The sequence below is a fragment of the Mytilus galloprovincialis genome, chromosome 7 (assembly GCF_965363235.1).
Source record: "Mytilus galloprovincialis chromosome 7, xbMytGall1.hap1.1, whole genome shotgun sequence".
NCBI lineage: Eukaryota > Metazoa > Mollusca > Bivalvia > Mytilida > Mytilidae > Mytilus > Mytilus galloprovincialis.
The window spans coordinates 83,318,493-83,589,689 of record NC_134844.1 but is presented as its reverse complement, the minus strand read 5'-3'; the positions used below and the strand labels follow the sequence as shown (position 1 = coordinate 83,589,689).

Below are 271,197 nucleotides of genomic sequence, written 5' to 3'. Positions count from 1 at the left end.
GTCACGTCAGCGGCGAGATTTGGTCGCCATCTTGGATTCTGTTTACAGATGTAAACAAACACAAGAGCAGTTTGCTTTTATAGTGTTCCGTGTATATTTATTTTTGACTTGAGTTTTTATTGAATAAAAAATTATTGTTGATCCGTGTATATATATAATTTTGTGAATTATATTGAATAAAGTCAAATAAATTTTTATAACTTTGTAAAGTACAAAGTCACTATGCAGGGGTACATGATCAATATTAACACCTGTCCTAAGGTAATACTTACCTGCATACCTGGCATAGGGGAGGCCATAGCAGGAAGGATCATGGATATTAGGGCAAAAGGTATCCACATTGATAGAGATGTTTTATTCCAAATTCCACACTTGAGAGTGACAGAAGGTATTCTGGGTATAATTGATTTTTCACGAAGACCAAGAGCTGAGCTCAGGGAAGCTGTCCATGACGGAGCCTGTTCTGTGAGTATGTTGCCTCCAAAGCCTGATCATGTGATTGTTGATATGGAGCCAGAGGAGTATCCTTTTTCAAGTTTTAAGGATACAGGTACTCAAGATGAGGTAGAATCATCTTGCTCAGAGGATAGAGCCTGCTCCAGTCTTGAATGGGACAAACATCGCCTGGAACAAATACAAAGTCATTCTGAACATTTAACTATGTTAGAGCAGTTACATTGTGAACCATCACAGGAGAGTCTTTCTTCAGAGAGTTTGAACTCAGACCTGAGTGTTTGTAGCAATGAGTATCATACTCAACCACCAAGGATCAACATGGTTGTACACCCTCAACCAGACAGTCAACAGGACGGTAATGTCCCATATGACAGAATGTTCATACCGCTTAGCCAGAACTGGCATATTCAAAACCCTATAGTAGATCAACAGGAAGATTGCAACCATCAACAAGAGGTGCAACAGACTCCGCCAAGATATAAAAGCCCTGATTATGACCAACAACCAAGGTTCTTACATACACCTACATCTGACCATGTTCACTTTTCACCAAGTGTACAACATGAGCACCACTATGTCGACCAATATCAACATGGCTTTAATAGTCTTCACCGACTGGAAGTCAACAAGAGTCAACAAAGAGTGCAAATGCAACAGAAAGTACAATGCCTACAACAACGGCTAGACCAGCTTCAACAAGGGGTCATTAACTATGCACAGCCTGTGCAACAACAACATTTAGCTGCAGCGCCGGCTTCTACACCTCTACAGCAGCTACAACAACAGGTTAGTGAAGTTGTTCATCAACAACAAAATTATCCAGAACCAAGGTTTCAACCACCAAGTTCTGTAACTAGAATTCAACAACATAAGATGATTGGTCACCCAACTTCTATGTTTCAACCTCCTAGAGGTGGACCGCCCCCACAGGCACCATCAAATTTTACGCCTTACAACCAACAATTCATACCTGGTGTTACCTATTCTGGTTTAGGTCAGTCTAACCCTACAGGCTTTCAGCGACAACCATTACAGGCACCTTACCAACAATTACCTATTCCTGGCGTTCAACAACAGCCTCTACGATCAGGAGAGCCTCAGCCATATTACAACCAACCTTCGGCGAGACCTAAGGAGTATAACAGCGATTACTATGGGAGACCACGAAGAAGTGATCCTAGACATAAATATATAGGTGATTCTGACATGTCAAATGTTTCAGCATACCGCCAGTCCAGAACAAAGCGAAGGTCAGAACCTGAGTACAACAGACCTCATAAGAATCAACTGCGTGATTTCTCACCTTTAAGAAGTGTAAGGAGTTTTCCATTACACCGTAGTCGTTCAAGTCCTAGAAGGTCTAGAATGTCTAGTGACTCCCGATCAGAATCTGACACAGATGGTCAAAGTTCTGAAAGCAGTCAGGAAAGTAGACAAAAGGAGAAAATAGAGAAAAGACAATTTCTGTCCTCGATCCCGAAAACGCTCCGCTATAATGGGAAGGGCAACTGGAAAGCCTTTTATACCAAGTTTTCTAGTTATGCTAAAATGGCAGAGTGGACAGATAAACAAAAAAGGGAACAGCTCTGCTGGTGCCTAGATGATGCAGCCAGTGAGTATTACACCTTAATCCTAGAAAATAACAAAACAGCAAGTTTTTCTGATATTGTATCCAATATGAATAAGAGATTTGGTCATCAAGAATTGCCAGAAACCTCACAGGTTCAGTTCCAGACAAGTGCCCAAGGAGAAAAGGAGACCTTGGAGGAGTGGTCAGAAAGAGTGTTGACTCTCGCCACTAGAGCCTATAGCAGGTACAGTGAACAACTAATGACTGAACAGGCAATCATGAGGTTTTGTCAGGGTTGTAATGATACAGTTGCTGGAACAGAAGCTTGTATCTCTAAACCAAAGTCCATGGATGCAGCCTTGGATATGATTAGATGGTGTCAGCACACTAGGAAGGCTGTCAGTGCCATTCAGAAAACTAGCAAGGAGGAGTCTCTTTCAGAGAAGTCAGTTAACTCACCAGTAGTTCTTGGTGTAGGTAGCACCAAGTCTAGTATGGATAATCGTCTCTCTCGCATAGAAGAACATATAAAGAAAATGATGTCAACAGTAACCAGTTTGGTTCAGGAACAATCAGCCAAACATGGAACCAGTCCTAGTTCTAGGTCACCTAATCAAGACAACATGTATTCTGATTATTCGCCTACTCGTAATTATGGTCGAGGGCGAGGGAATAACTCTGGCGACAGGAGATATACCAGACAGGGTTATTATAATAATGAATGCTTTAATTGTCACCAGCAAGGTCATTATATCAAAGACTGTCCAGAACTTTATGTACAAGAAACAGAAAGACAGACAGTACAGAAAGAGCCAACATCTCAACAAGTATCTTTTGATGAGAATAACAAAGACAATTCTCATGAATCTGAAGGAGTAGTATCTGGAATCAGTACAGTTAGATCACTAGGATCAGCCAAACTCTTTAGAGTTGAAGTATATATTGCGGGAAAGAAAGTACTCGCTCTAGTTGATTCAGGTTCTGAAGTAAGTATTCTTAAGGACACAATTTTTGACACTTTGGAGCCTAAGCCCTATGTTATCAGGGAGACTACCATGCATGGTGCTGGTACCAACATGACAATGCCATGCAGGCTTTCTAGTCCTATAAAGTTTAAGATTGGAGGTATACAGTTCAATCAACAACTGTATGTAGCTCCAGTTTCATGTGATATGATACTGGGATGTGACTTTATCATGCATAATAGAGTTGTCATAAATATAAGAGAACTAAAATTAACTGTACAAAATAGGAACATGCCACTAATACTAGGAGATGAAAATATAACTCATGAACCTAATGTCAACATTGTTCATGGAAAGAACACTTCAGATTCATCGTCAGATGAGAAACCCAGAACAGAAGGGTCAACACAAAGGTTCCCAGCCAGCAATGCTGAATTTCATCTTGAAACAGTCGTTCCTCAAGTAGCCATGAGGGCCTCAACATCTACACAGGGATCTGAGCCTGATCAATGTAGAGACAGTAGGGTTGACAAGGTAGAATCAAGAGAGAGCCTTGAGTTTTATACTTGTCCCAAAAGTGGAAAAAGGGAGAGGACTTGTGTTCAAAGTCGAACAGACCGTAAATGTCCTGTAAAGAACTGCCCAGTAGTGGTAGATAGAAGAGACGTAAAACGTCATTGTTTTGAAGAACATCTTTCTGAAATCTTTCAGACCTATCATTCCAAAAGACTAATGGGAGATAGACGATTTCACCAACATAGAGCTTATGTGGTTATGCTCCTAGCAAAATGGTTAACCAGGCAGGAAACAGTGACTGCCAAAGACTTGGTGAATTTCCTCAATGAGAAGTCTTTTGTGCCCCGTTCTACACATGTTACAGGGATACAAATGCAAGTCCATCGTACAGTTTGTAAAGAGATGGGATGGACAGACTATTTCAGATATAGCTTGCGACCGATAAACAGCCCTGCCTGTTTACTCAACTGGAGAGTCCTTACTTCAGTTCTAAACTTTTTAAGCCCTGAACAACAAGATATGGTAGCCGAAGGATTTAGCTACAATCCTAGAAATCCTCCTGAACCTGAGGAACTTGCTGAGATGAATGCCAGTTTCTGGCCAGTGTTTGTTAACAAAGCTCAAGATGAGTCAGCAATCCCTCAAAAAGAAGGGGAGGAAGACAATGTTCAGTCTGAACAAGAAGGACGTACCATAGTAATGGACGAAATAGAAGAAATTCACTATGAGAGTGAAAGTTTGAACACTGAAACATCTAGCAAAAAGAGAAAATTGCAGTCCAATATTGCTGACAATGAAACAAATGCACACCATACTCCAAAGAATGAAACCGCACTTCTCCTAGGACGCCAAGTTTCACAACTAGCTGAATCCCAGGTAGAGCATTCTTCTTCACATCCCAAGTTGAGTCAGAGCCCTCAAGTTCCAACACTTGTGGTTATACAGTATGAAGGTTTGCAGTGTATGGCAAGAGTAAGTTCTATGACGGAACTGTACAATGTAGTAACAGAACGTTTCCCTGAAAGTGGGAATGTTTCACTGATCTGTGAAGGATCAGTCTTACATGACAGTGTATGCTTTGACCTGTTAGGTCACCGTCCTCACATTGAGGTGAGGCGCCTTCAGTAGTTAAATTGTCAAAACAGAACAGTTTTCCCAGTTTGGGATTTAGCGCCTTTGAAATTATGTTGAGTGTGAACCAGTTTTGTATTTTCTGTGATTTTTATTAGTTTTTTTTTTTTTGGCTTCACACTCTCACATGTAAAGTGTACAAATATGTTGAATAGTTGAAACAGATATATAAGAGTGGTGTCATGACCCTGTTATTATGTAAATTTTGGTGATACTAACTATTAAAGTAGTAAAATAGTTAAATGCATCCTTATATAGAGGCACTATATATGTGTTTTCTTTTTGACAAGAGTCAAATTATTTATGATCATGTACATCCTTCCCAGTTTTGGGATTATAGACCTATAGTATTTAGTCGGTTGTAAATTATGTATAAAGATATACATGTACATGTTAGTTAGTTTCATTTGGAAATTCAGGGTGGTATTAATGAACTTGTTATTTTGACATTGAGATAGTTTTATATTTTGAAGTATGATTTTTGTCAGTTAAGGTCTGAACAGTTGATACATGTATATGTATGTGAACATTACACAGAGTCAGGGTTTTTAGACGTGTTGAGCACGCAGTTTATTGTCTTGTAATGAGACCCGTGTCCAGGACTGTATAAGTTGGAATAGCATATGGCTATGGTCGACCTGGAGTTCGGCTGTTATTTGTCGTGAAGAACCTGTTGAGGTTGGCACCCTGTGGCAACTCTGGTGTGTAAATTGTTGGGAGTTTGCTACTCCATAGATAAGATAGCTGTTCAGAGCTCGATTTTCATATGTTTATTTTTACATGGGTAATTAAATTATTTTTTTTCCTTGGGAAATATTAAGTTTTGTCAATTTTCCCCTTATCCAGGATTAAGGGGGGTGGATACTTAGGATACCCTGTGTCATGGTTTAATTAGTAAAAGACGTTGCCAGTCTTCCCCTTGGGAGTTTTAGTAAGATATACAGTCGTTTTTGTCGGAACTGTAGTTCCTCCTTTTTAAGATGGAGGGGGGTGTAGTGTAATTGCCCCGTATTCAAGGGGGTTTCCCCAACCTGTCACAAGGGTACTGGTACATCACCGAGGGATCCGAAGGGACACATGACATGACGTAACAGTTGGGTACTTCCAGCCTCTTCCTCGATGACATCGCTCTCTGACCACGGAACGAGCAAGGCAATGCGCCTGATATCTGGGGCTAGACGAGGTTAGCTGGGACTGACACCTTGTAGGAAGGTAAGGGCACTCTTACACTAAGCATAGCTTGTATCAACCCCTCGGGTAACCATAGAGCTCAGCGAGACAGGCCAAATAACACTTTACTCATATGATTTGAAAAACACAAACTGGGGCAGCATGTGCATACATATTTTTGCCGGCCAAAGTGGATTTAGGACTGATAATCATTCTGGGAAGGGTAGACTGTTTTTGACCTTAATAAAATGGCAGAAATTGCATTATCTTTACTAATTCAAGCAATAATAACATTTCTGGACAGAGTTTGAGGCATCTATGTTGTAGTCATATGACCTTCACCATCATGTTATGAATAGTAATTATCGATGACGTCACATCTTTTGTTTAGAAATATAAAACCCAAAACTAAATTGGTGCGTCATTTCTGGTCCGCGTCAAAACAGGTACCAAGATATCATTTGAGAGCAAATTATTGACTAATACACAAAATGGGACGGAAGGCAAGTGATTGATTTCCGTGTTGAAATTGAAGATTTTTACTCCATTCTTTTTCCATTGATTTCTTAAGGTTTTTTTCATATTTTGGTTCCGAAATTTTTATCACTTATTAGTTTTATTAAATGCTATATGCTTAAAATATTATGGGATAATTTTTATTACTACTATGAAGAAGAAACTAAAGTTTGAGTCTGAATTTGCAATTAAAATTACCTCAATTTTAAATAGTCTAAACTTCACAAATTTTATAGATTAGATGAAAATAAAATACTGAATAGCATATTTTGACATGTAAAAATAGCTTCAGGAAAATCTATTTCAATTAAATGTAAGCAAACATACCCATTTTTTTCATTTTGAAAAAGGGGGGTTGAAACTCTCCAATATACTACCAGTCATTAAAACGACATTTTAGAAAAAAAGTGACCGTACGAAATTCTGACGACAGGGCAAAAACTAAAGAAGACATATTTGTCTTTAAGTTAAGACCATTTTTAGCCGTGTGTTATTTGGGGAGATTAAACTCGCGATCTAGACGACTTTTTACACTTCTGTCACCGCACTATATGGACCTCATCATGCGTAGATACCCTAGGCACTAAGGATAACACATTATAGACCCCCCATTATATCCTCATTGTTTTGATTATATGCTTGCTTTGAATTTAACTAAATGTGTTGTATAGCCAATGAAAGGGGACGAAGTCATCACACCTTTTAATAGAATACTTTGCAATGGGTACATGTCAACTCATGGCTTTGACAACTCATACCCTGTGTTTACCTAATCGTCCCCATAACTTATTTAATTTTAATTGTTATTTTTCTTTGATATATCATTTTATAAAGTAACATTTTAATAACAACAAAAAAACAGTTCCCAATTTCATCAACAACTAACAATATGGAAATTAACTTAAGACCGCAATGGAGATTATGGAACTTTCCTAGTCAAAGACCAGTTTGTGGAGAATTGCATAGCAACATTTGTTATGCAATTTCAAAAATTGTTTCAAATGTTAAAAAAAAGGGTCATTATGCTACAACTTGTTTTGCTCCAGTAAAAACGAACAACAAACAACTATAAGGAATAAAAAAGGGAAAAGTTAGAGAAGATCCTGATTTATTCAACATATGGAAAGAAACAACCAATGTTTGAATTACAATTTTCAAACATCAGGAATACAGCCTTCATAAATGTTTTAGAAACAAATAATTCAGCAAAAGTGGAGTTAAAAAAAGAAATAATGAAAAATTTAAGGAGAATAATATTGACAGTGAAAATTTGAGACATCAGAACGGTCAAAATGATGAAGGAAATCAGCAACCTAAAAGAACAACGATATATAGAATGTGAGAAAGAGCACAAAACAAAATAAGGAGATTTGCCAAGAATTGGAAAAGTTAAGATCAAAACATGTAAAACTTAACATTAACAATTTATATTGGCAAAATGAATTATTAGGGATCGAAAATTTAAAGATAATAACTGTTAATAATTATTTAATGAAACATCAACATTTACAGAAAAGTAAAAGAGGGGCGAAAGATACCAATGATTATGGGACAGTCAAACTCATAAATCAAGAATAGGTGGAAAAGAAGGAATAAAAAATATGAATTAAAGATTGTACAGCTTGGGATGCAGATACGATATTACCAGCAACAACTACAACAGCTACAACGAATGAAAAGATCAAGTTTAGAAATTTAATTAAATAATACAACTTGAATGTGTTGTATCTTCGTGAACTGTAACAACTAGTTCCTGATATGGGTGATTTTATAGTTTAATTGTTTTGATAATGATTTTACAAATAAAATCATGACTCCGTAACATTTAGAGTGCCAGGATGCGCCCCAGTTCACTGGTATTAAAGAGATAATAGTAACTGCAATTACGATTATCCCAATATGGCGACGGTAGATATAGGTAAAATCTTTACACTCGTTTTTAGCTCACCTGGCCCGAAGGGCCAAGTGAGCTTTTCTCATCACTTGGCGTCCGGCGTCCGTCGTCGTCGTCCGTCGTCCGTCGTCGTCCGTCGTCGTTAACTTTTACAAAAATCTTCTCCTCTGAAACTACTGGGCCAAATCAAACCAAACTTGGCCACAATCATCATTGGGGTATCTAGTTTAAAAAATGTGTGGCGTGACCCGGTCAACCGACCAAGATGGCCGCCACGGCTAAAAATAGAACATAGGGGTAAAATGCAGTTTTTGGCTTATAACTCAAAAACCAAAGCATTTAGAGCAAATCTGACATGGGGTAAAAATGTTTATCAGGTCAAGATCTATCTCCCCTGAAATTTTCAGATGAATCGGTCAATCGGTTGTTGGGTTGCTGCCCCTGAATTGGTAATTTTGAGGAAATTTTGCTGTTTTTGGTTATTATCTTGAATATTATTATAGATAGAGATAAACTGTAAACAGCAATAATGTTCAGCAAAGTAAGATCTACAAATAAGTCAACATGACCAAAATGGTCAGTTGACCCGTTTAGGAGTTATTGCCCTTTATAGTCAATTTTTAACCATTTTTCGTTAATTAAAGTAATCTTTTACAAAAATCTTCTCCTCTGAAACTACTGGGCCAAATTAATCCAAACTTGGCCACAATCATCTTTGGGGTATCTAGTTTAAAAAATGTGTGGCGTGACCTGGCCAACCAACCAAGATGGCCGCCACGGCTAAAAATAGAACAAAGGGGTAAAATGCAGTTTTTGGCTTATAACTCAAAAACCAAAGCATTTTGAGGAAATCTGACATGGGGTAAAAATGTTTATCAGGTCAAGATCTATCTCCCCTGAAATTTTCAGATGAATCGGTCAATCGGTTGTTGGGTTGCTGCCCCTGAATTGGTAATTTTGAGGAAATTTTGCTGTTTTTGGTTATTATCTTGAATATTATTATAGATAGAGATAAACTGTAAACAGCAATAATGTTCAGCAAAGTAAGATCTACAAATAAGTCAACATGACCAAAATGGTCAGTTGACCCGTTTAGGAGTTATTGCCCTTTATAGTCAATTTTTAACCATTTTTCGTAAATTAAAGTAATCTTTACCAAAAATCTTCTCCTCTGAAACTACTGAGCCAAATTAATCCAAACTTGGCCACAATCATCTTTGGGGTATCTAGTTTAAAAAATGTGTGGCGTGACCTGGTCAACCAACCAAGATGGCCGCCACCGCTAAAAATAGAACATAGGGGTAAAATGCAGTTTTTGGCTTATAACTCAAAAATTAAAGCATTTTGAGGAAATCTGACATGGGATAAAAATGTTTATCAGGTCAAGATCTATCTGCCCTGAAATTTTCAGATGAATCGGTCAATCGGTTGGGTTGCTGCCCCTGAATTGGTAATTTTGAGGAAATTTTGCTGTTTTTGGTTATTATCTTGAATATTATTATAGATAGAGTAGAATTGTAAACAGCAATAATGTTCAGCAAAGGAAGATCTACAAATAAGTCAACATGACCAAAATGGTCAGTTGACCCCTTTAGGAGTTATTGCCCTTTATAGTCAATCTTTAACCATTTTTCATAAATCTAAGTAATCTTTTACAAAATCTCCACTGAAACTACTAGGCCACAATCATCTTTGGGGTATCTAGTTTGAAAAATGTGTCCGATGACCTGGCCATTCAACCAAGATGGCCGCCACGGCTAAAAATAGAACATAGGGGTAAAATGCAGTTTTTGGCTTATAACTATGAAACCAAAGCATCTAGAGCAAATCTGACAAGAAGTTTAATTGTTAATCAAGTCAATATCTATCTGCCCTGAATTTTTCTGATGAATTGGACAACTGGTTGTTGGGTTGCTGCCCTCCAATTGGTAAGTTTTAAAGAAATTTTGCCGTTTTTGGTTATCTTGAATACTATTATAGATAGCGATAAACTGTAAACAGCAATAATGTTCAGCAAAGTAAGATCTACAAATAAGTCAACATGACCTAAATGGTCAATTGACCCCTTAAGGAGTTATTGCCCTTTATAGTCAATTTTTAACAATTTTCATTAATTTGGTAAATTTATGTAAATTTTTACCAAATATAGTTCTCTGTTACTAATGGGCAAAGTTCATTATAGATATAATTGTAAGAAGCAAAATCGTTCAGTAAAGTAAGAACTTCAAACACATCACCATCACCAAAATACAATTTTGTCATGAATCCATTTGTGTCCTTTGTTTAATATGCACATAGACCAAGGTGAGCGACACAGGCTCTTTAGAGCCTCTAGTTCTTAAATGTAGCATGTTTTTGTCAATAGTTACTCAGCTGCAAGGTTTATCTATACCATTACATCATATTTGAATCGTAACGGTGCACTGGAATTGTCTAAGAGCTGTGAAAATAGCCGTTGAAAAATTCGGGATGATAATCGTAACTCTATGGTATTTTTCTTCTTTGATAATCGTAATTTTCTTTATATGATAATAGTAACTGAAACATAATAAATGTGTCTTTCAGCATTTCAATGGTATTTTGTGTGTTAAAAATGTAAATGCCCAGTTAAACGATGACATTAACGCATATAAAAATAAATGAAGAAACTTACAGGTTAATATCTAGGATAAATTTACCTATATATCTCTAATTGATGAGAAAAAGGATGGATTAGCTATATCCCATATTCCAAAAGTGCAATCCTTTCAATTCATTGCTCAAAATGAAAGTCACGTATACCACATTTTCATATGTCAAAAAAGATATATGCCTGTTTCATTGATTTCAGGAAGGCACTTGATACTATTAATAGAGATGCCCTCTTTTACAAATTGTCTTATTACAAAATAGATGGTCCCTTTTTTTAGTATAATGAAAGATATGTATAAAGAGGTTTTGTACTTGGTAAAGATCTCGGAAGGTATCACTGATTTTTTTAATTCCTCAGTTGGGGTAAAACAAGGGTGTATTTTAAGCCCTACATTATTTTCTTTATATATTAATGATTTACCATCTATTTTTGACTCAACATGTGAACCACCAAAGTTAAATGATAATGATATATCATATCTGTTATACGCTGATGATTTAGTTCTTATCAATAAATTCAGCCGTCCATATTTTTCCTTTGGATTCACTTTTTTTATATTTTATACTGATATATGATTTTAACTAGAGGCTCTAAAGAGCCTGTGTCGCTCACCTTGGTCTATGTGCATATTAAACAAAGGACACAGATGGATTCATGACAAAATTGTGTTTTGCTGATAGCGATGTGTTTGTAGATCTTACTTTACTGAACATTCTTGGTACTTAGAATTTTCTCTATCTATAATAAACTTGGACCTTTAGATACAGTGAAAAATATTTTGTAAAAATTTACAAAAATTTACCAAATTAGTGAAAATTGTTAAAAATTGAATAAAATGGGCAACAACTCCTTAAGGGGTCAACTGACGATTTTGGTCATGTTGACTTATTTCTAGATCTTACTTAGCTGAACATTATTGCTGTTTACAAGTTATCTCTATCTATAACAATATTCAAGATAATAACCAAAAACAGCAAAATTTCCTTAAAATTACTAATTCAGGGGCAGCAACCCAACAACAGGTTATCCGATTTATCTGAAAATTTCAGGGCAGATAGATCTTGACCTGTTACACAATTTAACCCCTTGTCAGATTTGTTCTAAATGCTTTGGTTTTTGAGTTATAAGCCCAAAACTGCATTTTACCCCTATGTTCTATTTTTAGCCATGGCGGCCATCTTGGATGGTTGGCCGGGTCACCGGACACATTTTTTAAACAAGATACCCCAATGATGATTTTGGCCAAGTTTGGTGTAATTTGGCCAAGTAGTTTCAGAGGAGAAGATGTAAAAGATTACTAAGATTTACGAAAAATGGTTAAAAATTGACTATTAAGGGCAATAACTCCTAAAGGGGTCAACTGACCATTTCGGTCATGTTGACTTATTTGTAAATCTTTTTTTGCTGAACATTATTGCTGTTTACAGTTTATCTCTATCTATAATAATATTCAAGATAATAACCAAAAACAGCAAAATTTCATTAAAATTACTTATTCTGGGGCAGCAACCCAAAACCGGGTTGTCCAATTCATCTGAAAATTTCAGGGCAGGTAGATCTTGACCTGATAAACAAATTTATCTCATGTCAGATTTACTTTAAATGCTTTGGTTTTTGAGTTATAAGCCAAAAACTGCATTTTACCCAAGGTTCTATTTTTAGCCATGGCGGCCATCTTGATTGGATGGCTGGGTCACTGGACACATTTTTCAAACTACATACCCCAAAGATGGCTGTGGCCAAGTTTGGATTGATTTGGTCAAGTAGTTTCAGAGGAGAAGATTTTTGTAAAAGATTACTAAGATTTACGAAAAATGGTTAAAAATTGACTATAAAGGGCAATAACTCCTAAAGGGGTCAACTGACCATTTCGGTCATGTTAACTTATTTGTAAATATTACTTTGCTGAACATAATTGCTGTTTACAGTTTATCTCTATCTATAATAATATTCAAGATAATAACCAAAAACAGCAAAATTTCCTTAAAATTACTAATTCAGGGGCAGCAACCCAACAACAGGTTATCCGATTTATCTGAAAATTTCAGGGCAGATAGATCTAGACTTGTTCCACAAGTTTACCCCATGTCAGATTTGCTCTAAATGCTTTGGTTTTTGAGTTATAAGCCAAAAACTGCATTTTACCCCTATGTTCTATTTTTAGCCATGGCGGCCATCTTGGATGGTTGGCCGGGTCACCGGACACATTTTTTAAACTAGATACCCCAATGATGATTTTGGCCAAGTTTGGTGTAATTTGGCCCAGTAGTTTCAGAGGAGAAGATTTTTGTAAAAGTTAACGACGCCAGACGACGACGGACGACGGACGACGGACGCCAAGTGATGGGAAAAGCTCACTTGGCCCTTTGGGCCAGGTGAGCTAAAAATTAAATTCAAATGTTTTGATCAAATTCCCATGTATTTTAGGACGTTTCTTTAAACAGTGTGGATGGTAAAGGATCTAGAATAGTTACCAGTTTATTGTTACTATTGTTTATTGTCACTTTTGTTTTTTGTTACTTTTGTTTATTGTTACTTTTGTTTATTGTTACTTTTGTTTATTGTTACTTTTATTTATTGTTACTTTTATTTTTTGTTTTATTAGCCTTACCTATAGTCTTACGAAGCATTTGACAGACGAAAAAAAACACAAATATGTATATTGATAAATTACATCAAAGGGCCAAACATGTAGATTATCACAGTCGGAACTGGTTTAATTACAAAGATTTTTATAGATTTTAAAACAAATATTTTGTGCTTCAGAAAAATGCATGAAAATAAGGAAAGGCTAATTTATGTTTTCATTTAATAGAAAAGTACTTATTATATGGCAAGTATGCAAATACAAAAATGTTCCTTGTTTAGTACCTTCAATATTTTGTGGCATACCTAGTTTAATAAATTTCTGTATATTAACAAAGTTCGTGTTTTCCCATTTCCAAATTTCTTGAAGCTTGTTCACCCTCGAGTGTTCACCCTTCCAATTTTATAATATACTAGTATGTAGCTGTTTTCATAAGAACAATTAATTATATATGCATAAAAAGAAATGTCATAAGATGTTGGGACGTTTCGTAAATAATTCATCGCCATAATTTCATAATATGCTATCAGATATACGTTTTTAGTGTCAATATCAATAAAACAGTTTCCAGTTACGATTATCTTTTTTATTTTTAAATACCATAATTACGATTATCTTTTTTCCGAGTTACGATTATCATCCCGAATTTTTCAACGGCTATTTTCAAAGCGCTTAGACAATTCCAGTGCACCGTTACGATTCAAATATGATGAAATGGTATAGATAAACCTTGCAGCTGAGTAACTATTGACAAAAACATGCTACAATTAAGAAAAATGAGTGTAAAGATTTTACCTATATCTACCGTCGCCATATTGGGATAATCGTAATTGCAGTTACGATTATCTCTTTAATACCAGTGCAGTTGTTACATATTAATAAGCTTTCGAGTAGTCAGCACTTCGGTGTTGACATGGATATCAATTAAATGGTATTTTTCAGTGCATTGTTATTTAATTGCATTAAAGTCTTACTGATAAATGTTTATTTTGTATCAACAGTGTAAACCATGCCAACCTTATCTGAAGAAGAAGACAATTTTGTGCGACTAAATATGTTGCTGACAGGTCTATCTACAAAGGCTGCTTGTGTACTGTTTGACAAAGAATTTGCACCGAGCTGTTTATGTGCTTCATTTAAAAAAGAGTTTAATAAATTATTGAAACTAAAGAAAAAGCAAGTCATAACACAGGCACAGTGGAACATTATAGATCCCTATGAAGGTGATTGTTATACATTTCAGTTATAGTAGAGTGTTTATTGGACAACATGCATCAATAATTCTATTGCAATTATTTTATATCAATGGTTCTGTTAGGCTGACAATTAGCGTACACTTCTCTTTCTATCTGTCTTTAACTAAGGGAAGTAGACAATTTGAAAACGAAATGTATTGATACATTATTTCTCAAATAACAACCAAATACCCACAATTTGCACATAGAAATCTTTTTTTTACATTCTGATGCTGAAAAGAAGGAAGAGAAACATGTTGTTTACATTTTCACCGGACATGCCGGAAGCATGACTATAACGTCACATAGTTTCGGTGCCAATAAAACTCATCATAGATACCAGGACTAAACTTAGTATATACGCCAGACGCGCGTTTCGTCTACAAAAGACTCATCAGTGACGCTCGAATTCAAAATGTTAAAAAGGCCAAATAAAGTACGAAGTTGAAGAGCATTGCGGACCAAAATTCATAAAAGTTTTGCCAAATACAGGTAAGGTAATCTAAGCCTGAGGTAGAAAAGCCTTAGTATTTCAACAAATTCAAAAATTTGTAAACGGTAAATTTATAAATACAACCATATCAATGACAATTCATGTCAGCACAAAAAGTGCTGACTACTGGGCTTGTGATAAGCAGAGAACATCATTTTGCTAAATTTTCTTTTATTAAAAAGTTTACTCCTACATAATGACTGAAGTTGATTGATTGGTTTATTTTGCATATAATAGATAGAGATAACTTTATTTTTTCTGTCTCAAATATTTTGTTAACGCTTTGTATCTCCAGGTAAACTCCATTTACAACAGTTAAACTACTGATGAGCATTCCGAAAGGTTCAAATACAAAACAGTTATCTCTTCAATCCCAATAGTCAGAATGTTGTTCATAACTTAATCTGAAATTATCCCTATGTGTTGATATTTAAATCAAAGATCAGTCTATTTATTTAGATTATAATATATGCTTAAGCTGCATGTATAATTAGAAAGGAAGAAAAAGTTTTCTGATATATTTCTATGTCTGCCTGCTTGTTAGCTGTTTGTAATTCCATCTGTCCGTCATGTATCAGGTTTAAGTTTTGGTGTAAGATTGTACTTTAAATACCTAATGATTAAAAGAATATCAATAGCATTGAACAACCACACAATAACACGAATTAGGTGTGGGAGAACATGTTTTGGGCATACAAAAAGTGATCTATGAAGGTTATTTGTTATTCAACATAATTTATGCTTGGAGTTTGTTCAAAAAGACACATAAAATTGACGGAAACAATGAATAATAGTTATTGCAATAAAATAAATGTAATACAATAATTGAATCAGTATTTTTGAAACTTCATTTTCATGCTATGGCCTTAATTTGCACATTAAAGAAAAGCTAGACTAAGTGAAGTTACCAAGTTTGATAGTTCAATATATTTTAAAAGGAAATAAAACAACATGCTGTTTAAGTTCAATACTTTTTATTTGTTGAGATGAATAATGTATAGAACACACAATGTATTAGCCGTATTTGGCACAACTGTTTGGTATTTTGGGTCCTTAATGCTCTTCCACTTTGTACTTGTTTGGCTTTAAAACTATTTTGACCTGAGCGTCACTGATGAGTCATATGAAGACGAAACCGCGTCTTGCGAATTAAATTATAATCCTGTTACCTATGATAACTAATTATATCCTTCCTATTTTCAGGTTCGCCATCATCACAAAATTTTGATGTCACTCTAATAATATGTTTGCTGAGACACTTGACTCCTATGTGTGCCCCATCAGCAGGATTTGATAATCTTCCTCAGCCATGGGAAGTAACTCATGGAGCTGATCTGGCAAGGATGAAATACTACAGAAACTATCTTGCACATTTGAAAGAAGCTAAGATAGAGCATGGATATTTTACTCAAGCTTGGAATGAAATTACAGATGTAAGTTTTTAAGGCAAAAAGTAGAATTATCTATTTGACATTAAAATTAAATTCATCTTGAATTTTTACACTTAAAAAAAATGCTATTTAATTTTTTGTTCTATAAAAAATATTGCAGGGCTAAAATCATGACTCATAGATGCCATGATGTAGGATTTTCTTCAACTAATGCTTTTTTATTATCCCTAGATGATATAATCTGGCTTTTTATATGCGAACAGTATTACATACAAAATTATCCAAATAATTTTTATCCAAATAGGTAAAGAGTTAAATACTCAAAAATATTTACACGTGGAGTGTATTTGTCAACTCTCTAGCAAAAACTTTATTTGGATGACACTTGTCTTTATAAGTTTCGTAAATTATTTCAGTATCAAAATTTAGAAGAACTGTTTATGTTCACTGATCTAGAACTTAGTTTGTCAGGATGGAGCAATTGACCGAACATCTTTTGTATTGTTTTTTTTTATGCTCTTTGAAGAATATTGATGCCCAATAGTTCATCAACACTGCATACAAAAGTTAAAATTTGTTTTATTTATATACAGTTTCGGGATTAGAAGGAGAAACCTTCCTTTCTAATTTGTATGCCCCTGCAGTAGGAAAGGGGCATTTTGTTTACCCCTGTTCGTCTGTACGTCCATCCGTACGTGCAAAAGTTAATTCTCTAGCTTTAGTTAGCTTCAACTGAATGGTATGATACTTCTGCACAATGCTTATTACCACAAAACAAAGATCAAGATTAAATTTTTGTAGCGTCACTTTAACTTTTCTCGTGTGATGTCCTTTCACAAATGGAAAAAATATTGAATTTTTAGTTTCCGTTCTCCAACTTAAGTTTGCCCCAACCAAATGTTATGAAACTTATTCACAATGTTTATTACCACAAAACTCTAATAAAGTACGCATTTTGGTACCGTCACTTCTATGGGTCTTGAGATGGGTATGATGTTTTTGACCCGTCCATCTGTCATTCCTTCAGTCCTGTTCTTGTCAATGTAACTTCTCTGACATCACACGACCGAAATTCATGAAATTTGTAGATGATTAGGCCATACTATGTGATGAACATATCGTCAAAAAATGATGATTACATTTTTTCTAGGATTTTTGCACTTATTTACCTCAATAAACTACTGCAACAATTTGCCAATGTCATCTCAACTCCTCTTAAACTACACAATAGAATTTCATGAAACTTTGTCAATAATAAAGAAATTCTCTGTAGTGCATATCCACTAGAAAAAATAAATGTTGACTTTTGTAGAAGTAATGAGTCTTTAAACTTAGGAATCTAATGCGATTCTGTTTCTCCACTGACAATGTGGAGGCCTTGTGTGTTTGTGCGTGCCAACAAAAGTTCTTTAATTAGATATAAGAAGATGTGGTAGTTTTGCCAATGAGACAGCTCTTTATCAAAGTGACAATTTGAAAAAGTTAACCATTAACCTTCAACACAGCCGACCTTTGACCTATTATGCTGCTTTATAACTGTATATGCAAGCGGGTGCATCTGTGTCCCATTGCCATATTCCCCATTTATTTATTTTTAGCTCTGTCGTTCCAGCGTAAAGGTACTGAAGGACTAACATTTAGCTAGTCTTATTGCAAATTAATCTCATATTGATACTTACTGAAATATTCTTGAGTGATTTCCTCAAAATTGATAAAAGGACGCTTCCGTTCAATTTTTAAAAAAATTATACTGTTTGTCTTTTCAAAGTAATCGTACTTTAATTGTCATATTTAAGATGATTTTAGATAATATACCATTTTGCTTGAATTGATTTACTAGAAGGTTTACCTAATTGTTGTAATTAGTTAACATACTGACAAAATGTTCCATTTAATAAAAGATTCTAATATTCTATAATATTCCATAGTTATTGGACTTTGAAGGTTAGATGGCATAATTTGAATATCATGCACAAGCTCTGGTATGCTTGGATAAAATAACTTGACATAATATTTGTACACCTACTGGTATTCTCATGCATTTTTTGCTATTAAAGAGACAATGTATTTGCTTCTGTTTCAATGTCTTATTGTATTATTATTATCACATTTCATTATAACAACTATTTCAATATGCACAATAAAGCATATCAGGCCCTCATTTGTGGTACACATTTAAAATGAGATTTAGTATGACTGCCATGAGATAACTTTCCACCAGAGTTCAAAAGATGTTGATTTTGTTCATTCTGTCATAACAATTTTCCTTGTTCATATTAGTAAATTTGTTTTATTTATTTATTCAGGCCATAGGTAGATTAGGTGGGACATTTTTCTTACAAGAATGTGCAGAGTTAAGGACCAAAGTTTTGGATGCACATAGAGACACAATTCCTTTTGCTAAAAGAGGTATGATTTGAAATGAAATATTTTCAGTAGAGTAATTTAAAAACATTTCTTTGCATAATCAATCTAATTTTGATTGGTCATACTACCACTTTTCTTATCCACTGTTAAAGTACTTTTATTCGTGGGTACCAATTTTCGTGGGTTTTTTTTCCTTTGAGAGATGAGTTTGAAGCCATCTTAAATGAAAATAATCAGATGTTTCTATTGAAGGAAATTCGAAGTAAACATGTTATTGCTTCAAATAGATAATCAGAAGTGATGACACTGATGAACCCGAGATTGAATGATCAACAGATTGATGATCATCGAAGGTGTGAACTGCATGGGCCATAAACATGTCACTTTTGGAAAACGGTTACATAACAAATACCAAAAATAAACTTTGAATTGTACAATATTTAAATAAATTTCTTATACAGTAATAAAAGCAAGCTCAATAAGTTTTTGTTTTTCGTATGAGAATAATGCTTTGAAATGACCTCTTCATACTCGTATATCAATTAAGGGTAGTCTGACTTTCTTGAAACACAACTAGTTTTCCACAAGAATTAGAAATGTTAATAGTGGAACAGTTTATGGGTTTTTTATACGACCGCAAAAATTTTAATTTTTTGGTCGTATATTGCTATCACGTTGGCGTCGTCGTCTGCGTCGTCGTCGTCGTCCCAATACTTTTAGTTTTCGCACTCTAACTTTAGTAAAAGAGAATAGAAATAAATGAAATTTTAACACAAGGTTTATGACCACAAAAGGAAGGTTGGGATTGATTTTGGGAGTTTTGGTCCCAACATTTTAGGAATTAGGGGCCAAAAAGGGCCCAAATAAGCATTTTCTTGGTTTTCGCACTATAACTTTAGTTTAAGTGAATAGAAATCTATGAAATTTTGACACAAGGTTTATGACCACAAAAGGAAGGTTGGGATTGATTTTTGGAGTTGAGGTCACAACAGTTTACGAATTAGGGACCAAAAAGGGGCCCAAATAAGCATTATTTTTGGTTTTTGACCATAACTTTAGTATAAGTAAATAGAAATCTATGAAATTTAAACACAAGGTTTATGACCATAAAAGGAAGGTTGGGTTTGATTTTGGGAGTTTTGGTCCTAACAGTTTAGGAATAAGGGGCCCAAAGGGTCCAAAATTGAACTTTGTGTGATTTCATCAAAAATTGAATATTTGGGGTTCTTTGATATGACGAATCTAACTATGTATGTAGATTCTTAATTTTTGGTCCCGTTTTCAAATTGGTCTACATTAAAGTCCAAAGGGTCCAAAATTAAACTTAGTTTGATTTTAACAAAAATTGAATCCTTGGGGTTCTTTGATATGCTGAATTTAAAAATGTACTTAGATTTTTAATTATTGGCCTAGTTTTCAAGTTGGTCCAAATGGGGGTCCAAAATTAAACTTTGTTTGATTTCATCAAAAATTGAATAAATGGATTCTTTGATATGCCAAATCTAACTGTGTATGTAGATTCTTAATTTTTGGTCCAGTTTTCAAATTGGTCTACATTAAGGTCCAAAGGGTCCAAAATTAAACTAAGTTTGATTTTAACAAAAATTAAATTCTTGGGCTTATTTGATATGCTTTATCTAAATATGTACTTTGATTTTTAATTATGGGCCCAGTTTTCAAGTTGGTCCAAATCAGGATTCCATATCAAGTATTGTGCAATAGCAAGAAATTTTCAATTGCACAATATTGTGCAATAGCAATTAATTTTCAATTGGAGTTATCTTTCTTTGTATAGAATAGAAGTTGATAATATATGTTGGAATTTTGCCAGACATGACTATGATGTCATTTTTCTATATCTACTTTATGTAAATAACTTCATTGGAAATTTGCCAATATAAAATGTTGCTGATGAAGCTTTTTTTCCTTATCTTATCTAAAATGTTTTTAGATAATGTATGTTGGACATTTGCCAGACATGACTATGATGTCATTTTCTATTTTTATTTGCCAATAACTTTATGTAAATAACTTCATTGGAAATTTGCCAATATAAAATGTTGCTGATGAAGTTTTTTTATTGTTTTATACAATAAACAATGTATATTCACTTTTACTACCAACCAATCTTTACCATTCAGTGATAACAAGCACTTTATTTTACATTTTAATATTTTATGATGTATTTAAAAGAGTAGTTATTGTTGCAAACTCCATTAGAAATTTGAATTGATATCAGTTTTGGAAAAACGGAAACGGAGATGTGAAAAAAAGGGGGGGGGGTTAAATTTTTCTCATTTCAGATTTCATAAATAAAAAGAAAATTTCTTCAAATATTTTTTTGAGAGGATTAATATTCAACAGCATAGTGAATTGCTCAAAGGCAAAAAAACACTTTTAAGTTCATTAGACCACATTCATTCCGTGTCAGAAACCTATGCTGTGTCAACTATTTAGTTTTAGATTTAAAAAGTTTGAAGAAAAAATCTTTAATTGATTTGTAAAATCTTGACATTTGTTTTGTGTGAAAAAAACCCATGTAATGTCAAAAATTTGATCACAATCCAAATTCAGAGCTGTATCACGCTTGAATGTTTTGTCCATACTTGCCCCAACTGTTCAGGGTTTGACCTCTGCGGTCGTATAAAGCTGCGCCCTGCGGAGCACCTGGTTTTTATGAATAAATGGGCTATATCTTATCTGAAGTTATATATGTATACATGTTTTTATAGTGTGTTTGCTTATAGTCGATGTATTCTCTAGATTATTTGGCGTATCCATGTTATCAAACCTACGTGTCATGATTTGGACAACAGTTGGTTTATTTTGCTGTACACTTAAATTTGTGGATAAGGCAATCCACGAAAACTACGAAAATTGGTTACCAACGAATAAAAGTATTTTTGCAGTATATATTATCACGCATTGCCTTTACTTAATTATCTTTCCATGTTCATTTTGGTTTCAATTTACTGTTTGATTGCTGTCTCATTGTTATCAGTATTTATATTTTTGTATTATTATATCTTACATGTTGCATTTGGCATCATGATTTCATTTTGAGATCTTGTAATTAATTGAGAAACAGCTTTACCCAAAAATATATTTTGCTAGAAATTGCATTTTACAACAGAATTACTTTATGTAAAATATCTCTTTGGCTTAGTATGTTAGGTAATGGAAGTATTTTCAGCAGCAAGTTCTATCAAACTGTAAACCAACGGGGAAATAATACTAAACCAATCCAATTGATGTATTATAAGTGCTGATTATGTTATTTTACAGAGGCAATAAATGAGAAGATAGAAAAATGGAGAGATTCTGACAAGATGTTTATTGTAACACGTTCATCTAAATACGTATTAGATTATGTGAGGAATAATAGTATTGTCACCATAACTGGTAGTTTTGGAGTTGGAAAATCAGCCACGTTGCACCATGTGGCCCTACAAATGGAAGAATTTGGTTATGAAGTCTTACCAGTTGATAATGCTATGGACATTGTAAAGTGTTGTGATTCATATAAAAAAATGATATTTGTCATTGATGACTTTTGTGGAAAAACAGCTTTGGTAAACAAATACTTTGAATATTGGAAAATTCATGTAGACGATATACAAAGGCTGATTAAGGATCAATTTACAAAAATTATAGTCACGTGTCGATCACAGGTATACAATGATTTTAACTTTAAAACATTAGGATTGTTTCAGACATGCACATGTGACTTGTCATCTGAAGAAATTTGTTTGACACGGACTGACAAACAGTCAATTGTAGAATTTTATCTGAAAACCAATGCTGATGACATACCACAGTATACATACAACTGGCACCAGTTTCCTCTTATGTGCAAAATATGCCATGAAAATTCTGATCTTATCATTTCACATTTTTTTCACAATCCCTACTCACTATATGAAAATGAAATCGAAATGATATTTAAAGAGGAAAAGTTCTGCAGATACAGTGTACTAGCACTTTGTGTGATATTTAATAATCAAGTGGAAGATAGGCTTTTTACAGAAGACGTAAGCAAGAAGGAGAGAAAAATGATTAAAAACACATATATTGCATGTAATCAAGATAGCGGTACATCTAGACTATTTTTAAAGGATGAAGTTGATTCATTAATTGATACATTTTTCCAGAAAGAAAATAATGTTTATTGTACAATTAATGATGATGTTTTTAATTTTCTACTGAAGTATTTTAATGAAAAAATACCTCTTTGCTTAATTCAAAATGCTAAAAGTAGTTTAATAAAAGAAAGATTCCAGTTCTTAAATAATGATGATGACAATCATTTTGTGGTTTGTGTTCAAGAACATAATCAGAATTCTTATTTGCAGCGGATGATTGATGATTGGTCAAGCGGTAGTGTTGAGAATGTTTTTTCAAACATCAATATGATGCATACAAAATTCAGAGACATTTTCCTATCGTTTCTGGGTGAACAGATTAAATCTTATCAAATCAAACTTGCCAGTACAAGGGATTTAAGCACAGGAGCCACTCCTTTAATTTGCTGTTGTTCCATAGGAAGTCTGGATATGGTTAAATGGTGCATACAGACGGAAGTTGACATAAACCAGTGCAACAATATTGGTCAGTCTCCTCTGTTTGTTTCAAGTCAAAAGGACTATATGGATATAGTGAAGATCTTACTAGACAATGGTGCTGACATAAACAGGTACACTGACACTGGAGAAACCCTTTTATATCTGAGACAACTATGACACATATGTAGTATACTAAGTAGTGGTTTGTCGTTGGTTCGTGTTTGTTATATGTGTTTTTCAAAAAATGTTTTGTTATTATTGTCTTAATTGAATTGTTTTTTTCAGGTCTGGGTTTTTCATAGCCGACAATACCTTATGGGATTCTCATTGTTGAAGGCTGTATGGTTGCCTATAATTGCTTGCATCCACTTCATTTGAACTTTGGTGGATATAAAATTAAAATTGAGAAAGAAAATGGGGAATGTGTCAAAGAGGCAACAACCCGACCAAAGAGCTGAACACAGCCAAAAGCCACCAATTTGTCTTCAATAGAGCAAGGAATTCCCGCACACAAAGGCGTGTATCAGCTGGTCCCTAAACAATAATGTTTACTAGGTCAGTGATAATAGAATGGTTTTACACTAGTAATTTTAGGGCCCTTTATAGCTTTTTGTTCGGTGTGAGCAAAGGCTCCGTGTTGAAGGCCGTACATTGACCTTTAATGGTTTACTTTTATAAATTGTTATTTGGATGGAGAGTTGTCTCATTGGCACTCACACCACATCTTCCTATATCTATTAAATCCGAAATATAGTAAAGAAACTTAAATAAAAATCATACAAGACTAGCAAAGGCCAGAGACTCCTGACTTGGGGCAGGCCCAAAAATGCGGTTGGGTTAAACATGCTTTTTGAAATAACAACCCTTCCCCTATACATAAAGCCAGTGTGACAAAATGACAATGATACATAGATTTACAAATTATACTAGCAGTTACTGTGATGCCAGCTATAAACCTCCATAAAACTGATTGAAAGATTATGTCTTCATCATATGAATATCGAGCACAATCCCTCTCGTAAGGGGTTTAGTATCATATCATCGTGAAATATGTCAGAAGAACATAACCATTATCATACAACTGTTTTTAGAATAAATGTGTTAGTTGTCTCATTGGTTATAATACCACATCTCCTTATTTTCATATCAGTTGCTTACATGTCTACAAATGCATTAATATATAGAAACAAAGCTTCTGTTTGATAATGCTGACAAAATCAAAAGACTATGGTTCATCTCTATTATATGTATATATACACTATTGATTCAGTTGAGGGTGAAGGTTGGTACCTATAAAACGTTTAAACCTGCTGCATTTGTTTACACCTGTCCCAAGTCAGGAACTTGATGTTTAGGGGTTGTCGTTTGTTGATGTGGTTCATAAGTATTTCTCGCGAGCTTATGTCATCACTAGGCGTCTGTCGTCGTATATGGTAAACTGGTTCAAAAAAAGTCTTCTCCTCTGAAACTACTCGGCCAAATACCTAAAAACTTTAACTAAATGGTCTTAAGGGGATCTAGTTTATAAATTGAATCCGAAGTTTCGATCCATCGACAAACATGGCCGCCATGGCTAAAATTAGAACATAGGGGTTAAATGCAGTTTTCTCAAAAACTAAAGCTAAACTAAACTAAATTGTTAAATTGATCGAGATACATAGAGAATAATACATGGCAAAATCCGTATCATATGCCGTATCATCCCGAGATACCAATATCAGCCAGAGGGCCTTTAGTCCCGAGGGATGAAATTGGTCGAGGGTGATACTGCGTGTGATACGGATTTTGCCATGTATTACTAGTATTATGTTCTTGTTCGTCAACTCAAACGAACATCAAATATTTATAAATAAAAACCAAACACTATTTGGGATATCAGCTCGCCTGGACAGTACAGTTAAGCATGTTTATTAATTTTATTTACAATATATGAATATTTGTCTGCACGCCCGTAGCCGCTGCTTCAACATATCATTTTCCAATTATACACAATCTACAAAAGAAACATCTTTGTTAACAATCTTTTTAAGCATGTATAATCTTAAAAAAAACATCCACATCAATCATAAGCATGAATACATCAATTTACAATATTGACAAAATAAAAGTGGGTGGTTGGGTGGGGTCAAATGACCAGACTGAACTGTCCGAAAAGCAAGCGTCGAATGACACATAATTACACACAGATTTACCGTTACAATTCTTCCCGCTTACTTAGTATATTAGCTCGTGAAATACTCATCACTCTAGAGTATACATTAAACCGGTATATCTAGTCATGTGACAAATGTCACAACAAATACACGTGTTCTTTAAAACATTGATAAATACATGTATGTTCTTGTTCGTCAACTCAAACGAACATAAAATATTTATAAATAAAAAACCAAACACTATTTGGGATATCAGCTCGCCTGGACAGTACAGTTAAGCATCGAATGAAAACAAAGAAAGGGAACAGATACTAGTTATATTACAGCAATAATTATATCTATAATATAGTCTTATATACCCAATTTTTTAGATACTGACAATCTATTATCTATACTTTCTTTTATATAACCATCTTTAGCATTTTCGCTTTTCCATCGCCCATGCTTTTTAAATAGACGATCTTCAACTCCTGCTGCAGCTGCAGCGGTTGCTCCACCTGAACGTAAACTGTGAAGACCAAACTGTTTTTTATCTAAACCGATGGTTTCTAATGCATTCAACAATACTTCTCTAGCTCTAGTGTATGAAATTGGTACATTTTTCCTTAACTTATAAGTATCACTTTTACTACAATAACTTAAAGACCTGAATATAAATTCGTCAGAATTTTCTGAAATTTTAGCTAACTTCATATAATGTTCTAACATAGCCACTGGACAAGTATTATTTCCAGTTTTAGAAATAACTACATCACGACCTTCCCTGTAAACATCAGCTTTGCTCTGTTCTAAAAATAGCTTAACATGAGTAGGAAAAAAGGTTACATTAGATCTTTTCAAATTAGCTAATTCAGAGAATCGTAAAAATCCTGCATAACTTAATAAGCACATGCATGCAATGCGTACATCTTTAAGATTGTTACAATTTTGACCATATAAATGAACAATTTTTGATAAAATGTTAGCTGTAATAGGTTCCTTTTTGTTAATTTTGTGTCCAATTTTTCTGTATGACCCTTCACGAACAGAAGTAACCAAGTCGGAATTGCAAGGGTTCGGAAAACCGGCTAGCGTGTGTGCCCAAGAAATCGCATATACAGCCTCATCTATTTTACTTGTAGAGTTGAATGTTTCTGATATATGAACTAAGTATAATGCAATATGTACAGTAGAAGCTGGTAATGAAGAAATGCAATGTAATTTTGACCACTTACACCATGAGTTGAATCCATATGTGTACTTCTTTCTAGTGATGTCCGCCCTCGACGATAGAACATAATCTGGAAGCTTCTGTACAGGCATACTAGGATGAATATCGCTGGACAATGATTGCCATATCCCAACGTTGAAAATGTTTGTAAAATGTGTTAATGTTATAAAAATTAATAAGCTCAAAACATAATATATATTTTTAAATTAGCATGACCATACTTCACATTAAACCAGAAGTGTTGTCACATACATTTGACCTTGTCAACTATATTTTTTCTATACTTGACCTTGTCACCACCAATATATTATTAGTAAAATCATTAATACACGTGACCATGTCAACTATTTTCTATATGACCGTGTCACCGCTACCCAGTAGCATCTAACATAACCGCCAAAACTGGTGTTATGAATTGTTCTTGAGCAAATATAGAACTTGGGTTCGACCCTCTTACAAAGATACCTTCTGTATCTATAAATTCAATTACATCTGTAACATGTACCTGGTATTCTAAGTTTTTATCAAAAATCTTAGTCCAATAGGCTGTCAATTTCCATTTAGGAACAATCAAGGTTCCTTTAGCCTTACAGTAAATCAAGTGTTTGATACACCGAATAACCGAATAAACAGGTGGTACCAACCAATTATTCTCATTTGACCAATCTTGTGTAAAAGCATCTACAGCTATTGCACACGGGTTCCAAAACAGAGAATTGTATCTACACACTTTTGTATTCTGAGAATTAGCAAACCTGTCTATTGTGTAAGGACCCCATAAATCATTCATAAATTGAAAAAAACTCATTTGATACTCCCCAGTCCTCGTAATCAACCATTCTACTGATATAACCAGCTTGAGAGTTTTGCGATCTAGGAATCCATTGAATGTCAATGGAAATACATTTTTGAATACAGACCGAAAATATCGACAAAGCTAAAATTTGTAGTTTCTCATTCATACTACCAGCTTTTACAATTTTAACACAGTTCTGATTATCTGTGTACCATTTAAGCGTTTTGCCTTCAAAAACATTTTTGAAAGATATCAAGGCTAGCTCTATAGCCTTCAACTCCCTCCATGTCGAACTTTCTTGAGCTTCAGAAAAATCCCACGTTTCATGAAAAATTTTCTTGTCAAGTTCTACTGAATATGCACCTGCCCCTGTACCACTGGCTTCAGAGTAAATTACAACCTGTGACATTGAGTAATGACCCAACAACTTAATGTTTAAACTATTTATGTTTTTAAACCAAAAATGCAGTTCTGATAAGACTTTGTACGGACATGGAAATAACAGCCATTTGTCCCATTCTGTTCTACACTCTATTGCCATATAACAAAATTTTGTCATAATTCTAGCTACATTGCCAATGACTGGAGCCATGGAAATAATTTTACCTACAACCTGAGCTAATGTCCTAGCAGTTATATTAGGAAATCTTCGCAAATCATTTACACGTCTGTTTGGGATAACGAGACTAAATTCGCTAGCATTCCAAACAATACCAAGCCATTCTAATGACTGTACAGGGGAAAAATTGACTTTCCTTCATTTATAAGATAACCGGCGTCTTCTAAAGATTTCTTAACAAAATTTGTATCTTCTATACACTTAGATTTATCTGTACACATACCAAAACCATCATCAAGGTACAATACAACATCTATACCGTTTTCACGCCAATATTTTACCATAGGTCTCAGACATTTTGTAAATATATATGGGCCCGTACATATACCAAATACTAAAACTGTAAAACAATAAAATCTATTGTTCCATCTGAAACCTAAAAAGGTTTGTTGCTGCGGACAAATGTCCAAATGAAAATATCCAGAACTTAAATCAAATTTATACATGTACGAATCTCTCTGAAAATACTGAACTGCTTTCTTCCAATCTTCCAATTTTATTTTGTCTTTTTTGATTGATTTATTTAAAACAGATAAGTCAAGAATAAGCCGTTTTTGCCAGATTTTTGAATCGCTACGCTTAAGGGATTGACAACATGAGGTTGAAATGGTACTTCAACAACACAACCTGTAGAAACTAACTCAGAAACAGTCTGATTGACAAATGATTCGTTCATCACTGCCGATTTGTTATTCTTAAGAAACATTTTTACCGGCGGGTCAATAAATGGAATGACATAACCGTTACTTATTGTGTCAATAACAAAGGAATTTGCTCCAATACTTTCCCAAAATTTTACATGCTTGGCTAACCTTCCTTTAACACCTGTAAATGACATGAAATTATGACTAATTTCTTCAAAATAATGAATTTGAGTTAAGAAATTATCTAATTCATACTGTGACTCATATTCACATTCAAAACAATCTATATCAGTACAATTATACTTATCATTTACATTTCTGGGTGCATCTGCAGATTTACTTGTGATTGGCAACTCCAGACGATCCGGCACCAACGGATCCAGATTTGAGGGGGCAATTTTTTCTCCAATGTCCGAACTGCTTACAAAAGAAGCACATGTCCCACTGGCACGGCTCACGCCGTGCGACGCTGTTACGAAAGGGCTGCCTCTGAAACTGTTGATTGTAGGTAGGATTAGCATAGGTTTCTGCTGGTGGCAATTTGGGTTTGTTGGAATACGGAGCGGGACGCCCTTTTGTCTTGTCTTTTATGGTGCGAACAGCTCGACTCTCCGCCTGGCGAATTTTCTTCTCACCTTCACTGTCAGAAGCAATATCATTGGACTCATACTCACGGACGGTTGACCATCCTGCCGGTGAAGAATCAGCAATCCATATAAGCTTATTACGGCCTTTAACTTTATCCAGCAAATCTAGAACAACACGAATACTCTGTGCCTCTGTTGACGGTATTGACTTATAGAGCTTATTGAGATCATTCACAATTTTTTCGTTAAACTTAAATTGAATTCGGTTTCCTTCGTGCTTGAACTTGATTGAGACTTCCTCTTTTATCTTCTTAGACATCGCGTCTTGTTCACGTACCAACTTGGATTCAAGGCTATCCATTTTCCCGTCCATGTACAACTTGAATAGAGAGAACGTGTCATGTAAGTCCCTATCAGAAGATGATCTGTTTGCACCATCACTGCTTTTATCAGGTAACGAGTCGTCTTGTAGAAGTAAACTTTCTTCTGTATGTTCGGCCATATTGAAGAAAATGATCAGACTGAACTGTCCGAAATGCAAGCGTCGAATGACACATAATTACACACAGATTTACCGTTACAATTCTTCCCGCTTATATTAACTCGTGAAATACTCATCACTCTAGAGTATACATTAAACCGGTATATCTAGTCATGTGACAAATATCACAACAAATACACGTGTTCTTTATAACATTGATAAATACATTTCTGTTTATCATATATTTTTTAAAACCAAATTAAAATTGTAAAAAAATCCATTTGTGCAGAAACAAACTTCACATAAATTATGACCAAATAAACAATAAAACTTCAGATATTTCTACATTTTATTGTACTATTTTATATAAAAATCGCTCGTCAAGTTACTGGATAATAATTATTTGGAAAAAAATCAATTTTAGTTGAAATGATGGGACGTTGGTTTTTTTTTAATAGAAATCATTTTCTTTCCCCTAAGCCTGAAAATGCAGCAACTGGACGTCGAAGGTCAAACGTTGACGTCATTCTAATTATGACGTCTCGCCAGGTATGCGATACGGATTTTGCTATGCGATACGGGGTATGCAATACGGGTTTAGCTATGCGATACAGGGTAGGTGATACAGACTGGAAAAAAGAACCTTTATGAGATATACAAAATTGCTGTATTTTGTACTAAATATATGATAAAAATGCATATCAGCCCTGAAATTTTCAAGCGAATCGAATAACCCATTGTTGGGTTGCTGCCACTAAATTGGTAGATTTAAGGAAATTTTGCAGTTTTTTGTTATCTTGAATATTAAAATGTTCAGCAAAGTAAGATCTACAAATTTTTTTTTATTATGACAAACATTGTCAAATGACCCCTTCAGGAGTTATTGCCCTTTAAGTACAGAAGTTGTTTATGTTTTTTATCTTCTCAAATAAATCTAATATAAATTTTGTATTTTATTTCCTTGTACGTCAAGAAACATAAACACTATGGCTTGAACGGAACATATGGGTAAAATGCTTTTATTTGTCTTTGTAAAAAATATGACGGATACAATGAACTTGTAAATGACATTTTTACGCCACTCATTAATATATATTGAAATATGTATTGAAAAGCAAAAAAAACAAAACATTGATAAACGATTTTAGCAAAAAAATAACAGATGAGCGATTCAGGCTCTTGAGAGCCTCTTGTCTTTTTCAAGGATTTGTATAGTATACAAATCCTTGTTTTTTTTATATAGACTAGACTGTTGATTTTTCTGTTTGAATGGTTTTACACTAGTAATTTTTGAGACCCTTTATAGATTGCTTTTCGGTGTGATCCAAGGCTCCGTGTCATTTGGATATCTTTAATATGCTATTTACTAGAGATAAAAGGTAAAAAAAAAAGATGACTATAATTCAGAAATAAACTATAATTGTTAAAACAATTCACCGTACATATGCATGTAATTAAAAGTGGGCAAACCAAGATGACACTCAAAACTAAGGCGAATGGGAACTTATGTCACGACGGATGAGTTTGTTGACATCTGGGACATTTTTGTATTGAGTCTGAAGACCATATTCTTGTGTCTTCCTACACATGGCTTTTGCGTAGTGGAATAAACAACCTTTGCGTTTGGAAAGACATGAGCAACTGCATTTCCGGATGCACATTCATAGTCAAAGCTAACTGTGTATGGCTGGAGATTCAGGTGTGTTGTTTGTCGATGTTTTTCAGGAGATCGAAAACCTTAAATAAATGTCAACACTTCGCTGTGGTAAAAGATTATACACCAATGGAAACATGGCTGCACCAACAAATGCATGGAGGTTGAATATGCTGTCAAACATTGATGGTTAAAGTTCTTTTAATAACTTTATCAAGCGTTCATGGAATTTTATGAAAATGGGACAGAATCTGGTTTTTTTTTTTTAACAAAATACTGTATTCAGAGCTAAATTTTGAAAATATTTGTGTTTATACATCTTTGTATAACAAATTTATTTGGATCAAATGGTATTGCGAATATTTTAACCTTACACAAATGTATAAAATCAGCCAATCCGGCAATAAGAATCTCAATCATAAAACATCATGCTATAGTTTTTGAGATGTCAATACATCATGGTTAAAACGAACAGAAGACGTTAACAGAATGTAGTTTATTTTAATTTTCATATTCAAGATTGTATATATACAGTTTTATATATTTTACTTGTTTTTGGCCTTTGTGGCCTTAATCATGTCGGAAATTGAAGTAAATTGTGTAGTTTCGTGCTTTAGATGCTCATAAAAAAACCCAACGCAAAACATGTTTAAACCATCAACAGTTGTTTATGTGCTTGTCCCAATTTAGGATCCTGTAAATCAGTGGTTGTCGTTTGTTGCTGTATAAGATAGGATAAGATAAGACAACCTGTATTTCAGACTCAAAAGGTCTATCAATATTTACATGAACAAAGTATTAACTTTAAATAAAAATTTAGACAGAACTCATTGTACCATACTCCCAACAAAGTCGAAGAATCCAATAAATCGCTTCAAATACTGAATTGTATAACCACCTGATTTTCAGTTAATTTCAATCGATTTAACAAACTAGACATTGACTTCTGCATAACAATCGTGAAAAACATAACTTCATTTACGACAAACATAGTGCTTGCACTACATCTATATATTGATTACCTTAGCCGTATTTGGCACAACTTTTTTGAATTTTGGATCCTCAATGCTCTTCAACTTCGTACTTGTTTGGCTTTATAAATATTTTGATATGAGCGTGACTGATGAGTCTTATGTAGACGAAACGCGCGTCTGGCGTACTAAATTATAATCCTGGTATCTTTGATAACTATTGGTATCCTATTTTTATTCTGATGGCATAACTATACATTACACGCATTTTATTTAAAGAGACACAATAAATATTCATACAATAAGACTAAAAAAGCTTTAATGTCCACACCCGTAGAACTTTTTTTTTATTCAGCCATGCTGCATCAATGCCGATCACTTTGGTTTTGGAAAACGTACAGAATCTAAGTTGAAGACATATCAAGAAACTAATCATGTGTTTTTATGACTTGCAGAAACTTTCTACACCATTTTAATCATCAACTGCCAACTTTTGACATGGAACTTGCCCTTAAATAAAGAAAAGGTTATTCGAACAACCCTTTTATTTTAGAAATACAATTGCATATAATTCCTTTGTAAATCAAAGTCCATAATGTTTTAATATTTATGAATTACATTAATTTGAAAAAAGTATTTGTGCATCAATTTAATCAGTTGATAATAATTTTAAAGGTATTACATTATCTTTATCTTTATGCTTGTGTTAGTTTTTGTTCAATGAACTTTGAGTCAACATGTGTATTAAGATATCTTAGTTGACTCCCCAACATTTTTTGAAATGGTATTACTCAAATTCCTTCCATAGGTAAGTAAGGGTCAGTATGATTATCAACTGTCATGATTTTTAAATAATTACAATCAAAGAAGATGTAAGTATTAATTGGAAACAACCCCAGTCTTATTCGCCACAGTTAATATCTCATGACCTGTTACATAATTAAAAAGACACAATGTATTACACTCCTTACTGAATACAAACATTATGGGTCTTAGTAGTAAACCTACAAAATGTATTATTTATTTTGATCTACACAACATCAACTATTCTGTTTATTTTGCTAGCTAGCCCAATGACCAATAAGGTCCGAGTACACAGTACACATATAGTCCTATTGTGAACAGTGTGTTATTTACCATTTTTTTTTATACCCCTTTCAAATTTATTTTTAATGTTTTATTCCTCAAATAGCAAGTACGGGGATGAACTTACACTGTTAAAAAAATTGGGTCATGAATTTGAAAGTCAAGTAGTGATTTGGTCCAGCTAAAGAAGGTGAAAAAGTAGCATTTCGAAAGCTGGCAAAAGATTTCAAGACCCCTTAACATAAAATTGTCCATATTTTGAGTTAGAGCCGATGAAGTTTTCTATAAATTTGATATAATTTGTCGCAAAAGTAGTGCAACACACTGTAAAATATTACTGAGAAAGCGCCGGTGGGATTTTTTTTAATTTATTTTCATTTATTGTCTAAAAGAAATGCACTACATAATAACTGTGGTCTCGGAAGAAAGAAAACCAAAAAATTGAAAAAAATACGTATAGAAAATATGAAGATACAAGCAAATGTTATTTCACTTGTAAAATCAGTGTCATTATCATCTGACATTTAAGTCAATGATCAAGTTCCAACCAGTTAGTTACAATTATCAGAAATTTAGTCGAAACAATAAACAAAATTACATAAGTTTTATCTGATCATTTTCTGCAATAAATCCCATTATATTGCTATTTAACAGTAATTGGATATATCTTAGTATTAGGTATTTGTACATTTAAAGGAGTAGGCCCAGTAAGACCCCTTTTTTGCCCCAAAATATAGCAGTTTTACAAAATTGTTAAAATGTAAACTTTTAGCTATTTATTGGAAAGTAGAATACTTCTTCTTCATAAATATAGGCTGATTTTGACAATACCATGCGCATATATCGGATACTAGCATCATTAATTCATGTTAAATTACTGAAATCTTTACAATTTAAGCATTTGAGTTATATTTTAAACGGTTTCCTTCTTATATAGAAGTGGCCGTATTTGTGTTCTTTTAATATTTAAATGTAAGTTGTATTTGATGATAATACATATAAGAGGGACGGAAAATACCAAAGGGACAGGCAAACTCATAATTCGAAAATAAACTGAAAACGCCATGGCTAAAATTGAAAAAGACAAACAGGCAAACAATAGTACACATAGCACAACATATAAAACTAAAAAAATAAGCAACACGAACCCCTGATCTCAGGTAGTCCGGAAGGGTAAGCAGATCTTGCTCCACGTGTGGCACCCGTCGTGTTGCTCATGTTGTATTTATGAGTTTGACTGTCCCTCTTTTATAACAAAACCGTTAAATAGTCTTATTAGGTAGGTCACATTCATGAAAGGGAAGGGGATTGTAGTTACGACGTGAGGAACATATCTGATATCATCTGTGAAACGGTTATTCCATAACGGTTAAACAACTCGTGATGGCGTTCGTAAAATTTACGAAATGATGATTTCAACTTTGCCATTATGAACTCTTGCTTTAATAGCTTCCTTGTGAACAGAATAACATATATAAAGGTTGAGAGTGAAAACGGATGCGGCCACTTTCATTTGAAAAGTGACATATTATGGCATATCTGATAGATTTTTCATATTTAGGCTTGAATTTGATCATCTGAATTGAATAAATCAGATCAAATCTTTCACATAAATTAATTGAATCGACTGAAGTAGAAACTTGGGTGTTTAAAAAGTGTTCATAATCTTGTATCAGATCAACCTGATATTTAAGTCCAAAATTGGCCTAATTTAGATAAAACAATATTTATTTATATGGTGTTGTTGTTGAGAAAGTGCATTTCCAATGCCACTTTCTGGAAATTATTCAGCAAGTTATCATTAATGGCATATAAAATAATATATTACTTGTTTGACGATTTCCCTTTCGATTTTTCAAAAATTCTGACAGAGTCTAAAATTGAAATATTACTATATATGATTGTTTTGTTTTGTACATTACCCAGGCCGTTATTTTTTGTTTGTTTTCTACATTTTTCATTTCGAAGACTTTCATACATGTACCTCCTAAGCCGTATAGGTTTTATTCATTGTTGAAGGCCGTACGGGGACTTAAAGGTATACACATCTACTTCATATGGTGTCTGTTGAGAGTTGTCTTAATGACAATCACATCACAGCCACTTATTATTTTCCTATAGTAACCAATAATTGTCTAACCATATGTAAGCAATGTAAAGTATGTGAAACAATGATTGCTATATTTAGACTATTATTGAAAAAAATGCCACATATATCATTTTCTATGCAATCAGTTTTAAAAATAAAATTATCATTATTTTTTTTTGTAAATTCTATAATTTTTCATAAATGAGAAAATGTTATAGACACGAATTGAAAAAGACTTCAAGATACTATGCATACATATATATATATATATATGAATTTCATGAGGAAAATGAGGATAGGAATTATGAAGCATGGTTATATTGTAATACATATGCCCTAAAAATCTATATTTTGATAAATCATAACAAAACATACATTTTTACAGTAAAATCAAAGTTCATTTCTTAACATTTAAAATTACTTCTTCACCTGTACCAAAATTTTGTCTTTGCCGGTCTGTCAATTTTTATTCTTATTAACCTAAGCATTAAGGAATTAGATATCTTTATTTATTTCAATATATATGTTGTGTACAAGTTATCATTTTGTACAAATTATAATGTGTACAAAAAGATTGCGCTGATACACACCACCATAGAAAAGCTTTTAAATGACCATACAGTACATCTTATGTACAAAATACAAAAGTTAGTTCTTTATCATTTGTTTCAGCAGGTGATTGAATTATGGCATGGAGATTTTGGGTAACATATATTGGAAAAGCTAAATGTTTTTAACAGGTTATTCATGACTTAAAGTAAAATTTAAGCTCTAAAAGACACATGTTTATTTACAGCAACGATTCTTGAGCTTAAATAGAATAATTTGTACAATTGTTTTGTACAAATTATAATTTGTACAAAATGATACCGTGTACACAACATATACATACACAGGCAAAATTCGCTAACATGAATTTCACATGAATCTCACATGAAATACACGTGAAAAATTTTCGACGATGTGAATTGGTTTATCGATTAAAAGGCCTATTATATACTATGACATTAAGTACTGGAGGCACAGTCTCAGGCATAACATTTCATATTAAACCCCTTTCAATTAACTAACTTTTATTTTGTTTTACGTGGCCATAAACTTCATTGTTAAATTTATTTATCCTAGCTATATATCCAGTAAGGAATAAGTGTTAATGTTTAATCTATTGTGATGTCTCTGAAATCAATGCACAACTTGAACTTCTTCGCTGGACGCTGTAGAGTTTGATAAACAAATTGTTAACCTTTAGACCTTTTTGTTGTTTTATTTTGTGCTTTTGTATCCGTGATTTAATGACATTCCATGCTACCAAACTTAAACGCGTCTAACCAGGAAAGGTGACACAAATGTATAACACAACAGATTCACAGAGATACATCTAAGAATTGTTAAGGTTGCCTCTGATAAATAGGTTTGCGACATTCAGTTTTGAGTATTTCTACTATGTCATTGTGACCGTTAGTGGCTGCAATATCTAAAGGAGATACTTTATTATGGTCACATTGTCTATAATCAGCACCTGTTGTTAATAATAACTTTACTATTTCTGTATGTCCTAATTCACACGACACGAAGAAAGGGGTTTCCCCTTTGTCAGAGCATTTGTTGATTTCAGCTTTGCTTTCCAGCAGTTTGTAAGCAACGTTTATGTGACCGCCTTGACATGCAATATATAAAGGTGATTCACCGCTGTTACAGCATCTATTGACATCTGTCATTTTGGTAAGAAGCTTAATGACAGTATCACAATATCCTTTACTACAGGCAATGTAAAGCGGAGACATGCCATCATTGTTACATTTATTCACACTTAATCCCTCGTCTAAAAGAACGGAGACAACTTTCAAATGATTTCGACTGCATGCCATAAATAGAGGAGATGAACCGTCTGCCATGCACAGATTGACATCAGCTTTGAATTTCAATAGAGTGTGAACAACATCTGCATGGCCGATGTAGGAAGCTAATGCCAAGCACGTTATGCCATTACTCATAATCTTGTTCACCGCAGCATTATTTTCTAATAATTTAGAAACAATTTCTCGGTTACCTATTTGGCAAGATACAGAAAGAGGTGAAGTATTATCCGTTCGACTTTGATTTATATTGGGATGTGTCTGAAGTAATCTACTGACTATATTTTCGTAACCGCCTTGACAAGCTGAATAAAGAGGCGATGTTCCGTCCTTTAGACATTTATTAACATTTGCCTTACAATGGAGCAACTTTATCACAATATCTAAATAGCCTTTCTGACAAGCTACAAAGAGAGGCGATGCCCCATTGGTCATGCACATATTTATATCAGCGTCATTATCTATCAATATACAAGCGACATCTGTATGTCCTTCCTGACATGCGATAAATAAAGGTGTCGATCCGTCTTTGAAACACGAATTTAAATGCGCTTTCTCTTTTATTAGTTTTTCTAATATTTGTGTATAACCATTCTGACTAGCTATATAAACAGGTGATTCTCCTGTAATTCTACACAAGTTAGTGTCTGCCTTATGTCTGAGCAATAAAGTTACAATTTCTACGTTATTACAAGCACATGCAACACACAAAGCTGTTGTACCATCTACCGCACAGCTGTTTACCTCTGCCTTATTTTCTAATAGCACACTTACGATTTCTTCATGACCTTGATGACAAGCAATACACAAAGGAGACGAACCGTTATTTAAACACTTGTTGACGTTTGCACCGTGGGATAAAAGTTGGATGAGTATGTCCTTATTACCGATTTGACAAGTTGTGTATAACACTGACGCTCCTTCATTCGTACATTTATTTACGTCTGCATTATTTATTAAAAGCTCACAAACTATTCTGGCAAAACCCTTTATGCAAGCCATATGAAGTGGAGATATTCCCAATATGGTGCATTTATTCACATCAGCTTTATATTTTATCAAGCTCTCTACTATTTGCACATGACCATATTGACATGATACAAAAAGAGATGATGTACCATCTCTTTTGCAATTATTAACGTCCGCCTTGTTTATGAGTAATGTATTAACAATGTCTGACGATCCTTTAAAACATGCTTTCAAAAGAGGAGATTCACCATTTTGACATAAATTTATATCTGCATTGAACTCTATTAATTGATTCACTATTTCGGTGTGACCCAGTTCACAAGCTGCCAATAAAGGTGTCACACCATTTCTTGCACTCTTATTAATATCTGTTTTGTTCTGAAGTAATTCTTTAACTATATCTTTAAAACCATTGCAACAGGCTACTATAAGCGGTGACATACCGTTCATCATAAATCTGTTGACATCAACATTTTTCGCAATAAGTTGGGAAACAATGTTTGTATGGCCTTTTTGACAAGCTGCTAGTAAAGGAGTTAAGCCGCGGTCATCACATACATTAACATCTGCATTTTTCTGTAGCAGTTTAGAAACAATAGTTGTGTGGCCTTCGCTACAAGCTATTATCAAAGGAGACATTCCATTATTTCTACTTTTATTAACATGTGCCCCTTTTGATACAAGTGTATCTACGATATCTCCATGGCCCTGTTGACAAGCTACAACTAAAGGAGATTTTCCATCTTTCGTACATTTATCAATTTCTGCATTTTTATCTAATAATTTCTTAACTGTTCGTAGGTGCCCACGATAACAGGCTGCAAATAATGGGAACATATCATCATTATTGAACTGATTTACATCTGCTCCATTATCCAATAATAGACTGACTATTTCTGTATGGCCAAGTGAGCAAGCAATAAAAAATGAGGACATTCCATTAGTTTCAGATTTATTTATGTCCACATTATGCGTTAGAAGGATTTTTACCACTTCCAGGTGACCTGCTTGACATGCGATAAAGAACGGTGTCAATCCATTTTCGGAATAAATATTAACATTTGCATTGTGTTTCAAAAGATCTTTTACCATTTCTGCATTGCCTTTTTGGCAAGCCTGGTGTAAAGGTAGAGCTCCATTGGTAAGAGACATATTGCAGTTTGCTTTATACTCTAAAAGCTTATTTACCACATTTGTATTATTTTGTTGACATGCAATATACAAAGGTGATACACCATCATTCCTACATTTGTTGATATCTGCATTTCCCATTAATAGTCGGCTTACTATATCTATATGCCCGTGATACGAAGCTACATATAAAGGAGTATAACCATTGTTTGCAATTTTATTTACACTTGAATTTTTGCTAAGTAGTTTGTCAACAATTTTTGTATACCCCTGTTGACTAGCGATCAACAAAGGCCAAGACCCGTCATCACCACTTTTATCAACGTCTGCTTTATTTTCAATTAACAATTCAACCACATTAACATGTCCATTCTGGCAAGCCATATAAAGTGGAGTTCGACCGATTTTGTTAGTATTGTTTATACATGCTTTTTTAGCAATAAGTTTAGATGCAATTTCTGAAAACCCATTTTGGCAAGCAATCAAAAGTGGCGTAGCACCATCCACTCTACTTATATTAATATCTGCGTTGTGGTCTAAGAGCTTGTCCACTATTTCAGAAAAACCCTGATGACATGCCATAAGGAGAGGGGACGATTCATCCACATAACACTTATTTACATTTACATCATGTTCAAGAAGTTTGATAACTATATCTAAATGGCCTTTTTGACAAGCTACATATAATGGAAATCCCCCTGTACTCATTGAACCATCAGCATCTGCTTTACATTCAAGTAGTTTGTTTACAACGTGTATATGATTTTCTTGACACGCAACACACAAAGCCCCATTGTCCTTTACTCGAGCGTCTGTATTATATTCGAGCAACATATTTACCATGTTGATATTGCCTAAAACACTAGCAACATGCAATGGGGTTTGTCCGTTTTCTGTACATTTGTTTATGTCAGCACCTCTGATCAATAGCATTTTCACAATATCTAAATGACTCTCTGTGCAGGCTGCATAAAGAGGGGTCGCACCGATATTTGTGCAATCATTAATTCTTGCTTTATTTAACAGCAGCTTTGAAACTATTTCAGTATGACCCCACGCGCAGGCAATATGTAAAGGGGAACGTCCGGTGTCTGTTCTCTTGTTAATGTCTGCATTTTTATTTATAAGCTCTTCAACAATGCTTATGTGACCTTGTTCGCAAGCGATATAAAGAGGGGTACCTCCATTTGTCATAAAATCATTTATGTTGATTTGGTAATACAAACACCACTGAACCCATTCAAAGTCCCCATAAAAACAGCTCCCCATCAACACATTCATATTGTCGACGTTGTTGTGTTTGCCTTTTCTTTTAGCCAATTGTGTTTGGTATGACGTATCACTTTGCTTCGTGTGAGATAAGAAAAGATATCTGAAGTTTTTGTTTTTCATATTGATGTTAAAGAACACGTTGCTTACTTCTCCTTTTGACCAATCATCAGTCATTCTCTGCAAATACATTAGTTGGTACTGTAGTGGTACCTCAATGATGAATTTATCGTACACCTTGTTTGCCTCAAATAAAAAACGTTCTCTTATAAAGTCACTGGTAGCATTTCTTATTAAACAAGGTAGCATTTTTTTCCCAAAATACCTTGTCATGCAATCAAATACAAGGTCGTGTTCAGCACGAAACACTTCTCCGTCCTTTTTAAAAAACCAATGAATAAGGCATTCAAATTCATTCTTTAACATTGATCTGGAGGTTCCGCGTGATAATTTGCAGGCTTCATATATGTTTTTTAATGTTTTGTTTACATCTTTCGGTATATCTCCTGTGAGCATGTCCTCTTCTATGTGGTTATTAAACATTACACACATAACTAAGGCACAGTACTTCTTGTGTTCTCCCTCTAAGTATAAATTTTCTATTTCTTTTTCATATACCAAAAACGGATTATTGAAAAAATTTGTAAGGTCCAAGTCTGGATTGGTTTTATAGAGCTGACATAAAAGAGGGAAGTATTCCTTTTCATAAGAATGTTCGGAAATTTTTGAAGCATCTTTACCTAAATATATTTGTGCAATTAATTGTTTTTCTGACTGTAATAGACACATATTCTCAGAGGAGAGATTACAGTCAAATGATTTAAACAGCTTATAATCTTGAAATGCTGCATCTCTATAAATCTGAAGACGACAAGAGAATATTATTTTGATCTGTGAAATTTCTAACAAATTATTGATTTCTTCTTTCATATTTTTCCAGTCATCAAAATAATTCTGAACCAGATTGTACCGTCCACAAAAATCATCTATCACAAATAAGATTTTCTTATTTGCATTACTGAGTGTTAAGATATCACGCGGAAGATTAACAGGCAACACATCAAACCCTTCTTGTTTTAATTGTAGAGCAACGTGGCGAATAGTGGCTGTTTTTCCAACCCCTGGGGTTCCAGTCACAATTGTGTACATATTAGTCCTCACAATCTGAAGAATATACTTTGAGCTTCGAGTTTCAATAAACATATTATCATTCTCCTTCCATGATTCTAACTTCTGATTCATTTTTTCTGAAACAATGTAATACAAAGGTTCTTTAATTTTAAGTTACCCCTAAGTTCACATATTAGTTCTGATATGATAAAGTACAGTAATTAATTTTTTATCAATGCTGAGTATTTTTTAAATGAGTAAAAAGTACCTCAATGATATACATGTGTTTACATTTATGATTATGACCTATATTTCTTTAACCAAAAACTAGTGAATGCGCCATCTTAAATTAATTGTCAACTTTCATGATACATAATAGAAAAGGATAAATAGAGAGTATCAAGCTATTGTTCTTTTTTCAGTATGGTAGTAATATATAAATTGAAAAAAATTGTGTACTTACCCCTAATGTTCCATGGAACTTTTCTGGAGTCAAGAACTTTGTCCTTTAATTCAATGCATTCTTGTGAAAGTGTTTGGTTTCCTAATCTTTTTATTGCCTGAAGTCAAAATGAAAATCACCAATAAACATTCAAACAAATTTCCCAAGAAAATGCTTCACCTCGGAAATAGATATCCAAATCTAAGATTAGAATAACAAGAAATTGTATTGGCAAATGCAAAGATGCTTGTTTTGTTTCTAGAATATTATATTTAGTTGACAATTTGTTATTAGCAGTTATTTTATAAAAAATGTACTTAAGATCAAAGTCCAAATCAAATAGTTACATAATTACGTCATTGTGTTATGTACTGTTTATTCTATCGTTTGAACATAATCATCATCAATAAAGCTTACATCTGAAATGTCATTCCATCTAGCCAAAAAAGTTTGGTTTTCGAGCCTTGCGACTGTGACATGTGCTAGATAGTTTCTGTAGTATTTGACTCTAGAAAGGTCTGCCGCTGGAGTTATGTCTTCTGATTCTGGTAACAGGCTTGTATTTGTATCCTTTCCTATTTGTTTAAGGTTCTTAAGGAGACAAATCATCAATGAAACATCAAATGTATCCGATCTCGGATCGCCTAAAATATACCAGTGATATAATTATAATGTTAGATAAAGTTTAACAGTGACTTTTCGGTAGAAATAGACTTTTAAGTAAAAAAAGATATCAATAAATCAAAACCAAATTATATTTCAGGGTGTGACAAACTTCTTTGATAAAATTGGGAAGATTTTAAGATTAACGAAAAAAATACGAAAGCGTAAACAAAACACTCACCGTTCAAAGGAAACAACAGAGACCATTGGTTCTGACTTATTGTTCTGTTCTGCTTTAAACCCTGCAAAGTTATTTGCCCTTTTTGAAGTGTTGACGCCAAACAAACAGGTTCAAATTCCTCATCAAAGAAAATTCGTACAGCTCGAGGTGATAATCCGAATAACAACAGGGACAATCTTGTGAAATTTTCTTCTTCTTGCGTTAAAGCTGACATTTTGTGAAGAAGTTTCTATTTTATCTTCACGTTGAACTCACTTCCGAATAACGTTTGTATGTTTCTGATATCTATTTTCTAACCGCGTAAGTTTTTTCAATATAGGTTAAGATTTGTCACATGCTGAAATTGTTCTTCAATATTAAATAATATAATAATATCTCTTGTCAGAGTATCATCCTCAACATTTTGAATATCTACACAAATAAACTACCGCATCGGTGATTCAGACACTAAAATCCTGGATTTTATCTGTTCAATAGAAATAAAGCAATATTACAGTTAATGAAAAAATGCAAATAAACACATCTTTTATACCTTACTTAAATAATAAAATATCGGGAAATGCTTAAGCTATTACTACTACATTACTTCGAAATGTGGGGTTGCTAGTTGATTAAAATGATTGTTGTACAAAGTTTAGAAATCTTAGCTTTATGTGTTGATTGAAGGGGGCGATTACTTGTCGAAAACCCCGTTCTCGTAGCGTTCAGAATTCGTCTAATTCCTACATGGTTTAATGTTGCTGGGTTTTTTTCTTTCTTGATTTCTGAATATTCCAGATAAATTTACGATCGAATTTTTAAAACATTTTATTTTCATTTGAACATTGATATCTCCAGCTGCCTCGGGCTTTAAATAGTAAAATTTAACTGTCTCGAGTGGAGAAATATCGTAATACACTTGTTGCAGTTGTGGAATCCATATATCTATGATAAAAGTGATGCCCGAGGCCGAAATATTTGAAAATCCTTAATAAAATAAAATCATTGAAGACGATTTTCAAACCAAAACTGTTCTTAAATATATTCAAAACCAAATATAGAAATCAGTAAATGACTGATTTAAATATAATTATTTAAGACATACATGCATCAAGACGAGCAATTATTTGACACCCTTAAACACGAGGCAACTTCAACTGATGATTTATGCTTTAACTCATGAAATTCTAAGTGAAAAAGTACTCCACCTATTGTTAGAAAAAAAGCATCTATCATCTGAATGTTGGGCAGGGAACTGAAAAACAAAGAAAGAGTACTGGTCTTCAACTAGCTATATACATAGAAACGAACTATTTGATAACAACTGCCATTTGCATGCCTTTGTACAAGACATTTTCAGAAAACATAGTTGGATTAACCTGGTTTTATGGCTAGCTAAACCTCCCGCTTATATGACAATGATAAAAAAAAATACAGCTAAAATGACAACAATACGTGCCAGAAATACAGCACAAACACATACAAGAATACTCATCACAGAGAAATGCAGAGACGAATAATATAATAGTCGACACTACAAGAAAACCACAGAACAACAACAAACATCTTCCATTAACGACAGACATCACAGGACATCACAAACAGTGACGCACTTTAGGAACGAACATACAATCTTTCACTTTATACAATTATTTTTACGATACCAGTCCTAACAATTTCCATGACAATGATGGTATTGAAAGGCTATATTTTACTTATTTGGATAACAAACGATAAGACAACACATTATCCAACCAAAACCATAACAGAAACATAAAAAAAAATGTCGGATATACAAAATACCAAGACACGTCGTGTAGCAATGCAAATTCACATTCGGTATAACAATCATATTCGGGAATAGGTCACATTCGGTACTTATCATGCAGACGTAGATGTAAAATACTGTTGCATATCAGTCTTTGTTATAAGAGTGTGTTTTGTCAATTTCTGGCGTCCACTGTTCAGGGTGTATAATTAAAAACTGTTTATATTCTCCTTCAATGATTTAATTGGAGATAGTACTTGATAGATACACCAGATGCCTGTTCTTGAAAATGACCATTATGTGGGACAATAAATGAAAATAATAAAAAAAAAATTCAACCAAGTGGTGCAATAAATGAAGAATCATTTTGTATTTCACAAAAAGAAACACCTCAATACAGCTGAAGAAAATGATAATGAACTATATAAAAAAAAGCGGTGGATAAGATAGAGGTTGGAAATTTAATTAATCGCTTAATAATAAGAAATCAGGAATAATGTTAAGATAATGTAGACCCTTTGCTTCCCTGCAGACATGAAATGTAAAATGGTACATTATAAAGCTGTAACAAATAAATACAGGTAATAAAATAGAAGTACAGTTTATCAAGTAATCAGAACTTATTAGCCCGAAAAAAGCATCTCTTTCGAATTGTTTGAGCTATTGATTTTGCCAATTGGTAAGAGACTTTCCAAATTGATCATCTTTGGACATGGTTTTTTTTGTTATTTTACTTTTTGGCCAAACACAACACAGTATTACTAAATACTGTAGATCCTGCCATACATGTCAAATGACAGGAAAATATACCAAAATATTCTTATAGCACATCTATACATTCAATTTATATTTATAAATCTATAAGGTCTATAATGTTCACTATGATCTGACAAATTATTTATCAAATTTACAACTGAACTTTGTTTACTCGTTTGGATTATAGTAATTATATATATTGTTTTTAATTATCATAAGTAGCAGGGAATTGAAAATACTTGTCCAAACACCTCCGATAATTTACTTTTTCTGTTTAAAGCTTGCAGAGGGACAGAGCAAAGCGCATAAACGTTCTATTACTTTACAATCGACGGGTGCTTCATGTGAAGTAGGATCTGCATACCTTTTTTTTCTTTTTTATTTTGCCATGGCTTTGTTAGTCTATTTTCGACTTAGTTTGAATAATATTGAAAACAACACGTTTAATAATTTTTTGAAGGTGCCTTAAGTTTGTTATCTATAACACACATTTATGAAACTAAAATAAACTAGTGCTAAAAACAAAATAAAACTATTCATATATCAAATATTTCATTTTGTAACACAAGACTTAAACCAGTCACGGGTGGAAAAAAAGCACGTTAAAGTAAATTTAAATTTTCAATTCAATGCATAACGTTTGTTGTCATGTGTTAAATAAATCTTTTTGAAATGGATACCTAACTAGTGAGGTATTATCGGTCTGGTTATTTTAGATTATATTCTTAACATATTTTGTACTGTCCTTTTCCTTTTGTCTTGTATACTTATTCAGTGGTTGTTTGTTTATGTGTTACATATTTGTTTTTCGTTCATTTTTTGTACATAAATATGCCGTTAGTTTTCTCGTTTTGCATTGTTATTTCGGGACCTTTTATAGCTGACTATGCGGTATGGGCTTTGCTCATTGTTCACGGCCGTACGGTGACCTATAGTTGGTAATTTCTGTGTCATTTTGGTCTCTTGTGGAGAGTTGTCATCTTCTTTTTTATATCTATTGTACACATTTTGTTTTTATCTCTGATATAGTCACCTTAAAAGGGTTCCTTGATAGAATTTTAATTGTCAAAATGACTTGTTTTGTGCTTATTTTCATTTCAAATACCATAGATGAATATAATAGGACAGACAAGGAACAACCAATGAAATGCATATGCAATGTATTTAATAAATTTGGCCAAGCAATTCTACAGGAAAGCTCCAAGAGATTGTACAGGAAGGCTCCGGGCGATTGTACAGTAAACTTGCAAGCGATTGTATATGAGCGTCACTGATGAGTCTTATGTAGACGAAACGCGCGTCTGGCGTACTAAATTATAATCCTGGTACCTTTGATAACTATGTACAGTCAATAAAAATATCCGACATGGAGAAAATGAATATATTTGAATTTCTACTGGGACAATGGCTTTGAAACTATCAGACAGGTAAGACTATATATCAGTAAATGTACATGTGAAAATTCAGGTAGCAAACATTGATTTTTCGATGTTTATTTGGCATTTTTGATCGCTGTTGTGTGACAATTTTGATCGTTATACGCGGAGCTCCACCAATCTAAGGAAAACGTTTGGATGCATTTATCTTTCTTATTATTTTATTGGTTCATATTTACATAAAGAATGTTTTAGATACCAAAACTTGAGGTAGAAACGTTATATAGTAACATAAGAGTTCATCAAAGTTTCCATCAAGCAACTTGTTATTTTGCAAATGTCGGAGCCCCGCTTGACAGTCCCCCGAATGGCCAAATTATAAGAAAACCGCACAGTTCCGTTCCCACACTGTGACATTGAAATAATTAAAGAGTTTATATAACAAACAAAAATCACTTGATTAGACTTGACAAATATTTCTCTAAAATGAGGGACTAATTAAGTTATCGGGTTACAGAAAAAATAGCACATAGATAATAATCAACAATAGAACTATAGAATTATCTATCGATTAAACATACACACATGATAGATAAATTGAAGTAAAATGTCGCTAATTGAAAAAAAATTTGAAACATGAAATTAGATAAGGTTAATCTTCTAAACTTGACATAAAACCTTTCATAATAAAACAATAACAAAATATGTACGTGAAATATTGCAAATATAAGAAACAACGATTTTACAAAATTATGTTATAGATGTCCAAAAAGTCTCAAAATCAATTTTGTCTATTTTTCCACTGTGACATAGGGAACATTAAAAATAGCTGGTCTGTTGTTTCCAAAAACTATCCTTTACTTTAAAGTCTTTAAACAGCATTAAGAAGACAAATCAAGGTAAAACAAGAATGTGTCCAATGTACACGGATGCCCCACTCGCACTATCATTTTCCATGTTCAATGAAATTGGGTAAATAATATAATTTGGCATTAACATTTGAAAGATCATGTCATAAGCAACATGTGTACTAAGTTTCAAGTTGATTGGACTTCAGCTTCATCAAAAACTACCTTGACCAAAAACTTGAACCTGAAACTTGCACTTTCATTTTCTATGTTCAGTGGACCTTAAAATTGGGGTCAAAAGTCTAATTTGGTCTTAAAATTAAAAAGATCATGTCATAAGCAATAAGTGTACTAAGTTTCAATCAGCTTCATCAAAAACTACATGGACCAAAAACTTTAACCTGAAGCGGGACAGACGGACGAACGAACGAACGATGGAACGGACGGACGGTACGACAGACGAACGGACGCAGAGACCAGAAAACTATCGTAGGTGGGGCATAAACAAAACCTGAAAGAATCGAGTTATCTTCACAAGGGACGGGACCAGATGAGTTGACAGAGTAAGCGTCGTCTCCTGTATTGCATGCAACACTCTCCTATACGAATCCTCTTCTCTTCGACTGGTTCCTTATTTTATGGGACAAACTTTGTCTAAGGTTTTCTCAAAGATAATGATACTTTTTTTCACTTTAACAATTTTATCCACTCAATTCATACAAACTTTCGTGATTATGTTAAAAGTATCTCTAATAATCAACTTGAAATTAAAGGATACCACTGATACAGTTCAATCTATGTCACTTTATACTTACAACTAGACATTGACACTTGTGTTGGCAACTGAACTATTTATATATGTAACAACCGTAAAGTATTCCTAATCCAATAAATTCATCATAGAAAAATTTAACAAAAAAAAATGTATTAAATGAATTTTAAACTTTCTTTCATACAGTATTTTGAAGTTGAATGTGTTATGCATGTGTTATGTGTGGAATATGTTTGTGAATTTCTTTATAACAAGAGTATCCTCGTTGTTGGGATGCTCTTTAGCCTAGCAAGAATTATAAATAGGCAGACATGTCCAATTGAATTGTCTTTACAACTGAGGTAGTATTTGGAGAATGTCAAATTTCCAGTTTTCTAGAACGTCCATTTATAGATCACTCTAGACCTAATCATTATAACCACTCCCTTCTTAATGTGATATAAATACTAAATTCGTGGGAGATCCTGTTAATTGATTGATTATTTTAAATTGCTTAACTTCTAGTGGCAAATATTACGAGCATATTTGGGACGAGAGCAAATTGATAATAAATACAATTGTTAGGTCCTGTAGTAGATGGTAGGGACCGTTCGGAATGAAAGTTTGGAAATTTGGACTGCCACTGAAAATGGTGATATATGTTAGATTAGGAAAACCTTTTTACGTGGCAATGTGTCACCTATGAACCCCTCACAGAGAGGGTTCCTAAATGTGCAGAGAGTATGGCACTTTCTTTACACGAGGCGTCTTATTTAATTTCCTTATTCTCACCAGACGTGACTGCATATTTAAAATCTATGGCCAGCCAAATGGACACCCTACTTTGCAATGGTTATATTGCCTGTCGGAATACTAATTGTAACTATATTTCCTTCCCCATCCATCCTAATTAGCGCTTGTAAACTGCAATCCTGCTTACATATTTTTAGGTGGTTTTTGTCTCGCCTTGATGAGGTCGAAAAAGTGCGGCTTTGCGTGCTGCAATATAATAGTTTGTAATTATGTCAGTATATAGGGAACCGCTAGTGGTATAGGTCAATGACACTTGGTGTGCAGTTATGTTATTATTGGGAAGTCACATTTTCATTGATATAAATTGGCCCGCTCCCTTATTCGTCGTTTTTTTACTTTGAAACTTTTGCTTAGTCAACATGTATTAGTCTGCGATAAGATAATGAAATGAAAGAGTGCCACTAATGATAAATCGACGGTATTTGATATGCAGTTTTATAAGCATTGGAATTTCTAATTTTCATGGAGGTTATTATCCCTGCAATTTCATGATTTTTTTACTTTGAATGCTCTGCATAGTTATTTTCATTTTAAGTTGCATTGTATTATCAAAATAATATTGTAGTAACGTAAAGGTGAGACATATCTCTGTGTCAAAAGTTATCTTTATATTGTTGTAATCGATATAGTCATTCATTAATGAATAAATGACATTAATGGTCAATTGGATTATAAGTTTTAAATTCTTTTAACATACTACTTAATTGCATGTAACAGTTTTAATGAAAGTCAAATATTTTGTTTCAAAACATTTTGTCAAGTACGTGTGCAAAAACGATATTTTCATTTACAATTGTTAACGAGGTTTTCTTTACTAGCATTTCCTTGAAAAAGTTTCATTTGTTAGATATTTCAAATTCAATTAAAATTTAACTTCACAAATGTAAATTTAGTGCACATATAGTCCTGTATTCAGCATATGAATATAGAATGAAGGATGTTACCAAACATGAGGATTTTACTATTGGTGGTCAAAACTTACCGTGCATACAAATCACACATAGACGGTACAGATGGTTGAACTTTGGATGAACATGCAACTTGACAAAGATTCTAATAAACGTCTATATATATATATATATATATATATATATATATATATATATATATAAATTAGTGATAAACTGACTGCTATTATCCTTAAATTGTTGTGTAATGTTCCATGCGTCCATTAAATATTTCGATTTGTTCTACACAACAAAAAAACAGTGAATACACCTTTCGTATAAATTGTTTGAATGGATTTGAAAAGATTTTACTTTATGTGCAATACTTTTGTCATAGTTATATAAATCATATTTTAAAATCGATATAGATATGGCAGTATTGTCAATTCAATGGGAAGTATTGTCAATTCAACGGTTTCATATATACAAAAGTTTTTGAATAAAACATATTAATTGAATGAAACTATTTCGAACTTGAGTATTTGGTTACAAAGTTTAAATGGATGTTTTCTCATTGATCATCCATTTTATTCTTGCTTGGTCTAGATAGGTTTACAAAACAGTCATTACTAATTTGATGAGGGTCTTTATTCCTGGTCATATATTTGAAATAAACTATTACTTTTTGCATGTTGATAAACATATGTTTTTGTGGTGACCAGTTTCAAAACACTTTTTATTGAAAACAACCTCAGTCCTTTAATCGTCATCAATCGATTCAGTAGACAAATCAAAGTAACAAATAAAAACTTGAGGAATTTCTCTTTTACTTGTTCCTCATTTAATGAGGAAATTTTTTTTAAAGATATTTTCAAAGAGAAAAGAAAAAAAACTAGCAGTCTAGTTTTGCTACTTTTCCTTTCATAATTGCGACGTTTAACTCAATTTTAATGCTATTTTTTTACATCGTTCAAATACTATCAAAACAGTTAAATCAAATTAAAGATACTAGGGTTATTTTTGCACGCAAGGAGCGAGTTAATGCTACATTAAACTTATCGGTGGCGCTCAAGATCAAGGCAATTGGAAGACAAAATCAATTACTTAATCAAAAAATAAAGAGCATTGAAAACCAAAAAATCCGAAAAGTTGTATCAATTACAACGAAGGCAATCTATACAAAGACGTTATAAATGGAGATTACTGTCATTTTGATACACATTTCTTTATACAGTTATTACTGTGACGAATTTACATTAATAAAGAGTTTCATAATACCCAAATGGCGTGTGTTTAGACAGTTCTGTTATAAATATTATTATTTATTAATTTGATTTAGCTGTTTTCATAGTATTTGAACGATGTAAAAAAAATAGCATTGGTAAACGAATCATTTATTCAATGGTTTCATTTCATAAGCAATTGCTCTTAAACCAGTCAACCGATTTTTCGCCATTGTTCAGGGTATATCCTTCTTGTTGTACTGATTCTTTTTGTACTTTTTACCTAGCTCGTAATGTTTTCGCAATGGCAGCCTATCACTGTGAACGATTGGGGTCAATGTTTTAGGGGAAATAACTACAAAACAGATGGACATAATTTTTCATAGTAGATGGAGCTTGATGCGACCACAGAAGTTGAACACTGACCAGTTGGGGGCAAGAATTGACACTAGTGACTACATTCAAGCTTGATACAGCTCTGAATTTGGGTTGTGATTCAATATTTGACCAGCATAGGTTTGCAACACATAATAAATGAGTTTTAAAAAATTATAAAGTTGAAATCGGACAATCATTCCTTTTGAGGTATGGAACCTTGTGGTACAACTTCATACAGATCCATAGACAAGTTATTGGCCTGGAAAAAAAAATGTTGTTGGCCCTTTATTCCTTAACAGTTAGGACAATAACCCCCAAAATCAATCCCAACCTTCTTTTTGTGGAGATCCATACATTTCTACACAATTTATTGTCCAGTTACCAAATGTCTTAAGACGAATAAATATGACAATGATATATAGAAGGTGCCCAATCAACCAATTTTATCGATTTGCCTTAACGGAATAACATACGGCTATATTTTATATCGATGGAATGGGGAGAAAAAGCCTCATCGAAATAGCGTTGTCGTCGTTGTCTGCCGTGGTCACGTTTTTTTTTAAATCAGGGTCAAATGTCAAAGCAAAAAATCAAGAAAAATGCACAGTAACATTTAAATAGCTTGTTTCTCCTACATATATTCGTTTTGAGCAAAATAAAAACAACCAATTTATAGAAAAATATCTTCTGTATCTACATTTAGAACTTATTTTATATTTTTATCGCCAAAAATGACTTCAGATTGACTTTTTTGCATATAGGGTGCAAATTTTAAATTTTCAAACAGCTGTTAAATAACAGTGACCTTGACCTATTTCAAATTCTAAAATGATGCGAGTATCTACTTCATCGGGCGTACAAAATAATTCTTAAAACCTATTAAAATACTCTTTCTGAGCTGATTTAGGGTCCTTGGAAGTGATAGCTAGAATATGACTTCCTCGTGTATCATGGTAACTGTTGATCTACCCTGATGCTGAACAATCGATTCCCCAAGAAATCTGATTAAGGCCTGCTTGTTTTCACTGACTCAAAGAAACTTTTTCCAGTCAGGAATTAGACGACCTTCGATATATGACCTGAAACACTTTAACAGACGAACAAGAACTTGATTCAGCTTTAAAAAAGACTTCAGTTATGTCTGCTAGTGTAAGATTTGTAGCCAGAATGATGCTACAACATTTTGTAATCATCAGTACGAAGATGGTCTAAGTCTGAAGCATCATGCAATAAACTCAAAACTTTCCGTGCTCCCATAGCCTCGATAAAGCTTTTGTTTGTGCTTATTCCTCGCTTATTAATAAGCAATTCCGTAGAAGAACCCTGACATATAACACACTTATCCCATTGTATCTCATGCCTACTTCGTTTCGGGCTTGATGGGCATAGTTTAACAGGACTGTAAATGTGTGCCATATTCCGGGTCTGAAACGTGACCGTAGGATTTGATTTGTATATTACAATTATAACAAAACTATCAATTAAAAAAACCAATTAAAGTTATAAAAACCAACAAAAAATATGTCCAATTACAAAACAACGATCTTCAAACTAACTGGACTATTCCAAATATACAATTTGACCATACAACAAGCAAAAAAAGAAATGAAGTTTGTGACAATTGTCCTAGTTAATGACCTGGTAGTGTAAGCTACAAAATGAATAACCGCACGAGAAAAGGCGTGTTTGAAACAAGGCAAAATTATCTCTAAATTTGTGTTTTAAATTGCTATTTTCTTCTCACCGATTAACATTACACGAAAGATATTTGGCACACATATGAACCATGTGTTATTGATGTAATCAGAGTAAAAATCCCATGAAAGTAACGCACAATACATTTTCTTTCGTTCAAAATAAAGTAAATTTCAGCTAAAAAAATAGTCTAACTAAAATCATGAAATACTTATACTTAAATTATATAAATCTTTTCAGCTTTCGTTATATGATAAATTTAATTTTTAAGCTAACTGATAAGTATCATTTGAACAAATAACACGGAAAGCAATAATTTTATTTTTCGTGATGAAGATGGTCTGTATGATGAGGTATCTGTGGGTACCCTAAGAAACCACAAAATTTTGAAAAACGTGACCACTGGAGCCTACGACGTCATTCATGATTAAAAAATATAATTATTTTCCAATCGTTTGCATATAAATATAGCCGGGTGTTATCCGTTAACTTAAACTCGTTAACTAGACGTCTTTTTCGATACTGGGCACCCTACTAATAATAGTAGATGAGCACAAATGTTTGTGTTGTATAATATCTGAGAAATTTCACAAAATTTATTTTTTAATGGGCAATAACTCAAAAATGATTGTCTGATTTGTAACTTGTTAAATCTTTAACCTGCCAGATTTGCTCTAACTGCTTTAGATTTTAAGAAATAACCCTTAGTTTTTGGTTTAGCAATGTCAGCCATGTTTTTGACTGACTGGAATATAATACATAAACTTAATAACCTGAGTATGATAATGATAAGGATCCTTCAACACAAGTTTTGGTGAAATTGGTTCAATACTTTCTGAGAAGATCTTTGATAAGTTTACAATGACAGCAATTGCCTAGGTGAGCTAAAAGGCCAGTTATATACTAGTAACAACAACAAACAAATACTTCTATTTTAAATTTTTCATTTGACCACCCTTATATGCAGGATATATGGATCTGTAAGTTGATAAGATAATCTTAGACTTTCATTTCTTATCAGGATTCCCATTACATAGGTTTGCTGCTGACAAGGATCCTATTGAAACAAGCTTGTTAATGGTAAAGTTGACATGTACTTTGAAAGTTTTAAAAAAAATGGATGTCTTGACCTTATGGGGGTATCTGTCAGAGATCACCAGGGTTATATAACTTATTTTCCACTTGTGATTGCATGCATTTATTATTGTGATTTTTAAAGAGTTGACAAAAAAAAAGCAAAATTAATTATTGCGATTTCAGGATAATCTGTATACACATATATGTATCAGATATCAGAATGGAAATTCTTACTATTGTGATAATCACCAAGTTGCATTATTTGCATTTATAAAAACCTCTCAATAATTTCTGAATTTACAGTATACTTTCCTCAATTAAACATGTTATAGTTATACTGTAATTAAATAAAATTCTACATAGTTTTATATATATATAATTAGAAAATTCACATCATAATAATTATGTTTTTTTACTTTTAAATTGATACAGTTACAACTTCATTGTAAACTACCTTGACCAAAAACTTTCACCTGGCTAAGGAACAGACACAATAATGGAATGATGCATAGACCAGAAAACTTAATGCTTCGAACTATATTAGCAGGGGATAAAACTGAAAGCTGTGAACATCCAAATGTACTTTATTGCACTATTCATTATCATATAAGGTAAACAAACACAGTTAATAACAAATTAACAAATTCATACAAAGATGTACAAGTTGTCATTGGAGTCAAACAATTTGTAAAATCAATGATTTAGTTTGAGTCCTTATTTGCTAGAGTGTGACCACTTTTTATTCAATGCCAGCATCAATCTTTTGAAGAAGAAGTTTGGTGTAAAGAGAATTTCTTTCTTTGCACATCACTCTGATATACAGGATTATTGTCACAGTTTAAGGAATTCTATGAAAGTCGCTTAAAACTGTTGCATTAAAAATCTTTTTCAGAAGTCTATTTTACTGCCAGTGGGACCACATCCTGCTGGAGATTTTTTGTACACTGGATCTTCTTGAGGTCTACTGGCTGTTTCTGATAGCTCTGGAGGGAGGTGAAGTTTCTTTAAAAGAAAATAATATAATATAATAAACAAATTCATCAATTATAATCTCATAATCTCAACAAAATAAATCTATACACCCCCCAACAAAAATTTTCTACAATTATACCATTTTTTTAAACTGATATTCTACATGTTTTATCCAAACAATATTTCATTTTATTATACTTTATGTTAAAATGCCATATTTTGATTGGTTAATATAAAGAGGGTGATAATTTATCAAATGGCTGAGCGGGTGATAATTTTTTTGATAACTTTCCAGACCAATAAAAAATTGACAATTCAAAGGACAATGAATTGAATTTACATCAAGTAATTAAAGACAATGCTTTTAAAAGTTCTATGTTTTGACTAAGATTTTTTTATTTGACTGTCAAAATAAGAAAATAAAACATTTTGATTTGCTTCTGTTAATTTTTCTAATACCATTAACGTTGTTATGTACATGAAAATACTTTAAAATACAATTCATTTGTAACAAAAATGATTGGACATTCAGTATAATAAATTAAATAACACATACCTGAATGGATGATAGAGCAGACTGGTACCCCACGATTGACAATATTTTCTTGGGGTAACAATCTGCTCTAGCACGCTCTCAGCTATATGTGTTATTTATATAATGTTTAGAAAATATAATGACTGCAATGATAAAGAGTGAAGCAGGTTTTCGGCTGGCAGTCTCCATTTTGGCAACAAAAAAACTTGTGGAGATTAAAATTTGTTATTGGCAAATGGCAAAAGAATTTGGTGAAAGAAATATATATAACGCTCTGATTTCCTCAATCTTGTTTATTTTTTTTTTGGAGTGGAAGGGGGGGGGGGCAACACTGCCAAAGCATATTTAATGTCTTGACTTTCTCATTTTACGATGGTCCAGAAAGCAAAACTTGTTATGAAGAAATATATTCAAAAGTAAGAAAAATCTCTGGCTTTAGTCATTATCCTTCAACTAGAAGGAAAATATATATCCGATAAACTTATTGAATCTCATGTTCCCAGAAGTCAAAATGATGATATCTATATCATGTATATGCAATCCATTACAGTATCTTATCAAAGTAAATGTTTAGTATTTATTCATTACAATGCACACTAAATACTTTTTTAAACTTGGAAATTTACCTCAATAGTGAACTTTTTTCGTCTTAGCTTAAAGCCTAAATCTAATGTGTCTGGCATATGACATAATAAAGAGTTCAGTCGAGGTAGCTGGTGAATTTTCAACAATCCTGTAACAAAAAATAGTCTGTAATTAAAGATCCATACATGTCAGAAGTGAGTTAAGAGATAATAGTAAAATGGCCTTATGCAAACCAAAAAATGACAAAATTAGTAATGTTCAGTCTCGAAAATGCTTTGAACCTTTAACAGAGTGAAACAATTTTTTAAGGAAAACTATTCAAAGTATGAACAATTTAAACACAAAAGCTGTGGAAACAAAACCTAGGAATTTTTCTTATGTTTATTGTATTCCAGTATTTAACCCCTTTACCCCCCATCCCGCCTGTAGGGGTGATAGATAAAACAAATTTTTGATGGATCGTATGACCCTCCATACTTTTTTTGAACTTTAAATAGTGTCCCAGCTGAACTAAAAAATATGGCAACTTTAAGTCTGTTTAAGAGTTTAAAATTGGAAAAACGTGAAAAGTAGCCAAAATCACCTTTTGATGACCACAACGTAACTGGTAGTGGCTGTAGGTATAAACTATTATCATAAATGCATGCATAGGTGGTATAGGAACCCAAAGAGGTATAATGTGGCCAATAGGAATCTGGTCTGTAAAATCTAGATCTCAGTTTGTCAGAAATCCTTAAAAACAGACATTTAGGCAGACCTGACTTGACATTAATAATTCCGCAGCAAGACACTTAAGTCCCATTTACCTCCAGCTAGTATGAATGGACTGATGTGATCAGAGGGTAATACTTAAAGAAACACAGTCTGGTCAATGTTCACCTCTCAAGCTTGTTTTAAAATCGGAAAATAGACTGAAATGACCATTTTTCAATAGGGGGGGGTTCAAACCCACCAGAAAATAATGTTGTGGGTGTGTTCTAGTTTAGTTTAAATTAAAACTCAAAAACTTAACTTTGACCACTGAACCATGAAAATGAGGACGAGGTCAGATGACATCTGCCCGCTAGACATGTACACCTTACAATCATTCCATACACCAAATATACTAGCCCTATTGCTGATAGTATCTGAGATATGGACTTGACCACCAAAACTTAACCTTGATCACTGATCCATGAAATGAGGTGCAGGTCAAGTGAAAACTGTCTGACGGGCATAAGGACCTTGCAAGGTACACACATACCAAATATAGTTATCCTATTACTTATAATAAGAGAGAATTCAACATTACAAAAAATCTGAACTTTTTTTCAAGTGGTCACTGAACCATGAAAATGAGGTCAAGGACATTAGACATGTGCCACCGCCACCGGATCACTATCCCTATGTCAATCTTTCTGCAACAAAAGTTGCAGGCTCGACAAAAACCAAGGGTTCAAGATTTCTAAATACTAGCAATCTTTTTAGTATTCATTCCAAAAACAACACACAAATGGGAGTTAAAAAAATAACTGAAAGACAAATAATTACCAGAGCTCCAGATAAGAATTCACAAATTGGGTTTTTTACCCACCATTTTCTTATACAATTGGGTGATAAAGTTTTTTAATTGCATTATCAATTCCAATTCACCCCTCATGTTAATATTAAATTGGGTTTTTCACCACCAAGCTCCTTAATGTATTGGGTTTTTCATCAACACAATATTGAATATTTAGGCAATATCAACCCCAGATTTTTTCCATCTTATGGTGACTTGAGAAACACCAATACCACTCAGATTACAATTCTACCATGACAGGTAAGTTTGTATCTAGCCTATAAAATACTTATTTAGCCTTGAGAATTGAAAGGTCAGTTTATCCCATGCATACAAAAGAAGTTTACCTATGAGGGTCAGAATGGGGTTTACAGAATAGAGAATACATGTAATAGCAACAAAAAATAATAGAGAATAGAGAAAATGAACATCAAAATAAAGAATAGAGAATAATTTACTGCAGTGCAAAAGTATAAGGAATAACTGTGCATAATAAAAAGGTAACTTAGGTAACTGTAAGGCATACTGATAATATAATCATGATCAATGAACATAATTGATAAATAATCTTGTAACAGAAAGACTAAATAGTAAAATCATTTTCATAAGAATTTTACAGAATGAGAGTTATTTCAAGGCTATTAAAAGAAAATGCCCTGAAACTTTAAAGAATACAGATATTAACAAACCCATCCAGGTCCTCATGTTATTTACCTTGTCAAAATATAGGCCACACCATTATAATCTACACATCTAGTCAAACTGGTTTTAAACTAGAGATCTAGTCAAACTGGTTTGGTATAACTGACAGTTTGCTCCTGCCCTAGATGTCTATTTCACACTGACCTTATGTGTTTGTGCTTAGAGTACATTGTACTGTCATATTTATTGGTTTTCTGTTGGGGCATGATCTAAACCTGCAAAACAGTGGCTTGAGATTTCAATTTAAAAGGAATCAATAAAATCTTAAAAGTTTATTCTATATGAACTGATTTTAGTATAATAAATTAATATTTGGAATTTCATATCCTGCTTGATGATTTTTTTTGGGACCAAGATGTTTTCTTCATTCTAATTCACATTATAATTATTTAACCTTCAATTCACATTAAAAGATAATAAAAAAATCAGCTCTCGTTTAGAATATTTTGCAACTAAATTATAATCCTTTAGAATTTGGTGTAAACAAAAAACAAGAGAACCTGCAAGCAGAGTCTATTTCTATAAAGCCGATAGTTTTTTTATATCTGAAAAGAAAACTAACACGTAAAAAAAAGGCCGAAAGTAACCCCTAAATTTCAACATTAACATATTTTGAACAATTGAATCAAGATGCACAAAGTTTAAGCATTGGTCAGAATATAGGGTTCTTTTGTACTAACAATATCACAATAACAATAAAGTGACCTTAATTTTGGACAAGGTAAATGGCATGAAGCCAATTTTACCAACTTCTTTTGTATGAATGGGATAAACTGACCTTTCAATTCTCAAGGCTAAATAAGTATTTTATAGGCTAGATACAAACTTACCTGTCAAGGTAGAATTGTAATCTGAGTGATATCGGTGTTTCTCAAGTCACCATAAATATGTTTCTTTCTTTGTTTAGCTGTTTTATTTGGTTAGGGTTAGGGTTATTTGCTAGCTGTTTTATTTGGTTTATTCACTGAGGAGCAATTGTAGGTTTAATTTGTGTTCTGTTTCAAACCGTCTGCAAGTTTTATATTTTCTCATATAAACTGTAAAAAACGGATATATGTATTCACAGGCACTCGTCTTATACCTTTACAATGCTTTATATAATAAATTCTGAGACCATGCAGTGCCTGCGTGTGTATTCATTAATTAACCGTAAAATGAAAAAAATAGTATATAAACTCTAATTATACTTGAATGTTTTTGTTTTATTCCAATTTTCATAAATCTGGGTTTAGTTGTCTACATGTTGTATTATTAGAACTTTTGGTTTCTGATGCTTTTTCATGTCATAATTGATTTGGCCTTTCACTTTTCAACTGATTTCATTTTTGAATAATTACATAAGATGTATGTTTCATTATAATACTTTATTCTGATTGGCTAACTGCACATCATGTGTTATTCCGTAAGCAGTTGCATTGCTCAATACAACTTTTCATTCGTGATAACACATGGTCCAACAATAAAGTGCACAGGTGAATTAAATTAAAAAATATATAAAATTCGTGTTTTCATGATCATAGCTAAAAAATGTAATTATAAGTATTGAATGCTTCTTTTTGTAACTTTATAGGGTTGTAAAAGCGTTACCCGAGCGCACATTTTTAGAATGAAGCGCTTCCGCGCTTCATACAAAATGTACTTCGGTCAACGCTTTTACACCCCAATAAATTTAAAAAAAGAAGCATTCAATTCTTAAGGAAACCCTGTTTTTATAAGCAATGTTCTCGTTAAGGTACGCACACACGCCCGTGTGTTCGATGGACGCTTCCTAAAGACACTGGCTGAGTCTTGTTATAATCATCATAACTTTCCGTCAGCTTTTCTAAAGAAGCAGAAAACATGCTTCTATTCAATATTTTACCGGACATTCACTTTCGTTTTAATTCAATGTATGTTTTGATAAATCCTGAGCAATGCGAAAAAAATATGACTTCATGACACACGCTAATTGGATAAACGCTGAGAAGATTGAAATGTTTTCAAAAACATGTGTACCTATTGAGCAACGGAAAACTCTAACAGGGACCCATTTAAGCTACACGATGCAAGGATCTATTTTTAGAACGAAAGAAATTTCCAATTATAAATATTATAAAAATAATTTACGCGATGACTGTAAACAGATAAGGGTAAATAACGCAAATTGTAGCCAATAAAAGGGTTGAGAACTCATGGTTTTGGAATATAATTGGGTGTTCCTTTGAATTAATTGGGTTATTGAACCCCGCAATGGGCAATTGCATTGGGTTTTTTATTATTTGTATTGCGTGATCACGCAAATACGCAGCTTATCTGGAGCTCTGAATTACTGTTCATATTTTCCATTACTTTTACAAATAACTTTGAGAATGCTACATTTTGTATTACTATTTTCAAGTCATCTCTCTTTCTCACAAATTCTATGTCTGGCGTAAATATAACTAGAGGCTCTCCAGAGCCTGTGTCGCTCACCTGGTACTGTATTTACTGATGTCGGCAAGCTTGGTTGGTAGGGTCATTAGACCCTTTTTTTAAATAGATACCCTAGTAATGATTGTGGCCAAGTTTGGTTAAATTTGGCCCAAAGTTTTAGAAAAGAAGATTTTTGTACAAGTTACAAAAATGACAAAAAGTTGTTCAATATTGACTATGAAGGGCATTAACTCCTTAAAGGGTCCTATGACAATTTGGTCATGGTGACTTATTTATAGATCTTACTTTGCTGAACATTATCGCTGTTTACAGTTTATCTCTATCTATAATGGTATTTACGATAATAACCAAAAACTGCAAAATTTCCTTAAAATTACCAATTTTAGGGCAGCAAGCCAACAATGGGTTGTCCGATTCACATACCTGTCAACTGACCCGTATTCTGCGGGTGTGACCCGAGATTTTCACAATTTTGAGGGATCACCCGGAACACCCGCCGGGTCATTGAAATCACCCGGAAATTCCGAAAATGACCCGATTTCACCCATATTTCTTAGCCTTGAGATTGATTTCATAAGTAATATTCCTTTGAAATACCGGCAAATTCGTAATTCTTCCATGAACAGGAAGTTCATCTAGCTATGTAAACTGTCAAATTAAGTGACCCATTAAGTGCATGGCTTCACTTGACAGCTTTGGTGTCAAACACACTGTTAATTAACACCAATTACCTTAGCTTTAGGTCGTAAATAAATTGCACCATAATTTGATTTACAAACTGAACTAGAGTTACTTCCCCTTATTTGTCACCATTCAAAATTATTCCTTATATTTACATTTAATGGGTGAAAAAGATTAAATCATAAAAATATAAAATTCAAATACATATTGAAAAATAACTTTTCATTATTTTTTTATACCTTTATACAATTTTTTAAAAAAAAGTTGAAAATTATTTTTTTACATTTATACTTCCTTTAACTGTATTACTATATTTTATCATAGTCTAATTTCCTTGTCAAATGAAAAATATTGTGGTCAAAGGCTACATAGTCAAAAGTCTCAAACATTTAAGAATTACATTAAATTCTAGTGTTTGATGATTGTAGTATTGTTTCTCAAAAAGGAAAGCACATAAGACTGAGTTACACAATTTATAAAAATTTTTAAAAGTTAAATGAAATAATATTTTATTAGATTTAAAATGACTTAACAAAGTGAACATGCATTGATGTTTTGGTATCTTTGATATACATTATAAGAAAATGTACCATAAATACTGAAATTCAGCTCGAAAAAGTTCGTACGCGTTATGACCTGAGATTTGATTCTTCAATGCAGGTCATGACCTGCAATTTCATCGTCACAGGTTGACAGGTATGGATTCATCTGAAAATTTGTGAGGGGATAGATCTTATTCCGATGGACATTTAAAACTTCAAAGATTTGCCCTAAATGTCTTAGTTAATGTCTTAGTTTTAAAGATATAAAGCAAAAAACTGCATTTTACCACTTTGTTCTAATTTTAGCCATGTCGGCCATTTTGTTTGGTTGGCAGGTTCATCTGACACATTTTCAAAACTATATACCACAATGATGGTTGTGATCAAGTTTAGTTAAATCTGGCTCAGTAGTTTCAGAGAAGAAGATTTTTGTACAAGTTACAAAAAATGACGAAAAGTTGTTAAAAATTGACTATAAAGGGCAATAACTCCTTAAGGGGTTGACTGACAATTTGGGTCATGTTGACTTATTTGTAGGTCTTACTTTTCTGAACATTATTGCTGTTACCGTTTATCTCTATCTATAATAGTATTCAAGATAATAACCAAAAGCTGCAAAATTTACTTAAAATTACCAATTCAGGGGCAGCAACCCAACAACAGGTTGTCCGATTTGTCTGAAAATTTCAGGGCAGATAGATCTTGACCTGATCAACAATTTTACCCCCATATCAGATTTGCTCTGAATGCTTTGGTTTCAAAGATATAAGCCAAAATATACATTTTACCCCTGTGTTCTATTTTTAGCCATGGTGGCCATCTTGGTTGGATGGCCAGGTCATCGGACATATTTTTTAACCTAGATACCCCAAGGATGATTATGGCCAAGTTTGGTTAAATTTGGCCCAGTAGTTTCAGAGGAGAAGATTTTTGTAAAAGCTATGGACGCCGGACGCCAAGTGATGAGAAAAGCTCACTTGACCTTTCAGGTCAGATGAGCTAAAAATATAATCCTGGTATCTATGATGAGATTATTCTCACAAATTCTACATAGTTTTATTCACAACAAATGCTTATTTTAAGACAGTTTATTTCATTTTTCACTTTACAACATTAAACCTTGGAGAAACTTACCATGATATTCTTTACAAGCAGGATTTTTTTCTGAACCAGCAAAACTTTCCAGTTGTATTACTGTATCACATAATTTTCTTAGTCTACCAACATATGCAGGCTGTAAAAACACAAAATGTTTATTTATTTACTATCAATATGTTTTAAAATGAGGAAATAAAAAAGATGCTATAATCTAATACAACCTAGACTAGCAAATGCTACATTTTAAAGATAAATGTTTGAAATAACAAATACTGGCAGTAAAACCCTTGCCAAAGTGTGGTGTCTGTTAGGTTGTACTGGATGTATAAATTTGCAGCCATGAATTTCCAGAATGGGGACATTAAATCTGATGCCTGGTGTACAGAGAATGCCAAGCTCTTAAGGGGCCCCATACCTATGTTATTTGGTTTGTTAAAAAAAGATATACATATGATAGGTGACCTGTAGCAAGGCTAAATTTCTGTCCTTATTCAATATTCCCTTATTTCCTGTAATAGTCTAAATTTCTCTGACCTTAATCTTGGACACCAATATTACAGAACCTACCTATTGTATGTATTGTAAATTTTTCCTGAATATGCATGCAATATTTGCCACTTGACATTAGGCAACCAACAATCAATCAATCAATTGAATAATTCATACCTGCCAACTGTCACTATTTGCAAGGGATTTCCCCCATGGAGGCTCCCAAAATGAAATTTTGAAAGAGCAATTTTGTCCACAATTTAAACAAAACAATTAATTTTACAATGACTTTAGGCCTATAAAAGTATACAAGAGCCAAAAAACAACATTAAAATGTATTTACAGACCCCCATTATGAAAAGTTGGCAGGTATGATAATTGTAAATTCAATTCAACAAAAATATAAATAGTCTAATTATATAATACATACTCATCAACTTAGAAATAGATTTACAAGAAGACAACCATAAATGGAAATGTTTGTATAAAGGACTGATAATCCTTCTTCAGGAAAATTTCATACCTACATAGATATAGGAAGATGTGGTGTGAGTGCCAATGAGACAACTCTCCATCCAAATAACAATTTAAAAAAAGTAAACCATTATAGGTCAATGCACAGCCTTCAACACGGAAAAACAAACTATAAAGGGCCCCAAAATTACTAGTGTAAAACCATTCAAATGGGATCGACATACATACATTGACAATTTGACATACAAGTAACTAACAATATTTTTAGTTTAGTGCAAATGCAATCTGCAAATACAATGTATGTAAGAACAACTGGAAATCATGCAAGGAGTTATTGTTACAATACTAAAATAAATGGTCAGCCACATTCCTCCTGTAAAAATTGTCACATCAAAATTGACAATAAGGCAAGGTCAATACAATATGATGACAAATATTCCTACCAAGTGTACAAGATTTGAGTCTAATGTGCTATCAAAACCCTGCATCTTTCTTGTACAAAAATCTCATACTAAGCTTACATGAAATAAATGTGACGGAACTGTTATCATCATCACAGCAAAGGCAGATCTTAGTAAAGCTCGACATCCATAAAAAAATCTGGGAAGTGAGGAGTCAAAGTTTTCACCCTTCATTCCTCCATTCTCTCCCCACTGTGGTGAACCAAGGGAATGAATACCTTGAACAGAATAATCATCAATTTAGCAATCGACTGACCAGACGCATCACTATGTACTGGTATAAAAAAAATAACTGATAAAAATAGGGATTGACCTAAAGACACACTGTAAAATTTTCTATAATAAACATTGTCTCTTTGACATATTCCCCATTTCCATTCTCAATTTTATACAAAAACATTTAAAGCAGGAGGGATTATAATTCATCCCTGATCTCCTTAGTGTAGTGAACCAAGAGAATGGATAATATAGCACCTGGCTACACTTCCTTATTCAACTATATGTAGTGTTTAGTGTTTGGTGTTTTAAAAAGGTGTGAGTCTTTCAAGGAACACACGTGTAATCTGCCATCTCCAACTAGTACGAGCAGAAAGACAGAATTCTATGTTTAGGTATCAGACAATCCCAAAGTCAGTCCAATTAGTATGGAATTAAAATAGATGGTGCATATTTTCATGATCAGAATCTATATTCATAGATTTCTGTTCAGACTTTTTTAAGGAGTTGATCCGTTTCAGCAAGTGTTGTTGTTATACAGGTTACAATACACCATTAGATTTTATGGGCGCAGCCATTTTATGAGCATAACATGGTATTCAGAATTAAGAGTATGGCTAATCCTGATTGGTCGATATGTGCGCCCGTTATTTTTTATTATTAGAGACTTCGTGCACTCTGCTTTATGCAAAAGGCAAAATAAAAATTATTCCGTAGCCCTAAAGGCACTGAGATGACTTTTCAACGCTTGGACAAGACACGTATTTTTAAGGGCAAAATTGATAGGCATGGGAGATAAGTACAAAATACGCTAAGAAAAGCAACGCGAACCTATATTTTTTGGACCAAAAAATACTGTCCTAATAACTTTTCTTTGATTCTAGCAAGGTTTCGTTAAGAAATTCAACTTTCTAAAGTCTGTATCTCGAAAAAGGCTACCATTGTCGCCTATGGGGAAATTAATTGTTTATTTCAATCTATACAGCATCGACATTTCTTTATCATAGTGGTCAAAAAGTGTCAAAAACAGCCATTTTACTTGACATTTGATGTGAAACCGTATTTTTTGGTGACAAATGAAATATTGATTATCTAGTTTTTATGCTATAGTCTGTTTCATATTTGTATTGCGTTTTACCTTAGAAACAAGGGTGGGCTCGACTTTTGACTTAATGTGGAGCGAATGTGTCATTTTCTGAAGTTCTGTTGATTTGTTCGAAAAGAGCAAGTACACATCTAGAGTTTGTGAATATCAATCGATTTTTAAACATAACAATCTCGACCGAAATGCTGTTATCGAAATTACCAAATTCAGTGAAAATGTACGGAAATGATCCCCTTCGAACATTGAAATGTTCACACGAATAACAAATAAAAGAATAAGAATAGGCATGCCATTTTGTAGTTAACAAACAGTTATCGATGTTAAAACACAAATTTTTACACATATTCCATATTTTGAAATGCTATAGTCTGTTTCAAAAATGTACTTTTTTACGAAAATGGTTTCATTTAAAACTGTTGTTCGAAATTCACCGTAGTAGTTACATATTGGATTGGTTTTCGTATCAATATAATCAGTACTTGACGATATATAAAGAATCATTGGAGAAAGTGGGCATTATCTTCAGGCCCTTTTTAGCAGTACCGCATTTACTCAAAAAAACAGATTTTTTTTTCTTCACATTTTTCGACTGGGGTCACCTCCAATAAAAAATTGTGAAAATTCAGAGAGGATTGCCAGAACGTTTTAAAGATGATTTATTTGTGGCATATATATTTGTGCATCTAACGCACTATAAATTGCACGATACAAGAAAGTATTAAATACCGTATAGGTTACAATACACCATTAGATTTTATGGGCGCAGCCATTTTATGAGCATAACATGGTATTCAGAATTAAGAGTATGGCTAATCCTGATTGGTCGATATGTGCGCCCGTTATTTTTTATTATTAGAGACTTCGTGCACTCTGCTTTATGCAAAAGGCAAAATAAAAATTATTCCGTAGCCCTAAAGGCACTGAGATGACTTTTCAACGCTTGGACAAGACACGTATTTTTAAGGGCAAAATTGATAGGCATGGGAGATAAGTACAAAATACGCTAAGAAAAGCAACGCGAACCTATATTTTTTGGACCAAAAAATACTGTCCTAATAACTTTTCTTTGATTCTAGCAAGGTTTCGTTAAGAAATTCAACTTTCTAAAGTCTGTATCTCGAAAAAGGCTACCATTGTCGCCTATGGGGAAATTAATTGTTTATTTCAATCTACAGTAACTTGATCATGTTGATAATAAAAAAATGTAAACTGAATGCTTCAAATTTACCAATTCTAAGAATATTTCTTTTATCATGTTGTGCATGTTGTGTAGTTGTGGAAAATTTGCCATCATCTATCTTTTGTTTTATTTTTTCCAGCAGCAGGGCATACTTTTCATTCATAGATATTGATGATGAAGAACTGAAATAAAACATCTTTCTAATAAAAAGTCAATTGATAATTCACGGTTAAGAAATTAATAACAGTATGGAATAGGAATAACGCACTTAAAAAAAGTTATTGGAATTACTGTATAGCAGGTTATTTTCGCGGGTGTAAAATTTTGCGATTTAAAATGAATAAGGTATACCAAATATTTTGGAGAAAAATTTACACCCCTCGAAAATAACATGCTATACATACAGTACTTGTTTAAACAAGGAATTACTTGAAACTAAAATCATTTAAAAGCTTCGATATTTGTAGAGTATCTATGGTTTAAAAAACCAAAAGGGACTGCTTTTGCTGTTATCTCACCCAAAGGCAACACCATTTGATGAGATCAAACCAAGGAATTTCCCTAAGTTTATAATTGTCCTGACTAGTGAATCAAGTGTATGTAATGAATACAATACCAGCCACATTGAGTTAGAAAATGTTTCGATATCAGTGACTTCCTACAGACCTTTCGGACTAGCATCTTTAAATCTGGCTCAGTGTGTGGGATTAATACAAAGTAGGATAACATTCATTTACTGGGGATTCTTTAAGATTTATGGGATACCAATTTTCCTGGATTTGGTTTGTTCAAGTGAACCACAAAATTTAATTTAAATGTTCAACCAAATACACATTTGCATCTATCAATAAAAGAGGGACGAAAGATACCAAAGGGACAGTCAATAATAGAAAAAAAATCCTGAATCGTCCAAATTTGGTACCCATGAAATAATTTAATGATTTTTTATTTCATTTGTCACTTCATGTCACACTACAATTAAACAACCACAGTGTAGACCTTTAGGACAGCAGTTTTTTGTGGTTTTTTTGTATGTTTGATGGTTATTTTTTTATGTATGTTTTTTTTCTGTATGATGTTGGTGGGTTTTTTTTCTGTATGATTTTTTTTTTCTTTTTTTCTGTATGATGAAAATTATGGACGATGTTTTTTGTCATACCATGTACATAAATCTGCTTCAGATATTGTAGAATGATCTATGCTGTTAGTCAACTCAGGGTCCATGGTCTTTGTTAAATCATAATAATGTCCAAACTTTATAGATGTTGGGTTTGACTAAAATAAACAAAAGTAGTGTGGCATCTATGTTAATTTGATATGATATGGATATTGAGTTAATTTTGAAATAAGTTCTTGTTGAAACTTGTTTTAAATTAGGATTTTCATTATGGGCACATCTTAATTTTGATTCTGAGCTTCTGGTTTAAAAATAAAGGAAGAATGTATCCAAGGGACACAGATAACCCAGCTTATAAATATATGGAAAATTCAGAAATTTGACAATTTAAAAGGGACATAACTTGAGGTCTGACAGTGAAATTGACATAAAAAACAAAACACTACAAATATTGTTATTTTATATAATTAATAAGAATTTGAATTCAAAAGCCCAAGGTTTGCTGCCTTTTAATTTACCTGATATTTTGGAAGATGTTGATATCTCCATGCTATTTTCATATGTTCATCTGATTGGTTGGTGGCATCCTCTGGTGGTGGTCCTGGATCATCAATGATAGGAGCAGGTAACTCCTTAAAAAATATCATCAATAAAGTTTATTAGTGGACTTTTGGGTCTAGTCTCAAATACTAAATACCAAGAGAAGAAAATTTTCCTATTAAACCCAAAACTCTGTAAAACAACATTTAACCATATTGGATGCACGAATTCTTTATAGTTTACTATGTGGTATGTGTTTTACTCATTGTTGAAGGCCCAATGGTGATCTATAGTTGTTAATTTCTGTGTCATTTGGTCTCTTGTGAAGAGTTGTCTCATTGGCAATCATACCAAATTTACTTGTTTTACTATTTACAGGCTATTTCAAAATGTAACCAAATCCTTGTAAAATATGTTGAATATGGACAAGCATGAATTTCAAACCTGTGTTATCCTAAAAAATTAGCATTACAAAAACAATCAAAATTACCATGTTTTTTACATCTTTTCAAAATTATATAATAATAAAATTGAGAAAGGAAATGGTGAATATGTCAAAGCGACAACCACCCGACCATAGAGCAAACAACAGCCAAAGGCAACCAATGGGTCTTCAATGTAGCGAGAATTCCCGCACCCGTAGGTGTCCTTCAGCTGGCCCCTAAAATATGCATAATAGTACAGTGATAATGGACGTCATACTAAACTCCGAATTATACACAAGAAACTAAAATTTAAAATCATACAAGACTAACAAAGGCCAGAGGCTCCTGACTTGGGACAGGCGCAAAATTGCGGCGGGGTTAAACATGTTTATGAGATCTCAACCCTCCCCCTATACCTCTAGCCAATGTAGAAAAGTAAAAGAATAACAATACGCACATTAAAATTCAGTTCAAGAGAAGTCCGAGTCTGATGTCAAAAGATGTAACAAAAGAAAATAAATAAAATGACAATAATACATAAATAACAACAGACTACTAGCAGTTAACTGACATGCCAGCTCCAGACCTCAATTAAACTGATTGAAAGATTATGTCTTCATCATATGAATATCAGGTACAATCCCTCCCGTTAGGGGTTTAGTATTATACTATCATAAAATATATGAGAAGAACATAACCCGTGTCATGCCAACAACTGTTTTTTTAGAAATAAATGTGTTTAGTTCCGATGCAAAGACCCTATCAGTGAATCAATGTTAAAGCCAAAATATGCAATCTTTAATGACCTGACAACAGTATCGTAACTATATCCCCTTTTAATAAGTCTATTTAAAGGTTTTGTTAGTTTCTGAGGAGAATACTGACATTTTTGAGCTTTATAAAGAATATTTCCATAAAATTTTGGATGTGAAATACCTGAACGTATAAGATGTCTGCATGTTGAGTTATATTTACGAATTATTTCCTTATAAATTCGCAATAGCTTTTCCCAAATCATATTGCATCATGATTTTTTTATGAAGATATAGTTGCATATGTGTCTGGAATAACATTCATCAGGGACACCTTAGACCAAAAGTTTAGGAAAGATCTGAAGTATTTATGAGCATGATTCCATAGTTTTTGTTCTTATAATTTATAGCCAACTTAGGCCTTAAGTGGTCTATGCTTGCATATATATTCACTTCTTTGGAATCTGGTGGATAGTTTCCACATTGGCAATCATACCACCTTATCTCCTTATTATTTTTATAAAACAGAGCAGTCAAATGCAAATACAGGTAATCTTGGTTTTAGAAAAATCACATAATAAAAATCAAAATATATGGTACATGTAATCTGTATATATACGTACCTTAAGAATTTGCTGAGGGTCTCTATCTGCACTTGTTAAATGCAAACTATGCCCTGTCATCACAGCTTCAGAACAGAAATACTTTAACATTAACCTGCCATAGTTACCATACGCATCTTCCTCTGGTAATAGAACATTTATTGTGTAAAATGATACTTGAATATTTCAGATGATGGTAGAGCATATATCTAAAGTCAAGACAAAGTACAGTAGCTAATGTAAACAATGTGTTCAACTTTTTTTTTTATAGCAAACTGACAGAACAGAAAAGAGTATGTGCCTGTCACAAGTCAGGAGCCTGTAATTCAGTGGTTGTTATTTGCTGCTGTATATCATATCTGTTTTTCATTCATTGATTTGTACGTCAAGGCAGTCAGTTTTCTCCTTTGAATCATTTATCATTTTTCATTTAGGGGCTTTCTATAGCTTACTGTAAGGTATAAGTTTTGCTCATTGTTGAAAGATGATAGTGACCTATAAGTGCTAACTTCCACATGATAGGCACATCATTCGGTCTCTTGTGGAGAGTTGTATTGTTTGTATTCATACATACCATTATTTTCTATAGAGATGCATTAATGTCAGATGGGTTCATTCCATACTCCTGATTGTAGATTTTTATCAGAAAATCTTAGTTTGGATGTAACAATTTAGATTAATCTGACTTCTAAATACTCATTAAATTAAACGGATAAATACTATTTAAAATACTTATATGCTGTGCTCTACAGTACATGTACAGTTTATAAGAAACTGTACATAAATGGATTTTCTAGTACTGGTACCTATCCCATTCCTAACAACTTTTTTGTAGGAGAGCTATGTGAAATCAATGAATGATGCTTTAATTGAAAAAAATACTGTACCAAGTAAAAAGACTGTTCCTACTGCAACTCCTCCACCTGAAAACAAAAATAAATTCCATATTTAATTATAAACATTTATACATTTATTTAATTTCAAGTCATTCTTATTCAAACTATAATCAGACAAACCACCATTTCAATTCATAATTAGGATTTACTATCTAATCAATTATGAATCCCTTCAAGTTCGATATTAAATAAAATAAAGAATGGAAACTTTGAATTTGTCAAAGAGACAACAAACCAACCAAAGAGCATACATGTATAAAATTCATCCGACATGAAATTTGGACAATTTATAATTTCTTCTTTACATACAAAAAAACATCAACTGGTTTATGCTTACTTTTTAAGAGGAAGTCAGCGTGCCTGGTGAGAACTACTAGCCTTCCTTATGAAAAATAACAATACTTAAACATCTTAGATTGGAGTTAAACGCACCTGTCATATGCAGGAATGTGACATCCATGGGATGTTTAAGCCATACCCTGAAAAGATGTATTTGCCATGGAACAACATTGTCCATTCTATGTGAAGACATGTAGTCCATGGCATTTTTTTTGGAATAAATTTTCTTTATTTAGTATTGTGATATATATGTCATTGTATGTATATGGTTATTTTAACCTGAAAATGTAATATGCTGTACATGTATATGTATTTATGTATGACAGGCCTATGAAATTTTGAATACAGGTAGTGGGCTAATTGTGATAATACATGTAAGAGAGTAAGAAGTTCTGGTTGTATCTAAAGTCGTGCATATTTTAATTATGTGCTTCTCTTTTGTAAATTGTATGTTATTTGAATGAACTGATGCCATTGTGGTGAAAACTATTGAGGACATTTTTCTTGTGCTTTATTTGTTTAATAAATTTGATGGTCACTGCATCTGACAGTCTCTTTAAACAATGTTAAATGGTGTTTGTCTTTATAAAAGCAGAAATAATTTCATTGCAAATATTTGTGGTTGGTATTAGGCTGTCATTAGACAGCAAGAAGCCAAGAGTACATAAATGATTTATTTTCCGTTTGAATAAAGTGAATTGAGAAAATAATTAATTATTTGTTTTTATACATTATATATGTCATTATGTAATTAACCTGGAAAACACATTAAACCTAACAAAACAGTATGTCTTCATGTCAAAGTCACATTATCTCTTAATGGTCTCAATGCCAGGACCTCTGTGGCATGGAGCACCTTAGATCAGTTGGTATGGGAGCTACCTTGTGAAATAGGGGTCCTGGGTTTCGAATATAGACTAATGATCTCCATTTACACATAAAATATGGACAATACATTTTTTTCAGGGTATGGACAATATGGCGGAATGGGCGATGCATACTTTGGAGTTGAAGTGTGGCTGTCGCATCTTGAATGCACAGAGAGGCCACTTGCATCATTGCATGCACATGTGACGGGATTGTTTCCCTTAGAAAAACTTAGTAGATACTTAGTCAGCTGTAAGCGGTTGAGCTAAGGAAGTACTTCTTTAGCTCAGTCGGTTAACGCGCTGCCTTGTAACACAGAGGTCCTGGGTTCCAGTCCCGGTGGAGACAAGCAATTTTGTAATGAAATTCGTGCTCTCCGATTACATTGGTGCCCAACAATAATAACCCACGGTTAGAAGAATTACCTAGCCAGGTTGAAATATAAATATAAAAAAGATGAAGATATCATCATTATAGAGTATAATGACTCTAGAGGTGGGGGAAGTGTGACGGGATTGCTTCCCTCAGAAAAACTTAGAAGATACTTAGTCAGCCGTAAGCGTTGAGCTTAGGAAGTACTTTTTTAGCTCAGTCGGTTAACGCGCTGCCTTGTAACACAGAGGTCCCGGGTTCGACTCCCAGTGGAGACAAGCAATTTTGTAATGAAATTCGTGCTCTCCGGTTACACACAAATGGTATATTCAGACACTGACAGACATAATCATGATAATATCTCCATAATTTTTCGATCTTAATATATTATCTCATTACATTTTATTAACTATCTAACCTATAATGCTATCTAAAGAAGGAATGCCTGTTGAAATTAGCAACTGGTTGTTGTACAAAGATGGTTTAGCTCCAGGAATTTGAAGTATTTTTGCTTTAGATTTCTTTTGAAAACTTGTTGATGTCATGATTTTGACAGAAACATATGGAAAACCAAAAAATATTTTATGTCATAGACTGCTTTTTAATTTTTCCCTTTTTTTATAAAAGTTATCTTCAACTGTAAACCATGTGTCAATTTTTATGAAATCATCCAATTCAAATTATGTCCCCTTGATTGCTTCTCGGGAGTTTTCGGTCAAAATAAAGAAAACACTCGAGGACGAAATTGGAACTCTTTATTGGAGAGGTAGAAATATTCATTTGTCAACAAGGTGCCCGTTTTCAAAGTTTCTTTTAGTCTTTTAAAATGCTTTCGAAATTAATTTGTATAAATTATTGAAATGTCTTCATTCTTTATCCTTTCTTTGTTAACAGAATTTTGAAGAAAAGCGCACTGACATATCACTCTTGAGGACTTTGAAAAGAGAATGATCAGAGGCAAAGCAGACGATTGCGCGCGACTGTCACCAGACGACACTTTTGGAAAACTCAACAATGAATTTGGATTCCATCAGAAGTAAGACGTGTAAGACTGTTGACAGCATTTTTCTTGTTATTTCTTTACTTTATTCATTTATTTATTGCTGGTTGATTCATTGATATTGTTTGCCTTAAATTAGTGGAGAATAAAGGCTTTTCCCCCTGGAGAAGAATCCCGATTTCCAAAAAATGCCTAAAAAATTATTCCCAAAAGACGACTTTTTTCCCAAACAGTGCAGTCTCATTAGTAATTGTGCATGAATTCAAACTAAAAAAACTCATTTAAACAATTTTCTTGCCTAAAATGACTATATGTGCACATTTGAGAGTCTATTTATGTATCATCCACAGGGGCTTGTTTTACTGTGTATCATCACTGACAAAATGGGGTCTTATTTTTAAATAAAGCAGGGTTTGACTCTTGAAAATGGGTCTGTAAATTGAAGTTTCAGTCAAATTCTTGGTTGATTTTAAATTTCCCAATTTGATGAAAATGACGCATATTTTCCCAATAAAAAAGGGTAGAGGTAGTTTGGAAAAAAGCCAACAATATCACTGCTGATTACTGTAGAACTTTATGTCAAATGTATGTCATCAATACTATTTATTGATAGTTGCCCATTGGGGAAAACATTTTGTGTAGTTTTTGCCTACAGCAAAAATTAAACAACTTTCTACATTCAGTGGCGGATCCAGCCATTTTAAAAAGGGGGGGGGGGGTCCCAACCCAGAGTAAAGTGGGGTTCCAACTATATGCTCCCATTCAAATGCATTGATCGGCCAAAAAAAAGGGGGGTTCCATCTCCCGGAACCAACCACCCCCCCTCCTAGGCACAGTGATAATTTCCGTGGAAACAGGGAAAACTGGCATTTTCATGAATATTTGATTTCTAGGTTTTTCAAAAGTCTGCAGACAAGCTTTGTAATTTGTTGAAAATTTGAATTCATGTTTTAACAAAATCTGTATATAAATAATGGAGTCCCTGCAGCCAGTGATACAGCACATTAGCTGGTTTTGTCATATCAACACAGTTCAGTTGAGTTACACAAATGAAATTGTTCTTATTATTGTTTTAGCATTCCGAAGGGATAAAAAAGAATAAAATTGATAAGATCAACAGTTAAATAATAATTGCAATCCCATGATTTACAATATTTGGACAATTTTCATAAAAAAAATTACATTATCAGATTAATTTTGTTATTTAAGTCAAATTTATATCAGATTGAAATAATTTTTGCGCTGCATCCTAGGCATTGTGCTTGGTTCAATTTCAGCTATATTTCGTAGCAGAAAATCTTGCCTTTATTCAAAATAAGCTATTTTTGGAAGGCATGCACGAAATAACCGGACATTGGAGGAACTCTCAGGACAGGGATTTTGGACATTACACAAAATCTTGAGGGTGAAACCATACAAACAGATAATATTATGAAATAAAAGTATGTTGTGAATGTGTTCACACAATATAATCCAATTATTCAAATGGTTTTATCAGTTGAATGAAGTGAAGTCATAAGTCTTAGGTGAGCGGATACACCGGACTGCACCTTACTCCACTAATAAAAGCTAATCCACAGTATTCAAATTTGTACTAAGTCTAAAACCAAGCTTAGCATTTACATGGAATTAACTTCATATATACATGTTACAGTGATGTTAGTACAGTGGCACATGAATGCATAGGTCTGCATCCATATTGAAATTCTCAGAAACCTTTTTAATACTACTGGTATTTATAGGTCTTCAGTAATTTGTTACAACGGCTTTTGTTCAATTTTTTTAAAACTTTAAAGGCACAGTAGAATTATCGCTTTAATTAGTTTTTATGCCCCACCTATGATTGTAGAGGGGCATTATGTTTTCTGGTTTGTACATACGTTCGTCTGTCTTTTCGTACGTCCGTTCTTCCCAATTCAGGTTAAAGTTTTTGGTCAAGGTAGCTAGGTTTTGATGAAGTTGAAGTCCAATCAACTTGAAACTTAGTACACATGTTCCTTATGATATGATCTTTCTAATTTTTATGCCAAATAAGAGTTATGAGCCCAATTTCACGGTCCACTGAACAAAGAAAATGATAGTGCAAGTGGGGCATCCGTGTACTGGGGACACATTCTTGTTTTTTTTAATTGTTGGTTATGGATCGTAAATGAAATTATTTTTTAAGCAGTAACAACAAATTATTCAATTAAAGTGATGCTTTTTATGTCCCCCTCCAAAGCGGGAGTAAATTTAAATTTTACGTGAGGACTTGTTGAAACCTCTATGGAGTCAGTAAAATTTTATATGGATAGTTCATTTAGCTCGAATACTTCAACTCCTCATTTATTATTGAAGCTTGATTTGGGTTTTTTGAAGAAATTTTAGCTCGATCACTGTAGATGTCACATTTTATAATAGATCTTTCTCAAGACTTTGATCCTATTTTTTATAAAGCTTATTTTCAAAAAAAAATAACTAGACTTTTAATTCCCTCTCATCCAAACAAATACATTAACCCTAAAATATAAATAAGAATGTCTCCATAGTAACTTTTCCTGAAATTAAATTCATTTTTAGCATGTAACAGAAATGATTCTAAAAGAATAAAAATCTAAAATTAATGTTGTGTTTAACTTTATGGTAAAGAAAACTGACCTTGAAATGCCAAATGGTGTTTAATACACTTATATTTTGCTGAACAAAACTTTTTATAAGTCCCATAACCAGGGCTTTCCATTGAAATTGAAGTAGAAGGCTCAATTAAAATTATAGGCGGCTAAAACATGCGTTCGGCGAAGCCGGACGCCCACCAAGCTGTAAGCTTGGTGTCTTACAGCAGTGGGTCTGGGGGCCGCTCAAGGCCCCCAGAAGCTCTGCCATAAATAGAGCAAAATCCTGCATTCTCGCAATCTCCTGACACCTAATTTAATCTTTCAAATGACCATTTTTTATGCATGAAATTAAAGAAAGAAAAAAAAAAACTCAAAAGAAATTTCATTTTTTTTTTATGTTGGCTTTTTATTTTCATTACCTTATGCTTAAAATTCATTTACTTTTAAAGGAGTTTTATTTAAATAATCATCCGGTTTGTTAGAAATCTTGATCGATTTATTTTGCATAACTACGTGCATTTGTAAAGAAATGACCCCCTTTTCTCTCTAAAGACTGTTACACATTTTTAAATCATACAATTATTTCTCAAGCATTGACAGAAAATTGATATATCCTCTGATTATCTTTTTTTTTTGTGTAAACTGTTCAATAAGTCGGATACATAAATCATTTGGAAATGTTATTTAATTGAGATCGAGTCGACAATATTCTACTTTCGTTTTTGATCTTGATTCTCTGAACACCACGTGCGCGTTGAAAAATGAACTTCAAAAGAAACTGTTTTCCAGATTCTGAACAATATGATCTACTACACTATCTTTAATTTGACTAATATTATTCCATAACATAAGATTGTCATCCTATCTGATTGTCTTCACGGTTTAAAAGCCAAAAAAAGCCAACGAGTTAATGACCATCGGAACGTCTCTATTGTTATCGTTCAATGACCACCGGAACGTCTCTCTTGTTATCTTTGAAAAGAAACGATGCATTCTGACTTTAAATAGACAACCAATCAGTGACCTGAATTCATGTGAACTATATTTAGCCCAAGGTAAACACCGACTTTTCATCCTTGTTTATCGTGACCGCGACTTTGCGACAATTTACGTCTCTCGGCTGCCTGTAAACATTTGAAAAAGATATTTTTTTCTTTTTGAATTTATATTTTTATCAGTGAAGTAGCCGGCACTTGAAGCCACCGTAAGCGGCAGATTTCCGCCGGCTACCGGCTTCAATGGAAAGCCCTGCATAACGATAAAGTTTGTTGTCTCTTTTTAAAATAGTTTTGTTACTTATTCATAGATGAGATGGAGCCAATTAAATGAACAAAATCTCAAGTTAAAGGTATAAAAGGAAAAACAGATATATTCACAAACAATTTGAAATTTTATTGTTTCACTGGTTGAAATGTTTTTGCCCATTTGGATACAATTAGCAGGGCACAGGATGAAACCAAATTATAACTTGTTTTTTTTTGGTGCTATATATGCAACATTGTTTGCAATTTTTTTTATGCACCTTTTTTGAGCATTATACTTTTTGGACTGTGGGTCCATTCGTCAGTTAAAATTGTTCTTTCGTCTGTCTTTCCTGCTTCAGGTTAAAAGTTTTTGGTCAAGGTAGTTTTTTTATGAAGTAAATCTAATTAATTTGAAACTTACTACACATGTTCCCTATGATATTATTTTTCTAATTTTAATGCCAAATTAAAGTGTTTTAAATAACCCAATTTCGTGGTCCACTGAACATAGAAAATGATACTAGTGTGAGTGGCCTGCATCCATGTACATAAAGGACACTTTCTTGTTTCATGTTTTTGTGCTACAGCTTGATGCTCATTAACCACTATCAGTGGCGTAGCCAGGCCATTTTAACGTGTACGCCCTTACCTTAGTGAAGGGTCTTAGGACCCCAAGTGGGTCCAGGTCAAAGCAACGGCTGGTAGTGGGTTTGAGGTGGCGAATCCCAAAAACTAATGAGTTATCAGAAGGAGATACCATTCCGGTCATTAAAAAACTCATCAATAGTAACGAACATACTTTAGAATGCTCAACCTATGTTTTTTTTCGGTCTGTGCGTCCGTTCGTCTATCCCTCCGTCTGTCGCACTCCAGGTTAAAGTTTTTGGTCAAGGTAGTTATTGTTAGATTTAAAGTCCAAACAACTTGAAACTTAGTTCATATGTTTCCTATGATATGATCTTTCTAATTTTAATGCCAAATTAGAGTTTTAACCCCAATTAAACGGTTCAGACCACTGAACATAGATTATGATAGTGCAAGTGGGACATCTGTATACTATGGACACATTCTTGTTTATAAATGTTAAATTTATTCCTTTTGTTAATTTTGAATCTAATGGTCATTTTGGTTATAGAAAAAGTCCAAGCCAGTAACTTTAAAATATGTTTAAAGATGCTGTGGGGTAAAGGAACCACTCGTTAAAAACACCATTTTATGTGCAAATTTCGTTAATAAATATAAAATAATTATTTTTTAGAGATGTTCAGGTGCAATATTAAAATTCGTAGAGGGTTCTGTGGAACCCCTTGTTCTCGCCTTGGATTTCTTCCCTTAAAACGTGAATCCTTTTATCAGTCCATTATGTATAGGATTTAGACAAAAATCAACATTTTCTTTATATTTGTTCTTGATCTGCAATTTTAATTTCTGTCCAAATTGTATGACAATCTATCATTTGTCTATGAAGGTTTATAAATTTATCATTTTAAAAAAAAATCCCAGACTAGTCTGTTAATTGCGTAAAGATAATTCCGTTTGTCAGTATGATACTGAAAAATAAACGAAAACAATTTACTTTCAAAATTTTGCTTCAGACTTAAAATTAATAAAAGGCTTCTGCTAAAATTTCATAAAATTCAATGAAGATTTGATAAAGTAACTGACAAGTAACAAACAAATTAACCCCAGTCTGAAACTATTTGTTTAAACTGCAAAAAGAAATTCTTTTATTCGTAAAATATAGGAAATTAAACATTTATTCTGTTTTATGTAATAATACTGTATTTTCACTGGATGAGAGAAATGGTATTTTTGACAAATTTTCTATATATTGAGATTTTCTTTTCTCTGCCGGTGTATTTGTCAATTAGGGAATTCCATTTGTGACTAATCTACTCTATTTGCAAGCAAATCTCACGGCAGATGGGAAAACCGAAAGAGCATTCGATGGAATTGAAATAAATATATCATGCTTACAATGGTTATTTGCCTAAAAATACTGGTTGAAATTTTTAAAAATCCCCTCGCTTAATAATGGATCTGGAAATTTGTTTACCTCTGAATCGGTATGTTTGGCAAAAACCACTTGTAAGCATGATATATTTGTATAAATTCCATCAATATGCTTTTGATACTCTTTTGATCATAAACAGTTTCTGTTACACTTCCGTAAAATTTCACGAAAACTTGTCCATTCGTTTGATGTGTTTTATCATTGGATTTTGTCATTTGATTAGGGACTTTCCGGTTTGAATTTTCATCAGAGTTCAGTATATTTGTGATATTACTTTTCACATACTGAACTAAATATTAACGCTGTCACCGAAATTTAGGATTGTTATGTCACAGTCTCGACAAAAATGCAAACCATATATTAAATCCCAACAGGTAATGAATTGCTTTAAACATAAAGAAAGATATAAAAAAGTAAAAGTAAGTTAAAAAGTAAATTTCGTCACTTTTTTTTCGCAACTACAAGCCATTGAAGAAAGAACTACAAGGCCAATGTTATTTTAAACAGTTATTTTTATTTTCTTAAGATTAAAATATATTTTTTTTATCAAAATTCAAGTGTACGCCCGGACGTTTTGACGTAAACGCAGCTACGCGCCTGACTATACTATTAAGTTTCCTGAAAAAAAACCAAAGGATGATTGAATTAGCAAATATATTTTAAGGTATAACCATGATAACAGACCACTCAAAATGAGTTATGTTATGCCAGACACTACTAGTCAGTTTTCTGCCAAATGTATTCTATAGAAAAGGATATTTTAAACTTTTTTTTTTTTCAGACATGGATATAAAAAAGTTCTTACCCTGTAAAAAACTAAGAAGATCAAACAGACTTGAAGGAAAAGATAAAATGTCACCAGAAATTAAAAAAGACACCCTGTTATCTTCACCAGATGTTAAAGTTTGTATGAAGTCTGCAGCACTTGGATACTTTGATTTGCTTCCTTTGGAACTTAAATTTTATATATTGAGATATATGACAGGTATTTATAAATGAATTATTATATGAATATTATGAAATGTATGTTTTTACTCTTTCTTTTTATCATTCAGAAAATGGGAAAATAAAAAAAAACTTAGAAAAGAAAATGTACACATCATATGACATGTACATGTACTAGCAAAACCAAGAAAGTAAATGTAGCCTCCTAAGGCGTTACAGCCCTTTAAAGACAATTTTTCTGAATTTGTTCATCTAGTATTAAAACTGCTGAATCAATTTCAGCAAAACATAGACTGAATGAGATTCAGAATATGTAGTATAAATTTTGTATTTTATTTCCTTGTGCATTGCTTTTGAAGAAAATGTGACAGATATAAAGGACATTTGAATAGAATTTTTTAGACACTCATTAATATATATTGAAAAGCAAAATTATCATTGTGGAAAGATTTTAAGCAAAAAATAACAGGTAAGCTATTCAGGCTCTTGAGAGACTCTTGTTTTCAAAAGTGTATAGAATATTTTTATCAACAGGAACAGATATTATGCTTCAAACAAAGTTTCCAGAGTTACTAGAAATCAGAATATGTGGTATGAGTGCCAATGAGACAACTCTCTATCTATAAAAAATTGTAGGTCAAAGTAATAATGGCCTTAAAGCCTTGGCTTAGTATAAAACAAATCAAACAGGAAAACCAAGGTCTAATCAATTTAAAAAATGAGAACCACATTAACAAATGACAACCACTGAAAAAAAAACTTTTAGAAGGAACAAATATATTATGTTGACATGACAACACAATAATAGAAAATCCAGAACTCCAAAAATTCATCAAAATTGATATGTTTCAGCATAACATGATTCTTTATTTATATTTGTTACAAAACTTTATAGCTTTATATTGAGAGCAATATGAACATTTATCTCCAATTTATTTATAATTGTTTGTTATTGCAGTTGAGGATATAAGCCTCCTAGCTTTAGGCTCAAAAGCCATGAGGAATTTGGTAGAAGGTTTCAGAGTTTTGTCCCCAAGTTTGACCAACAAAGTAATTCAACAGCTACATGCATCAATTCATCCACTGCCAACAGAAAAACTAGGGGATTTTCTGAGGACGTTTAACAGACAGGGTAATTATTAGATTTACAAGTAGCATTATCTGTTTTCTTAATTTCTGATCTTAGTACAAATCATTGATAAGACAGAATGAGAGCATTCTGATGTGAATTAGTTAATAAACAGAAAATACAAGACTTCAAGTCTGGTAAAGTGACTAGGGATTGAACTCTTAAACTTCCACACTGGAGAAGAGTACTTTGAACCATGACCACTGGGACAGTTATTTAAAATTTATAGAGACCATGGGTGCGCTCGGTTGGTGTGTTCTGAATAGGTCCCCTCTCTTCTGAATCCAGATGTCAATCAAACGAATTGGAACCAGATGTATCCCATTGCTAGTAAACTCGGCCTATTGAAAACTCCGACCATAACAAACTCTGCCAGCTAGTATTTATATAAAAAAAAAATGAATTGAACACATCAGCATTGTAGATTGTGTTTCTTGTTGTTTTTGTTTAATCTTTTATTTTATTTTACTGAATTTATTGCAATATATACGAATTTATGAAATGATAGCAAATAATTTGAATTTTGAGTGGCAAGACATAATTGAAAACTGGGTTCACTTTTCCGTATGCTGGATCTTTTGGCCTTTCCGAACAAAACATGACATTTTTAGTGTCCAAATAAAAAATACTGACTTCAAAAGATTATCGATCATTACACGAAAAAGACATCAGACGGCCACTATAAAGTGTTATTCTTACAGAAAAAGAGTGTTTTATTGCATATTTCCCTGAAAATATTGCTTATATGATCAAGTACCTTGATATAGATTTAACCAATGATTTATATAGTCATACTATGCAAATCCTTGATTGAACAGATTATCAATTTGCATATTTCAAGTTTTTATTTCACTGAAAGCTAAAGATTATTGTATCTTTATCTTTTAGTTCCCTTCTCTGCCATTTTGAATTCTGTCTGCACTTAATAATAAATATTTTTTCGGCACACTCAGTACATGTTCAGAACATAGTTCTGTATTGTTTTATTGAACTTTCGGTTGATTCCATGCATTCTGATCGTCTGGAATTCACCAACCAAGCGCACCCCATAAATAATTAAACTACTTGGAGCATAATCTGTGATTTTACAATATATTGTAGGACTTCTGGTCAAAAGAACTACTTGTTTATATGCCACAAGAGAGAGACTGAAAATAGTCAATGAATATTTAACAAGGGTAAGAAAAATACAGAGTTATCTCCCATATACTTGTTATTCTTTAAACAGGTTGAGAAATTTAGATTTCCTGACGTCAGAATATATTTGCATACTTATTTCCCAAATAGATCGTAAACATAACCTTGAAAAACTGACCAATCGACTCAATGAACTACAATGCATTGTGGGCTACTTCGAGTTTGCTATCACTCAAAAACACGGGAAATAGATGGGAAAACTGTCAATTTATATAGTGCCTTGGACTCTCAAAATACATATTTTTGTTCTGCGAATATGTTTAATGTAAAATATATTTGCATGCTCAGATTAAAAAAATATTGTTTTTTGACTTCATGATTCAACTTTCTTTTTTTGCCTTGAAAAATGTAGTTGAACAGGTTATGGCATTGTTATGCATTGTACCTATGCATTAATTGCAGTGAAATTTCAAATGGAGTGACTACTGTCCAGTATAAAAATCAGAGTGAATGTTATGTTAACTTGCAGAAAATTAACATAGTCAATTTATAAGTAAAATACAGACAAACAGGATTTTTTTAACAAATTTATATCTGGATTTTATCTTATGATCATAAACAAACTTCTGTCCAAGTTTGGTAGAAATCAAGGACAGTTTAAGAAATTAATCAAAATTTCAAAAACTTGAACCACAAAAAGAATATTTTTGGACGACGCCTACAACGAAATGTAGGATCGTGCTATGTCTCACTTTTTCGACAAAAACTTCAGGGAGGGTTAAATCTATTATGTTTACTTTTTGTTCATCGATGAAATCTGCTTGTTGCAAATTTTATCCCCCAAAATACCCGATAGGTATTTCTATTGTTTGGTTGCTGTCCTTCTGACTTGTGTGCAATATCTTTTGAATTCTCCGGATCATAGTTGGTGCCGTTTTGCCTATTTAGACTGTCTAAACATGCTTATTTATACAAAAATCATTTTACAATAAATAAATATGAAACATAGATTACAAGCCATAATTCATTCAACTTAATATTGTTGCATGAAACTTTTTTTCTAAATGGGTTTCTTTGACCACTAGTTTACATATTTATATGTATTCCCCTGCTTACATGGTAAAGTAGAACTTCATAGTGATTGCCCTTCCCTCCAACTATCAGTCTGTGACTCTGGCTGTCCCTCCGTCCATATGTCAGTCCGACTGTCCTATTTATTGTCCTGTATGGTTTCAATTTTGTATCTTCAACTCTGACCCATAACCACTTATCATAATAAAATGAAACTATATTATATTCCTTACAATATAAATACCAAACAAATGCCAATTATGCACTTTATACTTTTTTTTAATCAACATTTTCTAGAGATGCATGTGCTTTGGTATTGCTTTATACAGGTGTATTCATATTGTATCCGTAACTCCTCCTAAACCATTTATGATGATTTAATGATTTTTTTTTCTTATATATTTTTTATCATATAAAGCAATTGTACAACTCCTATTTGGTTTAGGGTCAAAATATTTTTAACCGGATTTTTGTGACAAAAATGTCGGTTATTGATTTGGGGATGTATGGCGGGCGGGCGGCAATCAAATGTTGTCCGTGCATTAACTCATGAACCATTCAACCAAAGCTTTTAAAATTTTAATATGTTGTTACTGACAACTAAATGAAGGTCAAGTTCAATAATGGCGATTTTGACTTTTACCGTTCAGGGGTTATGGTTCTTGAAAGATTGAAAAATGGAGTTTCCAGTCGTGTCCGTGCTTTTACGCATGAACTGTTCTACCTAAGCTTCCCAAATTTTAATATGTTGTTACTGATGACAAAATGGAGGTCAAGTTCAATAATGACGATTTTGACTTTTACCGTTCAGGGGTTATGGTTCTTGAAAGATTGAAAAATGGTGTTTCCAGTCGTGTCTGTGCATTTACGCATGAACCGTTTTACCAAAGCTTCCCAAATTTTAATATGTTGTTACTGATGACAAATTAGAGGTCAAGTTCAATAATGACGCTTTTGACTTTTATCGTTCAGGAGTTATGGTTCTTGAAAGATTGAAAATGGTGTTTCCAGTCGTGTCTGTGCATTTTCTCATGAACTATTCAACCAAAGCTTTTGAAATTTTTATATGTTGTTACTGATGGCAAATTAGAGGTCAAGTTCAATAATGAAGATTTTGACTTTTACCGTTCAGGAGTTATGGTTCTTGAAAGATTGTGAAATGGTGTTTCCATTCACGTTGTTGCATTTACTCATGAACCATTCAATCTAAGCTTTTCAAATTTTAAGATGTTGATACTGATGACAAATGGAGGTCAAATTTGATATTGACGATTTTCACTTTCACCATTCATCAGTAATGGTTCTTGTGATATTGCCAGGACACAAATAAATATTAATAAATCCGGTTTGCTGTCGTTGTGACAGCCTCTTGTTGTGTTTATTTTCTAAATTCACAGACTTAGTCTTTTCGTTTAATTCGAAGTGCACATTCTGTATCCACAACTCTTGACTTCCTAGATTAATTTAATGAAATTTCCATTAATACATAATGCATAACTTACATGTATGATGAAAATAGAACTGGCATCAGCTCAAACACTAATATCAGACTAATGCGTTGCAATATTCTCAAGTTGATTTTCATATCATAATTATCCTACCAACATAAATGTTATATAATATTTGTCGCTAAACGCACAACCAATTTATGTCAATGTCGCGGCTTTTCCTTACACAATGTTACTCATACATTTATGTCAATGTGGGTGTAAGCCGTAATATATGCAACCCAAAGACATTCAAGAATGAGAAAAACCCATACCGTATAGTTAGTCTTAAATAGGCCGATTGATGATTACTGTGTTTAGTTATTTAAAGACAAATGAATAAATACATACTCGACCCCAATTCGAAAAATGCACAGCATCAATTTTGTTTAAAGTTTAGAAATTTTAGTTTAATAGATAATAGACACACTCTAAGTTTTCCTCTTTTTTACGAACCCACAAAATGCATTGATCTTTTATTTTTTTTTAACTGTCACTGAAAGTTTATCTTATGGATAATTGTGTTTTTTCACAGTTGTTCCGTTGCTGACTTGTGGACGAATATCTGAAATGTTTGTGTAATCATCAATCATATTAAGTCTAAATTCTGACTAAATTCAAACACTTGTTTCTTCACAAAGAAACAACTCTTCATTAATCTGAGCATGGAACAAATACTTTATATCACAAACTATAAATATGGATGCACAAAATGAAAATCTTAGCGAAATTGTGAATCCCACAATTCAAGAAAAAAGTTATTCCAGTAAATAACACGTGTTCTCAGCTAATTGTAAACAGGTAGTACTCCATCATTGTTACTCATTTAGTTGATTGGTCAAAAACCCAGGTAAAACATATTTGCGTCTAGCGTAAATAAACAATTACATGTGCGAGTACATAAGTATGCTAATTTATGCATATCCAAATAAGGTAGTGTTCCCGACCTGTTAAAGTATATACAAGGTAAATTGAATTAAGAATCTTGTACACCAACTTGATTCACAAATAATTATATAGTATAGCATATAAAAATAAGGAGATGTGGTATGATGGCCAATGGCAATGAGACAACTATCCACCAAAGTTCAAATGAAGTAAGCGTAAAATAGAAAAAAACGAAATAACAAAAACTATCAGTCTCTCACAAGCAAAGTACCCTAAAATGTAGATTTTAAAGGCATATGATACACTACAAGCACAGGGACTCATTCTACTGATTCCACACAGCAAAAACCCAGAGACCAATATAAAAATATGGAGATTTGGTATGATTGCCAGTAAGAAAACTATCCACCAAAAATGCAAAATTTATATATTTACTTGAGTGACATTATAACGTATAAGGATCAGTCTTAGAAAAGAGGAATATGAAACCTGTGCAGAGTATTTCCTTGCTATATGCAACTTCTTATATTGTTATAATGTCAAGTTGGTATACCAATGTTATCTTTTTACTGCAGTCTGAAATATTTGAATTTTTATTTTTTTTAATTATTTTTAAAATTATTTTTCATGGTTTATAATATTGGTATGTTTCAAAATGTGATTGTTGTAATTGATTTTGATCAAGAGGCTTATAATGGAGAGAAAAATATCAACAATAAACAAACAACAATATTTTTTGTTATTTTATCAACATATAAGCACAAGATTAAAAAATAATATGTTTGTAATATGTTTGTTATATTTTTGTAATACATGTGTACAATTCTAGCCAGAAAACTTATATCATAGAATTTTAACAACAATGTTTTTAGACCAGTTCAATAATATGTGCCAATCAATTATTTAAAAAAAAAGTAATGCCCCTTAAAATGTTAATTATATTGAAATTTGCATTGTAAGCACTCTCATATATGTACAATTTTTGCCAGGTTTTTTTTTATTATCAAAGTTAACATCAGTATTATATAAATGTCACAGACAGTTTCATAATAATTGATGATTAAATATTTTTTATGAGTTATACCCCTTAGAAGTATTCAATATATCTGAAAAATGCTCTCAAGTCTTCCATTTTCTAAGATATTTTTTTTATAGATTGAAGATAAATATTTTTTTTATACTTTGACCTTGGTCAGATCAAATTTGGCAACATGGGGGACATTATAACTCTATTCATTTATTTAAATGTATGTTTGGTGAAAATGAATTCACACATAAAATAGTACAAATACAGAGCTTGATATTTTCTTTTTCTAATATGTTTAAGTATTTATTTTTCTTCTTCTTCAGATGATGTGTGGAAATGCTTGTAAATGTGAAAAGATGTCCCGCTGTATATCATTGACATGTTTTGGTAAATTCCTACACACTGTAATAGCTGGATGGGACGATTCAGAATGTGTTAGAACATTTGACATCCTTAACAGTCATACTGCTGTCAATAAAAATGTTAAAATGATTGTCAACTCAAAACCAGGTACTTTGAAATAATTTGTATCTTTTTTTCATAAGTTGAAATCTCATGGTAAGGGCTGTTCCATAAAAACATACATCAGACCCTGGGAAGGCATATTTAATTTGTCTCTATGGGTGGGGTACGAAAGACTATATTCTTGGTCATATAAGTTTAAAATGTTAATCTCCAAAATTGCTTCTATGGGGAGTTTACTCTTTTTATAAAGTTCCTTACTTGGGTTATAGTTTTAAATGGAAAAATCTGAAAGAGGGACCGTCTCTTTTATTTGAAACATCTTTCTTAAGTTTTACGCTATACCACAAAAGGGCAGCAATATATAGTTTTTTATCTACCCTTCAGTCATTTTGGCTAACAATTTCTGCAGTTCCCTGATTGTTGTTGTCTGTATCTATTTAACCTGGACTTGTGCATAGCACTCTTATTATAATAAAAAAAACACACAACAATATTAATAAATTAATATTCTTAGCAATACTGTTGATATCAATATCCAGTATCAGAATGATTATTCCCAGCCTCAACAACTAAAGATAAATTTTGAATTTCATTAGATTATTTTTTTAAAGTTTTAACCAAAAAATAAAGCCACTTGATGCACATCACGAAGGTGATTTTATATGTAGATTGAATTAAAATGTGTGTGTTTCTTTTCAGGTTTACATAGCAGATGTGAGTATGAAATCAGATGTTACTTCAGGAGAATATTTTTAGACCACTGTCAGTCTATAAATGAAAGAGCTTTCTGGTTGACAAGAATCTTGAAGCCCTGGCCAATGGTTCACCAGTCTAGATTATTGTATATCCTGTATGGCCCAACATTAGAAGGTTAGTCAAATTTTATATGGCATTACTCTGCATTGACTAAAAATTGTGTTTTGACTCCTAATGGGACTTTATACAAAACCAATTGGAAAGTATTTTGAACATAAATATTTTATAAATATTCTTCAAAACTGAGCCTGGTATAAAGAATAGAAATCTGAAAGCAAGACCTCTTTTCATAAAAATTCATTTCTAATAACAGAATTTCAAATTGAAGTTTGTTTCCTCCTTTTGGGGATGGATGGTTATAAAGACTTGAGGAATATCAGTTAGCGATTCTGTTAAACTTCTTGTTTAATTCATATACGCCATAATAGGCTCTATTGTCCGGAACTGTTAACTATGTTTTAGCTCGCTCTCTCTCTTCGCTCTCCATTGTAAACCAAACATCATTGTATACATGTGTTAATCTAAAGCTGTATTAAACAAGTAACATTCAATTGCAGTTAAGTAATGACTTAATGCCCTGGTGTAGTTTCATCTTAACTGGCGATAAATATTCTTCATCTGTAAGTGTTCTATATCAAAGTTGATTTCATAGGTGGAAATGTTCGCTAATTAAAGTAACAAAAAGTTGATTTATGAAGTTAAATGATAAAAATTATCTGTTGTTAAAGAAAACATACTACAATGCAGTTAAAGCTTGTTAATATAAGACAAAATAAAAAATAAAATAAAAGCATGCATCTGTAGTCCTTAAATGAATTTTAATTGATGCTATATTTTTACTTTCAGAGGAAATATTATGGTATGAGTTGTGTGAGAATACACCTATTGATTCTGAACAGTCAGCCAAACATTTTGGAGAGCTAGCTAATGCCTTACAGATCTTACATTGTTACCCTAAAGAATGGTCAGAAGACAATATAATCAGTGTTCTTGATGAACTCACAAGTGAGTCTAAGTGTTAAGGTAGTTTCAAAGTTGTCTTAATCTTCAATGATAGATTTTTCTAACTTCTGGGTCAATTTTGTTTCAAATTTCAATATTAAAATTGGGGTTCAAAGGCCTTTTTTATTTAAAATACTCTGAAATTAGTTGTTTACAGGAAACTTACTTTCTCCAAATTGAGGATACTTTAAACAATATAATTGGATACATTCAATGAAATTATTGTTTTTCTATAATACATCCTAAATATCAAGTGAAAAAGGGGGTCACAGGCAAAAAAATCAAGAAAACACAAATTGTCTTATCAATTCAGTATAATTATCTGCCCTTGATTTTATATTAAATCATATTTGTCTTATTAGATTTTTTTCTGCGAAAACATTAAATACACCTTAAATAATAAGACTATTTTTTTCAAGTTCTAGATGTTTTGTTGTACTATATTGAATAATACTTGATAAAATATATTTAAACCAAAAACAATTTTATAGCAACATGCTCAGAAAAGACACATGTTCTTATAAAGTGTAAAAATTGAAAATACCTCATTCAAATTGCATATCTAATTAAAAAAAAAGAACAAATAATCTTTCCAACCATTTATAAATATTACAAATTATTCTGTCATGATATTGTAAAATGAATTATAAAAATATGACAAAGGGAGATAATTTATTACTTTGTAATACATTTCATTGTAATTGTAGTAATATTCATTGATTGCAATACTTCATTAATAATGGGGTAGTTTTTCCAACACTTTGACTAAAATATATTCGGCTCATTTAATTGTAATAAAGTTTTGAAAAAATATTTTATTTTATTTTATTTTGAAATAAAAATTGTGAGAAATTTGAACCATACAATTTATAGGAATTTCTTTCTCAGGTTCACCAGATGAGTGGCTTGCAGAGAATGTTGCACACTTGCTGATATTGTGTGGGGATGTCATAACGTCAAAAATGTTGATTAGCAAAGCAATTAATGGTAGAATTATGGAACTGTCCAGCATAACAACATCTTTCTGTGTGGTAGGTACCTTCTGACATTGATGTATATTTTGTATACAAAGAAGGGGACATAACAGTGTATTACTGTCCATCTCTCTCTGCCCATAACGCTTTTCTGTTGCAATTTTTTCAACGATTTCCAAGCCAAATCATTTTCTATCAAGTTTCATCTGGTTATGCATTTCTTGGTGACAAGTTTTCAGTTCAGAATGCATATTTGTCAAAAAATGACATACTGGTATGGAAGGAAGGCTTTGAATTATTAGTAAAGTTCTCATTTAATAAAATTCTAATGTCATTAAAAGTTAAAATAAATAAAAAGATGTTACATACCATACGAAATTATAGCTAAAAATTAGGGATGGCAACGAGTACTCAAGTATAGTTTTAGTACTCAGATACACGTTTGGCTGTCATATTTCTTGAGATATTTCTCTTCACATTTTCACTCTTTTTAGTTCCGTTGAAATGTTCCCTTTGTAATACTAAATTAAATCCATTTATAATATGAATATGTTTATGTGAGGCTACTATTTGGTATAGTAGTACCAGCAAGTCCCTTCCTTCCAAGGGAATGTTTTCACGTGCACAACTAGTAACAAAAAATAATAAAGAAGTCAAACAGTCATTTGTCTGAAATTGTTGGCCAGATCATATTTCTAAACAAGAACAAAATCAAAGTGACCTGCGCTAAACCCTACGCAACTGATTAGAGACATTTTTAACGGTGTTTGTACACAGATCAACACTTTCATGGATTAACAATCAATGCATCACAAGCCGTAAAAAATACCTCTGTTTGTTAACCCTTAGACTGCTGCATTCATTTCTATTGTACTTTTGTGTATTGCTGAATAAAATTTTAATCACTGATGAAATAAACATGTTCACTTACAATTGCTGTATCTTTGTAAATATTGAATATTCATCAATAAAAGTTATATAAAAAAGTATTGTTAGATTCTGTATTTTTTATTTATTTTATTTTTGTGTGAGTCTCTGGTCATTTTTTACCTGTACAGGTGCAAATAGAGGTAAACAAAGGTAAACTTATTTTTTTCATGTTTTATTAACGAATCCATCAATGTTAAAGTATCCATGACTTCAGAATTGAACCAATATATAAAAATCTCTTTTAAGAACTAGTTCCATTGTGATTATCAAAAAAAAAAGTTCCTTCTAGAACCAACAGCCTTTTTGATGCAAATATTTTCCGGTATTTTCCTCCGACTTTCACTGCGCCGACTTTTACTTCCATGTACAAATATATTTATACGACAAGTTCATTGTTATAGCTTTCATCAATAAATAATCTTGACAAACTTAAAGTTCGGATCTATCGATGTCAGTCAATATTGATTCACATTTGAAAGGCGAAATGATAAACATCGAAAATCATGTTTCATGTCATCCATTTTGGACAAGGTCTGGGAATCCCGGTGGTTCTCGCTTTAAAAGTCTTCTGTTCGCAGTTTTGATAGAATATTTCTATTTCCATCTATTATATCTTCTGTTCTCGTCCAAATCCTTTTTATCGACCGCCGCTGTTAAATTGTTTTCATTGAAATACTTCTGAACGTGTTGGCCATTTTGTCACTTTTTTCATCAAAAATTTTCACTTTCGGTTTTATCGCTTATACCTGATTTAAAGTCAAGAGACACTCGAAAGAACGCAGATTTTTAACCAATCAGAATCCATACAAGTCGAAACTGCCGCAATCTCATGAATATTGACTCCGCCCATTCCATGGTAACTGTGTAAACAAACGAGTTCTGGAAAACGACTATAGTCGCGCGTAGCAGTAGCGGACTGCTTTATCGGAACGACAATAGTCGCGCGTAGCAGTCTAAGGATTAATCAAGACTTCTATGTAAATGTGATTGGTATGAGATGTACAATTAAATTAATTTAATTACTCTGTATTGGAAACTATAATTGTATAATTTACAATTTAAAGATAGGCGATAGTACGAGAGCGAGCGCCGACATTCAAACCTGAAAATCTAAAATAAACTGACAAAGTCATTGCTAAATAAAAAAGAAAGTCCGACAATGATAGTGCAAAAACACAACACAGGAAAGTAAGACTGAGCAACATGAAAATGCACAAGTAATTTGAAGTTCAATATTGTTGTTGACAAATTAATGAACAAGTCCTATTATAAAAAATACCAACTCCTCAGAAACAGATGGTATATTGTCTACTCTGTTTGACTTTATTGCAATTTCGTTCAAGAACACGAACACAAACAATAATTGCTATTATAATTATTATTTATAGGTTATTTGGAGAAACGGCAGTCCATAATTCCTTGTTTAATTGACACAAAATAAAATGAGGACCAAGCTATGTTTGTTGTTCGTTTGTCTTTCGTTTATATGTTTTTGCAAGGTAATAACAAAACCACTGCATCCGACTTAAAATCTAAACTTTTCAATAATCATTTAAGATTCATCCGAGTACTTGTGAGTACCCGAGTATTAGATTTCAAATCTTTTCACATCCCTACTAAAAATATATTTATATGAAAATGATATATTTTTGAGTCATAGATCTATGTTTCTGCTTTTTATTTCACAAGTATGTTGATGCAGACACTACCACAAAACAAAATCAGAAGCCTTATAAGAATACCAAGTTTTTATTTGATGAATTTTGTTAATCTTGTATGTTTGCAATCTTTTCCAGGTATGTGTGAAGAACAGTTTTAGTCTTTCATATGTTATGACAATGATTCAGAATATCTTGGATGCAATGGACAATGGCAAGAAGAGGCTTCAGTTCTTCAACAGTGTCATGGATATGTTTAGGGAACTAATTTTAGACATGCATGAATTTTCTGATCCAGGTATGAAATTCTAAAAAGAATAATTGTGAATTTACTGCAAGTGTTGCTCTGCAGCTAAATTTTGTGCAGTTCATTTAAAATTCTGACCAAATTGCAATTCTTTTGACAAACCAAACTGTTCAACTGATTAAAAACTTTTATCAAAACCACAGTCAAGTCATTCAACCCTTTTGCTGATGAATCTTGGTTTAATTTGGATTTAAGCCTTAGACAGCTGGAGTCCTTGTTTACATTTTGTATCTTTCCTGCTGTTTAACATTGCGAACAAAAGTTATTGTCCTCCGCTCATGCTTTTGCTGGGCATAGAAATACCGAAGGGCCAAGTGAGCTTTTCTCATCACTTTGCGTCCGTCGTCGTCGTCGTCTTCATCGTCCGGCGGCGTCTGTTAACTTTTCAAAAATCTTCTCCTCTGAAACTGCTAAGCCAAATTAAATCACACTTGGCCACAATCATTTTTGGGGTATCTAGTTTAAAAAATGTGTCCTATGACCTGGCCAACCAACGAAGATGGTCGCCATGGCTAAAAATAGAACATAGGGGTAAAATGCAGTTTTTGGCTTATAACTCAAAAACCAAAGCATTTATAGCAGATCTGACATGGGATTGTTAACCAGGTCAAGATCTATCTGCCCTGAAATTTTCAGATAAATCGGACAACCCGTTGTTGTGTTGCTGCCCCTTAAATGGTAATTTTAAGGAAATTTTGCTGTTTTTGGTTATTATCTTGAATATTATTATAGATAGAGATAAACTGTAAGCGGCAATAATGTTCAGCAAAGTAAGATTTACAAATAAGTCAACATGACCGAAATGGTGAGTTGACCCCTTTAGGAGTTATTGCCTTTTATTTATAGTCAATTTTTAACCATTTTTTCGTAAATCTTAGTTATCTTTTACAAAAATCTTCTGCTCTGAAACTACTGGGTCAAATTAATGCAAACTTGGCCACAATCATCTTTGGGGTATCTAGTTTAAAAAAATGTATTTGGTGAACCGGCCATTCCACCAAGATGGCTGCCATGGCTAAAAATAGAACATAGGGGTAAAATGCAGTTTTTGGCTTATAACTCAAAAACCAAAGCACTTAGAGCATATCTGACAGGGTTAAATTGTTTATCAGGTCAAGACAACCGGTTGTTGGGTTGCTGCCCCTGAATTGGTAATTTTAAGAAAATTTTGCTGTTTTTATGCCCCACCTACGATAGTAGAGGGGCATTATGTTTTCTGGTCTGTGCCTCCGTTCGTCCGTCTGTCCATCATGCGTCTGTGTCTCCGTTCGTCCGTCCAGTTAAAGTTTTTGGTTGAAGTAGTTTTTGATGAAGCTGAAGTCCAATCAACTTGAAACTTAATACACATGTTTCCCATGATATGATCTTTCTAATTATAATGCCAAATTATAGTTTTGACCCCAATTTCATGGTCCACTGAACATAGAAAATGATAGTGCAAAGTTCAGGTTAAAGTTTTTGGTCAAGGTAGTTTTTGATGAAGTTAAAGTTACATCAACTTGAAACTTAGTACACATGTTCCCTATGATATGATCTTTCTAATTTTAATTCCAAATTAAAGTTTTGACCCCAAATTCACGGTCCACTGAACATAGAAAATGATAGTGGGAGTGGGGCATCCGTGTACTATGGACACATTCTTGTTTGTTATTATCTTAAGACCTAAAATTAAGTCAACTGACCAAAATGGTCAATTGACCCCCTAAGGAGTTATTGTCCTTTATAGTCAATTTTTAACAATTTTCATAAAATTTGTAAATTTTTACTATCATTTTCCACTGAAACTACTGGACCAAGTTCATTATAGATAGAGATAATTGTAAGAATGTTCAGTAAAGTAAGATGTAAAAACACATCACCATAACCAAATCACAATTTTGTCATGAATCCACCTGCTTCCTTTGTTAATTTTCACATCGACCAAGGTGAGCAACACAGGCTCTTTAGAGCCTCTAGTTTTCATTCATTTTAGCTCACCTGGCCCGAAGGGCCAAGTGAGCTTTTCCCATCACTTTGCGTCCGGCGTCGTTGTTAACTTTTACAACAATCTTCTCCTCTGAAACTACTGGGCCAAATTTAACCAAACTTGGCCACAATCATCATTGGGGTATCTAGTTTAAAAAATGTGTCCGGTGACCCGGCCAACCAACCAAGATGGCCACCATGGCTTAAAAAATAGAACATAGGGGTAAAATGCAGTTTTTGGCTTATAACTCAAAACCCAAAGCATTTAGAGCAAATCTGACATGATGTAATATTGTTCATCAGGTCAAGATCTTTCTGCCCTGAAATTTTCAGATGAATCGGACATTTCGTTGTTGGGTTGCTGCCCCTGAAATGGTAATTTTAAGGAAATTTTGCTGTTTTTGGTTATTATCTTGAATATTATTATAGATAGAGATAAACTGTAAGCAGCAATAATGTTCAGCAAAGTAAGATCTACAAATAAGTCAACATTACCAAAATGGTCAGTTGACCACTTTAGGAGTTATTGCTCTTTATAGTCAATTTTTAACCATTTTTAGTAAATCTTAGTAATCTTTTAGAAAAATCTTCTCCTCTGAAACTACTGGGCCAAATTTAACCAAACTTAGCCATAATCATCATTGGGGTTTATAGTTACAAAAAATGTGTCCGGTAACTCGGCCAACAAACCAAGATGGCCACCATGGCTAAAAATAGAACATGGGGTTAAAATGCAGTTTTTGGCTTATAACTCAAAAACCAAAGCATTAAGAGCAAATCTGACAGGAAGTAAAATTGTTGATCAGGTCACGATCTATCTGCCCTGGAATTTTCAGATGAATCGGATAACAATTGTTAGGTTGCTGCCCCTGAATTGGTAATTTTGAGGAAATTTTGCTGTTTTTTTGTTATTATCTTGAATATTATTATAGATAGAGATAAACTGTAAACAGCAATAATGTACAGCAAAGTAAGAACTAAAAATAAGTCAGTATGACCAAAATAGTCAATTGACCCTCTAAGGAGTTATTGCCCTTCATAGTCAATTTTTAACAATTTTCTTAAAATTTGAAGATTTTCAATAACATTTTCCACAGAAAGTACTGTTATAGATAGAGATAATTGTAAGCAGCAAGAATGTTTAGTAAAGTATGATCTACAAACACATCACCATCACCAAAACACAATTTTGTCATGAATCCATCTGTGTCCATTGTTTAATATTCACACAGACCAAGGTGAGCGACACAAAGAGCCTCTAGTTTTCTTTTTTATCGCCCCAGATAAAAGTATAAACATGGAAATTCTGTATGTTGAAAACAGTGCCAAAATCAAATGAAATATACTGGTTTTACTGGAATTTGAAATAAGGAATCTTATTTTTATTAAAGACTTTAAAAGAATTGGAGCCAGACTAGGATACTAGTTTGCCATATAATGGCTGTTTATGAACAGAAACAACTGGAGTGGACATTGTTCAGTGTAATGATATTTCCTCTTTTTCTTCAGAAGATACACATGGTAATGACATGTACTATATGGTGACGGCCTTGGCAGAATTTACAAAGAAAATAATTCAGCTAGCTTACAAAAATTCCATCACATTGTGATAAAGGAGGTCAAGAAACAAAAATAGTGGGTAAAGCATTGAAACAGTTTCTTTAACAAGCCAAGTTGTAAAAAAAATTTCTTTACAGGAATTTAGAAGAGGTTTAGTCATTGGAATCAATCTTGAGCTGGAAACCAAGCAATGTTATTCATTTTGAACTGAAAATGGAAATATATAGAGTGCTAAACATACAAATAAGAGTATTAGTGAATTGTATCTACTCTAAAGAGTTTGTGTAAAAAGAGGCATTGGGAAAAAGAATAGACAAAAATATTGATGAAATGTAATGTGATGCTGAATAGAAAGTAAATGGTGAAAGGAATGGTCCTTTATGTTGGATTTGTAAAAATTGAATAGTCTGAAATTAAGTGTTTGTTACTTTTGTTTTGGACAGAAGTTAAAGTACGGGATGGGAAAAAGCTTTTTGAACATCATGTGTTTTTAATTGGGTTTATTTACGGACATTCTCAGTCCAATGAGTGATATCTAGTCTGTATTTTAATCAAGTTGATATTTGTGTTCATACTGTTGATATTTTTATTAAATGTGATAATGTCAAAGATATCTGTGATAAGACTTTGTAAATATATAATTGTTAATGTTAAAATATGATTGTTAATGTTAATATATAATTGTTATTAATGTTAACATACAGGTAGTTGTTATTGTTTTTAATGAGCAGTTATATTATATATATGTTTATTTCTTATATGAACCATCACTGATGCACTGACTTTAACAGGTACATTTTCCCCTCTTAAACCAGCTTTTACTTCAACATATGATCAACTCTTCAATTCTTCCTTTTCCTAAAGTTGGACTATGATTTACATTGTTTCACTTGTAAAAGAAAGGTTTTTTTTGTCCATAATTTATGCAAAAACTGCACACAAAACTATTTATCAAATTGATGTTGCCTTATTTCCTTTCTTAATTGAGTAAATAATGCAGTGTTATAATTTTTGGTAGCTTTTTGCTTTATTTCTTGATATTATTTTATTAAATTATGTGATGTTCATAAAACGTTATTTTTATTTTTGTTTAATAAAGATTTGTACTTTTGATATTTTGCTATGTTATAAGCCCTTTATAGCAAACCACACTAATATTTAACAGTCTTGACTTCTTTTAACAAACAACAACTACCAATAAAATTGAGAATGGAAATGGGTAATGTGTCAAAGAGACAACAAATTGACCATAGAGCAGACAAATGGGTCTTCAATGTAGGGAGAAACTCCCGCACCTGGAGGAGTCCTTCAGCTGGCCCTTAAACAATTATGTATACTAGTTCAGTGATAATGGAAAGTCATACCAAACTCCCAAATATACACAAGAAACTAAAATTAAAATTCATACAAGGCTAACAAAGGCCAGAGGCTCCTGACAGGCCTGGTTAAAAAAAAATTGAGATCTAAACCCTCCCCTTATATCTGTAGCTATTAAATGTAGAAAAAACAAACAACAATATGCACAGTAAAACTCAGTTCAAAAGAAATCTGAGTTCGTTGTCAGAACAGATGACATGGTTCATTATGCCTGACACGGTACAGACACAACAGTTACATTTTTATGTGAGCACAATTTCCCCATTTGCCTATCCAATGCTTGTGTTGTTAATTGACTAATTTCTACACAGTCCAGCTGACCTAATGTTTTGTATTTTAAGACTTTGGCTAAAATTGATTTCGGAAAAAGATTCCCATACAGTCACATTAACCCATTGGTGGCCTTTCGGCTGTTTGGTCAGGTTGTTGTTTCTTTGACACATTTTCCATTTCCATTCTCAATTTTATTGGTGGTTAAAAAAAATAATGAGTAGATGGCAACTGATTGTGACCTTCTACACTAACCCCACCAAAAACTTAGGGTGAACAATAGGTGCTCCAGAAAAGTAAGTTGTTCCTGCTAAACCAGTAGTACTTATTGTGCTACTTAAAGAAGCCAATTGACAGTTACCATTCACAATCTAGGGATAAAAGTCAGGATTTTGGCTACAGTATGTGTTTCATCCGACACCAATTTAACAACAGTCAACCAAATCATGAGTGCATCCTTTAAACTTTCGAATAAATGACTTCAACTTTATCATTTGTAACCATCAGTTCAATAGCAAACTTGTAAGCATCAAGAGAAGAAAAAGATACCAAAGAGATATTTTAACTGATAAACTAAAAATTAAACTGACAACATCATGGCAAAAAACAAAAAGACAAAAGACTAATACACAAACCAAAACATAGAAACAATACACTGAGCCTCATGAAAGACTGGTATGATTTCAGGTTGCTCCAAGAGGTAAGGAAATTCTACTCTACATCTGGCATCAGGCATCTCACTACAAAAGGAAATGAATACTATATTTGCAGGCACTGTGGCATTGTTGCTTTACAGAAAAGGAAAGTTCACAATAGGAGAATTTTAAATCTTTTTGGGGGGTAAAATTTATGTTCAAAACTATCACTAATTGTCAATTTCTGAAAGTAGGTCCAGAAATGAAGAAGACTTATCTGAATCTATAGTATCCTTTATTTCATGTTCTATAGCAAATATAAACAACAGTCACCAAACTCTGAATTATTCACTGAGAGAACATCATCAATTGAGTGAATGAACCTCAATTTAACTGGTCAATTCAGCTCTTCATTCTTGCAGGTTTTTTATAATTTTCTACATAGAAAAACGTCAGTACCAAGTCAGGAATATAATCGTTGTTAAACATTTGTTTAATGTATTAAGCTTTCAATTTTGCCATTTGTTTAGGGACTTTTTGTTTTGAATTTTGCTCCAAGTTCAGTATTTTGGTTAATTTACTTTTTAGGAATGCTTGTGTAAAGGGGGAAAAAAGTCAAAAGTACATTCTTGTTTAAGGCCAGATGCAGCTCTATGGGTGTGGGATTTTCTTGCTGTGTTGAAGACCCATTGATGGCCTTGGTCTTTTTTCTGCTCTTTGGTCTGATTGTGGTCTGATACATTTCCTGTTATTGTAAAAGGAGAAGGAGATACATCTTTTGAATTTTTGAGTATGCCCACCTTACAGGTGGTAGTTTTACAGGAACTCTCATAAACTTCAATTACTGATAAAATAGAGGTTAATAAAATGCTTAGCTTGAAGCTTGCAGAGGTCAAAACCTGAACAAGTGGGGCAAGTATGGACACAAACATTCAAGCTTCTTGCTGCCTTGAAGACCCATTGGTGGTATTGGCTGTTGTCTTCTCTATGGTCGGGTTGTTGTCTCTTTGACACTTTCCCCATTTCCATTCTCAATTTTATTTTAAGCTTGATACAACTCTGAATTTGGATTGATTTCTGCAACAATGAATGTTGTGTAAGAACTTAAGAATTTAAAGTCATTACCTTTTATGGTCTAATATCCAGAAAATATAAATATGTGTACATGGATAGATTCAGGATACCAAAGACCCCCAAGTATTGAATGTTGATAAAATAAAGGAAAAGTTCAATTTTGGACCCTTTAGACCTCAATGTGGACCAATTTGATAATAGGGCCCAACATAGACTCATCATATAAAAATAACCCCAAGTGTTCAAGACTTTGAACATGGTCTAATAAGCAATGTATACACTATTAGAAAAGTTGATTTTGGTCCATTTTTCCTAAATGGTTAGGGTCATAAACCCTAAAATTGATCCCAATCTTCCTTTTTTGGTGAAGAACCTTGTGGTAAAATTTCATTTAGATCCATAGACATAAACTCGAGTTTCTGTCAGGAAACCAGAAAAACCTTGTTTTTCATTCCATAATTCTTAAAACAATTTGGGTCATAATCCCAAAATCTTTTTGAGGTATGGAACCGTCCTTGTGGTAAAATTTTATAGATATCTATTCTATTATACTCAAGCTATTGTCTGGAAATGAAATGTCTTTGGAGGATGACGACAACATCATACCATTATGCAACCACAAAAACTTTGCAGTTGTATAATAATTCCGAGATATGTCATGCAGAATTTAGCAGACCAGTAATAGCATGTTTGTATGGTCATTTGCCAATAAGTTGTAAGGAATAAGTGCAAAGAATGGTTGGCCAGAGAGTATAATGTATCTAAACTAGATTCAAATGCACTTGCCAGGAGTATGACAGGCTAGTTATACAGTAGATGAATGACATAGACCACTCAGCCCCTCTATTGAAACAGAATTTGGAATTTCAAAAGCATTTGATGCAGTTTTCTATGTATGTTTTCTGGACTACTTTGACAATAGTGTTTTTACAATTTGTTTTTTTTTTAAAGAAGTAAATAGACTGAAAACATTTTTTTATTAACAAAAGAAAACTTAACAATAGGCAATCAATAGTATCATTACAATCAAGGTATTATAAGGTAATATTAATTGAAAGTGTTACAAAAATTATATTTTATCCTTTTACTCCCCCTGGAACAACTTTTATTAAGTTTAATAAATAAAGTTCCAATGGCAATTTTAGTCATATAAATTTGTCAAATATAAGCATTATTTTCCTTTAAAATATTGAAATTTTTGCTAAAAATAGAAACAGTTCACACAACTGTTTTTATTAATCTTTACTCAATTGTATGTATCTTCCAAAAGTTTTGTTGTTCAGATAAATTTTTATCTACTTTTGTGTTCCAATAGCCTTTTTATTAATTCGCCATTTCAGAATCTAATGCATTCTGGGTGATATTTTCAAAAGCATACACCAAAACACGGTGATTGGTTTAAAATTTTCTAAACAATGGAAATTCAACCAATGACATGACGTTATTTTCATTTTTGTGTACGAACAATGAGATTACTCATAGTCCTCTAGATTCTAAAACAGCTAATTACCCTAACAGACCAGACCTTGTTATACAGATCAATTTGTTAGTTGTTTTTTTCACAGAGACATAAACTTTCTTAGACAATGGAGAGCTACCGGAAACAGTAAATTTATCTGTGAATGATTTGTGCAACCATTAGTTTTCAAATTTTTTAATCACATTTGATTTTTTAATGCTAAAACATATGATACTGCTAAAACGTATGATACTAGTATTAATTTTTCCACTGAAAATTGGTTAAAACACCAATATATATATATATAAGTTAATTGTGAATGTACCACATCTTCTAAATGGCTGACATTGTTTTGTTTATTAGCTCATAGATGTGTTTTTGTCATCTGACCATAACATCATCCACTTTTTTTCATGATTTACTCCGGCTTAATCTGGAATTTAGAATTAAATTATAAGGAATGACTGTAATATTTTTCTATGCAACACATTTTTAATGTTATTTCTTCATAGACAAACAAAATATTACAGTAATTCCTTAAATCACATTAAACTTATAATGCTTTGTGTGGGCTAAAGCTAGTTTTTTCTATAATTGACAAAGGAAAGTAGTTTGGGTAAAAAGTGTGTTATATCACAATAAATACAGATTTATAAGTATTTGATACAAAACAAGGTTGAAATTGTCTACTCAGTAAAGTTTATATGAGAATACAAATTCATGCTTTAATGTCATTTTAAAAATCTTAACAGACAAAAAAATGTTCCCTTCAGTATTTTTAGTTTTAGTTTTAAGAAAGTATTTAGAAGAAATATTTTAACTCCAGTGTAAAAGCTTTACATTAATACTCATTATGAAAAAAAATTCTGACTTATCATGGTTTTAACAATTTAAATATTTTAGTACAAATTATGTTTATTACAAATGAAAATAATATGATAGAAATTGAACAGTATAACACAACAATAAATAACACAAACAAATAAAGCTATACAATTATATAAATAATGTTAGAAATATATTTATACATATATAAACCACACATTAATATTCTATACACATGGAATTTCCAAATCTCCCAAACATAACTATTATTTTGTAAACCCCTTGGAAAGAAGCATCTTTTTTATTGTATTAGAGATTCACAAAAAAACAGCTGAGTTTGTTTACAAACCACAATCAGCCTATATTAATAATTCACATAATAAAAATATTGATAGTTTTTTATAATCATAGTATATTTAAGCACCGGTTTCCCATTTATGTAATAAACTAACTATTTACATACAAAAATATATATTAACTATATAAACTATTTCTGATTTCGTTTAATTGTCTCCCTTTGCATATGTTTTTATCTCCCCTGATTAATGGAATTCTTTGATTAACTTATTCTTCTGTATACTCCCAAGTAATGGCCACAGCTTGGACAAATATGTTTACAATCCTGAAGGTCATCCACACAGAAAGGGATCAAGCAGCAACCAAACCAACAACTTAAAAGACACAATTATAAATTGAAGATCGATCATTATCAAATTCAATTTTTAAACTGAATTAGTAATTATATCAAAAAGTTAAAATAATTTTCGCCATGATCAACAGTTTGTTTGCAGTCAATGAAGCTCTATTCAGTCTACTTTCATAGAGATATATCATTCTTACATTTATTTGACCTTGTGAAAGTTCAAATAGTTATCAAAGGTACCAGGATTATAATTTATTACGCCAGACGCGCGTTTAGTCTACATAAGACTCATCAGTGACGGTCAGATCAAAATAGTTGTAAAGCCAAACAAGTACAAAGTTGAAGAGCATTGAGGACCCAAAATTCCAAAAAGTTCTGCCAAATACGGCTAAGGTAATCTATTCCTGGGATAAGAAAATCCTTAGTTTTTCAAAAAATTCAAAGTTTTGTAACAGAAAATTTATAATATGATCACATAATTGATATTCATGTCAACACCGAAGTGCTGACTACTGGGCTGGTGATACCCTTGGGGACAAAACGTCCACCAGCAGTGGCATCGACCCAGTGGTGTAAATAGTTATCAAAGGTACCAGGATTATAATTTATTACGCCAGACGCGCGTTTCGTCTACATAAGACTCATCAGTGACGCTCAGATCAAAATAGTTGTAAAGCCAAACAAGTACAAAGTTGAAGAGCATTGAGGACCAAAAATTCCAAACCAATAAAAAATCGACAGTCAGCAAAAAAGTAAAAAATACTGCTTTAATCTGATAAATTGTGTAAAATCCTAATAAGTTACACTATTTTAATTGGTATGGGGAGGGTTTAGACCTGCAAAAAGTTACTCTCAATTCAGTGCTTGCTGTTGGTTGCTGTCTATGTTTTTTTTTTATTGTTTTGCACATAGTTGTTTTTTATCTTTAATTAATCGACTTCTATTATATTGTTTTTATAGCATACTAAACAATAGCAGTCTGCTCATTATTGATAGCCATGCAGCATCTCAAACCTGCTATTTTGTTTTCTGGTGGATAGTTGTCTCATGGGAAATCAACACACATCTAAATTTAATATATAACTTCTCAGCAATAAATTTTAAAAATATATATTGCAGAAGACAAAACATATTTATAAGTTATTAGTAAAGTTCTAATCATAATTTGGCTTAATTGATGTTTGTTTTTTAACACCACTTCAACCTGTAATTTTCATTTTTGTTGCTGTTTTTTTTTATTGTAGATGAACCTGCAGAGCCTTTATAGGGAGACATACTAACCTTAGCAGGAAATCTTGTAAGCTGTAAGATTGGAGTAGAATGCACCTGTCAAGATGAAGTGCAGGGTTTGCACTCACATTGTCTAGTTGACAGTAATACAGCAGATAAAATTGTCTCATTGTTAGTCATACCACATCTTCTTACTTTTTTAATCTAGACTAGTTGGCCACCAAGATTCTTTCTTAAATTTGAATATCTTACCCAAACAAACAAATGAGTCCTGATGCCAGCCATGTCAGTACACCAGCCTCATGACTCACACTGGTGGAGACTGAGGATCTACAGTTAGGACAGGTCAGGACTTTTGAGTATGGTCCAAGTCCACTTTGAACCACAATCACCGGTTGGTTGGTTATTACTGTTGTAGCGTGTGGCTGTCCATAGTCACCTGACAAAAGATTTTAAAAAATAAATCAGTTACTATAGAAACATCAATGTGCCATAAATATCTTATTTTGCTAAAGCTTAACTTCAAATATTTTTGTTTTAAATTTTGCCAAGATCGGTAAAATTTCAATATTTGGATAAAAGTCAAATTAATTGATTGTGTACCTGGCAAAATAACATTTATCTGGGGACTCAACATCTTTAAAAAGGAAATGAGTCCAAAAATGCATCAAGATTGAAAAACTGAGCACATAAAAATATTTTTATAACAAAAGTTTCTCAATAATCCTTTATATTCAGGCTGTTAGATGTTGACATGGCCAAAAATGATCAGTCTTTGAATTCACATTTGAAAATCTTTGGTGAGAACCCTGAATTTTGTTTGGATGAAAGAGAGACACACATAATTGTTAACAGAAAGAAAGAAATTTCATCTGAGAGGAATGTTGTTACAGGTCTCTGTATTATAATGCCTACATGTTCTTGCACTCTGTTGAATTCTCCAGAGAAGATTGTTATTACCTTGTGGTCCTGCTCCAGATAGTGGAATGTTGTTACCTCCTGATTATCATGCCTATACATGTACCTTTACTCTTGAATTCTCCAGAGAAGATTGTTATTACCTTGTGGTCCTGCTCCAGATAGTGGAATGATGTTACCTCCTGATTATCATGCCTATACATGTACCTTTACTCTTGAATTCTCCAGAGAAGATTGTTATTACCTTGTGGTCCTGCTCCAGATAGTGGAATGATGTTACCTCCTGATTATCATGCCTATACATGTACCTTTACTCTTGAATTCTCCAGAGAAGATTGTTATTACCTTGTGGCCCTGCTCCAGATAGTGGAATGATGTTACCTCCTGATTATCATGCCTATACATGTACCTTTACTCTTGAATTCTCCAGAGAAGATTGTTATTCCCTTGTGGTCCTGCTCCAGATAGTGGAATGATGTTACCTCCTGATTATCATGCCTATGCATGTACCTTTACTCTTGAATTCTCCAGTCTCTCTGAGAGAAGATTGTAATAACCTTGTCATGCTTGTGGAGTCATGCTCCAGATAGATAAATGTTGGTACATCCGGGTTGTAAGGCCTACAAGTACCTTAGTGAATGTTTGTTAAGGATAATTTTTATCTTGTAAATGAAATGTAAGATTCTTACCTTATGGTGGATATGACATTATGCTGACTCATACTTTGATGGGGAGGGGACTACTTTAACAAGATTCTTACCCTGTGGTGGATATGACATTATGCTGACTCATACTTTGATGGGGAGGGGACTACTTTAACAAGATTCTTACCTTATGGTGGATATGGCATTATGCTGACTCATCCTTTGGTGGGGAGGGGACAACTTTAACAAGATTCTTACCTTATGGTGGATATGGCATTATGCTGACTCATACTTTGGTGGGGAGGGGACTACTTTAACAAGATTCTTACCTTATGGTGGATATGGCATTATGCTGACTCATCCTTTGGTGGGGAGGGGACTACTTTAACAAGATTCTTACCTTGTGGTGGATATGACATTATGCTGACTCATCCTTTGGTGGGGAGGGGACTACTTTAACAAGATTCTTACCTTATGGTGGATATGACATTATGCTGACTCATCCTTTGGTGGGGAGGGGACTACTTTAACAAGATTCTTACCCTGTGGTGGATATGACATTATGCTGACTCATACTTTGATGGGGAGGGGACTACTTTAACAAGATTCTTACCTTATGGTGGATATGGCATTATGCTGACTCATCCTTTGGTGGGGAGGGGACTACTTTAACAAGATTCTTACCCTGTGGTGGATATGGCATTATGCTGACTCATACTTTGGTGGGGAGGGGACTACTTTAACAAGATTCTTACCTTATGGTGGATATGGCATTATGCTGACTCATACTTTGATGGGGAGGGGACTACTTTAACAAGATTCTTACCTTATGGTGGATATGGCATTATGCTGACTCATACTTTGGTAGGGAGGGGACTACTTTAACAAGATTCTTACCTTGTGGTGGATATGGCATTATGCTGACTCATACTTTGGTGGGGAGGGGACTACTTTAACAAGATTCTTACCTTATGGTGGATATGACATTATGCTGACTCATACTTTGGTAGGGAGGGGACTACTTTAACAAGATTCTTACCCTGTGGTGGATATGACATTATGCTGACTCATACTTTGGTGGGGAGGGGACTACTTTAACAAGATTCTTACCTTATGGTGGATATGACATTATGCTGACTCATCCTTTGGTGGGGAGGGGACTACTTTAACAAGATTCTTACCTTATGGTGGATATGACATTATGCTGACTCATCCTTTGGTAGGGAGGGGACTACTTTAACAAGATTCTTACCCTGTGGTGGATATGACATTATGCTGACTCATACTTTGATGGGGAGGGGACTACTTTAACAAGATTCTTACCTTGTGGTGGATATGACATTATGCTGACTCATCCTTTGGTGGGGAGGGGACTACTTTAACAAGATTCTTACCTTGTGGTGGATATGGCATTATGCTGACTCATACTTTGGTGGGGAGGGGACTACTTTAACAAGATTCTTACCTTATGGTGGATATGGCATTATGCTGACTCATACTTTGATGGGGAGGGGACTACTTTAACAAGATTCTTACCTTATGGTGGATATGACATTATGCTGACTCATCCTTTGGTGGGGAGGGGACTACTTTAACAAGATTCTTACCTTATGGTGGATATGACATTATGCTGACTCATACTTTGGTAGGGAGGGGACTACTTTAACAAGATTCTTACCTTGTGGTGGATATGGCATTATGCTGACTCATACTTTGGTGGGGAGGGGACTACTTTAACAAGATTCTTACCTTATGGTGGATATGACATTATGCTGACTCATCCTTTGGTGGGGAGGGGACTACTTTAACAAGATTCTTACCCTGTGATGGATATGGCATTATGCTGACTCATACTTTGGTGGGGAGGGGACTACTTTAACAAGATTCTTACCTTATGGTGGATATGGCATTATGCTGACTCATACTTTGATGGGGAGGGGACTACTTTAACAAGATTCTTACCTTATGGTGGATATGACATTATGCTGACTCATCCTTTGGTGGGGAGGGGACTACTTTAACAAGATTCTTACCTTATGGTGGATATGACATTATGCTGACTCATACTTTGGTAGGGAGGGGACTACTTTAACAAGATTCTTACCTTGTGGTGGATATGGCATTATGCTGACTCATACTTTGGTGGGGAGGGGACTACTTTAACAAGATTCTTACCTTATGGTGGATATGACATTATGCTGACTCATACTTTGGTAGGGAGGGGACTACTTTAACAAGATTCTTACCCTGTGGTGGATATGACATTATGCTGACTCATACTTTGGTGGGGAGGGGACTACTTTAAACATTATGCTGACTCATACTTTGGTAGGGAGGGGACTACTTTAACAAGATTCTTACCTTATGGTGGATATGACATTATGCTGACTCATCCTTTGGTAGGGAGGGGACTACTTTAACAAGATTCTTACCTTGTGGTGGATATGGCATTATGCTGACTCATACTTTGGTGGGGAGGGGACTACTTTAACAAGATTCTTACCTTATGGTGGATATGACATTATGCTGACTCATACTTTGGTGGGGAGGGGACTACTTTAACAAGATTCTTACCTTATGGTGGATATGACATTATGCCGACTCATACTTTGGTGGGGAGGGGACTACTTTAACAAGATTCTTACCTTATGGTGGATATGACATTATGCCGACTCATACTTTGGTGGGGAGGGGACTACTTTAACAAGATTCTTACCCTGTGGTGGATATGACATTATGCCGACTCATACTTTGGTGGGAAGGGGACTACTTTAACAAGATTCTTACCCTGTGGTGGATATGACATTATGCTGACTCATACTTTGGTGGGGAGGGGACTACTTTAACAAGATTCTTACCCTGTGGTGGATATGACATTATGCTGACTCATCCTTTGGTGGGGAGGGGACTACTTTAACAAGATTCTTACCTTGTGGTGGATATGACATTATGCTGACTCATACTTTGGTGGGGAGGGGACTACTTTAACAAGATTCTTACCCTGTGGTGGATATGACATTATGCTGACTCATCCTTTGGTGGGGAGGGGACTACTTTAACAAGATTCTTACCTTATGGTGGATATGGCATTATGCTGACTCATCCTTTGGTGGGGAGGGGACTACTTCAACAAGATTCTTATCCTGTGGTGGATATGACATTATGCTGACTCATCCTTTGGTGGGGAGGGGACTACTTTAACAAGATTCTTACCCTGTGGTGGATATGGCATTATGCTGACTCATACTTTGGTGGGGAGGGGACTACTTTAACAAGATTCTTACCTTGTGGTGGATATGGCATTTGCTGACTCATACTTTGGTGGGGAGGGGACTACTTTAACAAGATTCTTACCTTGTGGTGGATATGGCATTATATATGGCATTATGCCGACTCATACTTTGGTGGGGAGGGGACTACTTTAACGAGATTCTTACCTTGTGGTGGATATGGCATTTGCTGACTCATACTTTGGTGGGGAGGGGACTACTTTAACAAGATTCTTACCTTGTGGTGGATATGACATTATGCCGACTCATACTTTGGTGGGGAGGGGACTACTTTAACAAGATTCTTATCTTGTGGTGGATATGGCATTTGCTGACTCATACTTTGGTGGGGAGGGGACTACTTTAACAAGATTCTTACCTTGTGGTGGATATGACATTATGCCGACTCTTACTTTGGTGGGGAGGGGACTACTTAAACAAGATTCTTATCTTGTGGTGGATATGGCATTTGCTGACTCATACTTTGGTGGGGAGGGGACTACTTTAACAAGACTCTTACCTTGTGGTGGATATGACATTATGCCGACTCATACTTTGGTAGGGAGGGGACTACTTTAACAAGATTCTTACCCTGTGGTGGATATGACATTATGCTGACTCATACTTTGGTGGGAAGGGGACTACTTTAACAAGATTCTTACCCTGTGGTGGATATGACATTATGCTGACTCATACTTTGGTGGGGAGAGGACTACTTTAACAAGATTCTTACACTGTGGTAGGTATGCCGACTCATACTTTGGTGGGAAGGGGACTACTTTAACAAGATTCTTACCCTGTGGTGGGTATGCTGACTCATACTTTGGAGGAGGCTCTTGAGGTGGAGCTGTTGCTTGGTATGATGGGGGGTGGTTTTCATTTAACTTGTTGTATGACATCTTCAAACTGTTACACTAAAATCAGAAGATATATATATTAGAACTTTATATTTAGAAACTGTATTCTTCCAACGCCCTTACATTTTGTATTTCACCAGTGCTATTTTTTTTTACAATAGTGCTACATTGTATTTGAATAGACAGGGTTACAAATTTCATAATTATGCAATGATATGACTTGAGGGAAACAGTGATATTTTATAAGATATATAGAGTCTTGTAAAATATAAATAATTATAATTTGTTACATGAATGTTGTACAAATGTAGTATTAAAGTATAGTAATATGAAACAATGTCAATGAGGAAAACCCATTCCATGAACTAATGCAAACTTGTATATTATACCATTATCAACTTGTATATTATACCATTATCAACTTGTATATTATACCATTATCAACTTGTATATTATACCATTATCAACTTGTATATTATATCATTATCAACTTGTATATTATACCATTATCATATACTTAGACTAAATAACATATTAATTTTACCGTATGATAATAGCATTAAATTGACGTAAATTCCATATTTTTCGAATTGGTGCTTAGCGGGCTGATATGAAAAGTTTATCACATGCTTCGATTGTTATCACATGCCTTTCCTTAACGTTATCACATGGCATTCCGGTAATACTCGGCTAATTCCGGAAAATACACCTCAATGCTACGTTTTCAGTGAAAAACATTACAAAGCAGTGTACAAAACAATTATTTGGATACTGGAAAGTATATTGTTTAAAATAATAAACAAAAAAACAAAAAAACAAAAAACAAACAATTATTTAATAAATGCATTTTTTAAGTTTTTCTGAAACATAGTTTAGAAAGTTTCTTTAAAAAGTTGACTTTTCCAAACAATGATCATTATGTATCTTGTTGAATTATTTTTTTGTCGATTCGTCCATATTAAAATTATTTTTTCTCTCTCTCTGTTGAGGCATATGTTACTCGGAAAGATTTTCATATTGAATGTATCAAATTTTTGGCCCGACGGCCGTGAACTTTTTTTCTCTTTAAACTTCGGGAACCACGTAAAAGGATCAATATATGAATCTGTTATTTTTCTCTACTGTTGAAGCATATGATAAAAAGATCATAACATGTCATTTTTCATATCGCATGTATTATCAGCCCTCTGTCAATATCAGCCCTCGAGCCATGCGGCTCTTGGGCTGATATTGAACCTAGGGCTGATAATACATGCGATATGAAAAATGCCATGTAATAATCTGATATTATCAACTTGTATATTATACCATTATCAACTTGTATATTATACCATTATCAACTTGTAATAATCAGATTATCATAAAAGCTGCCACACCATAAAACTTTGATACATTCAGCTTATGGGTGTAAGAGCTGAGGGAAGTTAAAAATCTTGAATGCAAAAATCCCTAGTCGTCAATGAAGATTTCATTCCAAATTTCCTCTAAAAGTTCTCTCTCAAAGTCTAAACAGAAGAAATTGCTGCAGCGTTGTGAGTCCTGTCAAGTTAACATGAAACAAATGAGTGAGTTAAGTCCAAATTATAGTCAAGATCGTAGAAAAAACATCGCCAGATGAATGAGGGTCGTAATGGGGGTACCTTCATGACAAATAACTGTAGACAATCTTGCCAAATGACGTTAATGGTTAATTTTGGTGAATGACAATAAAATGTACATGTACACTGTCTTTAAGACGATAACAAAAATCGACTGGTTTTGACAAATCACGTTAACATGACAATAATACGTTCTTTAAAATAGATTATAATTAAAGAACCTTAGAGAGCATGCTCACATACCCCACGTTCCCACATTGTCATTGGAGAAATTAAATAAGTGTAACAAAAAAAATTGTATAAGAAAAAATATTGAATAATAATTTCCTGTCAATATGCACATCTAAAAAAATGTACATAGAATGTTCTTCTTATCTACAAGATGACAAACTGTTGCAGAAGTACATTGAAGCAAATAAGTTCAAAGCGGCGTAACTCCTAGAAAGAAAAAAAAATCGTAATTTTCTGTCGATATGCACATCTATGTAGTATGTTCTTATCATCTACAAAGTTTCATGAAATTCTCTTGTGTGGTTTGAGAGGAGTTGAGATGACAAACTGTTTAAGTAGTACCTTTAAGCAAATAAGTTCAAAGGGGTGTAACTTCTAGAAAAAAAATGAATCGTAATTTCCTGTGGATATGCACATCTACATAGTATGTCCTTATTATCTAAAAAGGTTTCATGAAATTCTGTTGTGTGGTTTCAGAGGAGTTGCAATGACAAACTGTTACAGTAGTACATTGAAGCAAATAAGTTCAAAGAGGCCTAACTCCTAGAAAAAAAATTGAATCATAATTTCCTGTCGATGTGCACAACTACATAATGTCTTTTTTTATCTAAAAAGGTTTCATAAAATTCTGTTGTGTGGTTTGAGAGGAGTTGCGATGACAAGAAACAGGACGGACGGACTGACGGGTCAAAAACATTATACCCTCCGTCATAAGTAATTGTAACAAAAAAAAGACATTAGCTGGTATTCAATAAAAGTTTTTCAAAAACATTCCATACATTGTCAAATTCAGCTATCTTTTTATTTTTTACAGCTTTCATTTCCAGTTCAGATTCTGTTCACCTAAAATTTTAACCCACTAAGCTGTCCAGTAGGAATAACATCATTTCTTGTCAGTACAGAATACATATCTTTTGATCCTTTACAATGTTTTAAAAATACTTGCAGACATCATGGTATAAAAGGACAAACTAATCTGTAAGATCCTTTAGTGAAAGATATTGAACCAATTCTTGTACATGTTGTATGTTATAAAATGTTGTCACAGCTGTTATTAACATTTTTCTGTCACAGTAACAAAATTTAAGGGCATTACTTTTCCGATAATTGAATTGAATTAAATTTTATAGTTGATAAGATATGGCCTAAACTGCGTTCCATAGATTTTTTTCCATAGCAACGTCACACCACATCTTAAAATTGTGTATAACGTATGTAGACTTGACCTTTTTTTTCGAGCTAAGATTTGTTTACATTTGAAAACATGCTATTTATGAACCCAGGGTAGTCCTATAACATATGACCTCTGGGGCATTATTTACTATTTCTATTTACTGTTCTGATATTTCTTTTTTACTATCAATGTGTTTTTTAGAGAATAAGGAAAAGTACGGTACCTCGAATGACCGAATAACACTGTTATTATCCGAATAACACTTTGAATTTCAATATTAACACATATTGGTGACTTTTAAACTTTGATTATTAAATTATTATATATTATCGATGTATTTTATAACTTAAAAATGATTTACAAAATGTAGATAAGTTCATAAAAAACTTTTTTAACTTTAGTGTGCACACCGAAAATGGGCGCGAACGGACCTGATACCGGAAATCACAATGGCCGCCATGTTCGATGTTCACACTAAATAATAAAATTTAAAATGATCTTAATGAAATTATCTGCGATCTGTAAATAATTTTTTAGTTATAAAATACATCGATTATATATTAATATTTAATAATCAATGTTTTAAAGTCGCCAACATGTGCTAATATTCAAATTTCAAGTGTTATTCGGTCATTACAAGTGTTATTCGGATAATAACAGTGTTATTTGGTCATTCGCGTTACCCGGAAAAGTAGGCTAAAATCAGAAAATATTATTTTTACTGTTGTAAAATGCCTGAAAACTTGAAATGTTGAAATTAATGCTTGCTTGAAGCGAGTTTTTAATCTGTCCTTGAAATACCGACAAGTAGAAAACATGTACGATTCACGAACTCCTTTTATTTTAACCACGCACATTGCAATTGAGAACTGATTACTATACACCTTATCGCTAATCCCAACTGACCCGGCCACTTGAATTTTTGACGCAAACAAAAATCACTTTTCCATTGTTGCGTCAGATATTTTGTTTTATGACGTCAAAATTTTATGGGAACCCGTGTGATATCCAGTAATGGCGGACAAATAGCGATAAGGTGTATTATGAACAGATGACTACACGATATATGAGAATAAAATATCCGCCTTGTTCAGAATATATCGCAAGACAAATGTGTCAACCCTAAGGAACAAATATTTGGAATATGATTGGTTGAATTACACAATTTTTATTCAATGGAAAAAAATTGTAAAAAGTTCATGTGTCGAGCAAATTTCGTCAAAATTATCGATGAAATTTGTTATTTCCCTGTCAGAAAAACAATCTTCTTGCAGTTTTACCAAAATTTTCAACCTGCAACTAACAACGCTTGTTTTTGTGTATATCTAAATCTTCTTAAATATTCTGAAAGAATGTCAATTACCTGTCAGTGTGTAATGTCTTGAAATAAATTCAACTTTTCAAAGTTTTGACGAAGAATCACACGATACCGTTCGGTTTGTAAACATCCAATAACCACAACGTAGCTTGGACAGGGAAGGAAAACATATCAATGTTAATTCAAGTAAACTTCTTATTCAGTTATTAGCGAAAAATCATTAGTTATCTGTCATTCTATTTTAAAATCATAAATATTGTGTATTTTCTTTAATTTTTTAATAATGTGCAGGACAATTCACAGGTTTTTTTGTTGTTGTAATTATGGAATTTCGCGTGATTTGCAGTTCAGTATTTTTCACATGGGACATAACTCTACCCATATGTCATGTGATAACAAAAAAATAGTTACTCAGATTTTGGGAGACGATTTTCAGGAAGAAGTATATATTTCCCGGTAATCTTATACTGATATTTGACACATGTTAATAATGTTAAACATCTGTTTTATTTTCTTACGCATCAATGGTATTGTTATTATTTGAGATGATTCACAACATATAGTCATGATAATCATTACCCAAAATTATCTTCATATTTATATCCCATCTCTTTTTAAATAGCTGCCAATTCTTTTAGGTGATTACACTCTAACATAGCTGCGGAACCGTAGCTCTCCGGTTCTTATGATATTTATTAACAATCCACTAATAGTAAAAAAATATCATAAGGACCTAGGCTAAGAGCTACAGTTCTGCAGCTATCTCTTATTATTTATTAAAGTAACTTACCAAAAAAATGTAGTCCAAATAATTATGACGTCTTACAAGGCTATTTTAAAAAAAAAAGGCATCCCAGAGAAAATTTTAAATAGCCTTGCACGACATGCACGATGTCATAATTATTTGTACTTACAGGCCACACCAATTTAATTTCTTGTGCTAAGGATTTTTGGACTCCAAAATTTGGGGCGAGTGAGCGATTTGAAAATTTTAATAAAAAAATATTTAATTTGCAAATTTTTGAGGCGAAGCTTGAAAAGTAAAGGCGAGCAATTATAATTTTTTTTTGTAACATAAAATAGTAGGTTTTGACTATATTAAAACTTGATTTATCACTTGTACTTTGACATTTCTTTAATTTCTGAAGTATTTTTTCCCTGTTCACCAAGAAATAATCAAATCTGGTCTATGTATGTGTGACTGACAATGAGACAATTCTCAATCCAAGTCATAATCAGTTTGGGGGCAACCCCTTAATGTTATAAATATCCCTTTTACATGTTTTATGAGGGATCAATATAAGTTATAACATATTTGTTTGTACAAAAGGGCTCATATTTTCTCAAAGAACTATATATCTATCTGGTATTAAATGGTCAAAACATGTCAAAGAATTTTGTAATATTCCTGGACTTTAACCATGTTAAATTAACACATTTACTTTAACAGTTTAATATTATTCAAAATACATAAATAAGTGGACCCCTCTTTTGAAAAAAGTTGTTTAAAATATGATGTAACTCTCCTCTTTTTAAGTTTTCAAAGGTTTTGTATAAAAGAACTATACAAATCCTTGGTATTTCTATTTTCTTTTCTATATCAGTAAAATTACCCCTTGTCTGAGGGAGGGTTGCTCTCAACCTGATAATAACAAACACAGGTCAAAGTACGGCCTTTTACACAGGGCTTTGATACAGACCAAACAGCAAGCTATAAAGGACCCCAAAATTATTAGCGTACACAATTCGAACAGGAAAACCAACAATCTAATTTATATATCCAAACGGGAAAATACCAATGAACAACATCAACAAACGATAACTGCTGAACGACAGGCCCCTGAATCAATCAAGACAGGTGCATAAACATGCAACGGCTATGGATAGTTTTGTTTCGCCAGCATACAATATAATTGCAGTTGAAGGCAAATCCTTCGCAAGTTCTTTGTGCTGAAACAAATATTCTCACAGATATTTACAAAGTGTGCTGGGGTGCTTTTATGTTTAAAATCGTTATATACAGGTTAGACTGTGATTTTAAAAACAAATGTTGATATCTTTTTATAATGTTTACAAAAAAAACGGTGCGGGAAATGGACATGATTACATTTCCGGATGCGGGAAGCGGGAATATAAAAAAAATTAAAAAATTCTGTTTTGAAATAAATAGGTGCGGGCGGGTCCGTCGAACAAGGAATCAAATTGGTGTGGCCTTATGGTCAATATTATTTGTAAGATTTTCTCCTGAAAAGATGTCAATTGTATTTTACATCTGTATAACTTGTGTTTCTTTTAATATGCAACCTAATTTTTGTTTGTTTTCTTTTTTTTTTCATGAACATTAATTATGTGTTAACTGTCGATACACACATATTTGTAGTCTTTTTTTTCTTCGCTATGAATACCACTGTCACTCTAATATAAAATTTATAATCAATTTAACTATTGTCAGTTTATTGTCTTAATACTGTATGCCATAACCATGCATTTTAATGGTCTATTGTCTATTGTCTATTGTTTATTTAAATACAAAATATACCACATGATTTTTTTATAAAGAAACAAATGTTTGTAAAACTCATTCATGAATGTCATTTAACACATGTGTGAATTATAAATCTCTATTTGGCGATTTGCGATGTATTGTACAGATTTGAAAATTAGGTGCTTACATGTATACCACATTAGCCTGTCACTTAACCTGAGGACCATTTGATCCTGGTCAATATAAAAGTTGCAATTTTATTTTGTCAGAAAAAAAGACAAAAGAAACCAAACGTGCCAAACATGCCAAAGGGACATTTAAACTCAAAAGTAAAAAAACAAAACTGTCAATGTCATGGTAAAAAACAAGCAAAGACTAAAAGAAAAACAAAGTATAAAAAATTAAAAAACACAACAAAAAAAACTATCGACTAAGCGATATAAACGTTAACCCCTTAAAAAACATGGGTGCTTGGGAAGGGTAAGCAAATACCACTTCTAATGGGGCTCCATCTTGATGCTCATATAAGTACAAACTGGGAGATAAGTCTAATTCAGTAGATAACATTTGAGAAAAGAGGACAGGATTGCGGTTACGGTATTTGCGTTATATGAATTTGAATTTGGAACATGTAGGTCGCATGTGTGAAACTGATATTACATAATGGTCATCCAGATAGTTGATTCAAGTTTTCTACTGTCACCTGAAATAAGCCAACAAGTGACATAAACACACGTTTTTTTTTTTATCAACCTCATCATACATTGTATATTTATTTATTTTTGTAGGAAACATTGTTTTGTGTATGTTTTCTCAATCAGACACATATTAACATTTTATGGGGATCTCTCGTTTGATTCAATTACATGTATAGAATTATGAATTAACTTTATTTTATAGATAAAACATCATGTCTAACTATGGAGCTACAAGAGAATATCGAGATGATCCAGGCTATGCACCATATAAAGATGGAAAGCAAGGTAAGTTGTCATAATTTGTGTTCATGTTCTTGTCTTGTTGTCTTAGGATGGTTGCTGTCTGTTAGACAACAACCAAATGCATTGATCTCCATTGTACATCAGTTGTTTTCTCCTTGTTGAAACCTGGGCATCATGTAAAGGTCTCCTTATTAGTAAAAGGTTTCTTTGAAACATGCATCTGTAAAACTTTTATTTCTATGATTGAGCAGAAAAATTAGAAAAATTAAAAAATATACAACGGCCATTGACATCAAAAATTTCTTTTGTGAATTAAACTTTTACATGCATAACATGCTGGAAAATGATGTACTGATGAACATTCAAACACTAAGGCCAGTAAATTGCTATACTTTTCTCCTTAAAATTTGAGTCAATATTTCCATTATGAATTATCCTCTTTTTCTTTTCCAAAACATGTGAAAATGGTTATAATTTATAATAGAAATGAGTGCAGAAGAATTTTTAATGCAGAGAGTTTTACATTTATAGTGAAAAATATGATGTAATACATCAAGTAGACAAGACAATAGTTTCATATGTTGTCCTCATATACATGTACATGTACAATTGTACATGTATCAATTTAATTCACAATTTTGCATGTGTATGTCTGTTTATAATCCAGTTAAAATAGAATATCCTTACTTGTATGAGGATTGACTGGACAGTTGTAACTTCAATTTTATAGATCAAAGAAGATTTTCTTATTTTACATTATGTTTTATATTTGTAAAAAATTATACATTGTATTTGCAAATTATATAGATGTGGATAATTTACACATATTTGATCTGTTATAGATGGAAGATTTAGTGACCTGTGTAGAGAGATTAGCGGAAACATCAGTACAATAAATAATGGAGGTTAGTATGATATATACATTGTTGGTTAAAAGGAAGTAAATAAAGATGACTGGTGCCACCTAGATTTTACATCCAAGATAATTGGTAGAAGTAAATTTATTTTCTGCTGCCCTGGTAATTAGAAATACAAATTGAAATAGTGTGAAATGGGTGTTGGCTATTGGTGTAGAAATAGCGAGAAATTTAGAGAAAATTCTCTGTGACAAGCAACATTTTCTCTGCCAAATTAAGCAAGGGGTGTTCTTCATTCATAATATTTTGAAAATTCCGGAACCGTTGAGTACCCTTAAAAAATGCCATTTTTCTATCAAAAAAGCTGCGGCACAATATGTGTTTGACCATTTCAATTACACCCAAAGGTGTTGATAATTCAGAATTAGAAAATTTTTTCAATGGATCTTTGATAGTGAAAACGCAGGACCAAAAAAGGCTACCATTGTCGCCTATGTAAATAATTACTTCCTTGTAACCTTGTATGATGTAATTTAAAACCATACTACAGCATTTTAAAGCAGCAGTCACAATTGCCAATGTGGTTAGTGTTTTATGCTTACAAATAAAGTTTCAATCAATAATTTATAGAAACAGTGAATTTAAAAACTTTTTGTTTACCAGTATTTGTTATAGTATTAAGGAACTCATATTGATCCCCAATTCAGTATGTATTTTGGTCTAATTTTATGTAATTTGTGCTGTGTTCTGATGAAGGAGCTATTTTTTTACTTGTAGCAAATGCATTGGATCGTGCAATGAAAATTATAAATACAGAGAGGGATAGTCCTCAGATTAGAGATAGAATGTAAGTTAATTTGGATTCTGTTATTTTTGTGGATTGAGGAACTACTGTATTTTCATGTTCACTTGAATTTTTTGCCAAGTAGGCATAAAAAAACTATGAGAAATTTTTATTTCGTCGAACATTGAAATTCGTGGTTTCTAGTTATTCACAAAATCCACAAAAGTTTGTATCCAACAAACAACAATGAATCCAGAATACATATATTCTTTGAGATGGGAGGATAATTTGTTAAGGATGTTCGCTACTCTGTTTAAAAATAACAAGCTTTTTAAAAGACTGTTATAAATTGAAAGTATATAAATAAAGAAACAAAAAAAGCAGAAAAAAATGGAGAGTCTGTGTGCTGGTTTTTTCTTTCACTTAACATTGGCACCTTTTTTGTTTAAAAATCTATGAAAAAATAACAAGGATTTCATAAGATTTTGAAATATGGCTTTTCAAATCATATGTAATAAAAATATGAAAAGAAAAATAGGGGTTAGTGGGCAATTTTTTTAAATGTTAATACATGGATAAAACCAGAGGATTCCGAAAATGTGGCAAAAATTCAAAAAGTAGAGGAGCAAACATCCTTAACATACTGTGGATTCATTGTTATTTGTTAGATTCATGGTGAATTACAAATTTTTATAAACAGACTTTGTATATACATTTAATTAAATAAGGTTGATAATACATGTAGCAGAATATTCAACATAGTCTGAGACTTATAAAGTTTCAAATATCTCACTGGTTTAAAATATTTATTATTTTCCTTTGAAATTATATGGATGGTTATTAAATTTACTAAATAAATATTAGGCATGCATGTGCTGAAAATGATCATTCTTTTTCCTTATACAATTTGATATTTGACTGTTAATATATTCTTTTTTTATCTAGCCATGACACTTCACAGAGTACAAACAGAATTGTAGTCGACACAACAAAATTAATGAAAAAAGTGGCTGGCATTAAAGGTCTTGATAGAGTAAGCAATTGTTTCATTCAATATTAGATTTACAAACAGAGCAATGAGTTCAAATTATGATTGGAAGAAAAGAGATTATCTCAAAAAGTGGTGTAAACTCATTAGGGAAAAGTAAAGTCTCTTTCGCATGTAAATAATGAACAGTAAGATTGACACCCAAACTGACAAGGGAACCAGAAGTAGATGGGCTATCAAAAAATTTTAATTTTGTGGTTGTTTAAAAGTTCAGGATTGACCTCATTCTAACATTTTATTGTGTTTGAAAACAACATTATGATCCATTTTAAAATGAGAATGGAAATAGAGAATGTGTCAGAGAGACAATAAAGATAACCTGACCAAAGAGCAGAAAATAGCTTTGTTTAAATAGAATACACATGCAGTACAACATCAAATGCCAATATAAATTGTTAACTATCTACTAGCAATGACCAACATAGGATATAAATAAGAATTATGGTAAAATTTAATGCATTTTGTTAACTTTTGACTCCTTTGATTTTATAGTCACAGAAATTACAGATAGACAGATTAAAAAGTGATTTTCAAGATTCAGTACAGAGATTTTCATCATTGCAAAAGGTAAGTTATTTTCACTAAGGATAGATTGTTTGATTGTTGTTAGTTTTGAATGTCCAGTGACAGATATATGACTCAAATATTTGTTACGTTTTCAGGATGGCAACAAATTAACAATTAGATCTGCTGACTAGGATGAAGGACTTTGAATTAAGACAGCCACTGGAAATGATGTCATATTGGTTAATCCTGTGATTCTTATTTTAAACATTGTTTTTGTTTTAATATATCAAAAAGGTTTTGTTTTAATATTTCAGAAAGCAGCTGAAAAAGTTAAACAGACAACAAAATTAAGTGAAAAGAAACCAAAATCTTCAGCCGGATGGTTGGTAAGTCTTGTTTCATTTTAAGGACCCTAACATTTTATATATATTAAGGGGACATACCGTAATAAAAAGTTTCACTTACCAGGGATGGATGCCGGATGCTTTGAAAGAGGGTATTATTCATTAAAACTGAATGCATACACACACTTTTTTTTATTAATATGTAAAAAAAATATGTTTTTATGCCCCACCTACGATAGTAGAGGCCAGGGGCATTTTATTTTCTGGTCTGTGCATCCATTCATTCATTTGTCCTTCCGTCCGTCTGTCCTTCTGTCCATTCGTCCCACTTTGTTTTTGGTCAAGGTAGTTTTTGATGAAGTTAAAGTCCAATCAACTTGAAACTCAGTACACATGTGCCCTATGATATGATCTTTCTATTTTTAATGCCAAATTAGTGTTTTGACCCCAATTTCATGGTTCACTGAACATAGAAAATGATAGTTAGTGCAAATTTATGGTTAAAGTTTTTGGTCAAGGTAGTTTTTTATGAAGTTGAAGTCCAATCAACTTGAAACTTAGTATACATGTTCCCTGTGATATGATCTTTCTAATTTAAATGCCAAATTAGAGTTTTGACCCCAATATCACGGTCCGCTACACACAGCAAATAATAGTGTAAGTGGAGCATCTGTGTACTTTGGACACATTCTTTGTTTTCAAATCAAAGGAGGGACTGTTCACCCTTTATGCCCCACCCCTTTCTCTATTGCAACTGCTTTGAATCCTAGATCAAGGGATAAAATATAAATTGTTTTATTGAGGTAATTTGTTGAGTGATATATTTTTATGATATCTGATATATTTTTATGATATCTGATATATTTTTATTTTATCTGATATATTTTTATTTTATCTGATATATTTTTATGATACATGATGTATTATAGGATGAAGATGATGATAAATCTCCATTTGTTGAACAAGAAAGACGGAGAGAGGAGATGCAGGCTCAGGAACAAGTGATAGAAGATGATCTAGCATTAATACAGGATAGGGAAGAAAGAATTCGACAATTAGAAGTAAGTATCCCAAATTATTACAAAGGTTGCATTGAATTACTGTAATTTCGCAATGAAATAAATTATAAAAATTGATAATTTCACATGTGAAATAAACGCCATAATTGTACTCATATGATGTCATATAACAAATATATTCCACTTGTGACCAAAAATTACTGATAATTAACTATGCATTCATGAATGAATGTGTTTTCTGTGTCAAGTTGAATATTTTACGATATTTAAATGCTTCAATTTGTTATTCTATAATTAAGATTTGTAAGGCGATTGAAAGAAGATGTTCCTTAGACTTGTACCACAAATTTTGGAGGGAATACCTTCAGAGGTGTTGGTTGACCGTTATGAAATAACTGTTTCACAGATGATATCAGATATGTTCCTTACGTCGCAACTACAATCCCCTTCCCTATCATGAATGTGACCTACTGAATTAGACTATTTACTGGATTTGTTATAACATGAGCAACACGATGAGTGCCACTTGTGGAGCAGGATCTGCCTACCCTTCCCGAGCACCTGAGATCACCCCCAGTATTTGGTGGGGTTCATGTTGCTTATTCTTTAGTTTTCTATGATGTGTCATGTGTACTATTGTTTGTCTGTTTGTCCTTTTCATTTTTAGCCATGGCGTTGTCAGTTTATTTTCAATTTATGACTTTGACTGTCCCTATGGTATCTTTCGTCCCTCTTTTAATCTTAATCAATGAATTTTTTTTAGTCTAACCTCATTTTGGTTTAGTATTATTGTCTTTTAATTATGCATGTGTCGTCTTTGCTAACTTCAACTTTTATTATTTCAGGGAGACATTCTTGATGTGAATGAAATATTCAGAGACCTAGGAGCATTAATTCATGAGCAAGGGGGACAAATAGGTATTCATAATAGAATTTATATTTTGCATGTTTTTTGTCATTTCAAAATTTCAAAACCTACATTAAACAAAAATTAGTGTTGTCAAAATTGTACATTTTTCCCTAATCAGTTATCAGATAATCGTTCAACCCATTAATCAGTTAACCGGTAGTTTAAGTTGATGTTTGAAGGCCTTATCTATCATGTCTATAGTACCCTATAGTTTTATAATACTATGAATTGAAGTTTGTCCTTTGGCATTATAAGGCTTTTCTGTGAGTATTCCTGACAAAGTTTGACTTTTAATAATCCAATACACATTATTTACTATGGCGTTTGTAATAACTTCAGATTGAAAAACAAAACATCTCCTATATCTTGTTGAATTGAATATGTCTAAAATGATGATTCTCCAATTTTCTCTTGATGTTTCAGAAAATGGTTAGGGGCGTTTCAACTTGTATCATCAAATATACATTAATAACATTCACATTGATTTGCATTTCACAAGTTTTTTAGTTGGCATTTCATTTAAAGTATGACAAAGCCTTGCATAATGGAGTTTGCACATTTAGATATAGGTCTACGCAATATTAGATCAAAAGTTAATAAAGAAGTAAATAGTAAAATATAATCAGATTACTGATTTAAAGTTACTGTTTAAAAAAACATGTGTACTAATTATCTTAGCTTAAAATCTCTGCCCAACCTGACAAGTTGTCTTGGTTCTAATTATTTTTTTATGCCCCGGCCGTAGCTTAGGGGGCATAAAGTTTTACCCTTGTCCGTCTCTACGTACATCCAATAGTTGGTTTCCATTCTCTAATTTAAGTTTTACTCAACCAAATATAATGAAACTTATACACAATGCTAACTACCACATAACACAGATAAGTTTGAATTTGGACAGTGTCTCTGTTACCAATCTAGAGTTATACCCCTTTACAAATTGAAAAATTTAGATTTTTTTTGTTTTCAGTTCTCTTGATTTAGCATTGCCTCAACCAAATGTTATGAAACTTATACACAATGCTTATTATCACAAAACATGGATCAAGTTTGAATTTTGGTGGCCTCACTTTTACTGTTTAAGAGAAATGCCCCTTAACAAATAGAAAAATTACCAAATTTTTTTGTTATTTTTTTTTTTTATCAACAATAAATATACTGGACAATTAATCGGTCAAATCAATTACCACAACGATAATTTTTAAATAGAACAAAATTATTTAAAGATTTCAATACACATTTCTATCAAATATATTAAAATTGTATAAAGTTGGTTAATCGTGTAGAGTTTTTGGTATTTGATATTAGGTCCTTCCGACTGTTAACCTGTTAACGTATTAACCATTGACAACACTAAAAAAATTACATTCATAACAAACTAAAGATATGGACATAATTGTGAATTGAGCATGTGAAAAGCTGAAAAACAGGTCCAAGATTAACTACAATATTAAATTTGTTATGTTTGTAAGACAATTAAAAATAATTGTTAACACTGTCACAGATAAAATGTTGGAAAAATGCCTAGAGCCAGAGGGTTTGGAATAAAACTGTTAAACTCTATTACAGATTCTATAGAGGCAAATGTTGAACAAGCTTATAGTAATGTAGAACAAGGAACATCTCAGTTAGGGAAAGCTGCAGACTATCAGGTAAGGGGAGATAACTCATATTAGTGTAGAACAAGAAATATCTCAGTTAGGCAAAGCTGCAGGCTATCAGGTAAGGTGAGATAACTCATATTAGTGTAGAACAAGAAATATCTCAGTTAGGCAAAGCTGTAGGCTATCGGGTAAGGGGAGATAACTCATATTAGTGTAGCGCAAGAAATATCTCAGTTAGGCAAAGCTGCAGGCTATCTAGTAAGGAGAGATAACTCATATATGTATCTGTATCTATATTATGAAATCTCTCCTTCAAAGGAGCACTTCATAAAGAATATGTTTTTCGAGAAGTCTATAAGTCTTTATATACTTAGTTTGAAAATATAAAAAATAAAAATATAAATGTACGCCCCATGGGGTGTACGTTGGCTACAGTTGTTGACCTTTGCGCTTTATATTATAGTAGAACAAGGAACATCTCAGTTAGGCAAAGATGCATACTATCAGGTAAGGGAAGATAACTCATATCATAGTAGAACAAGGAACATCTCAGTTAGGGAAAGCTGCAATCTATCTGGTAAGGGGAGATAACTCATATCAGAGTAGAACAAGGAACATCTCAGTTAGGGAAAGCTACAATCTATCTGGTAAGGGGAGATAATTCATATCAGAGTAGAACAAGGAATATGTCAGTCAAGGAAAGCTGCAATATATCTGGTAAGGGGAGATAACTCATATCAGTGTAGAACAGGGAACATTTCAGTTAGGAGAAGCTGCAGACTTTTCGGTAAGGGGAGATCACTCATATTAGTGTCAAACAAGGTATATATCAGTTGGGGAAAGCTGCAGACTTTAATGTAAGGGGAGATAACTCATATCAGTGTAGAACAGGGAACATCTCAGTTAGGGAAAGCTGCAGGCTATCAGGTAAGGAGAGATACCTCATATTAGTATAGAACAAGAAATATCTCAGGCAAAGCTGCAATCTATCTGGTAAGGGGAGATAACTCATATCAGAGTAGAACAAGGACTATCTCAGTCAGGGAAAGCTGCAATATATCTGGTAAGGGGAGATAACTCATATCAGCATAGAACAGGGAACATCTCAGTTAGGGGAAGCTGCAGACTATTAGGTAAGGGGAGATCACTCGTATTAGTGTCAAACAAGGAACATATCAGTTTGGGAAAGCTGCAGATTTTCATGTAAGGGGAGATAACTCATATCAGTGTAGAACAGGGAACATCTCAATTAGGGAAAGCTGCAATCTATCTGGTAAGGGGAGATAACTCATATCAGTGTAGAACAGGGAACATCTCAGTTAGGGGAAGCTGCAGACTATTAGGTAAGGGGAGATCACTCATATTAGTGTCAAACAAGGAACATATCAGTTGGGGAATGCTGCAGACTTTCATGTAAGGGGAGATCACTGATATCAGTGTTAGAACAGGGAACATCTCAGTTAGGGAAAGCTGCAATCTATCTGGTAAGGGGAGATAACTCATATCAGAAGAACAAGGAACATCTCAATTAGGGAAAGCTTCAGACCATCAGGTAGGAAAAGCTGTAATTTATCTGGTAAGGGGAGATAACTCATATCATAGTAGAACAAGGAACATCTCAATTAGGGAAAGCTGCAGACTTTCAGGTAAGGAGAGATAGTTCATATCAGTGAACAACAAGCTTTTCTTGGGTTTAGTCTTTTTACAGATAAAAAATGGTGATTTTGCTGTTTATGACTTTTTATATTCCCAATAAAAATCCAATTGTTATGCATAATGTTATGGCAGTCACTCCTTCAAGTTATTTTCAAAAAACAATTATAACACAGAAAAGTTACTCACTTACACTTTTTCTTTTTTCATAGTGGTATAGTCAATATGGACTGAAATAGTGTTAAACATTCTTCAATCAATCAATCAATCTATCTATCTGGTTTGTCAAAGGAAGTGCATTTAATTTGATGTGACAAAATACCACATTGGTGCAATGAGCCTAGTTTTGTGAATTTTGATGTTACCACCCTAATATTAATTCTTTTTTTTCTATTTTCAGAGGAAATCCAGAAAGAAGATGTGTTGTTTACTAATTATATTACTTATAGTAGCAGCCATTATAACATTAATTATCATCTTAGCAACCAAGTAATGTTTTCATTCCTTGAACATAATTATCATTCCTAAATCAGATACATCTACATTTATAACAATTCATATAATTGTTCTGTAATTATTATAACATCCATAAGATACATGTGTTTTCCACTCTATAAACTATATGTGTTTTCTACTCCATAGACTTCATGTATTTTCGACTTCATAAGCTACATGTTTTTGCTTCTGCATAAGCTTCATATGTTTTCTACTCCATACACTATATGTGTTTACCACTCCATATACTAGATATAGGAAGATGTGGTGTGAGTGCCAATGGGACAACTCTCCATCCAAATATTAATTTAAAAAAAAAAAAGGTAAACCATTATAGGTCAATGTACGGCCTTCAACACGGAGCCTTGGCTCACACCGAACAACAAGCTTTATCTATTCCATAAGCTGCGTGCATTTTCTACTCCATAAGCTTCATGTGTTTTCTATTCCATAAGCTGCTTTAGTTTTCTACCTCATAAGCTTCATGTGTTTTCTATATCTTAAGCTGCTTTAGTTTTCTACTTCATACGCTATGTGTTTTCTACTTTTATCATTATCTTTATCAATTATTGTATACTTAAAGAATCATATAAGTTTTAATGATAAATGAAGGATATAATTGTTAATGTTGAGATGTAATGATCCTGTAGGAAATTATGTGACAATCTATTTTATAAAATATTTTATGCTGTTTTATTGCTGAACATCAAAAAAAGATAAAAAGTTACTTTATGAATTTCAAAGGTGTCCAATAGTAGTAAGGCTGATTTTTATAATATGTTATGTTTAGATTTTAGTGCAATATAATTGTATTTTTTTTATATATTTCATATTATTTTTGGGATTACTAGATTTGTTTTCTATTGAAACCCAAATTACCTTTTAAAATTTAAAAATAGCCTCCCCTGATTGGACACATACGACCAGAAGTCAAATTGTCTCCCTTCCGGGCTTTGGTTAGAGACATAACATGAAAAATTCAAATTCAAATATAATTGCAGAAAATGACAAGAAAAATGTTTAAACTTTGCATTTAACAAGTCACATGCCTGTAACATTTAAATAGTCTTAATTTTGGTTGGAAATTGCATGTATCTGTTTTGAATGGGTAATTAAAAACAAAATTTCAACTGCAATATTCTTTTTTGATACAAGAAATATGTTCTAAGAACCTAAATATATTACAATTATCATATTTTTGCATAATGTTGTATATTTACTAAACAAATCATTTCATTATATTTTATTAATTGTGATTATATGTTTATTTATTTGTATATATATGTATATATAAGTCTGTGCTTTTATATATGCAGTGTTAATTGATCAGCTGTTGTGAGATATTTTGTAAGAGCTGTTCTTGGCTTGAAGTTGGCATTTGTAATATAGTATTTTGCTTTACTCTAAATCCATTCTTTGAATAGTACACAGATATAAATGGAACAAGCCAAAGTTTTTATTGTTAATAAAAATATTGTTTTATGATACTTTAATTTTTATTTGTATTTTTCTTGTTTGTTACTTTCTATGATGGTTTTTTTCGTTTATTTTCTTCAAATTAACAAACTCTCCTGCTAAGAGAGGTTTATTTTTATCAAAAACTTATTTTCCTGCTGTGAGCACCCTAAAAAAAAATTTAAAGTGAGAAAGAGATAGCAAAGGAGAATTTAAAGTGTCCCTAGAGAACAGTTATTTTGAAGTGCAGTTCTTTTGGACAATAAATTCAAAATTAAAAAAAATCGCACATGCTCTATCTCAAAAAGAATTTCTACTGTATAGTGTTCTACCTTTGTGTGATTATAAAAAAATCATCAGCTATCTATTTATCCTCCTCGTTAGTATTTCATGCATGAAATCTGTGAAAGACCCTCACGGATGTCAAATTTGGATAGTTAATGAAAAAAATTGGCAAGTCGTACAATGTCCACATTTTATTTGAAAACCAGAAAAATAAAAGGCTGCTAACTGTATCCTTGGATGTAAGTCTAGGAAACCAATCTAGCAAATCCAGTAGGGACACTGGTCCTGAAAGGGACTATTTGTATCTGCTCCTCTAGTGACAAATGATGTGTTAATTGTGTTCAAACTGATTGTAAATGATTTCAACTATTTTATTAGTCCCCTACCGACCATGTTAAAGGGGACTCTAGGTTTGAACTCTGTCTGTCTGTCCAGCAAATCAGTTTTCTACCCTTTATTTCTTCGTGCTTTAAAATATTAACTTGACATTTGGGATATTGCTTTATCATAACAAGTTACAGATCAAGTTTGAATTTTGTATTGGTCTGATAATTTTGTGCAGAGTTATGGTCCTTGGACTTAGAAAATTCCTTCAAATAATCAGTTTTCCACACTTTTTTGTCATGCTTGTAGATATTGTTTTGATATTTTTTTTAAAAGTTTACACCATGACAAGTTAGCATGTTGTTCCAATACAATTAATTTTTAACCAATAGGGGAGTATGTATTGCCATGCAATACTGCCTGAATGCTTGTTTTATCCCAAATTAATCACTTTACTCCTTTAAACAGAATTCAGGCTTCAAACCTGCATAGAAGGTACTTTTGGGACTAACTAAATCTGACCATATGTGGTATGGGCTATGTATGCTCACTGTTGAAGGCTGTATGTTGACCTATATAATTTCTGTGTCATTTGGTCTCTTGTGAAGAGTTATCTCATTAGCAATCTTCTTTTTACATATAATGAGGGTTACTTTTGAATTGTGTTAAAATGCATAAGTATTACTACATCAGGAAAAAAAGACAATAACAGTTGTTGCTAAATAGAAATGACAAGATGACTTTTATAGTAGATTCCATTGTACTTGAAATGATGTTGTGATCTGGTCATGTGTTTGTATATTTGGTAATTTGGTCTCCTTAACAAACTTTGCCTTAAAGGGGCACTAGCTACGAGATGTATAAAAAATCTAATGCATTATTTTTTTTGCTCAGTCATTAGTAAAATGCAAATAGTGAAATAATAATTCACTTTTAACTAAATATGATAAAAAACATTGATTATGAATTCACTAGCAAGTGAATAATTCAACCTCATTGAATCCGTATTCATGTGAACTTCAATTTAACCCCTTAGCTTGAGATAAATAACACGTGAATTGTATGTGTAAAGTTCTTTAAAGGAAAATAATGTCAACATTGAAAGTGAAACAAAGATAAATCATTTGATTAACTGATTCCATCCATAAGTTATCATTTTGATACGGGTAAAAACCATGATAAACATTTATTTTTCATCTATAATATGAAATTAAATAGACCTAGAATAATCCATCAGCACGAGTTTACTTAATCTATTTATATTTTTTTATGTTTACATTGCTTATATGGTCATCAGATGATTTTAGAGGTCAACTCAATAAATAATTAGATGGCTTTTGACTAAATTACACACAAAACGAAGCTACATCTTTTCATGCCCGTGCCCTGTTAATTGTTTATTTTAGACTTTTAGTAGTTTGGATAAATGTTTTACATTGTTATAAATAAAATATGAGAATTTGATTAAAATCAGTGAACATGAATTTGGCAGCTAGTGCCCCTTTAATCTAAGGTTATTAAGTTAAAGATAAAGTCACAGATAAGCCTCTCTCTCCAGATCCATTATCTACACTCATTTCTGAATACGGTTCCCTCAGTCAAAATTTACCTCAGACTGATTAAAAAACGTTGCAAAAAATCACTTTTTTTATATAGTTGCTGAACCATGAAAATGAGGTCAGGACCGTGGACATATGACAGACAGAAACTTCATTACATAAGACATCTCTATATACCAAGTATGGTATTCCACCATCTAAAATATAAAGCTTTTCAGTAGTTAGCTTAAGCTGTTGTTGGCTGATCACTTTCTCTATGTCAAGCTTTCTGCAACAGAAGTCACAGGCTTGACAAAAAAGACATTTATTATCTTCAACAGTGTATGCACAAAGTTCTGATAAGCAATAGCTGCTCCAAGTCTAGTCAAGAAAGGTTGTGAATAAAATGAAGACTGTTAAAGATCTGCAATCAGCACCAAATTCCATAAACTCTTGTCACAGAGATATGTCTCACTTTTTAGCTCACCTGACCTGAAAGGTCAAGTGAGCTTTTCTCATCACTTGGCGTCCGTCATCCGTCATCCGTCGTCCTGCGTCCGTCGTTCGTAAACTTTTACAAAAATCTTCTCCTCTGAAACTACTGGGCCAAATTTAACCAAACTTGGCCACATTCATCCTTGGGGTATTTAGTTTAAAAATGTGTCCGATGACCTGGCCATCAAACCAAGATGGCCGCCATGGCTAAAAATAGAACACAGGGGTAAAATGTATATTTTGGCTTATATCTTTAAAACCAAAGCATTCAGAGCAAATCTGACAGGGTAAAATTGTTGATCAGGTTAAGATCTATCTGCCTTGAAATTTTCAGACAAATCGGACAACCTGTTGTTGGGTTGCTGCCCTGAATTGGTAATTTTAAGGAAAATTGGCAGATTTTGGTTATTATCTTTAATATTATTATAGATAGAGATAAACTGTAAACAGCAATAATGTTCAGCAAAATAAGATCTACAAATAAGTCAACATGACCAAAATTGTCAATTGACCCCTTAAGGAGTTATTGCCCTTTATAGTCAATTGTTAACAATTTTCATTAATTTTTGTAAATTTTTAGGAAATATTTTCCACTGTAATTACTAGGCCAAGTTCATTATAGATAGAGATAATTGTAGCAACAAGAATGTTCAGTAAAGAAAGATCTACAAACACATTACCATCACCAAAACACCATTTTGTCATGAATTTATCTGTGTCCATTGTTAATATGCACATAGACCAAGGTGAGCGACACAGGCTCTTGAGAGCCTCTAGTTTCTCTCCATATTACAGTAAGATCGGGTCAAATTCTTTCATAAATAGGACAATTTCTGCTTTGTCATACTATACGGTATGGGTTTTTCTAATTGTTGAAGGCTATAGGGTTGTCTATAATTGCTTAAATTTGCTTTATTTGAACTTTGTTAATTATAGTTGTCTCATTATCAATCATACCACATCTCCTTATTTTTATATACTAAATGATAGACTTTAAAAGAGTGTATCAAGGCTTTAAAAGCAAGAATGTACTGTCCATAGTATATGGATGCCACAATATCATTATCTATTTTCAGTGGACAGTGAAAATGGGGTAAAAACTCTAATTTGGTGTTAAAATCAAAAAGATCCTATCATAGGGAACATCTTTAATACTAAAATAAGGAGGTCCAATTTGTCAGCCGTCATGGGGTAAAAACGACAAATCAAAGAATTCAACTTTATATATAGCTAATATAGGACAATGGTGTAGAATAAAAATTACACCACTCCAGACATTTTTGTTTTCCACATAATTAATATTGCCAATAATTTTAAATATCAATTCTCTGTAATTATCAAACAATGTCAATACTGGCTGGCCACACTACCTTTTCAAATTTCTTTAAACTTATTGTGTGTAGTCACACTACATTACCATTAATGTTTTCAATAAAAAAAAATTACCAAAATGATGGGTTGCTATGGAAACGGTGTTACCTATTTTTCATACAATGGCCTCCTGAGAAAAAACACAAAAACTGCAATTCTGACCAATTTAATTGACATAATATAGTATAATATTTACAATACAGTGGAATATGCTTTATTTATCTTAAACTACTGTATTTCAAGTTTCTTATCATATAAAAAAATATTCCTAAAAATAATTTTGCATAATTCAAAACGGCACTTTATATATACAAATTTTGGCATTTTACCAAATCAAGAAAATTCCCTTTGGGAGCCTATTTTGAATAGATTTTTTTTACCTTTGCACACTGATTTGAAATTAAACTAATGGTAATATACGTAGATGATATATAGTTGGATTTAAACCCCCCAAAAAAATTGTGGGAAATTTCAAGACCTTTCTGTACATAAATCTTAAAAAATGACAAAAAATTGCAAAATATGCATATTTCCATGGAAATGGTAGTTCATTTCACATTGCAATATATTGTCTCTTGGCAAAATATTTCACTAAACAATCAACAAAAATAATGATACTCAGCCACATTTTATAAAGGTTAATTATTTTTTTTAGGTTTTCATTAAGAAACTTTTAAAAGGGTGGGGGTGGGGGAGAAGGGGGTGCAAAACTTGAAAACTTGAAAATAGCATAATTCTCACATTTTTTGTTCAATTTAAATGAAAATTGAAGGAGACTTTTGTTTTTTAGTACTGAAACACTGTGTAAAGTTTTAAATTAAAGGTTTATCTGTTTTCAATTTGTCATCTGGACCCTTCCAAAAAAGGGGGAGGGGGGGGGGGGGGGGGGGGGGGGGTCAGATGCAAAACTTAAAAATAGCATAAATCATAAAACTTTTTGTTGGATTTAGATGAAAACTGAACTTGATCTGTTGTTTATAGGATTAAAACACTGTGTTAAGATTGTTACACATTTTTTGATTGGTTCTCAAGTTATCATCTGGATTCATCAGGGACTGACAAACATAACTTCAATTAAAGTTTGTCTTCGTCTAAAAACATGTCTTAGTAGTTTCAGAGGTAAAGTAAGTTCAAAAGGGCATAACTTCAACAAATTTAGCTGATCAAAATTTCCTGTTAACATGCACAACTACATACCAAGTTTCATCATAAAATTCAGTTCTTCAGTTCTTTAGTTCAACAGGAGTTGCACTGATAAACTGTGAGATGGACAGACAAATAAGCCAAAACAATATGTCTCTCCAGTCTCCATTAAATTTGTGGTAGTGGGGAGAAAAAATATATAAATTTTCGGGTTAATAGTTTTTTTTATCTTTCAGTGCCCTTTCCCTGCCAAAAATCAGGGAAAATGTCATGATCAGGGTTGTGTTTTTATGCATAGGTGTTATAAAAGGTATACTGAAAATTAAAAAATTATTGTAATGTTTTAATAATGCGAAAAATGTGAAAAATGTAAGAATCAGGTTTGCAATAACCTAAATTGGCATTGACATTTTTAGTGGCGATTTTCCTATACAAAAAAGTTTGTCACTGGTCAGAGATTTGCAATAATAAATACATTCATTACTTTTTGAATTTACAGTTAATATAAATATTAAAACAAACAAGTATTTTAAAAAGACTTATAAAATACAGATATTTCACTGATAAACATCTTAATCTAAAATTATAGAGAACATTCTTTCAAAACCTTCCTTTTCAAAACAGAACATTTACTGTCTGCAGTTGCAGCTATTAAATCTGTTTCATCGATCTTCTTTTCTTTTTGCACAAGTCTTGAGAAATAGCTAGCTATTTGTTGTGAGGTTAGATATTGAGATCTAGTGAACCTGTTTTCTCCATTTTTTAAGACATATCGCATCTCCTCAGCTACTTTTGATGGGTCCTCTTTTCTTCCAGTTGTTTTCCCAATCATAAATTTTTCATGCAAGTAAGCCTTTTGGTCTAATGTAAAAATGGTTTTTGGTTTGTTCACTTTTAATGCCCATCCTTTGTTTAGTTTGTCAGTAGCAGCATTGTTGTTGTTGTCAGATTGTTTGGTAAATGACACTCCTAAATTCCCATCTTCCAATTTCTGAGCATATAAAACCTTTGTTCTATCTGCCAGGCTAAGTTTTTCTTCCTTCACATTACAGTTCCCCACCATGATGTGTTGATCTAGTGAAGATGAATGTTTAAAAGAACGTGTACATCCTTCCTCAGGACAAGTAAAGATTTTTGATATTGTCCGTCTCTTCTTAGGAACTGGCTCTGTAATTTTATCTTCATCATTACTCTCATTTTGTGTATCTTCATCTTCATTATCATCCTCCTCATCATCATCACCATCATCATCCTCTACAAAAACATTAATAGAAAATTAAGTGTTTTGTTATACTAAACAAATCATAATTTTCATGGAAAGACATCATGCAAAATATATAAAAAAATCCATCATAATATAACATAAAAGTTGTCTATACGTGACCTTGTAAGTGTTGTGCCATTAAATGGTTGTGAAGGTGTGAGCTTTTGTTCCATGTTGAAGGCCTAACTTTATTACAAAAACAATAATAAAAACACTTTTTATTTGTTTTTTTTTTGTCATGTATGTACAAGGATTCTGTATCATGAATTTATATGTTAAAACTTTTTTATTGTATCTTTTGAAATAATTTCACAAAGAAACACAAATTGTTACATATACACAGTTTTTTCAATAAAACATAACTACCTCTGTCAACAACTACTGAACCCACGGTAGCAAACTGGGTATACGACCAATCATGATGAACAAAAAGCTGTATCACAGGAATTTTCTTATCAATAATGCTGTTCCATGATATCAACTTTCCTAAAATGCAAAATATAAGCAAATAAATTATTTTATATAAATTAATCAAAAGGGATCTTGTATGGATGCTAATATCAATATACTGAAGTACATATAGCTCAGGTGGTCGTGTGGTCAAGCAGGACAGCTACAGTGCAGGCGATTTGGTGTCACGATATCTCAGTAGTATGGGTTCAAATCCCAGTGAGGGAAGAACAAAAAAATTCTGAAAGCAAATTTACAGATCTAATATTGTTGGGTTGATTTTTAGGACTGTCAATTACAACGGAATATTGTATGAAACATGAAGATTCATGTATAGAGCAAAATTTCTTTAGTTGTGAATTTATAACAGATACATGCTGAAGGTCAAATGACATAACCCCTAGGTTTTTTTTTTTTTAACTGGTCACCTGTAGTATCAAAAATAGACATTATTTCTTCCCTTTATTATCTATGCAAGCCATTTTAGTTATGATTTTGTCAATTTGGTTAAGAGATATCACATTGTGTAACAAGATAGAGGTACCATTATTGATAAACAAAATAACATTATGAGAGGCAACATATTGTCGTTCACTTAAACTATTTATCTAGAAACAATTATGTGGGTAGCAGAAATTGATACAGTTGAAAATCATAATAGAAGGAAACTTTCTTCCATTCTCTGGAGTAATGAAATATTCTTGAGAAATGTTAACATTGATATCCAAAGTGAATAAAATGGCTCTTTAAGCTACAGTTGAGCTGATAAGTAAATCATAAAATTATATTACCTTGACCAATATCATAAGCTCTCCAAACTTGCAATCCATTATCAGTAAACTTAAAATTATGGAGCATAGAAATCAATGGAATACTTCTAAGTGAGACCTTATCATCATCAGCATTAATAACAGGACTTATCACTTTCACCATGTACTGGCCTCTTTGTTGCGAATCAATTGCCTGAAAAAAAATAATAAAAGAAATAAAATTTCGCGAAAAGAAGTTATCTTCTTTGGTCCCTACACTAGGTGACATCATATATATGCTTCCGACGTCAAACATAAACACCAGGCGTTTTCTGGCTTCTGTGCAGCTTCAGAATGTAATAAAATTTTATAAACAGAAGATTTTGAGGTGCAACATGTGAGGTTTTGTTTTGCTTATTATAGTAGAAATTACATGTCAATACATTCAGCAATTCAAAATGTCGGCTTTCTAAGTTACAGACAAGGAGATAGAGAATTTTACGCTAACTGTCATCCAATCAGATCCATTGATACAAAATAATTGCATTATAATTTGGCATGCACTTGATAGGTTAAATACATTTTGAGTGAATTTTACAAGTCCAAGGACAATAACTCTGCAAAAAAAATCATCAGACTGTAACTTGTCATGGTTATACTATATACCAAATATCAAACCAATATCTTCAAGCATGAAACGTGTGGAAAGCTGGTTTGCTGGACTGACAGACCTCATTCAAGCTTTCTAGGGTTATACTTTGACTTTAATTGCATATCAAATATTCTTAAACTCATTACTATAATTAACATACCAGTTTCATTTGGTGTGCAGTTGTCACATTATTGCCCTCGTTTACATATCTTTTTATAGCCGACTTGATATGGGAAGCCTTCCTGTCACATGCGCCCTTCCCATCCTGAGCCTCACAAAAATTGTAGGATTTTATTTTCTTGTCTAGCTCTTGATGTAAAGTAGCAATGGTCAATGTACTTTTGTAGCAACCAGCATTATCTGACCATATGTTGACCTTTTTGACAGATGGAATATTTTGAACCACATCGACAAGAATAGCTCCAGTTGTAGCTGCATCTTGAGGGGTTGGTTGTTCAAATATATGCACATGTGTAAGAAATTTCACACTTCCCTCTGATTTTAACATAGTAACAGTGATGTGCCAATTAATGCCTCTCTTTCCAAACCAATCTGTCTGGCCCTCTCTAAACTTTCGCGGTAAAAATTTCATGGCCCAGTCAGCTACCATGAAAGCCTCATTTTCCCCAAGACAGTTCACAACAGCTTGTCTTGCCTTTTCTTGATTTTTTGATCGAAGGATATGACTCTTCCATTCATAGATATCAGCTATTGCTTTTTCAACCTAAAACAAAAACAATTTTGAACTTGTTTTTGTAAATTTATAAGAACAAAATACAATAACACTTGTGCTTATGTTCAAGTTCATATTCACCTCATTCTCACAATTATATCTAGAATTTACAGTAAAATTTCAGGGCGGTTAGATCTTTACTTAATGAATAATTTTACTAATATCAAATTTGCTCTAAATGCTTTGGTCTCAGATATATATACTAGCCAAAAACTGCATTTTACACCTTATGTACTTTTTTTTGCTAAGTTGGTCAGCTTGGTTGGTGGGCTGGGTCATTGGACACAATTTCTATACTAGATACCCAATGATGATTGTGACCAAGTGTGATTTAATTTGGCTCAGTAGTTTTGGAACAGATTTTTGTAAACGTTTGCGGACCACGGACACAGGACGCCAAATAATGAAAAAAGCTCACTTCGTCCTTTAGGCCAGGTGATCTAAAAACCAGAGAAATGTGTAATGTAGGTCAAATTTACATGTTTTGGAAGGATGGTCTCAGACTTGCGGTGCTGCATCTCCTATACCAAGTCGCATACATGTAACTTTTTTCTATATTTAGTACTTGAGAAAAGATTGGATCTATCTACACTAAAACCAAAAACTATCATGAGGAATAAAATTTGATAAGATGTTGTCTCACATCTGTATTAGTCACACAGTCACTTAGTAATGAAGAAGTTGATATTTTATCGTATCTTTTTCTATGTTGTGATGTTATGCTATTGTTTCAGAAAAAGGGAGAAGGTTTGGATCCATTAAAACGTTTAATCCCGCTGCAAATGTTTGCACCTGTCCTAAGTCAGGAATCTGATGTACAGTAGTTGTCGTTTGTTTATGTAATATACGTGTTTCTCGTTTCTCGTTTTGTTTATATAGATTAGACCGTTGGTTTTCCCGTTTGAATGGTTTTACACTAGTAATTTTGGGGCCCTTTATAGCTTGTTGTTCGGTGTGAGCCAAGGCTCCGTGTTGAAGGCCGTACTTTAACCTATAATGGTTTACTTTTTAAATTGTTATTTGGATGGAGAGTTGTCTCATTGGCACTCACACCACATCTTCCTATATCTATAGGACATAACATTTTACCAGAATTTAAAAATACCTTAAAGAGCACAGCTTCAGGATTATCCCAGTGTCTTTCAATTGCACTCTTTGAAATAAAAGATAGTGTTTCATCAACAAAACTACACTGTTGGCATTCATCAGTATGTGAATGGTTATCACATTTTTGGCAGAAGGGTCCTTTTTCTTCACTCAAAGCATACGAACAACAATGGTCTGCTATGGATGATGATGTATTTACATGTAGCTGAAAAAAAAATTAGTTGATTCAATCTTTGGATTGGTTTCTTAAAAGATATATATATATATATACCCTTTCTCTCTCTATATATATAAATATAAAGAATAATATAAAAAAGAAGATGTGGTATGATTGCCAATGAGACAACTATCCACAAAAGACCAAAATGACACAAACATTAACAATTATAGGTCACCATACGGCCTTCAACAATGAGCAAAGCCCATACCGCATATAGTCAGCTATAAAAGGCCCTGATAATGGTTGCTTTGAAAGTCATATTCCTATACACCCCCAAAAACTTTGTATTGAGGGGGAGGGGGACAAAAGTACTATATCAGACCTTGGCATATAACCAAAGTAATATGCCAATAAAATGTGTAAACATTTCATACGGCTCTATTAATTACCCAAATTAGACACAAAACCATAATTTTTATGGATGGATAACAGACCCATAACCTTATAACAATGTACAACCACAAAATATTTTGAAGTCGTATGAAAAAGGGAATATAAAAACTAATAAAAACCTTATAATCTGTTTTTAGGTAATGCTTTGCTACCACCAAATTATCCAGTGTTTTCTTCTTTTCATCCAAGGTTAAATCTAACTGTTCTACAGTTTCTGTGAGATCTGTAAATGCTCGACTTCCCTCAGAAATATAGTAGTCAAGACCCTCCATAGACTGTCTGACTGAAGCACTGCAGTCGGTCAAAATCTTGTACATAGTACTTGTGCCTGCAAATGGAATTAAAATAGTTTAAGAAGAAAAAAAAGAACACCAATCTTTGACATTATTTCACATGAAGTGTATGTATGTAATGAACATAAATTTGAAATGAAGCCTGCTTTGTACTAGTCGGACAAGCTGAACCTGATCTTTAACTTAATGCTACCACACAAGGTAACAGTCTACAGGAAGACATGCCACCCCAAGGCGAGCATGCTACCACCAAAAAGGGCGGTTAAAAATAAAATGTTTTTGGACATTATATTTTAAGGTAATCCAATGAAATGGGATTAGCCAGAAAACCTTAAATTTTGTTAACAAAACGGCTGACGTCATCAGCAAACATACTAAATTCATAAAATTCAAACTGTTAATGCAGAATTGTAATCCAAATGAAATAAATACCTAAACGCTGAATGTTTTCATCCTCACAGAGCTGTGCATACTGCCTGATGATTGTTGCAGGGGCAATACTTCTGATTACATTTGGTGTTTGAATGAGTTCTCCAGTTGAAAGCTGTAATGTTTTTTCTCCAATTGGTAAATCTTTGATCAAGTGGTTTGAAGTAATGAAGTCTAAAAAATGGTCAAGCTGTCCATCATTTATTTTTGAACGAGGAATCTTTGATGTTTGTGCAGGAACACCTAAACCAATATTTTGTGCATGTTTCTTAGCAGAATAAAACTTGTAGTGAGATAATCCTGGTATACTGGCACTGACTTCTGCAAAACTGTAATCATTTGTTGCTATTGATAATAACTGTCTCCTCAACGTTGAGGTGTTTGCAACCATGTATGAGCTGACAATAGCATCCAACAAAGAGCTTGTGGTTTTATTTTTGTCATTTTCTTGCTCTCCAAAAAGAGATTTTTTGATGAACTCAGAATCATCAGGACAAATAGTATTCAGTAGAGCAGTTATACAAGTATTAGCTTTTGATAAATATCTTCTTTTTGTTCTCTCACTTGACTTCTCTAAAGATTCAGTTAGACACTTTACAGGGCTTATGTCACATGTTTCCAAGAATTCATTGAATTTTCCAAGTCTATCAATTCTGATAACAGATGCTTCTGTACCCTGACTATCAGTATTGCAGTAACTTTCAGTTTCAACATAACTGGTTGTTTCCTGACTTGATGATGTGGAAGCATGTACAGCAAACTGAAAATGAATGTTATTTTAAAAATATAAATAAAAATTCACAAATTTTATTAAATGTGTGCCTTTGATTAATACAGACAAAATAATTTTAATGCTATATTTATTTAACATGTCATGTGTTTAATGGGATTTGAAAAATTACTGCTGAAATAACAAATGCATGCTTTTCTTACTATGAAGCTTGTATATAAATTGGAAGTCAATTAATTAACAAATAAAAAAGCTAGAATGTTTACAAATGAAATTCATTAAAAAAAAACAATCAAAGGGCAATAACCCCTATAAAATAGGAATTTCCCAAATTTGAACTTGGCCAAGAGATTTTCACTTAAACGCTTGTTTGTAAGTTTAAAGTCAATCAGTTAAGAAATAAAAATTCTTGATGTGCTTACAAATTCAGGCAAACAGAACCCACATTTCCATATATATCCTCTACATTGCACACTAATTTAATTTTGGATGTAAAGTGTCTTCTGATTGGCTGGCATAATTTTGTTATGAGCCTATAGACATAATTTAGTCATTTGACCGTGACGTCATCAACGTTTTTTCATGGTTTTCAATGTTTAAAATGGAATCTGAATGGAATTTAGAATTAAATTATAAAAAATGACTGTAATATTTTTTCTGTCTATTCAAATAACAGAAAAATTTGGTGCACACTGTTAAATAACCTGCCACACGTGTTATTCAGTGTGCACCAAATTTTTTATGTTATTTCTTCAAAGACAGACAAAATATTACAGTCATTTCTTAAATGTACCAGGAACAAAAGTCAGATTGAATAAACAGCCTTTACGATCAGAGTGATCTCAAATGAACCAAATTATCAAATATGCAGTTAGTACATTGAAAGTTCTTGAAATCTTTTAGTCTTTAGTAAGTCATGACGAAAAGGAGATGCTTCATCTTGTTGTATAGGGCTAAGATACGGTCTGTGGTCTCGTTATGTAGCAAAATAAATTCAGAGTAACATTCAACATATAGACAATTTTTTATATAACTTCCTATTCAATAGAATCAATTCAAACATCATTTATTGAAAACATGATGTCATTCCGTTAACGTGGACCCAACCAGCGTAAGGCTGTGAGTGGGCCTACTTTATCGTATCTAGCTTTAATACTGCAAATTTTGATATAAATGAAATTTTCAATGATACTTACATTATATCCACTATTAAGTCGATGAGGTCTGAGATTATACTGTTCTTCATATTGATAGCTACATGTATCACCAAGGTTGTCACTGTTCATCAAACACTGCATAAAAAAAATGTTTACTTATATCAGATGATAACTGAGTCTTTACAAACATAAACCACAGTAAGCTTATCCATTAACAGGCTATCAGGACTCTGTTAATTTTACGTTTGTTTTTGTTCCATCATATGTCATGTATGTGTTCAACCCTCACGTGCAAATTCAACAAAACATTTTGATGAGTTTATTTGTACTGAAAAAATGGGATAACACAATTTGCAGAATGATATATATGCAATATATATATGACTAGAGGTTTTAAAGTACTGAATGAACCCACATATTCAATAATAATAATGTTAATATTCTGCCGTTGCTTATTGCACTAATATTGATTGTAATTTGTACATAGTTCAAGTTTTCAATAAAACTATGAACTGTAGAAGAAATTAATACTACATGTACTATGCACTTTAAAATAACACACATAAAACTTGAAGTATATTTTTTTTTTCTCAATATATATGTAACACTCCCAAACGTGTCCTTCCCCCCAAACGTGTCCGATTCTCCCAAACGTGTCTTTTCTCCCTAAACGTGTCCGGAATGTACAATATTTCCCAAACGTGTCCGATTTCATAACCCCCAAACGTGTCCGATAATTGTTATTCGCCAAAACGTGTCCAATATTTAACGCCAAAACGTTACACGTCTTTTAGCGCTTTTACATGTATCTCTTAAAAAAAATCGCTGATAACGTTTACGGCAATTCTATGATGGGAGACACACGTGATGAAGATGTCATTTATCAGATTAAGTTAGTTCGATGTAGGTTTTTAATGATTATAATAATTGCAAAATTAATCTGTTATTATTAAGTAACTTTGACTGCAGTTGTTTATTGTCCAGTTGCAAGTATTTCATATTCGTTTAGAGCGAACATACACATAGTTCTGGAGTTAAATTAATCGTTAACTTTGTTAATTATTTTGTACTTATAAACTCCGATGATGCCTTTTATATTTATCCGAATATTGCATGGCGGGGTTTTAACAGTATTTTTTTTACTTTTGTCAATAGTTTGTGTGTATTTCAAAAGCCCATCAAATTATAAACTTGTTATCCGGGTTTTTAATAAATTTTAGGTTTCCACCATCACTAAAGACACACGATAAGAAACATAACGTCCAGTGCCAAATATTTCATGCATAAGTTTTATAGATTCTTTTTTTTTATGAATATTACTATTATGTGATCAACGCCGGTTTTAAATGCAAATTTATTTTGTAGTGTATAAATAAACTTTAGAATGTTGATTATGTATTGTCCAGTTGCAAGTACTTTATGCATATTTAGAGCGCACAATAGTTTTGCAAGTTTTAATGTTTTTACAGTTGTACTGTACACATTAACTTTAAACTAAACTTTAAACTGATGATCGCGTATTGTAAAGTTGCAAGTATGTCATGCATATTTAGAGAGAACATACAAGTTTTAATGTTTTTGCAGTTCTATTTAGAGAGAACATAGGCTACCTGTTTTTTTTTCTTTTTTTTTTTTTACATTTAAACATACATGTTTTAATGTTTTTACTGTTCTTTTGTTAAAATAAACTCTAGACTGCTGGTTGCATATTGTCCAGTTGCAAGTATTTCTTGCAAATTAGAGAAAACATACAAGTTTTAATGGTTTTTTTCAGTTCTACTGAATAAATTAACTTTAGGCTGTTGATTGCGAATTGTCCAGTTGTCAGTATTTTATGCATAATTAGAGAGAACATTAAAGTTTTAACGCGCAGAGAAAGGGACACTTTGACCCGTTAACTGTACTGTTTAACTCAACATGTTTGCTTACAATTTACAAAAGAAATAGCCGAAATGACGCCCCCACTTTAAGCCAGTTTAATTCTTCCGTTTTGAAAAAAGTACTAACGTGCTTATGTATATTTTTAATGAAATGGTAAAATTAGTATACGTTAATGAAATAGCAATAACCAAATAACGCTTGATATGGACACGTTTTGGGGATTGGACACGTTTGGGGGCTAGTTGAGGAATGGACACGTTTGGGCGTTTATACAAATGACACGTTTTGGCGCAGTTTTCAACTAGACATGTTTGGGGGAATCGGACACGTTTGGGGGGAAGGACACGTTTCTGAGTGTTACATATATATTAAAAATGCTGAAGTATACTGAATGTCAATAGAAACACAACACCTACATGTACATGTATGTTGCATTGAATAAAAATTCACTGTCAGATCTTCTAACAAAATTCGCCTGTATCTGTCATTTTTCTCAGTTCAAAATTGATAGAAAAATTAACCCAACCAAATTTTTGTTTAACTTTAATTTAATATTCAACAAATATTTTAATATCTTTTTAATAAAAATAAATTGGGAGAATCATTATAAATTATTTTGGTATTCAGACTTTCAGTGCTAGGGGTAAACTATTTTAATGTATCATGATGTTTGATATACCCCTTTATATGACATGTATGACAGTCGGACTGATACAATTAAGCCCATTAACAGATAGAGATACCATACATACATGTACATTGACTCTGAATAAAATAATAGCATGTACTAGCATTATAACTTACATTTGTATTTGCACAAATTTCAGCCACGCTACATGAAGTGGATTGCCCACAATAAAGGGTCTTTCTGCATCTTGGACATATTGCTGAAACATACAGTTCAAATTATTTTTTTTATAAATAAAGATACATTTTTAGTATATGCAAATTAAATAGATGTTTGTCCCATAAGAGAAAAAAAATGAATTTAGGAGAAATGGATTCTTATAAATTCCTTATTAAGTTTATAGTACACTACTGATTGTGACAAATTTAAATATTTCGAAATAAAACCTGTCAGTTTTTGCTGAACTTATTCTGTACCTTTGTTGTTGACAGGTTAAGCTACATGTTTTTGGAGAGAAATTCTGTTTCTTGTTTACTTTCTTCAAACATCGGTAATATTTTGGGTAGGGGAAAGAAATGGATAAAATCATGCAATTTAAAGGTGTTTTTCCTTCTTTAATAACTTTAGAAACTGAAAGATTTCAGCTATTTATGCAATATCCTGACTGTTCCTTGTAAATTTAATAATAGGTCTCTTATTTTGGAAATAAAAGACATTTTTATTTAATTTATAATGGTCCAGTATTGCCTGGGAGGTGGGTTGGGGTCCACTTCAATACTTAATTGATAGGGGGTGCCGCTGGGGTTCTGTTACCCTACCCTTTTCATATAATTTAGAAAAAACTTAAATCAAATACCCTTTGCAGGGTCGGTTCCAGCCATTTTAAAAGGGGGGGTTCCAAACCCAGGACAAAGGGGGGTTCCAATTACATGTCCCCATTCAAATGCATTGATTGTCAAAAAAAAAGGGTTCCAACCCCTGGACCCCCCCTTTTTCTGGATCCGCGCCTGCTTTGTAGGTTTTTTATGTGGAGGGGGGTAAACTTCTGCAAATTTAGTATATCTAAAATCAATTTTTACATATATATCCCTATTGTTCAATCAATTTTGCCCAAATCAAGTTAAGAGGGGGGGGTGGGGGTCAGTGAAAAAAAACACTATGTGAATTAAGTTTTTTTATCCTACATTGAACTTTTGATGTTATCCCCATGCTGGTTAATAAATATAAATAATAAATTATGATACTAAATTATAAAAAAAGAAATCATTTTAATTATTTTACTTACGAGTTCCAACTGGAACTATGATTCCTGTTCTAGCATGAATCTCTTTCACTTTTTCCACAGATACATTTCTGTCTGCCTTTACCCCATACCATCCTCCATATATGTTGTTGTCTTTGTTGTGAGAGGAAATTATATCAGGTATTCCACATATCTTTGATTTGCAACCTGCTTTGTTTTTATTCAAAAACCTGTGAAAATGTTCACTGCACACTTGAAACTTCTGTGTAATATCACTTGGCAGTAGACCAGCCTCAGTAAGAACAATGGACTGCAATTCTGATGACAAAGAAGTCAGTGGGGAATTTTCACCTACACATTCACATATCTGTGAGCTTTTAAAGCTACAGAAGGACATGGTTATTTACAGATCATAACTATTGTTTTAACACTGACTGTTGATCACTGATATCGTCTGCAAAGTTTCTTCCATTTGTGTATACTTCCTGTGTACATGTGTGCTTTAGATCAGAAGAGTTCTACCAGGGGAGATAACTCTATATTATCAATAATGAATAATGAAGATTTTCTTAATACTTTTTTAAGGACATGCTTGAATATCCCATTCAATTTACAAGTTTACTTGGTTATTTATATAATATAGATTATATTTAGGTCAGATAGTACTTTGAAATCAGTGTGGAAAGGAATGAAAACATCTACAGATTTTAAGGATCTATGGAACACTGTAGAACCACTAAATTCTTTAAAATGTAGAAAACCTTGATAAATCTGCATATTGGCCTATCAAAACTTTTGAAAACATTAAAATAAGCTTGGAGAACATTTTTCATGACATTAAGCAGTCTTCAAACAAAAATTTAACAATATTTTAATTACCTTTATTTTTACCTGAAAAGTCATGTTTCCATGGCAACAACAGGGTGACACATTATGATTATGGAGTGGCAAATATTTTTTTTTTGAAAATTAAGACATTAAATGTATTGAGGCGAAATTTGGTGGAATTCTGTATCATGTCATGGCCAGCTCATTTTTATATTTACAGAGAATTGATATTAAAAACAAGTTTTGGGTCGAATCCGATACCGATACCAATAGTATATTCACCTGTTACCTATTACCTTATCTGTACATTTCACATCTGACAGGCACACCACCAAACGGTGTATTTAGGATTTTGCTATATACACGGGTCATAATCACAGGGTTGACACTACTAAATTCAATCATTGTCAAATTGTTCCCTATTGTAGTATTTTAATCAGTTAGACTTTCTAAGATGACAATACGAATACTAAAAATCTGGACTTAAAATAGGTTTTCAATTTGTTAGCGGGCATGACGTAAAACAGTGAATCAAAGAATTCAACTTTATTTATAACTTATATAGGACAATGCTGTTGATTAAAAAATACTCCATGACATTTTTTTTCCAAATAATTAATATTACCAATAATTGATAAGTTCCAGGTCGATGGGTTCAAAAAGAAAGCAGAGAAAACTGTGCATCTTATAATCGGCATGACTTTATCAGATGACAATACCAATACTAAAATAAGGCTTACGCATAGTTACATACTTTAATTCAGTCACGGACCTGCGATATCACGGGTGTGTTCTAGTGTGTACGTTTCAAGTTGATTGGACTTCAACTTCATCAAAAACTACCTCGGCCAAAAACTTTAACCTGAAGCGGGACAGACGGACTGACTAACGAACAGACAAACTGATGCACAGACCAGAAAACATAATACCAATAAATGGGGCATAAAGATTAATAAATAATAAAATAGAGAAAATAGTTTATTCAGCAGTAGAATGTATATGAATAAGAATGTTAAAATATGAGGTAAAAATATAAATATGTCAAAAACAATAACAGCAAAAAAAACAAATATAGGAATCTATATTATATATAAAGGATACAATCTAATCATTGACTTATGTTAACCTTAATGTCTGTCAGGTCTAGAGCATGTATATTTACAAAACATAAGGCTAGTCAGTCAGCAGTTGTCTCCCCTTCATGTCTGGATCACTCAGTATCTACCAAAAACTTACTTTTTTTCTGCAAGGACCACCAGTTTAAAACTAAAATGGGTACTTCTGATAAACAGAAATTTTTGAAAAGAAAAATAGAAATTATGTGTCCATAACACAAGCATGCACCTATCACAATATCATTTTATGTCTTCATTAGAACGTGAAAGTGGGGTCAAAACTCTAATTTGGCATTAAAATAAGAAAGATCATATTATGGGAACATGTCACTATTCGTGTACTAAGTTTTAAGTTGATTAGAATATCAACTTCATCAAAAACTGCCTTGACCAAACACTTTAACCTGGAGCGCGACAGATGGAAGAACGGGCAGAAGGATGGACAGACGAAAAACATTATGCCCCTAGGTGTGGGATAAAAATTGAATCAAATGAGTACTATATTTCTCCTATCTATGACAGATTGTCTCCATTTTAGCTATACTTTCAATACAGTCAGTATGATTTGTGTGTACATTGTACCTTTATGTATGACATAGATAACCACTGATGAAAACAATCACATTATTATTAGACTAGTTATTAACCTCCGTTTACTGAGCAAAACACACATATTAATTACCTAAACAATACAGTGTTACATTTTATACATATAGTGTTTCTATTCATAAAGCAGCAGGTTATTCATTTTTGATAAAATAGATTGATTGGTGAATGCTTTATGCCACATCAGAACAAAAAGGCTATATCATGGACTCATGGTTGTTGATAAAAATATCTTTTTTGGTTGAAATATAATTCAAAATATTGAATTTAAATTTTTCAGTTCAATGATTTGAAAATACGCCAAATGAAACATAGTTAATCAATAATCAATCTTCCTAATCAAAACTTTTAAAATGCTAATGTTATTTTCAGTATATCAATTATCAAAAAAAAACTCCCTATAATACATTAGCTTACTTCTGAAAATGGGAGATAACTCATTACCTTTTTTTTTATTATTTTTGAAAACTAGATTTTAAATCCAATTAAAATAAGAAGGGCTGACCCTGTTATTTCAATCCTTTATAATTTTTAATTGTTTTATCAAGTTGTTTTTTTACAGTGAAGAATATTAATGGTGTCTATAAATTAAGACTGTCCATTTCACAGAATTAAAAGCAATCTTAAAAAGTTGAAAAAATTTCAACCATATGCATATACATGTACTTTAAATGATATATTTCAAATTTTTGATACAATCAAAAAATTATTTATTACAGTTTATTTTAATCAGCAGTATTCTTTCTAAAAGCACTATTAATCTAATTTAAAAATGATAGAGTTAAAGGCATACAAAAATAAAGTTTAACACACTCTTGAACAATCTTGTGAAAAATACAATAATAACAAAAAAAATCTTAAAGAACAATTCGATCATTTTAAAGCAAACAACAACAACAAATTAAAGACAACTTTTATTGCAGTAATTATCAATCTGTGGAAAATCAAATGGAATGATGCTTAGTATGGGGGTCTCATTGGGGGGTTCCAATCCCGGATCCCGCTTATTGTTTTGTCAGATTCCCGTATCCTGCTTACACTATGTACGTAAGCAATTCTCATTTTTTTGTCATTTCCCGGGTCCCGCTAGACCTCATTTCCCATTTTCACGACACAATAATTTAACTTTCACGTGTCACGCTTACAAAAAATCGACAATCCCGCGTCACGCTTAGACCCCAATGAGACCCACTAGTATCTGATTCCCACACCCCCTTTAAACTACCATGATGTGATGATTTATAAATTCATAATTCTCTCCAAATACAATGGTACTTTTTTATACAACAGTGCTATTTGAATAGATTTTACAATGGAATCTTTTTTAAAATTTTAAATGAAATGAACTTTTTTAATCCCACGATGCTATTTGAAAATACAGGGGAGACCACTATGATAATTTTCAAGTGCTACATATTTTATATCCTTAACATGTATATATTAAATAAAAGACTTATGATTTTAATACTGATTTGTTTTTGGCAACAAAAGATTTTGACAGTTAAGTTATTGAAATTTTGACAAATGATCATCTATATATTTTATTTCATTTTTATCTTTGACATAAGAAATGCTTATCATTTGGAATATCTTCAGCAGTTTAAATTTGTATTACAGACTTTTATCCTTTATTTCTTGAAATAAAAAATTTAGAAGGTACAATAAGAAAATACAGATTGATGGTTGTTTGTTAAAAATAAACTTGTCAACAAATTCTAAGTACATTTTGTAGTACATTTTTTTTGTAATACTATTTATTGTGTCTTTAAAATTAAAACTGACCATATTTCTGAATGCTACAACATATAACATAAAAATACAAAATTGTAAAAGAAATGCTTGAAAATGTATTTCAAACTATTTCCCATATTAAATAATGATAAAAATCCATTCCCCAACCCAAGAAAAAATATTTAACACAATATGAAATATCTCAAATGCCATAGTAAATTTTCAAAACATTAATTACAAAATGTGAAAAGCTATTGCATCATCAAAAAGATTGATAAAATGAAATTATTCCAACAAACTAATACATTCTATATCATAATTACTCACACTATCCTTATCATGAAAAATTCAATTTTGAAAGAAAACACTGTAATTATCTCCCTTGATCCCAATGAAACAACATTTAAATTTATCATTTATCTACAAAAACTCATGTATTATGCCAGAAAATATTTGGTTAGTACATTTTGAAATTAAAAACATTTTTGTGTATTAAAAAAATAAGAAAGTTGCCGCCAATTTATAGAGTTTTGCCGTCAATTTATAAAACTTTTACTCTAATCTGAAGTCAAATACTTAATCAATGCGGTTTATCTCCCTTTGAAAACATTTTTTTTTTTGTGGAACGCATTTATTGTATGTTTCTATCATTTGAAACGATTTTATTTTCACTAAAGTAACAAGAGTTACAGCTGGTCATCCTAGTGAAATCAAAATCACACACAATAGTGATTTTTCATTTTTGCTAGTGATTTTTAATTTATACTGGTAAATTTTTCAATTTAATTGCTGTCGATTCACTTTGTTAATTTCTCTGTACATATTTAGTAAACATACATGCACATCAAGATAAAAAAATGTTGATTAAAAATTTCTTTCTTTAAAAGAGAATTATTCAATATCACCAAGAGTGAATTTTGACTATACATGTATTATTTTGTCTAAACTGTTAATCATAACACTTTAGACATTATAGGAATCATAAAACAGATACTATGGCATCAAAAAATCTTTTAAAATGACAAGTTGTCTGTGAACCCCTCATTCTTATTTTCACATACATGTGACAGATATTTGATCAAATTTGAAAGATGACTGACCAACAGATCTATCAGAAAAGTGTCATTTGTTCAGAAACAATCTCTGTTAACAGAACATATGATCTTATGACACAATTTTAATATCTAATAACGTGGTCAATTATAAGTTTAGAACTTAAACAATATCTAGTTATAAGATTTCTTAGTGAAAATAACTAAAAGTTTGAAGCATTAGTTATAAATTTTGAGGAATCGGGGACGGGAATGTTTGTGGTAAAGGTGAGCCATCAGGGTGATTCTGTCTCGCCATTTCTTCCAATGCACGTCGTTTCTTTATTCCTTCATTCACTTTATCGTAACTTGGATGATTAAGTTTGTAAGACAGTTTCCATAGCAATGGTTCTGAACGTGGAACATATTTCTGTCCTAATGAATCTATTTTCTGGTTGGCAGGTGGAGGTGTTGGTGGTGCCGGTGGTGGTGGTATAAATCTGTGTTCATACTTCTTGAAATTTTCTGGTGGTAATATATTGCCTAAAATAAAAAACAAAATATAAACAACTATTGAGATCATCTCCTTAATATAAATGAAAATTATCTGAAAGGAAGGCATGTAATTACTTTTTTTTATTTCTTATTTCTAAATTTCTTTTTATCTTCTCTAATTTTTGCTTATAAAAAGTTGAATTTCATCAACTTCATAAATGTTTTCCCCCTTCAATTTAAAAGGCTAGCGAAATGTGTGTATATTGAATTGGTTGTCAACTTTCTTTTTTTAATTTTACATTTCAAATTCTATTTTAAAAATATAATTTTCATGCACAATACGCAATATATACTTTGTCAAGTCCAATTTACAAAGGTTTACCATTCAAGTTAACTCAGTTAACTTGAAAGGTTAAGTTTTGTAAATCATATCTTAACTGAGTGCATGTTCCTGAAACTGAAAGGCTAAAGCAATACATTGTAGGGTTAATTACAATATATATTTATTCTCTATATCATATATGCACCAGTCTGATTGGTGTTGACTAATTGCATTATGTACCTTAATAAAATAGTTCAGTTATTTATATTTTTGTCTCCATTTCTGAAAATTTCATTTAGAAGTTTAATGGTCAGATATTTTTTTTTTCTCTGTAGGTTGACTTGTGAGGCCCCTCATGGGGGGGGGGGGTCCTAGTAATCACATAATCACCATTTTTTTGCCAATATAATCACATAATCATTAAATATTTGCTTATCTTTAGTAATCAAATAATCATAAACTAAAAATACAGTCCTAGGTAATCAAATAATCATGAAATATTTGGCTTAATAATCAAATAATCATTAAAAAAACGGCCAAGTAATCACATAATCAAAAACCCCATGAGGGCCCTCACTTGCAAGGTGTAAATGTCAGTTTGTCATGAACATGTGGCACTGGTCTGTTTTAACAATACATATTCCAAAAAAACAGAAAAAAATAACTCTGACACAAGATCTTACCTAACTCATCTAGTGGTGGATTTCGAGCATCACTTTTTACTCGTAAACGTTTGAAATCTTTTACATCTGCTCTTGTCCTATTAATTGCCAGTGCCTCAAACTTTTCATTTCTGAATACTTTTGACTCCCGTAAATATTTATCAAATGTATGAGCACCAACTCTTGATGGAGCAGGAATGTTCAATGGGTACATTGTCGCTATTATATCACCAATTTTTCTTCCTTCAGCAGTATTATGAAACCCATATTCCTTTCTAAAATTTCTCCACACATTACTGTTGAAATTTGAGTCTGAATTTAACGGAAATGGTGGTGCATGCTTCCCTGCTTCCAACCACAGTTTATATCCCATATGAGGATGACCATGTACAAATTGTTCATGGTCTGTCCTAAGATAGTGACTACATTCAATGTCAAGCATAGATTTAGGTTTTCTCCTTGAAGCAAGTTTTTCTGTTGGTCTTGGTGTAAATCCTGTGTATTTTGGATTTTTTTCTCTCATTAAAGATTCCCTCTCCTCAATGGTCGGCATTATGACATTAGCTGACATCACAGCTTGTCAGAGGACAAATTTTCTGAAATGGAAAGAAAAATAATTATTATATTGGTTAACTATGAGTTAATAAGCCATCAATGGTCAAGTTTTATCTATGATTTGAATAGTAAACAAATCTTTGGTTTTATCAAATGGAAAATAGTTTGGTACATTTTTTATGTAATTTAAGCATTTCAATAAGAATCTGACTGTCATGTATATAAGGCCACACCAAATTAATTCCTTGTTCGACTGCACACATTTTTTTCAAAACAGAATTTTTTTATTTTTTATATATTCCCGCTTCCCGCATCCGCAAATGTAATCATGTCCATTTCCTGCACCGTTTTTTTGTAAATGATATAAAAAGATATCAACATTTGTTTTTAAAATCACAGTCTAAACCTGTATATATAACCCCACCACACTGTGTAAATATCTGTGAGAATATTTGTTTCAGCATGAAACCAATTTATCCAAAGTGAGAGTGCTCCAATATAAATATATAACAGCGGAAATACCTGTAAAGAACAAAACGTTGGTTTATTTCCCCCTTACTCATATTCCCTATCAAAAAATGTTCGTTGTTAAAATAAAGTACAAAGAACTTCTGAAGGATTTGCCTTCAATGCAATTATATTGTATGCTGGCGAAACAAAACTATCCATAGCCGCTGCATGTTTATGCACCTGTCCTGATTGATTCAGGGGCCTGTCGTTCAGCAGTTGTCGTTTGTTGATGCAGTTTATTGGTATTTTCCCGTTTGCTGGTTTGGATATATGAATTAGATAGTTGGTTTTCCTGTTCAAATTGTGTTCACTAATAATTTTAGGGTCCTTTACAGTATAGCTTGCTGTTTGATGACGGTCTGGATCAAAACCCTGTGTAAAAGGTCGTACCTTGACCTGTGTTTGTCATTATCAGGTTGGGAGCAACCCTTCCTCAGACAAGGGGTCATTTTACTGATGTAGAAATTAAAATAGAAATACAAGAATTTGTATAGTGCTACTAAAAAATCTTTGAAAACTTAGAATTTTTTACTCAAAAAGAGGAGAAATATATCATATTTTAAACCACTTTTCTAAAAGAGGGTTCCACTTATTTTGAATAATATTGTAGAACAAGAAATTATATTGGTGTGGCCCAATTGATGTTTTTTTTTAATTGTATTTTGTGTATTTTATTAAAACCATGGAAATTTCAATATTCAATCAAGCGCAATGGTGTCTATGTGTCTTTGGTAGAAGTTGCTGATGCTGTTCACCCCAAGATTTTTCTATAAAATAAGCTTTATTCAGCTGTTTAACAGTTTAAATTTACATTAGGTTTACAAGGTTATCTCCCATTTCTGTATTAAAATGTGACAAAATATTCTTTCAAAATATATAATTTTAGTATTGTAGCTGAACTGTAGTACATCGAAAAATGTTAGTTTATAATCTTCAATAATAAGTGATAATACTGTATATATATGTTTCATCTCAGATTACTGTAACAAGTCTCAGCCTCAGGTTTCATGAAAAATTTCAGATAGATTACAAAAAAAAGACACTATAATTGACTTTGAATGATAATAAAGTGATATTAAGTTCTGACGTAATTTTCATTTACAAAATACTTACCTTTTATTTTTATAAAATTTTAATCATTTTTTATTGGTGAGCCACCATATCGTGAAATTGTATATACGTCGTCATAACAATTCCAAATCACGTCAAATCTCGCAGGTGCTTGTGCTCTTCTTTACGGTGAACACACTCCCGATAATTATTTACGTTAAATTTCATTTAAAAATATGTTTTTAGACGGTTAAGCTCAATTTATGATAGAAATACAAGGTTAACTATTTTTAGAATATAAAGAATTAGATATTGCAAATGAAAGATCTAATATATCATATAAAAAATAATATAATCTAATCTCTTCCGCGGGTACTAACTTGCGGTTTGCACCAACCCAACGAGATGCAATTTGTAAACAAGTTGTCGTCGGCATGCCACAAACTCTCTAGAGTGCAACAGTTTGCCGGTGTCAACTCTCAATCATCATCATGTTATTTAGCAAAAGATTATTAAGTGAGTTTTACCTTATTGTAAAAATATGAATTAACTAACTGATTTGTTTATAAATTACTGTTGAAAGTACAGAAACATGATTTTATTTACATATTTCGAATTAAGGGGGGTGGGCTTCAACATGTTCAATAGACACTGTGTCACATACATGTATCTGTGTTATAGGACCTAATAGTGTTTCTGGTACCTATGTCTGTTAATGTTTCAAGAATATTGAAATGACTGAAATATTAACAATGAATTTATTTGAATTCCAACTTTTGGTTTTATACAGAATATGTAGACATGTACATATAAAGATACATATGTACATGATGTATCTGCCATAATCTGGGCTTCATAACATATCATTCCATTGCCCAAATTATTATGAATGCAAAACAACTTGGGCCAGTGACAACTCGTAAAAATTCCTCAAATTTATATTGTTAATTTCATCATTTTACTTTAAAAATATATTCAATCTTCAACAATAGATATAGATGCTTAATTGTCAATATAAATTGTCCAGCGTCCTACATAAATGTATAAATAGAACTTTTCTTCAAAGATGGTCCGAGTTGATGTTTTCGTTGTTTGTATAGTAAATATGGGCATCATTACTCAACCTTTCTTATTTGTGTTATAGACAGCATCACTTCTCTTCAGACAGTCATTATATCATTTATATTTATAAAAACTCCAATTTTATAATTTGTCTTAGTAGTATACGTAGTTGACATTAAAAATGGCCTGAGTTGACTTATCAAATTGACTTTATTATTACGGACTAGGGGAATAGCTCTGGTAGCATGGATGGAGGCGATCACATACGGACACATAAAAACACATCTTCTCCATTTTCTACATTTTAATCAGACAAAGATGACGTCACAAACATAAATACAAAATACTGACAAAAGGGGAACAACTCTCTCTTACATACAGAAACATAATCTGACCATACATATTGATATATAACATTATAGAAGAGTTGACTTATCAAATTGACTATAAAATGTCTGAGTTGACCTATAAAGTATTGATGGTCTGGGTTGTCATTTTTGTAGACCTTCTGAATTCTCTAGGCTGAGTTTTCTTGCACCCAAATGATATTAAAATGTATGAGTCTTTGATAGGATATTTTCAGTTTTGCAGTGATGCCTTCTTACAATATCATAACTCTGAAGCTATTGTTTTATCTTGAGTGTTCCTCTCAACTTTGAGACTTAATTTTGCTCTGAAATCTTCATTGACCATGTTGACTGCTACATGTAGACATTTTACACACATACATTGTACAAATTCTTACCTTTTGTGTGCTTTTTTGGTACAGAAATCTTCTCTGCAACTACATGTATATAGAGAATAATACATGGCAAAATCTGTATCATAATTTGTATCATCCCAAGATACCAATATATATCAGCCAGCATCTGATTGATGATATTGGTCTGCATGTGATACAGATTTTGCCATGTTTTATATGCTTTATCATATATTTCAACAGGAGAGTATATATAGACTGCTTTCTGATCCCTAGCCCCTAGGTTACCTTCAGTTCTACTTTTGTCTTGTTTTTAAAGAACTGCCCAATTACTCATCCCAAGCACCTGGGTTACCTTACTTTTGGCGTGCTGTTGTTTTAAAGATATTTTGTTTATTGAATTTTTATTTGTATGTTTTATATAGTATCTCATTGAATTCTTTTTTATACCCCCGCTTTAAAAAAGGGGGGGTATACTGTTTTACCTCTGTCTGTCAGTCCGTCCGTCAGTCAGTCCGTCCCATGAAACTTTCGTCACATTTTTCTCAGGAACTACACATCCACCCTTTCTGTAATTTGGTATCAACATTTATATATGTCAGCCATACCGTGTGATGCGTTTTCAGATTCATCACGTGACAACTTCCTGTTTACCGAACACTTGTCTGATTTTACACATGATAACCAAGTTAAAAATTTTCGTCACATTTTTCTCAGGAACTACAATACAAGGATTTCTGAAATTTGGTGTCAGGATTTTTATAAGTCAGCTATACCGTGTGATGCGTTTTCAGATTCATCACTCGACAACTTCCTGTTTACCGAACACTTGCATATTTTTACACTATTAATATTATCCACTTGCAGCGGGGGTATCATCAGTGAGCAGTAGCTCGCAGTTTCACTTGTTATAGCTGTATTTCGTTTGTTCGAAATATGAAAACTAACGTTTGTGACGTCACATGCTATACAATGACGTCATTCAATAAATTGTGTCACGCCTGATTGATCATTCATTTAGGACACATTTTGAGGAAAAATATTAAATTAAAACGGAGTTTATGTAAAAATGAGAACAAAAAATGAGTTGGGTGTGAAAAAGGGTGCCATAAAGGGTAGGGGTGTGATAAAGGGTGCGCATCAAAAATGTGCGATATGGATTAAACAGCAGGCTTTTTATCAAATATTCAAAACTACTGTATTTACTACTAAATGTATGATAAATGATATTATTCTGTTCCAAATACTTTTATATTTTTCTGTAACGGACTTTAAAGAAAATTTTTCTTGAATTGTTCTACAAATGTCATTTTGGGCTTTCATAGCTGACTGGGATATGGGTTTTTTCTCATTAATGAAGGCCTATATATTTTTGTTTACTTTGAATTTTTGTATGTCAGTTGATCTCTTCTGGAGAGTTGTCTCATTGGCAGTCATATCACATCTTATTTTTATATAAGCAATTACCACCTACAATGTACATCAAGAAAAGCTTTTACACTACTGCATGATTTCATTTTGACAGTTTTTTTGTTTATTATTTTTGAAAAAGGCATGACATTAATATTTGGTTGAATTATTTGTTCATTCATTTAAATAAATCATGCAAGATCAAAAGTACAAAAGTACATGGACTAACAATTATGATTCAGAAACAAGATTGAGACATTTAATTCGCCTTCTCCACTTGTTTTATAAAGAAATTAAATTTATTTATTTATAAATTTACATATGGGGCTTTCAGTTTATTTTCGACTTAAGAATTTGAATGTCTCATGGGTTTGTATCTTATTTGTTACACAATTATATTTTCTAGTTTTCAACTAAAGAGCAGTTTTTTTTTTAATTTCAGATTTGGAATCTTATGTTATAGAATGTCCAAGCTAAAGTCTGAAAAATTGTTATTGCTAGAAAAACTTATTCAGAGCAGTTCTGACGGTGAAATAACAAATGAACAAAAAGATCTTTTTGTAAATCTTGTAAAAGAGACAAGCCCTAAAAGTCCCAAAATGAAGAAGAAAAGTGCAAATAACCCTGATAGACAGTCACGTCAAAGAGTTAAAATTGTAAGAGAAAATTCACATGAGGTCAAGGACAATAGTCATGGAAAGGTTATTGTTCCCCTGCCAGAAAATGGTCGTAGGTCAAGGTCACGATCAGGAAGTTCTAAATCAAGATCTGATTCCTCTTCAAGCTTTTGGTCTTCTGGATCACAAGATAGAGCAAGATTGGTTAAACCATCCTCAAGATCAAGATCATATTCACGATCAAGTGGGAGTTCTTACTCCAGATCTCGTTCACGCTCACGAACATCTTCTTCATCCTCATCCAGCTCTAGGTCTCGTTCATCATCAGTGGAATATTCAAGAAAGAAAGTACGGGAAAGATCAAAATCACCATCAACCCCCAAATCTCCTGTAAAAGAACCAAGATCCGATTCATTATCATCAACACAAAGTGCCCCTGCTAAAACTACCATAGAAAGACATGTAACGCATGATACTGCGAGTGATTCTGGTCGCAAGGGGAAACGGAAAAAGCTTTTGAAGAGAGGAGAAGTTAGAAAATATCGGTCATTTGATATTAACCCAGATATATTTATTGAAGAGAGAATAAAACAAAAATACAAAGAACTTCATAATTTAATGGCAACTCAGTTTTCTGGTACCCATGCCCAGATGACTCAACAGCAATTTCAACAGATGCACAGTTTAAGGGACCAGTATATTAGTGCCAGTCATGGTTTACCTCCGAGTGGTGTACTGGTTCCCAGAAGTTTACCAGCAAGTATGAGAGTAAAGAGAGGTGCACCACAAGGTCTGACCAAAGTCAGGTCAAGGTCAAGGGACACTTTAACTAGTAAGTAAATTGGAAAAAAATGTATACTGTGAATTCAGAAATTATTTTGGGAGTTAACATGTATATTAACTGTGATTTGGTTATAATCTCATGGCTTCACCTTCATTAAACATGGCAAAATGCTAAGGTTTCTTTTTCATTTCAATTTAATGGTACATGTTTGTGTGTTTTGTTTTTACACATATATAATCAATGATAATACGGTTACCTTACCTGTCAGTAGACTTATATATATAAGTAATAAATTGTTGGCTCTATATATCTTGACACCATTTGGTCTTGAGAAACGATGAGAGTCCAGTGTAAGGGACTCTACATGGCTGGCCTGTGTTAAGAGATAGCACTATCTGTTGCACATAAAAGACACCAATGTAAATTTTGAAAAAGAGCAGGCTAATGCCGCTACAAGGCAGCACTCACACCTGCAAAGTAGAAAGGGATATATATAAGTTGTTATATAACTTGTAACTGTTTCCCAATCCACTATAAATTAATATGTTTTAAACAGGCAACCTACATTTGCGCTGATTTCAAAATGACACGCATTACAATTGCACGGAGAAATGGTATTACGTTTGCACGAATTTACCTGAACATGTAGATACCTGAGGTTTTTTCTACCTGTAATTTGTTTTTTGACTATTCTTTTGAACATAAATTGGTGATCATTTTGAATAAAATACAGCGGCTATCATGGAAAAGAACATTCAAAGAATAAGTATATTATAGGCATAAATAAAACGCAATAAACTTGCAGATGGTACAGTATCTATACGGGAATCATCTATAAATCCGTCCTGGCCTGGTACTTGCAATTGTATTCTAGCGATTTGGGATAGTATTGACGGGAAATTTCACCAGTTTGAAATTTCAGAAATTGTTGACCGATGAACTGGATTTTCTCTTTGTCTGTGCATTTCACAAAGGCTTGGTTATCACTGCTGCGAATTTTGATGTATATGTAAGTAGTCCCCTGAACTTGTTAAATAGTTTCAACAAAAGTGTAGATGACTGGAAGAGTTGAATTAAACTGTTCATTGTAACTGGGACTATTATACTAATTGTAATGGCTATGACAAGAATCTGGTCCCTTGATTGTATATTTTGTTATATCATTGGGCACAGCCGGCCAAGTTGGTGGTGGACAGTAACGTAATTTTCTAATAAGTAGTCAGCAGATTTGTTATTTTTTTCTTAACCATTTTGTTAAGTAAATTTGTTCAAATCAATTTCAGTTTGTATTATAAAAAGTTATGCATTAAATTGTACATATATTTTTGTAAAAATCCGCGAAAATATATTAACTTTTCAATAGGTAAATTTCGTGCAGACGTGGATTTCTTCCACGCAAATGTATGACAAATCCGCGCAAACGTAAGGCTATATTTTAAACTAAGCAATAAATGATATATTTCAATAAGTACCATAACTGATACATGTACATGTACATTTTTAATTTGCAAAACGTATAGGTAATATTTTGAAATAAAACGAGAACTGTAATTGAACTTAACCAACAAAACTGATTGCCAAACACATTATTCACTTACAAAAATGACTAAAAATTAGTTTAAAGTTATATATATTTAAATATGAATAATCCCTTTAACTCTTTTAATGTGTTTGTGCACTTGAACAGGTTAAAGATATTTTAGATATATCAATTTGTTTATTGTATGGAGGCGTTTAAATTGATAACTATATATATAAATGGTTCATATCATTATCTTGGCAAATCATAAACATAAATACATATAAATAAGTTGATTAAGTATCCTTTTGTTTAATATTTTACAACGTTTTAAATTACTGCAGTATGTATATACATGTATTAAGGACATGAATACATTTATGTGGTTAAATTGATATGGCAATGATATATGTTTAAACAAAACAGCAATGCATTTCAATAAGCAACTCCAAATTTTCATTATTCACTAATAAGTTAAAAAATATCAACTATTCTTACCAAATGTAACATGCCCGAAGTTGTCTGTATTATTGGACCTTGATATTATTATTGTATTCAATTATTAGTTGGGAATTCTTCATAAATGTTCCACTTACCCCTCTGAAAAAGAAAAAGAATGCAATTTGTAAGTAAAATTTTTGTCAAAATATAGTCCTCAAACTTCTTAAAGTACTCATGATCATCACTGGAATTTTGAAGTCAGTTTAGGGACTCGTCACTTTTAGCCAAACATTTTACTAGTACAATTGTATTTCGTAAAATACATGTATTATTTCATTTCCCATGACCATGATGACAAAATAGAGCAAGGGAATCACATCAAGTTTTGATTATTTTTAGCTCACCTGGCCCGAAGGGCCAAGTGAGCTTTTCTCATCACTTGGCGTTCGTCGTCTGTCGTCCGCCGTCGTCGTCGTTAACTTTTTACATTTTGAACTTCTTCTAGAGAACCACTGAATGGAATGAAACCAAACATGGCATGAATGTTCCTTATGAGGTGCTGACCAAGTGTTGTTACTTTGTAGCTGATCCATCATCCAAGATGGCTGCCAGCGGGGGGCTTAAGACCCTATGGGAAATGCATACAAAAGTCTTCTTCTAGAGAACCATGCACGGAATTGAATGAAATCAAGCATAGCATGAATAGTCCTTCCCTTATGAGGTGCTGGCCAAGTGTTGTTACTTTGTAGCCAAATTTTTATCTGTTTTTATATGATTTCAAAAACCCAAGTAGAGTCAGGTGAGCGATACAGGCTCTTGAGAGCCTCTAGTTAACTTTTGTCTTAAAATGATGATATATTTAAAATCTTATCTTTTAGAAACTAGTATGTCTATAAAATATATAATTAACAATAGAACAAATTTCCTCAAAAAAAAGGGATGAAAGTAAATCATTATTAAATGAAATTTCAAAAATATTCCTCAAAATGGGTTCATAAATTCATATCTCAAAAAGCATTTCAGTGAAAGCTAAAGTAAGATTTCTGGGTATTCCCAGTTCTTTACCTTTATTTAACATGTAGACCGTTTTAACTGCACTAAGTAAGTAAACTTGTATTGTATATTTAACCTGGTAATCCTTAAAACACACATTCAAAAGGTACATGCATGACAATTTAAATACAGATACATGTAGGTGTAGACAAGTGCCAAGGATTACAAAATGAACCACTTGATCAGTTACAAATTTTGTAAATTTAGATAGATTTTGATGCAATGAATGCATACAGAAATCTAAAGTCTGTGGACACCAAGTAAATAGAAAGTAAAATTCTTAAGTTAAAGAAAACAAGAGGCTCTCAAGAGCCTGAATCGCTCACCTTAATTTTTTTGGTTAAATATCTCATCAATGATTATTTTGGCTTTAAAAAAAAATCATTTTCTCCTATGTTCTATTTTAGCCATAGGAGCTATGTTTCTGACATACAAGGAAATGAAATATAAAATTTATACTAGATACTCTGAAACTCATTTAGCCTAAGTTTGGCTGAAATTGATACAGCAGTTTCAAAGGAGAAGATTTTTTAAAGTAAGTCAACATGATGAACAAATTGTGAAAAAAGTCTTTAAAGGGCAATAACTCCTTAAGGGGTCAATTGACAATTTTGGTCAAATTGACTTATTTGTAGATCTTACTTTGCTTAACATTTTTGTTATTAACAGTTTATCAGTATCTATAATAATATTCAAGATAATAACCAAAATCGCAAAATTTCTTTAAAATCATCAATTCAGGGGCATTATACCTGAAAAACCAGTTACCCAATTCGGCTGAAAATTTCAGGACAAGTAGACCTTGACCTAATAAATACTTCAACTTCTTGTCTTATTTGCTCTAAATGCTGAAGTTTTTGAGATATAAGCCAAAAACTGCATTTTACCCTGTGTTCTATTTTTAGCCATGACGGCCATGTTTTTTGACGAAATAAAAAATAAAGCACAAACTTTATTTTATACACCCTACTGATCATTCAGTTGAAGTTTGGTTGAATTTGGTTTAGTAGTTTTATAGAGGAGAAGATTTTTTAAAGTTAGCAAATATGATGAACAAATTGTGAAAAATTGTCATTAAAGGACAATAACCCCTTAAGGGGTCAATTGACAATTTTGGTCATATTAACTTATTTGTAGATCTTACTTTGCTGATCATTTTTGCTGTTTACAGTTTATCTTTATCTATAATAATATTCAAGATAATGACCAAAAACTGCAAAATTTCCTTAAAATTAACAATTAAGTGGCAGCAACCCAACAATGGTTTGTTTGATTCATCTGAAAATTTCAGGGCTGATAGATCTTGATCTAATGAACATTTTTACCCCATGTCAGATTTGCTCTAAATGCTTTCGTTTTTGAGATATAAGCCAAAAACTGCATTTGACCCCTATGTTCTATTTTAAGTAACAGCGGCCATGTTTTTTGACGGATCAAAAATCGAAGCACACACTTTGTGCAGGATAATCTAAGGAACAATCATGCTAAGTTTCATCCAAATCCATTCAGTAGTTTCAGAGGAGAAGATTTTTTAAAGTTAGCAAATATGATGAACAAATTGTGAAAAATTGTCATTAAAGGACAATAACCCCTTAAGGGGTCAATTGACAATTTTGGTCATATTAACTTATTTGTAGATCTTACTTTGCTGATCATTTTTGCTGTTTACAGTTTATCTTTATCTATAATAATATTCAAGATAATGACCAAAAACTGCAAAATTTCCTTAAAATTACCAATTAAGTGGCAGCAACCCAACAATGGTTTGTTTGATTCATCTGAAAATTTCAGGGCTGATAGATCTTGATCTAATGAACATTTTTACCCCATGTCAGATTTGCTCTAAATGCTTTCGTTTTTGAGATATAAGCCAAAAACTGCATTTGACCCCTATGTTCTATTTTAAGTAACAGCGGCCATGTTTTTTGACGGATCAAAAATCGAAGCACACACTTTGTGCAGGATAATCTAAGGAACAATCATGCTAAGTTTCATCCAAATCCATTCAGTAGTTTCAGAGGAGAAGATTTTTTAAAGTTAGCAAATGTGATGAACAAATTGTGAAAAATTGTCATTAAAGGACAATAACCCCTTAAGGGGTCAATTGACAATTTTGGTCATATTAACTTATTTGTAGATCTTACTTTGCTGATCATTTTTGCTGTTTACAGTTTATCTTTATCTATAATAATATTCAAGATAATGACCAAAAACTGCAAAATTTCCTTAAAATTACCAATTAAGTGGCAGCAACCCAACAATGGTTTGTTTGATTCATCTGAAAATTTCAGGACTGATAGATCTTGACCTAATGAACATTTTTACCCCCATGTCAGATTTGCTCTAAATGCTTTCGTTTTTGAGATATAAGCCAAAAACTGCATTTGACCCCTATGTTCTATTTTAAGTAACGGCGGCCATGTTTTTTGACGGATCAAAAATCGAAGCACACACTTTGTGCAGGATAATCTAAGGAACAATCGTGCTAAGTTTCATTCAAATCCATTCAGTAGTTTCAGAGGAGAAGATGTTTGAAAAATTGTTAACGACGACGACGTCGTCGACGGACGCCAAGTGATGAGAAGAGCTCACATGGCCTTTTAGGCCAGGTGAGCTAAAAATGGCAATGTTCATGTTACAGAAAGCCCATCAAAAGATGAGGAAATAAGACTTTTGACATGCATCAAGTGCAGATGATATCTCTCATAAACAGTCCTTTTCAGGGCCATCAATATTTTACAAAAATGATTCAACCTTTTTTGTACATACAAGAACTTCCATGCCTGTAGCTGTGATACAAATGTATTTTCGAATGTCAACTTGTGTTTGTTACTAAAATAAGTTCAATGATTCAACAAGAGGCTCTCAAGAGCCTGAATCGCTCACCTGGTAAACAATGCCTTCGGCCATGTTTTTTGACGAAATAGAAAATAAAACACAAACTTTATTTTATACACCCTACTGATCATTCAAATGAAGTTTGGTTGAATTTGGTTGAGTAGTTTTAGAGGAGAAGATTTTTTAAAGTTAGCAAATATGATGAACAAATTGTGAAAAAATTGTCATTAAAGGACAATAACCCCTTAAGGGGTCAATTGACAATTTTGGTCATATTTAACTTATTTGTAGATCTTACTTTGCTGATCATTTTTGCTGTTTACAGTTTATCTTTATCTATAATGATATTCAAGATAATGACCAAAAACTGCAAAATTTCCTTAAAATTACCAATTAAGTGGCAGCAACCCAACAATGGTTTGTTTGATTCGTCTGAAAATTTCAGGGCTGATAGATCTTGACCTAATGAACATTTTTACCCCATGTCAGATTTGCTCTAAATGCTTTCGTTTTTGAGATATAAGCCAAAAACTGCATTTGACCCCTATGTTCTATTTAAAGTAAGGGCGGCCATGTTTTTTGACGGATCAAAAATCGAAGCACACACTTTGTGCAGGATAATCTAAGGAACTATCATGCTAAGTTTCATCCAAATCCATTCAGTAGTTTCAGAGGAGAAGATTTTTTAAAGTTAGCAAATATGATGAACAAATTGTGAAAAATTGTCATTAAAGGACATTTACCCCTTAAGGGGTCAATTGACAATTTTGGTCATATTAACCTATTTGTAGATCTTACTGTAACGTTTTCGCTCTGTGTTGCTATAGCGTTTTCGTTACCCTGAAGTGAAACTCTGACCCACTGACAAAACTAGACAATTCGCCAGACAAACTAATACTCGGCAATAAATACTGTTTCAAATGACTGCTCCCTTAGGTTAACTCAACCCTGTAATCCAATAGGTGTATTTAAAGATGCGTTGATTCAGAAGACAGAAATAAATAATTCGTTTAAAGTTAATGATTTAATGAAGTGTTACTATGATCAGTTATATATATATGTAATTCAGACAATTTCAATATTGTATCTCTTTTTACATCAGATCAACACAATAAATAACACTTAAATAGTATGCAAGCTAGTGAGTACTCTGTTCAAGTTCTATATACACATGTATTAAATAAACAATCTTATTTAACAAGTAATTATAGAAATCTCTATAATTATATAAGTTATGTCGACTTCTCAAATGTATAAGATGCCACTCCGGGTTTTACTGTACTTTTTGTGAATATTTGACTTCGTAATATATATGTAAAGAATCGTTAATAATTGCAGTTTCTATACTATTGGTATATCGAGTAAATAATACAAGAATAACTTTAACTGTTACTTTCTCTGAAGAAAAACTATATTGACGTCTTATTGAATAGCGACTTTAAGACTCGAGACTGCGTCGGTGAGTCTCTGTATAAAATATGGAATATTTTATATTTCTGACTTTTCTGTACTTTTCAGTATATAACTTTTTGTACGTCTAATGATCTCTAATCTTTAGAGTCTCTTATAATATAAAATTATAAATCTATGTTTTACATAAAGTCAAACTCTGACAAAATATTTCCTAACCTTTTAAAAGTGCAAGACTCAAGTTGTAAGTTACAGTGAAAAAGGATTTATTATTAGGCTTGTGATTGTAAGCAACCTTTTGCCACGGTAGTCCGATCACGACTAACGCGCTCACTGGTAGTGCAATATATATACAACAAAAAGACTTAAAAGACTTCATATTGACGTCAAAAGCGACTCGAAAGACTCTATTTCAACGTAATATTGCCGTTCACGACAGTGCACTTTGACGGTTTACGGTAAAGCGACTCAAGTAAACATGGCGGACATTACAAGGAAAAAGAGAGACTCTGAGTCTCTAGAAACTTGACCAGGTTAACTAATTCACTCAATATAAATATATATAGAGATTAAAACAACATAATACAATCATCAACAAATATATAAAGGTAGGTCCAGTATAAGGAAATTCTGTATTTACACTGTACAAAAATAAATAGAAAGGCGACTCAGTTTCAGGGAGGACTTGACGTTATTTTTATCTTTGCTCAAGTTACTGTTCATAATAAATATCCAAGATAACTTATTCTTATAAAAAGAAACATATTTAAAAATTTATAAGTATCCAATACGGTTAAACAGAGATTTAATCTGATAAAAAGTGAAAAGGGGGAGGGGACTCAAACTGTTGAACAACGAGGCCGAAATCCGTTACATTACTTTGCTGATCATTTTTGCTGTTTACAGTTTATCTTCATCTATAATAATATTCAAGATAATGACCAAAAACTGCAAAATTTCCTTAAAATTACCAATTAAGTGGCAGCAACCCAACAATGGTTTGTTTGATTCATCTGAAAATTTCTGGGCTGATAGATCTTGACCTAATGAACATTTTTACCTCATGTCAGATTTGCTCTAAATGCTTCCGTTTTTGAGATATAAGCCAAAAACTGCATTTGACCCCTATGTTCTATTTTTAAGTAACGGCGGCCATGTTTTTTGACGGATCAAAAATCGAAGCACACACTTTGTGCAGGATAATCTAAGGAACAATCATTTTAAGTTTCATTCAAATCCATTCAGTAGTTTCAGAGGAGAAGATGTTTGAAAAATTGTTAACGACGACAGACGACGACGTCGACGACGACGTACGCCAAGTGATGAGAAAAGCTCACATTGCCTTTTAGGCCAGGTGAGCTAAATATAAAGTTTCTTTATTACTAATTAGGATTTATGTTACAAGTACATGTGTAGATAAAAGGATAAGGCAAAAAAAACATAATGATATTTAAACAGGTTTTTAAGTAATTATAAGTTTTTGTTTCAGTGTGAAATTTACTGGCTTACAATTATTCACTGTTGAATCTTCTCCACTACATGCAGATTAAAAACTTGTATTTGTTGATCTTCTACTTGACAACATGATGTTAAATGATTTCTATATGCATGATAGATTGAAATATGGATATACCTTGTAAGCAATTATAAAAGCTGATCAACCGACAGTAACTGCAGTTATTTGTACCTTGAACATGTTTGATGCACATAGAAACGAAGTTTTTTTCAATATTGTGCATATGCATATTAAATGAACAGAGATAAGTTTTAAGTACAAAATGAAATAAACCAATATAATATTATATAACATCAGAATAACAAATCGGTTCAACCCACATGAAATTCCCATCTTTTCTTGCCCACATAAATTTACTTTGAACTTTTTTATTTTTAATTCTAGGCGAAAAAAGTAATTGGTGCAAAACTTCTGTAAAAAAAATAGACCTTTATGAAAAATAGATTTAAGATCACTTACAAATTCCAATGATCATTATAAAATTACATTTCAAGAAATATAACTCCTGTAAAAATTGTAACTCAACACTGATTTTTGAATTCACACAAGACAATGCTGATGTAAAGCTATGATATGAATATATATTTCATAACAATCAGGAAAGAGATAAAACTGATAATGCAATTTTCTATTTATTTAACTCCCATTTCAAAGGGGCAAAACTCTCTTTAGAAAAAGTTGATCAGCACAGATTTTTGATTTTGTCCATGGCATTACAGCAATAGACCTTTGATATAAAATTCATTAATACCTGATCATGAAAGAATTGTACATCTGACAGACAATGCTTGATGTACAAAATGTACATGTATATGTTTAAAACTGTGATATAAATTTTATAAATATCTGGCAATAGTTATACTCTTTAGAGCACTTGCATTCAATTTTCTATAGAATATTCATTTCTCATGAAAGTAAATTTATTCCTGTAAAAATAAGTGATTAGCCATGATTTTGGAACTTGCTTGAGACATTAGCTGATATTATAAGTTATATGGTTCGCTACTGACCCCATACGGTTCCATAGAGGGTTAGTAAAATCCATAGGGGGTGAGGACGGAGGCTGAGTCCCCTATGAATTTTATTCACCCTCTATGGATCCGTAGGGGGTCAGTAGTTAACCATATAACAAATTTATCGGACGCTGGACTTTTTCTGCGGCGTTTTGTTGAAAAATAAACAATGAAACACAACAACATTAATAGATGACGTCCCCATTAACGCGTCATGAACCCCATATGAAACTTACTAACCCCATACAGTCTCATAGGGGGTCACCACGTGACGCCATTTAACCAATCACAACGTGATAATTCATCTGTGGTCCGATAAAAAACGTTAGGGAACATACAATTACATGTACACGATACAGGTAAAAATTGAATGATATTTCAAAACAGTTAAATAACTTGTTTTCTCTATGGAAATCTTGATAGTCAAAAGCTGACATTATTAATCAACTTTTATCAACAATATTGCCTTGATATTAAAGGAGCAAGCAATACATAAAATTGCAATTATTTTTCTTCATACATGTATAATTGATAAAGTTTGTTACACTTTAAAGTCAGACTTCCTGACTTGTAAAATGAAATTGCTTTGGTTAAAAAGGTACAAAACTGTAATTGGAAATTCTCAGCACCCTTATTCTTCGCATTTGGTTCGGACATGGTGACAAATACAAATAAAGACTTTAGTAATAACAAATTTCACTTAATTACAAACACAAATCAATATCTGACTCTTTGTAAACAAGTTTTAAATTAATTTGCAGATTTAATGAAGTTGTAAATTATTTATTAATTAAGAGATAGAATTGATTTGTTTATGTGAGATTATCTTATTAACAAATGCTTACATGTATGCTTGGTTAGAAAGTTACTCAAGGGAGATAAATCTGATTTTTTTTCTTAGATCAAATTAAAGAAACAGACATGTGAATATGTACCATACAAAAAATAAGAACACAAAACCAATAGAAAAACAATCTTATTGATAAACGGATAAATTCAACACATATTATTCCAATTATATTATAAGGAACTGTTGAAACACATGAGTTTTGCTTTCTCTCCATACATTTTTGTGGGCCATTTTTTTACTTGTATTTATCTATACAGGTATGACATAAGTATACTGAGTATTTTAGTTTTGGCATCTATAACAAAATCCACATGTAGAGCAAAATGCAAGAATAATCAACTCAGAATTCTATTTCAGGTGATTTTGGTGACGATCACACATACATTAGTGTCCAGCGAGTTCAAAACACATCTGCTGCCAGAGAGGGCAAGGTCATTGTTGATCCTCGTCCAGTTATGATGAAAAAGAAGAAGAAAAAAGTAAAGAAATCAGATTCAAAAACAACACTGAATTCTACTTTGGACAGTACCTCTGATCTCACAGGGTCAAGGACACTTTCTCCAAGATCAAGGTCAGACTACTCTGGGTCAAGAACATTGTCTCCAAGATCAAGGTCTAATGAACCAGAAATACATCACATTAAAGCAAGCAAAAATCCTGATTTAATAAAGTGGTTAAAACAAAAAGACAAAGACCATAGGAAAAAAGAAAAGGAAGAGAGAAAGAAGAAAAGGGAAGAAAGAGAGAAGTTAGTTTTGGAGGCAAATGAAAAGTTTGAACGCAGATTGGAATCTCAGAAAATTGTGAAAAAATGGATTTCAGAAAAAGAAAAAGACTATAGGAAAACTCTCAAGGAGAAAAAACAACACGAAAAAGAGCTTGAATTGCAGGAAAAAATAAGAATTGAATTATCATCACCTACCAGAGGTATAACTGTACGTGCACAGACGGCACCATCACAATGGAAACAAAAGAGTCCTCGTCATTCATATAAAACCAAAAAAAATGGAGAAGCAACAGATAATACAGATAGTACCGCACAGACAGTACAGGACCAGTTGGGGACCTCATCAGAACATCTGAAATTTGATTTAAATGATCAGAAAAGTCATGATCCACTGCCACCTACGTCAAAGTTTATGTATAAAAGACCTGTAGCAGGGAAGATTAAACTGAACATGAGAAATAGACCAATGAGTGCTCAGCCGAAACTACAGTCAACTCGCACGGAGAAAGAACATTGGCAATCAGCAAAGGATGAAAGTGATAAGAACTTGAGACTGACATATGATGACTGGGTTAATACAAAAAGGAAAGAAGATAAAGAAAAAAGAAAACAGGAAAAAATTAGACAGAAAGAAGTTCTTTCTAAATCTGATCCTGAAATAGCCAAACTTGTGCCGGAAGTTGCTAAAAAGAGAATTCATACAATGCTAAATGAAAGAAAATCAATTGATACTGGCATTAAACGGTATGATGCCACTGCAAATAGGTCATTTGGTGGTGGAAGTTTTGATGGGAGCAAATCTCCTAAACCTCCTTCAAAGGCTCATTCTTATAAAATGGCAGATGATAGACCAGGAACTGCAAAAGATAGAACAGTTGAATCTTTAAAAGTATCTGGAAGAATATACCAGAGACCAGGAACAGCGCCTGCTGGTGGGAAAAAAGTTCCTGTTCCCATGAGATCACCATACTCGCCCGTTCCCTCAAGTGCCCCTGCACATGTTGAGGAAATTATGAACAGTGAGGATCAGGCCAATCCATTTGTACTGCCCTTCCCACCAGAACAAGGTGTACCTACACATTTAGCAAACATGCAGAAAAAACTTTTTTCTGAAGAAACTTTGAGAAAAAGTGATCAGATAGAACCTCAAGGAGGTGAAGCATCCAGGGAACTGGTACCTTTAAATGACGATGTTGAACATACCAGTTCGTCAGAAGATATTAAATATGATAATATTAATACTAAGTCACATGACACAAAAATGGAGGACAAAATTGAAAATGATACACAATATGTAAACGGAAATTCTGATGAAAATGCAACGAAAAAGAAAGAAAATGTCGAAGAAACTAATCAACCTTCCCAAACAAAAAAGGAAACACAAAATGTAAATATAGACACACATTTGGATCTTCCAGAAGAATTAGATGATGCAGATATTAAAAATTCAGAAGTGAATAAAAAAGAGCAGACTGTTGGCTATGATGAAGTTGACAGTAATAGAACTGACAATAAGACTGAAGAAAAAAATGAAGAAAATGGAAAAGAAAGACAGGATGACAATGCTTTAAACCAATCTAGTAAACATGTATCTTTTTGTGAAGAACCGGAAGTGTTTGTTAATCAGGAAGAGCCAGAATGGAGCACCGACACAGAAACTCCAGACGAAGATAATTCACGGTACACTACAAAGGAAGATCTGTCCACGTTGATTGATACGTGTGGTCAGTTATTAAATAAGGAATATGGTGAGTCATATAACCAAGGAAACACTGAGGAGAAAGACAGTGATAAAGCATTCCTTACAGAAAGTCTGGATGATGATTTTTAATAATGTATGTTATATTTTTTATGTACATTTTTCTTCTTCCAGACTTTAAGAGTTATTGGCCTAGATAGAGCTAATGTTTAAATGTTGTTTGTACAGAACTTTTTAAGGGTATTTTGGAGACAAGAGAAAGCACTTGGTAAATTTTAACAAGGAAACTTAGTAAAATTCCAAGCCTTATTAAAGTTCCTTTGAATATCATAAACTAATAATTTTTAGCAGAAATAGTTTATAGTTATTCTGTTTAGTTGTTAGGCACATTTCAGATATGAAATTACTATAATTTATTTTGTCTAGTAATTTAATTAGTTACTGTAAAGTTTATGATTAACTTGAATGTAATTCATGTATTTGTCAGTGATGATGTAGACATGATACATGCATGAATGCAGTTAGATTAGTATGAGATTTTGGGTGAGTATTTGATCTCTTGGAGATCACACATACATGTACAAACACATATACATGCAGAGATAGATCCTGAAAGGAGATTAGGTTTATGCAGAGTTAAAATTTGTTATGAATAAAAAAAAATCTGTATAGTAAAGGTTATGGTTATAATGAGGTTAATTCTGAGTTCACTTCAGGTGTAATATAGCATCTACTGGTAGATAATATAATATCCTTTGATGGTTCAATTTTTCATATTTTGTAGGGCTAGAATTTGCTGTCATTGAAGTAAAGTTATCTTGCTTTTGTTAGTAAAAGTGCCTGTTATTGTTATTTCACTTTGCAACAACTTGGAATGTTAATGAATAGTTGGGTGCCCAGGGACCCAGGCCATGTTATAAATTGTTACTAACTGAGGACTGTGCCTTCAATTACAGTTATATTATTTAGTTCTGTCCCAAAATGTGTGTGAAATGCTGTTTCTTGTGGGGATTTTAGTTCAAGGTACATGTAGTAGAAATACATGTATATGTTTTGTGAATGCATTGTTCTGTGATAAAAAAAAAACAACATTAATATTGGTACATGATATGGTAAAAGATTCATACACCCCTGGCCTTGAAGGCATAAAACTTTGCTCAGTGCTCGGAGCACAAAAATCATGCTCGAAACATGAAATCCAGGCCTCACGGTCATAAAACTTTCGAGCATGATTTTTGTTCTCAGACTTGAAAATCAACCAATCAAATTGCTGGATTTCATGTTTCGAGCATGATTTTTGTGCTCTGAGTACTGAGCAAAGTTTTTTTACTTCAACCCCTGGATTTATGTTTTCTTCATTTTGATCATAAAAGTATTGGAAATTTGTGGATAATTGCAATTTAGTGCATGATCCATGTATCTATTCACAGAAACTCGGTTGTTGAGGACAGACATACTCACATAAGTGAACATTGCAAGTTATTTACTAGAGGATTCATGATTTTTTTAATACATGTATATACATATTTTAATTATAAGATTTTTTCTTCTGTAATATGGTTTATAAGTGGGATTGCAGAAACTTATTTTGGAATTTATTTTATGGATTGTTCCACTGTATAATGTGTACCCTTAACTTGGATTGTTCCACTGTATAATGTGTACCCTTAACTTGGATTGTTCCATTGTATAATGTGTACCCTTAACTTGGATTGTTTTATATCATAACATATTTGCCAGATGTAGATAGATATAGAGTGTTTAAATATTATAATATTATAAGTATATGTTATACATAGGTGGTTTTGTATCTGTTTTTGTATTTTTGTAGGAAATCATGAAACATATCATTTATCAATACCTTGCCTAATATAATATTTTTCATCTATTGCATCATAATTGAAAAGACACTTTATTAATTGTTCATACTTATTCATGAAATGTGACTCTTTGGTAGGGTTGTATGAACGCTTAATCATTTGCCAGTTTACTAGTTGATGCAGTGTAATTGTATTAAAAAAAATAATATTAGTGCTATTTTACAATAGATAAATATTATAAGATTATAATGATAAAAATTAATTAAGTTATTTAATAATTGAAATTGCAAATTAAATAAACTTTTTTATTTACCTGAATGTAAGCCTGTCACTATAGATCTAATAGCTGCCACCTCACATTTTAGAGAGTGAATTATATACATGTATTTAAATTTGTTTTAATTTTCATAAGTTACCAGGTAATATAAACCAAAACTAACAAGTCTTATCATCTTTTAAACAGATTGAGGACAAACTGTCTCTAATGTTGTCTTATGTTTTCTTTTTTCCTGGCCTCATCTTAAGGCTAAAAAGCTATTTTATTTTTCCTATATTAATAACTTTTGTTAAAGCTAAGAAAAAACTTTATATGTTACCAAAAACTAACCTAGTAAATCCATTAAATGTTTAATCTCAGCCCCCCCCCCCCCACCTGGGAACAAAATGTGATACTATTAAGGATTTTATGAGGTTGGATACAGTACTTTTTATGTATGCTGTAAAATATTGTGATATATTATTTGTTAACTGATGTACATGTATGAATATAATAGTAATTTATTGTGATAAATATTTTAATCAAATAATGTTTGATTTGCTCATTAATTGTTTTCTTGTTAAGATGTTTGTTTTTTATTAGTTTGAGTTTTATATAGATTTTTATATTTAGTACTAGCCGTCTACAGCTAGGGAGGCATTCCGTCCAGGGACCAGTCTAAAAAAATTTCATGTTTTGTTAATGATTTTAAAAATAAAAGATAGATTATAAATTGTAATAATACTAATATACATTAAAATAATCTAGAAAATATGGTTACACATCCACATGAGAAATGATGCCAATGAAATCCTTAGATTGAATTTTTTTATCACCAGGTAGATGTGAATTTATCAAAACATTTCTGGGGAAAACACTGTGACATATGAATAAGAATATAAACGTATCTATTTGCATCAAATATCATATACCCTTGTTATTTTGCCTTCTGAAGAATTTGGCTTCAATATTCCACCTTGTATTTTTATTTACAAAATCACCTTACGTGTATTTTTTTTTATATCAACCAGTCAGACAAGACCTAGTAAAAAAAAATTATATATAGAAAAAAACAAATTTTAAAAAATTTGGTATTTTGTTTTCAAACTTCTATCAATGAGAATACAATTTTGCATAAATTCACATTAACATTTTTTTAGTTTTTTTTAAATATAATGAAAAACCTATAGAATATAAGACTGATACAATTTAAAACAACTAATATTGTGAAATTTTGATTTATTTTTGCAAAATAAACAGAGCCAATGTAATTTGAATTTTTTTTTTTTGTTTATTTAATGACTGTCAGGTGTAAATATTTAGACTTTTTAGAGTTTTCAAAACTTTTAATATATACATTTGATTAGACACCAATAGTTTTATTATTCAAGCAGTAGAATCTCTGTTTTATAGTAGTCACAGAATGGTATCATTCTACAATGTTAACTTTGTTTCTTTAAATAATATTTCAACAAATATGTCTCAAAATAGTTTATTAGTGCATCTGCTAATTAGTGATTAGGATTATTTCTCCTTTTAATTACCATTTAAAAAAATACAAATAACATCCATTTACATTTATCAAAAAAAAAGCCCCAAAAAAAGGGAGATAATCAAATATACATTCTTCAATAGTACTCTTTTGAAAAGGTTGCTCACAGGTCCTTTCATCCTCCTACTTGGAACCAAAAAATTGTGTGTATAAGTTTATCTTATTTTTGTAAGAATAACAAACATTCAAAGAATTAAAAAAAACTCAGTCATTTTTTATGATAGTATTTGTAGTCCATTATGGTTAGAAACAAAGAGCTTGTTTTAGTCCTGTTTATTCTGTAACCGTCCTTTCAGCCAAAATTAATGTGATAGTTTATACAATAAAAAATCTTATCTGCAGTAGTTGTATTGATACTTGATTCTGTCATTTTTGTAACATGATCATCAATACCGAGACCGAAATCGAACTTGATATAGGGAAAGTAATGTGGGGGCTGTGTTAGTTCACTTCTTTAAACTTTATGTTTTAGAAGGTGGAAGACCTGAATGCTAAATACTGTGTGTTCATATACCTTATGTTACCAAATTTTTGTCTGCCATATGTCCAACTTCCTTAGCCTCATTTTCTTGGTTCAGAGACTGCTTAAAAAGAAAGGATTTTTTTATCATGTGAATTTTTCATTTATAATGAGTAGTAGGATAACTATATTTGGTATACGGGTCCCTTGCAACACCTATATGTCAATCAGATAGGGTCCAACTGACCTTAAGCTCATTTCATGGAACAGTGATCAGTATTTAAGTTACATAATTAGGTCTGTTTCTCAGATACTACAATCAGCAGGTCAACTACATGAGGTGTATGGAATGATTGTAAGGGTACATGTCAGAACAGGTTGCATCTGACATTAACTTCATTTTCATTGTCCATTGGTCGATGTAAAGTTATTGTGTTTTGGTCTGTTTTTCAAGTACTATTATAAGCAATAGGTCAACTATATTTTGTATATGGAATGAATCTAAGCTGTACAAGTTTGTCTTGCCAGTATCATCTGACCTTGAACTCGTTTTTAAGGTTATTGGTCAATGTTAGGTTATTGTGTTTTGGTTGGTTTTCCAATAACTACTGTCAATAGCAATAAGTTTAATGTATGGGACAATTGTAAGGTGGACTTGGCTGGCTCATTATAATAGAATATTGACAGTGCTAAGTTTAATGTATGGGACAATTGTAAGGTGGACTTGGCTGGCTCATTATAATAGAATATTGACTGCTAAGTTTAATGTATGGGACAATTGTAAGGTGGACTTGGCTGGCTCATTATAATAGAATATTGACAGTGCTAATAGAATATTGACAGTGCTAAGTTTAATGTATGGGACAATTGTAAGGTGGACTTGGCTGGCTCATTATAATAGAATATTGACAGTGCTAAGTTTAATGTATGGGACAATTGTAAGGTGGACTTGGCTGGCTCATTATCATAGAATATTGACAGTGCTAAGTTTAATGTATGGGACAATTGTAAGGTGGACTTGGCTGGCTCATTATCATAGAATATTGACAGTGCTAAGTTTAATGTATGGGACAATTTAATTGTAAGGTGGACTTGGCTGGCTCATTATAATAGAATATTGACAGTGCTAAGTTTAATGTATGGGACAATTTAATTGTAAGGTGGACTTGGCTGGCTCATTATAATAGAATATTGACAGTGCTAAGTTTAATGTACGGGACAATTGTAAGGTGGACTTGGCTGGCTCATTATAATAGAATATTGACAGTGCTAAGTTTAATGTACGGGACAATTGTAAGGTGGACTTGGCTGGCTCATTATAATAGAATATTGACAGTGCTAAGTTTAATGTACGGGACAATTGTAAGGTGGACTTGGCTGGCTCATTATAATAGAATATTGACAGTGCTAAGTTTAATGTACGGGACAATTGTAAGGTGGACTTGGCTGGCTCATTATCATAGAATATTGACAGTGCTAAGTTTAATGTACGGGACAATTGTAAGGTGGACTTGGCTGGCTCATTATCATAGAATATTGACAGTGCTAAGTTTAATGTATGGGACAATTGTAAGGTGGACTTGGCTGGCTCATTATCATAGAATATTGACAGTGCTAAGTTTAATGTATGGGACAATTGTAAGGTGGACTTGGCTGGCTCATTATCATAGAATATTGACAGTGCTAAGTTTAATGGATACTTGTAGTAAAACCTTCAAGTTACAGACTTTCAACATACATTCAATGATAAGAAAGACAGGCTAAACATTTTAGAATGTACATTCTTGTTAAGTAATCCTGCATATTAGAAATTTGTACTTCTTTGGCCCTAATTACATGGTCCATTTTTACCCATGACATCCATGAAAATTACTACCAAATATAAGTTATCCATGGAATTGCATATGGAATTTGTGAATTCTTCATAGAAATCCTGTCATTTCTTGCCAGCCAAGAGCAGTATAATTTACTACATGTAGAAATTAAGATAGGACATCATGAAGACCATTGGACCTGCCTAATCTTATGAAGCACAGCTTAGCACACCAGTACTCCCCTGAGGTTATAAGTGGCCTAATCTTATGAAGCACAGCTTAGCACACCAGTACTCCCCTGAGGTTAAAAGTGGGTTCTTGTTACTTTTTCTTCAGTTTTCTATACTGTATTTTATGAAGTACAGTTTCTCAATGTCTGTTTTGAATTTAAGAGGAATGGACTGAAAAAATCCTGTTGGCATCAGGTCATATATTATGGCAAATCAAGTTTCATGTACTGATATTTAATTATGATAAGTCGTATTTCATAGGTGAACATCATGGCAACTCATTTTGTAAATGTATAATATTCAAAAATAAGAAGATGCAGTATGATTGCTAATGAGACAGCTCTCAACCAGAGACCAAATAAAATAGAAAATAGCCCATATTGCTTTACAATGAGCAAAAAGCATACTACATAGGCAGTTATAAAAGGCTCTAAACAGTTCAAACTATCATAATGATTTCTGTACAAAATAATAAATGAAAAACACATAAAATACAGGAGAAAACGACAACCACTGAATACTGTCTCCTGACTTAGACAGGCACATACAGAATGTGATGGGGTTGTTTGTGGGTTCCCAGTCAAATCCCTAACCTGGAACAGTGTAGTGACAGCACAACACATGAACAAACTATAAAAAATTGTAAGGGTTCCGCGGAACCCAGTGTCTCGCCTACTTTTGCTGTAAATCGCAGGCTTAACAAAAATGAGGAAAAAATCAATAAAAATATTCCTCTTGATACTATCTTTTGATTGTAAGAAGCTTCTGTCCAAGTTTGGTAAAAATCCAGGATAGTTTATGAATCTAATAAATGTTTTAAAACCTTAACTGCAGACTGTATGTAATGTTAACTGGAAGAAAAACTAAGTCCATTTATAAGTGAAATACAGATACACAGGTACAAAATATTAACAAAATTTCCTTCTAGATACTAGCTTTTGATCATAAACAAGCTTCTGTCCAAGTTTGGTACAAATTTAAAATAGTAAAAGAAATTAAGTTATTGATTTTTTTTTAAATTTAACCACAGAGTGCATGAATGTGTTGTTTCCTGGCAGAAAATCTAAGTCCATTTAAAAGTAAAATATGGAAAAAATGGATTTATTTTTTTACAAAATTTTCTTCTGGATACTATCTTATGATCATAAACAAGCTTCTGTCCAAGTTTAGTGCAAACCCGGGATAGTTTGAAAAAGTTATTAAAATTTTAAAAACTTTAACCACAGAGTGAATGTAATGTTTCCCCGCAGAAAAAACTAAGTCCATTTATATATAAAATACAGAAAAAATAGAATTTTATTTTTACAAAATTTACTTCTGGATACTATCTTATGATCCTAAACAAGCTTCTGTCCAAGTTTAGTAGAAATCCAGTATAGTTTAAGAAAGTTATTAAAATTTCAAAAACTTTAACCACAGAGTGAATATTTGTGGACGTGTTGTAACGATAATTTCCTCCATCAGTTGTTGTAACGGGGATTTTATAGTTTTAGTTGTTGAATACTTCACAGGGAGGTCATTTATTAATGTTGTGATTACGGTTGTCTTCGATGGTTTCTTTACTGATGAACACGATGTTGATTCGCCTCCCGTCTCGTTTGCTCAGTTCTCCTACGGTTCTTGTAGGTAGAATGATGTCTGGACATCTGGGGACTACATGTCGTTGTTGTGGACTGGCTTTGCAGCGAGGGTGGGACTCGCGCCTTCTTACCCTTTTTAATGAAATAAATAAGACAACTCAATTTGCTGGTTGGAACAAGGATTGTAATGTTTATTATTTCTTTTCTTTTCATTTTGATCATAAAATATCACAGTGCATATATCATACGTAATAACAATGAGATTATCATTTGACCATAACAAATGTATTTTTTATTTCAAATATTGCATGAATTAAACTTATGAACTACGTTCTTTTTATTCAGGGGCGTAGCTACCCGGAGGCACGACAGCACGTGCATCCACGTCGTTTTCACAAAAAAAAAAAAAAAAAAGCAGAAGAGAGAGATGAGTTGGTCAATCGGAATCGGAGACTGTTGGTGTCTTTTCCGTCTATCCCGGATATTAGTTTGACAACCTAGTTACAAGTGTTGATGAAGCTGTTCATTCAGAAAAAGATCGTACCTCCGAAGTTGCGTGCACATTGATTCGGCATGCAAAAAAAGAAATGGCAAAATAAAAATTTATAAATTGAATGTTAAAGGAAACACCAATGTTGTCACTTTTTTTTAATTGATGAAATATCATTAAATAACGACATTTGGTTTCAAAATGATTTTTTTTTTGGAGATTATGACAAAATCGGAAGGTTAACTTTTACAAGATTTTTACTTTTGAATTTGTAATACTCAGTCTAAGATATGTAGTCTTGGAGCACATTTTACAGTGTACAGTTCATCAGTTTGGAATGAGATGTACCAATTGGCATTAGAATTATCAGATCCCTTCGATATCGTTGAAAAGATGCCGAGGCGATGTGGTTGACAGACTACCGGAGCCAATCACCCTGCAACCACGCCAAAACAGTATTGGAAAGTCTCATTATTTTTTGCGTTCATAGACCATATGATAAGGCAACTGGAGAGTGGAGTCGCGTCAAGTTATCAGAAAATCGCTTCTTTGTGCTGTATCTGCTTCATCGTGTTGTAGGAAATATCACAAACGAACAAATCTCAATATTGTCTGAAACATACGAAACTGACATAGCATGTAATTTTGACGAATTCAATTGGGAGGTCGCTCGATGCCGAACACGTACGCTGGTTTATAACATCTCGCGAGTGCTATACCATGCCATGATGGCCCTGAGATTTATCAGTCACGGTACTACGTATGTAATTGAAAACAAATGTACGATCAACAATGAACAACGAAAGTTACATAGCATTACTGCATATTCATCGGGATTTCAGTGTGAATGTTGACAAAGTAAGGCAGCAACCATTTGATTTTCTGGGGGGGGGGGGGGGGGAGGGGGGCTATGTTTTTTTTTGGAAAAAAAAGTTTGTTTCCAGTTTTTGGAGAAAAAAATAATTTGTTTTTGATTCTGAGAAAAAAAAATTGTTTATTTCACTCTCAGCTGCCACTATATGTAATGCTAAAATTGAAAGAAAAAAAATTGTTTTCGACTTTAGATTGTTTTTCGCCGCAGGAGAAAAAAAAAATTTGTCCAGAAAAAAAAAACCATAGCCCCCCCCCCCCCCCCCCCCCCCCCCCCCCCCCCCCAGAAAATCAAATGGTTGCTGCCGAATAGAGAAGTTTGTTTCTGCCCAGACCCGAAGAGCAGATTTTGGACAATTTTGAGTAAATTCTGTATCACAAATATGTGTTGCTTATGTATTACTATATTCAGAAGATTTATTAATAGTTTTACATTCATAAATTTTTATTTACATATAGCTCCTCTTTTAATCGTCCTGCTGTATGACCGAAAACCGAAAAAAAAAAAAAATTCTGCATAATAGGGTCCCAAAAATTATTCGCCTCGCTCCACTCGGCGGTAGTTGCTTCCACGTGGTTTCTTTCTAGCTACGCCCCTGGACATTGAGAACTTATAGAACTTTATTTTTTGAAATTATTATTCTTATTGAAACGACGGGCGAATCATGCGTTCGTGGCACAGCGGTTCAAATTATTTCTGAAAGTTCAAAAAGAAAGATAGATAGAGAAAAATCGCGCAAAAATGTGGTGGGGTTGAACATGTTTGGTGAGATCTCAACTTCTACCCAATGTGTAATATACAAACACACAGCAAAACATACAGGAAAATTCGGTTCAAAAGAAGACAGAGTCTGATGTTGGCACAGGTAACTGAAGATGCAAAGATGCAAAGCACAATGACAATTATCAATATAGATTAACAAAGGACTATTAACATTTACTGTCAAGCAAGCTCTAGACTTCAGTTCAACTGAACTGTTGGAACAAAAATGGCGAATTCTAAGAGTTGCCTAGCCTGGCTACCAGTGTACCGCTTGTGTGAGAGCAGTTATAACTTAAACATTAGTTAAATGATGCTGATTGTATTTGATTTTAATAAATTCATTTATTAACCAACAAAAATGTCAGTGCCTTTTCCTTACACGACGCCAGCAGCATTGACAGAGGATGCCCTTGACAACCGATTTGACGTGACTGTCATAAGTAGGACGTCCTTGACTCAAGTAACAGAAACACGTCTGCTGTAAGATGCAAAGAGGTAAATATTAATGGAATACTCTAATTAATATTATTTTGTTATCGATGTATTCAATATTTTACTGAATGTGTATACCTCTTTCTTAATGTTCTGATTTAATTAATTTTGTATGCTGCTTTCCCCATCCTAACATGCACGAAGTATTTGCCACTGGAGGTTAGACAAACATAAATTGGTCAATGTTGCTATGTTGCTATGTTGCTTTTTATCTTTCATGTCAAACACATTTCAATATTTATACAAAAGGCATACGAGAAAAAAAAATTGGACAAGTTTGGTTAAACTTAAAAAGACTCTTCGTAATTTAAAAAACATGAACATAAAATGAAATCTTTCTTTTTTATGATTTTCAATTTAAATTGTTTTCATTTACTATATGGTCAAATAAGAAAAATACACAAATGTTCTCAAATACATTAATGCCTTAAAGTATTTGATAAAACTCTCAGTTGAATTTTAGAATAGACTTGTATGAATCAGCTATATTATTGGTGGCCTTCGGATGTTGTTTGCTCTTTTGTTGGGTTGTTGTCTCTTAGACACATTTCTCATTTCCATTCTCAATTTTAAACATATATTGTGACCAAATATTCAGGCCTTCTAAAACAGTTCTCGATGCTATAAGATATATGTCAGTTAAATTTCGTTATCTGAGTTCAACATTTGAATTTCAACAGGAACCATAACAACGGATACACGAGGACAGCCGATGAGTGGATATGCTCCACCGGGACAAGGATTTGCCCCACCAGGTACAGGATTTGCACCTATCGGAAGTGTTTTTGCGCCACCTGGACAAGGATTTTCACAACCTTCAACACCCGCCTATCCTCCACCACCATACGCACAACCACCTCCTCCACCTGATCAAGGATATCCTCCTCCACCATACCCACAACCACCTCCTCCGCCTGGTCAAGGATATCCACCTCCACCTCCCGTATACAATCAACCAACACCAGTTGGTATTGTTGTAAGTACAATAAATAAACGCTGCTTAACTTTACAGCGAGTCTCAACGGAGAGATAAGTAAATGAGAGAGGAAAAAGAGATAACATTGTTGGTAGAGAAGAAAGAACTACTAGTAACTGAAATACTGGTTGTACAGTGTTTTTTTTTAATTCACGGTATTGTAAACAGCATTTTTTTTCGTTTTAAAAAAGATTTTCCGTATAATAATTCTTATTTTATAAATTAGTTACATTTTGAATAACTTAAATGCAAAGGTTTTATTGCCGTCATCAAATAATACGTCAATCGTTCTGCTCTATTAGGTTTTACCAGAAAACGCTAGACAGGTGCAGAGAACACCTCCCCCAGATTGGACGATTCCAGCAGTAGTTGCATGTATTTTCTGCGCATGGCCATGCGGATTGGTTGCAATATTGGCAAGTAGAAGTGTAAGTTACTGGTATATATGATTTAATCTGCACGGCTCGGGTGACCCCGATTTTAACCCGAACGACACGTTATAGTTCTTATATTATAAAAACTGACAACTATGCTTAATGGGTTATCTACTTTTTGTGTAACTTATGTCTTTATATAATTTTACTGTGTAAACATTTTTTTAGATTCAATGGTAAGTAATGCAAAGAGAAAACGATTTCATAAAAGGCAAAAAAAAAAAAAAAAATATTTAGAAACTTTTCTTTTAACGGGATGAGAGACCAGTCTTGCAATTTCTTCATTTTTACTGGAAAAGTCGATTATCCAAGGTTACTTCTTTTGACCTAGATAAATAAAATTTTCAATATGTTTGCTAGATTCAAAAGTTATGTTTATTTGCACCTCACTTGATATATATCATCCATTTGGGCTGTACTGTCTCAAATAGGTTATTATGGACCAATGTGAGTGATTTTCCAACCTGATAATCATTTCTTTCTGCTTTTTCTCTTTCTCAGAATTATGAAACAAATCCCTAATCGTTAAAAATATTCTAACGAGCACGAAAAATTGTATCACTATTTTGTGAGCCCTGTTTTGTTTTAACTATCAATAATCGCTTTTGGTGGGTAAATGTGCTATCTATACATATCAACATTAGTAATATCTTGAAGTTCATTGTTGAAGGCAGTACTATTGGCCATTAAATGTGTACAGGTATTTACCGTGTCATCTGAATTGTCTTCTCTTTCTTTCTTTCTTTCTTTCTTCAAACAATATTCAATCAACAAGCACTCAGGCCAGACTTTTTTTATTATCTGTTTAACGAGATCCGCCGACTCCACCTTTCCCGATTTTAGAATAAAAATAAAAGTAGTGCTTCTTACTTTTATTATTAGCTCACCTGGCCCGAAGGGCCAAGTGAGCTTTTCCCATCACTTGGCGTCCGGCGTCCGTCGTCCGTCGTCGTCCGTCGTCCGTCGTCGTCGTCCGTCGTCGTTAACTTTTACAAAAATCTTCTCCTCTGAAACTACTGGGCCAAATTAAACCAAACTTGGCCACAATCATCATTGGGGTATCTAGTTTAAAAAATGTGTGGCGTGACCCGGCCAACCAACCAAGATGGCCGCCATGGCTAAAAATAGAACATAGGGGTAAAATGCAGTTTTTGGCTTATAACTCAAAAACCAAAGCATTTAGAGCAAATCTGACTAGGACAAATTGTTTATCAGGTCAAGATCTATCTGCCCTGAAATTTTCAGATGAATCAGACAACCCGTTGTTGGGTTGCTGCCCCTGAATTGATAATTTTAAGGAAATTTTGCTGTTTTTGGTTATTATCTTGAATATTATTATAGATAGAGATAAATTGTAAACAGCAATAATGTTCAGCAAAGTAAGATTTACAAATAAGTCAACGTGACCGAAATGGTCAGTTGACCTCTTTAGGAGTTATTGCCCTTTTTAGTCCATTTTTAACCATTTTTCGTAAATCTTAGTTATCTTTTACAAAAATCTTCTCCTCTGAAACTACTGGGACAAATTAATCCAAACTTGGCCACAATCATCATTGGGGTATATAGTTTAAAAAATGTGTGGCGTGACCCGGACAACCAACCAAAATGGCCGCCATGGCTAAAAATAGAACAGGGGTAAAATGCAGTTTTTGGCTTAGAACTCAAAAACCAAAGCATTTAGAGCAAATCTGACAGGGGAAATATTGTTCAACAGGTCAAGATCTATCTGCCCTGAAATTTTCAGATGAATCGGACATTTCGTTGTTGAGTTGCTGCCCCTGAAATGGTAATTTTAAGGAAATTTTTCTGTTTTTGGTTATTATCTTGAATATTATTATAGATAGAGATAAACTGTAAACAGCAATAATGTTCAGCAAAGTAAGATCTACAAATAAGTCAACATGATCAAAATGGTCAGTTGACCACTTTAGGAGTTATTGCCCTTTATAGTCAATTTTTAACCATTTTTCGTAAATCTTAGTAATCTTTTAGAAAAATCTTCTTCTCTGAAACTACTGGGCCAAATTTAACCAAACTTGGCCACAATCATCATTGGGGTATCTAGTTTAAAAATTGTGTCCAGTGACCCGGCCAACCAACCAAGATGGCCACCATGGCTAAAAATAGAACATAGGGGTGAAATCAGTTTTTGGCTTATTACTCAAAAACCAAAGCATTTAGAGCAAATCTGACATGAGGTTAAATGGTTTATCAGGTCAAGATATTTCTGCCCTGAAATTTTCAGATGAATCGGACAACCCATTGTTGAGTTGCTGCCCCTGAATTGGTAATATTAAGGAAATTTCGCTGTTTTTGGTTATTATCTTGAATATTATTATAGATAGAGATAAACTATAAACAGTAATAATGTACAGCAAAGTAAAACCTAAATAAATCATCATGACCAAAAAGGTCAATTGACCCCTTAAGGAGTTATTGCCCTTTATAGTAAATTTTTAACAATTATAAAATTTGTAAATTTTCACTAACATTATCTACTGTAACTACTGGGCCAAGTTCATTATAGAGATAATTTCAAGCAGCAAGAATGTTCAGTAAAGTAAGATCTACAAACATATCACCATCACAAAAACACAATTTTGTTATGAATCCATCTGTGTCCTTTGTTAAGTATTCACATAGACCAAGGTGAGCGATACAGGCTCTTTAGAGCCTCTAGTTATTTTTCCCGCCGACTGTTACGAAATCCTCAGAAAAAAATAAAATGTGTTGTTCACGATACTCGCTTTCAGTCAATTTTGTTATCGGTAATATTTAATTTTTACCAAGTCAATGAAACAGCAGTTTTCATTTAAAAGTAAAGAAATTCAAGGCATAAACGATATATTTTCTTCTAAAAGATTTTTAAGCTGGTGGCATGCTTTTCATACTTGTTACACGAGAGCGTACATCAAATCATTCTAACTTTCGGCAAAATCAGTTATTACTTCATCAGAACTTGATGAAATTAGCCTAAAGTAAACTTGTCATCCATGTATTGCATTAGAAACGTCTTATTCCTTTCCAAATAGCGTATCAAACATCATTTATTTTTGTAAGTTTTTCTTCGTCCGACATTTAAATTTGTAGAACTACGGATCGGAATCGGGATTTCATCGGAAACGGACCCGCTATGACCGAAATCCGGATTCTTGCGATAATGACTACAGACGCATGAATGGCACTGCTGACAGACAAAAATTGATCCCAAAAGGGAAAATTACGCATTCCACACGCATTGACATACTTTTGGTTAGATCTTCTTGATTAATGTATATATTTCCATGTATAAGCATTGTTTCAATTTATAGGTTAAAGTTGCTTAACTCTGGGACTATTACACCAGAGACGTATATATATGTCTCTGCATATACACTAAGAGGTTCCTGGCTGGGTGACTGGTATATACATATATAGTGTATATGCAACGAGGTTGATATATTTGAGTGGTGCCATGGATCTATATTAGTGGAAGTACAGAATCAAAACATAGTTTTTATGTTTATATTAATAGCAGTGGCGGATCCAGAAATTTTCATAAGTGGGGGCCCACTGACTGACCTAAGAGGGGGCCCGCTCCAGTCACGCTTCAGTGATTCCCTATATAAGCAATCAAATTTTTTCCCAAAAAGGGGGGGGCGGGCCCCCTGGGCCCCCCTAAATCCGCCTCTGAATAGAAGGGTTAACCAGAGACATATATAAACTATATGTATTTATATTTCTCTGGGTTAATATACTGGTTCGTTCTCATTTCATTGTTCTTGTATTTTGATAAATTCTAAAAAAAAAAAAAAAAAGTCACTTATTATGGTTTTTATTTTTATTTTTAGTGTCGACTGGACCAATTTTTTACAAATTTTCTCGTTAAACAGATAAAATAAAAAGTCTGGCCTCATATATAAAATTTTACCCCAAATTAAATAGAAAATTAATATTTGAATGCCAAAATGCATAGTTCAGTGTCACATATTTATATAAGTTATGCGTTGGTATTATACTAGGAACTATGAACACACTTAAAATTTAATTTCCGAAAAAGCTGAAATTTTTTTTTTTTATATTATCATTCTTATTTTGTAGGCAAAACAGGCACACGAAAAAGGAGATTACGTCTTGGCACGTACAAAAGCTGATAATGCCAAAAAACTTATAATTTTCAGTGTTATGCTAGGGATATTTTGCTATACCTATATTATATACTCACAAGTTTTAAATGTCACATTGTATGATTGACAAACACGTGTCTTTTTAAACACGAAATTGAAAAAAAACTTATATTAGTTCAAAGTAATGAAGGCAAGTGTTATTATTTGTTAAGAATATTCATTAAAACAATTTCAAAAAAAATATGATAGTGATAGTTTCTTTTTCTTTTAAAGTAGCAGATACTCAGTTGTCTCCCTTGTACATGCATTTGTTAAATTGTTGAACCATACTATAATTTAATATCCAGCAACACTTTATGAATGAGTTGATTAGGTGACATGCCAAGTAAGGCAACACCAATCGTATTTTATGTTACGATATAAGAATAAGAAGATGTGGTACGATTTCAACGAGACAATGGGATAACGATCTCTTCATCAGAGGCGTAGACATTTAAACAACTTCATGACACCGTCCGGCTTTCAACAATGAGCAAAACCCACATCTATTAGAAAGCTATAAAATGCCCCGAAATGACAAATGTAAAACCAAGCAAACGATAAAATTAACGGAATGATTTATGTACAAAACAATAAACGAAAAACTAATAGGATAATCAACATCAAACTCCTGAATGTTAGGCTCCTGAATTTGGACAGACACAGAAGATGTGGTGGGGTTTTCTGGTACCAACCTAAGATTAAGCCGACAACTACAAATCATCTAAGGCACAGTGCATGCAGGGTTTCATCGATATAGAAGAAGAATGGATTCGGATCCCACTAAAGGAGTGACACAAATTTATTGCAGTAATTTTTCAAATCTTGCATTACTTCATATGAAATTTCAAACAAAGTAAATAATGTGAGTGTTTTAGCGATTACTATTCGATGGGTAATGTCCCATATTTAACTGAACGACTATAAATGTATAGACTTGCTTATACTTCTGCAATCAATGTTGGATTTGCTAACTTTTTGTCTTTCACTATAGAATGGAACCCATGTATGTTTCTGAGACATCGTGTCCAGAACCCATTGACACTCGACGCACTAGGCTGTTCAAATACCACCAGCATAAAGGAGCGGTAACCTGATTCTTTCGTGACGAATAGTTATATATGTACAACTTTTGTTGGCCATTTCGTATGTGCCTATGAGGGTTGACTAATATAGTGGTCGATGTTTTCAGGTCTGTCATTTTTTTGTTTCATTGTTATATATAAGGCCTTTTTTCTCATTTTGGTGTTTTCATGTCGAGGCTTTTAACACCATGTACGGTTTTGATTTAGCTCAAAAGATCGTCTATAGTTGCTTGTATCTCCTTCATTTGTTCTCTGGTGGATAGTGTCTCATTTGTCAATGATACAACAAATCCATATTCAAAATTCTAACCAAAGTAAATCGGTCGTTATCAATTTTCGATTTTGAAAAATCAGGTAAATAAATTTTATTCGTTAATTTAGAATAAAATGGACTGATTAAAAAAAAACCATGTATCATAAAGATATCTTCCAGGAATGCTGAACAACTTTAGCTATCAAATGGTGTTTTCTTGAGTCTTTGTTATGTTTAACCATAATGTGTGCTTTATAACACTAAACAGAAATAATTCTGTAATAAGAGACACACAAAGTTCCATTGGATTATTAATTGGCGGTATACTTTACACTTTCATGACGAACACAAATATCTGCAGTGAAAAAAATAATGACATTCGTAATGTCTTAGCATGTTCAGTTACTGTACTTTTTTTTAATAAGTATCTCTGTAAAGGGGAAATTCAACGACTGTGAAAGATATAAAAATGTCAAAGTAAAAAAAAAAAAAAACAGTTTATTAAAATATTGAATAGGAAAGTTTCATTTTGATAATATTGCGTGGTAGTGTAGTATACAAAGTAAAAAAGTCAGAACTGTCTGAAAGTAAATCAAAACTTTATTTAGAGTCGCATGCCACAAAACGATAAAAGTAAGATCTTTTACAACCTAAACATACATGCATATATACAATAAACATGCAAAATACTAATATGAAAACATAAATAACTAAATAGATATAGGAAGATGTGGTATAAATGCCAATGAGAAAAATCGTCATCTAAGTCACAATTTGTAAAAGTAAACCATATAACGTCAAAGTACGGTCGGGCCCCAAAAATGACCTTTCAAACGAAAAACCAACGGTCTAATCTGTATTAAAAAAAACTGTTGTGTTTAATACATAAAACATAAAAAAAATAAATATTAAGCAAAAACGATAACGGTTTACTCTGCCGGTCAAGTTGTCCAATAGCGGGGCAGGAGGTCGTGTGCGATCAACACAATCGATAACGTCACTGTCCATATTCAGCGTCCTCAACAACCAAACTTGGAATGGACATGAAGAATCAAGGTATTTTTTTTTTTTATTAGGTGCTGTAGTTCGTAAAACATTTCTTCTTATTAATAACATCAATAACATATTCTACTTAATTTATTAAGCACTTCTCAGATCTTCTTAGAATTTGATAACATTTCCTTGCTTTTGTAAAGTGATATTTTAAACAAACCTTTTAACGCTTAATATTATTTTCTATATTTTCTATTGTAAAAATGCATTATATATATACATACAATTTCATGAATGACGAACATATCTCTCTTTAAATGTTTGTTAGAGTTGCAAGCTCATTCGTTTGATGTGTTTGAGCTTTTGATTTTGCCATTTGATTATGGACTTTCCGTTTTGAATTTTTCTCGGAGTTCTGTATTTTTGTGATTTAACTTTTTACAGTAATTCTTAAAACTCTTTTATAAACACACTGCAGAAGGAAGTTGTTAACTGGTTCTGCATCAATTCTAAGAATTCTTCGTCATAATCTATATAAAAAATTGAACCAAGTCAGAAGTTTACATTTGAACTGAAATACCAAATTTATTTCTAATAGACATCTTGTATCTTTTTTTCAGAGCTTGACTTTACTTTGTCTTGTCAAAATTGTATTGTATAACAATTCTAAAGTACAGAAATGTCAACCTTAATTATCGTACTTTTTAGCTGTTGCCATGCATCCTCTTGATTTAAGGAGGATCAGCATTTTTTAACAAACTTATTGAGAGACAATTTTTACATGATTTGTATTTTACAAAAAAAAATATCACATACCAGTTTATTTTTGAGGGCCCTCATGGGGTTTTTGATTATGTGATTACTTGGCCGTTTTTTTAATGATTATTTGATTATTAAGCCAAATATTTCATGATTATTTGATTATCTAGGACTGTATTTTTAGTTTATGATTATTTGATTACTAAAGATAAGCAAATATTTAATGATTATGTGATTATATTGGCAAAAAAATGGTGATTATGTGATTACTAGGACCCCCCCCCATGAGGGGCCTCATTTTTTCTCTCATCCTCTACAATGTTCACATTAGATCTCCAAAAGATTTTGTTTTACAAGTACTTTTATTGATATGTGTGTGTCTGTATGTTTCATAGGATTTTTTGTATGGCACGGACCTTTACGAAACGAGGATCTTAAGTTGCCATCATAATTCAAAATTAATCCTTGATCTTCTTATGTTATAGTCACTCCAGACGAAAGCATTGGCGGCCGGCAAATTGAGGAATTCTTCCCTCCTAGTCGAGGATTAGATCGTCCTCCTACACTTGGCAATGAAGTTTCCTTGAAAGAACATAATGAAACACATAATTGCCAGGGGTATCCGGCCCAATATACTCCAATCAGTATGGCTCAACATTCTCGGGCCGGATCAAGCTTCCCCCTAGGTCCATGGACAAACCAGAATCAGCAGTTTAAGAGATATTCAGAACAGACCTATGTTCCAACACAACCTTCTCCGACTCCAAGAGTATCAGTTCGTCTTCGTCCTTCCACTCCTGAATTTACAGCAAAATATCCACAACCTGGCCTAAAGATTATAAATCAACAACCTCCGTCATATGAGGAATCAATTCAGCATTATTTTCCTCGGAGGCAAAGGAATCCGTCGGCACGTTGCACTGTCCTCTATCAACCTCCAAGTTATCAGAAGGAAGGTTATGATGGGTCTGTTGTAAGTATTGATAATAATGATTTGTTATGTAACTAACAGTCCTGCTGATAAACACTTTTTATCAGATATATGTTCTGATGGTACAGAGGTGGGGGCAGTGACTAATATTAGCTAAAAGTGTAAGCATTGACTGCACGCATAAAGCACAAATTACGAAAATAGGAAAAGAAACAAATTATGTGTGAAAATTAAAATGAACAATTCACATAATGAACAAAGTTTGTGTACCACTTACTTTTGAACAGCTAGAATTCCTCCAAACACATTCGATATCTCATTAAAATAGTTTTTAAGTTTGTTGGAGGATACATTTTTCATTACTTATCTAAGTTCTCGCGCGTGATAGGACCGATGAAAAATGTTGTTTTTTGTTGTTTTTTTTTTTTTTTTTTTTATTATTTTTGGCACAAAAATGTCCGGATATTTTTGTTGTCTTTGAAAATAAAACATTACTTGACACATTATAATTTACATATACATGGAAAGCTTGTTGTTTTAACAGGATGTAATTCTATTATAAAAGGGTCGAAGCATGGGAATGTTACTGATCTCTCGGTAAGTCGGTTCACCTCCGAACAGCACCGCTTACCACCTAAAACAACAAAACACCGCAAAACACCCCAAAATGATATATAACTATGAAGAAAACAATATTCTATTATGTTATCTTTATCTGTTTCATTGGAATCACATATATTTCGTGTAAATGTTAATGGACAACATTTTATTTCCGATATAAACGACTGGACAACATTTATTTCCATGTGATATTATTGGTAAAATTTACGATTGGATAAAACATCTGAAGAGATCTATAGAACAAGAAATACATAGACAATTAGAAAAAATCTAAAAGTCTATAACTGAAATCATAATGCCTAAACGCAAAATTTCATAACTTAAATTGTCTGTTTTTCTGGCTTTTCGAGGACTGCAGACCGTGAGAATTGTTCCAATTATTCAGTACAGTGTAACTCCTGTAACCATCGCGGTACCATTCATTTAAGACTGTCAGCAATTCTCATTACCAATTATATATTTGATTTTCGGGCAACGGATCTTCAACGATTCTAGACAACTAACGGAGAAAACTTCCTATGTTACAATGGTTACTGACTGACGTAGTCCCGTTCTTGTACCTGTTGTAGTTTTGTTAACCATTACTGATTTTTATTTTTCCAGATATTCACAGACGAGTCTGTTTTTAGTAGTCCACCAGTAGATTGGACAATTCCAGCAATAATTTCCCTAGTTTTTTGTCCATGCATTGGATTGTTAGCCGTATCAGCAAGTAAACAAGTAAGTCAATACTGAGAAAAAAGTAAGATCATAGAACAAACACAAATTATCGTTGGTGTATTAGTGTACGAGCGACTCAAACAAATCAACCTAAGGTGGACACAGATTAGTAAGTGGCCATCGATCTATCGAGGTCAACAATACCTGAGACTGATATTAATCGGTAATTCGTATATTTTCCCTTTGATCTTACTGCTTAATATATATCATTATTAGTTCAAGACAATACCCAATACAAATGGCTGTCTAAAATATGTGTCTTAATCGCTTAACTCTAAGTCAATTGTGAAAGAATAAATCTGTACTCAGCAAGTCGTCTATAAAGAAAAAAGCATAAATCAAAGAAAAAATATGACAAACGTTAACAATAAGTCCATTCCCACGTTTTTTTGGTGTGGTTCGTGTTGCTCAGTCTTTTAGTGTTATATTTGTATACTATTGTTTTCTGTTTGTCTTGGGTCAAATCGTATACACCATTGTTGATTGGCACCCATTATATCCATCTATTATTGTGACATCTTGGAATATAAGGCTAAATCATACATTGGTATATTCCTAATTTATTATTTTTTTGCAGGCTAGAAAGGCTGTTGAAGAGAGTGATTTCGATATTGCTCACCAAAAAGCCAGAAGTGCCAGAAATCTAGTGTGTATTGCTCTTATTATAGGACTATTGAGCTGGGTATATTTGATTTGTTATGCTTATTTCTGGAAATACACTTACAAGGATTAAAATAATACCAAATAATGGTGTATAATTATTCATCATCATTCACAATATTGCCTGAAATGGCAGAATACAATCGGGGATCTCAATTTTTTAGGACACCTAAATGTCATCTCACTTTCATGTAAGAGCATTTGATTTGTTTTTTAATGAAAAAGAAAAGTTCTGAAAAGACATGGGATATCCATCAATGACACAAAACCATTATAGGCACAGCACCAACACACAAAAAGTAAACAAACACCGCTTTTATTGCTGTTCTTCTTCTGGATCTGCTTTTTAAGTCTGTCTTAGAAATAAGATAATTATCTGTATTTACTTTTTTCTTTGCTATAAAATAATGTCTCTGTTATATCTATACGGTAACCTTAGTTTTATCACATGTCTGGGTTTGAGTTATGTATGAAAATACTTCTTTGTTAAGTTTTATTTTGTTCCTTTGAATGTACTTCTGCTTTGTTTAATATATACATGGGTTATATACTCCTATATGTAAATGTGCTTTTTGTCGAGCCTGCAACTGTTGTTGCAGAAAGCTCGACATAGGGATAGTGATCCAGCGGCGGTGTTAGCTCACTTCTTAAAAGCTTTATATTTTAGAAGGTGGAAGACCTGGATGCTTCATGCTTTGTATATAGATGCTTCATGTTACGAAGTTTCTGTCAGTCACATGTCCAATAACCTTGACCTCATTTTCATGGTTCAGTGACTACTTGAAAAAAAGTTCAAATTTTTTGTAATGTTGAATTCTCTCTTATTATAAGTAATAGGATAACTATATTTAATATGTGCGTACCTTGCAAGGTTCTCATGTCTGTCAGATTGTTTTCACTTGACCTCGACCTCATTTCATGGATCAGTGAACAAGGTTAAGTTTTGGTGGTCAAGTCCATATCTCAGATACTATAAGCAATAGGGCTAGTATATTCAGTGTATAGAAGGACTGTAAAGTGTACATGTCCAACTGGCAGGTGTCATCTGACCTTGACCTCATTTTCATGGTTCAGTGGTTATAGTTAAATTTTTGTGTTTTGGTCTGTTTTTCTCATACTATATGCAATAGGTCTACTATATTTGTTGTATGGAATGATTGTAAGGTGAACATGTCTAGCGAGCAGATGTCATGTGACCTTGACCTCATTTTCATGGTTCAATGGTCAAAGTTAAGTTTTTGAGTTTTGGTCTTTTTATCTAATACTATATGCCATAGGTCAACTATATTTGGTGTATGGAAATATTTTATGATCTTTATGTCAGTCGCGCAGGTTTTATTTGACCGTGACCTCATTTTCACAGTTCATTGCACAGTGTTAAGTTTTTGTGTTTTGGTCTATTTTTCTTAAACTATAAGTAATGGGTCAACTATATATGTTGTATAGAAGCATTGTTAGCTGTACATGTCTGCCTGGCATGGTTCATCTGACCTTGACCTCATTTTCAAGGTTCATTGGTCTTTCTTTAGTTATCTTGGTTAATGTTAAGTGTATGTGACAGTTGTAATAAAGCTTAGCTTTATACTTAGGACTATCAACATAATATCAATGATTAGTATTGAAGGCGAGACATTTCAGTGTGTGCACTCTTGTGTTTGTTTGTCCTCCTATATGTAAATGTGCTTTTGTTTGTTTGTCCTCCTGTATGTTAGTGTTCCTTTGTTTGTATATTCTTTGATATGACAGTGTTCCTTTGTTTGTATATCCCAATATATATTAAATGTTCCATCGTTTGTATATCCTCCTATATGTTAGTGTCCCTTTGTTTGTATATCCTCCAATATGTTAGCGTTCCTTTGTTTGTTTATCCTCCTATATGTTAGCGTCACTTTGTTTATTTTTCCTCCTACATGTAAGCGTTCCTTTGTGTGTATATCCTATATTGTACTGTTCCTTTGTTTGTAAATCCTCCTATGTGCTAGTTATCCATTGTTTGTATATCCTCCTATTATCCTATATGTAAGCTTTCCTTTGTTTGTATATCCTCCTATATGTTAGTATACCTTTGTTTGTATATATCGGCCTATATGTGAGTGTTCTTTTAATTGTATATACTCCTATAAGTAAGTGTTCCTTTGTATGTATATCCTGCTTTATGTAAGCATTCTCAGCATTCCTTTGTATATCTTTCTGTATGTAAGTGTTCTTTTGTTTGTATATCCATCTATACATTAGTGTTCTTTGTTTGTATATCCTCTTACATGTTGGTGTTCCTTTGTTTGTTTATCCAATATGTTAGTGTTCCCTTGTTTGTATATGTTCCTATATGCTAAAAATCCTTTGTTTGTATATCCTATTTTTCTGTATATAGAGTTCCTTTGTTTGTATATCTTCCTACATGTTAGTGTTTCTTTGTTTGTATATCCTCATACATCTAAGTGTTCCTTTGTTTGTATATCCTCCTATATGTAAGTGTTCCTTGTTTATATGTCCTACTACATGTTAGTGGTCCTTGTTTGTTTATCCTTCTATGTATCAGTGTCCCTTTGTTTGTAAGTCCTCCTTTATGCTATTGCTTCTTTGTTTGTATATCCTCCTATATGTTAGCGTCCCTTTGATTGTTTTTCTTCCTATATGTTGGCATCCCTTTATTTGTTTTTCCTCCTATATGTTAGTGTCCCTTTGTTTGTATATCCTCCAATATGTCAGTGTTCCTTTGTTTGTTTATTCTTCATGCGAGTGTTCCCTTGTTTGTATATCCTTTCTGTATATCAGTGTTCCTTTGTTTGTTTATCCTCCAATATGTCAGTGTTCCTGTTTGTTTATCCTATATGCAAGTGTTCTCTTGTTTGTATATACTTTCTGTATGTTAGTGTTCCTTTTGTTTGTATATCCTATATACTAGTGTTCCCTTGTTTGTATATCATTTCTGTGTGTTAGTGTTCCTTTGTTTGTATATTCTCCTATATGTAAGAGTTCCTTTGTTTGTATGTCATTTCTGTGTGTTAGTGTTCCTTTGTTTGTATATCCTCCTGTATGTAAGTGTTCCTTTGTTTGTATATCCTCCTGTATGTAAGTGTTCCTTTGTTTATTCATCCTCCTATTTGTAAGTGTTCCTTTTTGTATATTCTCCTCCATGAAAGTGTTCATTTGTTTGTATATCCTCCTATTGCTTTCATGTTCTTATATCTGATCATTTGTGAATGTTTGTGATTTTAAATGGTATTTCACATTAAAACAAGAATTGTGTCAGAAGTTCATGGATGCCCCACTTGCACTATCATTTTCTATGTTCAGTGGATAGTGAAATGGGGTTCAAAACTCTAATTTTGCATTTAAATTAGAAAAATTATATCATAGAGAACATGTGTACTAAGTTTCAATTTGATCAAAAACTATCTTGACCAAAACCTTTTAACCTTGAAGTGGGACAGAGAGATGGACGAACAAATGAATGAAAAGACACATAGACCGAAAAACGTGCCCCTAAGCGGGATATAAAAATCATACATTTTATGTAAAACTATGATCTAGTTCACCAAAAAACCTGAAACAAAATCAGGAAGATTTGGTATGAAACCTTCCCTCTGCACATTTCCACACAGTGTAAATTGGAAATTTGTTCTCATAAAAAATTTATCATGTTTCAATCATTCAACTGATTGAGGCAAACAGAAATTAGGATAAACTAAAATAATTTGAATCAGATATCAGAAGGCAGCACACAGCACAGATGATAATGGATGGCTACAAATAAAAGCATATTCAGGATGAGAACATGTTACTACTATATGAACATTTACCTTGCTTAGTACTTGATTGACATTCTCAGGCTGATTTTTCACATGCTAGTTCACAAGTTTTAACAGTCTGTAGAAAGACATGTTACCCTACTAAGACACAGTTTGTTTTATCCAGGAGCAACAAGTCTTCACTCTTAATCCTTAAAGCTAGATGCTTAGCAGAAAAGCAGCAAAAATATACTTTTTGGTTTTCCCCAGCTGGGGTTCACACAGAACAGACATTAAAAGTGTACTAAAAATAGGAACAAATGTACAAGAAGAGAAACAAACTTATCTATCTACTAAAAAAACCTGGTTCGTCAAAACTGGCTGTGTCATCAGTGTGTCAAAACAGTTGGCAAAATTAAAGTTAACCATATTTCTCCCTTCTGTGACAGAGAGGGTACAAGAAGAAGTTTTGCCACTGAAAGGATATGGGGAACTCTCATGCCGTACAGACCTAAATAAACAAACTTTATAATTTTTTTTATTTTTTTATTTTTCTAGTTTAACTATAACATAGTTTATATCAACATTTTAAATAACATTTGAGTACTCCTAGCTTTTATTTACTCAAAATTGGATAAAAAATGACGGAATCTAAATTAAATGATTGTAAAATATATAAAAAATCTGAAATAAGACAATATGGGAATGAAAGTAGCAACATAAATAGTTTTAACTGCATACAGTCAACTTCTGCACATCTCATAAATCTAAGAATTGCAATAACATACTAAGTAAAGTACAGAATTCATGTAAAACAGCAGAATTATTATATATCATTATTACTGGAATGATTCTATGGTAAAAAAAAAATAAAAATATATTGAAAACCATCTGAATATTACTTTTAATTTACCAGCTTTGCTTAACAGAAATTATACCTAAACTGTATTAATAACTATTTAGTAAAATTTATGAAAAATATGTGAGGTCATTATTCTGTTTCATAATTGAAATTTTTCAAATGAAGTGCACAAGGTGATACGGTAGATGCCATTTTTGGTTGAATAATCTCTTTTAAAGAGGAAGTAAAATACTAGGACAATTAAGTTACATTTGATCATAACAAACCGCTTGCTTACCATTCAGCCATAGTAATGTGTATCATAACTAGAAAACATTTTAAAGGACGGAAACATGTACAAATTACAACAATTATACCATGTATTCAACTTATTTATGATTAATTGCAGTGGTAAACTCTAAAGTAGGGTATAAAAGTATAGGTCACTAGTTCTTAATGGGCTAAAAATGGAATAATAATAGATAACATTTTTAATCAACATACATTTATATATCACAGTCTTAAATATGCAAATAACCATCATTCATTTCTGTACACCAATAAAACATATTATAATAGGCAAACAAAACCTTTTGTTAGGGGGGACTCATTGCCAACATCTGATACAAGGAGGGATTCTTTTGTTAGGGACTCATTCCTAACATCTGATACAAGGAGGGATTCTTTTGTTAGGGACTCATTGCCAACATCTGATACAAAGAGGAATTCTTTTGTTAGGGACTCATTCCAACATATAATACAAGGAGGGATTCTTTTGTTAGGGACTCATTCCCAACATATGATACAAGGAGGGATTCTTTTGTTAGGGACTCATTCCAACATCTGATACAAGGAGGGATTCCTTTGTTTTTAAATCATAACTGTACTAAAACGTGTTAACATGGCACTTTAAATGCAGTTATTAACCTTCTCAACTAAAACATTAATTTTCAATGATTTTGTCATGAATTTTCCACTTAATAAAGAGAAAAAATTATGGCTATGCAAAAAGCACAATAATTTCAAAATCAAGCACTTATTTGATAACTATTATTGAATGATCTGAACAGGATATGTGTGTCAATGAAACAATGAGTTGACTTAGGCCATAAGCAATCGGTTTTTGGTCAGATTCCTTTACGGAACACTTCAGTTTATTAAATATATTTATTAAAATTTAGAACTTGCATGTAAAAAAACTAAATGCCCACTGCATAAAAAGTTCCAAAAATCAATAAAATCTTAACGATCATCAATGTTTTCAATCTTTTGTTTTGTATCTGAGGAAAATTATTTGGTAGGCCTTAACTTTTCTCTTCTATATAAAGCTTTAGTCATGATTTCTGATATCCAGACTCCAGAGAAATAAGATTAATTATTACCTATGACTAGATTAATATTATATGATTTTTTTTAAATTATTCCTCACTGTCTGAAATGTACAATAAAAAATATAAATAATATATTACAGAGATTATAATTATATACAATTGTTATATACAAATATTTAAAAACTGGACAAATAAAACTTCTGCTGCCCTAATTTTCTTCTGTTTGAAATCTTGCTCCTCATTAATTTTCAATTTACATGTTTTTAATTAGCCATGATAATATACAAAGCAAGCACTAAGATATTCTACTGAAATATTTTCCTTCTTGGCAATCTTGCTAAAGCAATGTTTGTGTCGCTATGTGTCATGGTTTTTATACAGCTACTGACTAAAAACAGTAGCCTCGTTCAAGATGGATTATAGTTAAAGCAGTGGAAAAATCTGTTTGACTTCTTGAAATAAAGCCAAGTCTCAAAAATTTTATCTGGAGAAGGAACAGATACTATACTGTCCAATCAGAATTCACTTTCTTAACAGTATCAAATTAGTATATAACTGTAAACCATCTAATTTTTGCAAACACTGAATTTTTGTGAATAGGAAAATAATGCAAAGATAAAGCATGACACATATCTAACATTTAGATCTTCTTTATGCAAATACATCAGGAAAGTCAGATAATTTTTAAAATAAATTGCTGACACAAATACATTAAATTTTTTTAGAAAATAGCCTCAATGAATTGCAGCAAGGTCGTCTGGAAAGCAGTGTTCTCCCCAGGATTTTTGGATAGCACCAGGGTAACGCGTGACGAAATGAATTTTACAATATTGTGTGTCGCGTTGTGTCGCTTATTTTTTTCTTGTTAGTTTTTGTCATTACCTTTTTGCCTTTGTTTTGTTTACTATGGTACTGTGTTGTATGGACTTTGGGTCAGAACATTATTGGTAGAAAAAGTAAATCAATAAAACAGTTTGTATACTTTAATATCTTTGAAAAAGAAAAGAAAGCACAATTAGTCTTTAAACTAAAGTCACTTCTTATATTTTGATCAAGCCATTTTGTCCCAATACTTGTAGTTACACTACACATTCCCCATGTTAGATTTGACCATAACAATGAACTTTGAACAAGATTAATTTTTGATACAGAATCTTCAGTAAATTAAAAATTAACAACAAATTAATTTATTTTCTTATGCATATTAGTTTTTACTTTAAATTATTTATATATAGTTAAAATATTTTATTTCAAATATGAAAGTAATTTTAAAATTTATATTCCTATTAAATTTAGGCATTAGAATTTGAAAATTACTACCGATTTGATATAAAAGTCTGTGTATCAATAAAGGTATGATTCTCTAAAATAATTTGCAAAACATTTTTGTTGGTATGTTCTACGAAAGTTTTTATCCTTAATGTAACATTCTAATATAATTTTGCATTCAATTTGTACTTTATTTTAATTTTCAATGAGAAATTATATGTGAGGAGCATTTATTTGTAATAAGCAAAATCAGGGGAAGTAACTCCACAATTAATTTCTAACAGGCAAATTATTTTGACTAAAGACTGGCGTAATAGAGTTCATTAACAAATGTCTGCTTGTCCCCTATTACAAGTCTGTTATTAAAAATATGATCTCTTAATTAATTAAAACACAAGAGAATCATGTACATCGATTAAATCCAATCATCAAGGTTAACCTCAACAGGTAAATCGATCACGTGGTGTAAACAATCTACTTGTCAATACTGGATTAAACTGGTTAGAACTGGTCAATTTTCATGTAAAATTTTAATCCTCACTGAAAGTTGAAGTCATCTGAAACTTTACCGATTTTGATACAATTTTTTTACCGAAAACTTTAGCATCACGGAGAAAAATTATACATCGCGGCAAGAACGATACCACCGCGGTAGAAAATTATACATCGCGGGCCCGTGGTCCTTTAAGGGCCTGGGGAGAACACTGGAAAGGGCCCAGAACAAAATAAAGTATCAGCCCAAATTAGTTGGTTTACAGTATAACATTTAAATAAATAAATAAAGACCATTACAAAACTATTTTCTAGGCATATTCTTTCTCTGTAAAAATCTGTTATATTCTGGGTATTCCATTATTCACATAGAATGATAATTATAAGCTAGTATTTTCCAAGTACATGTATATACAAAACAAGCAGATGATTGAAAGGCAATAAATAACAATATAATACATATATAATATTTACAATACTACACCATAAAGCAACAAAGTGATTGTACATATATATCAGATATCACAATTTCTTGTAGATTAAAATCATTAGTAAAAATGTAAATATAAAATGTTAAAAAAGATAAATCCCTCAAAATAGAAAGGCTTTAATAAAACTTGAGACAGGCACAATAAAACTTAAATATTACAATACACAGAAATGCTTTGCTTTTATGAATAAAAGAATTAGTTCAGATCACATAATAAATCTTTCTTCTTGTTATCATGCAAATTTTAACAAAATATATTTGATTTTAAATCGAAACATTTGATTTCAAATGTATTATAGGAAATTTATTCATGTAAAATTTACATTCAGCATTTTGACTTGACTAAAAATTTGCGTCATCGTTTATGTAAACAGCTATGTAAATCATTTTTGTATGTTTGTTATTATTCATAAAAGAAAAACTTGACCGCAGACCACTGGAACAACTATAAAAATTGGTCAATAAGTGACAACTTTATCAAATAAAATATTGTCACATTATTAACAGTAGAAAGCGGACAACATCGTCAACAATATTTGTCTTTATTGCAACAGCAACAAAATTGAATTGTTGAATGTTTTTCTTCTTCAAGTCCACAAGTTTGTCCCTGAGTAAAAAGCTCAAATAATGTTGTCATTTGTAAATTATTTCTTAGTTTTAAAGCTTTTAAAAATGTCATGGTTTCTGAATAAAATGGATCTGTATGAATCTCGGTTCAGTAATTGAAAATATCATGTTCCTTATATTTTTGAGTCAAGTCAATACAAGTAGAGATTTTTTTTGCAAAGATATATTAAAGAAATTCATTAAAAAATTAGTTGTAAATAAATCTATCAGCTAGCCACTAAAATATCTCTAACAATTTGTCCATCATCTTTATCTTTGTCAAACCATCGATGACATTGGAATTCAGACGTAGCACTTGTGCCCTGGTTTACTACTTCTACCTTCTCCAGGAACCAGCCAGGACGGAAACCAGAATTGTCATGCTCAACTCGGACTTTTATCAATTCACCTGTAAAAATAAAATTAAAAATAGTGTAGAAGCATAAATGACTTTTGTCTGGGCTTAAGTGACTGGGATATTTTTTTTGTGAAATAAAATGAATAACATTGACTGTTGTGTCATTAATTGCTTTAACTTTGCTGAATATTTTTATTCAGATCAAAAATTAAAAAGAATTCTTTGAACTTGTTTTGTGGATTAAACTTTCCTACTTGGTGTTTTGTAGGGTTACAAATTTCTGTGAAACAAAGGGTAGATTATTAAAGTAAGTGAAAATATATCACATGACTGGAAAGTTGATGCCATATACAAAGAAGCTATGAGTTTGCTAATTAAAATGTCACAAATGTGTGACTAGAATCAAAAGCAAATCTTTGTTTGACTGCAGTAACTTTTTCACTTACCTAAATCGAGACATTCTAATGTAAATTTATCCACCTGGTTTTTCTCGAACAGATTACGGAAACTTTGTTTAAGAGGACGTTTGCCACTATCTCCGTGTTCTCCAAACAATGTTATAAAGACATTAGCATTAGTTCCAGCTCCAGACACGTCACCAGTGTACACTATAACTTCATACTTAATGGCAGCCAAGTCTACAAAAAATATTATTGATTTAATAATTTAAACTAAAACTCATTTATCTTAATAATAATACCCTATAAAGGGTTATTTTTCTCGGGTGTAAAATTTTGCTATTTTCATTGAATAAGGTTTACAAAATATTTTGAGTTATTATTTTGGTAGATTTTAAAATTTTTATCAATACCTTTGCATGTGCTGTTTTAAATTTGCACCCCGCTTTATGGTATTTGCTTAAAACCACAAGAAATTTTGACCATTTTAAAAAATCAGGAGAGAATGGGATTTAGAAAAAAATGATGATTCAACTCTCCAAGTTATGTTCAAACCTTTTTTTTAAATCCAAAAATTCCATATAATTTTTTGATTACTTTCTTTTTTTCTATATATGAACCTTTTTCTTTTATATGATCGTAATGAAGATATCCTCCATTGTAAGGAAAAACTATATTAACTATTGTTTACTTACTTCTTACAACAGCTATGTGACCTTTCTCTACTGCTTTGACCTTGACCTTTTTTCCATCTGCAAGGTCATATGCCTCTTCAGATATTGGTAACCATGCATTTACTGAGAAAACATACCTGTAAAAAAGATAATGAAACATTCAATAAAAATTAAAGATTAAATACAAAAGTTTGCATGGTCTTCTCCTGTCTGAGTTACAACAGGCAATAACTCTACAAAGAAATTATCAATCAACACACAAATTATATGCAGAATTAAAGCACCCTTGTTATACTCAATTCGCTTACAATGTAAACTATTTTTGTTTCGAAAAATTTCTCCATATTTTAAAACTAGAGGCTCTAAAGAGCCTATGTCGCTCACCTTGGTCTATGTGAATATTAAACAAAGGACACAGATGGATTCATGACAAAATTGTGTTTTGGTGATGGTGATGTGTTTGTAGATCTTACTTTACTAAACATTCTTGCTGCTTACAATTATCTCTATCTATAATGAACTTGACCCAGTAGTTTCAGTGGAAAATGTTAGTGAAAATCTACAAAGTTTATGAAAATTGTTAAAAATTGACTATGAAGGGCAATAACTCCTTAGGGGTCAATTGACCATTTTCGTCATGTTGATTTACAGTTTATCTCTATCTATAATAATATTCAAGATAATAACAAAAAACAGCAAAATTTCCTTAAAATTACCAATTCAGGGGCAGCAACCTAACAACCGGTTATCCTATTCATCTGAAAATTCCTGGGCAGATAGATCTCAACCTGATCAACAATTTCACTTCCTGTCAGATTTGTTCTTAATGCTTTGGTTTCAGAGTTGGGACAAGATCCCTAATGCGCCTTGAAATGAGGAACTCAAAAGTCACGTGTAAACAAAAATTCTCTGTGTAGTGATATTTGACACTTTTCTATGATAAACAAGTGACTGAGCTTAACCATTTGAGTTAATTTAAAAAGTAGGGGAACACAGAATAAATGTGTAAAATCTATGGAGCTATTAAATGTGTTCAAAGTATTAAATTTTCAAAGAACTTTTTGTGTTAAAAATGGGATTATTTACCATGAGGAGCCGCACCACAAAAGGATACTCGGGGTTTGCTAATTTACGGAAAAAGTAATCTCACTTCGTACCCCGAAAATTTAACCACATATGTCAAAATGTCTCAGCTTCCAAACGAGCCATCACACATATCCAAGTTAACGATATGGACTGAGCAACAGAAGAAAACGTTACCATTACGGCCTATGGAAAAACTAATGCGCATCTGTACCCAATTTAGAAGCTCAATTCCAGAAGTTGTCGGACTGATTTATGGATGATTTCACCTGTACACCACCGAAAATGATAGTTAGTATTTTTTTATTTATACCTAGTTATCATAAATGGTTTAAGATAAATATTATTGATAAAGATCAGCAAAAACTCAAGGAAATTTTCGCTTTTAAAATACATTACTGGCACGGGGCTGAACACTTTTTTTAGGCACAATCATAACTTTGTTTACTTCCGAGAGATCCGAAAGGAATTTGTTTGCTACATTGAAAAGGCAAGAAATAACTTTTAAATATTATTAAATTGTAAGTAAACATGACACAATATAGTCTTTGTTATGTAATTATCACTCTGGTCTACAGGAATACCTGATAATCAAGGGAGATAACACACTTCATACGAGTAAAGTGAGATACATCATCGCATGTGTTTTTAACCAATGATTTGACCCCTGGTCAGTAGATATCATATGCATAAAAAACAGAAAAAACATTTACATGCTTTAAGAAAATCATGAATTATTATTTTTAATGCACATGAGCAAAACAAAAGATATTGTCATTTCTCAGCACTGAAAAAGGGGGAGGGTCAAACTTTTTTGAAAACAATATTTCTGCACCTATTCAATTATTAAGCTAGTTAGCTACTACCCATTGCTTCTAATACAAAAGGTTTAAATGAAGGTGGCTAAGCCACAAGGGAGAAGCATTTGTCTTTCTTTGTGATTAAACTTTCAAGAATAAGATTTTTCTCTCTCAATAATACTTATGTATTTAAATCAAATGATAACAAAGCCTGAGTATTTTTTTTTGTCTTATTTCAGTTCCAGACGTATCATTATTTTCAACCTGAGATGGCAAACTAGAGGTTTTAAAAAGTCCTGAATAACTGGTAAGCATTTTGTTTTATTAGGCAAGCTCTAAATTGTTTTTTATGATATTTATGCAATTGAAATTACAGTCGGTATGTTAAAAATATGCTAATATGAAAACTGTTGCTATGGTCTTGGTATTAAATGAAAAGGCTTAGTTACAGATCGTTACGACTCAATATTTCTAGTTAAATCTTGCGGCAACTGTTTCTCATGTAACACTGCAAACTATATTTAGCACTACTTTGATCTGTCGTTATTTAATGACGCCATTATACATGTGATGTCACAATGTTTCCGTTAAGACCTCTTGTGGATTTCTCACTGATAAAAGGTTTTCACTGAAATACACGTAAAAAACATTTTTTTCTCAAATAGAATTATGTGAAAGGACAAGTTTTGAAAATTTGCACTATATTGTACTCTAATTATATGATATGGATGATTTCCAAGTAGTTTAGAGTGGTTTTAACAGTATTAAATACCAGATTTCCACTAGTAAGAATAATTATTTTGGTGTTGTTTTTTTTATACAACCTTCATTTTTGCATAATTTCTCTGTCAAAATGCACTTTAAGGCACAAGAAAATTTTGTAGAATGCTTTAACAGGGTCTGTGTATTGTAATAAGAGGTTATAATCAGAAGTTTTGTCCTTGTTTTGACTAGTGAAGGTATTCTGGAAGAAATTACTTATACATACTCATTGTATTCAAAATAAATGAATATAGCGACAAAAGTGTCATTGCCTTATAGTGCTAAAACAACTTTATTTTTTTTCAGAAATGGACAAAAATACACAGATTTATTCAGAATGTTATACCGATGAAGATCACATAAAAATATTTGGAAAAATCAGAAGTATGGATTTCAATATGGGACAAGATCCCTAATGCGCCTTGAAATGAGGAACTCAAAAGTCACGTGTAAACAAAAATTCTCTGTGTAGTGATATTTGACACTTTTCTATGATAAACAAGTGACTGAGCTTAACCATTTGAGTTAATTTAGAAAGTAGGGGAACACAGAATAAATGTGTAAAATCTATGGAGCTATTAAATGTGTTCAAAGTATTAAATTTTCAAAGAACTTTTTGTGTTAAAAATGGGATTATTTACCATGTGGAGCCGCACCACAAAAGGATACTCGGGGTTTGCTAATTTACGGAAAAAGTAATCTCACTTCGTACCCCGAAAATTTAACCACATATGTCAAAATGTCTCAGCTTCCAAACGAGCCATCACACATATCCAAGTTAACGATATGGACTGAGCAACAGAAGAAAACGTTACCATTACGTCCTATGGAAAAACTAATGCGCATCTGTACCCAGTTATAAGCCAAAATCTACATTTTACCCCTATGTTCTATTTTTAGCCATGGCAGCCATCTTGGTTGGTTGGCTTGTTCACCGGACACATTTTTTAAACTAGATACCCCAATGACGATTGTGGCCAAGTTTGGTAAAATTTGGCCCAGTAGTTTCAGAGGAGAAGATTTTTGTAAAAGTTAACGAAGACGGACGACGACACTGGACAATGCCGGATGCCAAGTGATGAGAATAGCTCACTTGGCCCTTTGGGCCTGGTGAGCTAAAAATATCATTTTTTTGATTTTCAAATTTACTCCTGAACAGTAATAGTTTTGTGATGCTGCAAACTTAATTTTCTCTGTAAGTTGTTTCCTATATTGTAACTGAAATATCTATTCCTTCACCATAATTTGAACTTCTATTTGGTAGACTGGATGGATGGTTGCTTAATTTAAAATTTCTTGATAAAAAAAAATCAACATGAGTTTCAAAAATTGATTCTCCTTCCTGTTATTTATTTTAGGATTTAAGTTGAAAAAACTGTTTGTCATAAGAAACACATCCTCCATAAAATTGAATGGAAAAGAGATCATTTATAATCTAACTTTGTCACCTATACTAACTTGCATGTCTAGCCTATGGGTAAACCCCATTCTTACACGTATCTGAAAAAAGTTCCTATACACAACCAAATAGCAAAATTAACAACGGACTTACTTGTCTCCAGAGATGGTATCAGTGATGCTTAACTTCTTACATAGCCATTGAGCCTCCTTGCCATTGGCATTACCTACAGGTATATCCTCTCTCTCACAGGCACCCACTGTTACAGACTTTAGTTTACCCAGAGGTTTACAGGAAAAGGTAAATGTGTTGGTTGTACCTCTGAAATAATTCATATTACAATCATTACATTTTTAACATTGTTTTCTATACAATATAAAAGAATTAGGCATTGCGTTAAAAAAAAACCTTACACTACAACCAATGTACACCCTTCAATGCAGGGAACATAAAAATACTGTATGGGTTTTATTCATTGTTGAAGGCCTACAATGACCTGTAGTTGTAAATGTATGTGTCATTTGGTCTCTTGTTGAGAGTTGTCTCATTGGTAACCATACCACATCTTCTTTTTTTATGGTTAAGAAAAATATATTTGTCTTTGTAATATGTGTATCACAAATAAAATTTAAATGGTACTTATTATGTTTTTTTTTTACTTCTGCTGAAAAAATTATGGAAAATTATGTCTCCAACTAACCTGCGTAATTTTTTGTCAACTTTACTGTTGTGCATTTTGTATTTCTTTGTTCCTCTTTCACCATCAATAACAATCCAACCATGATGCATTGTTCCAGCCTCGTCAACACCAGAGGTCTCCACTTCTAATTCATAATCTGAAAAATGGTAGGAAATAGAGTCAGAATTCTTTACACACTTTATATCATGTTTTATGTAATTGTATTTTTTTTTATATAAATTTGAAAAACTGTGGATTCATTTGTTTCGTGAGTACCAATTTTTGGCGGGAAGAGGAAAAACGACACTTTTGAGGATAGTTAGTTTCACAGTTTTGCCAAAGTCTGCATACAAGCCAAAGGAAAATTTTCAATTCTTTGAACATTAAAATTTGTGGTTAACCTGTACCCTCAAAATCCACGAAAAATTGGTATCCAACGAAAATACTAATGTATTGATAGTGCAAGGAGTTGTGGAGTTTTCCTGTGGCATCTTTTCAGACTCATTTGTAAATTCTAGAATGCCTCTTCTCTACAAACCCTGCAATGTTATCTTTTGTTTGCATATAGTTTCTTAGTGATTTTATTTCCTGGTTTTGACCATTTTATCAGATTATTTTTAACTTTTTCTTTTGTGACCTTTGTAAAAACTAATTCTAAATTTTTTCTACTTTTCTCTTACTTTGCCTTGAAGCATAAGAACTTTCTATTTACACACCACCCCTAGTTCATATGATAACTTACTGATGACCTCTTTATTTCCCGGAGATCGTGGTGTTGATGATGTACCACAAGTTAGCTCCCTTACAATCTGTTTGTCATCTTCCTTTGTTGACAGCCATTTATCACAGTGAAATTTATAAACCTTCTTTGTCTTTAGATCTTCTACCTCTATATTGGCTAAATGCCAGGCTGCACCGAGTCCTGAAAAAAAACATTAAATTTTTCACATTCAAAAATAATATAGAATATTTAACCAAATGATATATTTATAAAGGTTAAGATAATAACATACAAATTTTTCGGGGTTTTTTTTTCTATCCAAAATTTCCATTAATAGCCAAAATTTGCACAGAAAATGTATATCACATTTAGTATACTATTAACAGGTTGTAATTTACTATTTGAATGACTAGCCCCTTTCTGATAGTTTTATTATTGCAGAAAAATACTTTCAACAACATTTTTCTTACAACATCAATTTTTGGATTTTCATATAATAAATGTATATTTTTTCATTTTTTATTCTATTAGGCAGGTAGGTTAAAACTAGATGTGTCAAAGCGACACGAATGGCCCCGTCCCAAAAAATTGGACGATAGAAAAAAAATCTGTATAACTATGATTTTCAATAATTTATAAAAGTACAAAGCCCGTAATTTCAGCAAAAAGACACGAAACTAAAACTTGATCTGTAACTCATCATGGTCAACTCACATACCAAAAATCAGCCAAATATCTGAAGGCATTTAGAAAAAAAATCCATATAACTGTGATTTTCAACAATTTCTCAAAGTCCAAAGCCCCTAATTTTGGCAAAAATTAGTGGAGCAGTACAAAACTTAAACTTGATCTGTAACTCATCATGGGTAACTAAAGTACCAAAAAATCAGCCCAATATCTGAATGCGTTTAGAAAAAAATCTGTATAACTGTGATTTTCAACAATTTCTCAAAGTCCAAAGCCCTTAATTTCGGCAAAAATTAGTGGAGCAGAACAAAACTTAAACTTGATCTGTAACTCATCATGGGTAACTAAAATACCAAAAAATCAGCCCAATATCTGAAGGCGTTTAGAAAAAAACTCTGTATAATCGTTTGTTGCGGAATGACGAAATGACGGAATTTCGGACCAGGATAACTATATGGCACCGACAACTTTGTTGCGGGGCCATAAAAACTGACAAAATGCTGGTTAAATGTAATTAAAAATAACTTGTATCAATATATCACCTTTGTTATCATGCCAGACTCTGCACTTTGACATTTCTCCTACACTCAGCATATCTTTAAATGTGAACACATCAACCTGGTCATTCTCAAAGGGATCTTTGAACGTCTCTGATTTGTCCAGATGTAACTGACCAGTATCACCATTGGCACCAAATAAAATAACATAGACATTAGCGTCTGTTCCTGCCCCTCGTACATTGGAAGTCTTCACACTTATCTTATAGGAGGTTTCTGAAATTATTACAATAATAACAATAAGAAAAACATAATGCCCCTAGGTTGGTCATAAAAATACTGCATTTTCTTTGGATTCATAATCAGTTCTTTTGCTTTTCAATAGACATTCAATTGTAGCACAGGATAACTTTCCTCTCCTTTTTTTCTTTTTTTGGGGTCCCTAACATGAAATATATGCCACTGAACAATAAACAAACAACAATCAATCTTTTCCCCAAGGTTTACAAAATCCTTATTTCACTATAAACCAATCTCTCAAAATTTTAATTTTTCCACTTTTATTTATCAAATTTATAACTTAATTATTACATTAAAATAGCACAAGTTAAACAAAATATGTACAACTTAAAACATGAAAGTCTGCTCTGGTTCTAATGTGTGACCATAGAGTAAAGCGATCAATATCATCTGTTTATCTATTGTACTTACTGTCTAGTGCCTCTTTTCCCTTTATCTTAGCAGGAAGATCTTTAGAATAACCTTTATCTTTACTGAGCCAATCATCATGAATAAAATTAGTCTTTTCTCCAGTTTTCATGTTAAACAACGCAATCTGTTAAAAGAAAGGATAGATTGTTTCAAAATAAAGCAGTTATATAAATAAAAGAAAACAAACGTTTTGTCCTGTTAAATTTTGAGGAAGAAAAATAAAATTTAAAAGTAACATTTGAGCATTTTGTACTAATATAGATGTTATTCATATTTTCATCAAGACTGTATGTAATAAGGCATTATAGACCCAGCTATTTACATAAAATATTTAAAACATTACATCTCCACCAATATAAAACAAAATTTGATTTTGGATTTTTAAATAGAAATGTATAAAAAGAGCATTTTCCTTGAAGATTTTTTTTTCTCTTTTCCTTAGCTTCATTCTATTCTTTTTCTTTCCTGGGAATATTAAAAAAGAGGGACCAAAGATACCAGAGGGACAGTCTAACTCATAGATCGAAAATAAACTGTACAACAAGTACTAACCTTTTCTAAGTACCATGATGCTCTACTTCCTTTGCCGCTTGTCTCTACTCTCAATTTCTTCAATGGGCCAACATCTTCTATATCAAGCTGTTAAAAAAAAAGTTTCATTCTTAAACAGATGAGCATGTAACATTGGAGAATCACTATAAAAATGAAAATCAACACAAAGGCTACTATAAAATTGCTGTTTACCAATATTCTTCAACACTGTTTACATGCATACAAATATAATGGTAACAGTATCACATTAGTATAACATAATAATTATCTCTTTATTGTATAAAGACTTGCTGTGGTGTATGGTAAATTCCAACTGTATCCCTGAATTGTCTGAATAATTTACAAGGCACAAATTTATATCACATAATGGGAGAAGGGGTACAAGTTTTAAGGATTTTATTTTGTGTTCATCAAAATTTATTTCTTTTTGATAATCTTTTGAACAATAACATAAAAAAGAAAATAAAAGTTGATCAGTATTAAAGTTTGGGATGAAAATTTCAGGAATTCAATTTTTCGGCTCTCCCTTGACACCATCTGCGAGTATGGTCTTGAGGAAACGATGATAGTCTGTCGGAAGGGGACGATAAATGGCTGACCCTTGTTAAGAGAGAGTCATATCTCTTGCACGTTAAAGACACCCTTGTAGATTTTGAAAAAGAGTAGGCTAATGCCGCTTCAAGGCAGCACTCGCACCCGCAAAGTGGAAAGAGATTAATATAAGTTGCAAAACTTGTTTTCCAATCCACTATAAATAAATATGTTTAAACTAAAGTTTCAAATTATATAGTACTGAGGATTCAGTTATTTTCGTGGTTATCAATTTTCGTGGTTTGCTGAAAACATGGATATTTGTTTTCGTTGTTTTGCCACTCACTGTATACAGAGCCTATTAAAAATATGCTATTAGTTGAACATTTTAATTCATAGTTCATCTCTACCTACGAAACCAACAAAAATTGGTATCCAACAAATAATAATGAAGCCACAGTATCTTTCTGCTTTTTAAGTTTTGTCAGCTTCTTTGGGACTTAAATAAAGCCCTATGATCTTTCAGATATTTTACAAGCCTGTAATTCAGTGGTTGTCGTTTGTTTATGTGTTACATATTTGTTTTTTGTTCATGTTTTTTTTTACATAAATAAGGCCGTTAGTTTTCTCGTTTGAATTATATTACATTGTCTTATCGGGGCCTTTTATAGCTCACTATGCGGTATGGGCTTTGCTCATTGTTGAAGGCCATACGGTGACCTATAGTTGTTAATGTCTGTGTCATTTTGGTCTTTTGTGGATAGTTGTCTCATTGGCAATCATACCACATCTTCTTTTTTATATTATAAAATGTTTTGCCTGAAAAAGTGTGTGATGTGTCTGTAGCAAGTGGAAAGGAGTGTAATAACTCCTCACCACCAGTTCAAGCACCTGTATTCTGCTATCAATTATCAGTTTGCACAGGAATTTCACATTCCAAACACTTTTTATAATGTTGATAACAAACCTTGATCAAATCTTCACTGCCTCGCTCAAATCTGTTCCCAGTCTTATCAAGAATTAAGGGAGAGGAAGTTCCACTGGTACCAAATAAAGTTAATGTGATCTGCATGTCGGTACCAGCTTTCTCACGATCACCAGTTATAACTGTACATTCATAAGGTATCACTGCAAGAAAAACAGGAAAACATTTATAATAAATTTTACAACAGATAATTATGGTTATCGCTATTTTGTGCATTTTTCCTTTGATCTTTATTTGTGATAATTTTCATATCATGCTACTGGCTTGAGATGGAAAAATTATCGCTAGAAACTAAGCAGGCACGTGGCATTGCTAACGAAATTGACATGAAATTGATGTTGTCATAGGTAAAATAGCGATATACAGATTATCATTGGTCATCTCAACTCGATTGCCTTTCTCGCTTTCGCCGTCCTGGCTCAAGCGAGAAAATCAATCTCGTTGAGATGATCAACAATAATCTATAAATACATTAATTCCAACCCATGATATGATTTACTAATTTCATTATATTTGTTCATAGAATAAAAGAATTTTTACATTTGGTTAAACAAAATTACCAACAAGAGGCCTAATGTGAATCTCATCAGGGAATCTTTCCACAACTTAAACTTCATTACATGCTGTCACAAAAACAATCTCTCTGAAAATTGAAATATAACTTTTGATAAAATCATCAATACCAATAATCAGAATATTTATTGCGTTGACTTACTCGGCTTATATGAGGTAATTGTACTGACTCCGTCGTCCAGAGTAAACGTTCTCTCTGTCTTGCCATCACTCTTGTCTCTGGCTAGCCAGGTTCCACAGTTAAACAGGTAATGTTTGCCTTTAGAAGGTATATCTATTACCACTGATTTAACAAACCATCCTGTACCAGGAGCTGTTCCGTCATGTCCAACCTGTCAATAACAACCACAATTAAACAGGTGAAATTACCCTAACATGACCTGTCAATTCAACTAGTAAACACAATTAACAATTAGACAGGTAAAATTCCATTTTGTCTGACGTGTCTAACAACCACAACAAAAAGATCCTTTATTTAAGTATTTACACATTATTGCATCAAATTTTCCATATTAGTCCTAATACCTTACAGAAACGCATATTTTAAGAAATGACTAACAGAAATTTGAAAGACAAAAATAATGGTTCAGGTTTGTTTTCTCATAGCTGAAAAATATCAGAGTACATAAAACACAAAACATGAATAAACAAGTGAAACTGGCTCACTGATGATACGCTAATTTTAATAGTGTAAAATATGTAAGTGTTCGGTAAACAGGAAGTTGTTGAGTGATGAATCTGAAATCTATTGTAGTTCCTGAGAAAAATGTGACGAGTAATATTCATGGGATGGTTGGACGGACTGATGGATGAATGGATGGATGGACAGACAAGAGGTAAAACAGTATACCCCCCTTTTTCAAAGCAGGGGTATAATAAATATACTGAAAATTAAGAAACTATTAGGTATTTATTAATGCAAAAGGTGAGTATTGCAATATTAAAAAACAAAATTCTGATATCTGATACATATATATATATGTCAGCAGATTTTCCACTAAAATTGTAAAATTTAATCTTACATTTTTGTCTTTTCTTAAAAAGTTGCAATAATAAATGCATGAAATAATTTCTCAATTAACAGTATTCAAATCAAATTGCCCTAAATGCCATGTGTTGTGCCTTTCTCCTACCTTTATTTTTCTGACATCTTCCACATCTAATGCATCCACAGTGACAGAATCAGTACAGCCTGGTTCAAACTTCTCCTTGTCCAGGAACAGTTTACCAGTATGTTTATTCTTAGGTCCACAGATATCGACGTAGACATTGCTGACGGTTCCATTGTCATCTCCATCACCCGTGGCAACACTAATCTTATAACTCACAGCTGTAATATATAACATAAAAAATATTAATGTTGATAATTAATGTGTTTAAACTTCTTAGTCAATCTCATAACACTGTCAATGAGTAACAATTTTAATATTTTTTACATTTAACTAGCAATATACTGGTTATTTATTCAATTTTTGATAACGATAATTTTACCTGAAGCTGACATATGCATACAAATATTCTTTACATTGTGATTTCCTTATTATTTTATTCTAGGCTATTTTTCCCTATTCTTTATTTTATTGGTTCATTTATTCTTTATAATTATTTATTTATTATTGTACAGATAACTTGGTGCCGTGACCAGTATTTTATACAAAAAAGAAGAGTCTCGACCAAATACCCAGACACAATCTCTGTCATTTTGAGATAACTTAAAAGTTGGTGTACTTTTTTCAAATTGTTGAAATCACACTAGATTCATAGCACCCACAAACTTGTATTGACTGTTTCTTTGAATTTACTTCATGAATTTTACAACCATTTTTTTTAAATCAGAAATGATGCAGGTCTTTGCTGAAAACTAATTAAATAATGGTGACAGCTGTCAAAGAATTTCAATTTCTTCATGAAATTAGTTTTGAGCTTGTGATCAATGCCAGGTGTGAATTAAAAACACAAGTAATAATGAAAAGCAATCATTAGCTACTAATTCCCTGAGGCGTTAATATAGTTATTAGAAGGTCTTCAGAATTATCATACTATACTGGAATGGTAGTTTTATTAAAGGAAAGGGACTAAAAAACAGAATCATGTGCAAAATAGCGATTAAGAAACCTGATCTCAATGAATTCACTGAAATCATTTCTGTCAAAAATAAAATTTGTCCTAAATCAAAATCTATCGTTTAGGACATATAGCTTTCAGTTTAGGTCATGACTGGCAAATTTGACTGTTTCCAGAACCTTGGTCTTGACACTAACAACAATGAATATCACAGCACAATTTGGGTTAAAATTTATCAACACTACTGCAATAAAACTATGTTACATATCTTCAATTCTAAAGCAGGTAACAAATATAGGCATATACTGACATTGATTTGCTTATCAATACAAAAGGTTAAGCAGGAAAAATATAGCAGCAACATGAATGGATAAAGGGGTATAACTACATTCTACTATCGACTAATATTTCGTGATTTATAATCCCTATATTTTTGGTTTATGTAGTGAAACACAGTAATTAAAGAATTCTGAAGAAACTCAAATTTTTAATTTGCCTTGACAGGGAAAAATAATAACTAAATAATTAAATTAACTTTCTTTAAAATGCAACTTCTTCTCAAGCAATTTGAACTGGTACTGTAAAAGCCACAACATAAATAAATCTACTGAAGCCAAGTATGAGGGATTTTGACTTCTTTGCATGACAATAGTCTTTATAAGACAAACATTAAACAACATTTTGAAATTATTTTTTTCAGCACTGAAAGTAGGCTAGCATGAAAATGTTTTCTAAATGAATACATCCATTAGATATCAAATATCTAGGCTTTTATTTGGGCTACCAAGATTGCAAAAAAAATATTGAGATCCAAACTTCATTTTAAACATTCAAAACAAGATATTCTTGTGCAACAATTACATATATGTTATATAATGCATTGATGTGCACAATTACCTCCACATTCTTTCAACATTTTTTTCCAACTTCCTACATATAGTATTAATATCAAATAAAGTAATGGTAAGAATAAGCAATATCTTTACAAAAAAATATTAACAAAATATTTAACGTAGCTGTGAGATGAAATTTAGTGTGTGTAACAAAAGGATCATAAACGAAATGTCTTAATAAAATTCATAATAAATTATTGAAGAGATGAAATATAAAAATTTGGCATGTAAATCTTTAAAATCAGAAAGTGTGAAAATAACGAGCTACAGGAAATTATACAAACAAATAATGTGCATGGTTGCCAAGAAGGTCCACACTTTGTAAAAAGAATTTAAAATAACAAGGATCACAAAAATTCTGTGGTACATACGTTGTTCTCCCTCAGGTATTCCAACTATACTGGAGGCCATTGACATCTGTTTTCTGCTCATCCTCGGACTCTTGGAACTCTTCATGGAGTCCAGACTCAAACTGGAACCATACTTCATGGTGTTGATAGACCCTGTGCTGGACCCCATTTCACCAGTGTAACCCTGTGTACAATAAAATAGTAAAGATACTTTTATGTTATAAACAAGAATGTGTACATAGTACACAGATGCCCCACTCGCACTATCATTTTCTATGTTCATTGGACCATTAAATCGGGTTTAAAGCTCTAATTTGGCATTAAAATTAGAAAGATCATATCATAAGGAACATGTGTAATAAGTTTCAAGTTGATTGGACTTCAAATTCATTTACCAAAAACTTGAACCTGAAGCGGGACAGACAGACGAACAAACCAATGGACGAACGAACGGACGCACAGAACAGAAAACATAATGCCCCTCTACTATTGTAGGTGGGGCATAAAAAATGCTAGTATGTTCAGGTGTAACATTGTACCAAAACTGCTATTTTACTGAAACATCATTTGCTTGCGTCAATTTGTCTAAATTTCAGAGAAAAAAAATATTCCTATCTTTAAACTTTAAACTTTTGAACTCAACTTGGAGGAAGGTTGAAGTTCATGACTCTGACAAATTAACCAATGATCTTCCATAACACAAAATTTAGCTACCTTTGACCTACATAACTTTTAACTTTTTTATCCTTACTTAAAGTTATCCTCTCTCTATTAAACCACAAGAGTGCACACACAGAAATGTCTCGCCTTCTTTACTAATCATTGATATTATGTTGATACTCCTAAATCTAAAGCTTTATTACAACTGTCACATAAACTTAACATGAACCATGAAAATGAGGTCAAGGTCAGTTGAACCATATGCCAGGCAGACATGTACAGCTAACAATGCTTCCATACAACAAATATAGTTGACCTATTGCTTATAGTTTAAGAAAATAGACCAAAACAGAAAAACTTAACACTGAGCAATGAACCTTGAAAACCAGGTCAAGGTCAAATAAAACCTGCACGACTGACATATAGATCATAAAATATTTCCGTACACAAAATATAGTTGACCTATGACATATAGTATTAGATAAAAAGACCAAAACTCAAAAACTTAACTTTGACCACTGAACCATGAAAATGAGGTCAAGGTCAGATGACATCTGCCCGCTAGACATGTACACCTTACAATCATTCCATACAACAAATATAGTAGACCTATTGCATAAAGTATGAGAAAAACAGACCGAAACACAAAAACTTAACTATAACCGCTGAACCATGAAAATGAGGTCAAGGTCAGATGACACCTGCCAGTTGGACATGTATACCTTACAGTCCTTCCATACACTGAATATACTAGACCTATTGCTTATAGTATCTGAGATATGGACTTGACCACCAAAACTTAACCTTGTTCACTGATCCATGAAATGAGGTTGAGGTCAAGTGAAAACTGTCTGACGGGCATGAGGACCTTGCAAGGTACGCACATACTAAATATAGTTATCCTATTACTTACAGTAAGAGAGAATTTAACATTGCAAAAAATCTGAACTTTTTTTTCAAGTGGTCACTGAACCATGAAAATGAGGTCAAGGACAATGGACATGTGACTGACGGAAACTTCGTAACATGAGGCATCTATATACAAAATATGAAGCATCCAGGCCTTCCACCTTCTAAAATATATAGCTTTTAAGAAGTGAGCTAACACCGCCGCCGCCGCCGTAGCCGCCGCCGCCGCCGCCGGATCACTATCCCTATGTCTAGCTTTCTGCAACACAAGTTGCAGGCTCGACAAAAACAAAGCGAACTAAGACTTATTCTTACTTTGACCTCATAACTTCACTCACCTTGACATAAAGTGACCTTTCAATCTTGCCGTCATCTTTATTCTTTGCCAGCCATCTCTCACAGTAGAACACATATACCTCATTGTTTGTGGGATCTTTTATTTCTATCTTCCCTAAGTACCACGCTGATTTGAAGAAACTTGAATTGTCATGGCGAACCTTGACCTTGTATAATTTTCCAAGGTCGACAGCTTCAATTTTGAAAACATCACACTACAAACAATAAAAAAACTATAATTTAAAACATAGGTATGGTATTCTCTGCTCTACTATAAATATCCCCTCTGTCTACTACAATATGTTTGATAAAATGAGACTAGCAAAACACAACAAAATAACTTTTTCCTACACTTAAAACAGAAACATTTCTAAATTTTTAAAACTTTAAATATGCCTTGCGAATGTATAGATAATACACAGTTATCTAATGATGCAGTTTCAAACATAGAAATGTGGTAATAGGAAACAAAAACACATGTTGCAATGTTCTAATAACCAGGTAGTTGATGTTACATAAGATAAAGGACTTTCAATGCTATATCTAAACATGGTGTAGTTATAATTGTCTGCAGTATCTTACATGATTTCTCTCAAACTTATCCATGTGAGTCTCAGACTTGACAAGTTTTCTCTCTCCAGCATCACCATTTTCACCAACAATATTGAGGAAGACATTTGCGTCTGTACCAGCACTGCTCTCATCACCAGTAAATACACTCACTTCATAATTCTTCTCTGTAAAAGTATAGTCAATATTTGGTTTTAAACAATTTTCTATGTAAAAGATTTTTTCCGTTGTAATGTTGACACAAAAAGGTGGCCTTTTTCTTATTTTAAATGTAGAAATGTTTTTTGTTTTAATACTTTTAATGACTTGTGAAACAATAGATAAACTCATCACATATACCCAGTAAATTTTTGAATATACGCCAGACGTGCGTTTCGTCTACAAAAGACTCATCAGTGACGCTCGAATCCCAAATAGATGTGCAATGATGAATTATTCAAAGAAATTTTGATTTACAAAGGCTTTTATCCTAGTAAATCCTAAAGCAATATGAAATGACAAATAAACTTTATATTCACTAAAGATACAGCTATGTATGATTATATAACATGATTTTCAATATGTTTTAATGCTAACGGAAACCATTTGACCTTTATCTGGTCTTACCATTGTATATCTATACATACTGACTATGCGGTATGGGCTTTGCTCATTGTTGAAGGCCGTACAGTGACCTATAGTTGTTAATGTCTGTGTCATTTTGGTCTTTTGTGGATAGTTGTCTCATTGGCAATCATACCACATCTTCTTTTTTATATATATTGACTTTACAAATGTTCATTGCAAAAACCAGAGACCACTTGGAAAAATATTTGATAAACAATATGTGATTTAAATAGTTGCATCTGACATCCATCCTAATCTATTTTGATTATAAAACTCAGAATTTAACCTTAATTTATACCAGACAATATGCAAATTAAAACTACCCCTCCAAACATTTCTCTTAGCTGGTTGACAACATCTTCAAAGGTTAAAAGTTTCAGAAAAAATATTTACAAAGACAAAAGGTATCTGACTTACTTTTGAGTTTATCCCTGAGTTTGACCTCTTTGACCTTTGACTGTCCTGAAGATGTCATAACCTCTTGTAATTTCTGATCAGGAATCAACTCCCTTGAGGTACTGTAGTCATCTTCGTCTCTAGCTAACCATCGACCACAATGGAAGACATAGGTGTCAGACCCCTTCAATCAAAGTATTATTTTAAGTTATATTTCAAAACACATGTTATCTTTTATAATATGAATATTGGTGATAAAAAGAATTGATACACACTGTATAAAATTGTTATTTTATGACCATACAGTACACCCTATTTACAAAATACAAAAATAATTCTTTATAATTTGTTTGAACAGGTGAGTGAATTATGGCATCCGGAATTGCAACTTTTGACTTTCATATTTTAATTATTTGTACATCTTTTTTGTACAAACGATAATTCGTACAAAATGATAAATTGTTGTTGTCTTTATTGTTTTATTTTACTTATCTATAGTGAAAGACAACTTTGAATACCTTTCGGTATCCACCCACTATTACCCAACTGCACAATAACCACTTCAGGTGTTGGTTCACCTTGTTCAAATTCAAAATGATAAAATGTACACAACATATTGATTTTTCAAAGTTAACAGCTAAACACTTGTTGTAAATTTTTTTCAAAATCACAAATTTAAAAATGAACAGAACACAAAACGCATCTTCTACGGAAGACAAAGGTAATGCAACAATGCCTATTATTCTTTCTAAATGTATCTAACTTTAAATTTACACTTATTTTCATATTAATTTTTTTTCAGAAAATTGAAGAAAAAAAGTCAAGATGAAAACTGTGAAATCATTTGAATTTAATCTAATAAAACAATTATCTACGAGAGTAAATGAATTCACAGTCATATTACTGGGGAAAGGTTAAGGGTATAGGACACTGAATACACAAAATCAGCAACACACTGACAACAAAGCAACATTAAAGAGACTTGGAGGGTTATTTTTGTGGGATGTCGTTTGACATTTACTTTTTTTTCTCAGTATTATATACAAAGATTTTATTCTTATGTAGAAAAATGGGTTTTAAATTTCTAAATTTTAGAAATTATGAAAATAAATGGTTGTGTCTCTTGGCTTTAAAACTTCTAGCCTCAAGATAACCCAAAATCTTTAAAATATGATGCATACAGGAGTACTAAAATATTGCAAACATTTTGAACAAAACATAACAAACAGCAAACAGTAACACAAAATAACTGCATTAACATAGCGAGCAAATATATAACAACTCTAGTTAGCTGAAGGACAAATGAACATTCAGTTTTAGCTAGCAAACACAACAGTTAAAGGTCATTCATATTTACCAAGCAACCACAAGAGTTGAAGGTCATTTAAATTTAGCAAGCAACCACAACATTTAACGGTCATTCAAATTCAGGTAGCAATCACAACAGTTAAAGGTCATTCAAATTTAGCAAGCAACCACAACAGTTGAAGGTCATTCAAATTTAGCTATCAACCACAACAGTTAAAGGTCATTCATATTTAGCTATCAACCACAACAGTTGAAGGTCATTCATATTTAGCTATCAACCACAACAGTTAAAGGTCATTCAAATTTAGCTATCAACCACAACAGCTAAAGGTCATTCATATTTAGCTATCAACCACAACAGTTAAAGGTCATTCATATTTAGCTATCAACCACAACAGTTAAAGGTCATTCATATTTAGCTATCAACCACAACAGTTAAAGGTCATTCAAATTTAGCTATCAACCACAACAGCTAAAGGTCATTCAAATTTAGCTATCAACCACAACAGTTAAAGGTCATTCATATTTAGCTATTAACCACAACAGTTAAAGGTCATTCATATTTAGCTATTAACCACAACAGTTAAAGGTCATTCATAACAGTTAAAGGTCATTCATATTTAGCTATCAACCACAACAGTTCAAGGTCATTCAAATTTAGCAAGCAACCACAACAGTTGAAGGTCATTCAAATTTAGCTAGCAACCACAACAGTTGAAGGTCATTCAAATTAAGCTAGCAACCACAACAGTAAAAGGTCATTCAAATTTAGCTAGCAACTACAAAAACAGAAACCTACATCCACACTGGGTTTCCTCTGGAACTTTGCATCTAACTGAAGATTAAAATATAAGCATTTGAACTTAACTGTTTAAAATGAATGTAACATATATAATCTGTTTTTAAATAAAGATACATGTAATACAACATTCAATATAAAGATATAAATATGGGAATTAATAATAATTGTTATTAGTTGTAATCAAAAATAAAGAAAAAAGGCTTATTCAGAAACTCTATTTTAAGAATTGGTTCATCTTATTTGTCAGCAATTTTTCTTATATTTTTTCTGAGTTTTATGGAAAAACTCGATCCCTGTAATTTAAACTAAAAAAGTTGTTTTGATATCTTGAAATTGTAATAACATCTCTGTACAGATGTGGATTTAGGGGAGCAGGTTGTCTGTGTCCCCCTTCCTTAGGACATTATTTAGTTGATCTTTTAGGGATTGACAGAAACATGACTGAAGCAAGTCCCTCTAAGGCAGCCGGGGGACCCCCACTTATGAAAATTTCTGGATTCGCTTATCATTCAACTGTACTTATGTTAATTTCATATTTTCCATTAATCTTAGAAGAGAAACAGAAACTATTCTAATGATGAAATTCTTTCCTTTAGCTTGGCTAACTGTGACAGATTTTACACCAAACATATGCACTAATGATGTAAAATTGTGTCATCAAAAAACCAAGTACATGTTGTTTGACAGAATATTAAGGTTTGGAATCAAGCAATTATCTTTCAAGATAAAAAGCCATCAATATATTACTCAAAACATTTATATGATAAAACCCTGATGAGAAACACATTCTTCAAATAAATTTAAATGGATTCTGAATCAGCCTTTCTGTTACTATGCCAACTAATATTACTATGGTTACAACAATATACAAACCTGATGTGTTGATCCCTTTAGAAGACATAAGATATTGAGAAGATTGAATGACAAGAACAAATCGTATTAGTCTAAGACATAGTGTTAGCAGATAAAGTGTGTATTACAGGAGGTGTGTCTTCAGGAAAACATTAAAAATATTACGATTGCATGATGGCAAGAACTAGGAAATGTTAGAAACAGTAGTGTATTATTTCATGATCATTTGACAGTCCTCGTAATGACAAGTATGTGTAATAGTGGGTAATAGTAGGAAATGTTAGAAACAGTAGTGTATGATTTCATGATCATATGACAGTCCTCATAATGACAAGTATGTGTAATAAAGCATTAGTATCATATTTCACTACAGAAGTAGTCTTTATTCTAAAAAAAATAAGTTTGTTAATGTGAGTTGTATCTAAAGATATTTATTTGTCTTTTGTTTGTACTAGTTTTCTTACCTTTTGTTTCTAAAAATAAAGCAGGAGGATAATTTACTACATTGTAATTGTAATTTGGTTTTCTATTGGGTTTTATGCATAAATAGGAATTACCATTGATTTTTTTTAGTCAAGTGTTACAATAAAGGAGATTATTTGGCTTCCTGTAGGTTGTTGAGATGTTCAATCTTTGTTTTTGTCATATAATTTATTTAGCACTGTAACACTGACACAGGATAAATTGCTATTTAGTTTGAGGTTAGTTTAAAAGCAGTAAGGTCAAATCAAATTCTGATAAAATTGAAAACAAGCACTGAAAAATTAATGGTTATTTCATCAGCTTACTTTCTATAAAACTACTAAAATTGATAATTTTCTGAACTTTCTCTTTCAATCAAAAATACTTTTCAGAAATCTCTTCATCTTTAACCTAAATATTGGGGACAGAGCTCTTAATGCAGCAGGAGCAGTTATAAGATTAAATAAGGCAATACAAGTATCATTAAGCATCCTAACTAGTATTAATTACCTTATTAGAATCATGGAGTTTTCTGACTTCTATTTTGTCTAATTTCCAGCCTGCAGTCATCCCTTCATTGTCATGCCAGATACGTAACTTCTCTATAGAATCTCCAACATCCTCCATCTATCAAACAAAACATTATCAATCAGTTAACTAAGAGTTTGGAAGCTTTCACAGTTGCAATAACTATTATAAGTTCACAAAGTAATAAATATTACACATATTAAAAGGAGATTCCTTTAGAAAAAATAACAAGCATGTTCAAATTATTGAAATGCTTAACTTATCAGATTACTGGAAAGACCAATTTATTAAATTATTGGAAAGATCAATTTATTAAATTATTTTCTGCATTTATAAAAATAAAGCAAAATGTTTGAGTCAATGAACTCCAAAGTAAAAATATAGCAATTTTGTAACTTGTATGCAATCATCACAAGCAACTGAAGATTTGAATTCCGTCTAGTTGTGACAATAAAAAGGTTAAAATCTATCTCTCCGTATCAATTTTCTATCATCTCCTTTTATCACACTTACCTCCACTGTGAAGAGATCCATTTTTCCTCTCTTGAATTTGCCATCTCTATCTCGTTTAGAACACAATGGTTTCTCCTCTGTGATAACCTCCTTTCCATACAGACATATATAAACATTGGCTGAGGTACCTGCTCCTCGTTCATCTGCTGTATATGTTTTGATCTCATATGGAACACCTGAAACAAGACAAAGACATTACTAAGTTGAAAAACTTGTGTCTATTCAATTTGTCATTTTTGAACAATAAAATATGTTTAAACTAATAGAAACAGTCATTCAAAATTTTAATAACAAAGAGTTCATGCAACATCATCCCCTGCTCAAAGATTACATTTCTGTGTTGAATGAATGGTAAATTTTGGTTCACAACACAATAACTATAGTAAAACTGAGACAGAATTGATCTACATTAATTAGATATGCCATTCAGATTCTGATACTAAATTTGTATACAGCATTTTTTTTATGTTATTGTAGAAATTTGTCTGTTGATCTATGATTGCAAAAAAATTCATTTCTAATTTTGTTTAGCTCCTGTTTGGTAAAGTTCTGCGACTTAGATTATAAAACCCCTTTTTCTGGGTAAAGTTATCTTTCAATTTATACTTGACATCAGCAAATAGTTTCCTGTGGGAAAATTCTAACTTACAAGGATTATATTCGACAGTTTCCAATTCCTGTGGCCACAGTTCCCTCTCTAACTGACAATCGTCCTTATTGTCTGCCAGCCATTTGTTACAAGGGAAAGTCCAGCTACAGCCCAGAGACGGGGCATCTATGATAACTTTATCTAGGAACCAGGCAGCACCAAGTAAACCTGAGTTGTCATGGCCTATTCTGAAATGGTAATGATCAAAAATAGGATTTGCAGTATGTTTACACAGGAATATTTATGTTACAACTAAATAAGTCAACTACTCTATATTTATTAAATAACTATTCATTTCAGTATTACCTACTTTACAACCGAAATCGTTGTCTACTAATTGTACTAATTTTTATCTGTTTAGACCATTTGTACCTACTGCATGTATCATCATTATAATTTTTTTTATTTAAATGTTTTTTTTTTGTTTGAATTGTTTCACATATTCATGTCTAGGCCTTTTATAGAGGACTAGAAGTTTTCTCATTGTCCAAGGCCATTCAGTTGCCAACAGTTGCTTATATCCACTCTTATAATTAAATGGATAGTTGTCTCATTGTCAATCATTTCACATGACCTTCTTTTATAAATGTAATATCATCATAATGTTTAAGTATACTAACTTGATCTTCAGTAGTTTACCAATGTTGACAGCCTCCAGGATAAACTCATCAGTGTGACCAGATTCAAACTTATTTTTATACGTCATGGATGACTTCAAAAACATTTTATCTGTAAATATATAAAAATTGTATTCTCATATAAAAAGGTATATCTTAAAAATTATTGCACAGAAAAATTACCAAAATAATACCACATTAAAAATTTCAAAATACAGGAAAACTGATAAAATCATATTATTGTAGTAATTAAACAAATTTTTAAGGACATTTCCATTGCTGGCCATCTTCAGTTTCCTTATTATCCCCTTGAAATACATGGTAGACATTTGACTTTCACCATATGGTTTCAAGAATATTTACATATTTTCATCCTGTTTTATTAATTGCTTTGAAAAATAAGAATGATCTTGATCTTGATAATAATTACATTAGATGTATGTTTCATTATGATACGTTATTCTGATTGGCTAACAGCACATCTTGCGTTATTCCTTAAGCAATTGCATGACACAATTAAATTTATCATTCATGATGACACAAGGTCCCACAATGAAGTGCACAGGAGAATTAAATAAAAACTTGATAAACATCGTGTTTTCATGATCCTAGCTAAAAAATGTAATTATAAGTATTCAATACTTCTTTTTGTAACTTCATCGGGTTGTAAAAGCGTTGACCGTGCATACATTTTTAGAATAAAGTGCTTCCACGCTTCATACAAAATGTACTTCAGTCAACGCTTTTACACCCCAATAAAGTTACAAAAAGAAGCATTCAATTCTTAAATAAAACACAATACCTGTATGATCCTGATCTCCATACAGTACCATGTAAACATTAGCATCTGTCCCAGCACCTGATACAGTTCCTGTCACTACCTTGGTGTAGTACGTTGTCATGGCAGCTGAAATAAATAAATGAACCATTTACAGTAACTTTTTTTTCCCATTTTAACAGATTACTAATTATTTAATATCATCATCAAATGTTTCAGAATTGTGCTGATACAGCTAATAATTATAAAATCTATTGATAATAAGTGTTTTCCTTAACTTCTTCAAACCCTTTAAAAAGAAATAACAAGTGAAAAATGGGAAATGGGAAGCTATAATTCGTCAAAATTTCTAGATGCTTTGGAAAAAGAACCCCACTAAGCAAACTGACCTTTACATCTCAATCTGATAATTTGTGATTAGAGAAAAGTCATAGAACTAGGTAAACTAAAGGAATTTTCAAATTCTGTCAATCTTTACCTTTAATTTCTAATGCTACATCTTGTCTAGCACCATCTTTCTTTCCTACTGATTTCTCCAGGACAGATTTGTCAACAGGAATTAACTCCCTTGAAATCTGACCATCATCTTTACCTACAGCCAACCACTTCTGGCACAGGAAGTAATACCTATAAATAGGTGAGAAAATATAAATAACAATCATATAAGATTAGTGTTAATTGTGAGGTGTCCATTGATAGTTTTATCTTGTAATGTTCTCATGTAGCTGTGTTTTTGTCTGTTATAACAATATTGTATTATTTTTTTTGCACACCCTATCTTTACTTCTGTATGTCTATTTTGGTTAACAAGCATTGTTTTTGTTGTTTAGTGACCCTTGGATTGATATAACATTCAGTTTTATTGCATCTGATTTCATTTTACACACAGAAGTCACATGAAAATATCATGGGGTCAATATAACTTAGACTTAGAGCACCTGATTTCACTCCCAGTTTTTAGTGGAGTTCGTGTTGTTTCTTATTTATTATTTAAACATGTAAATGTCCTTTGGTATTGTGAGTCTTTGTTTACTCCTTGGTTTTGATTGTTATTGTCTTAGACTGCATGACAATATCATCATATGGGCGATGCCATGTTACCATAGGTTTTAATTATAGTGCTGGTGTCAAACTAGATAAATGTGGTAGACTTTTTTAATGGAAATCTATCTATCTAAATAACTACATCGCATAATTTTGTCAAAATAAAAGTGCATCTTAAATTTTGATAGAATAATTTGTATGCATCAATTCCTGAAATTGCAGAAATGAATACCTCTTCCGTGTTCTCTGTTTATGAAATCCCATTTTAAGTAAACAGTATCATTTTTTTGAATTTTGATTAATGCAAAGTATTTACGTTTTCTTCCTCCTGTTATCCACAACTTCAATCTTATCTAGGTACCAGGCTGCTCCTATACCTTTGTTGTCATGGCGAACTTTTAGTTTGACAAGTTTTCCTAAGTCAATGGCCTTTAGATTAAAGGTATCAAGCTGTAAATGAAACAAAACATATGTTACAGTAAAATTAATAAAAAATATGGGAACAGAAAACCTTCTGAATTTTATGCACTGAAATTGAAAATATCTTTTTTTTTTTGATTTTTCAAACTACTATTAATAATAAATTCCTTTTAAAAAGAATTTGAATAATGAATTATTTAGGCTTTATTTAAGGAATGACTGTAATATTTTTTCTGTCTATGAAGAAATAACATAAAAAATGTGGTGCACACTGAATAACGCGTGTAGCGGGTTATTTAGCAGTGTGCACCACATTTTTTATGTTATTTCGAATAGACAGAAAAAATATTACAGTCATTTCTTATAATTTAATTCTAAATTCCATTTTAAAACGTAGAAAACCATGAAAAAACGTTGATGACGTCACGGTCACATGACTAAATTATGTGTATGGGCTCATAACAAAATAACGTCAGCTAATCAGATGACGCGTTACATCCAAAATTAAATTATTTGAGGAATAAAAGAAAGAAATACAGTAGATAAACACAGACTTACTTTTCCTGTTTCAAACTTGTTCATGTTGTCAGCGGAATCTTTGAGCGGTCGCTCACCAGAATCATGTTTTTCACCGTACAAGTTGATAAAGACATTAGCATCAGTTCCTGCTCCACTTGTTTTACCAGTGTAAACTTTAACTGTGTACTCTACCTCTGTAATAGATATTAATGATTAATAATTTACAATGTAACATTAGTTTCTAACCTATGTATAATTTCTATGCATTTTTTTTTCATTTTTTCGACTGACTCAGTTGTCTCATTGCAGATAAATCAGGAGGATCATGATCAAGTAATAAACGAAAAAGGCCAGCAGAATTTTCATATACAGGTATACTAATAATTGTAGGTAGTCATGATGCTGATTTCACTGAATTCATTTTGCCAAAAAAATTAGGAATATCAGCTACAAAAGTGTTGTAACAGAAATGAAAGTGATTTTAAATTCTTTAGCATTTATTTAAGCAGAACATACCCTCTAAACCATGAAGTGCTTTTCCCTGCTCATCAGTTGGTAACAATTCTCTCTCAATAGCTTTGTCATCTTCAGATGAATCAAACCAGCGGTCAACAAAGAACCAATAATCTTCTGTTTCTTCTCCGTCATAAACATCAACAACATCCTCTTCTTCAATCTTTTTCAAGCTGGGTTTTCTACTTTTTCTTGATGTGCTTCTGCGTCTTCGTGGAGTGCTAGAGGAGCTTGAATCTGACTCTGAATCATCATGAACTTCAGCTAGAATTTCTTTCCGTCTTTCCTGTTCCGTTGGACCTTTCTTCTTTCGTCTTTTCTTTGTTCCAGCTCTTGGTCTTCTCCTAATAAGCACCTGACATGAAATTAAGAAGAAAATAAAATTTGGTATGGCAAGCTTCGGGAATCTCAGTTTATAAAAAATAAGAACCAGCTTTGGGATTTTAAAACCTGAAATATCTTGTATCAGGATATTACAATAATTGTATGCTTTATTTACAGAAATGCAATTTTTTTTTAATTAAATTTGATTTTTTTTCTTTTCAAAATATTTAACTTAATTTCTTTCAATTTTTTTTGGGGCATTTCCATACCTCAGTTCCAACTGCATAAATTTGACCTTTTGTATAATGCATGTGAACATATGTGTTAGGTTATATTCACTAGTTGTACAGATTTACAAATGATAATAATTGACACTAGAATATTCAAATTGTTTTGAAAAGACCTTTGAAAGTGGGATGAATTGTCTAATTCCCATTATTATTTACCAATAAAAGATGTTTGGCTTAACCTAGATTTCATAAGGAGAAAAGTCATTTTTCAGGTCCGGAGATATTTTCAAGAAAAGAAGACTTTAAGAATATCTAAACTTTTGAACAGAACATTGGAGATTTTAAGACAACAGGATCGTATGTATTCACTAGTTATTGATTGACTTTTGAGAACAGTATTTTTTACTCTCAAAAACTAATTAAGGTCTATCCAGAACAAATATAACAATATTAAAATAAATTCTACAATTCTTGCCTGATATAATGAATCTCACCTTATTTAAATGCCAACCAGACGCCAATTTCTTGGCATCATGTCCAATTCTGATCTTTGATATCTGACCAACATCTAATGCTTCAATCTGTAATAAAATAACATATACTACATTTCAAATATAGGGATACATAAATACAAGAATATCAACCAGAGATATTGAGAGTTCCTATAATACTGGATACTTGATCACAAATACACTCTATGTTCAAATCTAGTTAAAATTATAAATGAAACTTAAAGATGTCACTGAACAGATTCGGTTCACACTTAGTCTTTACAATTTGTAATAGTAAAGTCACTGTGACCTACATTTTACACTTGATTAATTTTGACACTTGTCTTTTACTCAGAAGTCCATTGATATATGTAACTATGTCAGTAAAACAAACCTTGAATATATCTTTCTGTCCCCTTTCAAAGTTATCACTCCTGTTGCGTAGTTGAGTTTTTTCTGTCTTTCCATCCACACCATACAGCTGAAGAAAAACATTTGCATCAGTTCCTGCGCCACGTTTGTCTGTTGTCCAGATTGTAACCTCATATGGTATTCCTGTAAATATTAATATAATGGTATCAAACCGTATTTCAAAACAATATATTTATTAAAACAGATATCTAGATATGTAACCAAATTTGTAAATACAAAAAATGTTGACATATGATACTTTGTATAATGCATCATGTATTGGAATTATAATCTTTGGTTAAAGATAATCAGTGGGAAACCTTTAAGGTGGTACCGAACACTACAGGGAGATAACTCTGTAAAGTCAGCAAAAGGTTTTAATTACGTTGTGTTGTAAAGGGAATATTAAGCTTCTCATTGATCACAATTGGTGTTTGTCAAACTGCTATATAACCAGTGTAATTTTTCTGATAAAATGGTTGGTTCAAATTTTTTGAATTTTTTATATTTTTGTTAATGGGTCAAAGTAAATACTTTGTCAAAACTTTATGAAAATTAAACGAGCCAAATTAATTTTAGTGAAAGTGTTGGGTACCACCTTAAAAGGCTGAAATGTTTTTATTATCCTTGATTGATGAGCAGATGCTCTGTCATTGAAGAAAATCAAACTTTTCATAAATACATTATAGCTCATTGCACATCTGTCTAGGCTATGTTGTGACAGCCTGTTCTTTATTGATGGAAGAAGCCTGAGTGTCCAGAGAGAACGACCAACCTGCTGTGGGAAAATAGGTTATCCTAGTCTTCTGTGGGAAAACAGGTTATCCTAGTTGATTAGGATCAGAGTTGAACGCACCTGACACATACAAGGTTCTAACACACAATCAAAGCCCAATATTGACATGTGGATATTACAAATTTCAGAAGAGCATCATATTAGAAAACATGAGAAGTCACAGACCAAAAGTCATTGTTTTGGAAAAATCATTATTTCTGCCATCACAAAATAAATCCTTGAATAAATGCAAAGGCATATTATAACAAAAAACAAAGTTGACACAATGCAAGCAATCTTTATTTTTAATTCAATACCAAAACTTCCAAAATTTATCTTAATCCAGTATATTTTGACATCAATTTTAGTCGTATGATTTTTTATAAAAAAGCAAAATGTTCTTGTTTTTAAAACTTCAAATTCTGTAACCATAATTCTATCTTTCCCCTTTTTCTTATTCTGCTCTTCATCATTATCTAAATGACACATTATTAAGTTGCAAGTTTAATAACATAATTATTTATTATCATGAATATAAAAACATCACAACAAAGTGTGCTCAAATAATGCCACACTGTTATCAATCTGACTTTATGTTTTTTTCTTGTGAAATTATATAGTTAACAAAACATAAAGGGAGGTAACTCCCTTACAATAGGATGTAACAAACACAAGGTTAAGCACATATAAAGGGATTAATCAAAAACACTGACAATTAAACACAAAACTGAACTTATAATGATTTTAGAATCTTATCATAAATTCACAATTTTGTAATAATAATTTTACAAAAGCTGATTAAGACAAAATGACATTTTAAAAATATTGAAAGTTTTATTCTAGAGAGATTTCAACAATAGACCTTTAAAACTGGTCTTGATATAAACAAGATTAATCTGATCTTAAACATTCAAAACATTTAGCAATGAAAAGTTTATAAGCTTTAAAATGTCGAGACTTTACTGAAATTACATAAATATAAATCATAAGAAGTGATTAACTTTCTATGAAATGAAAAACAATCAAAAAAAAACTGAGCTATTAACAAATACAGCACAAAACACAAATTAGTATCTCACCAATTCTGCCTGCTCCTATTATTAAATACAATACAATATTTTACAATTGTTAGTGTACTACTAACAATATATCAACTTTAGAAAATGGAACATAATATTATGCATGGTACTTCACTACTTGTCAACAATCCAGTCAGTCCTTACATTTTTTCATTCTTTAGCATATGAGTATGACAATTTTTAGAAATTTCGGATGTCACTTGCAAATTAATAGAAGAGTAAACTTAAAGTTACTTTTTTTTTTTGTGTGTGTAAATTCTGCGTTATTAACACATACAGAACATAACACAAATTAGTGTCTTACCATTTCCCCCTCCTCTTATTATTAAATACAATACAATTTTTTTAATTTGTGAGTTAAATACTAATAATATATCAATTTTCATCAATATAAAAATCTGAAGAAGTAGTATGATTGCCAATGAGATCACTGTACTGTCTTCAACAATGAGCAAACCCATGTATAGTACACCAACTGGGTTTTATTCTGACCTACTATTTGACTTAGGAATTTTAAATGAGAAACAGTGCAAGCAACCAGTCATTCAACAAAATTGTGTCACATGGTTATTTAAAAGCTATTTAGTGCCAAGTCATTGTGAAAGCTACTAGTGATTTTTAAACATTCTGTGTCAAATAGATGGGCAAGTATTCAATAAATTGAACTATTTTTTTGTGACATTTATTCATGCACTGATTTTTTTTTTACATACTTGTAAAGTTAAGTTAAAATTATTTCTTTTATCATTTACAATGAATCATCACAGAATATGATTTCTTCAAAATTGAATTTAACAGAAGTTCTAAAATATTTAAGTACTTTATTCAGTTTATATGGGTCAAGCTAATTTGTCTTACACAGAATTAAAATAAAAAAGATGAAAAGCTGAAAATGTTCTCAGAAAATTGGCATTTAAAAGAGGCAAATAACAGTTAAGGTATGGACAGGTCAAAAGAAGGAAAATATAAAGAAGCCAGTTGTGAAGTCAAAAATGTGGATATCTATATGTTCAAAATACACATCAATCAGTTTGTGGATTAGAAATATATTGTGCAAAACCCTCATCACAGACACACCAATCAATTAAAACTGTCTAGTTAAAACCTACGTTTTTCTCTATCCTCTTTGAATGATGGTTCAATCTCTATTTCTGACAAGTTATCTTCACTGTCTTTTCCAAGCCACCTATGACAAGCGAACACATACTGTTCACCTCTGGATGGGATATCTATTCGTACCTCATCCAGTAACCAGCTTGCAAAAGGTTTAGAATCATCATGTCCAATCCGGATTTTCTTAATCTAAAATAGGATTGATTACTGAGGTAACCGTGGTTTCATTTATTTAAGTATTTATCAATTTTTGTGGTGTGAGAAAAAAAAATCTATTTTCATGGATATTTGAATACATGGTTTTGCCAAAGTCTGCAATAAAGCCTAAAGAAAATCTATAATTTGTTGAACATGGCTCGTGTTCATTCCATACAATAATAATTAATCTACAATATTATATTGATATTGAATTTTACTGATTTCAAAATTCTGTGTGTATTTACAGACAAAAATTGAAATTGCATGTAAACAAGTGTTCAACATTCAGCATATTCCCTTTTATAAGCCTCACTAGGATGAGCAACTAACTTGTGTCTATTTTTAGTTGTTGGGTTGCTTTTTCATTGACACATTACCCACATCTCCTTTAATTGATTTAATATCGTACCTTGCCAATATCTGAGGCCTCTAATTTAAAGTGGTCAGTTCTTCCCCTCTCAAACTTATTACTGGTATTTTCAGTTGTGCGTAGTTTAAGCTCTCCCGTGTCGTTTTTAGACCCAAATATTTTGATATGGACGTTAGCATCAGTTCCTGCTCCACTCTCATCTCCTGTCTTTACATACACATTGTAGGTCGTTGCTGTAAACAAACATATATTAACATTTAATGTACACTGCATAAACCAAATTTTTGAAAATTATTTTAAACTAATATAAAATAGGATTTGTTTAAATAAGGATTGTTCCATTAAAACGTACAGGGTACCCTGGTAAAGCAATTTAAAAATGGGGTTACCACCTCCAGAGAAAAATTAGAATTTCAATTACATTTCCACTATGCAAAAACATAGATGACACCCACCAATAGTTGAAATTTGGAACTGTTTTCCCTGGGTCCCATATATTTTTTTATGCAACAGCCGTAACTTAGGAATACCATGTTTAAATAGGAAATAGAATATCAATCAGTTGTAATTGTAATGAAGAATATTTTTTAAGATTACTGTTGTATGCACTTTTGTTGTTTTTTTGTTAATCATTTTAAGCAAAGTTTCATAATCCTGAGAAAATAAAAGTTAACAATTCAAAGCTATCTGAAGATATCTACAGGCAAAGTAAAAGCTATATATATTTAAGGATCATCAGTCTCAATGTTTCAAAAATTCTCACTAACAAAACACAAATTCAAATATCTGCAAAAAAAGGTCATAAAATGTTTATTGAATACTTACTACTTAACAACTGGACACCTGTTGCGGTTATCTCTCTGACAATTTGACCGTCATCTTCATCAGCATCTAACCATCTGAAATAGAAAATACATAATATATAAGTTCTGTTCTTTATACAAACATAAGAGATACTTCATCGAAACAATTAAACTTTCTTAAGCGAAGAAGACCAAATAACTTGTAAAATAAAAACAAACTCTATGCATGATATAATTATATTGATAAGCTGTTTTTGCTTAATGTGTAGCGGCTATTTTTAATACAAACTAGAAAAGGAACAGGAAAATCAGACAAATCATTTGAAGATGTCATAAACAAAATATTTGAATTCTTATTACATTTTTTTATTCCTCTAACATAGAGATATTGTTAATTTTCCATGGACATGGTTTATCAACATGAAAAATAAAACAAAAGGAAACCAGAAATAATTTTATAAAACCTCAAATTAGTACTGATTGAGAATGGAAAATAGAGGCAGTTAGGAAACATGTATACTTAGTTTCAAGTTGATTGGACTTCAACTACATCAAAAACTACCTCGACCAAAAACTTTAACCTGAAGCGGGACAGACAGACTGACGGACGGACGCTTGAAAGAAACAGACGTACTCACAGACCTGAAAACATAATGCCCATAAATGAGGCATAATTAGCATAAACTTCTGCATAAAATTCATGACAGAACAAGAATGTGTCCATAGTACACAGATGCCCCACTCGCACTATCATTTTCTATGTTCAGTGGACCATGAAATTGGGGTCAAAATTATAATTTGGAATTATAATTAGAAAGATCATATCATAGGGAACATGTGTACTAAGTTTCAAGCTGATGTGACTTTAACTTCATCAAAAACTACCTTGACCAAAAACTTTAACCTGAACTTCGCACTATCATTTTCTATGTTCAGTGGACCATGAAATTGGGGTCAAAACTATAATTTGGCATTAAAATTAGAAAGATCATATCATGGGGAACATGTGTAATAAGTACAAAAAACTACCTTGACCAAAAACTTTAACCTGAAGCGAACGGACGGACACACAGACGAACGGAGGCACAGACCAAAAAACATAATGCCCCTCTACTATCGTAAAAATATGCCTTTGTATAAAGATATGAATTTCTAACCTTTCACATGTAAACGTTGTGTCGTATTTACTATTGCCATCCTGCTTGACAATGACCTTATCTAAGAACCAACCAGATCCAGGGTTCTTGGCATCGTGACCAATCACAATCTTCTTAAGGCCCATCAAAGTCACTGCCTCAACTTTAAATACATCTTTCTACAAAACATAATTTTGATAAATAAATATTCTATGCACAATAAGTTTTCTTTCTGTTCCTGTTTTCATCTGTTAGCTACCAATCTACAAATGCAAATATTAGTATATATCATTATAAGAATATGTTAATTAAACTACATTCTAATAAATTAAGTTCAAATTCTAATAGTAGAATACACAATATATTTTCAATATTTAGATATTCATAATAAAAATATGGTACTTTCTTATTGTTGCAAGATTAAAGATGGGAGGTAACTCAATGTGATTAAGTTGTAAATTCCTGTTTTCAATAATATTGAATTGACCAATAAAAAAACCTGTCTATTCCGTTGTGGTAATATTAAGAAAGACTATACAAACCAAGAAGATAATTAATGAATATCTAACATTAATTATAAATATAAATGGTAAATAGCAATTTCTAGAAAGAAAAGATAACCTATTAGCATTACCATAAGGTTCTACCACGTAACATGACATAAAAGTAAATCTAGCATATCGAATTTTTTTTAAAGACATATAAGAGATAAAAAAGCAAATCTAGCAGGAACTACTAAATATCTAACCCTAAAGAAGGCAAAAAATATTCATTAATTTCAGTTGATTGTCATCCAAATACTGTAAATTCAGAAATTTTTAGCATGCATGCTTGACCAATGGCAAAAATGCGAAATAGAAATAATGCGATTGCAAAATTTTATACAGGAAAATCTCTTCTGTAATTATAAATGCGAGATTTTATTGTTTGAAAACTGACAATGTTTCTGAATTTACAGTACAACACTTCAGAATCCCTTCCCTGCACTACAAATATAACATGGGAAAAAAAATAGAAATAAATGATGTTATTTGAAACAAAGTCTTTCCTGATTTTTTCAAAGGAGTAGGTCCGGTAAGGACCGATTTTGGCCTCAAATTTCAGGTTCATCTGACGAAAGATTTTGACCTCTTTTTAAACACTTAAGTGTCTATTTCATTTGATTCAGTTAGTTTTTGTGAAAGATTTTAACTGATTTAGTCATTAAAAACGATCCGATTCAAGCTCAAAATGAAAAATCTACCAAATTTGTTAAAAAATGTCACTTTCCAGATGGTTTTTGTCAAAAATGAAAGTGGCCGCATCCGTGTTCATCCTAAACCTTTATATATGTTATGTATTATCATAAAATACAACTCTCATTCCAATATTAAGGATGAACACGAATGCGGCCACTTTCGTTTTAAGCGAAAACCGTCTAAAATTTAACTAAAATGATAGAATTGTGAAGATTTCAGTAATTTAGCATGACTTAGTGGTGCTAGTACTCGATATATTTGCATTGTATTGTCAAAAACAGCCCATATTTATGTAGCAGAAGCATTCTACTGTCCAATAAATAACTAAAAGTTTACATTTTAACAATTTGGTAAAACTGCTATATTTTGGGGCCAAAAAGGGGTCTTACCAGACCTTCTCCTTTGTCTTGTTATTGACCTGGTTAAGAATGGGGTTACCGTAGTTTAAGTTACTTAAGTCTTTCCAAAACCATATGAAACAATACAGAAGAATTAAATCGTTTTGTCATATGATAGATAAGCTTAGATGAATATAAGGGAATAGGAGTTTATATCTACATAGAAAACTGAAAAAATGTTTATATATTTTGAATCAAACAAATAATATCAGAAGCCACAGACCGCATCTTGAAAAAGCATTTTAGCAAAGCTAGATAAATATAAGATAGCTATCTTTACTGAACATACTGCAAATTTTCATAAAAATCCAGGGTTAATATCTTTATTCTACACTTGTGCTCTTTATTATTTTAACTTAGAAATTTTAATGCTTTAAAAAATGTCTAACAATAGTTTTCTTACAAACATCAAATTATCTAAAAGCCAAAACAGTTACTGCAACACAACGAGTGCCACATGTGGAGCAGGATCTGCTTACCCTTCCGGAGCACCTGAGATCACCCCTAGTTTTTGGTAGGGTTCTTGTTGCTTATTCTTTCGTTTTTCATGTTGTGTCATGTGTACTATTGTTTGTCTGTTTGTCTTTTTCATTTTTAGCCATGGCATTGTCAGTTAATTTTCGATTTATGCGTTTGATTGTCCCTCTGGTATCTTTCGTCCCTCTTTTACGGCATAAAACTTAACTAACCTACAGTACACATAATCTAACATCTACTATCATGCATATTTTTTAACAATAAACAACAAGGACCTTTACCATGAAATTTCATACAGTTCTATTGCACACATATACATATATCTTAGCAGTATTCAAAAAATAAAAGCTTGCCACATCTGTGGATTTTATAAATATAATGTGATTTGTGAATCTCAATTCTGAGTTTAGAATCAAATGATTTAACAAACAAAAATTCAACCATACTAAATAATTCTTCCATTTTCTAATTTCAAGCTTAAAATCATACTATCTAGTGAACAACATATTTATTTTACATGCATGCAAGATTTCTATGAGCCCATTCAACCATGGGAGATAATCATTCATTTAGGGGAGGTAACAATCTACCACCAATAAAAAATAATAATGTGATTACACTGGATGTTTCAAAACATGCTCCAACCTTCTCTGATGGCTGTGTGGGTATGACAAAATATAAATGTAGCAAAGATTAAATCTTTTATATAACCTATTGTCATTCTTATTGTATTTATTCTGGTGTTTAAGCAATAAATAAACCAATCTCCTTGTTTTCCTACACAATTTGTTTTTTTCATTCATTTTAAAGAAAGGTTTAAAAAGTTTAAGTGAAAGGTCATCTCAGAAATCAAAGTATATCTGATAAATTCATATTGATGGATGTAAAACTTAGAAAAGGGTCAGTCATGTCATACTAATTAAATACAAAGATTAGTTTCTTTCATAAAATCATTCAATATTTCGTATAAACATTGCAGTATCTATACTATTTAACTCAATAATGATAAATTATAATTCTTTGTATATATTATAATAAAGAAAGAAATATTTCCATTGCATTTTTGTTTTAAATGGAGCAATTTCATGTTTGTAGCAAGCAGAGTTCAAATAAAATACAATTGACTTGTATCAATAATTTCTGTTAGAAGTATTTCATTGTGTATGTTCTATTGTGCAATTTTCTACCATTTACAAAGATACTAAATATCATTTTATTTTGACTACACTATTCAACATCACAGCAAATTCCTAGCCAAACTATATCTTTCTAATTAATATTCTTACCTGTCCTTTTTCAAACTTATTGATATTAGTGGAGACTGGATTATGTAGCCATCTTTGTCCTGTATCACCAAGTTCGCCAAATATGTTGATGAAGACATTGGCATCAGTTCCAGCATACTTTACACTGCCTGTGTAGATCTCAACCATATAAAACACCACTGAAAATAGAGAATAATAGTTTAAAGATAATGTTCTGGAATCTGTTTCATATCAAGTCTTTTTTTTTTACTGAATTGTTGATATTAATAGAAAGAAAAGGAAATATATAATTTACTTCTTTAAAACTTTGGTTTTTTCTTTAAAATTATTTTGGTTTTTTTTATGTGATTTTTTTCTCTCTCAAAAATCAGATATTGATATTGATTTCCAGTGAAACAGGGTCATTACTGGTAATTGAAGGTGATAATGCTCTGATTTACAAATCTTCTCATGAATAATCAATAGAATATAAAGCTAGATGTTTTGGAGGGAATCACAGTCACTCATAGTGACCAGTTTTTCATTTGAAAAATTTCAGTTCAGATAACCTTGAGTGTTCTATTAGTATTACTGTAAATTCATAAATTATTGCAATGTTTTTTTTTATTGCAAAATTTGAGACAGAATGTGTCTTTGAAAAAAAACTTGTTCCTTAAATTTAAATAACATTATTTGTTTGCTACATTTCCTTTTTAATTAAAAATAACCAATCAAAAGTTGAAAAATAAAAATTGAGCAACTTTACATGGAAGTGGCTTATCAATGTTTGGTCCTGTAGCTGGACATTCTCTCACAACCTCATGGTCATCCTCGTCGTCTGCCAACCAACGACCACAGTTGTAATTATAACGCTCTTTTGTAAGCATCTCTTCCATCTCAACCTGTAATAGTAAAAAGATGAAACTTCATGCAACAATATGACACTAAATGTAATAAGATGACACTTAATGTAAGAAAATGACACTGAATGTTAAAAAGATGACACTGAATGTAAAAAGATGACACTGTAAATATAGGTAATTCTCATTTGAATCAAGGTAATTAAAATGTAAAGCAAGGACATATAAATGTTAAGAAAGGTCATTATGAGTAATTAAAGGTATTGTTTTTTATATATATTGAGGTAATCTTAATGTGAATCAACTTTTGAATACAATACAAGGTCTAAAGAAAAATATCAACTTTTTTGTATATTCTATACCTTATCCAAATGCCATCCCGAGAACATGCCAGATTTATCATGCCAGACTCTGATCTTGTATGGTTTTCCAATGTCTATAACATTCCTTTTGAAGTAATCGACTTTCCCTTGTTCAAAGTTATCTGTTTTGTTTTCCAACAACATTTCGTCAGATTTTCCTTTTTCACCATATACACAGACGTAAACATTTGCATCTGTTCCCGCCATTTTCATGTCACTGGTGTAAATCCAAATATTCCATGGCATTTCTAAAAAGTTATATAGAAATGTTTATAAAAATTAAAAAAATCTAAATTAAAAACAAGAGCAGAACCCTACTTGATCCCTAGACTTTGATAAGGTTTGTGTTGCTTCGTCTTTGTTTTTTCAATGGTGTAATATAACTGTTGTGAGCTTTACAATGTAATATAGCATTATTGATAGAGTAGCACTAACATGCAATTAAAATATCTGACATAGTTACTACAAAATGATTTTTATTCAAATGACTTTCACAGTTTTATAAAGTTTCCATTAAAACACACTTATAAAATGTAACCCCCTTACCTCGAATAAAAAAGTTAAAATCAAAACTTGAAGATGTTTTAGTGATGCTGACTTGTAGAAACATGACAAATAATATAATGAAATAAAATCTTTTAAAACAATATTTTTCATACTAACTTTTCTCTCGCTGTTTTCGAACAGCTTTCTGTTCAAAAAGTGTTCTTTGTATCAACCCATCTTCCTGATCCGTAGCCAGCCACTTGTTACACAGAAACACTTGTTCTAATCCTGTGGCATAACATAACACAACAATTCTGTCCACAAACCAACCAGCAGCCACGCCCTTATTGTCGTGGCCGATTTCTATTCTTGTCAACGGACTTAACAAAGTAGCCACATCAATATCAAATATATCTGTTTTGTTCCTCTCAAAGCTGCCACCATCCAGCCATATTTTACCACTGTTTTTCTCCTTGCTTTCTTTCCCAGCATGCAATATTATGAAAACACGAGCATCTGTTCCTGCATTTCTCTCATCACCAGTAGACACAGTAATTCTATAAGGAATACCTGCATGATACACAAATTAGTTTTATTGTAAAGAGAGGAATTTAATTTATTTTTGGTTATTTCAAATGTTTGATAAATATTTGGAAAGATTTAATGGTGTATATTTGAGTGTGCCTAGGATCTTTAGATGTTAGATTTAATGGTGTATATTTGAGTGTGCCTAGGATCTTTCTGGATTTTATTAGTTGTTGATTTGCTGCCTCATTGATGTTAACTACACATCTCCTCTTTGTTAAAACCAAAATAAAGTGTTTTGATTTTGATATTTAGTTTTATCCATTTTAATTAATCAGATTTATAAGTTTTCAAATTTCTTCCATTCATTTACTTAACCACAAGACCAGAAATAAACCTTGTTTGGCAAGGGAAGTAATTCTTTGCCAATAATTTACCTGGGGCAGACGTGGTTGCTCCCTTTCCCACCAACAGATCTCGTGATATTTGTCCGTCATCTTCATCTGTGGCAAACCAACGATTACACGGAAACTCGTACACTATATTGTTCTGACAATCATCTACTATCACCTATTAATAGAAAATATCAAATTGATAATAGTTTAGAGTTTAAAAGAATACATTTGGTCTATATAAGTTATAAAAAAAATGTGCCACAATTGTAATCCAGTTAAGCCCAATATACACTAAGTTGTTCTCATAATGCTTTAGGCTTCTATTTTCGTAAGTGGGAGAGCCATGACACCATAAATTTTACGGATGCCGTCACAAGTTGGTTGACCGTTATGGAATAACCATTTCACAAATGATATTCGATATGTTCCTTATGTCGTAACTACAATCCTCTTCCCTTTCATGGAAGTGATGTGACCTACTGAATTAGATTTTTTACCGGATTTGTTATCTCATAAGCAACACGACGGGTGCTACATGGGGAGCAGGATCTGCTTACCCTTCCGGAGCACCTTAGATCACCCCTAGTTTTGGTTGGGGTTCATGTTGTTTATTCTTTAGTTTTCTATGTTGTGTCATGTGTACTATTGTTTTTCTGTTTGTCTTTTTCATTTTTAGCCATGGCGTTGTCAATTTGTTTTAGATTTATGAGTTTGTCTGTCCCTTTGGTATCTTTCGTCCCTCTTTTAAAATTGTTTGTCTCATACAGGGATTGTTCTCCTAAAACATTTGAAGTGACTCACCAGGTGGGTCAAATATCTTTTCTTTTTTTGGGGTTAAAATTAAGAATATATTATTATCATCTTTTTTTTAAACATACTTTCTAAATCTTGTTACTTCAAACTTAGGGGGAGAATCAGCCAAAAAAACATCCTTTCTTTAATGTTATTCTCCACATGAGATTATATAAATCAAAATTAATAAGTTAATACCAAGAAAATAAAATTAACATTTTTCTTGCTCAATAAATTATAATATTGCAAGATAATATGTACATGTATTGTAGAAAAGAATAAAGTTCAGCAATTTATTCCCTAGCATAAAATGAACTCATAATATAAATCTGGTAATATCATTCAAATGTTTTGCATGATTGACATAATTTGTCTTTTCATCATTTTCTTTCTAGTTATGTAATATCAAAAAACCTATTATATTTCAAATGTTGTATATTAAAGTTTTCAAACAAATTTTCCATAGTACAATTAATCTGGGAAGAATTCTTTCTTAGAACCTCTTGAAGGTTAACAGGTAGACTTGCTTTTTTCAAATTTTTGATTTTTTAAGTATAAATTTATATTTTTCAAGCTCAATGTAATGAATTATTCTACTGACAGATTGTATGCATTGTAGAAAAGATAAGAACACTTTACTTATGTCTTATCCATTTTCCTCTGAGAAAATAAAACATAACAAGACACAGCTTTTATCAAAACAGAAATGTTTGGGTGTCAAATTATTATATTTTCTCATCTAAAACAGTTTATTTTCACAGCTATAAGAAAAGAAATATTACAGAAAACTGACCCTTCCTATAAATAAACAACATGCTTGTCTAATGATTGGGGAGATTAACATTTGAACATATTATTAGTTGATACAATGAGATAAGACTGAGCTAAAGACGTTCATCGGACACCCTTGTATTCTGATAAATCCTCCCCAGTTCACTGCCATTCAATTAACTACTAATTAGTGCAGCCCACTCAACAATTATGGGGAATAATTTGAAAAATTACTTCCTATAGTGAAAACTAGATTTTGCAGAACTTTTGTTACTAACTTTATTTTATTTGTAGATTGGTCCTTAGACATGAAATATTAAAATATAAGAATGAATTAATCCTTCATATATGTATTAATACAACTTCACCAAACTTCTTATTTACCTACAGAAAGAATGGCCAAGAACATGAAAAAAGAACACTGGAAAAAAAAAAAAAAAAAAAAACAATTTCACTTTAATGAGACTTTGCTATGATAATATCTTTACAATAAGAAATATAATAAAAATATTTAAATGAAAAATGAAAAAAAGAGGTAATTATTTGTATAAATTAAAGAATTCAAGCAATCCTTAAAAAAAAACTTTTTTAGAAAGCACATCTGTTTTCATTTTTATTTTTACATATTTGAATCTGAAAGTGCTATTTTTTAAGGATTATAAACAATACAATTAAAGCACACCATTAACCTTGTATTGTATTCCTTTTTTCCTACTCTTTGGAAAGGTGACAAAGCTATTAGGTTTGAGAGGAGATCATAGAGAGCACCTCCCCATGTCTTAATAGCTTTTGGCAATAGATTACACACTGTAGACAAAGACTTCCCTCTAATATAAACATGTGTAAACAAGATCTTAACTTGATGAAAACCAAATCATATCAGTATAAGTGAGGACAGGCATCCAGTAGAACATTTTAAAGAGAGCTGATAGTCGGAAGTGAAATAAACAAGGAGAAATGAACATTAAGTTGAAATCTACACTCCTGTTGAGATGACAGTGATATGAAACAATTCTCTGATCATTATAATAAGGAGATATGTAGTCTAATCTAATTGAAAGTCGGTTTCTAGATGAATTATGTAATGTTTATAATTGAGCTATCTTGTGACTGAGGAAAGAAATTAAAGAAAATTTTCTGGAGATATAAATAGAGATTACTGGTATGACCAGCTCTTATTCCTGAAGGATTTATTACTTTAACAGTTACAATTCTTTTACTCAGAACAAAATGGAATTAGAAAGTATTTTATGCAAAGGAAGTTATAAATTTATTTTCCTGACGACTTGGATTATATTTGTGAATGGAGCCCCCCAATTAGAGACAAATGTGCAGGAGTCGTGTGTTTTAAGTTTAACGATTCCTAAGGACAGCATAAAAAGTAGTTGTAATATGAATGAACAAGTTGTACGAAAAATGCATTCCATGGAATCTCAATTTAATCATTTTCGGACTAAACTTGGTGCATTAGAGATTCGACTACCGGAAATTGTGTTAAATTCCAATCGTTATGGAGACAAAGTTGAACAGCTGGAGTTAGTTATTGCCAAGGAGTCTACCTATTATAAACATATGGATGAGAGAATAAAAGCTTTAGAGGAAGTAGTGGTCGAGGACAGAGAAAGCAATTCTGAAAAACACATTACTGAACCAGACACCCTACTTGACCCAATACGACCTTTAATTATGGCTGAACTGCAACAAATGAAGGAAGATTTAAGGAGAGATCTAACTGAGGAAATAAGAAAAGAAAAAGAAAAAGAAGAAAAAATTTCCAAAGAAACTTTAATTTCTTCTATCAAACCTATGCTTTTGGCTGAGATGCAGTACGTAAAGGAGGAAATACTTAAAAGTATGAAAAACATGATGTCAATTAAAATTCTAGATCAAACTGAGGAAATTGGTTCCTCTGACGAAGTTGGTAATCACATTGTTGAAGATGTAGTTCAACCTGAAAATCACCTTAATATGGTGGCCGACCAAAGCGTTACTAAAGATGATGAGTCTTTACTTCAGGGTATGGCACGAACCCTGCACAGTCTGGATGAGGGCAATGTTACAATTTTATCTAATAAGAAAGATATTGAACAGTTGGAAAATCTAACCAAAGAAATTGAATTTGTTGAAAAAACCAATGATAACTTTTCTGAGAAATCAGAAATTTTGGTAGAAAACTTACAGAAAACTATAGACATTTTACAAAATGTTGCAAAAAATAATTTGGCAAAAGACCTCGATGAGAAAATTGACAAATTGAGTATTGAAATGGAAATCAAACTGAAATCTATTACCAATAAATGCAATGAAATATATTTGACCAAAGAGGTCATGTCGAGTGAGTTGGAGGACAGAATTGATGAAATATCACAAAATTTTACACTACAAAATGAGAAGGTTGAAGAATATGTCAAAAAGTTGAACTTATCTGATGACCTACGAAAGATAAACACGTCCCTATCCAATGCAAAGATTGAAATGCAATCAATGGACAGACGAATAGACAGTTACACAAATGATGTATACCTGGATACTAAAATTCAAACCAAAGTGGAAAACATCAAATCAGGCTTACAGTTATCTCTCATGGGTATTCAGTCAAACCTTGCTTCATATGAAAACAAACTGTCACATCTTGAAAGACAGAACAACTTGTCTTCCACATTACTTAATCACTTCAAGAAAACACTAATACATAATCACAATCAAACAGATGTCAACTTTGAAAACATCAAATCTGAAATTACAGAAATAGAGAATCGTCTGAAGGAAGAAATGACGCAGAAAATAAACACCAAAAGTTTGGAGTCAAGACTAGAAGGACTTGAGACAGAATTCATGTTCTTCAGAGGCCGAGTGTCCACTTTGCAGAAAAATTCTACGATTGGTGACAATAAACTAGATATAAAACTTGCTGAACTTAACTCCAAAACACAGAGCATTGATTGGCAGCTTACTTCACTACATGATCATGCACAGAGAATTCTGGAAATTGAACGCAACCAAACTTTGATGAAAAATAACTATGACCTTATGCGAGAGGTGATGAAACTCGTTCACTTAGAGCAAAAACTAAGACACAATCGTTGGATTGAGTTTAATTTCACTCACCATTCACAGAAAAATTCTTGCCACAAAAAGCAATATGTGAAACGAAATCCAATATCTAAGAATGGACTTGGAGCTTATGTTGGAGTCCAACTGTGCACACCAACAAGATACAAATTGTTTTTGGGAAATTCCCTGGACGAAGAATTTCTGGACATTGGTGACCAGTACGGCCATGGACAGGATCACTGCCAATTCATTGGAGGAGAATCTGAGAATGGTGTGACAGTGGATACAGAATTCCCATCAGCTATGGGAATGAAAGGTAAATAAAACATTTTTGTGATGTTGGTTTGCTGTCTTAATGAAATTTCCCACCAACTCTTTTTATGTATATTTTAAGCCATGGGTACCAACTTAATTTTTTAAATATTTTCTGAAATTTATATTTTTATTACTCATGTCCATGTTTTTTTATTCATTTCACTTCAGATATTATATCTGCTCTGTTTTACAGTGTTCCAGAATTCTTTTTTTCTTGGTCATTTTGTTTAAATGATTTTTTTTTCATAGAAAAAATATTTTTTCCTTTTTCATTATTATAGAACAATAAACCCCCCTTTTTAATCATTAATTAAATCTAGATCAAGCTCTTATAACTTCTAATCTAGCTACATGTTCCTTCCTATTTTCCTTTTTTAAAATTTTTAATTTACCCCTTATCAATTTTGCTGTTATAACTAAGAGATTGCTATTATCTCAAGTTCTGTCAAGTGCAATCAGTATACTGGGGCATTCAGTATCATGGCAATTTTCAGTTTATAAATTAGTTATAAAGAAATAAAAGAAAGAAAATTGTAGAAAGTCTATTACTAATCCCTTGCATACAAATTTTTAATACTCACAAAACCACAACACAGAGATTATTAATTTTTGCACCTAAGAAATAAAGACCTTGACAGAAAACAGATCAGGTCTTAATATTAATTTACAATATGTAAAACATAGATAAACATAGATATAACAGTAATTAGGGAACATGTTAAACCTCTTCCCCTGCTCTCTGTGGTTGACCTTGAATTGACCTTAATGCATGTAATCAGTGTTCCTATCAAATTCCATAATATGATATTACTTAAGTACCTATCAGATCCCAATGGGTTCTACATGGCAGATAAATGGAATCAATTATCTAGATATTATCAAGAATTTCTGTGGCAAATTACAAGAAACAACCTTGCATATGTTGTCATAATTGAAATACTTAACCTTAGATGTTGTTTTTTTTAAATTTTTATTGGAAGATTCACTTAACTTGTGACAGGTCCATAGTAATACATGTTTTCAGTATTCAGGTAGCAACCATTAACTTGAAGGTTTCTTTTTGGTCGAAGTCATAAATTTTGTTATGGGGAAAATCTGGATTCAGAATATTTTTTCATCAAATTTGGGAGGAGAATATTTTTTTTAGAAAAAACTAGAGGCTCTCAAGAGCCTGTGTCGCTCACCTTGGTCTATGTGCATATTAAACAATGGACACAGATAAATTCATGACATAATTGTGTTTTGGTGATGGTGATGTGTTTGTAGATCTTACTTTACTGAACATTCTTGTTGCTACAATTATCTCTATCTATAATGAACTTGGCCCAGTAATTACAGTGGAAAATATTTTCTAAAAATTTACAAAAATTTATGAAAAATGCTAAAAATTAACTATAAAGGGCAATAACTCCTTAAGGGTCAATTGACTATTTTGGTCATGAAAAACTTATTTGTAGATCTTGTTTTGCTGAACATTATTGCTGTTTACAGTTTATCTCTATCTATAATAATATTCAAGATAATAACAAAAAACGGCAAAATTTCATTAAAATTACCAATTCAGGGCAGTAACCTAACAACAGGTTGTCCGATACATGTGAAAATATCAGGGCAGATAGATCTTGACCTGATAGACAATTTAACCCTGTCAGATTTTCTCTAAATGCTTTGGTTTTTGAGTTATAAGCCAAAAACTGCATTTTACCCTATGTTCTATTTTTAGCCGTGGCAGCCATTTTTTGGATGGCCGGGTCACCGGACACATTTTTTTAAATAAGATACCCCAAAGATGATTTTGGCCAAGTTTGGATTAATTTGGCCCAGTAGTTTCAGAGGAGAAGATTTTTGTAAAAGATTTCTAAGATTTACGAAAAATGGTTAAAAATTGACCACTAAAGGTCAATAACTCCTAAAGGGGTCAACTGACCATTTTGGTCATGTTGACTTATTTGTAAATCTAACTTTGCTGAACATTATTGCTGTTTACAGTTTATCTCTATCTATAATAATATTCAAGATAATAACCAAAAACAGCAAAAATTCCCTAAAATTACCAATTCAGGGGCAGCAACCTAACAACAGGTTGTCGGATTCATCTGAAAATTTGAGGGCAGAAAGATTTTGACCTGATAAACAATTTTACCCCATGTCAGATTTGCTCTAAATGCTTTGGTTTTTGAGTTATAAGCCAAAAACTGCATTTTACCCCTATGTTCTATTTTTAGACATGGCAGCCATCTTGGTTGGTTGGCCGGGTCACGCCACACAATTTTTAAACTAGATACCCAAAGATGATTGTGGCCAAGTTTGGATTAATTTGGCCCAGTAGTTTCAGAGGAGAAGATTTTTGTAAAAGATTTCTAAGATTTACGAAAAATGGTTAACAAGAGTGCACACGCTGAAATGTCTCACCTTCTATACTAATCATTGATATTATGTTGATAGTCCTAAGTATAAAGCTAAGCTTTATTACAACTGTCACATAAACTTAACATTAACCAAGATAACTAAACAAAGACCAATGAACCTTGGAAAAGAGGTCCAGGTCAGATGAACCATGCCAGGCAGACAGGTACAGCTAACAATGCTTCTATACAACATATATAGTTGACACATTACTTATAGTTTAAGAAAAATAGACCAAAACACAAAAACTTAACATTGTGCAATGAACCATGAAAATGAGGTCACGGTTAAATAAAACCTGCTCGACTGACATAAAGATCATAAATTATTTCCATACACCAAATATAGTTGACCTATGGCATATAGTATTAGATAAAAAGACCAAAACTCAAAAACTCAACTTTGACCACTGAACCATGAAAATGAGGTCAAGGTCACATGACATCTGCCCGCTAGACATGTACACTTAACAATCATTCCATACAACAAATATAGTAGACCTATTGCATATGGTATGAGAAAAACAGACCAAAACACAAAAATTTAACTATAACCACTGAACCATGAAAAAGAAGTCAAGGTCAGATGACACCTGCCAGTTGGACATGTACACATTACAGTCCTTCCATACACCGAATATACTAGCCCTATTGCTTATAGTATCTGAGATATGGACTTGACCACCAAAACTTAACCTTGTTCACTGATCCATGAAATGAGGTCGAGGTCAAGTGAAAACTGTCTGACAGACACAAGGACCTTGCAAGGTACGCACATATCAAATATAGTTATCCTATTACTTATAATAAGAGAGAATTCAACATTACAAAAAATTTGAACTTTTTTTTCAAGTAGTCACTGAACCATGAAAATGAGGTCAAGGACATTGGACATGTGACTGACGGAAACTTCGTAACATGAAGCATCTATATACAAAGTATGAAGCACCCAGGTTTTCCACCTTCTAAAATATAAAGCTTTTAAGAAGTGAGCTAACGCCGCCGCCGCCGGATCACTATCCCTATGTCGAGCTTTCTGCAACAAAAGTTGGAGGCTCGACAAAAATTGACTATAAAGGTCAATAACTCCTAAAGGGGTCAACTGACCATTTTGGTCATGTTGACTTATTTGTAAATCTAACTTTGCTTAACATTATTGTTGTTTACAGTTTATCTCTATCTATAATAATATTCAAGATAATAACCAAAAACAGCAAAAATTCCCTAAAATTACCAATTCAGGGGCAGCAACCCAACAACAGGTTGTTGGATTCATCTGAAAATTTGAGGGCAGAAAGATCTTGACCTGATAAACATTTTAACCCCTGTCAGATTTGCTCTAAATGCTTTAGTTTTTGAGTTATAAGCCAAAAACTGCATTTTACCCCTATGTTCTATTTTTAGCCATGGCGGCCATCTTGGTTGGTTGGCCAGATCACGCTACACATTTTCTAAACTAGATACCCCAATGATGATTCTGGCCAAGTTTGGTTTAATTTGGCCCAGTAGTTTCAGAGGAGAAGATTTTTGTAAAAGTTAACGACGACGGACGACGGACGCCAAGTGATGGGAAAAGCTCACTTGGCCCTTTGGGCCAGGTGAGCTAAAAACCAATAGCTTTCCCCATGAAGTTAAATGATTGCTCCCTTAGTTCTTTCAACATATTCATGTCAATTTATTTACTTTTTTACATAGAATTCAAATCAGGTAAGATTGTTTTCCCTTTAAAACAAAAGATTAGAAAGGTAGCATATTTTTTTTTACTTATCCCTTTCCCTTTCTTAACAATTTATTTTCTTAATGAATTTTTCCACTTTTTTGGATGTGAGGTACTAATATACATAGTAAACGTACGAAAGAGATTCTAACTTTATTATATACAATACAGGAATTATGAATTTTATACTGACATAATACAAGATAGACAAAAATCAAATCTTTTATACTTCACATTCTCTCTGGTGACAGAGAACAATGCTACCACATATAATAGGTCTCTAAAACTGACACTTGAGTAAGGTTTTATACTTCTTATTTGCAGTTTGTCCAAGTTTCCTCAAAAAGTGAATTTTCATAAAAAGGCTGCTTAATGTAAGAGGGCAGCAATTCTGATCTATTTACACTTTGAAATTGCAAAATAAAAATCAAATAAGCAAACATGAATTCATCTTTACCAAAAACTAAATTAAAGTCATAATATGCTGGTACAAAGAAAATAATTTTTGGAATGTACTGGCTACTGCTGACAGTTTTATGGTATGAAATTGGATAATAAGTTAAAGCTTTAAAAATGTGTATAACAATAGTAGTATTTGATAACAATGTTTAATTCTGATGAAAGATCGGTTTGGTTATTAAAGACAACCAACATTATGACTGACTTTTAATAACTATCTCTTTTTTTCAGCATTCATGAGAAGACAATGGGATGAGAAACCACACTTAGGATTCCTATCCTTCATGACACCAACACCGAGCTGGTATGAATGTGGTATGTCCTTACCATAGTTCAAGCAGGATTTGGAAAAAAATATCCAAGGATTAAAACTTTTGGCAAGTGCTAAAATTCGGTGGAATGTGAACAAAGTATGATGGAATAAAACTATGTGACTTAATGGAATTGTAAAAAAACATTATAATAACAATCTGAGTGCTAAAGTTTATGGGAAATTATAAAACACTGGCTGTACTTTTCATTATTTGACTTTGAATGAAATAATTGGAAATGAGTAAAAAGTTGTACATATTAGTTATTGGATCATTGGATTGGATTTTTTAAGAGAAAAGAGGGGTGAAGTTTCGAGCTGTTTAATTCTATGCATGGATATATCAAATCACATCTCAAATTTTGTCATTTACCAAATATTATGAAATTAGAAAATCCAAGAAATCTGTTACAATTTAATCACATTATCGCAAAGACAAGGAATAACAACTTCTTGAAAAACATAATCTGTTTTTATTTCATTATAAACTTTTTGCTGCAATTTGTGGCCAAACATCTAGTCGACCAAGCTCAGATTTCAGTTTCACATTAAAACTTGTTCATAATTTTATCAAAATCGTAGCTACTATCCCTTTAAGGTTTAGTATCTATGACAGGACAGGAAATAACCAAATAGCTGCATCTGAATCATTAAAATATAGTAATTGTTAAGGTAGAAGATAAAGAAAACAAATCTGTTAAAACTATCATGTAATGTTGGGGGTCTACAGAATTGCACAATTCAATTATGAATAATTTTAAGATAAGAAAATATTAACTGGTGATAAATGTCTGCATTTAGTGCATTGTAATTTCTTGAAATTGAAATTAGTTCAATGCACTTTACAGAGGTGTTACATCTGTTTCAATGTTGATGGATAAAGGAAAGATGAATGATGAACTATCAGTGATGATGGATAAAGGAAGGATCACTTGTAAATAAGATTGATAGTCTGACAACACTGCTTATATGCAAACCTGTTTTGTTTTATAAAAGATATAAATTGTTATGTTATATTTAGAATTGATGTATATAATTATAAAACAAATCTTTTTTTAATTGATTTTTTGTTTCACTTCCTGTTCTTGGCATTAATTCTACTGTCTGTTACAGGCCATACTTCATATATATGTATATATCTACACACAAAATAGTGCAAAACAATTAATCTTTAGAATCATCATTCTGAACTGATTGTCACTGAACCATATTGCTGCTCAAAATTTCTTAAGTGCAAAACTATCAAGATTTTTTTTCAAAACTCATCATGCTTATGACCATATATTGCATTTACACTCAAAAAATTGTTTTTGGAGAATGCCAGATTATTATTACTTTTTATGCAGTACATTGTAAAAGAATCAATTTCATGCCTTTCCTGGGTAGAGGTTAGCTACAAATTTAAATGATCAACAAAGAAAAAATATCTATCAGTTAGTACAATTTTTCCTTAATCCACGAAAATTGGTACCCATTGGTAAATTCCTCCTTTGGATCTATCATCTCCATGACGGAAAGGAGTTGCTGTGTATATATCAAGTCGAGTCAGCTAATTTCTGTCATTTGAGAGTTATGTCCCTTTAATTTTCCAAGATAACTATAATAAATAAGACATCTAGAGGGTACACATATGGTAGTACTAATGAACAAGCACCCATCCCATATTCTATATTGCCGTGACGGTCTTGGACAAACAATGAATGTTTTCCTCAGATTACTACAATTCTGATCATGCTGATATCAGTTGAAAAATACTAAGGGTTGTCATATCAAAGAAAAAAATCAGACAAAACAAACAAAACAAACACTGGAAGACAATGCTATGACCTACATCTTCTACATCATTTGGTCTCTGGTGGAGACTTGTTTCATTTGCAAATTATACCACACCTTCTTATTTTTATACAATCTAAATAGAATTCACTAGTTAATTATATCAAAACATTTTCTAAGAATAATGACCAATCCTTTAATCATGAGAAGAATTTGTTTCTAATTCTTATCATAGCTTAGCTACTGCACATACATTTGGGTTGAACAGCAACATTGAATCTAAACTGATGATGCATAATAAAAGATTAAATTGATTGATTAGTTGATAGATGTTTGATATAAAAAAAAAAGTTATTGCCAATGAGACAACTCTTTACAACCAAATGACACAGAAATAAACAACTATAGGTCACCACTTTCAACACTTTTGTGTGTTTCCATGGCAATCAGTTTTTATTGGTAGAGGTAGCCAGAGTTCCCAGAGAGAATCAAATACTTTTAGTAGAAAAACTCACAATTCTAGTCAATTAAGATTGGAGTCCAGTGCGCCTGCCCTGTGGAGGATTTGAACTCTCAACCTTGGGTAGTGATACAGTAGTTAAGGACTACTTAGACAACTCGAGACCCCTAAAAAAGAACAACTGACAAGACCTAGACCAACACCACAACTACCAACTCCAAGAGAAAATAGAAAAACATCAAACCATGTATTGTAAGGATAGCCTGACTTGGTACACAATAAACAAGAATGTGTCCATAGTACACGGATGCCTCACTCCCACTATCATTTTCTATGTTCAGTGGACCGTGAAATTGGGGTCAAAACTTTAATTTGGAATTAAAATTAGAAAGATCATATCATAGGGAACATGTGTACTAAGTTTCAAGTTGATGTAACTTTAACTTCATCAAAAACTACCTTGACCAAAAACTTTAACCTGAACTTTGCACTATCATTTTCTATGTTCAGTGGACCATGAAATTGGGGTCAAAACTATAATTTGGCATTAAAATTAGAAAGATCATATCATGGGGAACATGTGTATTAAGTTTCAAGTTGATTGGACTTCAGCTTCATCAAAAACTACCTCGACCAAAAACTTTAACCGGACGGAAGAACGGAGGCACAGTCTACTATCGTAGGTGGGGCATAAAAAACCTACAAATACAAAATTAAGGAGATGTTGTATGATTTCCAATGAGACAACTAGTCACCAAAGTTCAAAAGCAGTGGCTATAAGCAAATTAAGTACATCTACCAACAGGGGACTACTGATGAGCATGAGAATGGACATATTTTTGTCACCATCTTTAGAACAGCTGATGAGTCAACGCAATCAAGACAGAAAGATAGATTGTATTATGTAGATGATTGCATACAAACCTTGTCTAAATACCATCCTGCCTTAAATCCAGTATTATCATGTCCTATACGAAGTCTTTCTATTCTTCCTAAACATGGAGTCTTCAATACAAATTCATTTTTACTGGAAAAGAAAAAAACAAATTATAATGATACACACCAAGTTAATGTCGACGTTTTGATTTTAATTTTCTTTATTCCTGGAAATATGACTTGTTATTAACTTATTGGATATTCAAATGGCAGTTCCATACATTGTTTAAAAGTTAAAACAAATCAATTGAAAACTGAATGATATTTTCAATTTTATCTACAAAATCTACAAAGTTAAGTACCAAACAAATACAAGTACTTTCACAATAATTTCTAATTGTTTTTATCTCTAAATGTTTAAATTTTGAAGTGCAGATGCCTCAGGCAGATGCACATTGGAGCTAAATTTGGCACACAGATCAAAGCTTATGCAGAATGTTATTTTAAACTTTTATTTGGAACCTTTCAGAGCTATATTAGGACAGCTCACAAGACATTTTATTAATAAATAAAACAGTAGAGTTCATGCTTAATTTCTGAGATATTACATTGACTTTTGATTATACATTTGTAGAAGAAACATCTGCCAACATTTTATCATAGCAAGATTTACAGGCCGTTAGTCTGGGAATTTTAAATAAAAGAATGATATCTAACTTTGTTTATATTACCTATATATAATTCTGCTTTGAAGATGTACCACATGTTTATTTATACATTAAAAAAACTAAGAATGTAGAGAAAAATCTATAAATAGAACGGTCTTTCACTATGAAAAGGGATATAACTCTATTTAACATAAACAAACCTATTTCTTTTGAAGGCTTTCTTTAGAAAATTTTCTCCGGAGTCTCCCATTTCTCCAAACAATGTAACACAGACATTAGCATCTGTGCCAGCTCCTGGCTTGTCACCAGTAAATAATGTAACATTGTATTTATAATCTGTCAAAAAAATAAACTGTGCTTCATTTAGTTACAGTATTTATACAATAACCTAGTGACAAAAAATTGTCAATTAGACAGGGTCTATATTATATCAGAGCGATTTTCACTATTTTATGTTAGTTTTTTACATCTGTAACTTTCAAATATTTCATCTCTGAATGTTACTGATAGTCATTTATTTCATAATGCACTCAGACATAAAGATGATCTGTTCAGCATTATCTCAAATACCAACAGTTATTTGCATATTCAAAGAAGAGTATTAACAGTATAAACAATAAATAATAGAAACAAGAATGTGTCCATAGTACACAGATGCCCCGCTCGCACTATCATTTTCTATGTACAGTGGACCGTGAAATTGGGGTCAAAACTTTAATTTGGAATTAAAATTAGAAAAATCATATCATAGGGAACATGTGTACTAAGTTTCAAATTGATGTAACTTTAACTTCATCAAAAACTACCTTGACCAAAAACTTTAACCTGAACTTCGCACTATAATTTTCTATGTCCAGTGGACCATGAAATTGGGGTCAAAACTATAATTTGGCATTAAAATTAGAAAGACCATATCATGGGGAACATGTGTACTAAGTTTCAAATTGATTGGACTTCAACTTCATCAAAAACTACCTTGACCAAAACTTTAACCTGAAGCGAACGGTCGCACGAACGGAGGTACAGACCAGAAAACATAATGCCCCTCTACTATCGTAGGTGGTACATAAAAATCACACATACTGTGGAATCATAATTATTTGTAGGAAACTAATTTTCTTTAATTTCATGAGTATAGGTAAACCACAAATTTAAGTTCAAATTTACCATAGGCTTGTATGCAGACCTGAGCAAAACCAAGAAATCTAATACCAACAACTTTTCCCCAATCCACAGTGTTACTACATGTATTAGAAAATTATTCTTATTCACTTACCCTTGCGAAGTGCAAATTCGTCTTTACTACCCACTAAATCTCGACTGATTTTGCCATCCCCTTCTGTTCTTGATAACCAGAGACCACATGGGAAAAAATATCTCCAGTGAGGGTTCTTTACATCTGTTACAACAACCTACAACATATTCATTACAATTTCAATCAAAACCCACATTTTCCAAAACTACATCAATTAAAGTCTGTTTTTCTGTGTCTACATAAACTTGTTAAATAATTTCAAAACCTTTAAAGAAAAAATTAAAATGAAATATTGAGAAATTAAAATGAAATATATGGTGCAAAACATAAATAATTTCTTTCTGACAATAAAATTATAATAATAAAGAAATTTTAATTTAGTTTAAACATATTTAATTATAGTGGATTGGGAAACAAGTTTTGCAACTTATATTAATCCCTTTCCACTTTGCGGGTGCGAGTGCTGCCTTGTAGCGGCATTAGCCTGCTCTTTTTTGAAATCTACAAGGGTGTCTTTAACGTGCAAGAGATATGGCTCTCTCTTAACACGGGTCAGCCATTTATCGTCCCCTTCCGACGGACTATCATCGTTTCCTCAAGACCATACTTTAGAAATAAGAATCCAATAAAAACTAAGGTTAAAATCTCAATGAGAAATAACTCCAACAAGACATGTAAAGAATGTGTCCATAGCACATGATTGAGCCACTCACACTATCATTTTCTATGTTCAGTGTAATTGGGGTCAAAACTCTAATTTAGTATTAATATTAGAAAGATCATATCATAAGGAACATGTGTACTAAGTTTCAAGTTGATTGGGCTTTAACTTCATCAAAAACTACCTTGAACTTTAACCTTAAAACTTTTGACCTGATGCAGGACAGACAGAAAAACATTGAATTTTGTCATTGAGCATTCCACACTGCTTAGATAAACAAGTAACAACTTAGAAGTACTCACCCTTTCAACATACCATCCTGGCATAATGCCAATATTGTCATGTTCCAAACGTATCTTCCTCATAGGTCCAACACAATTTGATTTGACTTTGAAAATTGTACTACTGTTTTGTTTGAATTCACTTTTTCCTCCTTTTTTCAATGATATTTTCTGTGTGATTCCTGATTTTCCATAAATAGTTATAAAACAATTTGCATTTGTTCCTGCTCCTGCCTTGTCTCCTGTCACAACGAGTATTTCATAGGCTGTGAAAATATAAAAAAATAATATATAAAAATATTGTCAGAATGAAGTTTGGTAATACATGTAGTAAGTCAGTGATTCCATTTGTCCCACTATAAGATATGTTGTTTTCTTTCTTATTTCTGCTAGTTGTTATAATTTAGGACTTGAAATACACATACATATAATAGCCGAAAGGACATTTTTCCTCGATGCCCAGATTAGGTCTTTATTTTTACAGGAATTCATGATTTACACTTTTTGGGTCTCTGGAAAGTATGATTTTTTTTCAGGATACTTATATTTTTCGTGAATTCTGGATTCAGAGTAAAAAAAAATCAAGAATTAGGGATGACTCCGCTCCAACCCCCAATTACATGTGCTATTTGCCACTATTTATATAAATTGCACCTCAGATACATACTAGTATTAGAAGAAATCATAGGATAAAGTTCCCTGGATAGTTGCTGGTCTGAATGGAATAATGAAAACCATTTATTTACAATAAACACCCATCTCTTCTTTTTCTTCACATGTTCTATTTCTAATTCCTGTAAAAACCAAGCTTCCTCTTTCGTTTTGGCATTTGTCTGAAAAATGAACAAATTTGTTGTAATTCTTATGTTCAGTTTGAAAATACAAATCGTAGTTGTCTGGAAATAATACAAACTAAGCCAAGAAAAGTCTAAGAATTGCCAATGAATAAAATCTTTTATTTTCTTTTTTTTTTATCCTCTTAATACATTAGTGAATGATTATTACAATTTGAAATAAACATATGGGAGACAACTCATATTTTACCAAATAAATAATGATTTGGCTGATTTAAAATAAATATAGGTGAAACAACTCATATCTGACCAAAATAAACATCTCTGATTTGACTCATTTGAAATTAATATATGGGAGACAACTAATTTTTTACCAAAAAATTGTCCATGATTTAATCCATTGATGAATACATGGGAGACAACTCATAATTTACCTTACATCCATGATGTCCCTGTATTCTTCTGTCAGACAAATGCATTCTGGATAAAACTATAGAATACATTCGCCTGAGAAAGATGAAATTTATACAAATGTGTGTGTAATGTGAATATTTGTGGACGCCGCAGCCGGAATGTAGGATCGCTATGTCTTGCTTTTTCGACAAAAGTCAAAGGCTCGACAAAAATGTACAAACCTCAATATTAATGGACTTTAAATCCCCAATTTCTGGCCCTCTGACTTTAAAGATATGAGTACTGCCTTTTGCAAATCTGTAGGCTACATCTTTATTAGATTTGACAGAACCAGCTTTCTTTGTTAATCTGTGTTTCTTCACTTTTCCTTTTGTTCCTTTTAATGTTATAAACACCTGTAAGAAAATAAAACAAAATACATGACAGAATTCTTTGCTTTAAAATCATGGAAAAATATTTTTCTCTAATACATTTGTGAAACTGGAAAAGAAGAAAAAAATATGACTGACACTTATCAGTTGGTCAAAATTTTAAAATACACAAAGTTGTCCTAACACGCTGTACTAAAAAGAAACAAAACCATGAACACAAACCTGCAGTAGTGTATGAGATTTGATGTTTTCCATGATTGAAGTCCCAAATCTATAGAGTGACATATTTACGGATCTACAACTGTGATTTACCTCTGTTCTTCCAACACTGAGTACAGTACTGTGCAGTTATTGTGTAATGTTTACATATTTGAAATGTTTTATTTTTAACATTTTAACATATAGGATAAGAATAGGAATAATAGTATTTTATTTAAAGAGTTGCCACCATAAATTTTGGATTTGACGGTCACCAATTTTTATCAATCTCTATATAAAGGATTATCTACCTTTGAGTCAGTACCACATCCTTTTTTATCTCCTGTTGTCACGGCAACTTTATATAGAACAGATTTATCCCCTCCATCATCCTGTCCTTTTATTCTCCTGGTTCGCAAACTAGGTGAGGCACTTGATGGTCTGTTCCACATATTTCTCTATAGATTAAAAAAGGGAATTGTTATTAAAAAGATACAACACACAAACATGAACTATATTTATCATAATACTCCATATGAATAAGAAATTATTGATCATTTACAAGTTAAACGCAGAATTTATCATTGGGACAGATAATTTCCCTACTTGGATATAACATTATAAGGAGACATAACTCAAGAACTGTAAAAGAGACACAACCCAAGTTGGAAATCATTCCAAATTTTGTGATTATAAATATTGTGTATAAGTTTCATAACATTTGGTTGAGGCAAACCAAAGTTAGAAAATGCAATAACTTTTTTTATATACCGGTATGTACAGACGTGGTATCACTAAATCCCCCCCAACCCCCATAAAAAAGAGGTCTCTATCATAATATCCAAAAATTTCCAAAATAATTTAAACCCAATGATAACTTTTTGGTTTTGAGATAATCCATTACATAAATATGTTGGACTGGAGACAGCACTTAAAAATCTCAACTAAATGTGGTTATAAAGCACACTTTTAATTACCAAATGCCTTTCCATATGAAAATATGTAATAAATACTTTAAGGAACAAGCCCCTATTACTGAACATAATTCAAAATAATACACCTTTAACAGTTTTGATAACAGAAGACTATGACCTGAATGAAACAGGTTAAACTGTTGTCTGCTCTATGGTCGGGTTGTTGTCACTTTGAAACATTCCACATTTCCTTTCTCAATTGTAAAGAACAATAAAAGAGGTTAACTTTTACGTCATTTGGTCTCTGTTACATAGTAATCTCATTGGCAATCATATCACATCTTCTACTATTTATATAAAAAATTCTATTGGACAATAAATTGGCAGTGTTCTTACCGATGATGTTCTCTGAACGCTAACAAATCTTCTTTCAAAGTAATCCAACAGATGTGGATCATTCATGGGATCATAAGATGGAAGTGGGATGGTACAGCGACTGTCTGATGGGGTGTTGTTAAATAATGTAGAATTCATGTACGAGTAATTTCTTCTTTCTGTAAATATAATATCATGTATACATGTATTGTTCAAGAAGTCAAAACAAACAGTATAAAAAAGCTATTGTTCACTAATTATACCAATCCAAGATATGTCTTCGAAAAACAGGAAGTAGATCATATTACTGAAAACGTATCACACTGAATGACATAACCATATGAAGTTTAAAGGGGAATGGTGCTGTTCAGAAATGCCACCAAATTAAATTATTTTAGCTGAGATAATGTATAAATTAACCACTGCCACCAATTGTTACACTCTCAAGTAAGATACCAACCTGCAGAAGGAGCATTTGGTGCAGCATTTTCTGCTAGCCTTGTCATGTAGTGCTGAGGTATTGGGATGTGAGGTTGTTTGTATGTTGGTGACCTCCATGGCTCTCCATAGTTTCCTGCTGTTACTCTTCTTGATGGTGCTGAAAACATACAAATACATATACATATAATAGTTCAGAAGTATTATTTGTTACTTGATTTTTATATCGATTAGACTGTTCAGGTTTCCCTGTTTGAATAGGTTTTTTTAATTTGTTAACAGTTTCACAAACTTTAAGATGAAGTTTTAATAAAAAAAAGAGACCCTCTTGCTGATTGTACTGAAAATACTGGAAACATATATACGTTTCATGTATATTAAATATATAAGACAAAACAAGAGTATTAGAATTATAGGGGCATTACCTATATTCAGTGGGGTATTTAAGAGAAACCCCTTGTGAAGCTCAAGTTTGGGAGCCCACAGCCCCCTCCCTTTCGAAATCCTATATCTGCATATCTGATATTAGATAATGCACAACTTACATTACTATTTGTGCCATATTCTTTTCAAGAGAATTAGACTTTCTATGTTCAATAGATTTCAGATGAAATTAATAGGCCATACTGTGATACAAATATTCTCTGTCTTTACAATCATCCGAACTTTTAATGCAGAACATTTGTCATCAATAAAAACTTCTTTTTTATTATATAATCAATAATTTAAATTTTCAATTTAGATCATTGATATCTAAAAAATGTGTTTCATAAAATAAAACATACATTTTTATTGGACCATAGATAATTCTAGATTGCATTTTATTTTCTGTTGCTAGACTAAAGAATTCAATACTAAAGCAGTTTCCATGTCAGAACAGATCAAAACAAATAAACATGTCAAGGAATTGTGGTTTTTTAGCCATTTAAAAGCATAATATCTATTTTTAGATTGTAGGAGTAGTTTATTTTTAAAAGATTTACATTTTTCAATATTAGTGATGAGTGACCTTTAAGTATAAATAAGTCGATCTCTTTAAACCTACCAGGTATAATAATTTACTTTCATTGTCCGTCTCTTCATTGAAATTCAGTATCAAACATCAAACATGTCATGGACAATAACGAAGTCATTTAAATTCTCTATACAGCCTGTATTGGTTATTAAAATAAAACAGGTATCTGCTTTAGTTCAATCAGAGATCTTACAATAATGCAGAAAGAATTTTCAATAAGAATGCAAAAACGCAGTGTATGCATTTATTTGATTGCTAACAGAATGGAAATTTTAATGAAATAAATATATGACCTGCTTCAATATATTAGATAAGGATTTCAATATTACGTTTATAAAACACATAAACTGTTTCTGTGTAAGAGTTTTTATTCTGTGAACCTCCAAAGTTTCAATTCAGATTTTCTCTTTTACATGTATTTCATACCTTTTTGATGCATTTTTTTTGGTTTACTGTGTTCATGACAAAGGTTAAAGTCTAGAAAAAAATGTGCATGTAGACTTATTGATTGTAGTTTGCTAAATTAATTCTAAGTTGCAAATATGTCATGCACATTAAGCACTAAAACAAATAACTAGTTATTATAATTCAAAGGTTATGGAGGCATAAATTTTGAAATGCCACTGTTTGAAAAGGGTCTGTTTGATTGGGACAGAAATTTTGATTGCAATACACCATGCTTGGACTTAATTATACTATACACAATAACAATACATGTGATATTATCAAGCTGTTTATTTTAGTGTCTCTGCCAGATGATCATTTGTGACTTTCAAATACATTGCATGGATTTAAGTCATTTGAATAAGTAATTTTTTTTTTCTTCAATGTAGAACAAAAATCATACATTTGAGTCAACCCACTTCAGGACATTCCTATATATTGGACAGAGTCTGAGTGAAAAAAAGAAAATCCACAGTGTACATATCACTATTTATACAGATTGTCCACCAGGATCAGCAGAGATAATTGAGATTCTTCGCATTATGTCCCTTAGTAGAACAACTCTGTTATTTCATGTCACCCCACTGTGGTAATGTCTAATTGCTATGCAAATATTTAATATCATGACAGCATATCTGCTAGTCAATAGATATGTGTATCAGAAAGATCAAAGGCAAAATGCTCAAGTACATGTATCTGATAACAAAAATCAACAAACAACTCAATTTAAACATGGCATTTTTAACATTCGTTACTAGAATTACGCTGTTGAAATTACAATACAGAAGGTTTAACAGAACTATCGCACTGCAAAAGCCATTCCTCATTAGATTCAGCAACATGAAATTTACATGATCAATTAAATGTCACATCCTTCAGTCAATTAATGTTTTACTGCAATGTCATTACGACAGGTAAAATTACAGGTAAAACTGAAAGTCCTGTCTGTGTTCTGTCGTGTTACTTAGTGATTTTTCAGACCTTTCTTCAATCTATATACTAATCAATAACCGATGTAGCTTTATAGCACAAAGTATCAACAAATTACATTGATTTTCTGTATTTACATTAGAAACAAGAGGATAAATTATTAAGGAGATTTATTTCCTCGTTAAGCATCTTCATGGATGTTTTATCACATTTGCCAGGATTATAACAATACTATCTATTCTATAATCAAACTAAGTTTGTTTAACAGGTTACAGTGACACAATTGTAAGAGTGCATTCTTAATAAGGACAAGAAAAGACTATTGTTTGTTTTGTTTTATTGTTAAGTTGATGTCATAGTGTCTTTAAAAAGAAATGAAGGTATTTTTGAGGTGCAAGAAACAAGAAAAAGTTACCACAAAAAGCATTGGTTATAACCAAAATTTCTTGCAAAAATATGGAAATGTTATGTAAATTGAAGAAACTTATTTTTATTAGGTTCAACACATCAGATTATTTCTCAATCAACCATGATGTTACTTAAATAATATTAAACTGGATTCAAGTTAAAAAATGTATTCAAGGACTGCTTGTCAGATCAAAATCATCAAATCAATAAAAGAGTAGTGATGGAAGTGAAACTAGCATGAGCAAATTCCTACATCGGTTAGAAATGAAATTACATCTTAAATATAATATAATTCATAATTTAGTGTAGAGGTCTTTAGTGACTTCTGGGGGGGGGGGGGGGGGAGAGAGAGAGAGAAAACTGAGTTTTATATCTAATAGACCAATACTTTTTTGCGCTTTGTATTGCTGCTCTTCAACAGTAATATACTGTTATGATCTTTACTACAGCTACATTAATTTATGAAAGCAAAATGACCACCAGTGTTCACATTTATCAGACTAAAATTTTCTTGATAGTTCCATGTGTCATGCACTTACCTGAATATGGTCTGCTCCTGACATTTTTGCTTGTTCCAAATGGAGGTTTAGGAGCATAACTCGAAACACCAGGAATAGGATGATCTGGTATAGTCAGACATCTTTTAACTGCCTCAGAGTTCGTAAATGGCTGCTGCATTTTAATCTGTAATGAAAGAAGTTTTATTTAACAGTCTCTTATTATTCATATTCATATATGTAGTATTTTTGTAAGGAAGACATGCTAATGAACAAAACTACATGTAATCCCTACTTGAAAATAATTCCATACCTTTTAAAATCAAAAATTACTTATTTGACTGAATCTACCCTTTTTAGTGTTTAAACAACAATTCCTACATTGTGAATTTAATTTACTTCTGTTATGGAATAATACTACAGGAATGCATGTGTATTGTTTTGACCTTTGATATTTTAGAAACACAATAGAAAGTTTATAATCTGATACAATTGATTTTGTTTTATTTTTTCTACTCCAATTTGGACTTGCATTTAAATCTTTTTTGAGAGCATGTTGTTTAAGGTAATGAAAAGTCATATGATTATCATGAAGTTCTCATTAGAAAATAATGAAATGTGGTATGACTGCTAGTGAGACAACTATTTACCAGATATCAAAGGATGTAAAACAACTCAGTTTCAAATGAGGTCATGATCACCATTGGGCCTCAGGTTTTTAATTATTATTTTTTTTTTAAATTTAAATTTTTAATCTTGTGTTAATGTTATAATTTTTTAGGGGCATACATTAACATTGAGTACTGACCTGAGATTGGCCAAGAGGTCTTTATTTGCCTAAACAGTATATATTAGATTAAAGACAACTGACATTTCAGCAAGGGCTCACTAGCACATTTTTTAAGAAGCATACAAAGCAAATGTTCAAAAGTTTTCATTAATTTTGACACAATCATTTTATTCAGAATGTGTACTCAATTTATAGGTTCTGATCTGTAGCATTTACTTTGAAATTATGTGTAAACAAAAGAAATTTTTTAAAAGCTTTATTTTAACAAATGTATTGTGCACATCTACATATATAATGCACAACAGTTGACTCTGTAAATTTTTTTTAGCCTCAAACCTAAACTTTTGAATATTTTTTTTTTGCATTTACAAGAATATTGTGGACAGACTGAGGCAGTTAAGGACAAGATAAAAACTATGGGGCTGCCAGGTCCTCATTGAATATGGGGTCCTTTATACTAACTGAATGTATTTATTAATGTAGCAAAATGTATGACCAAATGGTAATTAAATGCAGGTTTCAAACCTGCATATAATTAAATTTTAAAAGTTACAGTGCATGCCTTTAATTTTATATTGCAATGAATATATAATAGAACATGAGAATCTTTACATTGAATGAATACCAATGTAATGACTAACAAATTTTTTTTTTAATTTTCAAAAGCATTTCATATATATACAAAAAACAGTTTGAATACATCCGAATCTATTGATACATAACATAATGTTTGTGATTTAATATACTGTTAATTCAGAAATTATTGCCAGGTTTTTATTATTGCGAAAAATGCGACAGAGTTGTACACGCAATAATTGAAAGTCACATTTTGAAATATTTTATATGAATTAAACAGGATTATTCTCAAAATCGTAAAAATTTAAATCGCATTTAAGTCTAAAATGTTAAAATCGCAATAATAAATGCAAGCAATAATTTCTGAATTTTCAGTATATCTCACATTCTCAGGTCAATTATATTTACACAGATTTTTTTCTATCCAATACTAAATTATTTTGTAGGAAATATTATTCAAAATGTGTTCTCCTAATAACATAAAAAAAATATGCAGAATTTTATTGTGCAAATATTCAATATAATCTTATTTATTATTAACATGATTAAATATTAAATCTTTTATTTGGTATACATCATGTATAAATTTGTTAAGAGTTTCTATTTTGATCTTTTATAGTAATTGCACGTTATTAGCTCTAGTTTAACAGATATATAGGCAGCTGTCAGCAATCATAAAAGATGAAAGCTATGCAAAATTTTAGGGTTGACACTTAAAATTAAACTTACTATTTGTAGCGCAAGTTTGAATTATTTTTTTCTTAATCTCAGTTTATGACTCTCTCGGTATTCTTCCTCTCCATTTATGACAACATTAAAATTGTTTCATTTTTCACGTGTTTTCCAATAAAATAAAACTGAAAATACTGTTGAGTTGATACTTGTTTGTAAGCGTTGCCAAAGATTTTCCACGCATGTGCAGAGAACGCGCACCTGCTTCCGGTTAAAACTGAAGTTTCTTTTGGATACAATTTCTTTTTTAGAGGATGTCAACAAGCAATCACCTGTCGCTATTGTTTCATATCTTTACCTTCCCAAAGATGAATTAACCTTAATCAAAATAATTATCGCATAAGCAAAACTAAATTCCGCACATTCCTTGGATAGTTTAATCAGAATTACTTCCCTTTAGGCGGAAAATTTAAAGAATTCTACATATTTCTCTTCTCTTTTTCCATTGAGTAAATTTTTTTCGTCCTTATTAATAATTGAAAAAAATACTAGTATTCATTTTTAAGGTTTCCTCCAATCTTTCTTATAAAAAAAACCTGCAAAGATCAAATTTTATTAAAAATCATATATGAGGCTCTGGATGGGGCCCGACAGACGACAGAATAGAATATGTGCTAAAGTTGCAGAAGGGGAGAAAATAATAAACAGCAAAAAAAAAAAACCAATTTTAAATACAAAGAGAAAAATGGGGTAGGTCAATAATAGAGAAGAAGAGCAAAACTTTTTTCAATTATTATATATAATATGTCTCTGGTTTTAATATTACTTTAAAACACATTTGTGTGTATGTACAGGTTGGATAAAAAAAAACATAAAGCACTATGACTTAATTGATACTTAAGAAGTTAACTATTCACAGTGTGCTTAGCATGGTGTAATCCTGACGTATTCGGGATTAATTTTATTTTAACAATATGTTCTAGTTCATACAAATAATGAATTTACATGAACTAGAACATATTGTTAAAATAAAATTTAGTCCAGTCAATCTAGCATAAATTTGACCCTAACCTGAAAGTAATTGCAACAGAAGATTTTAAAGTTTTAATCTTTAGCATTATACCCAAAATATACACAGAAAAAAGTCCCATAAAATCTGACTTGAGGAACACTAAAAAAAATCACCATTTAAAATTCCTATGGAGATTTGCATTGAAAAGGGAGATAACTTGCAAAAAAGGCAGAAATATCAATAAAAATTGATACAAAATTATAACTTTACCGCTTCTATTCATCAGAATGTATTGATTCTTGATTTTTTTTTAGCGGTCTTTAGAGAATAACAAACAACTCTAAAGGTGTTTACATATCTTTTATCAAGCTATTATCTAGATTTCGCAATATCATTACTTGACCATTTATTGAATTTTTCAAAATGTCAAGGTAAAGAATCTCAAATTTGATAAAAATAATTAAGCATGTATTCTTCTTTTTGTGATTTAAAGTTTCTTTAGAAAAGTAAGATGCTGAAAAAATATAATACATGCACAGATATAAACAATACCAAATTTTCACATTATTTTTTTCAAAATGATCACAAAGCTTTAAATTTACAATTTCTTTAATGAAAAATGCACAAAAAAATAAAACTACCCATAACACTTTGATTTTGTACATTTCATGAGCAGAATATTATATAATTTAGCCAAATACAAACTTTTAACCCCATCAAAGTATCATACTTTACATAAATTTCAAGAAAATCAATCAAAAACTGACTAAAAAAGGACTCATTTTTGCAGAGTTATCTCCCCTTTCAATGTTAATTTCCATAGGAAATTAAAAATGCTGATTTTGAGTTTTCCTCAACTTAGATTTTATGGGACTTTTTTCTTTTTATATAAAGGGCATAATGCTATAGATTAAAACTAAAACATTTTCTGTTGCAATTAGTTTGAGGTTAAATCTTAGTTTGACTGGACTAATTATGTTTGAACGGATTGTAGGTCTAACTGGTTCATGAAGAAGACCTACTATCCATTCAAATATAAACTTTACTATTTAACTATGAAAGTTCCATGATTATTCAGCAATAACCAATTGCTGTAGACTTCTTTGGTTGCTTTGTACCCACAGTTGCAGATCCAAAACTTTGTATAAGGGGAGCCCACACCAGTCATGCTTCAGTGATTCCCTATATAATCAACCAAATTTTCCCCCTGGATCCAACTATGATCCATAATTTTATTCAATTGATCTTTCTGTTAAATTAAAAAGTTAATTATCCTATCGATGAAACCTTTTTCAAATTAGCGAAAAGTTTTACGAATAAATGGAGTAGTGCTTCTTTTGCTGAAGGTTTAATAAAAGTCAAAATGGTTAACAATCACACCTGAATTGTGAAAATTAAAGTATTCAGTGGCACATTAAGGTAGGGCAGGTGAAGAGAAGAGAGTGATATCCCCCCCTTTTTTTTTATTGGAAAATATTTCTACCTTAGCATAAATCATCAAAAAAATGTTTGACTCCCTATG

General features: G+C 32.3%; 13 protein-coding genes and 4 long non-coding RNA genes across 20 annotated transcripts; 8 read left to right on the top strand and 9 right to left on the bottom strand.

The window, feature by feature from the left end:
• The first annotated feature begins 14,346 nt into the window (after positions 1-14,346).
• On the top strand, positions 14,347-23,740 carry LOC143083844 (uncharacterized). Of its 2 annotated transcripts, XM_076260225.1 has the most exons (5): positions 14,347-14,660; positions 16,369-16,598; positions 18,155-18,175; positions 18,863-18,965; positions 22,209-23,740. In XM_076260225.1, exons 1-5 carry the CDS (start codon positions 14,447-14,449, stop codon positions 23,660-23,662), a joined length of 2,022 nt encoding a protein of 673 aa, XP_076116340.1. In that variant the 5' UTR covers positions 14,347-14,446; the 3' UTR covers positions 23,663-23,740. The 2 variants fall into 2 exon arrangements, with proteins under 2 accessions (XP_076116340.1, XP_076116341.1); XM_076260226.1 differs by lacking the exon at positions 18,155-18,175 and having other exon boundaries at positions 14,350-14,660.
• A 1,611-nt stretch (positions 23,741-25,351) lies between these two features.
• LOC143082010 (integrase/recombinase xerD homolog) lies at positions 25,352-26,814 on the bottom strand. The gene has a single exon (XM_076257603.1). The coding sequence runs from the start codon at positions 26,527-26,529 to the stop codon at positions 25,990-25,992; it is 540 nt and encodes a 179-aa protein (XP_076113718.1). The 5' UTR covers positions 26,530-26,814; the 3' UTR covers positions 25,352-25,989.
• Positions 25,352-26,935, bottom strand: LOC143082011 (uncharacterized). The gene is made up of 2 exons (XR_012980217.1): positions 26,853-26,935; positions 25,352-25,478 (listed from the first exon to the last, which is right to left on the bottom strand). It is a non-coding gene; the product is annotated as an uncharacterized LOC143082011 (long non-coding RNA).
• A 9,077-nt stretch (positions 26,936-36,012) lies between these two features.
• On the bottom strand, positions 36,013-43,856 carry LOC143083843 (uncharacterized). Its single transcript, XR_012980897.1, has 4 exons — positions 43,397-43,856; positions 42,970-43,196; positions 42,574-42,670; positions 36,013-42,247 (listed from the first exon to the last, which is right to left on the bottom strand). It is a non-coding gene; the product is annotated as an uncharacterized LOC143083843 (long non-coding RNA).
• Positions 43,857-55,685: 11,829 nt separating this feature from the next.
• On the bottom strand, positions 55,686-74,544 carry LOC143083842 (elongator complex protein 4-like). The gene is made up of 10 exons (XM_076260224.1): positions 74,268-74,544; positions 72,263-72,298; positions 71,397-71,518; positions 69,575-69,688; positions 69,099-69,214; positions 67,988-68,121; positions 65,499-65,656; positions 64,051-64,150; positions 57,081-57,187; positions 55,686-55,949 (listed from the first exon to the last, which is right to left on the bottom strand). Exons 1-10 carry the CDS (start codon positions 74,392-74,394, stop codon positions 55,836-55,838), a joined length of 1,128 nt encoding a protein of 375 aa, XP_076116339.1. The 5' UTR covers positions 74,395-74,544; the 3' UTR covers positions 55,686-55,835.
• A 68-nt stretch (positions 74,545-74,612) lies between these two features.
• Positions 74,613-98,307, top strand: LOC143083841 (F-box only protein 47-like). Of its 2 annotated transcripts, none has more exons than XM_076260223.1 (10): positions 74,613-74,885; positions 81,483-81,686; positions 82,605-82,778; positions 83,877-83,953; positions 88,709-88,895; positions 89,550-89,720; positions 90,453-90,611; positions 91,497-91,639; positions 94,309-94,468; positions 97,952-98,307. In XM_076260223.1, the coding sequence occupies exons 1-10, from the start codon at positions 74,864-74,866 to the stop codon at positions 98,050-98,052; spliced, it is 1,398 nt and encodes a 465-aa protein (XP_076116338.1). In that variant the 5' UTR covers positions 74,613-74,863; the 3' UTR covers positions 98,053-98,307. The 2 variants fall into 2 exon arrangements, with proteins under 2 accessions (XP_076116338.1, XP_076116337.1); XM_076260222.1 differs by having other exon boundaries at positions 74,619-74,894.
• Positions 98,308-102,321: 4,014 nt separating this feature from the next.
• On the bottom strand, positions 102,322-115,698 carry LOC143083840 (uncharacterized). Its single transcript, XR_012980895.1, has 4 exons — positions 115,570-115,698; positions 111,143-111,260; positions 105,768-105,954; positions 102,322-104,313 (listed from the first exon to the last, which is right to left on the bottom strand). It is a non-coding gene; the product is annotated as an uncharacterized LOC143083840 (long non-coding RNA).
• A 178-nt stretch (positions 115,699-115,876) lies between these two features.
• On the top strand, positions 115,877-128,709 carry LOC143083839 (syntaxin-7-like). The gene is made up of 11 exons (XM_076260220.1): positions 115,877-115,980; positions 118,910-118,992; positions 119,793-119,855; positions 120,585-120,654; positions 121,537-121,624; positions 122,132-122,206; positions 122,461-122,532; positions 123,420-123,551; positions 124,355-124,427; positions 125,986-126,068; positions 128,074-128,709. Exons 2-11 carry the CDS (start codon positions 118,920-118,922, stop codon positions 128,164-128,166), a joined length of 822 nt encoding a protein of 273 aa, XP_076116335.1. The 5' UTR covers positions 115,877-115,980; positions 118,910-118,919; the 3' UTR covers positions 128,167-128,709.
• A 6,239-nt stretch (positions 128,710-134,948) lies between these two features.
• LOC143083838 (uncharacterized) lies at positions 134,949-141,561 on the bottom strand. Its single transcript, XM_076260219.1, has 7 exons — positions 141,073-141,561; positions 140,467-140,675; positions 139,733-139,939; positions 138,055-138,618; positions 137,285-137,456; positions 136,410-136,529; positions 134,949-136,033 (listed from the first exon to the last, which is right to left on the bottom strand). The coding sequence occupies exons 1-7, from the start codon at positions 141,458-141,460 to the stop codon at positions 135,363-135,365; spliced, it is 2,331 nt and encodes a 776-aa protein (XP_076116334.1). The 5' UTR covers positions 141,461-141,561; the 3' UTR covers positions 134,949-135,362.
• Positions 141,510-147,132, bottom strand: LOC143084289 (uncharacterized). The gene is made up of 5 exons (XM_076260700.1): positions 146,751-147,132; positions 145,642-145,724; positions 142,996-143,091; positions 141,565-141,829; positions 141,510-141,520 (listed from the first exon to the last, which is right to left on the bottom strand). The coding sequence occupies exons 1-5, from the start codon at positions 147,103-147,105 to the stop codon at positions 141,510-141,512; spliced, it is 810 nt and encodes a 269-aa protein (XP_076116815.1). The 5' UTR covers positions 147,106-147,132.
• A 1,369-nt stretch (positions 147,133-148,501) lies between these two features.
• On the bottom strand, positions 148,502-155,809 carry LOC143083837 (testis-expressed protein 52-like). The gene is made up of 3 exons (XM_076260218.1): positions 155,677-155,809; positions 153,520-154,094; positions 148,502-152,562 (listed from the first exon to the last, which is right to left on the bottom strand). Exons 2-3 carry the CDS (start codon positions 154,067-154,069, stop codon positions 152,264-152,266), a joined length of 849 nt encoding a protein of 282 aa, XP_076116333.1. The 5' UTR covers positions 154,070-154,094; positions 155,677-155,809; the 3' UTR covers positions 148,502-152,263.
• A 191-nt stretch (positions 155,810-156,000) lies between these two features.
• LOC143083836 (uncharacterized) lies at positions 156,001-177,221 on the top strand. The gene is made up of 3 exons (XM_076260217.1): positions 156,001-156,129; positions 159,228-160,234; positions 171,184-177,221. Exons 2-3 carry the CDS (start codon positions 159,250-159,252, stop codon positions 173,382-173,384), a joined length of 3,186 nt encoding a protein of 1,061 aa, XP_076116332.1. The 5' UTR covers positions 156,001-156,129; positions 159,228-159,249; the 3' UTR covers positions 173,385-177,221.
• A 6,268-nt stretch (positions 177,222-183,489) lies between these two features.
• Positions 183,490-189,336, top strand: LOC143083835 (uncharacterized). The gene is made up of 4 exons (XM_076260216.1): positions 183,490-183,582; positions 184,260-184,555; positions 184,858-184,983; positions 189,070-189,336. Exons 1-4 carry the CDS (start codon positions 183,573-183,575, stop codon positions 189,220-189,222), a joined length of 585 nt encoding a protein of 194 aa, XP_076116331.1. The 5' UTR covers positions 183,490-183,572; the 3' UTR covers positions 189,223-189,336.
• A 2,106-nt stretch (positions 189,337-191,442) lies between these two features.
• LOC143082009 (uncharacterized) lies at positions 191,443-195,244 on the top strand. Its single transcript, XM_076257602.1, has 4 exons — positions 191,443-191,528; positions 192,710-193,197; positions 194,380-194,496; positions 195,074-195,244. Exons 1-4 carry the CDS (start codon positions 191,510-191,512, stop codon positions 195,227-195,229), a joined length of 780 nt encoding a protein of 259 aa, XP_076113717.1. The 5' UTR covers positions 191,443-191,509; the 3' UTR covers positions 195,230-195,244.
• A 4,168-nt stretch (positions 195,245-199,412) lies between these two features.
• On the bottom strand, positions 199,413-268,911 carry LOC143083833 (lipoxygenase homology domain-containing protein 1-like). Its single transcript, XM_076260214.1, has 49 exons — positions 268,721-268,911; positions 266,668-266,812; positions 263,354-263,491; positions 262,915-263,072; positions 261,916-262,062; positions 261,257-261,430; positions 260,495-260,660; positions 259,849-260,093; positions 258,907-259,042; positions 257,831-257,966; positions 257,011-257,113; positions 244,073-244,205; positions 243,288-243,680; positions 242,625-242,872; positions 242,169-242,304; positions 241,445-241,602; positions 238,067-238,224; positions 236,932-237,005; positions 236,146-236,339; positions 235,535-235,727; positions 234,426-234,440; positions 232,555-232,715; positions 232,164-232,250; positions 231,119-231,470; positions 230,642-230,796; positions 229,980-230,113; positions 229,098-229,246; positions 228,644-228,748; positions 227,845-227,953; positions 227,225-227,412; positions 226,576-226,751; positions 226,045-226,161; positions 224,218-224,253; positions 222,132-222,294; positions 221,121-221,275; positions 220,541-220,753; positions 218,655-218,817; positions 216,460-216,656; positions 215,469-215,658; positions 214,736-214,896; positions 213,238-213,324; positions 212,686-212,809; positions 212,020-212,250; positions 210,812-210,991; positions 210,091-210,226; positions 209,544-209,711; positions 205,368-205,483; positions 204,721-204,912; positions 199,413-204,325 (listed from the first exon to the last, which is right to left on the bottom strand). Exons 2-49 carry the CDS (start codon positions 266,804-266,806, stop codon positions 204,144-204,146), a joined length of 7,671 nt encoding a protein of 2,556 aa, XP_076116329.1. The 5' UTR covers positions 266,807-266,812; positions 268,721-268,911; the 3' UTR covers positions 199,413-204,143.
• On the top strand, positions 206,727-208,507 carry LOC143083834 (uncharacterized). 2 transcript variants are annotated; one of them, XR_012980894.1, is made up of 3 exons: positions 206,727-206,919; positions 207,469-207,536; positions 208,298-208,507. It is a non-coding gene; the product is annotated as an uncharacterized LOC143083834 (long non-coding RNA). The 2 variants fall into 2 exon arrangements; XR_012980893.1 differs by having other exon boundaries at positions 206,727-206,950.
• On the top strand, positions 246,455-254,912 carry LOC143083832 (uncharacterized). The gene is made up of 2 exons (XM_076260213.1): positions 246,455-248,963; positions 253,775-254,912. The coding sequence occupies exons 1-2, from the start codon at positions 246,824-246,826 to the stop codon at positions 253,873-253,875; spliced, it is 2,241 nt and encodes a 746-aa protein (XP_076116328.1). The 5' UTR covers positions 246,455-246,823; the 3' UTR covers positions 253,876-254,912.
• Positions 268,912-271,197: the final 2,286 nt, after the last annotated feature.

Coding starts and splice junctions, on each gene's coding strand:
- LOC143083839 (XM_076260220.1), top strand. CDS start 118,920: ATGTCTAACTATGGAGCTACAAGAGAATATCGAGATGATCCAGGCTAT. Junction 119,856..120,584: donor CAGTACAATAAATAATGGAG/GTTAGTATGATA, acceptor TTTTACTTGTAG/CAAATGCATTGGATCGTGCA. Junction 123,552..124,354: donor AAAGAATTCGACAATTAGAA/GTAAGTATCCCA, acceptor TTATTATTTCAG/GGAGACATTCTTGATGTGAA.
- LOC143082010 (XM_076257603.1), bottom strand. CDS start 26,529: ATGTGCTTATTAAGTTATGCAGGATTTTTACGATTCTCTGAATTAGCT.
- LOC143083833 (XM_076260214.1), bottom strand. CDS start 266,806: ATGCAGCAGCCATTTACGAACTCTGAGGCAGTTAAAAGATGTCTGACT. Junction 213,325..214,735: donor GCAGTGAAGATTTGATCAAG/GTTTGTTATCAA, acceptor TTTTTTTAACAG/CTTGATATAGAAGATGTTGG. Junction 209,712..210,090: donor GTTGACAAAAAATTACGCAG/GTTAGTTGGAGA, acceptor GAATTATTTCAG/AGGTACAACCAACACATTTA.
- LOC143083844 (XM_076260225.1), top strand. CDS start 14,447: ATGCCAACCTTATCTGAAGAAGAAGACAATTTTGTGCGACTAAATATG. Junction 16,599..18,154: donor CTTGGAATGAAATTACAGAT/GTAAGTTTTTAA, acceptor ATTTATTTTTAG/CTCTGTCGTTCCAGCGTAAA. Junction 18,176..18,862: donor TCTGTCGTTCCAGCGTAAAG/GTACTGAAGGAC, acceptor TTATTTATTCAG/GCCATAGGTAGATTAGGTGG.
- LOC143082009 (XM_076257602.1), top strand. Junction 193,198..194,379: donor AAGGTTATGATGGGTCTGTT/GTAAGTATTGAT, acceptor TTATTTTTCCAG/ATATTCACAGACGAGTCTGT. Junction 194,497..195,073: donor CCGTATCAGCAAGTAAACAA/GTAAGTCAATAC, acceptor ATTTTTTTGCAG/GCTAGAAAGGCTGTTGAAGA.
- LOC143083836 (XM_076260217.1), top strand. CDS start 159,250: ATGTCCAAGCTAAAGTCTGAAAAATTGTTATTGCTAGAAAAACTTATT. Junction 160,235..171,183: donor GTCAAGGGACACTTTAACTA/GTAAGTAAATTG, acceptor ATTCTATTTCAG/GTGATTTTGGTGACGATCAC.
- LOC143083835 (XM_076260216.1), top strand. Junction 184,556..184,857: donor CAACACCAGTTGGTATTGTT/GTAAGTACAATA, acceptor CTGCTCTATTAG/GTTTTACCAGAAAACGCTAG. Junction 184,984..189,069: donor CAATATTGGCAAGTAGAAGT/GTAAGTTACTGG, acceptor CTTATTTTGTAG/GCAAAACAGGCACACGAAAA.
- LOC143083841 (XM_076260222.1), top strand. CDS start 74,864: ATGAATTTGGATTCCATCAGAAGTAAGACGT. Junction 82,779..83,876: donor GAGGACGTTTAACAGACAGG/GTAATTATTAGA, acceptor AATATATTGTAG/GACTTCTGGTCAAAAGAACT. Junction 89,721..90,452: donor GTATGGCCCAACATTAGAAG/GTTAGTCAAATT, acceptor TTTTACTTTCAG/AGGAAATATTATGGTATGAG.
- LOC143083832 (XM_076260213.1), top strand. CDS start 246,824: ATGGAATTAGAAAGTATTTTATGCAAAGGAAGTTATAAATTTATTTTC. Junction 248,964..253,774: donor ATCAGCTATGGGAATGAAAG/GTAAATAAAACA, acceptor TCTTTTTTTCAG/CATTCATGAGAAGACAATGG.
- LOC143083837 (XM_076260218.1), bottom strand. CDS start 154,069: ATGTCAGCTAATGTCATAATGCCGACCATTGAGGAGAGGGAATCTTTA. Junction 152,563..153,519: donor TCCACCACTAGATGAGTTAG/GTAAGATCTTGT, acceptor TTTTTATTTTAG/GCAATATATTACCACCAGAA.
- LOC143083842 (XM_076260224.1), bottom strand. CDS start 74,394: ATGACATCAACAAGTTTTCAAAAGAAATCTAAAGCAAAAATACTTCAA. Junction 72,299..74,267: donor TTCTTTAGATAGCATTATAG/GTTAGATAGTTA, acceptor TTTTGTTTTCAG/GTGGAGGAGTTGCAGTAGGA. Junction 55,950..57,080: donor GAAAAAAGTTCACTATTGAG/GTAAATTTCCAA, acceptor TTTCTTTTAAAG/AAACTTCACCTCCCTCCAGA.
- LOC143084289 (XM_076260700.1), bottom strand. CDS start 147,105: ATGTCCTTCTGTAGCTTTAAAAGCTCACAGATATGTGAATGTGTAGGT. Junction 145,725..146,750: donor CATAGTTCCAGTTGGAACTC/GTAAGTAAAATA, acceptor TGTATGTTTCAG/CAATATGTCCAAGATGCAGA. Junction 143,092..145,641: donor AAATTTGTGCAAATACAAAT/GTAAGTTATAAT, acceptor TTTTTTATGCAG/TGTTTGATGAACAGTGACAA.
- LOC143083838 (XM_076260219.1), bottom strand. CDS start 141,460: ATGGTTGCAAACACCTCAACGTTGAGGAGACAGTTATTATCAATAGCA. Junction 140,676..141,072: donor TGAAAACATTCAGCGTTTAG/GTATTTATTTCA, acceptor TTCCATTTGCAG/GCACAAGTACTATGTACAAG. Junction 136,530..137,284: donor AGCTTATGATATTGGTCAAG/GTAATATAATTT, acceptor TTTGCATTTTAG/GAAAGTTGATATCATGGAAC.